The sequence below is a fragment of the Chrysemys picta genome, chromosome 20 (assembly GCF_011386835.1).
Source record: "Chrysemys picta bellii isolate R12L10 chromosome 20, ASM1138683v2, whole genome shotgun sequence".
Taxonomy (NCBI): Eukaryota; Metazoa; Chordata; order Testudines; family Emydidae; genus Chrysemys; species Chrysemys picta.
Window position 1 is genome coordinate 21649476 of NC_088810.1, and position 260012 is coordinate 21909487.

Consider the following 260012-nt stretch of genomic DNA (forward strand, 5'->3'; position numbering starts at 1 on the left):
TCTGCCCCAGCCTTCCTGTGTCGCCTTGGGCAAGGCTTTTCGTCCCTCGGAGCCTCGGTTTCTCCACCACGGAGCATGGTGATGATCTTTGTCTGTTTGCACTGGGAGCTCTTTGGGGCAGGGTCTCTGTGTCGGGGCAGGGCCCGGATCTCAGTCTCAGTGCAACCATAAGACCAATCTTAGAGTCCCTGGAATATGTCTGGGCCCGGCACCCCGAATGCGTCTCCCCTGAGCATTCATGCAGCATCTGGATGCAGCTGTGTGGCCGCTCCCCTCTGCCACCTTGTTCTGAGCCCCCTGCGCATTCGCCTCCTGCTCGGAGTAGCAGGTCCCATTACCAAGAGCCCTCTGTGCTGGCTGAGGGGGTTTCTCGGGGGTCTTTCTGCTGCCAGAGGGGCCACACAGAACCCCTTTGATGGCAAGGGAGCTGGGTGCCGTGGGTCAAAGGTCATGCCAAGGCCCCGCTGGTCGTCTGGGCACGAGGGAGCGCCGCAGGCAGCACGTTTCTGTGGCAAGAGCCGCCCGCAGCCTCCGTCCCCTCAGATTCTGGCTGAATCCCGCTCGGTGGCTCTCGGCCGCTGCCCGCTGGAGGCAGGAAGCCGAGGGCTCCTCTGCCTGACATCACCTCCTGCCGCTCTGAGGCTGAGGATAGCACCAGTCTGAGAAACCCAGATCAATAGATTTGCTCGTTCTTGCTGGGTTTCTCCAAATCCTCCCTCCCGAGGAGAGGGGGCAGAGAAGCAGGTATGACATGAGTAAATGAGCTTCAGCAAAGACTGGCGATGAATCCTGCCTACCTTGGGGCAAACCACGGCGCCCAGCCGGGCCCTCTCATCCCCCTATAGAACAAGCCCGGCACTCCAGAGGGCAGAATTCAAGCCAGGAACTCCACCGCTCCGCAGCTGCTAAAGACGTTTCCGGCTAGAAAGGCAGCAATCCCCTTCACCCGGGGGCACCCATCGCGTGGCCATCTCCTTGTCTCCCCGGCGCAGCTGTATCAGACCCCTGCATTCCCCAGAGGAGCGGGTGGGTCCCAGGGAGCTGAGAGGGGTTGATGGGTGCCCCACTGCTGGACGGTAGCAGCTCCTCGGCAAGGCTCTGAGGATGCGCGCCCCTAGCCGGAGACGCTGCCCCGGCACCTCGATCTATGGGCTTTGTACAGCGGGGTCGGCACCTCCTGCTGTGGCCCTGAGTGTGGGGGGAGAAGGGGCTGGGAAGTGGGCTATGGAGGCTGCTTGGCAACTGGTTCCCACAGCTCCTCTCCAGCAAAGCCCCCGTGTTGTGGCCTACCCTGAAGGGGAAGGGGCTTGGAGAGACGCAGTACCATGGAGACGACGGCTCCCGTGAGACAGGACCCGGCATCTCCTTCCGGCACGTGGGCCACGCCGGGGGCAGCCGAGACTGAAGGTGGGCACCGGCTGCGGAGTCCAGAGGGGAGCTTCCCCGGCGTCTGGAGGCGCTGCTGCTGGGGGGTTCCCAGCAAGAAGCGAAGTTTGGATTCGGACCCTCCCTGGAGACCCCGAGACCATTCAGCTCTCAGGTCCTTCTTCCGGGCTGTCTACGTCCAGAGGAGCCGTCTGCAAAACCGTAGGATCCTTCGGCCTGGCTGCGGCAGGCTTGGGCTGAACTCGCTGCTGGCACGGGGCTGGATTTGAACTGCCGGCCTGGAGGGGTTGCATGGGATGCGTCCTTCCCAGGAGAAGCAGCTCCATGCTTAGTTGGGCCCTGGCCTGCTTTCCTGCAGTCCCTCAAGCGCCTCGCGCTCAGGAAGGAGCGTGGCAAAGCAGTTGCCGCCTCCCCCCGCGCTGGAGCCGGCCAGCATTTGGCTAATGCGGTTATTGGCAAGCGTGCAGGAAACGCAGGGCTGGAACAACGCGGCAGCTTCTGCGGCAGCTTGGGGGCTGGCTTGTTTACTCCGCTGGGTCCTCTGGCTGCTGCTGGAAAGGACCTGGGAAGCTAGACAGGGGCCCCAACCCAGGGCCTGATCTTCAGCCACACCCAGGGCTCTGTAGGCCACTCCGGCAGCATAAATGGGCCTGCAAGTGGGTGGAAACGGCCCCTGAGAATCCCCCCCCACCCCCATGCAGGGGTCTCAGATGGTGTGGAACTGGCATAAGTCCCAGCCTCTAGTGCAGGAGGCAGATTGTGGGGTGGCATGACCGAAGCACATGGCATTATGGGTATTCTGTGCATTCCATGGGGTAGAATGTCAGTTAGAGCAGCCCAGAGGCTGCTCTCGCAGCAGGGGCTGGGCACTGCCCCAGAGTATCGGGAGGACAAAGGTGGCTTCCAGCCACCTTAATCCTGCCCCAAGAAGGGAGAGACTGAGAGCGGCCCCAGAGCTGCAGGGGAGCCGGGCCCAGCCCAGTCCTAGGGAGGAGGCCGTCGGAGAAAGGAGCATGGGAAGAGGGCAAAATGGATGCCCTTGGTTTGCAGGGGGCCCAGGCAGAGTCGCAGCCCCCAGCTGCTGGAATAGGGGCATGGGCAGGGGGGAGTATGGCTCTGGGGCACCATGGCACACTAGGCGTCCACTGCTTCCCTCCCAGCGGGCACCTGCCTCACCAGGGCCTAATGCCGGCCCTGCCCCTGTCTGGATGCACCCACGCCAAACCCGGGAGGAGACAGAGCAGGCGCCTCTGCTTGGGGCAACCCTCAGGCATCCTCAGCGGGGCGACGGGGGCCCCTTCTCTCATTGGTTGCACCAGGGTGAGCCAACTTCCTCCACTTGACGGAGGAGCCTTTGGCCGCGGGAGGAAACGGTGTGGAAATGGACAGACAGGAACTGACTGGGCGGAGGAGAAGGGGGGGGTCTCTTTAAACAGCTCCCCAAAGACTCCAAGACTCCTTTCCCCCGGTTAATTTCCACCATTTAATAAAGGCCAAAGGACGATGAGCCAAAGTGATCAAACCAAACCTTTGCTGGCCCGGCACCCCTGGGAGCTTAGCCGGAACCCCCTCCCCGCCAGGCCAGGGCCAGGAAGCCCCCCACACGAGCCCATTCATCACAGGGCTCTCCGAAGAGCTATTTAGCCAGGCTGGTGGATAATTGGACCTGATTTAAGGCGTGCTGAGGACTGGGGGCGGTGAATGCTTTTCTAATGGAGCTCAGGCCGGGGCGGGGGGATGGTGCGCCCCGCTGGAATGTGAAAATCATTATGAGTGATTAGAGTTATTAGTGTAAAGAGAAGAGGCAATTAACGGTAGCTTGACATCAATTGAGGCCGGCTAATGTACTTACTAGCTATGAATAGCTGAGAGCTTAGCAGGGCGGCTGCTCTCGCCTCCCTCATGCCAGGGAGTCACCCCAGCCCACTGGTGTAACCGGAGCGATGCCCGTTTCCACCAGCTGGGGCTCCGGGCCAGTTCAGTTCTTCATGGCGGGAGCAGGAGGAGAATCAGGGCTTAGGGCAGGTGATGGCCCCTTTCTCTGCACCGTGGGTGCCCGGCCTCATCGGAAAGGTGGCACAAACACAAGGCCCCCTGCACCGCGGGGCAATATCAGAGCAAGATCCGTCGGCTTCGCTCCATCGATGCTGACCCACGGGTGGTCGGAATTCAGCTCCCCCACGTCCTTCAGAGCTCACGAGTTTGGAGGAGAGGGTCGCGTTTGGGCTCAGCGGGACCAGAACCATGAGATTCAGCTCCGGATCCCTCTGTCTGAAATGGACCAAAGCACACCCTGGATCCAAGCCTCCCAATGTCTGGCTGCTGGGAGGCCGTTTCTACCCGCTGGGAGAGATTCTACCCAGCTCCTGCTCTTGAGAAATACACCCCGATGGGGGATCGGCGGGGAAGCTGGCAGAGACGCAGAGCCTGGTCCCCCCACTTTGCATTGGATGCTGCCACTCGCCACCGTGCAGCCCCCTCGCCCCCTGCTCATCCCAGGGACAGCGTGTTGCATCCGCCGTGCACAGGGGGAAGTGACTGCACCGGCTGCAAGGCCGTGGAGAACCGGGGAGCAGCCGCAGATCTGAGACCAAACCCCGAGCTGGTGGGAAACGCCAGAGTTGACCTGAATTCAACAAAGCAGGGCTGGTTTGCAATAGAAATACCCCCCCCCAACCCCCGCTTTCTACACACCTCCCTTGTTCTCCACCAGACAAACCAGTGTGCAGAGCGGAAGACAGGCTGATGGATGTAGCCCACAAGCCCCCTCTTGCAGACCGGTCAGCAAACAACAGATTCACGTCATCTGTAGCAACATGGCTTCCAAAGAACACGTTCCCTGCGCGGCTGGGTTGGGATCTGGCAGGAGCATCGCCCAGGCCGGCCCACAGTCCAGCCACACACTGGATCACAAACCTGCCCCAGCCTGGCAAAGACTCTTCTTGTCCCAGTAAAGCCTATAAGGCACCGGGAACACCTGCTATAGTGGTGGTGGTAGGAGTGTAGTAAGAAGTGAATTGTCGGTGCCCGTGCCAGGGCGTGTCACTGCTGGGCTTTGGTTTTCTCTGCCCTGTGCTTTGAAATCGCCACGCTTCTACCTGGGTGTAAAAGGTGGCCTGATCGGCATTTTCTGCTCTCAGCCTCGTGTTTCACGCTCGCTTTGCACCACGCACGTTGCACAGCAGGGGAGGAGCAGCCCACGTGAATTTCTGGGCCGGTCTGAGCTTGGTTGCACGACTAGACTGAATCCGGGGTGACGCCACTCCTTGAAGTGGAGGCACCTTGGTCCTGATTGTCACTTATATTGAGGACCCGTCGTGTGGCTCTGAGAGCCTGAGGTGCCTTAGAGTGGGTGGGTGGAGCAATTACACGCACTTTTAAGGCCGCTTTGTGCAGCCAGAGCGGTGTAAAGGTGTGACGAAGTGGGACTGTTCTTAATGTTTCCTCTGAATACTGTGTGGGTGCCTCAGTTTCCCCTATGCATTTCTTAAGTCTCTAGGTGGTGGGGAAAGGCCAGTGCGCATAAATCACTGACACTCTGTCTCCCTGGCAACAAATGGCCAGGGCCCCTTCCCCCCCCCCCCCCCAAGGTAATAGCTAAAGGTGAACAAAGAGATCAGGTGACCTCCTGGCCCAGGAAAGAGACAAAGCCGAGAGAAGGAGGGGCTGCAGGGGGTTTCAGAGTTGGAGCTACCTGGGGACTAGGAGTGAGGGCAGACGTGGGTGTCTGGCTCTCTGAACCCCATAATGGACCCGGCCGAGGGGTCCCGTTCGCCGCTGTCCCTACAAGCTCTGTTTTAGACGTGTTCCTGTCATCTAATAAACCTCTGTTTTACCGGCTGGCTGAGAGTCACGTCTGACTGCGAAGTGGGGATGCAGAACCCTTTGGATTCCCCAGGACCCCGCCTGGGCGGACTCGCTGTGGGAAGCGCACGGAGGGGCATATGCTGAATGCTCCCAGGAGAGACCCAGGAGATGAAGCCGTGTGAGCTTCTTGCCCTGAAGACAGTCTGCTCCGAGGGAGAGGAGGCTCCCCAGAGTCCTGCCTGGCTTTGTGGGGAGCAGGTCCAGAGCATCGCCCGGGGACTCCGTGACAAAAGGGGCCTTAGGCTATGTGAGAATCAGGCCCTCTGGACTGCGCTGGGTGCATCTGGGGTCAGGATCTGGCCCTCCCTCTATTTACCTCGTAGTTGCCTCTAGGAAAGTCGACTGCAGCTGTTCCGCACCTGGGCTAATCCCAGCTGTGCGGCCTCTCCTGTCTGAAGGTGAGAGGCACGTGCAATCTTCCCGAGGCACAAGATCTAGGTGGGACGTGAGGGTCAGTTCACAGGAGCAGCCCCATGGCCGGATGCTTTGCTCAGCCACCTGCACCTGCAGGATGGGGTAGTTGCATGGGACTCATCTCGCAGTGTGGCCTAGTGGGTAGAGCCGCGGAGTGGGACCTGGGTTCTGTTTCCAGCTTGGCCACTAGCCAGCTGGGTGACCCTGGGCGAGTCACTTCCCCGGGCCGTGCCTCAGTTTCCCCATCTGAAAAACAGGGATAATGACCCTGAGCGCCTTTGTAAAGTGCTTGGAGATGTACGGCTGAAAAGGGCAGGGCGAGAGCTGATTGTTGTTATTCCGTTCAGCAAGCGGCTTCAATAAAGCTCTGATCGAAGTGGCTCTTATCACCCGCCGCGCTGCTCTGTGCATCACAGACCCTGACTGCCCCCTGGTGGGGCACTTTATAATTTCACAGAGAACTGAGGCAGCCCTCTAGAACAGCGGCTCTCAAACTTTCCAGACAACTGTCCCCCTTTCAGGAGTCTGATTTGTCTTGTGTACCCCCAAGTTTCACCTCCCTTAAAAACGACTTGCTTACAAAAATCAGACATAAAAACACAAAAGTGTCGCAGGACACTGATAGTAAAAAGTTGCTGACTTTCTCCTTGTTACCATCTAATTATAAAATAAATCAATTGGGATATAAATATTGTACTTACATTTCAGTGTATCGTACATAGGCCCGGCTTGACAAAGCCCTGGCTGGGATGATTTAGTTGGGGATTGGTCCTGCTTTGAGCCGGGGGTTGGACTAGATGACCTCCTGAGGTCCCTTCCAACCCTGATATTCTATGATTCTGTGACATTCTATAAACAAGTCATTGTCTGCATGACATTTTAGTTTGTACTGACTTTGCTAGAGCTTTTTATGTAGCTTGTTGTAAACTCGACAAATACTTAGATGAGTTGATGTACCCCCTGGAAGAGCTCTGCGTACCCCCAGGGATACACGTACAGTGACACACAATCCATTTTGATTTGCAGGGGAGTAGCGCCTCGGTACTCCAGTGGCGCTAGGTGCTGTACAAACACAGAACAAAAAGATGGTCCCTGCCCCAAAGAGCTTGCTATCCAATGGCTGGACCGTTCTTATTATGAATATGGTCGCACCCAGAGGCCCTAGCCAAGCTCTATGGCTTTGACTGGGTGTCTACCTGCCATAGGTTCTTATATGGCTCCCGTCGCCGATGTATGTGCGTGCCTCTTGATCGTTAATGTATCCGTCCCCTTTCGAATTCCCAGCCAGCCGGAGAGCTTGGAGCCGACAGATCTGTCCCGAAATGGGATTCTTTAGAGTCTTCCGAGAGTTTTCATCTTGTTGAGACTTTCTATACTAATCACCTTTACTGTGAATAGACCGTCCTCCCTCTATGAACTCAGCAGCATCACCGCTGCTTGACAGGTGGAGAAACTGAGGCACGGTGGGGGGAGTAACTTGCCTTGGAGCACTGAGTCAGTGTTTGATCCCAGGAGTCCTGGCTCCCAGGCCTATGCTCGGACCACCCCTCTGTCTGTCCGGCAGTCCTGACTGCATCCCTGCACTGCTTTGCAGTTTGCTGTCTGGGCCACCAGATGTTGCTGTTCAGCGGAGAGAAATATCTGCTGGGAACGCTGCCCCTTGAAAGCCGCCCTGCCTTGCTCCACGCAAACCTGGATCATCCCACTCTCCCGACAAGCCTCGCTGACACCGCTTCAGCAGAGCTGCTCCGGATTTACACCAGTGTAAGGGGAGAATCAGAGCCCAGAGCCTCATTGGTATTGAGGTGCCTGTCTTCCATGGACAGGGTCTTCCGTGGACCCTCGACCCTCGCAGGGTGGAGGAAAAGCCCCTGGCTTGCTCCCCCATTACCCACCAGCTTTCACAGTCATTTTACAGTCATGCAAAGGGGGGGGCGCGCAGCTCCCCCCGTCTGGCTTGGGAGCATTTACCAGCCACAGCACGAGGGCCCAATCCTCACTGTCACCTGTTTTGTGCCCCCTGGATGCTGCCACTAGGGTGCAAACTCAAATCAGGTGCAGGGCAATGGAGAATCGGGCCCGCTTTGCCCCGGCGTGCATGATTTTACAAGGGGCATCGGGCCCTATGTGTTTTTCAGCCTGTCTTCGACCTGGAGCGGAAGTAGTTCTGCTGGGTTTGAGAACGAGGGGATCCAAACGCTTGTGCCCCAGCATAAAAAAACATTTCTTTGGGCAACAGGTCCAGCGTGCAAACAGACGGGGAAGCCGGGCAGGGAGCGGAGGGCTGAAGAGCATCGGAAGTGCCAGCGGGGCATCCCCGAGCTAGGGTGACCAGACAGCAAGTGTGAAAAATCAGGACAGAGGATGGGGGGTAATAGGAGCCTATATAAGAAAAAGACCCAAAAATCGGGACGGTCCCTATAAAATCGGGACATCTGGTCACCCTACCCCGAGCAGACATGTTCGGAGTGGAGTTCCACCGGGCTCCAGACTGTTCTGCGCTTCCCTCGGCGAGCTGGAGCTACGTCGGACGTCGCTGCCGCTGACACGTGCAGATGCCGCGCTGATGGAGTGGTTAATAACAACGGGGCCGGGGCTGTCATCTGTATCGCTCGGTTAGATGGGCCCCTTCGAACGCAGTGTGTTTTAATGCAGCTAAAGGCGGTGTCCTGCGGTCTTTGCTCCTAGAGGTACAGACCGGGGGACTGGATTCTGGAAAGCAGGGACTCCGAAAGGGTCGTAACGAACAAGCGACTCAACATGAGTTTAGGGGTGGCTGCTGGTTTGACCTGTGTATATGCCGTTGAGATCCTGGAATCCTGCGTCCAGGGCTGGTGTCCGCAGCGTAAAAAGGAGGTTGGAACATTGCTGAGGGTGCAGAGAAGAGCCGCAAAAGGGAGCCGAGGCCTTTGCCACTTGCGCCGCGTGTGGCTTTGGGCTAATTGTGTAGGCCCAGCTCTTCCAAGGCATCTCAGCGCCTAACTTCCATTGGGTTCAGTTGGGCGTTAGGCGGCTAAATACCTTTGTGCCGAGTTTTCCAAGACTCTGCTTGGGTAATGGGGCCAGCACCCGCAAGGGCTATGCCTTTAAAAAAAAAATCTGGCCCTTCATTACCATAAAGCACCTGAACCCCCCCCCCCTTCCAGGCCAGTGCGTCTGGATGATGGGCTTAGAGAGCAGCGGGGGGCCGGAGGGGGGGGGTGGATAGGTCTTAGCCCCTGGACTACCCCAGGCCTTGCATTCACTTCTGTGTTCTTAACCCAAGGTAAAAGCCCAGTGAAGCCAAGGGAGACAAAGCGGGGCCCGCAATATCTTCTAGGGGACCAACTTCTGTTGGGGAGAGAGACGAGTTTCTGCTCGCAGGCTTGGCTTTTGAAGGCATTGTGCAGGTTTCCTTTGAGGCTGAGGACTGAGAGGTCAGACGCGGAGTGATCACGCCGCGAAAAATGTTCACGATGGGGGACAGGGTGTGTCTGTCTTTTATCCCTTTCCCACGTGAGTTCATTCGAGAGCCTAGGGATTGCCTGGTTTCACCCACATAGTTGTTATCGGGCCATTTCGTGCGCTGCCTGAGGTACCCCATGTTGTGAGAGGCCCACGGATCTTGAAGGGGGTATTGAAAAGGTAGCAGTGGGGAGTGTCTGCAGGTTTTGTATCTGGTTTTCTGGAAGGGACCCAGAGTGGGACTCACCCATCCCCTCTCTAAAATCCTGGGACCCCTACGGCTACGACCACACTGCCTCGTGACGTAAGGTGGTTGCGGTCGTGGCTTTAACATGAGGGAGGTCGAATGAAGCCCGAGTCCTTAGCTCGTGTGAAAGCTGCAAGTTGCCTCGTCTTCATTCGGGCTTCACCACGTGGGCGCCGACCCATCCTGTTCCCTAGTGAGGACGCAGCCCCGGGGGGCTGGATCCTGGCCACAGAGCTCTGTGGGATGGGTTCTGGTTTAACGCTTGTTTTCTATTTCACACAGGCTGGTTTCTTGCCAAAGAAAAAGTGATGTGTATGCACGGTCTTTTTTTCCTTCTTCCTCCAAGCCCAGCGCCCTTACTAGTTTCCTTGTCAAAACTTCCTGAGTTGGTTCCCAGCCCCCTTCCTGCTCCCTCCCCCTCACACTGAATGGCCCCTCCCCGCCACAGCCTCCTCTGACCCACAGACTCAGCGCCCACCCTGCCCCGAGCAGGAGACGAGACCCAAACCCAAAAGAGGGCTCGTTGGTTCTTTTTTCCCTGGAGAGGGAAATACATTCTCCCTTCCTAATCTTTTTATCCCCCCTCCCCCCAATTCTTTCAGCTGCTTCGCACGGCCCGCCTGCTCCCTGCTAGAGGATTTTTTGGGAGGCTGCCGGAGATACCTTGCCCGGGACAGAAGAAAGGTGAGTGCTCTGGGGTTTGCCCACAGCTGATTGTTGGATGGATACAGATCGGGGACTGTCGGGGCGCTGATCACTGGAATCCGAGCACCAAAAGCCAAGCCAGGTGCCTGAGTTACAGAGGTTGTTTACGAGCGATTTCAAGGGGCATCCTGGAGCAGCCTGCTTTCCACAGAGGGGCTGGGGGCCGGGGCGCTGTATTGCCTCTGATGTGACAGCCCAGTATTGGCTGATAACGCCCCACAGGACTCCTCTGAGCATCTCGGGTCCAGCGTCTGGGTAGCTCTATCTTCCCAAGAGGTCTGAGGCTTGATTCTGGTCTCCGGTTTAAATCTGCGGCGGGGTGTCAAGAGTTGGGGCCAGATTCTGCTCTCAGTGAAATCGGTGCAAACCTGGAGTAATTCTACGGGCGTCAGTGGACATCGGTTCAGGTTCTGTTCTCTGTGACAGTGCCGTGAATCCAAAGTCAAGCTGGGGGGCGGGAGGGGGCAAAGGAGGTCGGTCCGCGTTCGGCTGTCAGTGCTGTGGGTGTAAAGGCAGAGTCACTCTGCGGGAGTCTGGTAGGGCTGCTGGATCGACACCACGCCAGCGAGGGCAGGAGCAGCCCTGTGGTGCTGGAGCTGAGACCCGGCTGGCAAGGGATTGGCAGAGGCTGGGTTCTGTGCGGAGGGACCCGGCGCGGGGGCCTGGAGCCAGGGCAGGTGGCTGGCCAATGTGCAGGGAAGGGGGGTCAAGCGAGTCCAGCAGGGGGTTCAAAGAGAGGGACTCCCTCACCCTCTGTGTCCTGCTCCTCCAGATTTCCTCCTCCCTGACAAGTCCCGGGAACAGCTGGACGAGCCCCCAACCTGGCCATGGTACCTGTTCCTGCGAGCGGGGAGAGAGGGGCGGGGGCGGGGTGGATTAGAGCAGAGTGGGGGGGGGGTTCGGGGCGGAGTGGAAGTTGGATGGGGCATAGCAGGGCGGGATGGGATGTGGGGAATAAGGCATGGAATGGGGTTCTGCGGGGGACAGTGGGCTGGACTGATCTGGAGTAGGGCATGGGAGCTGGGCTGGATAGGTGTGGGGGGATCTGGGGTAAAGACTAGGGGCTGGCGTAGGGTATGGGGGCTGGGCAGGCTGGCTGGGGTCAGTCTGGGTGGGTCTGGGGGCTGGAGTGGATCTGAGGTAGGTGCTGCATGGATCTGGGGCCTGGGTGGATGTGGTAAAGGGTCTGGGGTAGATCTGGAGTCTGGGATGGATCTGCAGAAGGGTTTTGAGCAGATCTGGGGCCTGGGTGGATCTGGGGACAGATCTGGACTGGGTCTGGATCTCGGGGAGGGTCTACAGTGGATCTGGGCACCGGGTGGATCTGGGGTAGGGCCTGGGGGCTGGATGGACCTGAGGACTAAGTGGATCTGGAACAGGGGCTGGGCTGGGACCAGGGCAGGGCAGGGATGGGGCAGGCCAGGTATGATCCCATCTAACCCCATCACAGCACAGGCTCCACTTGTCCCGCCCTGAACAGCTTGGGTCCCGAGTTGGCCCGCCCCCAAGAGGGCTCTGGCTGGGGCTGTAGGGCCGGGTGTAGCCTGTCTGGGCCAGCGGTCTCCTGGCCAGCTTGCCATCCGCTCAGCCCCGAGAGGAAGCACGTCAGTGCCTGTGACACTGCAGCGGAAACTGGACGGGCAGAGATAGTGGCTTCTCTCCGGGTTCCTGCGCCTTCCCGGGACAGATAGCCCTTAAAGGGACATCGCGAAGGGCTGGAGAGAGACACTGGGTCTCGGGACAGCCCCCTTCCCACCAAACCAGAAGGGACTTGCACAAGGTCATACAGAGAGTCAGCATGAGAAATGGCAACAGAACCCAGGAGTCCTGGCTCCCAGCCCTCCCTGCTCTAACCACTAGACCCCACTCCCCTCCCAGGGCTGGGCTCAACCCCCAGAGTCTGGACTCCCAGTTCCCTTCACTAACCACATCCCCCTCCTTCGCAAAGGGTGACGTTTAACTTTGCAGGCGAGGGGACAGCCTGGTCCTTGTGGTATTTCACCCTGACCAAGGCAGTGTGATACCCGAGTGAAGGCGCCTGTGATGCGGTGGGGGGTGACATCCGTGGCTCGCGCCGCATGCGGAGGGAAAGGTCACCACGGCCGTCATCCCACCTCCTTTTGAGCCCGTAGAAGGGAACGTGCTGTGTCCCGGATGCTCAGCGGATGTGCCTCCCCAGCGGGTTCCAGACACTCGACGTCCACCCCTGTGCGCTGGGACTACATTGGGGTGGGGATCCTGGCATAGCACCTCCCCTCCTGGGATCTCAAAGCATTTTATTTATGAGCTAATCCTGCAAACCTGCTCAGGAGATGCAGGCGTTACCGTTTACCCCCATTTTACAGAGGGGGAAACTGAGGCACAGTGCAGGGAGGTGATTTTGCCCAGAGAGTCAGTGGCAGAACAGAACTCAGGAGTCCTGGCTCTCAGCCCTCTGCTTTCATCACTCGATTAAACTCCTTCCCCAAACCGAGAATGGAATCTAGGAGCCCTGCTGCCCAGTCGTCTGCTCTCACCATTAGTCCACACTTCCTCCAGTAGCTGGGAACAGAACCCAGGAGCAGAGGTTCCCAGTCTCCTGCTCTACGCTCGGAGATGGGCTGGTGGTTAGAGTGGATGACTGAGACAGGCAGCCTGGGTTCTGAATGGCTTTGGGAAGGGAGTAGGGTCTAGTGGTTAGAACGGGGGGGCTGGGATCCAGGACTCCTGGGTTCTCACTCCAGTTCTGGGGGGGGGGGGGAGTGGGGTCTAGTGGTTAGAGCAGGGGAATTGCGAGTCAGGACTCCTGGGTTCCATTCCCAGCTCCGCTCTTTGACCTTGAGCCAGTCACTTCCCTGTCTCTGTGCCTCAGTTTCCCCATCAGAGCAGAACTGACCCTCTCCCACCAGGGGGATCATGTTGAGGCTTTAATCCTCACTCCCCACCCAGAGCTGGGCATAGAACCCAGGAGTCCTGATTCCCCCACCCTTGCTGTGACCACTAGACACCTCTCCCTTCCCAAAGCCATTCATAGAACCCAGGCGTCCTGACTCCCAGTCCCCTGCTCTGAGCCCGCCTTTGGGGAAGCTGAGATACAGCAGTCATGCGAGCTAATCTCCCCCTGCCCACCGCCGCACCAGCAGGACAGAGCTCTAACCACTAGGCACCACTCTGCCCTGTGACTCGGCCTGCCCGGATGTCAGCGGAAGGGGCGGCAGCCCAGGGGCTAGGGGGGTGCAGACCCTGCCGGGCAGGCATGTGACTGCTCTGCTGACTGGAGCGTGACTTAAAATAGCTCCAGAGGCTTTGAACCCCTCTGTGGCGTGGCCCGGCCCGGCCCCACGTTCCCTCCAGGGCTAGAGCTGCCTCCTTCTCCCAGCGCTGGGAGGGGAGTGGGGCCCAGTGGCTAGCGCAGAAGGGGGCCAGGAGGCCGGACACCTGGGTTCCGTGCCCAGCGCTGGGAGGGGAGTGGGGCCCAGTGGCTGGAGCAGAAGAGGTTGGGAAGCTGGACTGAAAGGAATATGGTGCTAGGGCAGCGGACTCAGAGCAGGACTCCTGGGTTCTACACCTGGCTCTGGGGTGCACAGCGAGCTGGTTACTAGCACGGAGGACTTGGTGTGAGGATGCCCCGGGAGGAGGGGTGAACGCAGTGTAGGGCCAGAGAGGGATGTGGCCGTCCGCACTCCTGCAATCCGCTCCTTGCCCTGCGGCTGACTTGTGTGACCTCAGCCACATCGCTTCCCCACATATGCTGGCCCCTATAGGGGCCACCCTGCGGCAGCACCCACCTGCCCCCGGGCAGGTCCCTGCGGCGCCCCTCCTAGAGGCCTTGGGGGTCAGTCTCACCTCCGGGCTCAGTTGCATGCTCCGCCTGCGATGGAGGAAGCCAGGTCAAGCGACGGGTAGTGGGGGAAGGGGAAATGAGCGCGGGGCGGGGCTGGGTGACTCACCGCGGCCTCCCCTGCGCGTGCGGAGAGGCCCTGACATCACCCTGGACTCACCCCGGAGGAATGCGGCGCATTGTTCACCGCTCTAGGGAGACACCCCTCCTGGGAGCGCAGCTCATGCTGATGCCAATGCCTGTGACCCACAGTGCCTGAAACCCCTCGGCCGGGGCTTTTCCTTCATCACACTTTGTTATTACGGACCCAGTGTCTCTTCCATGACCAGAGCCTTGGGAGTTCGGGCAGGCAAGGGCCTGGTATGGGAGATAGCGTCTATCCCCCGCCCCTATTTGTGAGATGTCTGTGGTATATCTTGTCTTTAGTACGGCTTTTGATGCTGTCGCTCGCATTACCTTATAGACAAACTAGGGAAATACAACCTAGATGGGTGGGTGCATAACTGGTCGGAAAACCATTCCCAGAGAGCAGTTATCAGTGGTTCACTGTCATGCTGGAAGGGCATAACGAGTGGGGTCCCGCAGGGATCAGTTCTGAGTCTGGTTCTGGGTCAATATCTTCCTCAATGATTTAAATGTCACTGGTCATTCAGTGACAGACCTGCGGGTGGCTATATTACAACAGAAAAACTTCAAAAACAGACTCCAACGAGAAACTGCTGAGCTAGAATTGATATGCAAACTAGACACAATCAACTCCGGTTTGAATAAGGACTGGGAATGGCTGAGCCATTACAGACATTGAATCTGTCTCCCCTTGTAAGTATTCTCACACTTGTTATCTAACTGTCTGTCTGTACTGGGCTAGCTTGATTATCACTTCAAAAGTTTTTTTTCTCTTAATTAATTGGCCTCTCAGAGGTGGTAAGACAACTCCCACCTGTTTATGCTCTCTGTATGTGTGTATATATATCTCCTCAATATATGTTCCATTCTATATGCATCCGAAGAAGTGGGCTGTAGTCCACGAAAGCTTATGCTCTAATAAATTTGTTAGTCTCTAAGGTGCCACAAGTACTCCTGTTCTTCTTTTTGTGGATACAGACTAACACGGCTGCTACTCTGAAACCTTTCAATGATTTAAATAACAGCATAGAGACCACGCTTATAAAGTTTGCGGACGATACCAAGCTGGGAGGGGTTGCAAGTGCTTTGGAGGACAGGATTAAAATTCAGAATGATCTGGAGAAATGGTCTGAAATAAATAGGATAAAATTCAATAAGGACAAATGCAAAGTACTCCACTGAGGAAGGAACAATCAGTTGCACACATACAAACTGGGAAATCACTGCCGAGGAAGGAGTACGGCAGAAAGAGATCTAGGGGTTATAGTGGACCACAAGCTAAATACGAGTCAACAGTGTGAGGCCGTTGCAAAAAAAGCAAACATCATTCTGGGCTGTATTAGCAGGAGTGTTGTAAGCAAGACACGAGAAGTCATTCTTCCGCTCTAGTCCGCGTTGCTTAGGCCTCATCTGGAGTATTGCGTCCAGTTCTGGGCGCCACATTTCAGGAAAGATGTGGACACATTGGAGAAAGTCCAGAGAAAAGCAACAAAAACGATGAAAGGGCTAGAAAACATGACCTGTGAGGGAAGAGTGGAAAAAACTGGTTTGTTTAGTCTGGAGAAGAGAAGACTGAGGGGGGGCATGATAACAGTTTTCAAGTACATAAAAGCTTGTTACAAGGAGGAGGGAGAAAAATTGTTCTCCTTAACCTTTGAGGACAGGACAAGAAGCAATGGGCTTAAATTGCAGCAAGGACGGTTTAGGTTGGACATTAGGAAAAACTTCCTAACTGTCAGGATGGTTAAACACTGGAATAAATTGCATAGAGAGGTTGTGGAATCTCCATCATCGGGGTGTGGAAGTAGAGGAGGTTTTTAAGAGCAGGTTGGACAAACACCTGTCAGGGATGGTCTAGATAATACTTCGTCCTGCCTTGAGTGCAGGGGACTGGACTAGATACCTCTTGAGGTCCCTTCCAGGTCTATGATTCTATTGACCTGGGGCAAATCTATTGCTTCAGTCCTGTTCCCCATCTGGACAACGGAGATAACGCCGTGATCCTGCTTCCTCCCACCCTCGTCTGTTTACACTGTGAGCTCTTTGGGTAGGGGCTGTGTCTTGCTCTGTGGCTGTGCAGGGCCTGGCACAACGGGGCCCTGATCTGAACTGGGGCAGGGACTGTCTCTCACTGTGCAGAGCCTGACACATGATGGGGTCCGGGTCTCCACAGGGACTGTCCGTCTCCATGTGTCTGTGCAGCGCCTGGCACAACGGGGCCCCGATCTCAGCTGGGGCAGGGACTGTCTCTCGCCGTGTGGCTGCAGCATGCAGCATGACGGGGTCCAGTTGCAGTCGGCTTTCTTAGCAGCTGCTCTGCCTGAAACAGGAATGACAAAGGATTCAGAGACTTTCCTTCTTAGGTCCCGTCAATACTAATGAAATAAGTTCTAGTGATGCTCTTTATAATGGGAAATAGAAACCTATTCATCACACCAGGAAACACAGTGGCGATAACATTCGCCTAGTGCTCTGGGAACACGCTAGACAATCAATAGATGCTTTTTTTCTTTTTTCTTTTTTGGTAAGTGAATTTAGTGCTGGACTTGACAGATGGATAGTGTTGCGCCCACGCTATAGGGAAACAGGCACTAGGCCGGCTCCCCTACTGCCCCACACACGGCTCGGGGGATGGAACACCTTCCTGAACGGCAGCACCCCTTATTCAGGTCCTGAGCAGCCCCCACTCAGTCCCAATCCACAGCCCCATGGCTACTCCACACACGCGGCTCTGCTATCGCCCTCCAGTGCCACCCCCCATTAAACGACCCCTGAGCTCCCCTTCCCATGCAGCTCTGTTGGTGTCCTTCAGTCCCACGCCGTGGCCCCCCTGCCATTCCAGTGCTGGGCTCCCCACACACCCAACTCTACCAATAGTGCTCAGCCCTGACCCCCAGCCTCTGCTATTCCAGACCTGGCCGCCTCGGTGCAGACTCAGCTGGGTCTGGGTGTCAGTTTCCACCCGTTTTTTAATGTTCTGTTTTTCACACGATCGGATTTCGAATGCTGTGCTCTGGCTCTGGGGCGAGACAGTTACTCGTCTGGGGCCCGGGGAGCGGATTTCCCAGGAGGGGGGTCGTGCCTGGTGGTTTCAAAGTGTCACCATGAGTGGGGAGCGAAGCCAGACGGGCCCGGTTCAGGAATCTCTCTTGTGGTTCCCATTTGCCTTTTATGACTTTCCTGGCTCCTCCTGGTTGCCAGCCTGCCTGTCTGTCTTTCTCGCTTGTTTCCAGGGTTGTTGTGGTTGTGTGGGTCCCAGGATAGACCAGAGAGACCAGGTGGGGGAGGCCGTATCTTTTCTTGGCCCAACTTCTGTGGGTGGAAGGGACACGCTTTCGAGTTTCACAGAGCTCTTCTTCAGGCCTGGAGCAAATATCCGGAGTGTGTGAGCTAAATACAAGGTGGGACAGATTGGTAAGCAGAACGGTGTCACACATGCGGTAAGAGGCCACTACACACGCAGTTGACAAATGAAGGATTAGCCCGTAGTAGGGTAAGTTGCCGATTGTTGTGATGAGCTAGGAAACCATCCTGGGTTTTCGTCTCCAGTAGTTATGAATTTAAGCTCCCGGACACCTCTTGGGCAGGTTTCCTTTGAGGACGAGGACTGAGGGTACATCTACACTGCAAAAACGCCCCTGCAGCAAAGAGTCACATGACCGGGCTACAAATAGCAGTGTAGACATTCCCGCTGAGGCTGGGCGCTGAGACCCTCCCCCCTCGCCAGCGGTCAGAGCCCAAGCAGGACGTCTACACTGCTAATTTTAGCCCCGTGGCGTGGACCTGAGTCATTCGACCCAGGTTCTGAGACTCGTGGCTGCACGGTTTTGTTTTTTCTTTTTTTGCAGTGTAGCGGGACCCTGAGAGGTCAGATATGGAGTGATTGCTTTGTCACCTAATCTGTCTATCTTTGTTTCTGGGCACTTCGCGTGTCCTCTCCAATATACCGATAAGGCCCATTGATCGCTGTTCCTGTTGGAGTTTAGCTGCCTTTGCCATGGGGAAGCATAAGGTGACCGTGTGATTTTTATGTCTCACCCTAAAGGTGCTGAGTGAGGCCCATGGCGGTTCGTGTTTCCTTAGGCAGTGAGTTCCAGAAGTGCTGGCCCGCTGCTAGGCGAGATCTGATTCCCATGTGCTTGGGGTTGGGGTTGTAGAGTCCATCATTTCGACCAGTACCTGCCTGCTCCCCTCAGCCCCCTGAGATGGTGTGTTTGGTGTGTGTATGTCAGGGTGATGTGTGATGTACTTGGTGGGGTGTGTGTGTGTGTCAGGGATATGTTTGGTGTATGTGTGATGTGTTTGGTTTTGGTGTGACTGATGTTTTGGGATGAGTGTGTGTGTGTGGTGTCTCTGATGGGTGTGTGACATGTGTAAGGGTGTTGTGTAATGTCAGTTTTGTGTGGTGGTTGTGTGATGTCTCTGGTGGGTGTGTGATATCAGGGTGTTGTGTGATGTTTTTGGTGGGTATGTGACATGTATAAGGGTGGTGTGTGTGTGTGATGTGATGTATGTGGTTGTGTGATGTCTCTGGTGGTTGTGTGACATGTGTAAGGGTGTTGTGTGATGTGATGTGTGTGGTAATTGTGTGATGTCTCTGGTGAGTGTGTGATGTGTGTCAGGGGATTGTGTGATGTCAGGGTGTTGTGTGATGTCTCTGGTGTGTGTGTGACGAGTGTAAGGGTGTTGTGTGACATCAGGGTGTTGTGTGGTGGTTGTGTGATGTGTGTAAGGACATTGTTTGATGTCCGGATGTTGTGTGATGTTTCTGGTGGGTGTGTGACATGCATAAGGGTGTTGTGTGGTGTGATGTGTGTCAGGGCATTGTGTGATGCCTCTGGTGAGTGTGTGATGTGTGTCAGGGCATTGTGTGATGTCTCTGAGTGTGTGACGAGTGTAAGGGCATTGTGTAATGCGGTGTGTTGCAATGTGTCTGGTGTGTGCATCTGCTCCCCCCACGGCTCTTCCCCCGCCATGCGCCCCCCTCTCCGCTCCACTAAGGCCGACTCTTCCCGTCTTTCTTTGGCCAAGAGCCCTCCGGGTCGGACCCCAGTCAGGAACATGCCCCTTGCTTCCCCAGCGGCGGGGAGCATGTTGGCAGGGTGCCCGGCTGGACTCTTTCTCCGCAGGGCGTTTGTGGGGCGTGTGTCTGATGGGTGAGCGTGTTGGGTCCGAGGCTTGTCCCCGTGTGACTCTATTCGCACGGTGAGGTCCTTCCCGTGTGTGGCGGTGTGTCTGCGAGGGGGGCATGCAGGGGTCTGCCCGGGGGATGTGGGCCGTTGGGTGTGTTATGGTGCACCTAGTGCATCTGCAAAGTGGGGGGGGGGCGCCCCTGCCCCCTGGCCGCAAGGAGGAGTGTGTTTCCCGGCTTGATCCTGCTCCTTTCCTGTCCCTCACCCAGAGGAAGCTCGCCTCTAGCTTCCAAACTCCCTCCCTGTCTGCGCGATAAACAGCAGCTCTGCTGGCACCTGGCCGGCTTGTTTCTGGAGAGATGGGGCCCCGTGGGAGGCTGAGAGCGCCAGGGAAAGCGTGGAGCACGGCGCATTACATGCCGCCCGCCAGCTGGCTGGCAACACTCATTTCTAGGGCGCTGGGCCGGGCACCTCAGACCCACCTCCAAAAACAAAGCTCCTTCTCTTGATTAGGAGTAATCTATGGAGCAGCTACAGGGCAGCGACTGAGATCGGGCGCCCGGGGCGAGACAGACACAGAGCAAAAGACAGCCCCTGTCCCAAATTGCTCACCGTCTGGATAGGCCAGCTAGCCGAAGGAGGATTTAATACTGCCACAAATCCATAGAGTGGGGATAAGAGCCACTTAGAGTATGTGTGCCTCAGTTTCCCCACCTGTACAATGGGGATAATGGCACTGCCTGCTTCACAGGGGTGTCATGAGAATAAATCCATTAAAGACTGAGACAGCCAGATACTACAGTAATAGAGAACACACACACACACACACACACACACACACACACACGATAAGATGTCATTATAGTGGCACGCATGATTCCACTGATACGAATCTCTGTCCTTGCCAAGGTCCCCGCCTGACCCCCCGAGAACTAAAAAAGAAACTAGAAGTTCATGCAATACAATCGGTCTCGTATTTATTATCGCTCAAGTCGATCAGGCTAGATAAGAAAAGAGACAGATTGCAAGTGCTCTTGGGATGTGGCCCGGCTCTTTATTCTGTGTTTGTGCAGCCCCTGACACCACGGGGTCTTGGTCCGTGACAGGCGTTGCTTTCCTCCCGGAGCAGGGCTAGCGGAGTTGTTATTATTAACATATGGGTCCATCGCCTGACACATTTTGATGAGTCTTCAGATTTCCCTGCCAACAATTCCAGCTGACACTTCGTTTCTTATTATTCCCTTTGGCTCCAAAAATCCTACATTCTCCCATTAATTCCAACTGTGCTTTTCGGAGGGGGCGGAATTGGAAAAAGAATTTGGTTTCTTTTCTCCCTCGTGTTACAAGAAAAGAAAAAAAAATGGTGCAGCTTCTCGGCCAGTTGTTTTTGGATGAAGGGTGTGATGTCTGCTTTTCCTAAAGAATAATACAGTAAAGGAACATCAAATGTAACTAACATGGATTTGTAGGCAGGGCCTTTCATCGTGAATGAGGCTGACAGTTTATAGGCGACAGGCTGCATTTATGACTGATGTGAAGCGGCGTAGTGCGTCTTTCCGTCCTGGTGTTTCTACACAGGGATGTTACACAGGAGTTCCTGGGGGGCGGGGTATTAGACTAGGGAATCATTTCCAATTCGGGGGGAATTTAGGAAGGTGGAAAGGAATTAGCCGCACTGGAAAGAGGCGTATGTAGAACTGGTCCAAAAAAATTCGGACAAAAGACATTTCCCATCGGCGAATACCATTTTATTGAAAATCAAAACAGGTCAATTTCCATGAAATTTAGGTTTAGGGGGGGAAAAACTGAAATGAAGCGAACTTGTTGGAATGGAGCATTGTGAAATGGATTTTATTGGATATTATGACCGCAAAGCTGTCAAAATTGGGACAAACATTGCAACTGAATCAAAAGGGGCTATTTCAACTGACCCAAAATGCCTCTCCCCCATCCCCCCCTCCCCCCCGAAAATATTGTTTTGCTGGAAATGTCAAAACCTTTTGTTTTCGTTCTGATTGGAAAAGTGTTCTTGGGGCTTTGGTGTCACAGCCCGGCTGAGAGGTGCCAAGGCTCGCGTGTGGCATGAGAGAGGCGAACTCGCCGCTAGGCAGGGGACAGCGGGATGGGAATGGACCTGTGAATGTGGGCAGGAGGAAGCGACCGTAAATCCAGCTGCATGGGTCAGGAAATCTCTGTTTCCTTCTACCTAACACGTGTTTAACTGAGGGCCATAAAACACACAACCCTGTACACACAAGGCTGCGGTTAACTTCAAGCATTAGGCAAAGAACAGCCGCACAACCACACTGTATGGTCCACATCAAGATTACAACAGGGACGCGTTGCACCTAGCCGCCTAGATTCCCAAGTGCTGCAAATCAGCATATCTCCGTTGACTGAGAGCTGAGAATAGAACGCAAGAGACTCTCGGTTGCTCTATCCACTAGCCCACACTCCTGCTAAGAGCTGGGAGTAGAAACTCCATCTCCTGACCCCCTCTCCCGTCTCATCTCATCTCTAGGCCACAGCCTTCCCAAATCCAGGAGTCCTGATTCCCAGACCCTCTGTGTGTGAGTATGAAACACCCTCACTAGGCATCAGATCCCTTTGATTACCTCGCGCTTTGGTGGCCCTTTTAAAAATCTTCTCACTGTGAGAAACGGGTTGTGCATCACTAAACTAAACGGAAAAACGGCAGCCCCAAGACACAAAACTGCAGTACATTTTAAAACCGTTGAAACTTGGTCCCATTAAGAGTCTGCCAGACACTTCAGAAAAAAAAACTGGGGTCTTCTTTGCTTTACTTCTTCTCTCCTGGTTCTTCTTTGGCAGCACACAGTAACGCACCATCAAAGCTATATTAGGATGGGCCTGTGACACCCAGCAGCATAGCAGGTGTGTTCTCCTTGGTACCTGCAATGTTCAATATCCCAGTAGACATGTTCAACCTGGACACACCTGACATTTTCAGAAGCTCAACAGGTGCCTTCTATTGGATGTACCTAGAACATCCAGCTCCACAGGGTTCCTTATACCTAGATGTACCTAGAACATCCAGTGTTGTAGACATCTCTACCTAGATGTACCTAGAACATCCGATGTCGTAGGTGTCTCTACCTAGATGTACCTAGAACATCCAGCCTCATGGGTCCCTTCCACTGGATGTACCTAGAACATCCAGCTGCACAGGTGTCTCCTACCTAGATGTATCTAGCACAGTTCATTCCATCAAGTACATTTGACAAACGTGTTAATCTCTGTCTCACACATACTCGCTTCCTGGCTGTCTTTTCAGTTATGGACTGTCCTGAAAGGGATGTTTTCCTGCAATTAAACCATAGTGACAAATATATGAGTGAGCTCATGCTGGAAAGCAAACCACACACAAATGTAATGTAGCTGGGGCGTGGCTTTGTTTGAGACACAACAGCAATTCTGATCAGGAGCAACATGTGTTCTATCCTCTCTCTCCCCATCCTTTGTTCTGGGAACCAGCCTCACAAGGCATGGAAAACACATCGCTTTAAGTAAATGAAAGGAATGAAGTGCAGTCTAATGGCTAGGGAGCCAAGACGCCTGGGTTCTTCAGGGCTGCTGCTGACTCAATTTGCCGCTGTGTGGAACGGGGCTGATAATACAAGTGAGTCACAAGGCTCAGCCAATTAACATGGAGCTGCTTGGGTGGAAGGTGCTAGACTTGCAAAATACTAGCCAGCAGAAGAAACGAATCGCCGTGTTTAGAAGAATGCTCAGAGTGTGCCAGTTAATATCCGTAGGGTTTGTGCTTTTTGAGTATACAGTAAAGGCCAGCTTCTGAGCTCAGTTACACCAGGGTAAATCCAGACTAACGGAATGGCTTTACACGGGTGGAGACCAGAATCCGGCCCTGACAGTCTGTAAAAGTCTAATTAGGTTTCTCATAACCCAAATTCTTTGGCTGAGCGGAGATGAGGGGGGCTAATGAAAACCATCTTCACGCTCAGACTTAAGTCCCACGCTATTCCTGTGGTTTGGAGCTTGTCGCTTGACGCTGAATTAATCAAGGCTGGTGTGGGACGCAGAGTGCAGAAATGGCCTGTGACCTAGGCTCCAGTTTGGGGAAGCACGCAAGCTCTTGGGGGGCAGAGCCTTTTTATTTGCTCTGTGTTTGTACAGCGCCTAGCACCCTGGGATCCATGTACCTCGTCACCACACCGCAGGCATTTAAGGATAAGATTGTGCTTCAGACCCACCAAAGTCAATGGACCTGATTCGCCTCTAGACTATGTCTTTTCACCCCTCTGGCAGTGTAAAGGAGTCATAAAGGGGGTGCAGATGTCATTTGTTTTAGTTCATTAGTGTAAATGACCCAATGGGACTTAAGTATGTGCCTAAAGTTAACCACATGCTTAAATGCTTCCCTGCATTATTATTGCTTATTTATAGTGAGGTATTGCCCAGCAGCCTCTGTGCTGGACCAGGACCCCATGCGCCAGGTGCTGTACAAACCCAAGATAAAAAGCCAGGCCCTGCCCCAAAGAGCTTACAAATTCAGGTTTCCTCTGTATAAATAAAACCTTTGTTACCTCTCCCTTGATTTTAGCACCTCTCCTTCTTCATGACTAGGGCCCTACCAAATTCACAACCATGTAAAACGCATCACAGACTGTGAAATCTGGTCTTCCCCCTTGAAATTTGGTCTTTTGTGTGTTTTATGCTATACTATACAGATTACACAGGGAGACCAGCGTTTCTCAAATTGGGGGTCCTGACCCAAAAGGGAGTTGCAGGGCAGGTTGCATGGTTATTTTAAAGGGGTTGCGGTATTGCTACCCTTACTTCTGCGCTGCCTTCAGAGCTGGGCGGCCGAAGAGCAGTGGCTGTTGGCTGGGTGCCCAGCTCTGAAGGCGATGCCCCACCAGCAGCAGCGCAGAAAAAAATGTGGCAATACCGTACCAGGCCATCCTTACTTCTGCGCTGCTGCTGGTGGCGGCTCTGCCTTCAGAGCTGGGCTCCCGGCCAGCAGCCGCCCCTCTCCTGCTGCCCAGCTCTGAAGGCAGCGCCTGCCAGCAGCAGCGCAGAAATAAGGATGGCAATACCGCAGCCCCCCCTACAATAATCAACCCCCCCAACTCCTTTTTGGGTCAGGACCCCTACAATTACAACACCATGAAATTTCCGATTTAAATAGCTGAAATCATGAAATTTAAGATTTTTAAAATTCTATGACTGTGAAATTGACGAAAATGGACTGTGAATTTGGTAGGGCCCTATTTATGAATTTCCATTTGCCGCTTTTCCAGCTGTGAAACGGGTGCCTCGAGGATGCCAGCAGCTCACGGATGTGCTGGGTTCTCTTTTTGGTTGTCAGGTTTCAGCAGAAGTTTCTGAAGTCAAGGCCACCAGGTCAGATGCATAAGTGCCTCCATCTTGCAGTTCAACCATCAGTTGGGGGACCAGTCAGTGATCAGCAGTGGGACGCAGTGAATTTCATCTCCGAATTCTAGATCACAAGTCTCTCAAGTTTATTTTTATGTAAAATTAGTTGCCGAATTATTCCCAGTGTCGCTAACCCCCAGGGTTCAAAAAGTCATGAGTCAGGCACCTCGCAATCGTCAGAGTTTAAATTCAGGGGGCTTGGGGATTATATTTTTTTCCTTCTGGTTTCTGAGCCTTTAAGGGTGTATTTGAACCCTGTTTTCTGAGTGGTAGTGTTGGCCTAGTGGTTGGAGCCGAGTACTTGGGTTCTGTCCCCAGCTCTGAAAGGGGAATGCGGTGTAGTGGTTACAGTAGGGAACCGGGCCACCAGACACCAGGGTTCTGTCCCTAGCTCTGAGAGGGGAATGTGGTTTAGCGCGTGTCTTTACTGCAGAGTTAGCCTGGGTGATTAGCACCTGCAAAACCCTGCGGCCGAGTTACCGTGTCCTCACTGATTCTGCATTTCCCCCATGTATGTTGCTAGCACTTCTAGGGTTCTCTATGCTGCTGAGCTGGGCTCTGAATTTATTTCCCTTGTGGGAGAACTTGTCTGTCCTTCTGGGAATGTTGTGGGGCCGGGGGACTGCGGGAAGGCGCTGGAGGGCTTGGGGTGATGTAGCCTGCATTGGGTGACCAGCCTGAGTGAAAGCAGTGTGGGAGCTCCAACCTGCAGACCCAGCTAGCCTGGGCTGAGTGCCCCACAGATGCGTGGCCAGGAGGAGGGGTTAGGGGGAATACCCCTGCAAGAGCCTGGGTTAACGCTGCAGGGGAGACCAACGCAAAGCTGTTAAAGCAGGGAACGGGGTGTCAGGACTCCTGGGTTCTATTTCCAGCTCTGGCAGGCCAGGCAGTTTGATTAAGTGGTTGGGGCAGGGCTTTGGGGGCCAGGACGCCTGGGTTCTACCCCTGGCTCTGCCACTAGCCCACTCTCTGACCTCCCTTGTGGAGAAAGGGTTCCCCTTGTCCTGAGAGCTCCCAGTGCCAGATACTGATCCCTTCTAGCTTCCCTCCCAGGCCAGGGGTTAAGCCAACCCGAGTCCTCCTGGATCCCTTAGCCAGGCCAGTTACCCCCCCCCCCCCCCACCAAACAGCAGCTGAGCCTCCCCCAGCTCGTCAGCCCTGTGGGTGCATTCAGAAAAACCCAAACACGAGCCCCACACACACACCCCGAGACGCCAGGCTCTGGCCCTAGGAGCTGCCCCACCCTCGCAGCAGTGGCTGGGGGCCCTGGCCCAGGGTCCGGCTCCTGATTAGAATCATGGCCTTTGCTCTACCCAAGTGAGTGCAGCAGCGGGGTCAAGGCGGTGGAGGGATGCCCCAGCCGTGGAGTCTTTGTCGCCCCTTTTAGGGCAACGGAAACTGGGCGGTCCAAAAGCATGAGGTGCTTTTGCAAATCGCAAGGAAGAGCAGTAGCATTTATAAAGCAGCTGTTCAGGCCTATGGCTCCAAGAACTTAACAGAGGTGGTCAATATTGTAGCACGCCCCCCTCCCCTCGCCGCTCCACATTTATGGGTAGGGAAACCGAGGCACGGAGAGGGGCTGAGAGGTCGCCTAGGGAGTCGGTGCAGAGCTGGGTGCGCTCTGACCCATGTTGCCTGGGGCGATCCTGGCTCCTTTCCCAACCCCACGGGATCTGCTGTCCCAGGATGGCTGAGTGAGATGCCCCCGTTTCCGCACGGGGCCACTCGTTTAGCTCCTTGTCCTGTCAAGCGCTGGGATGAAAACGGAGGCTGCAGAAACCCAGCCCTGGTGCCGTGCTGAGGAGAGACGCCACCCGGTGCCAGAGGCGTCGGTGGGGTAAACAGCAGCCGCTCAGCTGTCGCTCGATGCTGGAGCCAGCAGGGATTATGGTGCGGTTTTTCCTTGTGGCACAAGGTTTTGGCACAGCAAAGTCGGGAAGCCTGGGAAAATGCACTCCGGTTCCCGATAGGCCCCGGAGATTCACAACAGCTCAGATTCCCTCTCGCGTCTTAAACAGAGAGGGAGGGAGGGAGAGAGGAGAGAGGGTAGGTAGAGGGGTGGATGGATAGATGACTATCTATGGAGATACATAGGTAGATAGATGGGTACACACAAGGATGGATGGATGACTGTGTCTGGTGATAGTAGACACATAGCTAAGAAGGATATTGTCTGATCCATCCATTAATTCATATTCATTCTTTCTTCTTTAACTAGAAATCAAGGAAGCGGGTGCAAAGAAAGGTTAGCTGGATAAATAGATCCGTAGGAAGACACTGGTGGATAGGTAAAGGAGAAAGGTTCTTCTCTGCTGTACATACAAATGCACTCTCTTTTTTGTCAGCTAGCAAGCAGTACAGGGAGGGGAAAGGAAAATAGATAGACAGACAGATGGAGAAGGGGTGAATAGATGAGACCAGAGGAAGCGTTTTCTGCCCTCTTAGGAGAGTTTGGGCAGTGACGGCCTGTCCTGGGGTGATGTGCACCGTTCTGCGGGTCCTGACTTCTCCAGTATAACGCAATGGCAGGTGGATTGCTAAACCCTCTGTCCGGATGCTGCCTGGTGCTGCCCTGTCCCCGGTGAGGGTCTCCTAAACCTGGTGTTGATGGGCACAGTTCACTGGGAACATAATAGGCTGGAGTGGGGGTGGGTGGGAAAGATCCGGGAGAAGGGGACGTTTGCCAGACAACTGACGGCCTCCAGCCATCCCAGTAAAAGCCTCTTGGAGATTATAAATGCTCCTGGCCCAGGCAACTCCCTTCGGAGGAACAACGCCTGTGGAAATACCTAGGAGCTCGTTAAGAGCATTGGGAAAGCGCTCGCTTCTTTCACTGCCGCCGGGGCTGGTTTCCCAGCCCACGCTGCGGCGGGAAGGTGTCACTCCCGGGGCGAGCGGACGTACCCACGCGAGCTTGACCGGACGTGCCCAGAGTTTCAAGCCCTGCATGAGGTCAGTGAGGGGCGGGGTTGGCCCAAGTGGAGGTGAATAAAGCAGCATCCTCAGGGGATGGGGTGAATTGCGGGCAAGCCCCCACTTATGTGGCAGCTTTTGTCTCGGCTGATGCAGTGAGGACTGAACCAGGGCCCTCTAGAGTTAAACGACTGAGCAATTTCAGCTTGAGTTGGAGAATAGCCAAGAGCATAGGAGGTTGCAACAGCCTCATTCTCTGTGGATCGGGCCAAGCAGGGATCGGGACCTGGACACACACTCAGCAGTGGGTTATGCTAGCAAAAGAGGGGAGCTGATCATAGAATCATAGAATATCAGGGGTGGAAGGGACCTCAGGAGGTCATCTAGTCCCACCTCCTGCTCAAAGCAGGACTAGTCCCTAACTAAATCATCCCAGCCAGGGCTTGGTCCTGTTGTTAAGGCCCCAGCCCCGGACTTGGGAGATCTCGGTTCAAGTCTCATCTCTGCTACGTACTCCACGTGTGGCCCTGGGCCAGTCACTTCTGCACCTGTGTGTAAGAATTCTGTCTGGACTGTAAAAGTCTTCGGGGTCAGAGACTGTCTCTCGCTCTGTGTATGTGCCGTGCCTTGGGCAGTGATCCCGGTGCGGACTTCTAGGGGCTACTTTGATGCAGAGTCAAACCCAGGTGGGGCTAGGGAAGGGTTTTCCCCAGGAATGGGGGTTGCCTGCTGTGGGGGCACGTGCTCAGAATATTGGCCCTCAATCGGGCTGAGTTACCATTCCACCCCCATGCGGGGGCAGACCTGTTGGGGTCCACCCCCTCTGAGCCTCATCCAACGACCCACTGAAGTCGGAGGTGGGGTGGGTTTTGAATCAGGCCCTCTGTAAGCGAGACCGGTGGGAACGGCTGAGCGGCTCAGCACGCAGGATTGAGTGGGAAATCCCAGCAAACGGAGATTCCCTGGAAGCAGGGAGTGTGATTTGCTGGGTCCTAGCCCTGGACAGAGTTTTTTGGCTGGAGAGAGCAGGGGCACGGTATGGCCGCGCTTCCGTTTTGGGAGTCCATCCGCTGGCTTTTGGCGAGTGTGAAAGGGGCTGCATGGATGTGTCTGTTCGTACACGCTCGGTGTGCATGTGATGGGTATGTGGCTGGGGGGGGCAGTGCTGTGTGCACATGGGTGCGTCTGAGGGGGGGCAGGGGTGTTGTGCGGATAACATGTTCATGTGCGGTGGATAACACACAGATGGTGCGTACAACATATGTAGTCAGTGTGTGATGTTACGGGTGTGCGTACAGCATGTGTGTGTGTGTGTGTTGTGGGCGGAGTGTATGTACAGGACGTTTATGGATGTTTGTGTGTCTGCATGTGCACCGGGTGCTCCAGCGTGTGTGTGTACAGCCTGTGTGCGTTCACGCGGAGGTGTGTGGATTGATGGGGGGAGGGGGAATGTGTGGATATTCGTGTGTGCGTATGGGTGAGTCATGTGGTGTGCTGGGCGAGAAAAACACACTTCCACACAGGAAATGAATCAACACACAGATAAAAGGGCTGCAACTGACCCCAAACCATAAAGCACAAAACACAAGCCCCTGGCGGGAGCACCCCCTGTGCCCTCCCCCCTCCCCAGCGAGCAAGCTGGGATCTGATGGACAGTCCTTGGTGGCAAAGATTTCTTTGAACTGGGCCACTGTCCCTTCGCCGGACCATGTGCCCGGCCTGCTCAGAAAGGCCTGTGGTCAGGATCCCGTTTCCATGGTACCTTTGCAGTGGCTCCGCTGAAATGCCCCCCCACTTTACGGCTGCTTTGTGCTGCCAGGATGCTGGATGGTCTTCGTGTCTTTATTTATGAGGGGTATAACGGTAGCGCCTCGCAGCCCCAGTCGTGTGCTAGGCGCTGTACGGACACAGGGCAGAAAGACAGGCTCCGCCCCAAGGGCCGTGTGAAGGGGCCTTCCGTGTCAATGAGAATGAGGCTACCGGGTTTTAGTCCCAGCTCTGCCATGTGACTTTTGGCAAGTCACTTTCTCGCGCTGTGCCTCAGTTTCCCCTCCCACCCGTTGTCTATTCAGCCTGCGAGCTCTTTGGAGCAGGGACTGTGCCTCGTTCTGACCGAGGAGTGCTCCACACAAGGAGGGGCTGAGCCTGGGGGAGCTACTGAGACACCGAATGGTCCCACTGCCGAGAAGGGGGCCGGTTGCGGGGAGTGGGTTTTTGCGGGGCGGGCTCTGGCCTGCTAGGAAATGGACCGAGACCCCTTGGCTCATCTCATAGGGGCTGCTGAACAGATGTTCAAAGGCCTAACTCCCGGGCTCCCTAAATACCTCGGAGGCACGAAATGCTCATGTCTTTTGGGCCCTACCCACCTGACCCTAACTTGAACTGGTACCCCATATCGCTGATTTTACCCCAGCTGGGGATCTGTGCCAGCCGTCCCTTTGCCCCTCCAGCGGCGGTGCCAATGGCCGTGGCCAGTTGGGGAGAGGCAGTGGGGTGACGTCCCCGTCCCCACTGCCTCGGTTCGCCGGGACCCACGGGCACGTCAGGGGACCCAGCTTTTGCAGGGACGGTTTCCTGGTGTCGAGATGTGGTTTGTTTGAAGCGAAGCGCATTAGAGGGCTGAAGGGAGACGGGCCGGCCAGCCGTGCAGCTCGCGGCGTCCCTGCTGGAGTGGGGGCCTGGAAATCACCCTCGTCGTTCGTAAATAACAGATCCTTGACCCCGTCCGTTCCCACGCTTCGCTCATGTACTTGTGCCCTCTGACAGTTCCCGTTCGCTCTCCAGCTTGGATCCTTCCCCTCCTCTATCCCCATCCCTGGTGGGAAACATTCCCCCAGGCTAAACAATGCGCAGTGGCAGAGTTGTAGGAACTCTCTGGCTGGATCAGACCTAAGGGCTGCCTAGCATCCCATCTCTGCCAGCAGCTGGCACCAGATGGCTCAGAAGACGGAGCGGAGTTTCCAGTCCATGGCTAGAAAGGAAGGATGGTTCAGTGGTTAGGGCCCCGGGCGAGGCGGGTGGGTCTCAGAGCCCGGGCGGGAACATCGGCAGGGCCTTTTCTAGCCCCAGCCCACAAGTCCGAGTCAGCCGACCTGGGCTCTGAGACTTGCTGCATGATTTCATCCAGTAACCAGCAGTGGGTGGTGACGCTCTCCTCCCAAGAACCGCTGCAAACCCCCTAGGACAGCTTAGCGATGACTAGGCCCAGGAACACCAAACAGGAATTCCCGGCTCCTTCCCCCACCCCACTGGCCGTTGCCTGTTGTGCCCGCCAGCCTAGAATGGATACAACCGAGTAAGGGAATCTACGGCCTAGCAGCCAGATTTAACCAGAGGTGAGCTTTGAACCAGCCACCCCAGGGGTTCTGGAGTCAGTCAGAGCTATTGCAGGTACCGGAAAGGAGACGTGCTTCCCAAGCTATAGGGGTAGAGAGAGCGGAGCGCGTCTTGGGGGGACATTGGACCATGCAGCGTGCAAAGGAATACAAGGCCCCAGCTGAGAAGAGTGGGGTTTGGTCAGGGGGAAAGTAAGATCTCATCATGCAAAGTGCTGAGGGCCCTCAACTCCTATTGACTTCGGAACTGGGCCCTTGCAATGGAATCTAATCTTATCTGTCTATCCCCATCCACCCCCTCTATCTATCTATCTATCCCCATCCACCCCATCTATTTATCTATCTATCCCCATCCACCCCCTCTATCTATCTATCCCCTTCCACCCCATCTATCTATCTATCTATCTATCTATCTATCTATCTATCTATCTATCTATCCCCATCCACCCCATCCATCCATCCATCTATCCCCATCCACCCCCTCTATCTATCTATCTATCTATCTATCTATCTATCTATCTATCTATCTATCTATCTATCTATCTATCTATCTATCTATCCCCAGCCACCCCATCTATTTCTCTATCTATCCTCTTCCACCCCATCCATCCATCCATCTATCTATCCCCATCCACCCCATCTATCTATCTATCTATCTATCTATCTATCTATCTATCTATCTATCTATCTATCTATCTATCTATCTATCTATCCCCATCCACCCCCTCTATCTATCTATCCCCATCCCCCATCTATCTATCTATCCCCATCCGCCCCATCTATCTATCTATCCCTGCACACCCCCTCTGTCTTTCTATCCCCATCCCCATCTCTATCTCTCTATCTCTGGTGTTATAGTGACCTTAGCTATGGGAATTGCTCGTTCCACCCACGCCAGCTCGGCTGAGAGCTGCATAGTTAGCATCGCGATCCCGAATGATTTCCCATCCCTTGCAAAGAGCTGCCAAAGAAATGAACACGCTAACCAACGCCAGTCTTCCTCCCAGATCTTGGCTCCAACCCGACGTGCCGGCCGGCAGAGTCTGTGTCTGACGTTACTCGCTCTCCCCGGGGATGTCTCCGCTCATGCTTGGCGACCTGTCTTTTTAAGTAGGCTCCTGGTTATTTCTGATCACTTTTTTTCCCTCCAAAGTTGGGGACTGGGGTCCATGGAGTTCAAGAGACTTTCCTGGGGTCCTACAGTAACACAGCAGCCTCCTAGATCCCAGTGGATCCTTTGCTGGCATCACCGGATCCCACAGGATTGTACTGAAATCCACATATTAAGCAGGGTTCCTTAAGCTCTTCGGGGGCAGGGCCTGTCATTGTTCTGTTTGTGCAGCCCCGAGCACCAAGGGGTCCTGGTCCAAGTGGTGCTGGGAGCGTCTCCAGCAGGGGGAGTGTGGCGTGCTGCTGTAATATAGACAATAGATGGAGATGATAAGAGTTTCTAACAGGCCCGAGGGAATTATCCCCCATTGAATCCCAGCCGGGGCAGTGAGTTCAGCGGTCACTGACACCCACTGTCAGGCCCCTTGACGCCGCCAGAGCGCTATAAAGGGGCCTTCATGTCACTGAGAATCAGGCCCCAAGAAGAGTTTTCCAATCAGCTCCAAAGAGACGTAGCGTCCGGCTGCCAGTGAATGGGATCTGGGCCTGGCGCTCCCTCTGGGCCCTTTGTAAATGCCAGCCATGGACAAGGGATGCAGCTGGGGGGGGGGGGGGGAGTGTCTCTAGTAGGGAGATTGGGGTGAGTTGGGGGGTCTTTAGTGGAGGGTCTCTAGTAGGGGGAGCATGGGGAGCTGCGGGGGTCTCGAGGGAGTGCGGGATTGAGGGGAATTTGGGGGGTCTCTACAAGGGGATACTACAGGGATTGGTGGGATGCTGGGGGATGTCTCTGAGGGTTCCCCGGGGATTGGTGGGAGCTGGGGGGGATCGAGGGGAGCTGGAGGGTCTCGAGTGAGGGAGCACGGGATTGAGGGGAATTTGGGGGGTCTCTACAAGGGGGTACTACAGGGATTGGTGGGATGCTGGGGGATGTCTCTGAGGGTTCCCTGGGGATTGGTGGGAGCTGGGGGTCTCTAGCTGGGGGTCTCGAGGGGAGCTGGGGGGTCTCGAGTGAGGGAGCGCGGGATTGAGGGGAATTTGGGGGATTTCTACAGGGGGGTACCACAGGGATTGGTGGGATGCTGGGGGATGTCTCTGAGGGTTCCCCAGGGATTGGTGGGAGCTGGGGGTCTCTAGCTGGGGGGATCGAGGGGAGCTGGGGGGTCTCGAGTGAGGGAGCACGGGATTGAGGGGAATTTGGGGGGTTTCTACAGGGGGGTACCACAGGGATTGGTGGGATGCTGGGGGATGTCTCTGAGGGTTCCCCAGGGATTGGTGGGAGCTGGGGGGATCGAGGGGAGCTGGGGTCTCTAGTTGGGGAAACGTCGGGCTCATTTGAGGACAGCTCTGATTGAAAATGCTGATCGCCCGGAGAAGCAGTACAGAGCGCTGGAGGAGATGAGAGTCAAGTGGGTGGAGCTGCAAACAGCAGGCACGACAGGTGGACGGTACCAAGGGGATCTGGAAACGTGGCCAGGAAATGACTAAATGAGATTCAGTTGCGGGCTGGGGTGACGCAGCTAATCCCAGCTTGGGGGAAACCGACTTTGAGGGCCAGATCCTCGCTCGGCCAATGTCAAGCAGTGAAGCTGCAGTGAAGTCAATGGAGATGTGCCAGTTTACACCAGACCCCTCTAGCACACTTCCTTCCCAGGATTCGAGCCAGGCTGCCGGGTGGATTGTCACCCCACCGGGCCAAAGTCACTACATTGCCACTGGCCGGCTGTAACCTCGTTTCCCCACTGGGCGAGAATGTTCTTGGGGCTGCCGGGAAACCCTGAGTAACCCTGGGACAGACTGGCCCGTGGGGGCTGACACGTCAGCTGGTTTGACACCACGTTCCCGCTATCGGCGACTCAAGGGGATGCGGCTTCAGCGTCCAAGCTGGGAGCTTCGGGGTCCCTCTCTGGAGTGAATCCCGGAACCCTCTGGGCCTGATTCTCAGTGATGTTAAGGGCCCTCTAGGCCACCCTGGTAGTGTGTAGCGGCCTTAAAGTGGGTGGAAACAGCCACCTAACAATCCCACCCCCATGCAGGAACCTGGAGCCAGCATGGAGCTGGCACAAGAGCCCTGCGTGGAGCCCTGCTCCAGGCCACCGGGGTAGGAGAAAGTTCAGGGCCGAGGCTGGAGGAGCACCCCACACTGCAGCCACTTAGAGTTCCCCAAATGTAATTTAGAGCAGCCCTGAGGCTGCTCTAACTGACTTTGGGGCCCGCATGGCCCCAGAATACAGGGAGCCCCATGGTGGCTGAAAGCAATACCCCATCCCAAGCGCAGGGAGGCAGTAACTGGGAATCAGGCTGTTGGCGAATCTCAGCAAGGGGGGATCAGCTCCTTTTCCTCCCCGACCCCCTTAGCGTCTCCAGGATGGGGAAGGGCGTGCGTGCGTGCGTGCGTGTGTGTGTGTGTGTCCCCGAGGGCACCGCTTTCCCACACTACCTCCAGCTGGTAATGGGGAAGCTCCGGGGTCACTTCCTGTTTCCAGCTGGTTTAAATAAAACCCCACAGCAACGTGGAGGCCTTGCCGAGCCGAGATTAATGGGGAGGATCCTCCTGTTCAATTACACTGCCTGATGCAGTCCAGATGCCCGCTTTAAAGGGCCAGCGAGTCGTTCTGCTCCTGTGCTTGGGAACGCTCCCTCCGCAGGCCGGGTGAACTGGGACCAGCGTCCCTGTGCGTTACCGGGAATGCTTGGGGGGCCCCACTGGGGTCTCACCCTGCCGCCTGTCGCACTGGTGTAGAGCCCACTGGCCCACCTCGTACCTGCCACAACAGATCAATGCTCTGGCTGGAGCCCACAGGATCCCCGCCTACTGCCCCAGATTAGACCCCTGGGCTCAGCCCCACCCTCTGCCACGGGGATCAAGGCGGCATAACTGGCTCAGGGAGCCAGAGGAATGAATGCTGCAACAACAGTGCTTGGCTGTCCCGGGGAGGCATTCAGAGTAAACGACCTAGGCAGGACGGCAGAGGGTGGATCTGGCCGATGAAGGGAGAGGTGGATGGATAGATACTGTGGAGGAAGAGCTGAGTCTGTGGATAGGTGGATGGATAGATACTGTGGAGGAAGAGCTGAGTCTGTGGATAGGTGGATAGATAGATACTGTGGAGGAAGAGCTGAGTCTATGGATAGGTGGATGGATAGATACTGTGGAGGAAGAGCTGAGTCTATGGATAGGTGGATGGATAGATACTGTGGAGGAAGAGCTGAGTCTGTGGATAGGTGGATGGATAGATACTGTGGAGGAAGAGCTGAGTCTATGGATAGGTGGATAGGTGGATAGGTACATGCTGGAAACGGAAGGCTAGATAGATTAGATACATGATAGAAGGTGCATGGGGGGTGAATAGATTGATAGAGGAGGCATATGGGGTAGACTGACCGAGGGGGTGTATGGGGCTAGGTAGATAGATAGATGGATACTATGGGGCTAGGTAGGTAGGTAGATGGATACGTATGGGGTTGGGAAAGGTAGATAGATGGGTACGTATGGGGTTAGGTAGGTAGGTAGATGGGTACTATGGGGCTAGGTAGGTAGGTAGATGGGTACTATGGGGCTAGGTAGGTAGGTAGATGGGTATGTATGGGGCTAGGTAGATAGATGGGTACTATGGGGCTAGGTAGGTAGGTAGATGAATACTATGGGGCTAGGTAGGTAGGTAGATGGGTATGTATGGGGTTAGGTAGATAGATGGGTACTATGGGGCTAGGTAGGTAGGTAGATGGATACTATGGGGATAGGTAGGTAGGTAGATGGGTACGTATGGGGTTGGGAAAGGTAGATAGATGGGTACGTATGGGGCTAGGTAGGTAGATAGATGGGTACTATGGGGCTAGGTAGGTAGGTAGATGGGTATGTATGGGGCTAGGTAGGTAGGTAGATGGGTACTATGGGGCTAGGTAGGTAGGTAGATGGATACGTATGGGGTTGGGAAAGGTAGATAGATGGGTACGTATGGGGTTAGGTAGGTAGGTAGATGGGTACTATGGGGCTAGGTAGGTAGGTAGATGGGTATGTATGGGGCTAGGTAGATAGATGGGTACTATGGGGCTAGGTAGGTAGGTAGATGAATACTATGGGGCTAGGTAGGTAGGTAGATGGGTATGTATGGGGTTAGGTAGATAGATGGGTACTATGGGGCTAGGTAGGTAGGTAGATGGATACTATGGGGATAGGTAGGTAGGTAGATGGGTACGTATGGGGTTGGGAAAGGTAGATAGATGGGTACGTATGGGGCTAGGTAGGTAGATAGATGGGTACTATGGGGCTAGGTAGGTAGGTAGATGGGTATGTATGGGGCTAGGTAGGTAGGTAGATGGGTACTATGGGGCTAGGTAGGTAGGTAGATGGATACTATGGGGATAGGTAGGTAGATAGATGGGTACATATAGGGCTAGGTAGGTAGATAGATGGGTACGTATGGGGCTAGGTAGGTAGGTAGATGGGTATGTATGGGGCTAGGTAGGTAGGTAGATGGATACTATGGGGCTAGGTAGGTAGGTAGATGGGTACGTATGGGGTTGGGAAAGGTAGATAGATGGGTACGTATGGGGCTAGGTAGGTAGGTAGATGGGTACGTATGGGGCTAGGTAGGTAGGTAGATGGATACTATGGGGATAGGTAGGTAGATAGATGGGTACATATAGGGCTAGATAGGTAGATAGATGGGTACGTATGGGGATGGGTAGGTAGATAGATGGGTACATATAGGGCTAGGTAGGTAGATAGATGGGTACGTATGGGGCTAGGTAGGTAGGTAGATGGGTACGTATGGGGATAGATAGAAAATTGTTTCCATAGGTGCAGTTTTTGGGCAGACGACAGCGGAAAGGACAGGACCTGACCTACACAAGCACGTAGTAACTCCTTTATTCTGTTCGTTCTCAGCAGGTCTTGCAGACGACACAGCGACTAGGTGGTGTGGTACAGCAGGGCCAGGGAGCAATGGGAGAGTGCGGGGTCGTGGGCGAGCACTCGCTCACTGCTCTAAACCCCTCCCCCAGCCTAGGGAGGGGCTACTAAACCCAGAACCCAACAAACCTAAAGGGGTGCTGCAGAGAAGTGAAAGACCAGAGAACTGGAGGACGGGAGACTCCCTCCCCCAGTGTCAAGGACCGAGGGTAACCCTACCCAAGGGGGAAAAGGGTAAGAAACCCGCAGGGGTTGAGAGGGGCTGGGGCTCAGAGTGAGAAGCAAACCCAGACCCCTTCCCTGCTTCCCTCCTCTCCCACCTTCCTGGGCCACTAGCAGGGCCCTCCGTCCCCCGAGAGCAGGGGCAAGGGGTGGCGTCCTAGCCCCCAAGAAAAGCACGGGACCCACCACACCAGCATTGGCCATTCTGCCACAGTGGCAATGTCACATACAGCTGCACATGGGCCAACATGCATCCTGGCTGGCGGTGCTCCAACGCCCCCTTTATCAGCCCCCTAACGGGCTAGCTAAACGAGAGTCTCCTTTGCCCCCAGCCCGTCTCGGTAAGAACCATGCGGCTTGGGTGCTCTGGCTTAGCTGTGTTCTAGCACATGGTCCAGCTGGTGTGGTATCCCCTCTGGAGATCTGCCTCATCTCCAGCTCCCTCCGCAGGCCGGCTGGTGCCAGGGGATACAGAGAGCCAGGGTGTTGCAAGTTCTCGAGCAGAGGCAGCGAATTCTCCCGTGCACAAAATTGCAGGCTGCTACCCCAGGGTGCAATGGAAGTGGGGGAGGGTTTGGTCTGGGCTGGTCCAAGCCCCCCCCCCCGCCCCCCTCCAAGATCGGTTGCCCTTTAAGTCACAGCGTCCCCAAGGATCCTGGAGGCAGCTCCCGGACCACAGTGCCTGCAGTCTCTGTTCCAGAAGGCCGGGGCCTTTCCGTTAACAGCCCTTACGCTCCCACTTTGGCCCCATCTCCTAGCTGGCCGAAGCAGTAGCCGATCATGTCTCCGTCTCTCTCTCGGGCGGAGGAGCTGTGGGCCAGTTGGTTTCCTAACCTGAAGCTGTCAGCTGAATAAACCGGTGTCCCTGGGGCAAAGCAAGGGTGGCTTGGAGAGGATTTGAATCTCTGCTGTGCGTCGTGCTGGCCTTGTGTCCCCTCTTGGGTTAACCGGCGGGTGGCAGGGTGTCTAAGGAGACCCCTGGGTAGTACAGGAAGTGGGGCACTTCCTCCACAGTTGAGGCTGACCCTGAGTTTCGAGTAGTGGCTGGGGTGCTGTTTGGGGGATGAGATGTAGAACCGTCCAGAATCCCAATTCTCTTTTTATAAGCGGAGGTGGCAGACCTGATGTCCTGGCCAAATTCCACTTGCCATGGCGCTTTCAGTTAGATCCCGGGTTCTTCTTCACTTCCTGCCCTACGCGGTGGTGCAGCGTTGCTGTGCGCCGTTAAGCAGCAGGTGTGTTCCACCCCAGCGGTGGCTGCATTTCAGGGCTGGGTGAGTGATTCCGTCCAGCGTCGCCGTGTGACTGATAAACAGTGGATACGTCCCGTACTTCGGTGCTGGGTGGTCACCCGCCGGTATAACGACAGCAAAATCCTTTGGGAGGTAGGGTGCCAGGCATGATGTATTTACGGTGTTCCATGGGGAATCTGTTGCATTGACTGGGAAGGGAGGGGTACCGACCAGCATGGTCAGAGCCGGTACGGCGGCTACTAGGGTGCAAGCCTCTTCTCTCTGATGAGTTAAAACATTCCATCCATGTCAAGAAAAGGGTGTGTGTGGGGGGCGGGAAGGAGTTTTAAACTGCACGAATCTGGTTGTGATTATTAAGACACACGGGGGCTGCTGCTCTAGATGGTGTATACTCAGCAGTCCAACCCAACCCCGGGGAAGCCAGCAATGGGTTCTGGTCCAAGCCATCCTGCCAGCAGTCCAGCCCCAGGGGTCGGCGCTCCGACGGGGGCGGTTCATCCCCCTTCCCCCACCTGCCTGCCTGGAGCCTCGCTGTGTCCAGGAGGGAGGGAACTGGCTCGTTCCAAGCTGTTGTTCTTATGGAGGGGGTCCCACGACAGGGGTGGTCTGCATAGATGGGGGGTGGGGGGGGATCATGAGTCATGTGCAGAGGGGAGCCAGCAGGAAGCAGCAGCCTCTGGCCTTAATCAATCGCAGGTGCCTCTGGGGGCTGCTGCTTTGGTGTTTGGGAACGTTTTAAAGGCACCAAGCAGCGCCTAACTCTGCAACTAGACCTATGGGAGGCAGTGTGGCCTAGTGGCTAGGCTAGTCCACTGGCCATGGGGAGACCTGGGTTCTATTCCTGGCTCCATCACTGACCTGCTGGGTGACCTTGGGCAAATCAGCGCCTCGCTCCGTGACTCAGTTTCCCCTCCCACCCTTCGTCTGTCTGGTGTCTCGTGCAAGCCCTTTGGGGCAAGGACAGGGTCCGTGCAGCGTCTGGCACAAGGGGACCTTGATTTCAAGGTGCTGCTGTAATGCAGATAGTAAGGAGGGGCCTACGGTCTGGTGGATTTCCTTTGCCTTTGAGAGGGGCTATTGCCTGACCCAGAGCCCCTGGATCCAAACCCCCATCACGCTTTGAGAGAGCTCGGGTCTGGATCCGCTCCCATCCCCTCCAGATATCAGGAGCGTTCGCAATCTGGCCTCTGCTATCTCCAGTCATAGCCTCAGATTCAACCCTACCCCCCCGCCCCACCAGCTTTGAGGCAGTTTGGATCTAGACCCCTACCACAATCTAGACACCTCTTAATTTTTGGGGTGCCTGAAATCGGAACCCAGGCCGGATCTCAGGTTTGCAGCTGTCTCCGATCAGAACTCTGGCTCCAACCCCTTCAAACGCCGGATCAAGAACATTTTGCTGCTCGGGGCCCAGCAGGTCTCCTTGATCCTGGGGGTGAAAATGAAACACGTTGGAGCTCTCCCACTTTTCCCGTCCCATCCTCCTCTCCTCTAGCCCCAAACAGGACAGATGCCCCCTGCTCCCCACTCCTCCTTCCCTTCTCTCCAGGGACAAAATCTGAACACCCCTGTTGCCGGGTGAGCTGGTGGCGAGGCCAAGGGGAGCGGGATGGGGGAGGCTGGTTGGCGCCGCGGTTCCCTGGGGCAGGGTCCCACCCTGACTCCCTGCATCCTCCGGGAACGGTTCGGGTAAGCCAGCGGCTCCGGCCTGGGTCGTGGGCCGGGAGTGGTGGCAGAGCAGAGAGCTCGGCCGAGGGAGGGAGGCGGACGAGCGAGGAGGGCGCAGATGAAGCGCTGCTGGAGGTCCGTGCGCAGGACGGGGCCCCGAGGGGACAGCGGAAGGAGGGGAGAGGGCGGGAGGCCCCAAAAAGCGCCTGCCTCAGCAAAGTGCCGATCTCCCTGCTCTGGCCACAGGGAAGGGTGGGGAGGCCGGGCACAGGAGCCGGGGGTGTGGGTGGGCAGGGAGGCCGTGTGCCCACAGTGGACCCCGCTCCGAATCTTCTAACCCACCCTCCCCTTTGGGGGAGGGGGTGTGTGGGGCTGCTGTCAGTGGGACGGTCCCGTCCCCTCCCATCATGCGAGTGTGGTCTTTTTGCCTTCCCACTGCTACAAGGGGAGGGGGAGATGGGGGCTTTGCTTTAAAGGGAAACGCACAGCTCGTTAGAGCCCCTGGGATCCACCCTCGTTAATTGACTCTGACTTTGTCGGCATGTTGAGCCGAGGAGCAGGGCCCCTCTGTACCCACACCTCGGCCTGGCCGTGCACCTGGGTTACCCCAGCCGAGTCAACGGGGGACACCCCCCTGGTGTGGGGGCAGCAGTACTGGCAGAAAGATGTTTATACTGGGATAGTAATTCCCGCACAGGAAAGCGAGTCAGCTATACTGGTCCAAGGCTGCTTTATACTGGTTTAACTGCGTCCACACTAGAGGTTGTGCTGGTCTATATCGGGAAGCGCAGGAGATGTTGTCAGCCACCAGCTCACCAGCAGGGGGAGCACTGTCCGGCTCAGGGTTGTCGCCGATCCCAATACAGACGGATCACTAAAAGGCATCCCCACCTACGTGCAGTGAGTTTGGAGGGCCTCAGCCTGATTCGTAGCGGACCGGTGCCCACAGCACAAACCCGCTATCCTGGCGGGCACCGACTGGGCAGTGTAACGCGCACGGGGGCACAATGTCTGCTGCTGAGCAACGAGGCCACTGGGCTACGGTAAGAAACCAGAGAGAGGTGGGAACAGAGCCAGGGTTTGTCAGAGGCGCTTCTGTGCCCCCCCCCCTTCATCACAATACCCCTGTGGGGCAGGGCAGTGTTCTTAGCCCCGCTGTCCAGATGGGGAAACTGAGGCACGGAGCGGCTAAGTGACTCACCCAAGGTCACACAGGGAGTCAGTATCAGAGTAGTGAATTGAACCAACGGGGTCCTAACTCCTAGGCTGGCACCGTAACCACGGCTCCATCTAGTCCAGGATTCTCTCTGTCTCGCTGGCCAGCACCAGCTGCTTCAGAGGAAACCTTGCAGGAGGCAGCTATGGAATAACTTACTTCCTGACCCCTATCAGGGAGACATCGGCTCGGGCCCTGAAGCAGGAGAGTTTATAAAGCCCTTCCTGTCTCATCCAAGGCCCTTGCCCCAGAGTAGCCTTTCTTCTCCGAGCCATGGTTTCCTCAGGCCAGTCAAGACCAGCTCCGAGAGGAAGGGACTGGGTTTCTATCGGCTCTTGCAACTTAAAGTCTGAGCTCAGCCTGTCGGAGCCAGATGGCTTCTTGATTTAAAATCGACGCAAATCATTTTCTAATTATAGATTCCAGCCAGGGGCGGGTCTGCCCCTGGGGGCTCCGGGTGGGCCCGGAGTTGTGTGTTGTTTGCACGGAGTAGCCAAACGCTCATTAGGGGATTTTAGAGCCCGCCCCCATTCCAGCTTTTTTCTTTTTAGAAAGTTTTATGTTTTTATTCTAGTCTTGCACCCTCCAGGCAGCCAAAGACTCTCTCCGCCTGCGCGGGCGCATCACCCTGCCTTGTACTATCCGAGACCACTTTGCTATGGAGAGGCAGCGGTCCTAGTCGTGAAAGGAAGGCACTGGGAGACCGGGCGCCTGGGTCCTCCTGCATCACCAAATCACTTTGCCTCCCCGGGCCTCCTTTTCCCACTCGTAAAAATATGGATAACGATATCTAGTGTGTCTCAATTGGTTACGTTTTACAAAACCCTTTGAACCCCTCGTGTGCACAGGGCTGATTATTATTATAATATTATATCTATTATAATGCACAATTCGTTCACTCTCTTGTTACCCTATGATTCAATCTGTCCCTCTGCAGCAAACTCATTTTCCCTTGCCACTGAACCTGGGATCCTCAGCCCAGCCCCCTACTCTCCGCCTGACCCCACTGCCCCAAAGCCCTCAGTGCCGATGCTGGATTTCTGCAGCACGTCGCCCTCCATTGGGACCGCTTTGCTAGCCAAGTACAGGGCGGGGATACGCCTCTTGGCCTGGCTGGCTCGGTTCTCCAGTGCAGAGGACGATGCTAGAGGAATTGTTAATGTGCACTTTATCCAGGGGGGTTGCGTTGCCGTGGGGACGCGGCAGTTTTGAGCCCTGCCGCTCGCCCTCACACAGCGAAAAGGGGAACCTGAACAGAGCGTGCTTAGAATAAGCCTTTGCCCTTCCCTAAAGCCTTCCACGCAAGGATCTCCAAGTGCTAGCCAAGCATTACCGCCATTGTGCAGGTGGGGAAACCGAGGCACAGAGGAGGGATGTGACTTAGCCAGGAATAGAACCCCGGAGTCCTGGCTCCCAGATCGCCATGTACCTTGCGGGGTCTCCGCTTCACTGCAGAGCTTCCGCTGTGAATGTTCTTCACCCAGCTCCTCCCTGCCACTGATACACAGGTGTAAATAACAAATCAAGGCTCAGCACAACTATGAGGCAGCCTCACAATTGTGTGAGGGGAATGAGGCCAAGTGGGGCCAAAACGCGGACTGTCCAGCCGCATCTTAGCCTCCCGTGCTGGGAGGTGGGAACCGTTATACAGTTGTGCCTGGAGGTTTCCGTCAGAAATCAGGACTAGAGCTAGCCAACATTTTTCAACTGCAACTTTTTTCCCAGTGAAAAGCTCAGATTTGGCGACACCGAAACATGTTGTGAATTTGCGTCAGTTTCATTGAATCGTTTTGTCAGGGGGAAAAAACAAGAAAGACATTCTGGAAAAATCCCAACCTTTCATTTTGGGCATTTTCACAAGGCAACATTTTGATTTTTTTTCCATTCAAAGCAGCTGGTCATTTAGAACATGTCTTTCATTTTAATTTTTAAAAAATGAAGGAAAAAACCAGGAGAAAATGCTCCGAATCGAAACAAAACTTTTTGTGTGACCCAAAGTGATTTTTTCCCCCTGGCTTCTTGATTCACTGAAAATATCAAACAAATTTCGGCTTAACCTGAAACACATTTTAAAAAAACTTTTTCGGACTAGCCAGTGAGCTACGATTTGCCCAGCTTGAATCAGGGTCCTGTTATACGAGCTAAAAGGGATAACTCAGTGGTTTGAGCATTGGCCTGCTAAACCCAGGGTTGTGAGTTCAGTCCTTGAGGAGGCCACTTAGGGAACTGGGGTAAAAATCTGTCTGGGGATTGGTCCTGCTTTGAGCAGGGGGTTGGACTAAATACCTCCTGAGGTCCCTTCCAACCCTGATATTCTATGATAGCTGGTGCTGCACATGGATTCTAGGACTGGAAGGGACCTCGAGAGGTCATCGAGTCCAGTCCCCTGCCCTCATGGCAGGACCAAATACTGTCTAGACTATCCCGGATAGACATTTATCTAACCTACTCTTAAATATCTCCAGAGATGGAGATTCCACAACCTCCCTAGGCAATTTATTCCAGTGTTTAACCACCCTGACAGTTAGGAACTTTTTCCTAATGTCCAACCTAGACCTCCCTTGCTGCAATTTAAGCCCATTGCTTCTTGTTCTATCCTCAGAGGCTAAGGTGAACAAGTTTTCTCCCTCCTCCTTATGACACCCTTTTAGATACCTGAAAACTGCTATCATGTCCCCTCTCAGTCTTCTCTTTTCCAAACTAAACAAACCCAATTCTTTCAGCCTTCCTTCATAGGTCATGTTCTCAAGACCTTTAATCATTCTTGTTGCTCTTCTCTGGACCCTCTCCAATTTCTCCACATCTTTCTTGAAATGCGGTGCCCAGAACTGGACACAATACTCCAGTTGAGGCCTAACCAGCGCAGAGTAGAGCGGAAGAATGACTTCTCGTGTCTTGCTCACAACACACCTGTTAATACATCCCAGAATGATGTTTGCTTTTTTTGCAACAGCATCACACTGTTGACTCATATTTAGCTTGTGGTCCACTATAACCCCTAGATCCCTTTCTGCCGTACTCCTTCCTAGACAGTCTCTTCCCATTCTGCATATCATGAAACAATTCCTGCCCCAAAGAGTTTGGTGTCTACATACAAGGTTATATCCACACAGCACCTTCAGCAGGAATTTCAGCTCAGGTAAATGTACACTTGCTAGCTTTGATCGTGCTAAAAACAGACCCAGCCGAGACCCGAGGTACGTACTTGGGTGTCTAGCCAAGGCTCCAGGGCTATGTTTCATGAGCTAGCATGCACAGAACAAGCGCACGCATGTCTGCCCAAGCTGGGAATTGCACCCGCAGTGTAGACAGACCCTAAGACAAGAGGCAACGAGCAGGCAACAGAGCGGGGTGGGACGTAACGGTGAGCTCAGGCCTGGCGACAGGGACCGAGCAGGCCTGTTTTGTTCCCAGCCGGGACGTGGTGTTCTTAGAAGTCTCGGGCTGATGCGGCCCTTGCCGCCCGCCCATGTGGAGGTGCCATTAGCCGGGGTGGGAGGGAAGCATCTTCGACACAACCTGCTTCCTGTTTTCACACCGCGCTTCCTGCTCCAAGCTCCCAGCTGGCTGGCGGGGAAGAGGCTGGCGTCGCACACAAAAAGCCAGCTAAGAAAAGCGCCCGTCACGCTGGGGAGACGGGCTCGGCCTTGCGCTTTCATCAGCCCCGGTGGCTTTCCCCTCCCGGTTTGGGGACTGTCTGTCTGGCTAGAATGGAAGGATGGGGCTCGGAGACCAGGGGATGAGAGGGTTGTAAGAACCTACCTAGAGTGAACACAATGCATTGGAACAAGGATGGTTCAATGAGCAGGGGACCGCAGTGGGGCTGAGGTTCTGGGCCCCGTTCCTGGCTCAGCCATGGGTTCCCTGTGTGAGATCTTGGGCCAGTCACTTAGGGCAGATGTGTCAAGGTTGGTAGGTGTCCAACATCCCATTGCAGCGGGGCGGGAGGGGTCAGTAATTACTCTGGAGGGGCTGGTGTGGTGGGGGCCATGCGCACAGGTCAGTTGAATATTCAGTGATGCTCAAATTTGGGATTTGATTTTACCCTCAACACAGACACAGGGGCTGACCACAAAGGTCAAAGCCAGATCTGAACTCAAAGCCGGCGGGGGGATGGGTGGCGTTGTATATCGACATGCGCAATCTAATTGATGTTGTAGTGAACGAGGTTCTAACGAGTGGCCAGCCCCGTTAACTTCAATGGCCTGTTACTGACTCACTGCGGGGGGATTTACCCCCAGTGGTAGGAGCTTGTGCTTTTGCCACCTTCGCTCTGGGTTCGATCCTTACTGTCGGCCAGGGTGTCTCGGTGGACTTGGTTACAGCTTGTTCTGTTTGAACTGGCAGCGTTGGTTTGGGTCCATCCCTGGCTCAGTTTCGGGCCTGAATAAAACAGGATGTGCCCCCTTTCCAGGGGTGCAGAGCAACCTTGCATGATTCCCAAAGCTCCTGGCAACATCTGCAGGTCTAACACAAAGTGGATAACAACCTACTACTGCTCCCAGCTAACAAAGTTCGTCCTTTAGCTCAAGGAGCAGAGCTTTGTGCTTTGGCCTCGCTACAAATCCTGTAGCGTGGGCAGCCACCTCTGTGACCCTCTTGACAGTGAGCTTCTTGGGCTTTCTTCCTCGTTGTCAACTCCTCTTCGTTTCTCTCCCCTCCCACCAGGATGAAGCTGCACGTGGTCCTTCTGCTGGGGCTGCAGATGCACCTGGCGACCTCTCTCAACCCCAGCGACCCCAATGTTTGCAGCTATTGGGAAAGGTAAGGAGTGGGGGGGGGGGGGAGGGCAGGGAGCCCTGGGGTGAAATGGGCGTGTGGTTCCAGGCCTTCCGCTCTGCTCCCCTGAGACCTCTCGGTGGGCGTTCATCTCTGATCCTTGCAATGGAGCGTTTCTTCCTCGCTTGCTTTCTGTGTTGCTTTCTGTGTTGCTTTCTGTGTTGCTTTACCTTACTCACCCTTTTTCTTTTCATCTCTATCTCTTTCGCCCTTTTTCTTCTTCTTATGTCTTATTTGTATTGTGTAGCACTTGGGAACCCCAGTCGCGGACCAGACTCCTCCCCTCTCCCCCCAGTGCTAGGTGCTGTACAGACACAGAACCTAAAGATTGTCCCTCTCCCAAGAAGCTTAATAGAAGACACGAGACAACAGATGGAGACAGACAGTCAGATAGGGAGTACAAGGAACCAGTTAACATGTTAACCCCTTTTGCTTGTGATCCTGTCAGCTTTGTCTGGCCACCGGACCCTGTTCTGGGCTAGGTCCGTGTCTGTAAAGAGTTCAGCACACTCTGTAGCGACAATACATGGTAATATTTGGAGCACAGCAGGGTTGGCCTGACCAGCGTTTACACTGTCACGTACAGAGGAGCTGTTGGTCCCAGAGGTGTGGCTATTAACCTGCGGTTGTCTCTGTATCTACTTGGAAAATAGCCCTTTGCCAGGGACTGAGAAGCTCCAGGCTGTAATGATCCCTCCGTGCCTCTAGAGGTGCTGGTACCAGTGTTGCCAACCCCCAGTCATAACCCCCAGGAACCAAAAAAAATATCATGAGATTTAAAAATAATAATAATAATTTGTCTCCTGGTGTCTCAGCCTTTAGGGGTCACGATTTCAAGCTTTGCTTCACAACCATGATGGCTAGAAATAGCTTGTCTTTTTAAAAAAAAAGGCTGTATGTCCCCCATAATCTCATGACTCCGGGAGCTGGGGCTTTATGAAAAGCACCAGGAGTTGGCAGACCTTGCTTCATTGCAGTCTGTCCCCAGGAATAGGGCAGGAACCTTGTGTCTCTGCTCCAAAGGCACCAGCTGCTGCCATGAGGATGCTAGGAGAGGGACTGGACCCCGGGTGTCCTGCATGGGAGGCGCAGAGCCCCTGTCACTAAGCCACAGCCCTGCCACAGTGAGGAGAGTTGAATCAGCCATTTCCCTTGGCCGTCCTTGGGCTGCCACTGAAGTGGTTCTGTCTTTTCCCCGGCAGCTTCACCACGGCGACGAAGGAGTCCTACGCCCACCCCTACGCTCAGGCCTCCAAGGACTCGTGTGATGGAACCTGGAGTTTCCTCAAGCCGTGCACCCAGCACAAGTAAGGAGCGCCCCTTGGCCTAGGGGATGTGGCAAACGTCTTCTGACCCACCACTCACTGTCCCCAAGAGTTCTCTGGGAATCCCACGGGCTTACCCCAGCACAGCCCCCTGGTAGCAGGGTCCCACAAGCTGACACCGCTCCTAACAGGCAGCAGTGAGTTCCACTGTTTTGACCCTGCTACTAACAAGTAGCAGTGAGTTTCAGAGGTTAACATTAGTCTGTTCCCATTTCGGTGAGCTCACCTGGAACCAGTCTGAGGCAGGGAGGCTCACAGATTAACTCCAATATTATCTCGTTGCTGTTTGCTCTGCTGGTTAGGAACATGTGGCAGTGAGTTCCAAAGGTTAACACCAGAATTATTGGATAGCATGGCGCTCCACTGATGAACCCCTACTCTACCCTTGGGGCTGGGTAACCCACACTCTGTCTATATCAGTCAGTGCCATATATAGCACGATGGCAGTAATCCTGACATAACCTCACCACAGTAAATTCTCTGGGTGAGCTCTAGCACACTCCTGGGGCGGTGAGTTCCCCAGGTGTGATTTGTTCTCTATAAATGTTCTGCATGTGGGGGTCACTCTGCTTTTTACTCTGTGTGGCACAGGATTGTGTACAAGACAGCGTACCGACAGGCGGTGAAAATTGACTACCGGAAGAGGTACCGCTGTTGCCAGGGCTACTACGAGAGCGCAGATATTTGTGTCCGTAAGTCCGTCCCCGACAGTCATTAATGGGCCCCAGGGGGCGATGCTCCTGCAGAAATTGAAGGGGTCTGGTGGCGTTATTCTGCCTGGTGGCCTGCGGTCAGACCGGGGCACAGGACTCCTGGGTTCCATTTCCAGCTCTGTAAGTGATTTGCTGTGTGATCCTGAGCGACGTTCCCCACCACCACCGTGCCTCAGTTTCCCTATCTCTAAAATGGGGGTCATGGTTCATTTTCCTGTCTGCTTAGCCCAGTTCTCCTAGCCCCCTCGCTCCCCACTGTGTGCCCTGAAACAAATCCTGGCTCCCCTGTGCTCTGAGAAATCATACCTCTGTAATGGATTCGAGAGACCCAGCAGCCCCTGGTTCATCCAGCGAGCGTGGCCTCTGCCAAGACCCACCCCAGAGGGGACGCACATTCTTTACAGCTTGTTGCTGTTTGTCCTGTCTTGCACTCCTTGATCCTCCCACATCCTTCCGGCCCTCTCAGATTTCTCTCCATGCCACAGGTTTAGTTGCCAGCTCTCCTGCAGACACATGGCTCCAGGCCACCTGGCTACCATGGGACCCTTCTTGGCCACTTCCAGCTGGCTCCGTGCTGGGAAGCCAGCATGCTCCAGGCCTGATTGAGAGCAGGCCGCCTGTCCTCTGGCAACTTTCCCTTGATCCCCACAGACAGCCCCCTCATCCCACCCCCTCGCCCCAGCAAACTCAGACCAGACCATAAATCATTGCTGTGTTTCATCAGCTTTGCATCCCTTCGGCCAAGCCGGGGGCGGGAGGTGACTGACTCTGGGAGGAAGCAGTGGAAGGCTCCTCTATGGACTGGTCACTATAGGGGGCTCCCACACTTTCCTGCGGTGGGTTGCGCTGTGATTCAACTCACTGGGGTGGTCCCCTGCTGCAGGTCAGGGATTAGGAAGATCCGGGTGGGTGATCCCTGGTGCTACATGGCTATTAAACAGCTGCCAGGTTATCCGCCACCTGCGGGGGCTGCATCTCGGTGCTGGGGGAGCAATAGCTGTGCAGTATTGCCGAGCACCGTGCAGGGAGCTGCATTTCCTGAGTGAGCAGCGTTGCTGAGCGCTGTTGAATAGCTGCCGTGTTCCACCCCAGAGGTGGCTGCATTTCAATGCTGGCCGAGTGATCTCTGGGCAGCGTTGCTGAGCGCTGTTGAATAGCTGCCGTGTTCCACCCCAGAGGTGGCTGCATTTCAATGCTGGCTGAGTGATCTCTGGGCAGCGTTGCTGAGCGCTGTTGAATAGCTGCCGTGTTCCACCCCAGAGGTGGCTGCATTTCAATGCTGGCCGAGTGATCTCTGGGCAGCGTTGCTGAGCGCTGTTGAATAGCTGCCGTGTTCCACCCCAGAGGTGGCTGCATTTCAATGCTGGCCGAGTGATCTCTGAGCAGCGTTGCTGAGCGCTGTTACATAGCTGCCGTGTTCCACCCCAGAGGTGGCTGCATTTCAATGCTGGCCGAGTGATCTCTGGGCAGCGTTGCTGAGCGCTGTTGAATAGCTGCCGTGTTCCATCCCAGAGGTGCTGCATTTCAATGCTGGCCGAGTGATCTCTGGGCAGCATTGCTTAGCGCTGTTACATAGCTGCCATGTTCCACCCCAGAGGTGGCTGCATTTCAATGCTGGCCGAGTGATCTCTGGGCAGCATTGCTTAGCGCTGTTACATAGCTGCCATGTTCCACCCCAGAGGTGGCTGGGTGATACCAGTCTATAGCATTTGGGGGTGAAATGTGCCTTGGAAATGCCAGGTTAGATGTTAATAAAACAAGATCTTGGAGAAGCCCGACTGAATCCTTCTGCTTGCCACCTTCCCTGTAGCCAGCTGTACCAAGGAGTGCGTCCACGGGAGGTGCGTGGCTCCGGACCAGTGCCAGTGCGAACAGGGATGGAGGGGCACAGACTGCTCCAGCAGTGAGTACCACAGGCTCGGCCCCTTCACCGCGGGCTGGGGTCGGCGCACCGGGGCCATTGCCTTATAGCTGAAGGGGGTGGCTCTGCCCCCAGGAGCCTGGCCGGTGATTTGAGGGTGGGGGAGTTGTCACTTGCAGACACCCGCGGGCGGGTCCGCCGGAGGCAGCAGGCGCTGGGGTGACCGCTAGCCGACGGGGGGTCCTGCGGGTGAGCCTGGCTTTGAACTGACAAAGAGGCAGAGAAGAACTATGGTGTGAGGGAGAGGGGCAGAGTGGTGGGGGAGGTATGGGGTGAGGAATGGGGGTGTTATGGAGTGAGGGGGGAGGGGTTATGGGGGAGAGGCTACGGAGGGAGGGGGAGAGGACTGGGGGTTTTGTGGAGGGAGCGGGGGGAGGTGGTGGGTGGGTTAGGATTAAGGGGACACATGAGCGGGGAGGCCAGCCATCAGCACGCCAGGCACCGTAGGTACTTGTGCTAAGGTGGGATCCTGCCTGGCCAGCCCTGGCCCCTCCTCAGCCCCCCGGCATCCCAGCCTGGGCCCAGGGCGGGTGGGGCCTCCGCTCCCCCCTCCACCTGCAGCCAAATTAAACCCAGACTCCGGCTTCTGAGCCGCCACGTCCTTCCCCTGGGCCCAGGGGCCCGAGGCAGTGGTTTCCCACGCACCGGGGGCGGCTCCCGGGAGCTGGGGGTCATTGGCTGCGTAGGAAATGCTTGGGAGTGGGCTGCAGCCCATGGCCCAGACGGGAGGGGAGGGGGTTGCTCAGGGTACCCTCAGCGAGGGGCAGCCAGCTGTGGGCAAAAGCCCCACTGAGTCACTGCATCCCTCGGTCTGTCTGCCATGGCTCGCTCTTTCTTTCTTTCTTTCTTTCTTTCTTTCTTTCTTTCTTTCTTTCTTTCTTTCTTTCTTTCTTTCTTTCTTTCTTTCCCTCCCTCCCTCCCGCTATTCATGTCATGCTCCCCAAACAGCAGCCCCCGAGCCTCTGCGTCAAGGGGAGAGGGAGGGGGCGCAGGACCGGGGCCCTTTGCTAACAGCTGAGGCTAAGAGTTCTGATCCATCTCCCGGACCGCCGAGAGCGGGCTTGGGCCCCGGTGAAAAAATTTTTCGGCCCCCTGCAGACAGGGCGGACCGGCTAAACAGGGCTGACGAGAAGGGGGGGGAAGCTGGGCCCCAGTAATTTGTACCAGCTTTCCCCCCCCCCGCCCCTCTCGTCGGCCCTGTCCGTCTCCCTTAGGAAGATTTCCCCGGATTCGGCCTAAACCATCCCTGTTTAAATTCCCTCCCCTTAACCCGAGTGACCGCCCCTTGTCTCCCGCTGAATAATGCCACCACTTAAAACAATCAAGCAACCTTTTCCGTGTGGCAGCTTCCGGACAAATAACTAGCACGTGGTTTGAAAGACGCATTAACGATTAAGCCCTCATTAACCGAGCAATCTGTTTAATGGGAAGCAGCGGGTCTAATGGGTGAGAGTGGGCAGGACTGGGAGTCAGGACGCCTGGGTTCTGTTCCCAGCTCTGGGAGAGGAGGGGAGGCCAGTGGTTAGAATAGCGGGGCCTGGGAATCAGGACTCCTGGGTTCTATTCCCAGCTCTGAGGGGGGGTAGAGTGCTTAGAGCAGGAGACTGGGAGCCAGGACTCCTGGGTTCTATTTTTGGCTCTTGGGATGACATGTCCCAGCTCGGTGCCTCAGTTTCCCTGTAAAATGGGGCTGAAACTCTGACCCTTCTTCCCAGGGCTATTGCAGGGCTTCGTTCACCAGGGCGTAGGAGGTGCTTAGAGATCGTCCGCAGAAGGGCAAAGGGTTGTCATTGCTACAACAGTCACTTCCTTCTTCCAGTGTGCGATGGCCGGTCCTGGGGGCCCCGCTGCGAGAACCCCTGCCAGTGCGGCGATGGGGGAGCTTGTGACCCCCTCACCGGAGCCTGTGTCTGCTCGCCCGGGTACAAGGACCCCATGTGCAAAGTCCCCTGCGACCCAGGCACCTACGGGGAGGGCTGCCAGCTGGATTGCTCCTGCAAGAACGCGCTTGAGTGCCATGGAGAGACCGGGGCATGTCTGTGTCAGGCGGGATTCACCGGTACCTAGTGAGTGCGGGGAATGGTTGGCTGGCCTGGGCAGTGGGGGGTGGGAATGGGACACAGGGCCTCTCCCCTCTAGGGGGCGCTGGTTCTGATCCAGCTCCAGGGCGGGGGTTCTGGCTGGCCTGGGGGTGGGAATGGGATCTGGGGCCTCTCCCCTCTAGGGGGCGCTGGTTCCGATCCGGCCCCAGGGCGGGGGTTCTGGCTGGCCCGGGGGTGGGAATGGGATCTGGGGCCTTTCCCCTCTAGGGGGCGCTGGTTCCGACCCAGCCGCGGGGTGGGATTTCTTTAGCCTTTGGTGAGAGAGAGAAAACTCTGCAGCCTGGGTCCGTCTCCCTCACCCTTTTCTCCCTGTCCTTCCAGCTGCGAGGCCCAATGCCCCAACACCTCCGATGGGCTCCATTGCCCGGCCTACTGCCCCTGCCAGAACGGGGGCATCTGCCACCCCCCAAACACCACCCACTGTGTCTGTCCTCCAGGATGGATGGTACGTACTGGGGGGGAACGGGCAGGATTCAAACCCAGGCCCATCCGGCCTCCGGAGAGCAAAGAGTCAGGGCGGGACAAGCTGAGGGCAGAGGGGTCCTGCCCTCTTTGGTTTGGACTCCTCCCCCGATCACTGTGCCACCCAGGCCCCGGCCCTCACACCCGTGGGACCCAGCTGGCCTGGACCGAGCCCTGAGCTGGCTCCATGCGGCGGCTTGGGGCGATGCCGCCTCTGCCACCTTCGTGTTGCCGTGGTGTCTCCGGCTGATCCGGCCCTGGCGGCGTGAGCCACGCTCGCCATTCAGTCTCCTCGGGGCTGTGAGATGCCCCCAGCCAGGCGAGAAATGGGCTGTCAGCCTTTCCCGCTCCCACGCACGCTGCTGACCCGTGGCCGCATTCAGGCTTGGGGTGGGTCTGGGGGGCACTGAGCGGGGACCATCCCCTCCAATCGCAGGGGAAGGGGGAGATCAGACTCCGTGGTGCGGGGGCCCCCACCCTGTCCCCTGGCTATCCCAGAGAGGGCATTTCCCTGACACTGCTGTTCCGTTGTCTGCAGGGCACCATCTGCTCCATCCCGTGCCCCCAAGGGAGGTACGGCTCGAGCTGCCTGGGGGAGTGCCAGTGTCACAACAACGGGCGGTGCGACCCGGTCACCGGGCGTTGCCAGTGCGCTCTGGGCTACACCGGAGAGCGGTGAGTGGGGTCGGGCAGAGCGACTCCCTGCAGCCATGGAAAGAACCGGGTCTGTGTCGGGGCTAGCAACTGGCATGGCTTAGAGGGAGATTCCTCAATCAATGAGGCTTAGCTAGAAACCTCAGTCAGGTGGTCTCTACTGAGCCCCTTGCTCGCCTAAAGCCGCCCCTCTGTGATACACCCACATGTTCTCAGGGTTTGTCTACATAGGGGAGTTAATCTGGATTAAGTTAGGGTGGGAATTTAAAGTGTTGTCTGTAGCTATTCTGGAGTAACTCCCTGTGTGGACACTTTTATTTGGATTAAGAGTAGAGCTGCTTGGCAAACTGGTTTTTCATCCTGTAAAAACAAGTCAAGATTGTAACAAAAAAAGCACCTGAAATTGGGACAAGAAGCCAACATTTTGAAATTTTTCACGCAACGAAATTCAGCACAAACATTTTGACTATTTTTTGGTATAAAATAATTCATAGCAAATAAAGCACCTTTGGAAAAGAAAAGTCGTTTCAGAATGAAAAATCGAAACTTTCCATTCCGGAAATGTCAAAATGGGACATTTCAATGTTTTCAAAATCATTTTTCCAATTTCCCCCCCGCAAAATTTTGTTGAAATTGACGCGATTTGGTGAAAAAAATGGGTTTTGTCAAAAGGGCGTTTTCTGACAGAAAGCTGATTAGATGCAAAATTTTCGACCACCTCTAAATGAGGCCACGCGTCCACACAGGGCACTGCGCCACAGAGCAACAGTGCTGCTTAGCGCCGAAGTGTAGACGCTTCCTGCAGCAATGGAAGGGGGTTTTCCATCCCTGTAGTCAACCCACCTCTCCCAGCGGCGGTAGCTGGGTCAACGGATGATTCTGCCACTAATCTAGCTGTGTCTACACCCAAAGTGAGGTCAACTTAACTACAGTACGCCGGGGGGTGAATTTTGCGCACCCCTGAGCTGTGTAGCTATGTCCATCTAACTTTTAAGTGTAGACCAGGTGTAAGAATGATTTTTCCAGTTGAGCTTAATCCGTTTCCAAAGTGGATCAAGCTAACTCAATAAAAGGCGCTCTTATTCCAGAACAGACTGTCCTCCCAGGGAGTTATTCCAGAATGTCCCTGTGTAGACAAACCCTCGCACACACCTCACATTTTTACTGGTATAACTTACCAAGGGCTGTGTGGGGATTCTCCATCCGGGCAGCTGGTAAATCTAGACTGGCTGTTTTTCTAAATGGGTTGGAGTTCACACAGGAGTTCATTCAGGGCCTTTCTCTGGCTTGTGCTACACAGGGTGTTGAATTGGAGGATCACGGGGGTCCCTTTTGCACAGTCTGTGAAGTCAGTTAGCAAGGTGGGTTGTGGGTTTTTTGGTCAAAATAATGCTACCGCCATGGACTCAGTTATACCAGTATAAAGCTGCCTTACCCCAGTGTCGCTTATTTTAATTCCCAAACCAGAATAAGCGTTATCAGTATAAACACCTTGATGCTGATAGAACTGCGTCCGTATTGGGAGTTTGTTGTACCCAGTTAACTATACAGATCTAGTTAAAGCAACAGAGTTTTTAAGTGTAGACAAGGCCTCACCCTCACACATGCTCTGTGCTCGAATTACAGGCGAGCTCGGGGTGGGGCGGGCCCCTTCCTACTTCACTCCTGTCTGACGGCCCCCTGACTTCTCACTGCGGCCGCTTGAGGTTCAGCCCTTACATTTCCCCCACAGCTGTGACTGCGCGCTCCCCTACATCCCTGTCCCGCGCAGCCTCCCTCAGGGACACCCGTGGCCTTTCAAACACATGTGCGCACCAATGCCCTTTTCCTCACACCCTTCCGTGTCAACCCACCCACGCACCGGCTCCTGGACTCGCACACTCTTGTGTTAACGTGTGTGTGTGGGGGGAGGGGTTACAAACTGGAGTGCGTGAAATGCAGGCACTTTGCCATGGATTAAGCACTGGATTGGGACTTAGGAGACCTGGACCCTCCTTCTCAGTTACGCCAACGCCCCTTTATGTGGCTTTGCCAATGTAAAGGGGCCTTAAAATGCGCGTCACTGAAATGTCCTCCGCCTTAAGGCTGTTTTGTCCGGCCAGAGCGGTGTAAAGGGCCTTACTGAGAATGAGGCTTCTGGCGTCTATCCCCAGCTCTGCCATGTGACTTTGGCATGTCCTCACCCCCCCTCTGTGCCTCAGTTTCCCCTCCCCACCCTTTGTCCTGTCTATTGAGATGGAAGCTATTTGGGACAGGGACTGTTTCTTGCTACGTGTATGTACAGTGCTTACTACTACCGTAATGCACATAATGTAATGCACCGTATGAATAGCCATTGTTACCGTAATGCATGCATATAATCCTCCAGGCAATGCGTTGACTGCCTGGCTGTGCGGATTTTTGGCTGGCTTACGGCACAGGCAGTGCCCTGCCAGCCGGGGGAGCGCTGGTTAAACGCTGGAGTGAGGGATGATCTCCCCAGCTGTGCTGCGGGGAAGTAAACAGCAGCTGGGCCAGGGCGAGGAGGGAAATCACTCGGAGTTTTCCACATGGAAGGGACGCAGCCAGCGGGAGAAGGAAGTGAGGGCTTTTTCCAGCTTCTGAGAGGGTGTCGCAAACAATGGAGAGGAAAAAATAAACCCAGAATCAAACAAGAGTGACAAGCACTAAATGGATCGCTAGGAAGGGGTTTTTGTTGGCGGTTTAAGCGAAAGAAATCGTGTGGTCTCGGGGTTGGATTAGGGGAGTGGGACTCCAGGATCCTGGGTTCTTTTCCTGGTCCCGGGAGGGGATGTGGTCTGTTAGAGCAAGGGGGACTAGGAATCAGGACTCCTGGGTTCTATTCCCTGCTCAGGAAAGGAGTGGGGTCTAGTGGTCAGAGCCAGGACTTTCCCACAGACTTAACGTGTGACCCTCGGCAAAGCACTTCCGTGCCTCAGTTTCCCCATTTTAAAAATGATGATCCTTTGGCAAAGGCTTTGAGCCCCTCCGCTGAGCGGCACTTTAGGACAGTCATGTTGTTGTTGCCTAAACAAACAGCCAGGCCTGGCTGGCAGACCCCCATCCCAGCCCTGCTCTGCGCTCTGGGCTTGCACTGAGGGTTTCATTCACAGTCTTAGGCCTGGGGATTTTTGCACCAGTGCAAACCCCTCACGTGGACACACTGCCCACGTTGGCTGGCAGAACCCCATCCCAGCCCTGCTCTGCGCTCTGGGCTTGCACTGAAGGTTTCATTCACAGTCTTAGGCCTGGGGATTTTTGCACCAGTGCAAACCCCTCACGTGGACACACTGCCCACGTTGGCTGGCAGAACCCCATCCCAGCCCTGCTCTGCGCTCTGGGCTTGCACTGAGGGTTTCATTCACAGTCTTAGGCCTGGGGATTTTTGCACCAGTGCAAACCCCTCACGTGGACACACTGCCCACGTGCGAGTCAGGGTTTACCCCGGTGCAGCTGGCCTGCACGAGGAGTGTGTGCCAATGCAGCGACCATGGTGCACGCACCCCTGGTGCAGACGTGGCCCCTGTGGGTTAAATCCAGGCGCTGAGCAATGCGACACTGACCACCCCGTGACCTCTGCAGCTGAGCTCCCCACCTGCAGCCAGCTTCCCCTCCGGGCTCTCACACCGGTGGCAGCCCCGCTGGCCCTGCCTGTCTTGCTCAGGGACCCTGGAGGTTCACGGGCCCCTTCCCAAGCTCCATTCGCTTCCCTGCTCTCTGGGCCATTCTGGGCCATCGAGATCCCTACAAGTTCCTGAGGGACTGCGGCTAAGACGGCCTGAAAGGCTGTGCAGGGGTGTCCTCCCCGGGCACCCCCCGGAGGCTGATAGGGGAATAGCACCCTGCTGAGCAGCTGGCGGGAGGGTCCTCAGTATTTCCCAGGGTCTTGCATGGAATGAGTTTGACGGCCTCAGCCTACAGGGGACACCCAGACTGAGCAGGCGAGAGATACCAGGTACAGCGACCCCTGTCTGCTCACCCCAGCGCTGACTGGCTCTCCCTCCCTTGGCGTTGGGCTTGCCCTCGGTCTGACCCTGGGGGCACGTCCTCCCCTCCCTCTGCCCGTTCCCGAACAGGTGCCAGGAGGAGTGCCCCATCGGCAAGTACGGCCAGGACTGCGGCCAGGCATGCGACTGCACCAACGGGGGCCGCTGCTTCCACATCAACGGGGCCTGCCTGTGCGAGGCCGGCTTCTACGGGCCGCGCTGCGAGGAGCGCAAGTGCCTGGACGGCCTCTACGGCTTGGCCTGCCACCTGCCCTGTCTCTGCAGCCCCCAGCACAGCCAAAGGTAGGCTGCCACCTGAGCGGGCCCTCGCCCCAACCCATCGTGCATGTGGGAGCCTGGAACATGCCAGCGCGTTAGGGGTTAATAGTGTGCAGGGGAGGGGGAATATGGTCCCTATTTCCAGTCCTGTGGGGTTGCTGCCCTCTGCAGGGCATAAGGGGAATAACACGGCACCATCCGTCCTATGCCCCCCAGTGCTGGAATGCAGGATTCCCATTTGCAGAAGTGGTGGGCAGGGGAATCTGGAGGGCAAAGGTCCCGGATCCAGAACATGCATGCTCTACCCAGGAGCCACTGAGTGGGCACGCACATGGGGTATCCGGCTCAGGACACCCGCAGCCCCTACCGTCCTGCTGCTCTCAGGGAAAGGGCCAGCCCCGCGGGATTGGCACAAACCCTCCCCAGCTGCTCCGCGGGGGCGCTCTGATGGGCCCGTGTTTCTCTCTCCCCCCGGTGCCCAGCTGCCACCCCATGAGTGGAGAATGCACCTGCAAACCGGGCTGGGCGGGCCTGCACTGCAACGAGACCTGCCCCCACGGATACTATGGGGCCAACTGCCAGGAGCCCTGCCTCTGTCTGAACGGAGGGACGTGTGATGGGGCCACGGGGCTCTGCCACTGCGCCCCGGGGTACACGGTGAGTCTGGGGCCTAGTCTGCGGGGACACCGGGAAACAAGGCGGTTAATGTCTTGGTAATTATGGGGATTGAGAGAGGGAGCGTTGTCTAGTGGTTAGAGCAGAGGACTGGGTGTCAGGACTCCTGGGTTCTATTCCCGGCTCGAGGAGGGGAGTGGGATCTAGTGATTAGAGCAGGGATAACTTTGTGATTCTTAGGTGGTTGGCTTTGTAGCAACACAAAGTATTACGGCTACTCGCCTCTGGGTGGGAGGTTCGGACCCGCCCCAGGTCAGCAGATGGCGAGTAACTACCCGCCCCCCGACTCTAACCCCCCCACCCCTCATTGTCTCCTTGTGTTTGCAGGGGGCGCATTGTTCCAGCTACTGTCCCGCCGACACCTACGGCGTGAACTGCTCCATGCAGTGCGCCTGCAAGAACGCCTTCACCTGCTCCCCCATCGATGGCACTTGCATCTGCAAAGAAGGTAGGGTGCAGGCGGGCGCCCGTGGGATCGCTCAGGACAGGGAGGGCACCGCCCCGGCTCCCCACCCCCACCCCCGGGGGGCTCTAGCTGGGATGGGGGAGCCCCTTCAAGTTCACTCGGGAAAGGTCTTGTGAATACCGCTTTCCGCCCCGGCTCCCTGGGTCTGGAGTGTGGGCAGGGGCCGGCTGGAACCAGCCCGGGTTCCCCCTCCCCCGGCTCAGCTCCAGGCACGAACCCTCCGTCAGGCTCGGGGTCTGGCAGGACGTCCCATGCCACTCCTTCCACGGGTGACCTCTCCCAGCAGGCGTGCTCCACACCCCCCAGAGCCCCCGCTGGAGCCCCGGCAGCCAGCCGCGAGCTGGGGCGCCCAGAGGTGGGTGGTGCCGGGCACCCTCGGGCTGGAGCCGTGGCTGAGTGCAGGCTCCTTCCAGGGACCCACTGAAAGCTTCGCTCCCCTCTAATACCCAGACACATCTGGCTATGGGACTGTGGTGGGACAGTACAGCCCCCATAGGGGCTATTGTCTGGGCACGGCATTGCCCCCATACTGCCCTGCTTCTCTGCCCATTGAGCTGCCTGGATTTCCCAAGCGCTCCGATTCCAACGTCCCGTCGATCCTCCCGCCAACCTCTCCGCCCCTCCGCAGGTTGGCACGGAGGGGATTGTTCCAGCCCCTGCCCCGCCGGCACCTGGGGCCCCGGGTGCAACGAGACCTGCCGGTGCGCCAACGGCGCCGCCTGCAGCCCCATCAGCGGGGCGTGCTTCTGCGCTGCCGGCTGGCACGGCAGCAGGTGCCAGGAGCCGTGCGCGGTAAGTTCCCACCCCCCTCGGACCAGCTGCTTCCCATGCCCGGGGGTCTCTGCGCCCTTTACGGCCGTCCCAGCTGTCATGAAAGGACCTGAGCCTGCATTCACTGATGCCCATTTCTGTGGTCTTTGCATCAAGCCCTTACCCACCCCCCTGCCACGCACCCCCTGCAGAGCAAGGTCCAAAGACGGGATGCCTCTAACTGTGCCCGTTCCCCACTCGGTGCCCACGCGCGAGCCGGGATCTCGGCTGCCTGTGATTGTCCCACTGGACAAAATAATTACAACAATGGGCTAACAGATTGATTGGGAAAGTCACTTGCTGGCCCAGCCTGGGAAGGGAGCTGGGTGATTTAATGGCAATGGGGAGGGGGGTTTGTGGAGCAGGGGAGGCGTGGGTTAGACCGTGGGCACTGGCGGGGCGGAGCGGAGTGGGAATAGGTTAGATTGCATGCACTGGCAGGGTGGGGGTCAGACCGGGGAGGCTTGGGGCAGGGTTCGACCCATGCACCAGCAGGATGGGACCGGGAAGGGTTCTGGGTTAAAATCACCCACCCCAATCCATCCCAGTGCCACTGACTCGGGTTGCATCCCCCTCTCGCAAACAGAACGGTGCCTACGGGCCCGGCTGCAGTAGTCAGTGTGACTGCAGCCACGCGGACGGCTGCTCCCCCGTCACGGGACAGTGCCACTGCCGGCCGGGATGGACAGGTGAGGGGGCCAGGTGGGAGGCAGGGATCTGGGGAGGGGACGGGAGGACTCTGTCTCTGGCCATGATGGCATCCAGGGAGTCCCTTGGCATCCCCGCCAGCTCAATGCACAGCTCTTATGGGCATGGCTAGGTCAGGGACAGAAGGGGGTGGTACTCTTCCAGGCTCCACCCACAACATAAGCTCCACCCACTGGACTTGAGGTGCTTGCAGGAGGCCCAGCTCACAGTGAATTGTGCAGAGGTCCAGGATATATGGGCATGAGGTCTCCGGGCAGCCTGAGCTCCGTCTCTCCTCTGTGGGGCATGGCTGGACTCAGCGGGTTCCCCCTGGGCCGAGGACAAAATGAAGTGATGGTGCTTGTCCAAACGCCACCCACGCATGGCACCAAAGAGAGCCAGACTAGCTCCTGCTCCGGTCTTAGCAAAGCGCCCGGCAGTAACTCCGCCCTGAGGGGAAGGAGGGCGGTTCACACCTCTCCGAGCCGTCGTCCCGGTCTCCCTGCAGGTTACACTCGGCTCAGGTTTGCGAGGTTTCCAGATGGCAGGGACGTGTGGCCCAGCGGGAATTCCGGCAGGCTTTTGGGGAATAGCAGCACCCCAGCCGTGCCAGCCGGTGCCTGCTGACGGGCCGGCCAGTTCGAGTTAAGAACCTCCCCTCACTGGAGCGAAGGGCTCGTGTGTGTGGACGAGACTCGAGTCGGGGGCCGCGCTGGAGTTAGAAGGAGCTAACTGGAGTCTGAGTGATGGGAATTCAGCTTCAAAGAGGGCTGTTTCTGGGTTGACACTGGGCTGGGAGACCGTAGGGCCTGCAGGGAGCTGTGTGGTGACTCAGTTTCCCCATCTGTCGAGTGTGGACAGTGACGCTGGCATCCCTGACAGCTTGGGATGCGAGAGGTTTTATTTCTCCACGCAGGGGACTGGGTTGGCGCTGGGACCTGTTTGCCCCCCCTCAGCTGCGTGGTGAGGAGGGGTCCCCACTAAGAGAACACCCTGGTCCTTTTCTTGCCACCCCAGGGCCTCGCTGCAGCCTGCTCTGTGACGACGGCTTCTGGGGGCGGAACTGCAGCCAGCCCTGCGCCTGCAAGAACGGAGCCGTCTGCTCCTCAGAGGACGGGAGCTGCAGCTGCGCGCCCGGGTACCGCGGCCCCGCCTGCCAGCGCCGTAAGTGCCATGCCAACAGAGCCAGCGGGCTGGGCGAGGGGGTCCTGCTCCTGCATTGCCCAGCCCCGCGGGGAGCTGGCCTGTCCCGGCTCCGTCCAGTGCCGGAGCAGAGCAAAGTCCGTCGCACAAAGCCCACGTGTGACCAGCCCGCGAGATGGGACTGGCATCGTCCTTTCGAGCCTGCCCCCCACCTAGGGCTGGTTTGGGTGCAGCGGGCACGGTCAGAGGCCACTGTACGGGCATCCCAGGAGCCGGCCAGGGTTCGGGGAGATGGATACATGGAGGGGGCAAACCCCATCCCTGCTCCCCTGAGGGAATGAGAAATCCACATGGGAACACAGCAGCCCGTGTGTCCCTGTGACCTGTCCCCTCTAGGGCGTAACAAGGAGCTCTGTCTCCCTGGGCCCGTTCAGGCCTCTCTGCTGAGGCTGCTGCCCACGAACGGGGTCGGTCGGCACCGATTTGTGGCAGTGGCTTTGCCTGGTCCCCATCAGGATCTGGGCTGAGACCCAGCAAACTCGCTTCACACGAGCAGCCGTCCGACGGGGCCGGGTTAGGGCAGGTACGTGACTCGCCCCCCACCCTCCACACCCCTTTCCATTTCTTCTTCCCTTGCCGCAGCCTGCCAGCCCGGGCGTTACGGCAAGAAGTGCACGATGCCCTGCCGATGCTCCAACCACTCCACCTGCCACCACGTGGACGGCTCCTGCGACTGCTTTCCCGGGTGGACGGGCAGCGACTGCTCACAGCGTGAGTCACGTCCACTGCGGGGGGGCGTCCCGACTCACAGGCAGCACGGGTCAACAGGGAAGAAGTTGCGGAGGGGTAGGCACTTGTAGAAGTTATAAGGAATCTGGGTACAACAGGGTCCCCAGGACTATGATCTGGGAGGCCTGGAGGCTCTGTCAGCCCCACAAACGCAGGCCTCTGCCATTTGAGCTAAAGGAGATCTCCTTCAGCTGGTAAGCAGAAGTAGGACTTGTATCCTCTCTGTGGGCAGCCACCAGGGGGCGATGGGGTCTCACGCACATAGACTCGGTAGCTCATCGGGGAAGAGCAGTGCGTAGTGGGACTGACAGACGTCTCCTCTCCTCCGCAGCCTGCCCGCCTGGCACGTGGGGAGAGGCCTGTGGCCGCACCTGCCAGTGCGCAAACGGAGGCCGGTGCAGCACCGTGGATGGGACCTGCTCTTGTCCGGCCGGCCTGACCGGCAGACACTGCTCGGAAGGTACGGGCTGTGCCGGGCGGGGGCCTGGGCATCACACGTCTCCTTCCCCATGCAGACCTCACCCTCTTGCTTTCTTCTCTGTAGGCTGCCCCCTGGGGAGCTACGGGGAGAGCTGTACCCAGGCATGCGAGTGCCAGAACGAAGCTCAGTGCGACCCGGCGACCGGGAGATGTCTGTGCTCCTCCGGGTACACCGGCGCCCACTGTGAAACCAGTAAGCCGGGAACGCCCCGGGGAAGGCACAGGGCTGCATGACGGCCCCGGGACCACATTGGGAAGCCACTTGCAGCGCCCACTGCTGGCCGAGGGGAGCATCGCACCCACACAGGACTTCTGGGCGGGTCTTGAGGGAAGCTGATTGACAAAAAACGGGTTTTTGGGTTAAAACAGAAATTTCCCTGGGGAATGTCTGATTTTGGTTACATATTCTGGGTTTTCATTGGAAAAACAGAAATCTGGAAAAAAATTCAGGTTTTTGGCAACTGAACTCCCCCGAAAATGTTAGCCAAAAACCCGAATATTTTCCACTTTGTTTCTGACCATTGACAGTCAAAAAAAATATAACTTTTCAGCCGCAGCGTTTTGGGGTTTTCAGGTTTTGGATGAAAACCCGGAAACTTGGAAGAAAAATTTTGACCCAAACGTTTTGCTTGTTTGTCGTTCACCAAAACGTTTTGCTGGAACACAAATGATTTCCCAGCCAGCTCTAATATTGGGTTATACGGACCATCAGTCTCCTCCAGCAGTCGGGAGGTGGGATGCGGAGCTGTATGGCTCCAAGCCGCTCCCTGGGACTGGCCTTCCCCTGCCTCCCACCCCCCTTAACCCCACGGATTCTAACCTGGGCCCTTGTGCCCCCCTGGCAGAGTGTCCCCCTGGTACCTTTGGACCCAGGTGTCTCCAGGTCTGCGAGTGCCTCCACAACTCCACCTGCCACCAGGTGATGGGGAGCCAGTGGGGGCTCCGGACACCAGCGCACCAAGCGCATGGGGGGCGGTAAGCCGTGGGGGGCAGCCTGCCAGTCGCCGTGAGGGCGGCAGTCAGGGAGCCTTCGGCGGCGCGTCTGTGGGAGGTCCGCCGGTCCCGCGGTTTCAGCGGCAATTCGGCGGCAGGTACGCGGAAGGCGTGGGACTGGCGGACCTCCCGCAGGCATGCCGCCGAATCCGCGTTACCAGCGGACCTCCCGCAGGCATGCCATCGAAAGCCTCCTGACTGCCATGCTTGGGGCGGCAAAATACATAGAGCTGCTCCTGTGGGGAGCTGCCAGTGCGAGCCAGGCAGGAGCGGGGCCTGGTGTGAGAAATGTGAATGAGACCATGCAGGGGGCTGGGAGCGAGGACTCCTGGGTTCTGGCCCCAGCGCTGAGGGGAGGGGGGCCTAGAGGGTTAGAGTGGGGGAAGCAGGGAGCCAGGACTCCTGGGTTCTGTCCCCAGCTCTGGGAGGGGAGCGGGGTCTAGTGGTTAGAGCAGGGAGCCAGGACTCCTGGGTTCTGTCCCCAGCTCCGGGAGGGGAGTGGGGTCTAGTGGTTAGAGCGGGGGGGCAGGAAGCCAGGACTCCTGGGTTCTGTCCCCAGCTCCGGGAGGGGAGCGGGGTCTAGTGGTTAGAGCGGGGGGGCAGGAAGCCAGGACTCCTGGGTTCCGTCCCTAGCTCCGGGAGGGGAGCGGGGTCTAGTGGTTAGAGCGGGGGGGGGGGGGCAGGAAGCCAGGACTCCTGGGTTCTGTCCCCAGCTCCGGGAGGGGAGCGGGGTCTAATGGTTAGAGCAGGGGTGCAGGGGCTGGGAGCCAGGACTCCTGGGTTCTGTCCCCAGCTCTGGGCAGAAGGTCTAATGATTCCTCTGGGCGTGCAGGGAGCCCCGAGCACCCCTTCACCATGGTGCCAGCCGTGCCGACGGAGTACAGCTCCCTGGGGGCCATCATTGGTATCATCGTCCTGGTGATCCTGCTCGTGGCGCTGCTGGTGTTTTTCCTGTGCTACCGGCACTGGCAGAAGGGCAAAGAGAACAGACACCTGGCCGTGGCCTACACCACGGGGCGGACGGACAGCTCGGAGTACGCGGTGCCAGGTGAGGGCGCGGCGCGCTCGGTACGGGGGGGCTCTGCTCTCCAAGTCACCCCCCTGCTCCCGTTAGCATGGCACCTCCTAGGACACTGAGCTCAGCAAGCCCGGCAGAGTCCCCCACCCCACTCTCGGGAAAGTCTGATCCCAGCCACCCTAGGGTTAGCGTGGGGAATCCAGCCAGAGCCCGGCCCAGGGTGGGGAGAGGCACACGGCGTGTGCAGCCCCTGGGGACAGCTAGGGGACAGGACTCCCAGGGACTTTGGCCTAACTCTGTCTGTCCCTTTCTCTGTCTGACCAGACGTCCCACCCAGCCACACCCACTACTACTCCAATCCGAGCTACCACACCCTGTCGCGGTGCGTGCCGACCTCCCCCGCCCCCAACAGCCAGGACAGGGCGAGCTCCCTCAAGGTAAGCCCCAGCCCTCGGGGGCGACACTGCTCCAGGGAAGTTCCCAGCCTTTCCGTTCGCCGGAGCCTCGAGGCACGGAGCCCCCTTGGGGACGGGCAGAGAGGAGACAGCTTGTCTATAGCGTCTCTCTGGGGCTGGGCTGGGCTGAGAATTTGCTGCAGAAATAGTTGGGGTTGTGCGGAATTGAGGTGGCCTTGCGCCCCCAGAACGTGGACCACAGCAGCCACCATCAGAAATCTGCCCTGGGGAGGACTTGAACCCCACCTCCTCAGTTCAAGGCCTGCTAGTCATGCCTCTAAACCAGGGGTGGGCAAACTACGGCCTGGGGGCTGCATCTGGCCCTTCAGACGTTTGAATCCAGTGCTCGAGCTCCTGCTGGGGAGCGGGGTCGGGGGCTTGCCCCGCTCCCCGCGTGCTGTGGCTCCACACAGCTCCCGGAAGCAGCGGCATGTCCCCCCTCCGGCTCCCATGTGTAGGGGCAGACAGGGGGTTCCACACGCTGCCCCCATCCCTAGCGCGGCCCCCGCAGTTCCCATTGGCCAGGAACCGTGGTCAGTGGGAGCTGCGGGGACAGCATGCGGACGGGGCAGCGTGCAGAGTTGTCTGGCCACGCCTCCGCGTAGGAGCTGGAGGGGAGACATGGCCGCTGCTTCCAGGAGCTGCTTGAGGTAAGCGTTGCCCAGAGCCTGCACCTCTGACCCCCTCCCACACCCCAACCCCCCGCCCCAGCCCTGATCCCCCTCCTGCCCTCCGAACCCCTCGGTCCAACCAGCAGCCCCAACCCCTCATCTCCAGCCCCACCCCGGAGCCTGCACCCCCAGCCAGAGCCTGCACCTGTTTCTGCACCCCAACTCTATGCCCCAGCCCAGAGCCCCCTCCCACACCCTGAACTTCTCATTTCTGGCCCCACCCCAGAGCCCTCACCCTCTCTGATGCCCCAACCCCCCAGTTTCGTGAGCATTCATGGCCCGCCATACAATTTCCATACCCAGATGTGGCCCTCGGGCCAAAACGTTTGCCCACCCCTGCGTTAAGCCATCAGGTGGGTTGTCCCCCAGCAGCGCCCCGGGTGCTGGGCGCCCCCAGTCTGTGCAAATCACTTTTTCTGGCCTGGGTTTCCCAGCCTGTGCTGGTTCAGAGAGCCAGACGGACCCTCTAGTAATGTCGGAACCGTCTCTTCCCCAGCACAGAGCCGGGTGCTGGGCCCGAGCTGAGGGCCCATCCGGTCGTCTAAGCACAGTTCAGTGCAGACCAGTCCTGTCGCCTGAACCCCAGGGGTGTCCAAACAGCTAAGGGATGAGAACAGGCACAATGTAGAGACCATCCCTTTTATTCTGGGCGCTGTATCTCTGGAACCCGTGGGCCAAATGACCCCAAATTTGCCCCACTCGCCCCACCCCAGGACACCATGAGGCACAGCAGTTTTTGGGGCGATCTGAAATTGCGCATGGATATTGGAGCGCTTCAAAACATCCGCTCTTAATGCGGACGCTTGTCTCAACCTGAACTCGCGTTTGGCAAGGGCCACTCCAGAAGGAAGGGGTTCTTCATGGACACCGTGAGACCCTGTGGTTCCCGAAATCCTGGCCTGGCAAAGGGGCCACTCCGAGCAGGACCCCGTGGGCAGGGGGCGGTAGGTCACTGCTGATTCCACCCCTTATTTCGGCCACAGGTGCCCTGCAACCAGCACTTCTCCAACATAAAGAACGTGGCCTACGGGCCGGACTGTAATGCCTCGCTGCCTGCCGACTGGAAGCACCACGGGGTGCCGGCGCTGAAGCCACGCGAGCGGGGTAAGAGGGGAGCCGGGCGTGGCGCCTCAGCTGGGATATGCTGGGCAGGGCCGGGCTTTAGGAGCCGGTGTGGGGAGAAGAAGTGGGATCTAGGGGTCAGAACAGGGTAGGGGGATGAGTTCTACTCCCAGTGCTGGAAGGTGAGTAGGGTTAGGAGTTGGAGATGGGGGAGCGCAGGACTCCTGGGTTCTTTTCCCATCTCTAGGAAGGGAGTGATGCCTGGTAGTTAGAGAAGGAGATTGGGAAGCGGGGGGTGGGGCTCAGGACTCCTGGGTTCTGTTCTTGGCTCAGGAAGGGGAGTGATGCCTCGTAGTTAGGGAAGGGGGGGAGGACACCTCAGGACTCCTGGGTTCTATTGGCTCTGGGAGCGGAGCGAGCTCTCTGGATTAGAGCAGGAGAAGGGGAGCTGGGACTCCTGGATCCATTTCAGCTCAAACTGCCGGTCTTGGTCAGCATCCTACACATTTCATCCCCCAACAAGGGCAAAACTGCCCCCCGGCCCCCACCCCGAAGCTGGTGGGAAGAAAAGCAGCCGGGGCCCTGGGGAGGCCCTTCCCTGGATGCTGCGTGGGGAGACCCTTCCCTGGACGGGAGCTGCCTGTTTCTAGTCACCGTCCCCATTTCTCATCGACCTCCCCCCAGCTCTGCTGCGGGGACGACACAGACCCCGGCCTCGTGAAGGGACCCCTCCCTTGTGGCTAAAGGAGGCCCCACGGGCTGGGGAGCCAGAGGGAACCACAGGGTCTGTCTGTGTCCAGCAGTCTCAGGGTTTCCTTCCGTTTGCAGGGGGCGGCCCCATGGACCGCAGCTACAGCTACAGTAACAGCCTGGGGAAGTACTACAGCAACGGTGAGCACAGCGCCCCACTCTGGGGGGGGGGCTTCCAGGGGCCCCGGCACACGGGCGGGGGGTGATGGGTCCCGCGGTCGTCTCTCCCAGACGCTCTCGGCTCAGGCCGATGGGCTCGTTTTCCTGGGCTGGGGTCTGGGAGGAACGGGAGGGAGAGGAGTCGCACTTACTGCAGCACTGACCCCCATGTCGCAGTGCGGCACTAGGGGGCGCTGTGCTGCAGGGAGTGGGGCGGGGGGCTCAGGAGGGGGCGCTCTCCCCTCGCACTCAGGGCTGACCCCCCATGTTGCAATGCGGCACTAGGGGGCGCTGTGCTGCAGGGAGTGGGGCGGGGGGCTCAGGAGGGGGCGCTCTCCCCTCGCACTCAGGGCTGACCCCCATGTCGCAGTGCGGCACTAGGGGGCGCTGTGCTGCAGGGAGTGGGGCGGGGGGCTCAGGAGGGGGCGCTCTCCCCTCGCACTCAGGGCTGACCCCACGTCCAATGAGACTCTGGGGTGGGGGGCTCAGCAGGGCGCGAGGAAGCTGGTCTGGCTTTAGAGAAGCCCTGCGTATCCCCAGAGCAGCTCCAGGCTGGACAAGTTCCCTCCCGTCCCTGCACACGCTGCCCGTGGGCCTCTGCCCTGCCCTGGTGGAACGTCCCGGGGGCAAGAGGGGAGCACGGCGTGCAGGGCCCCATCCAGCCCTAGGTGTCTTTGCTGAGGCCGCCAACGAGGGGCCCAGTTAGCGCTGATTGCGGCCCATGTGCCTGGAGCTAGACAGACCCAGCAAACTCGTCTCCTCCCGGCTAAACCGGCGTCCCAGCCCCCCGGCTTCTCCCCATTCCTGTATTCACCCACGCTCCCTTTGCCCTCCTTCCGCCCACGCTCCAGACTACATCAAGGAGGAGGCCCTGCGCGCCAGCAACAGCTCGCTGAACAGCGAGAACCCCTACGCCACCATCAAGGACCTGCCCGAGCTCATGGCCAAGCCCTCGGAGGGCAGCTACATGGAGATGAAATCCCCCGCAAAGCGAGAAATGTCCTACACCGAGATCGGGCTCTTCGAGGAGCCAGCCGCCGGCTCCAGGGCAGAAGGTAGCGTTCGGCACCGCGACGGGCTGCGGGACCCCTCCAGTCCCGTTCACTTCGCAGCGATGCCAGAGCCTGAATGGCACTTGGGGGCGGGTGTGACATGCCACTTGGGGGCGCTTGTCCACTGCCGGGCTTTTGCATTTCAGAGGCTACCCCCACTGAGATCGGGGCCCACTGGTCCTGGGCGCTGCACACACCCCGACCAAAATCGGGGCTTCCTCGTGCAGGCACTGCACAGACACCGAATGAATTCAGGGCCCCCTCTGCACACACCCCGACTGAAATCATGGCACCCTCAGACCGGGTGCTGCATGCGCCCTGACGGAGTTCAGGGCTCCCTCGTGCCAGGCGCTGCACATACCCCGACTGAGATCGGGGCCACATTGTGCCGGATCAAGATCAGGGCCCCGTTGTGCCGGGCGCTGCACAGGCACACACAAAGTGAGGGGTGGTCCCTGCCCCAAAGAGCTCACAGTTGAAAATAGATGCAGCATGGGAGAAAGGAAGGGTCCTTATCCCCATTTTACAGACTGATCTCCCAAGTTCTTAACCACAAGCCCATCCTGAGACACTTTCAAAGGTGCCTTCGGTAATGCCCTTGTCTTTCCTCTTCTCCTCCCTCTAGAGAGTTGCCCCCCGGGGGCAGAAGGTGTGTCTCCAGCAGCCCCCAGCTGCCCCCCCAACCATTACGACTCCCCCAAAAACAGCCACATCCCCAGTCACTACGACATGCCACCTGTCCGGCACTACCCCCCATCCCCGCCACTCCGGAGGCAGGACCGGTGAGGAGCCATGGGGCGCTGTCTCTGTCCGTCCGTCCATCCTCCCCTTCCTGGCTCTGTCGGCACTTCCCAGGGGAAGGTGGAGGACTGGCTCCGAAGCCCAGCGGGAGGAGAGCCGTGGCGGGACCGTGGATGGCCATTTACCGGCACCCCCCTGGATTCACCCGGAGCCTCTTTGTCTTCGCTTGTACAATGCAACAGCCGCTAAGGACTATGGAAGGGGGGAGTTGGACCCCTTGCCCCAGCCGCTTGGGGTTGAATACAGCTCATCACCTTCCCCCAGGCGGGGGTTCAGAGTCTGAGACGTTCACCTCCAGATCCTGAGCCTCCCGCATGCACCAGGGATGTGGATCGTGGCGGGGTGGTGTGGCCTCAGCTTGCCCCATGTTTGCCCTCCCCCATCGGTGTTTGTCTTCAGGGTGGGGTCCCCAGTCAAGCCGTGGGCAGGTGTGTTCTGCCCCCAGGGCACGGCTTCGCACTGAGGGGAGGCCTGATCCGGAGGAGAAGCCTGACGTGAACGGGACACCTCGGGGCTGGGGCACAAAATGGCAGGTGTTCCTGTGAGCCCCCCGAAAGGGACTGATAACCCAGCAGGGCAGCTGCAGACGCTGGACCGCTGCGCCCTGCTGACACAGACTAAACACCCCAAGACTGGCCCCGCTGCAGCCCCGGGAGAGGCATGGCTGGGAAGTGAGACGCCACCGAATTCGGCTCCCAATCCGGATTCCAGCCTGTGGAGGGGGACTGGATCTGGGCTTTTCGCTCGGCCTTGATTTGCATCTAGACTCAGCTTCCGAACGCCTGCCTGATTTCATCCGGCCCCCAGCCCCTGGAGATGGGCCGTAGAGGACGTTTGCGCTGTTAGGGGAAGTTGGTAGCTCTGAACCCAAACTTCCCCCCCATTCAACCCCCACCGGCGGTCCCACCACTGTGAAGCTGCTGACGGTTCAGAGCCCCCCTTCCCATCCCAGCATACACCCCCACACACACACCTTGTGCAATATACCGGCCTAATGGGTGTGAGTGTGTCTCCCCCTAGAGGCCAGCCCCAGCAACTGTAACAGCCTGCTACTTAACTTACCTGCAGCAATGGGAGCGCCTCCTTGGCTCAGGTGAGAGAGGCCAGGGCTAGCGTCTCTCTGCACATGGTCTTAGATTATGACACCTCCAGGGGGAACAGACTAGCCCAGCAGGCTGAACTTGGCCTAAGGGACATAGCTGGGTTTCCTTCCCTTTCTGCTCCGGGGAGAGCTGGGATCTGTAGAGGTCGATACGGCTCCAATGTGCATGTAAATAAAGATGTTTGTGTTGTTTTTAACTATGCAGCTGTCTATTTTTTGGGTCAGCCTCCACCCAGCTGCTGGCATCACCCCACAGGCTTATGGTCAGGGTTTGGCTATGAGATTAAACAGGACCTGGGATGAGCAAAGACGCTGGCCTCCCAAATGTCACCCTTTGGCGCGGAGGGGATGCTCTTGCATGGGCTGGGGGGTTCCAGTAACAACTCGAGGCCCCAACCAAAAGTGGGGACCCGTTGCGCTAGGCGCTGTACGTACAGACTGAGAGACAGTCCCTGCCTCAAAGAGCTGACACTCCAAATAGTCAAAGAAAAGATTAACAGAGGGTCCTGTGGCACCTTTAAGACTAACAGAAGTATTGGAGCATAAGCTTTCATGGGTGAATGCCCACTTCATCAGATGCAAGACTGTTAAAAAGAAAAGATTGTTATCCCCATTGTTCAAATGGGGAAACTGAGGCACTGAGCGGCGAAGTGGCTTACCATGGGTCACACACGCCAGGAATAGCGCCCAGATCAGCTGAGTCCCCATACAGTGCCTTAACCACAAGCCCATCCTGGGAACATAGGGAAACCACCGTGCTCAGCGGGAGAGGTAGGACATACATTTTTCACTGTGGTGACATCACTGCCTCCAAACCCTGCATTAAGAACAAAACTGATCTTTAAAGTGGTAAAAGGGAGACAGTTTTGCCCAGCAGGTAGAGCACAGAACCAGGACTCCTGGGGTCGACTCGATCTGTGCCTTTGGCTGGCTCTCTTCAGGTCTCTGGGCCTCAGTTCCCCCATCTGTAAAATGGTGATGCTGATGGCGAGACATGAAGGGAATTGTCCCAGATCACCCCTGCAGTTGCAATCCATGCCATAAGCCTCTCTGGCTTTCTTACTAGCTGGGGGGGCAATTAAACCTGACTAGAAAATGGGATGAACTTTATCCTTTTCTCTTTCCATAGGAGGACAGAACACCTCTGCCATGTAGTGCCCCACCCTGCACCCTCCTCACACTGATTGCCGCACACACTGATACTTTCCACACACACAGGGAGCATTGCACACTGAATTTCCCACAAGCAGGAACTCTCTGGCGCCAGCAGAGCCAGGCAGTGGCTTGATAAGACGGGTGGGCATTAGAGCAAAGCCATCTTTAAACCCCGGCTGGCCTGTTCAGCGGTGCCTGGCCTGCAGGGGCTGGAGCCCAGTCTCAAAGGGGCGTGCTGTGCATGGGCACCCTGATTTCCACAGCGCCCCCCCCCCCAAATCACAATGTGTGTGTGGGGGGGGTCCTGTTTCCAGGGGGCTGGGCTAACCCGGGGTGGGCACACAGCACCGACTGCTGCCGGGCCGCGACCCCGGCCGGACGTCACATACACACACAGGGGTTTCCATGGTGATGCTCACCCCAGTTTTAAGGGTGACAGGACCCCCCCCCCATTCCCATGGGGACAGGGTGGTGTTCCCCGATGGGCACAGGGGCTGTCGGTGCCCATGGCCCCAGGTTTGGGGGGGGTCATGGGGACGCCTCCGCTCCATCAGTCACACAGGGGTTACCATGGTGACCTGGACCCCCCTCCCAATGTCATGGCAACGGTGCCCCCCCTTCATATGATGGGGGTTAGCGAGGATCCTGGAGGGCGGGGGGGGGGGGGTGTTGGCGGGGCTGCCCCGCCCCCTGCTCCCTCGGGCCCCGCCCCCTCAGACAGCCCCGCCCCACTCGCGCCCGCGCCCCGCCCACTCGCCGGCCCGGCCCGGCGTTGCCATGGGGACGCGCGCGGGGCCCGGCCTTGGAGGCCCCAAGCGGAGCCGCCGCTGCCCAGGCTCAGGTGGGGCGATGCGGACCCCGCCCCCCCCCCTCCGCCCGCAGTGCAGCCCCCGCCCCCCCCTCCGCCCGCAGTGCAGCCCCCGGCCCCCCCCCCCCCCGCGGCCAGGGACCCCCCCCCCCTCCAGACAGGGACCCTCCCCATACACCCCCACCAGCCCCCCCCCCCCCCCGCGGCCAGGGACCCCCCCCGCCCAGGCTCCCGCCCCCCCCCCATGCACACCGCAGCCAGGCCCCCGCCCCCTCCCCACACAGCGCAGCCAGGGACGATCCCCCCCCCCCGCATCCAGGGAGCCCCCCCCCCGCCAGGCCCCCGATTCCCCCCACCACATCCAGGGACCCCTGCCAGGCGCCCGGTACCCCCCTACACACCGAATCCAGGGACACGTCCCTCAGGCCAGGGGACCCCCCCCCTACACACCACAGCCAGGGACACGTCCCTCAGGCCAGGGGACCCCCCCCCTACACACCACCGCCAGGGACCCCCCAAACAGGAACCCACTACTTCTCCCCTAACCAGAAACTCCCACCCAACACCCTCCCCAGCCAGGGAGCCCCCCCCTTCCCTAACCAGAGACCCCCCCCACCCCTCCAACCCGCCTCCCGTAGCCCAGGGCTCATCCAGCACCTGCAGCAGCATCTCTGTATGCCGGTGCCCAGGCCGTGCCCCCGCCAGACGTGCCCCGCATCCTCCCTTTGCCCACCCGACCCCTCCGGGCCCCAGCCCTTCCCAGTGCAGTGACCACAGGCGGGTGCAGGCAGAACCCCCTGGACGTGGGATGAGGTTGCTCGCCCCGGGAGCAAAGGAATCAAGGACCAAAAATATAAACGGGGGGGGGGGGAGGAGAAACAAAAGCCCATGGGGGCGAAAGGGCAGCGCTCTTGGCGCTGAACGTGTGTTACCAGCCGAGCCCGTCTTGTTTCCCTCCAGTGCCCTGAAGAGCAGAACTATGGGGAAGAAAGGGGACCGGGGGGCTAAGGAGAAAGTGGCTGGCGTGATCCTTGAGGAGGAAGGAAAGAACGCGGCGAAAAGGACTGACCAACATGGCGAAGGTGATGACCCCCGATCGCTCTGTGCCCTGGCAAGCACGCCACCCAGGAGGTTCAGTTAACTGGCTGAGTCGGGCAGTGGGTCCTGCTCATATAATGCCAGGGGCCAGGAAATCTGGCCCTTAGTCTGGTGACGACCTGGGAGCTGGGCTCTTTTGGAAAAGCTGGCCCTTGCTGACTTTGGCCATGACCCCATAAAGACCTAGGCCGGGGTGGCCAACCTGAGCCTGAGACGGAGCCAGAATTTACCAATGTACATTGCCAAAGAGCCACAGTAATACGTCAGCAGCCCCTCTCAGCTCCCTCCACCGCTCCCAGTGCCTCCCGCCCACCGGCAGTCCCTCCAATCAGCACCTCCCGCTCAGCTGTTTTTTGGGGAGAGCGAGGGCATGGCAGGCTCAGGGGAGGGGTGGAGTGGGGGCAGAGCCAGGGGTTGGGCAGTGAGCACCCACCAGCACATTGGAAAGTTGGCGCCTGTAGCTCCAGCCCCGGAGTCGGTGGCTATACAAGGTGCTGCATATTAACTTCTGAAGAGCTACACGCGGCTCCGGAGCCACAGGTTGGCCACCCCTGGCCTAGGCGATGCTCAAACTGTAGGCATGTGGGTCCTCCCCTTGAAGCTAACTGAATTCCCCTTGCAATGTTAGTCACTTGGCCTGAACTGTTGTGGTGTTGCTGTGTGTTGTTAAAACACGGCCACGCTCCACCCTAGAGGTGGCGGCACGTCCGCGCTGGGTGAAGAGTCTGTGGCCGGAGTAAGATGCTGTTAGCGCAGAAGGTGCTCTAGGGATGGCTGTGGTTTGGGTGGAGTGACTGCTGCCCCGCTCTTTCCCCAGAGGAATATCCGTGCACAGGCATCCTGGAGCAGGATTTCAATGAACTGTGCTCCCGCGCCGGACTCACCAAAATCCCCAAGGTCACAGTTAGGCTGCAGTCTACCTCGAACCTCTTCCCGCCAGGTGAGTGGAGCGGCTTAGTGAGGCAAAGGGGGGGAGTATTGTGAATTCATCTCTGTCTTTGCTGAGCGCCAGCTGGAATTCGCTGCAGCTAGGGCTTGTCACAGTCCTGGTCGCGCGCCCTCTGCTGGACACTCACCAAGCTGCTGTGTTGGGGGGTGGTCCCCCACTGGGCCCATGTGTCTCGAAGTTTCCCTGGCTCTGGGTAAGCGCGCCTCTGTCCCTTTCTTTGGCCTCTCTGGCACATTTCCTGGGCACAAACTGTCAGTTACCCCTTTACAGAAGCAGGACCCAAGGGTCCAGCTGCCACCGGCTCCCAGAGGGCAACTTGGGGGCTAATAAATGTCACACCCTAAAGCCAAGGAGAGGCCATCAACAGCCTGGTACAAACTGGGATGGGAATCAGGCAGCCCCACCTGCTTATCCTCATGGCCTCGTGCCCTGCATGGTGGTGAGCCCTCTGCTCCTTGCAGGGAAGGGGATGGGGACTGAGAGGGGTCCAGTTCTCTCTCCAGCAGGCTGACGGGGCTGGAGATGAGCTAGGAGAGAAGAGGCGGCACTCAGGTGGGCGGTGGAAGGGGTTCTTGTACCAGCAAGGGGCCCCATCCCACATCGCTTTGTGGCTCCCTTTACCCAGCCCTGAAGTCTTTACAAGATTTGAAGGCAGCAGATCTCCCCCCTCCCCATGAATACCGCTGGGTAAGGGATCCCTAGCTGGCTTAGTGCAGGCAGGCCAGCTCTGTGCCAGCCCCCCTCATGTCAGTTTAGCTAACAGCCAGAGCACGGTATGTTCAAGGCACCCTCTGGGCCTGGCTTATGGCAAGGACACGCTGTGCTCTGGTTATTCTGACAGGCATTTGCCCCTTAGCAACCAGAGTCAGATGAGCAGCCACCCTGCTAAGCTCCTTCCTGCGCTTGGTGCATCTTCACCGGCCTGCAGCCTAGGCCCCGTGCCCTCCCCGCTTGCAAGCAGCCTTGGACAACCAAGGGTGTTGCCCAGGAGCCTTGCCTAGCTGGTTCTGCAAGGCGGCAAGAGTACTTGCTGAGCACAGCGCTCGAGACTGGCAGGATTCAGTGGTTTCTTAACGGCCCAGCTCCCAGAGTTCTCTGCTTTCTGGAGAAGCTCCGCTTTCACTGAAAGAACAAGGCCCTTCCCAGCCCTCGGTGTTGCAGAGAAAAGCTGGGAAACGTAACTTCTAGAAGTTCAGATGCCAGAAGGCAAAGAAATGAGTCCCAGCTTATCAGAGGCTCGCGCACTTCATTGTTCCTGCAGGCCGAGCTCTATGTGTTCTCCAGCTTGCAAGGGGAGTCCAGGTTTGGGTTGGGGGGGACCTGGCTAGAGTTGGGGTGAGTGGCCTGGCTGAGGGAGCTGGCCCAGTTGGGGTCAGGGCCCTGGGGAAATCACAGCTAAACCAGCTTTCACCTAGGGGATGCTGGCCATTTCTGCTGGTGGGGGATGCATCTGGGATGTGAGCTGCAGAGGACTGTTGTAGGGAGATTGTGTGTGTTGGTTTCAGTCCCACCCACTTCAGGGGCAGGAGGTTGGGAGGGTAGTGTAGCCCCAGGTGGGTTTAACATGTCTCCCAGCATCCGCAGCCCTAGTGAAGGCAGAGTGTAGTGAGGAGAGGCCCATGCAGCTATAAGGGGATGGTCTCTCCCTGGTGGGGCAGCGTGGAGTGATTGACACGGGGCAGCGGCCTGCACGTCCCTTCGCCTGGCACTGCAGAAGTCTCCCTCGGGCTTGGTGTCCCTGCCCCCGAGTGACGGCTTGCCCTCTGCCTGGCAGAGGAAAGCAACACGCTGACCGAGAAGGAGGTCCCAGCCAGCCTCACCCAGATCCAGAACAAGTACGCCTACTTCCGGCCCTGCATTCAGACCGAGCTGGAGCACGACGACCCCAAGAGCGTCCGTGAGATCTTCCTGCGAGGTGAGGGGCTCAGCTCTGTAAAACAGGAAGGGGGAGCGGGGGGAGCCTGATTCAAACCGGGCGCTGGCAGTAATTCAGGGGCACTGCCCGCGCCTCCGCTCTCGGCAAAGGCTTTCTGAAAGTCCAAGTAAACTATCCACTGGATCACCCTTGTCCTCATGCTCATTGACCCTCTCAAAGTCTTCCAATAGACTGGTGAGGCTTGATTACCCTTCACAAGAGCAGTCTTCGTCTCTGTGTTTGTTAATTCTGTTACCATAGTTGTAACCAATTTGCCTCGTACTGAAGCCTGTAATTGCTACGATCGCCTCCAGAGCCTTTTATAAAAAACCGTAGGCCATACAAGAACCCAGACCGCTAGCCATGCCGTTACGAACTGGCCGGGGAGCCAACGGCAGTTGAGAGCAGGGGTGAGGGATCACATTCTGGCTGGTTTTCTCTTCTGTATAACCAGCTCCATCTGTTTTCTCTCTGGCAGGTTGGAAAATTGAAGAGAAAATGCTGGGTGTTTTCAGCAAGTGTCTACCCACCCTTGCCAACCTGCAGGCTGTTCAGTGAGTGAGGGGCTGGGCAGTGCCAGGAGCTGTTTGGCTGAAAGGGCCCAGAGACGGGCAAGGAAAATACAGCGGGATTTCAGTTCTCTAAACCCTCAGTATCCAAACCTCCCTCTAAGGTGTTTTGCTGCCTCCCAGTGCATTAGCTCTTGCCTCTCGGAGAGCCTGACCTTGGTGTCCTCCAAGTTGGGTGGATAATTGGGACGCTGGAACGAGATCAATCTGGGGACCTGCTAGCTCTTTAAGACCAATAGTTAGTTTGGGGGCTCCAGAACGCTGGGTGCTGGGAAACACCTGCATTAGCTTTTGAAGAGCAGATATTGGTGAAGGGGTTTGCGCATGGGCCTGGGAGCCAGGGGGCCTGGCTTTGAGGCCTGGCTCTGCCCTTGACTCACTTTGTGACCTTGGGCAACTCCTTTCCCCTCCCTCTGCCTCAGTTTCCCCATCTGGGGATGAGAATGCTTTGCGATCTCTCTTATTGAGTTAATGCTGTTGCTAAGGCTACCCTGTCTCTCTTCTTTCAGCCTCTGGAAGGTCGGCCTGACGGATCTCTCGCTCTTCTCTCTGATCGCTATCCTACCAAACTGCCCCACCCTCAAGTAAGCGACAGCTAAGCTGCAGGGATGGGGGCACTCAGACAGTGCTGGAGGCAGCTGCTTCCATCTCAGAAAGGGGGCCCCATTCAATGTAACCATCCTTGAAGGAGCCAGTGAGATGGGACCTGAAGGCGGTGCTTTGTCAAGTCCATTGACAATCCCATGGTACTCTGTGCCAGAGCAGAACCGCCAACTCCACTGTCCTGCCCAAAGCCCTAGCGCGGTGCCTGCTGCCTACCTCAAATTCCCGCCACCTTTTCAGTGGGGTACAGTATTCTTCACTTTCCCTTCCAGGCTGTTGTGTAGTGTTTCTTTGTCGCTGTGAAGCAGCTGCCGTGTTCCACTCCAGAGGTGGCTGCATGTCTGCAGGCCAAGTGACTTCTCTAGCACCTTGGTTAGTTTCTGCTTTTCCCTGCAGGACACTAACACTGGAGGGGAACCCGTTAGCCGAGGGGTCCTTCTACAGGCTCATTGGAGAGGAGAGCACGTGAGTTCCTTCCGAATTGGAGACCCAGGGGTCCCGGGGAGTGCGTGCTAGTTAATCTGCTTGGGGCAGATACCGTGTTGGGGGAGGGAAGGGGAATTCCAGACCACTGCATCTGCTCTGGGGGCGATGGGCGGGATCCTGGGGGATACTCCTAGGAGGGAGGTCCCAGTGGGGAGGAGGGCTGAGGATCACTGGGCGGGATGGGACTCTCATAAACAAAGTCCTCGACCCGTCGGCAAGGTGCCCGCACAGAGTCCAGCGCATAGTGTGCGGATTCCTTCCCTCCTACCCTTCCACGCCCCTGGCAGAGCGTGGCTGGGATCGCTCCCGCCTGCTTCAAGGCTCAGTCCTGGAGCCCCCTCCCCACTCCCAGGGCGTCTCTTTCCCTTCCCAGAGAGCAGGACAGTCCAGCCAGACCTGATCGGAAACTCTCACCAACGCCCCTGCAGGCTGGCTCACGTGTCGCTGAGAAACAATAACATCGGTGACGCTGACGCCAAGCTGATCGGCCAAGCCCTCTCCACGCTGAAGTCCTCCAACAAGAGCTTGGTCTCGCTGACTCTCAGCTTCAATCACATCTCGGACCTGGGCGCAGGCTACATCGCGGAGGTGAGGGGTGAGAGCGCGCGACTGGCTGCATTGGGGCATGAGCATCCGTAGAGGGACCACTGTTCTCTGAAGTGAGGGACCGTGGCCTTGGATAAGGCACTGCCCTGGAGGCCTGGCTTCAAATCCTAGCCTGGCCACTAAGTTATTTTTTAAGTCCAACTCTCTCATGTAGACGGGAACAGACAGCTGGGGGAGCCTTAATAGCGGGGGCTGTGAAGGGAAACCGAAGAGATGGAACTGTACAGACTGGGGCTTTGCGTGTTCTCCTGCCAATCCAGTTTAGCTGGATCCAGTACTCAAAGTCCACCCGCTACGTAGCCCTGGGCGTTCCCAGCCCCAGCTCAGGCCGAGCCCAGGTGGTGAGCTCCCAGCAGGATGGGTTGGGCCGTGGAAAGACTGAACTCCCCTTGGGCACAGGAACTGGGCCAGCGGCAGGAGGAGCTGGCGATGGGAAGCCAGCCCGGCCGGATGGAGGGTCCAGCGCTGTCACTGCTCACGGATGACTGTTCTTTTCCTTTCCTTGCCTGTCTGCGTCCTGCCGCCGTCCCCCGGGGCCCGTCCAGGGCTTGCGGTTGAATCGCTCTCTGCTGTGCCTGTCTCTGGCACACAATCAGATCGGAGACCAGGGAGCGCTCAAGCTCGCAGAGGTGCGTCCAGGGAGAGGCCTTTGCTCTTCAGCCCAGGGGATGGATTTACCCTTGAAAAAACGTCTTCGCCCGGCCCAGTGTCCTCCCTTTGCAGCTATTAGCCAGGCTGGGCAGGGATGGTGTCCCTAGCCTCTGTTTGCCAGAAGCTGGGAATGGGCGACAGGGGATGGATCACTTGATGATTCCCTGTTCTGTTCATTCCCTCTGGGGCACCTGGCACTGGCCACTGTCAGAAGACAGGACACGGGCTAGATGGACCTTTGGGCTGACCCAGTCTGGCCGTTCTGATGAGGAACATCTAGTGGGCTTGGAGGGCTCTATGGAGGACTCCGAGTTGTGGATCTGGAGGTCTCTCACCAAAGGGGCAGGGGTGGTGGCTCTTTAACTAAAAAGTTTTTCTCCCAGCCATTAAAAGGCATTAGAGTTGAATGCACATTAACAGAGAGAGCTTGAATCAGTCTGAATCAAAATCCCATCCTCTCCCCGCTAACCAGGATCCCTGGCACAGCGCCGCCCGTCTCCTGAACTCCCAGCTCTCCATAGAGTCAGCGAGGGAGAGAAACCAGCTGAATTTCTACCGTGTAAAATGTCTTCATCCGTCACAAAAGAGCAGCAGCACAGCTCTTCTCCCCAGCTCTCCTCTAGCGCAGGGCAGGCCTGACCTGCACCAGGTCTTGATCCTGCAGCGGAGAGTTCCAGAGCTAATCCTTGCTGCCCAGCCCCTTCCCCCCGCTGTGAATGACCGAAACGCTCCACGGGACGCACTAGCACATCCCTTTGAGGGAGCAGGACCTGAGCTTGGAAATTCGGGACCCGATCCCGAGGGACGGAGCATGCTTATCGGGCACCCAGCACTTCTCTGGCTCAGGCCTTTGTAACGTCTAACCTCGGGCGTGGTCAGAGAGGTGCCGAGGCCCCGGGCTGCCCCCTCTGTGGGGTGGAGGAGGGGGAATTAAGCTATTGTGACCAAGAGAGACTGAGCAGCACTGACTCCGCCATTGCTTTGGGTTAGGTTCTGGGACCTTTCGCTTTAACTCACACCGAAGTCGTGGAGAGGAGGCGACTTTTACTGGAGAAGGAATCCCAGGAGCGGTCCCGGTCGGTAAGGCTACTGCCAGGACATGCACCCCCACAGATCAATTCACTTTGGGGGGTGGGGTGTTAGCGACTGACCTCTTTCCCGCAGCGGCAGGCCAAACGTTGCTAGAAACTCAGAGCTCCATGGAACCAGGTCGCTGAGGGTAACAGGATTCACGCTGGTGTGTGCTGTATTCCCCTCTACTTTCTGAGCCACCTGAAGGATAACCACCTACTACTGCTGCCACCTAGTGGCATCACTCCTTTAGCTCACGTTGTTGAGGATCTGAGAGTCCCTGTTTCTAAGCCAGTTCACACCCCATGCTAGGAGGTGCTACAGTTAGCGCTGCCTAGGGTCCTAAAGGTAGCAAATGTAGAGTAGCCCGTGGGGTCCGAATCTCTGTTAAAATCCCTCTGGGTCTGGGTTCCAGCCTCTGAGACATGCAGATGCCAAAAGCAGCGAGCGACCCTCCAGCCTCGTCAGCAACACCACCATCGACAAGCTGCAGGCGTCCAAGCAGAGCAGGAGTGCGTCCAAGAAAAAGGTGAGGGGTGCGGGCTGAACCGAGCAGGACGGCTTCCACGCAGCCCTTCCCAGGAATGCTGAGATCCAGGCGTGTCCAACCGGCCAGGGAGCCAGGGGTTAACCCCACAGCGAGCGGCTCCCAAAGATCCGCTTCTTCGGAAGGATCGGGGGATCGCAGCGGCCAGGACCTGCGCGTGGCGATGCTAAGGAAAAGGAGGGGGCTTTGGAGCCGGGGAGTGGCTCTCAGGACTCCTGGGTTCTCATTTCATTTCTGAAGGGGGCGTGTGAGCTCGTGGCTAGAGCAGAGACTTGGGGGTCAGGACTCCTGGGTTCTTTTCCCAGCTCTGCCATTGGGTTCATTTGGTGACCTTGGCTTTCCTGTGCCTCCATCCTTCAAACAGGGTTCATGCGGGGGTGGGGGCGTGCAAGGCTGGTGGTTTACACGCTTGGGCCAGCGAGGGGCCGAAAGCGAAGTGGGGTCAAACCTGGAGGGGACTTGGCAAACAGCGACAGATGTTAAAGAACCGTCGAACCTGCCTGTCAGCGCCCCTTTCAGGCCTGTGCTACTCCTTACAGGAGCCGTTGAGGAAAGAGGAAAAAGGTCAGGCCAGCGCTGCAGGTGGCGGGGGGGTCGGCGGCGGCCCAGGCTTTGTGCCCGCGAAGAAGGAGGATACTAAACAAGCCAAGAAAAGTGAGTCGAAATTCTAACCCTCCCCCCCTTATTCTAGCCCCCTGTCCCATGGGCAAGAGGCCCCCAGAGAGCGGGCTACGGAACTAGATGTGAACTGTGCCAGAGCGGGAGGTGGCCGGAGGCGATGCCCCTCTCTGAGCCGGGCGCCTGGCCCATGGGAGGGGCCCCCGTGGCTCAGCGTGCAGCTCTGCGTGGAAGAGGCTCTGTCAGGTTTGAGAGTGTTTCACCCAGCTCTGGGCGTGTCCCTCTCTTTAGTGGTTTCCACCCCGGAGCAAAAAGTTGTTCGAGGCAAAGGAGCCAAATCGGGCGCCAAGGAGAAGCGCAGCCTGCCGCTGGAGTTGGAGGTGAGGGAGCCCTGGCGAGCCCCGGGGTACAGGGACTGCTCTACAGTGTTCCCCGTGCCCCGCTCGCAGGGCACTGGGTTACTGGGGCAGTAGCCAGGCTCTGGGCTCAGCTCCAGAGTTGAGTTCCTGATCACTTATGGGGCTGGATCTCAGTCCCTTGGTGGCCTGAGACCTCGGGCCGGGTCACTGACCTCCCCCACCCCCCGGCCGGAGCTGCTGTGGTGGCTCTTGGTTCAGTTCCGGCAGCTCGTTCCATTCTACCCCTGCCGTGGGGGGGATACAGTGGGCTTCACTCCCAGCTGCCCCGGTGGCGGACTTACTCTGGGATAAAAAGCTGGGGAACCATTGGCTCTGCATGAAAGCTGGGGATTTTCAAAGGGGCTTGGAGGAGTAAGAAACCCGCTGCCCAGGGAAAAATCAATGGGATCCTTGCTCCCAAGGCCCTTAGGCGCCTAAGAAGATTCCAGCCAAACTGTCCCATCTCCTGCCTCACGTCAGAACCAGCAGTGGGCTGGTCCCCGTCCCACGCCATCTCCTGGGCAGTGCCAAAGCAGCGGGGCCGCCTGCCGAGCTGCTCTGGGACCTGCTTGAAGGTGAAACGTTCTCTGTGCCCAGGTGATGGAGCCCACCGAGATCGTGAACCCACTGCTGGAACAGGCCGAGCACCGTGATGGGAAGGTCTTCCTGCCAGGCAACCGCGTGCTCATCAACTTAAACCTCACCTGTACGTCGGCGCGGGGCCCGGGGCTGGCTGGAAACCCGCCATCTCGCCTGGCAGGGCAAGTGCCCCCCCCCCGAGTGGCGCTGGCTCCCCTGGGCCGTCCAGCCCTTGGCCAACGAGCCGGGCTGGGAGCTGTGGCAATGGGCCGGAGATGCAGCAGCCACTGCCAGGCTTGTGTGTGTCCTTTTGAGAGGGGCCTGCAGGCCCTAGTGCTGGGCCCGGCCGTACCCACAGAGCTCCTTCAGTACCACCCACCCTTCTCCACTCCCTCCATGCGGCCCAGCCTGGTCACTCACCTCAGTGCCAGGTGGCTCGTGGGCTCCCTCGGGTGGCCCGATCCCCAGCAGAGGCAGGAGACGCTCATGCTTCTAGAGCCCGATGCCGATCCTCTGCCCCACAGCAGCTGTGCCAGTGTCAGTGGGCACAGGCCCTGCTTGAGGTCCCAGGCAAACCCCTCCCTGGGCCCCAGAGGCGATGGGGTTTAAACTAGCCACTGATCCGCATCTTCCTTCCCCAAGGGAACCAGATCACCGAGCAGGGCCTGAAAGCGTTCCTGGCAGCCATGGAGAGCCAGCAGCAGGCCAGCAAGGCCACGGCTGGGGTCAAGTGGCAGATGGGCCTGCTGCGGCTGTCTCTGGGGGTGAGTACCACGCTCCTGCATGTGGGGAGTGGGGAGCTGTGTCCAGCCCCAGGGCCCTTGTTCATTCACGACCGTGCCCCCGTGTGGGCTGGGTCTTCAGGTAGAGCATCCCCCCCGAGTGGGAGCAGAAGCGAGTTCCCCCTTTGCTCACTCCCCTTTCCACCCTTGCAGAAAAACCGCTTCCCCGCTGAGAGCAAGACCTTTGCCAGGCTCCAGGAGCTGATGCTGCCACGCGACCCCACCTACAGGCAGCTGCCCAAGGCGCCGGACGAGGAGCTGGCTGCGCCCAGCTAGAGGGGCGAAAGCGTCCGCTCACTCGAGAATCCCGCGGCCCTGGAGAGCGCTGGGGCAGCCCCTTGGGTGGGATTTCTGATCCCCTCCGCCTCTGGCCCCGCCCAGCCTGTAACCGTTCCCGCCTACCATTAAACAGCTTTGACAGCCTGCTCGGGGTGGGGGGCTGGAGCCCTCTGCACCCACTGGAATTCAGGCTCTTTTTCTATAGCCAGGGCTCCAGCAATGGGGAGGAAGCGCCTACCTGGGCCTCCAGGGTCAGAGGCAGTGACCCCATAACTGCATGGTCCCAAGAGCGCTGAGCCCCCTGCCCGTGAGGCCACTCGCTAACCTCTCCTCTCCCGCGGTCCCAGGCCGAGGCCCTGCAGGCTGGGGGGAGGGATGAGGGCATGGTGCAGTGCCCACATCAGGGGAGCCGGTGCTGAGAGCAGAAGGGCCTGGGACAGGCGCCCCCTCAATGTAGACGCTGTCCAGTCGACCAGCCCTGAGACATCCCCGTTGGGGGTCAAGGACTGATTTAACGCCGGGCCGATTCCACTCCCAGCAGCAGCACTGGGCGGGTTCTCTGCTCCCCGGCAGCACCGCCGTGGAGAACAGCTCCCGGCTATGGACAGACACCCCCCTGGCTGGCAGGACCCCGTCTCCCACGCTGCAGTGGGTGAAAGCAGGCACCCCCCCGGTGAAGGATCACACGCACGCCAGCGACGGAATATTTCACTTTTCTTTAAAAAAAAAATCTTTACCAGTAAAGGGAAGAAAATAAAACCGATTATACATCATGGAACAGCAAACAGTCAGTCCTCTAGCTAGTGTGTGTGTATATATATATATATAAGTGTATATATATATATGGGACCGGGCCGGGGGGCTGATGAGGGGGGCAGGTCCGGGGCCTGGCCTCTGACAACGCAGCAGCAGCCTGCGAATAGACAAAAGCTGATTGCGAAGTGGGGTCTTACCCTGAGCCCTCCCACCCACAGCAGCTGATTGGTGCTGCGCCGAGCTCACCGTTAGGGGTGATCGTATCCGATGGGCTGGGCTCACCCAGCCCCAAGGAGCGCGGCAGAGACGATCCCCACGCAGCCCCGGCTGATTGTCTCCAAGCAGCGCAGGGATTTTGCCACGGCCGAGGCGGCCGTGGGGTGTCCCGTTTTCCCAGCCCGCTGCCCGCCCTGGGGATGGGAGCAATGTGCGTTTTCCAGTCAGCCCCTACAGAAAAGCCTCTGCCCGAAGGAGGGGGCAGCGCATCTGCTGGAGGGAGAAAGGCCGGCTAATGCCAACAGCATGTGCTATGGCCTCACAGGGCCGGGGGAGACACCGCGAGAGGCCCAGAGGGAACACCTAGTGGTAAGAGGACCGGGCTGCTTGGAATCTCGTTTCCCCAGGCTGGGCAGGGCAGCGGGATAGTGGTAATGGCCGTTGGACTGCAGGGTCACGGGATACAGTCCAGTTATTTACAAGAACCCAATGCACATACATACATATTTATATCTGATCAGCAGAGAGGGCGGGCCGGGACCCGCCGCGTGGGCTCCTCAGCGCGGAGAGAAACAAAAAGTGCATTTCGACAGACTATATTCCAGCTTGTGTGTACAGGGACGATGCTTGTCCGTGGGGGGCACAGAGGTGGGGGCCCGGCCTGCCAGCAGCAGGCAGCATGCAGGGTGACAGGCACTCGCTCTCCAGGCAAAGGGCCACCCAGCCCCATGGCTAGGACGAGACACCGAGATCAGCCGAAACTAACATGCGCTTCCCCGCGGGATTCCAGTTCTGCTCCAAGCTTCCAGTGGCAGCCCCCATGGGTCTGTTTCAACATTCGGGCTGCCCCACCTCCCAGGGGGTTTTCCCCAGGTTGGGTGGGTCCAGGGGGTGCCCTGCTGCTCCAGCTTCCCAGCCATCTTTGGGGAGATCTCCTCCCTGGCAGGGCATTGGTGCAGAGGGGTTCCTCTGAAGGGGCTCGGCAGCCTGGAAGAGATGCAGAGAAGCAGGATTGAGAGGGATGGTCAGCAAAGCTCCAGGCTGCCAACCCGCCCCCTGGTGCCTGCAGGGTCGGCAATAGCTTTCCTGGGCTACAGCTGGGGAAACTGAGGTACGGGGGGAAAGGATTTGGCAAGTAGGAGGGCATGGGACCAGGTCATCATAAGAAAGGACACACTGGGTCAGACCAAAGGTCCATTTAGCCCAGTGTCCTGTCTTCCGACAGTGGCCAATGCCAGGTGCCCCAGAGGGAATGAACAGAACTGGGAATCATCAAGTGATCCATCCCCTGTTGCCCATTCCCAGCTTCTGGCAAACCGAGGCTAGGGACACCATCCCTGCCCAGCCTGGCTAATAGCTATTGATGGACCTATCCTCCAGGAACTTATCTAGTTCTTTTTTGAACCCTGTTCTAGTCTTGGCCTTCACAGTCATGATTTTATAGACCTCAGTCATATGCACCCTTAGTTTTCTATTCCAAGCTGAAAAGTCCCAGTCTTATTAATCTTTCCTCATACAGAAGCCGTTCTATACACCTAATCATTTTTGTTGCCCTTTTCTGAATCTTTTCCAATTCCAATATATCTTTTTTGAGATGGGGCGACCACATCTGCACGCAGTATTCAAGATGTGGATGTACCCTGGCTTTATATAGAGGCAATGGGATATTATCTGTCCCTTTCTTAATGATTCCCAGCAGTCTGTTTGCTTTTTTGACTGCTGCTTCCCATTGAGTGGATGATTTCAGAGAACTACCCACAATGACTCCAAGTTCTCTTTCTTGAGTGGTAAGAGCTAATTTAGATCCCATCATTGTATATGTATAGTTGGGATGATGTTTTCCAATGTGCATTACTTTGCATTTATCAACATTGAATTTCATCTGCCATTCTGTTGCCCAGTCACCTGGTTCTGAGAGATCCTTTTGTAGCTCTTCCCAGTCTGCCTGGGACTTAACTATCTTGAGTAGTTTTGTATCATCTGCAAATTTTGCCACCTCATTGTTTATCCCTTTTTCCAGATCATTTATGAATATGTGGAATGGGACTGGTCCCAGAACAGACCCCTGGGGGACACCACTATTTACCTCTCTCCATTCTGAAAACTGACCATTTATTCCTACCCTTTGTTTCCTATCTTTTAACCAGTTACCGACCCATGAGAGAACCTTCCCTCTTATCCCACGACAGCTTCCTTTGCGTAAGAGCCTTTGGTGAGGGACCTTGTCAAAGGCTTTCTGAAAATCTAAGTACACTATATCTCCTGGATCCCCCTTGTCCACATGCTTGTTGACCCCCTCAAAGAATTCTAGTGAGGCATGATTTCCCTTTACAAAAACCATGTTGACTCTTCCTCCAACAGATTATGCTCAGCTACGTGTCTGACAATTCTGTTCTTTACTATAGTTTCAACCAGTTTGCCTGGCACTGAAGTCAGGCTTACTGGCCTGTAATTGCCGGGATCACATCTGGAGCCCTTTTTAGAAACTGGCGTCACATTAGCTATCCTCCAGTCATCTGGTACAGAAGCGATTTAAATGATAGGTTTCAAATTACTGTTAGTAGTTCTGCAATTTCACATTTGAGTTCCTTCAGAACTCTTGGGTGAATCCCATCTGGTCCTGGTGACTTATTACTGTTTAATTTATCAATTTGTTCCCAAACCTCCTCTAATGATCCCTCAATCTGGGACAGTTCCTCAGATCTGTCACCTAAGAAGAATGGTGGCTCTTTTTTGGTTCTCTTACTTGTTTTTTAATTTGGGGGATACATTTAAGTTGAGCCTGTATTATGGTGTCTTTGAAAAGTTTCCACGCAGCTTGCAGGGATTTCACTCTAGTCTCTGGACCTTTTCATTTCTGTTTCACTGACCTCCTCGTTTTTGTGTAGTTCCCTTTCTGAAATGAAATGCTACAGTGCTGGGCTATTGTGGTGTTTTCCCCGCCACAGGGATGTTACATTTCATTAGATTATGGTCACTGTTACCAGTTATATTCACCTCCTGGACCAGATCCTGTGCTCCACATAGGACTAAATCAAGAATTGCCTCTCCCCTCGCGGGTTCTAGACTAGCTGCTCCAAGAAGCAGTCATTTAAGATGTCAAGAAACTTGACTTCTGCATCCCTTCCCGAGGTGACATGTACCCAGTCACTCTGGGGAGAGTTGAAATCCCCCATTGTTATTGTGTTTTTTATTTTAATAACCTCTCTAATCTCCCTGAGCATTTCACAGTCACTAGCACCGTCCTGGTCAGGCGGACGGTAATATATCCCTACTGCTATTCGAGCATGGGATTACTATCCATAGATATTCGATGGGACAGTTTGGTTCATTTAAGATTTTTACTTCATTTGATTCTGCGCTTTCTTTCACACACGCGTGCCACTCCCCCACCAGCACGATCTGTTCTGTCCTTCCGATACGTTGTGTACCCTGGCATTACAGTGTCCCATTGATTATCCTCATTCCACCAAGTGTCTGTGATGCCTGTTCTATCGATGTCCTCCTCTAACACGAGGCACTTTCATTCACCCATCTTATTATTTACACTTCTAGCATTTGCTGGGTCCCGGCCCTGCAGCTGGCCCCCAGGAAAGTGAGTGGAAGCACGGCTATGGTAACCAGGCACAGTGGGGGCAGCTCCAGGTCCGGGCAAGAGGTTCAGGGTGCGTTCAATGGGGCTTACAAAGTCCCTTCCGCTTACCGGGCTCGCTGGCTGTCGGGGCCCGCAGCCTCGCTGGGCAGGGGAGGAGCAGCGATCGCTGGCAGGGCTGGGTGGGCATTCCAGCCACCGGCCCGTCTCCAGCGCGGTGGCCCCCACCGGGGTGGTCTCAGCCGATGAACCTCTTCCCAGAGACCGCAGCAACTCGCGATGGGCCATCTCCACGTCCTGAAGGAGCCAAGCGGGAGAGAAACAAGTCGGTGGGAACGGGGGGCCCCAGCCTGACTCGGTGTCAGACCTCTGCACATCCCAGGTGCACGCCAGCCCTGTCTCACCTGGCCCCCCACCGGCTCCTCGCTTGGCCAAAGCCCCTTGCACTGCCCAGCGCTATGTAACAGGGCCTTGGTGCCCTCGCCACTCTGGGCTCCAGCGGGGCGTTACCCTGCCTGGGTCTGGGCTCCCCACCCTGTGGCACCAGATGCAGCTTCTCTTCCCTGCTCCCATCACCTGGCAGAGCCAGTCCCTGCCCTCAATGGAAAGGATCTTAGTCCCCCCCGATCCCCCCCCATGACAGCTCCCCACCTTCCGCTCACCTTTAGCCTGGTGAGTTTCAGCGTGAGCTGTTCTATCGTCCGGAAGATCATGTCAACGTCCTGGATCACCAGACTGGGGGCGGGCGGCTCGGGGGGTGGGGCCCCATCCAGGCTGCCGGGGCCCGGCGTGATGTCCTGGTCGTGCTGCCGGGAGCCGAGGGCGGGGTGGGGCGGGCTGGGGGACTGCTCCACGGGGCTCGCTGGCTGCTTGGGGGCAGGGGGCTCGGTGGAGGACTCTGCAGGGCCGGCGGGCATGCTGACGTAGAAGTAATTCCCTGCGTTACAGGGGAGGGGGTAGAAAAGCTGTTTAGCCTGTGAGTCCAGGACCCAGGGGACTCTGAGCTCCCTATAGAAACCTACAGGGCCGATATGTTCAAAATCAGAGCCTGGTTCAAAGCCCACTGACATCACTGAGACCTCGTTAGCCCTGTCTGCTTTCAGTTCTTAACGCAACGTTTTCAAAAGTCCCAAGTCCTGGTTTCAAAACAGACGGTGCCTGAACCGGGAGGCAGCATGGCCTAGAGTATAGAGCCCTGGACTGGAACTCAAGAGTTCTAACCCCAGCTCTGCCATGGGCCTGCTGGGTGACCCAGGGGCCAGTCACCTCATGGCCACGTGCCTCAGTTTCCCCATCTGCCAAATGGGGATAAAGATACCGACCTCCCTGGTGAGGCGTTTGGAGAGCTATGCCTGAAAAATGCTGGGGGAAGAGGAGGCAACAGTTAATTCAGGTGATTAGTTATTCAGAACCGTAACCAGCCTCGAAAGGCAGTGGGGCTGCTTCTGAAAATTCCACCCTTCGACAAGTGCCCTGATGTGCCAGAGGGGGTATGCACCCCCCCTTGCCCAGCAGCGCTGCAAAAGCAACCCCCTGATCCGTTACTAGCTTGCTGTTGATTTAGGTGCGTCACTTTCCGCACCCAGGTTTGAAAAATTCAGCCAGGATTCAGGTAGCGAGTCCAGCTCCCTCTCCCTCTTTGCATCCAGACAGATTCACGGAGTCCCAGGCCAGAGGGGACCATTGTGACCACCTGCATAGCCAGGCCAGAGACCCGCCCCCAAATAATGCCCCAGAGCAGAGCTTTTAGAAGAACCTCCCATCCCTGATTCAAAAACGGTCAGCGACGGGGAATCCACCACCACCCTCGGCCAATTGCTCCAGCTGCTAAAAACTGACGCCTTATTTCCAATCTGAATTTGTCTCGCTTCAACTTCCAGCCACTGGCTCATGTCAGACCCCTCTCTGCTAGCCGCGGAGCCCATTATTAAATATTCGTTCCCTGTGTAGGTGCCTGTAGACGCCATCAAGTCTCCTCTTAACCTTCTCCTTGTTCAGCCCAACTGAGCCACGTCAAGGATTAAAGAGCGCTGGGCCAAGACCTGATCCCCGTGGGCCCCCACTGGAAACTGCGCCGCTCCGTGACAGTTCCCCAGTTACATTTGGAGATCTATCAGTGAGCCAGTTTTTAATCCATTTAATCCTAGCTTTTCAATCCAAATGTCGAGCGGTACCAAGTCGAAAGCCGTCCCGGAGTTGAAGTCTATTACTTCGAGCGGGGACTCATCTGAGACAGGGAAGCTGGTGGACCAGCTCTGGGTATGTGCAGGGAGCCATTTTCATACAGGCGAGCAGCGTTCGGCCTTGACCTGCCACCTACAAGCCAGTTACTACAGTCGCCTCTCAGGCAAACAACTCCTGATGAAACCAGGACGGGACCAGGCCATAAAGGACCTGCCCAGTTGCACAGCAGGACACTTCCTCCTAGAGATGGGGATGGAACCCAGGAGTCCTGCCTCCCAGCTGCCCCTGGCCTGGCCAGCGGCCTCTCCCCTGCCTCCTGTCTTAGTCCCTCTGCGATTCCCTTTTCTAGCCTTTCTTGGGGCCCAAGAGGAAAAAGGGTTTGTTTTTTTCTTTACCATCTACATTAGCTCCGCCTCCTTCATGCAACTCAGTTTCTGATTGGCTGCTGTCTGCCAAGGGCGTGGCATCCTTAGTGCCCTCCACCTCAGCTGTGCAGAGACACCAGGGAAAAGAGCAGGGAGGGAAGAAGAGAAAATGTCGAGGGGGGGGGGGGAGAAGGGGAGAGAGAAATTGATTGATTGAAGGAATCAGAACCCAATCACCAGCTGTGCCCAGACAGAGAGAGGAGAGGGTTTGCAGCAGCCCAAGGGTGGCAGATCTCATGCAAATCACCAGGCTCGCCAGGCAGGCAGGGGTTTAGTGACAGAAGGAGAGGGGCTGCCCTAGGAGCCAGTCACGGACACGACTGGTTTCACAGCCCCCGGGCCCCAGGAGACGGGGCCGGACGGCACCCCCGGGATCACAGCGGATACCCATGGCTGGGGCCTCAAGGGTCCAATGGATGCCGTAATCAATGGCGCATCCGAGCGGTCAGGAGCTGGCGCGTACCCCCAGGGCTCTCTCACTTACCAGCCCTTCGCCGAACACTCCTCTGGACAGAGGGGAAGGGAACCACCGCCCTCGGCGGGGGGACAGGAGCCCGCTGGAGTCCACGCGGCTTTGACCCAGCAGATGGCCATGCAAAGTGGCTGCTGTCCTGGTAGCCAAACCCCACGGAGAAGAGTCCGGGGGCAACAGCAGGGAACAGCCCTTGAAGCCTGGAGAGGAGCTACCCCCCGGAGGCCCCGCCTTCCCCCTACCTTTCCGGACCACTTTGTAGCCGCCCTGCCCCTCCGCAGCTGGGGGTCTCTCCACTTCCTGGGACGCCTCCCGACTGCCGTCCGAACTCCAGCCCGGCTCCTCCACGTCCCCCGCGCTCGGCCGGCTTTCCGTCTCAGTCTCCGTCCTGCCGCTGGGCGAGTGGCCCGGGAGACCAGCCCTGTCCGTGGTGGGGCCGCCCTGCCCGGAGGGCTCCACCGACTGCTCTTGGCAGCCTGAGTCCTGGCTGGACAGCACAGCGTCCCAGGGCTGCCCGGCTCCTCCGGCCACCGAGGGCGTGGGGGTCAGGTCGTCCTCAGGCTCCGGGTCCCGGCAGGGCAGCAGGCTGCGCAGGATCAGATGCCGCAGGTTCTCCACTAGGAGGGGGAGAGAAGACGAGCAGGTTGGGCCGGGCCCTGGCAGGGAATCCCCCACCCGGAGGGCTGGATGCAGGCTGGCTTCGGCGCCGACGCATGCACCTCCTCGCTCAGCCAGAGGGGGCGCTGCAGAGCCCCCCTAGGCCTCCCCCAACGGGAACCAAGTGCCTGGTCTGATTCTAGATCTCCTGGGGCACCCGCGGAAGGGGCGTGTCTGGACACAGCTGGTCCGATGGGGTATGAGAGCACCACGGGGCAGAGAAACCCTCCTGGGCTCCAAGCAACCTTCTCACCACAGCTTTGGGGGAGGTGGGGGGTGGGAAGCACCGACTGGTTTGGGAGAGTGAAGGGGCTGGTAGCACTAGCTCGAACCGGGCACAGGGCAAACCCCACCTCCAGAGCTCTGCCGGTGCCCCTCAATCCTGACCCACAACCCCCTTCTCTCCCAGCTCAGCCACACCCCTCAGCCTCCCCCTGCTCCTCTGTACGCACTGGGCTAGAGACGGCTGAGCCGAGAGACACAGACACAGAGTGTCTCTGTGTGTCTTTGTGTGTGTGATAAGAGACGGGGACGGCTCAAACCCAGGTTCTGGTTCAGAGAAGCCGCTCCCTCCTCTCTCCCCAGGGATGGGCCCCCATGGGCAGCATCATGACCCAGCCTTCACTCACCGTCCTCCAGGGCTGATTCGGCCAGTCCCTCTGTCAACACAAGTCCCGGGAGGGACAGGCACATGCTGGGCCCCGGGGCCTCGGACGCTCCAGCTTCATCTAACTCCACAGAGCTCTGTGCCGGCACAGGGGCAGCCGGCGTCTCCTCCCCCTCTTCCTCCTCCTCACTGCCTTCAGCCTCCGGCTCCTCCGGCAGCACCGGATGCTTCTCCTTGCCCAGGAAGTCGGTGGGATTGTCATCCGCTGGGCAGGGGCGAGAGATCACAGAGGGGCGTTTGGACTAGGCAGCGGCGGAGGGCCAGGCCCAGAAATGACGGGGGTGGGGGGGAGTGGCTGGGGGCCGGCCCCCAGCCCGTCACAAGGAGATCAGAGTGAGCCGAGCGTGCAGCGGGAACTGGGATCCTGGAGTGGGGCCGGTCAGACACCTAGATCCTCTCACAGGAGGTTCCCATTATCACCCCACACGCTCCCCTTGCGCCACCTACATATGGGCTGCTGCTCCGGGCCCCACAGCAGGCGGCTGGAAGCTGCTGGCTGCCAGAGCCCCCTGGCAGAGGGAGTGGGGGGCGCCTGAGCTGGGAGGGGAGCTCACCTGAAGAGACATCGTCCACCTCCGCCCCGGAGCTGTCGGCTTGGGAGAGGATCGGGGAGACGTCGGGGTCTTGCAGCACCAGGCTGGCGGGGACAAGAGCCGAGTTAGATGGGCAGTGGCAGGGCACGCCAAGCAGCCGGGGGCCAAAGCGGGACCGTGGAGCAAGGCTGACTTGGCTGGAGGCTTCACTTCACCCACAGGATCGGGGCCTTAATTACCCACGGCTCTGAGCCACCAGCCACTCTAGCAGCAGGGAGGGACTCAGCCATGCAGAGGCCAGTGCCTCCAGACACGTGGCTCCCGGGCTGGTCTCCCAGGGCAGCTGCCCAGCCTCAGGGGGAATCGAACCTGGGTCCCTCTAGATCAGGGGTACGCAACCTATGGCACATGCGCCGAAGGCGGCACACGAGCTGATTTTCAGTGGCACTCACACTGCCCGGGTCCTGGCCACTGGTCCGGGGGGCTCTGCATTTTAATTTAATTTTAAATGAAGCTTCTTAAACATTTTAAAAACCTTATTTACTTTACATACGACAACAGTTTAGTTCTATATTACAGACTTTTAGAAAGAGACCTTCTAAAAACGTTCAAATGTCTGACTGGCACGCGAAACCTTCAATGAGAGTGAATAAATGAAGACTCGGCACCCCACTTCTGAAAGGTTGCCGACCCCTGCTCTAGATCTAAAAGGCAGCGTGAGATTCGCAGGGCTCTATTCCTGGCCTGGCCCCTGGAGGGGGACAGCGAGCCAGCCTCTGGGGCTGGGGTTCAGTCTGATCTGTGCCCGGCTCAGCCAGGGCAGGCCTTGGAGAGAAATCCCCAAGTGCTCCGAGCAGGAATGGAGACCTGGCCGTGCCCCCGCCCCCTTCCCTGCTGCCCCTGAACTTCTAGGCCAGACCCGTCCCGCTGTGGCTGTTGAAAGGCCCCGCGGCCAGGATGTCCCCATTTCCCTCCCTCCCCCCGGCCGCTGCAACGAGGCCCCAGGGTGGCGCTGCTCACCTGGACGGGGCCGGCCTGTGGATGGGCAGCTCCCGGGCCCTGCGTTTGGGGGGGGAGGTGGCGTTCCTCATGGCGCTCTGCACCGCCTCCTCCAGCAGCTCCATCCACCTGCCAGGCCGAGGAGAGGGGGCGTTACGGCCCCGGCACCCACCGGCTGCTGCCTGCTCGGAGACCAGACCCGAGGGCTTTGGCTCCGCCCCCACCCTCGCAGAGCTCCACCCCCTCACACAGACAGGATTGCACCAAGGGGAGGGCACCCTAACCCCCAGCTCTGCCAGTGCCCCTCACTCCCGACCCACAGCCCCCTGCTAGTCCAGCCCTGCTCCCCCCAGCTCTACGACGCCCCTCACTCCTGACCCACAGCCTCTACTACCCCAGCCGTGGGCACCCTCCCCAGCTCTGCGGGTGCCCCTCACTCCCGACCTGCAGCCCCCTGCCACCACAGCCCCAGGACATGCTAGTTACCTTGGTGCGTGGACTCCTCTCATCCCCCCAATGCCCCAAGGAACGTCCCACAGCCCCTCCCTCTCCACCCGTCGTTACGCCCTTACGTGTTTTTCTCCGAGGGCGTCAGCGCCACCAGTTCGTAGATCTGGGGCCCCAGCTCCGAGGTGCAGATGATGAAAAGCGCTCGTTTGTCTGCACAGAGGAGAGACGGGACGCTACAGGGAATGTTCGGGCACCACAGCCTACAGGGCTCTGCTTCGGAGCTGTTCCCATGCCCACGCCCCTACCGGGGGGGAGACGAGATTCCCCCTCCCCATCCACGCCCGCGCCAGCCGCCCGCCTGGGCAGAGCACCCCCGGGCCTCTCCCGCTCGCTACCTGTGGCCACGGAGCGGATGAGCATGGAGTTGAGCTTCAGGACGGGGCTGAAGGTCTGCTTGGTGTCCGAGGAGCCCAGCGCCGTCTTGCTGTGAAATTTCAGCACCAGCTTCTCGTCCTGCTTCTGCAGCAGCACCAGGAGGTCCTCCAGCAGCAGCACGTGCAGATCTGCACAGGCCGGACGCAGACCCGGTCACCCAGCTCCTCTGGTTCCCCCTCTACGGTGACGCGGGAGCCAGGCTGCCCCAGGGTGACCCGTCTGGCGTGAGCACTAAGGGACAGGCCAGATCCGCCCCTAGGCGGGAATTTGCAAACCTTTGGCCCCAGACTCTCGCTGGGAGTCCAAAGAGCTCAGGGGCCTAACTCCCATGGGCTCCATTCCCCAGCCCAGCCTCAGAGAACAGGGACTAACCGGCTCCTCAGCGTCCTCTGCAGGGCTGATGGGGAGCGAGCAACACACAGGCCTGAAGACAAGTCCCCCCGACCTTAGATCCCCACGCTCTGTCCTGCCCTGCTGCGTCGCCCCACCCCCGGCTCTCTCGGGGCCAGTCGAGAAGGCGGAAAGCTGACCCCTGCTGGGGAAGAATGGTGCGATCGGGGGTCCCTCTAGTGAAGGATCCCCAGCGGATAAAAGCCTGCTAATGCTAGCAGCTAATAGAGTTCCCCACTGCAGCTCCTTGGAGACCAGGGTCCTGGGGGGCTCTCGGGGGTGGGGGTTTTGGACTGAAGGCAGAGGGACATGTCAGCCACGGGCCCTGCTGGGAGGTACATACCCAACGTTTTCTCCTTGCTGATGCGCCAGCTCAAAGCCCCCTCGTGGATCATGCGCCGGGAGGTGAGGTCGAGGTTCTGGGCACAGTGGGGAAGGCACGGTTAGTTGCTGGCTCTCCCCGGCTGGGGATGCAGGGAAATTAGGACAGAGTCCCCCCCTCCCTCGCTTCCAGCCGGGCAGTACCTTGAACTCGGTCGCCAGTGGGTTGCTGGTCCGCTCCAGAGACGTGGCATCCAGGCGCTTCTGGTAGGCCTCCAGCCGGTGCCGGTTCTCTGCCCGCTTCACCGCCTCGTTCACGTACCTGAGGATCTCCCGGCACTGGTCACGGGCGCGGCACAGCTTCTTGTGCTCCGGGGTCCCGCCTGCGGGCGGACAGAGGGCGTCAGGGGGGCGAGGCTGTGCTGGAAGTTCTGGTCTCTCTGTCTCACACCGGGGCGAAACGCCCTGGATTTCGAGGGCAATGGCGCCCCACCTAACAGAGTGGGCGCAGGCCAGCTGGGCTTCCCGTTCTGGGGGAGACAGGGCTACGGCAATGGCCGTGTCGGCTCCCAGGCGCCCACCTGGGCCACGAGGAAGGGCTGCTGCTGAGTTCTGTGGGCTAAAGCCCCCTGCCCGCCTGGCGGCCATCAGCAAGGCAGGCTCCCCCCACTGCCCTGCCCCATGGAGTCCCCCCTGCAGGGAGAAGAGCCGCAGCCCAGCCCCGCTCGGCCCCTCTGCTGGGCGTGGAGGGGACGTGGCCGCGCTGTCAGCCCCCCCCGTACCGTCCGTGTGCTTGAGGATGTTCTCCAGCAGCAGCGGGTACTTGGTCAGGCGCTGCATCTCGGAGATGATCAGGTCCTTGAGCTGCAGGCGTCGGCACTGCGGGTTGCTCTCGGCTTCCTGGGATGGGGGGAGACGGAGGGAGAGACAGCGCTGCAGCCACCGTGGGAGGGGGACAGGTGGTGAGCTGGAGCCGGTTCCCACCCGTTCGCCGGAATCGGTTGTTAAATTTAGAAGCCCTTTTAGAACCGGGACAACCGGTTCTAAGGACTTCTAAATTTACCGAAAGCTCTGGCAGCTGTCCACCCCGTCCCCGTCCCCAGCTCACTTCCCCCTCCTCCCCGAACGCTCCCGCTCTGCCCCCCTTCTCCTCCCCCTCCCCCCTGCTTCCCGTGAATCAGCTGTTCGCGGGAAGCCTGAAACAAGCAGCAGGCAGGGAAGCTGGGGCGGGGTGCGAGGAGAGCTCCAGGGAGGCGCGGCGTAGACCGGTCTGGCCCCAGCCGAGCGGCTCCCTCCGGCCTGGCCCTGGCCGAGCGGCCCTGGCTCCAGCCCCAGCGGCTCCAGGCAGTGCGGTAAGGGAGCAGGGAGGAGGTGTTGGAAGAGGGCAGGGGAGTTCGGAGGGTTGTGGGGGGGTGGATAGGGGTCGGGGCAGTCAGAGGGCGGGGAACAGGGGGATTGAATGGGGGCAAGGGTCCCGGGGGGGGGCAGTCAGGAAGGAGCAGGGGTTGGATGGGGCGGTGGGGGGGGCAGTCAGAGGCAGGGATTCCAGGGGCAGTCGGGGACAGAGAGAAGGAGTGGTTGGATGGGGCAGGGGTCCCGGGGGGGGCCATCACGAATGAGAGGAGGGGTTGGATGGGGCGGCAGGGGGCAGTCAGGGGACAGGGCAGGAGTCCTGGGGGAGGCGTCAAGGAACGTGGAGGGTTGGATGGGGCAGGAGTCCCGGGGGGAGGGGGGGCACGACCCCCTCGTGGGGTGAGGAGGAGGGAACCTGTCGTTACTAGTTTGGCAGTTCATCACTAAGACCAGAGTCCCAGCCGGGGGGGCTGGGGGAGAAGAGGGCAGTGGAGCTCGCGGTACCTGCATGAAGATCTGGAAGCGGGTCTCCTTGCGCTGCTTGGTTTTGATCAGCTCCAGGGCGATGGACTGGTACGAGCAGAAATCAGCCGCCACCTGCTGGATTTCCTCCCGCGCCGGCCCGTCGAACTGGGGGCGGGGAAAGACAAAGGACCAGAGCTGAGCTGTCAGCCCTCAGCACTGCCCGGGACCCCCTCGTCCCCAAAGACCCAGGGGCCTAGGATCTTGTCTCTGGCAGTGGCTGCTTCAGAGGAAGGCGTAAGTTGTTCGCATGAGCTGTAGTAACTCTGGATAGTCTTGTTATCCCCAGAAACGTCCAGTCCTTCTCTGAACCCTGCTAAGTTCTTGGCCTCAGCACCATCCAGTGGCAGGCAGTTCCACAGGCTAATCACATAGCAAGTGAAAAAGTCTTTCCTTTTATCGGTTTTGAATGTGCCGCCTGTTCATTTCACTGCGCAGCCCCTTGGCCTTCTGCACCAGGGGACAGGGAGACCCCCCCACACACACCCACCATCCTGGTAGCTCTCCCAGCCCTACCCGAGAAAGCATGAGATCCCCGATCTCCTTGATGATTGGTCCTTCTTCTCGGAGCTTCTTCATGGATTCAGACAGAGAATCTGAACAAGGACGGGAAGGAGGAAAGGGGATAAGTGAAGGGGGCGTGAGGGAAAGGAGAAAGAAATTAAATACGTCCTCTTCTAACGAGGAGGGGCAGCACCCCCCTGCCCGGGAGATCTGCTGACCTACATTCCACATAGACCATTCCTACATTTCAGATGTAACCGACCGCCATGCACCCGACACCGTCCGGCCAGCCTCTCTCGTCACGTCCCTGTGAGCTCCTCACCCCGAAATCCTTTCCAACAGCCCCTCCGGTGCAGGTCTCCTACGCTCAGCCAGCAGCGGATACCCCTGGGAGCAGTGGCCATTCCTGGAGCGAGCTGCCTCCATTCTCAGCGGCAGGCGCCCAATGACAGAGAGGCATGGACAGGCCTGCACAGGCCCGTCTCAGTCATTTACTACCAAGAGGCTGCAGCTACCCTGGCTTGTACGTTTAACGTGTCTGCCCCAGATAGCCACACGCAGCCTGACTATTGTCTGGTACCGGAGCCAGCCTGGACAGGTGACCGTAGAGACAACAGGGAGCAGAAGAGAGTCCGAGTGGCCCGGTGCTAAAACTGGCCACGTCGACGTCAGGCTCTGAAGCCCGTGGCTGTTTGTAGCCCCGCGAGCCCGAAGAGCCGTGTAGACGCCCCTCTAGAGTCACAGAGTTCAAGGCCAGAAGAGACCAGCAGAGCCGTTAGTCTGACCGCCTGTAGATCACCGCACACCAGGCCAGCAAACAGACGGAGACCCAAGCCTTACAGCTAAATTCCCTTCGGGACCAGCCGCCGGCAGTGACAGATGCATTAACGTGGGACACTTGGGATTCCAATCGCTGTTCTCGGCGCAAACGCCCGGGGGCGGCAGCAGGCCGGGCCTTAAAGAGACAGGCACCGGGGATTTCTAGCCCTAGGGGGTGAAGGAGACCCCAGGGAATTCAGGGGCTTACTGTGGATGTCGATCAGGTCCGGGAGGTTGGGGAAGAGCAGCCCCAGTTCCTCCCGCGACAGCAAGTTCTCCCTCTTCATCCGCTGGTAGAAGAGGACGTCCAGGACTCGGAGAATCCGCAGGTGAGACGCCTCCGTGACAAAGAGCTCTGCCCCCGGGCGGGAGAGAGGGTGGGGTTCAGAGACAGCCCGGCTCTCAGCTCCCCCACCCCGCCAAGGTAGCCTGGGCCCCACACTTCAAGCAAAGCCACCAAATGTACCAGTTCTGTCCCTCCCCAGATCTATCCCGGCACCCGCGCCCCGGGCCTGCCATTGCCATCAGTCCCTCCCGCGGGGACGCTGTCACCCCGGCCCCCAGGGAAGAGGAGCCGCAGGATTCCTCACCGTTGATCACCTCCTGGCGGTCGATCTCCCTGTGGGTCAGGTAAGCCATGACCTCCCGGCCGACCGTGTGCTGCCAGTTCTGAGAGTCTGGTTCCGGCTCCAGGTCCGACAGCTGGCCCAGGTCATCCTCCAGCAGGTGGGGGAGGAAGGAGTCGGTGCCGAAGCCCAGATTGGGGGACTCGATGCTCCTGGGAGGATATTGGGGGGGAAGGGCGGCGGTTACTCCCTGCAGCTGTGCATGGACCCCATGTGGTGCCCCTACCCCACTCCCAATCCAGCTGACATGCAGCCAGCTCGAACCTGGGACCGTCACCCCACGAACCTGGGACCGTCACCCCGAAGAGCATAAATCTCTAATGCTTGAGCTAAAGGGCTAAAGCCCCCTAGCGGGCACTGCTAGAAGACTCGTTAACCTCTTACGTGACCCAGCCACTGGGGGGGGGGGAGAGAGGGGGCCACAGACTCGCCTTCACCCCCCAACCCGAACGCGTAGGGTCCTTTGGAAGGCAGACACAGGCGGGAGAACTGGCTCAAACGGGGGCGTTTCAGGGGATTCCAGGAGCTTGGCTGTACCACGAAACCCAACTCCCCCCACCCTGCCCCTGGAGCACGCAGAGCTCGGGGTCACTCACCTGCGCCCCATCTTGGGTGTGTAGGGAGGAGTGGGGTTTTCCAAGGACCTGGGGACGCAATTGAAAACTGCACTCAATCCCCGAGCAATGGTATCCCAGAGACCTTTGCTCTCCCACCCTGCCGCATCTGAGCTCCTGGCTCCGCATTTACTACACGCCCCCAAAGCTGCCAAGAGCGACTGGCTGGGATTTCCGGGGGACTGGGGGGTGGGGGGTGGCTGCACAATTCCCCAGGCTCCTCTGAAAATCACAGGCTCAAAGACAGCCTGGGGAGCAAACTTCGGCAGGATCGGGGCCTTCAAGTGAGAGTCCCTGGGGGTGGAACCTGGCCTCTGTCAACCAGGTAAAAAACTTTCTGAAGAGCTTGTGGGTGTGTGTGGAGGGGGGTTCCTCAGGACCGGCTGACAGTGCTGGGGGACGTGGTGTGTGTGTGAGGGTTCAGCCATTTGAAAATGGGATCTAGACCCCTAAATCTCGCCAGCCATTTCGGGAGCTTCCCCCTCTCCATGGCTGGATAAACTCCACGACGGAACCCCGGCTGGCTCCCCTGCCTGCCCACCAACCCACCGGGCCCTCAGCACCTCCCCGGGCGGCTGGCCTTTCTCGCCCCACGCTCGATTAAAACAGACCCGAGTGGGGACACTTTTGGCTGGGAGCTCATGAGAGTTCAGCTCCCAAATCCGACTGGAAATCGGGCCCGTCTGAAACCTCCAATAGAAACAGATGAGAGGCACCGTCTGGAGGCCTTCGTCCCCCTTCCCGCGGGCTCGGGGCTTTGGGCTCTGACCTCGTGGACAGGCTGGATGCCGAAGACGACGCCGACTGGTGAAGCCGCGTGGCCTCTGCTGCGGCGTCCATGTCCACGTCGCTCCGGGACCGTGGCACGTTCTCTGCCTTGCGCGATTTCTTCATCTCCTCCCGCCCTTTCAGGCTCTCCGACCGGCCCAGCTTGACCTCTGACCTGGAACTGCACGGGGGAGCGGGGTTGGCGAGATGCATGGAACTGCTGGATTTTGCGCAGGCCGGAAGAGCTGAGAACGCATGTGCGTGCGGGGAAGCAAGCTAGAACCCATCTCATCAATCTAGAACCCCAGGCCCAGCAGGGAGCTAGAACCCACCACATTAATTCAGAACCCAGCAGGGAGCTAGAACCCATCTCATTAACCTAGAACCCCACCCCCCAGCAGCCCTACCTGTCCGAGTCCAGCAGCTCTTCAGGGAAGCTGCCGGTGGAGAGGCGCTGCGTGCCAGGCTCTTGGGACTCGCAATGCTGGTTGTTTTCAAAGTGCTGGATGATATTCCTCACGTTGCCGGGTTTAACTGGTGGGACGGGGCAGTCAGGGACAGGAGGACAGATGGACAGACATGAGACATAGGTACTGATGGCTAAATCGTTAACCTGAAGCCCATTACGTAGCCCCCCAGGGGCTAAATACATCCTAGCAGTGGTGAGCCCGACCCCAGCAGTTTGACCCTCTTGGGTCTGGCTGGTCTTGTATGGGTTGGAGATGGCTGGTGTGGGGTGGGCGCTTTTGGAGTTCTGGGAGGCAGGGCAGCTCCCGTCTCTAGTTGGAGCCCGTACTCCCCGGCCTTCCCCGGTCCCTGCTGCCACCAGCCCCCAGCTACCACCCCCTGCCTCTGTGCGGACGGCATATGAAAAACCCCCAGCTGGAGGCGCTCGGCAGCGGGGTCCGAAATCAGTGCAGCCCCGTGGCGCGTAGTGGCTACAAAGCTGCAGTACACCCGGGCGGCCTGGCGCTAAACCAGTGACCCGGTTATGGGGAGTTTTCAGGGCACCCCTGGTTCGGGAGGGTCCCCTAAAAGACTCATCCTTCTCCCAACGTTGGACTGCGTTTCCCTGCAGAACCAGGCCGCAGATTAAATCACACAGCAGGAGGAAGGCCGAGCAGCTCATCTACCCAGGAAACCTGCACCGATTTCGTCCACCTGGTGCAAATCGCTGTGTGGACGCTCTTATTTCGGTTTAGCTCCAGCTTGTTCCCATCTGAATTAAGAGCATCCACCCAGCCTCTCACACCGGGGCGTCTCCTCCAGGCCAGGTGGTCGCCTGGGGACGGCTACTCCTGCAGGGGCTTGCATGGGAGAACAGATCTACGACCTAGAGAACTACGATCTAGTGGGTGGTGCGCGGCGTACGATATCAGGGCAGGTGGGAGCAGGGGGTGGGCTCCCCCGAAAGCCTGGAGGTGTCTTAGGCCCCCACTTCTCTCCACATGGCTCCTGATGTTATCCGTTGCAGACTCTGTTCGCCCCCCTCCCCCGCTTAAAAGGTTCTCCAGAGTCCAATCCCAGGGGGAGGGAGAGCTCAGTGGTTTGAGCATTGGCCTGCTAAACCCAGGGTTGTGAGTTCAATCCTTGAGGGGGCCGCTTAGGGATCTGGGGCAAAATCAGTACTTGGTCCTGCTAGAGAAGGCAGGGGGCTGGACTCGATGACCTTTCAAGGACCATTCCAGGTCTAGGAGATGGGATATCTCCATTTATTAATGTGCACACGTTAACAGCCTTGTTATCCAACAGAGCGAGCTTCTTCCCTCAGCCAACTTGCTGCCTCCCTCTAGGAATGCAGGGGGCATTTCGACGGCACTCATGTCCTAGGGCATCTGGACACTTAGCTAGACCAGTGCCTTCCACCCCAAAAGGCCCCATCCCACTACACAAGCATTGGCCTGAATCTTCCCTGCACCACGGCCCCTTTGCATGGCCGTGGCAGTGAAAAGGGGCCTTGAAGTGGAGATAAGTGAGTTACGCCCACTGCTCGGGCAGCAGAGAAAAGGCTTACATGGGCCGCGTGGGACTGAGATTTCAGGCCCTAAGATGAAACTGACCCCTACACAGTGGCCTGTTTCGAGTGGGACCGTCCGCCCAGGGAGCATTTCAGCCTACGTTTCTCTCGCAGTGTGTAACAGCCGCGGAGTCACGCCGCACAGCGGTGCAGGGCAGGAAAGGAAGGAGAACGACCTGTCTACTGGAAAGCGCAGGGAGAGTTTAAGATCTAACTGGCCCAACTGGAATTTGGCCACGGCACCGTGTGAAAAAACCTCTCTGCGATTGCTCACGTCTTGCATGCAGCTGGGCCTCTTCCGCAAGCATAGCGCACCCTAACGCTGGGACAGGGTCTCGAGATTGGTTCTAGGTCGGGAAGCGCGCCCCATACTGGATCAGCCACCCCACTCCCTGCAGCACAGCGCCCCCTAGCATGAGCCTGGGGCACATGAAGCAGCACTGTCTCTGAAAGGCGAGCGCCGACTAGGTACCACTGTCCATTAACTTCCTGAACGGACAAGAGGAAAAGGAGAAGAGGGCAGAAAACTGAACAGCCTCAAAGGCACAGGAAAACAAATCACCCAGGAGCGAAGGAAACAAAGGCCTTGGGCCTTAGAGCAGAAGGATTTTGACGTACGAACGAACCAGCTCCCAGAGAAGTCAAGGGAAAGACTCCCATCACCACCTTTCGATCAGGAGATCTCAAAGAACTTTAGAAAACAGGTCAGTACATTAACACCCCATTTGCCTAATGGGGAAACTGAGGCACAAAGAGGGGGCGTGACTTGCCCCAGGTCCCCCAACATGCCAGTGGCAAAACTGGAACTAGAAACCAGGTATTTTGAGTCCCAGTCCAGGGCTCTGTCCACTAAGCCTCCCCTCCCCAGCCCTGCCCAAGCGCCCACCCACCCCGATGCCACAGCGCAATGAGGTGGGAGACCTTTGGGGAAAGCCCCGCTTTAAAAAATTAAACAAACAAAGCTGAACACAAAAGAAAAGAAAAGGCCTTTTACCTTCCACAGGGGACAAAGGGACATGAAATGCTGAAAGGAAAAAACAATGAGATGTCAAATCAATCCTGCATTTCAACAACGAAGGAGGTTAGAAGGGCGTGTGAGCTGCACAATGAGAACTCAAAGGAGGAAATGGAAAGCGAAGGCAGTGAAGAGACACACAAACACCTCTCCCGGGTTCCCCGAGGGGAACACACACACACACACACACACACGGCTCTGACTGTATGGACAGTGCTAGATCTGTGTGCATGATGCTTGTTACATGCACGCTCAGAACTGCACATGCAGCCGGTGGAAGAAGTTTTTAGGACGGTCTCAGCGCAGCCTCCTTTTTTGCAGGAGCAATTTTGCACCCCCAACAAACCACATCAGCTTTCTGTGCAACCCACCCCCTGCCGCATCCCCCTTCCCATAGAACTACTGGCCAAAATCGAACCACGTCCGATGGGATTTTCAAATGCACCCAGCACCAGGCGATTTCTGCTCCCCTTGGAAGCCCCCACTGACTCCCCCTGGGGTAGCTCCCTTTTGAAAAACCCCACCCCTGGGTGCTCAGCACTTTGAAGGGATGGGTTTTCAGCGGCAGACACACGTGGGTGAGCGTGTGATTTCTGTAGGGGCTGCTTCGACGAGCGGAAACGGCACCCTCAAGCACGGGCAGGCGCGTGCGAGATGTAATTAGAGAGTTGTGGGTTGTCTACCCCAGGAGCGATCCCTAACTCCACACTGTGCAGGCCCTGTCAGTGCGGAACAGCTGTTACTAAACGGCTCCGTGGTGGATAAGCCCTTAGACCTTATCCACGCTTCCAAGCTTTGCCGTAAGAGCTGCACCGACACAGATCAGAGCGAGAAGAGTGCGGCTTGCGCCAGAACAGCTTAGACTGGTTCTCCAAGCAAAATAGGCTACGGGGGCAAAAGCCCTTTTATGCTCGTATAACCACAGCTACAAAATTGTAAGCATCGACCAGGCCTGAGAGTGAAAAGGGGAGAGAGCTCCCGCGAGAATCCCTGCTGGGATGCAGCGGAGAGGGGGAGAAGGGTTGAAGGCAGGCGGAGAGACTCCTCAGGCATCACCTACATCGGGACTGGATGCAAGTTCCGAGCGGAAGAAAGATTCACGCTAGTGAAGTGCAGTCTAGTTGGACAGCAGCGTAAATTGCCCTGGTGCATGTCACATCTAGGCCAGAGGTTGACACTTGTGCGGCTGCGCCCCGGCTCACAGACAATGCCTTTCACTTCCCAAAATGTTGATTCTCACGCAGCCAGCCAGAGGAGATGACTGCCTCCGGGACCGGGAACTGGCTACTTCATCGGATACCGAAGTGGCGCCCCCTACTGGCAGACTGCTGGCTCTGGCACTTCGCCCAAGAGTCTCAAAGAACCCAGCTCCCCATCGGGCATCTCCTGCAGTACTTGTGACCCCCAGCGCCCCCAGCACGACCCAATACTCACTACTCTGGGAGGAGCTTTTGGGCTTCCCGATGTATTTCAGGATGGGATTGCGTTTCTTATCCTCCATCGCGTCTTTGTCCTTCTTCGTGCTGCTGCTCTGCTGAGACACACGACAAGAGTTGGAAAAACAGTCTTTGCAAGGGAGGCATGTTAACTCCCAGGGCAACATGAGCTAACGCAGAAGGAGCAGCAGTAGCTGCATTTAATTTGCAAGGAAGGAAACTGAGGCAGGGTGGGCTGGTGGTTAGGGGCCAGGGCTGGGAGACGGGGTTCTAATCCCCACTGACTTGCCATGGGGTCCTGAACCAGTCACTCTGTGCTACAGTTCTCCCCACATCTGGGCAATGAGGGTCAATGACACAGGCCCACCTTTGTCCAGGGTACCGTACTTGGTACCTTTCTGCTACCTGTCTACCAGGATGCTGCACCCTGCAGCTACTCCAAACTTCCCAGGAGCAGCATGGACAGAACTCTGATCCGCCTGCTCTGGAAGTCCAAGCCTCTATTACTGGAGCGAAGGGAGAATCTCCATTAGTTGTGAGACGTATAGGGCCTATGACACAGTGGAACAGTTCCGATTCCAACCAGGAGGGGGCAGCCATATATAAACAAACCAGCCAGTTTATTACAGTACAACACAAGTCACAAGTCACTTTGTTTATACCGCTGGGCACACAATCCTGCGTGTCTAAATTCACCAGCAACACATCCCTCAGCCTTGTCTTCACCCTCCAGTTAGAGAGAGCAAGCAGCTGCCGGTCACATTGAGCTTTCGTTAGTTCCCACTGGTCTGGCGTCAGCCTGACTTTGCACAGGGTCTGCTACACAAACCACCCCCACTCCCATCCCAGAGTGAAACACCCAGCACCAGGATCAAACGGCAGGAGGGAGAGAGACGGGGGAAAGGGCGTGGGAGGGAAGGTGATGGAGGTGAAGGGATACTGGGAGGCTGCTCCGGGCAGCAGAGGAGGTGGCTCTTGCACCAACACAGATTGGGCAAAGGGACAGAGCGGAAGGCACGGCGGGGAGGAGGCCAGGAGACACAAGGGGCCTGATTTTCCCTCACCCAGGGGATCTGTGCTGTCGTGTACCCCGGCACAAGGGGCCACCAGATCAGAAAAGGCCACATGTTGTGCCCGCCTTGCCCAGGCGCAAGCGACGAGGCGTCCCACCCAAGGGCCGTGGCTGGAGGGGAATTCTGAGCTGGCTTCTCAATGAACAGGGAGCTTCTGGAGTTCACCTCTCCAGGGATGGGGATTAGGTGCTCCCACGCATTTCTGCAGGGGCGCTGGGGCTCGGGGAGGCCGTGGAGACAAGAACTGTGCTAGGCCAGGCCTGAGGAGCTGACGGCACTGGGAAGAATCCGGTCAGAAAAGGGAACACGGCCAATGCCCCACTCACCTTCTTGGCCTTGGGGAAAAAGGGCAGCCACTTGTCCTTGTCTGGGAAGGCCTGGGACTTCTCGCTGGAGCTGGCCGGCCGGGCCTCCCGCATCCGGATTCCCGTGTGGCTCATGTAGGTGCTGAGGGCAAAGGCCATGGGGGAGCTGGAAGAGGGGAAAACACAGACACGCTGCAGATCATCCAGGACACAACGCCAGCACTGGCGTGCCAGGAGACTGGCCTCGTTCGGCCACCGCAGGGATAACTGGCCAGAAAAGAGCCAGTTTCTTCTCCTTGCTGCGACCGCTGGGGCCAGTCCATGCCTTCTGCGATAGCAGGGGGCCGTCCTGCGGGACACTACAACCCAGACAGACGCTACCCAGCTGCTTCCCCACGGGACGCTCATCCAGCCGACGACAAGTTTGCCCTACCCTGGCGTTGGGAGGGGAAAGAGTGATCTAGCAATGAGAGGACCCCCTCCCTGAGCTCTCCAGAACCCCACCCCCACGGCCACATCTGTATGGCACCATCACATCTGGATGCACACGACTGCTGGGTGCCAGGCAGACACTCACCTCCTGTCCTCTTCGTATTTCGACCTAGAGCGGGGAAAGAGGGAAGGGGAGTGAGAAACCAGGCCACCTCCGTAAGACACCATTTAATCTGCCTGATCCGAGCCCAGGAGCCCGAGGGACGATGTCTCAGACCTAGCCCTTCACGGCCACGACTCAAACCAGCCGCTTTAAAGGCACGGGACCGGATCCTCTGCCGGTGTAAATCGGCAGAGCTCCTTTGACTGCAATGGGGATATAGGGTCAATACTACTCCAACCAGCACTGGCAAGAGGGGACAGGACAGGGTGTAAGAGAGCAGGTCCCCGCCAGCCCCACGCCTGCTGCTTCCACCTGCCCCCGCATGCCAGGAGCCCATTCCTTCCTTCAACCCCCACCCCCCCCACACACACACACGTACTCAGAGCCTGCTCCTTCCACCGGCCCCCCCACCACTACAGAGTCCTAACTGGACTTCAATGGTAAAGCCAGAGTGCCCGGAAGCTCGCAGGAGCGGCCCTGGGATCCACGCGCCAGGCTGAGCTGGGTTCCGCTCCCGCTCCCACCGGTCGCACCCCGCTGCCGATCTCTGCTGGTGTCAGCGAGCCCAGAGCCAGGCTGGGGCTGGATCACACGCCGGACGGGGACCAGCCCCGCCGCTTGGCACTCACAGTATGTCGCCCAGTTGAGCAAGCTGCTTCTCGGCCACCTGGCGCTCCTTCTGGGGATCGCCGTCCAGATCCAGCAGGTCGTTTTCTCCATACAGGCTTCCCAGCCCCATGGTGCGCTTCGTCCTGCGGACAGACCGAGGGCCACAGGTCAGCCCCACGGGCCTGAGTGCCGCAGGCAATCACCCCAGCGAAGAGCTGCCCAAGACGAGGCCATGGAGCAGAGGCAGTGCGAGGGCCTTACCTGTAGTCCTGGATTTGCTCCTGGATCTCGGGCATCGCTGCGTCCTGAGCCTCGGAGAAGGCGCTTCGGACGTCCTCCCCGTTCCGCAGGCGAGACTCTGGAGCCGCAGATGGGAGATGAGGAAAGAAGCTCGTTACCAGCTGCGCTCGGCTGGGGGGGGGCGGGCAGGGGTGCACGGATGGCCCAGGGCACCAGCAGCGTCAGGTGTTGACACGGCATGTTTCAGCCAAAGATCCCACCATGCCTGCCGATCGGGCAGCTGCTTTTCAGGGGTGTACACCCCAGCAGCCACATCAGGTGCTCAGCACCCCTGCTAGCAGCCTCGAACTTAAGGCCTCATCTACCCTGGGACTCTCCCACCCGGATTCCTCCTGGCAGGGTGGCTGCACCACTGCCACCCCGAATGCTGCCGGGGAATCCCCATTGTGCCCCGCGATTAGCAACAGCACAGCTCGCCAGGGTTCCAAGCAGGAGAAAGCCACTCTGGTGCAAAACGCAACTCTGCCCGTTTGCACTGGGGCAGATATCCTGGGTGCTGGAGTTGGGGGCAAATCCAGGCCTGAGCCTCCCAACTCCGCCTGCAGGGCAGGTATGGTAAGACAGACAGGCAGCATAGCCCGGTGGAAAGGGACTTGGGAATCCTGGCTTCTCTTGCCAGCTCTGCCACTGGCCTGCTGGGTCACCTTGGGCAAGTCACTGCCTTGCTCTGTGCCTCAGTTTCCCCTCCCGCCCTCTGTCTAGTTCAATGTTAAGCTCTTCAGGGCAGGGACTGTCCCTCCCTTTGGTCGTGCACAGTGGGGCCCGTTAGGCGCAGCCGTGACTCTAATTAATGGTAACGTCCTCAGGCCTCTGTAACTGAGGCTCATGCAAGGGAAGCGACTTCCCCAAGTGAGGCAGGAAAAGAACCCAGGAGTCCTGACTCCAACTCGAACCACATGACGCCGTTTCCTCCCTAACGCAGGGCAATACGAAGGGGGGGAGTGAGGTCTCTCCTATGCAGACAGACCTTCTCCAGGGAAGCTCTGAGGATGTAGAGTTCTGCACTCTAATAAAAGAGACTTTGATTTAAAGCAAAGCCACTGGTGCAGTGGTTCTTAACCTGGGGTGCACTCACCCCCTGGGGGTGCGAGCTGCCCTGTCTGGGGGTGCAAGATAGGGCCAGATTTTTGTAGAAGGTAAATCATCGAAAACACAAATTAAGCACAGGCACGTAAGTACAACTGCTTTGTTTCATCAAACCTATGTATTTATTAACATTATACCTTTTTAACGATTACTGTAACACACAAACAAAAAAGATAGCTAAGTTTAAAGAACTGACCTACTTGGACGGTTTCTGATACGGGGTGCGAGAACCTATTCTGAGAACCAAAGGGGCGCAGGCTGCAGTCAAGGCTAAGAACCACTGCACAGTGGGACCGGCAACAGCCAGTGGTCCCTGATGCGGAGATCTAGAGCTGCTGAAAACACTGTACTGCTTCAGCGACTACCCCTAACGGCCTAGGCCTGGCCTCAGAGTTCACACGCACACGCAGACGTGCACACGCACTTACCTATGTCAGCTAGCAACTGCTCAGACACCTTTATTCTCAGAGGCTAGGAGGGAAAAAAAATGCAATTACGTCTCCATGAATTATTATTCTAGGGGCACCAGGTCAGAGGATAAACACCGTGGGAGTGCTAGTAACGCCGGCATGCGCTTTGCACAGCAGCGTCTGTATTTAAACAGACCAGAGCTCAGACTTTCACCCCAATTGAAACACCAGATTAAATCTTAACCGCTTGCCACTCAACTAACGCGTCCCTATTAAGCAGTATATTTGCTACCACCGTGCCTATTAAGCAACAAGGGGGGAAAATCGCTTCTCTCGGAGAAGGCCACAGCTAAAACCACCCATCCCAATTAAAGCAGGCTGCCGGGCCTCGTCTATATTGGCTTTTCCTCCAGCAGCGTAGCTACACTGGTGGCAAACACCGGCGCAGACACGGTTTACAACAATGCAACACAGTTTGCACCAGCGCAGTTTACTGTGCAAAGCACATCTGCTCGGGGCGTTTGCCTCAGTGCAGCTATGCTGATGGCTAAAAACCCAGGGGACCCAAGGCCTTGGTTAAAAGTTTTCCACGTTGGGAGGCTGAATACATGGACCGTTAGACCGCGAAGCCACACTTTGCCGGCCTTCTCCTGCGGGAAGAAAGCCCCACACCCGCTGGCAATGCTGCCAAGCTCCCGCACTCACCGCGTTCTTCTCCAAGAAGATGTTCCAGATCTCCTTCCCCAACGCCCGGGAATCCTTGGAGTTCATTTGCTGGCAAACTTCTGCACACAAATAGAAGAGCTGGAAGGACGGGGGGAGAGAGAAGAAAAAGAACGAGAGATGAAGAAGGAAGGAGAAACGCTTAAAGCAGCAGCAGCAGCGAATCCCTCCAGGACACAGGACAGACCGTAGGGGGTCTCCAGGGGTAGATTGTGTCCTGTGCTGGGGGAGGAATCGGAGCCCTCGGACGGCATTTCCACCTCTCACGCCTGCGTGAGTCCATTGGCTTCAACAGCGCGCGACAGCAGGGGCCAGGCCCAGCGCTCTAGGGCCTTCGGGGCTCCCGGGCAGGGCTGAGGGCAAGTAGCCACAGGAGGAAATAACCCGCACTTCATGGGCCCAGTCAGCAAACAACATGGAGCCCAGAAAAAGGAGCAGGCCGGGTAAGAACTGTGGTGCCCTCTTGGATCCAGGGAAGAGGGAGAGGGTAGGACCTGGACCGAAGCCGGTTGCCGTCGGTGCGTGATTTCAGTGGGCTCCGGATGAGGGTTAGACAGAGGGTGGGAAATGCCCTAAATCCTCCACTACATCCACGCTCCCGAGATCACGTCAGGAGCCACCCCCCGTGCGGCAGGACGCGGCTGCTCCTGCGGGGAAGCCAGGGTCTCCGCACCGCCGCCCCACAGAGAGGCAGCCGCGGTCGCTGACGAGGGCGTCTCGCTCTTACCAGGGGGCTTGGGTCTGCCTGGGAGAAGATGTAGCGCAGGAAAACACCCAGGTGAGCCGGTCGGGATTTGAGCTTCCCCAGGTCCTGGAAGAGGGTGTCGCACTGCTGGGGGAGGGCAGGGAAACAAGCCATTCAAGCCGGGAAGAGCAAAGGGCAGAGTGTGCCCAAGGAACGGGCTCCCCCTTCCGCTAAGGCCTTGGTGAGACTGGCATTTGCCTCATTCCGGCCACTGGGGTGGCTGTAGCAGATACACCCTAGGGCAGGCAGGGGAGCAGCTATTAGCCAGCCCAGCCCCGGAGTTAGACTCCACCACTGCAGCTCTGCCTGTTTGCACCAGCGTAGCTACCCGGCACTGGGGCAAACCCTCAGGCTAGGCAAGGCCTAAGATAGCCAGACCCGGCCAGCGGAACAAGGGTTCCCCTTACGCTGCCTTCTACCCACCAGCCCTCGTCATCAGCTCCACGAGACGCGTGCAAAGCGAATACGAGCCAGCATGGAGCGGGGCAAAGGTTTGGTGGGCGCGGAGGCTGGGAAGCCCTTAGCAAACAACGCGCGTGGCCTCGAGCACGTGCCAGTATCATCTTTGCATCGTCCCAGCTCCAGAGCCGACGTCTGTAACCGCGCTGCCCTGCCCAGGGCTTCCAGCAGCTGGAGCGTGCTCCGTAAAGCCAGGAGGCTGGGGACACACTCGGCGGCACTCCCAGCCCCCCCTGCTCTGACCACTGACCCCACTCCCCTCCTAGAGCTGTGGCCAGAACCCAGAAGTCCCAACCCCTACTCCCCGGCACAGCTGCCGCGCTTGCTGGTGACGCCAACGGGGTAAATACAAGGACAGAGGGATGCCTTGGGAGCCGTTACCTCGTTGTTGAAATACCCTGGATCGTAATCTTCCTCTGGCCCGATGATGAGAGGCCTCGGCATCCGGTCCAAACCCTGAGGAGACAAGGCCAGGTTGGGACAAGGCCACCCCACTCCCTGCAGCACACTGTGCCATGGGGTGAGCACTGACCCCCAGCAGAGAGCGCCCCCCAAGGAGCCCCGCACCCCACCCCCTGCAGCACACTGTGCCATGGGGTGAGCACTGACCCCCAGCAGAGAGCACCCCCAAGGAGCCCCGCACCCCACCCCCTGCAGCACACTGTGCCATGGGGTGAGCACTGACCCCCAGCAGAGAGCGCCCCCCATGGAGCCCCGCACCCCACTCCCTGCAGCAGTTTGGGTGCTGCTCAGACCCACCCCTGATGGGATCACAGCCCCAGGCTGAACCGGCTACAGCCTGTCACTGTCAATCAGACCCAACTCCGCAGAGCTGGACAAGGGAGCGTGCCCCAGGCCCATCCACTCCCCCCCTCACCTGCTCCGCGATGGGCAGGAAGGGCGTGTCCGAGCCTTGGCGGCGATGGTGCTGGAACATCTTGGAGGTGATGACCGGGGAGGTGCGCGGGCTGTCGAGGCCGGGGTCGGACAGAACGGAGTTCCGGTTCAGAGAGATCTGCTCAGGACAACCACCACCTCACGACATTAGCAACCAAGACGGGGGCAGCAGGGAAACCCCCAGGGACGAAAGCAGCGCCAGACCCTGTTTTGACTCACATGCTTCCCAGGTCCAAGGGACCAGCGGCCACACCAAAGACCCAGACCAACATCTAAACCGACTCAACAACGTGTCCAAATGCGGGGCAGGGAGGGCGCCAAATTAACAAATCAATTTCTAAACCAGTTTACATTCGATCAGTGCACACACCTGCCTCCCCCACGTAGGGTGATCAGATGTCCCGATTTTATAGGGACAGTCCCGATTTTTGGGTCTTTTTCTTATATAGGCTCCAATTACCCCCCAGCCCCTGTCCCGATTTTTCATACTTGCTGTCTGGTCACCCTACCCCGCCTCTGCTCTTCTCAGTAGTAACCTGCAGACACTTCCCCACCCACGTTTGGCTGGTCTTATTGACACTGCAAACTCCTGGGGCCATGTATCGCCTCTTTGTCCTGCTGCAGGAAGTGCCATGACAATCTGTGACTCTGTAAGTCCCAGACCAAAAAGACTAAGGGGGAAAATTTCCTACTTAGGACAAGATTCTTAAAGGTGTTTCGGCACCTAGGGGGATTTTCAAAAGCGTCTGAGCCCCCAACACCCACTGACACTCCCGCCAGGCACCTAAATACTTTTAAAACTCTGGCCCTTGGTCATTTTGGAAAGCGTTACCCTCTGTTAGGATGGAGGTGAAGGCTGAGAGGATGGATCAATAACTGAACAGGAAGAGACTTCACAGGGATGTTGCAATGATCCTAAACCCCGAGTCTTAGAAACCCCAGGACATTCAGAGTGACGGCTGCACTTACAAGACATCCAACGGCGCCCAAGCAACCTTCACTCTGCCTGCAGGGCCCCCCCCTCCTGCAAGAACTCCAGGATCCTGATTTGGGGACTGTAGGGTCTGGGATTCCCAGATTCGATTAGACTGATGTTAAATGAGGTCTGATTTTTCCAACCCGCCATGCTCAGCGAGTGCCGGACGTTTGGGGGGCAGAAACTGCTTTTCCAACAACGCACAGAGGTCAACTCCCTGCTCTACGTGCAAAATGGACCTGGCCCTTAGCCCTGGAGCCGCGAGCCCTCACCTCGCTCACCGAAGGGAACCGCTCAGTGCCCGAATCCAAACCGCTGTCGCCATCCTGAGAGTCCAGAGAGAGGCGGCCTGGGAACAGAGGAGAGACACAGATGGGGGTCAAATTAAACCCCACCGGAGGAACCATGGCAAAGGAGACACCGAGTGATGGGAGAGGGGGCAGGACAGAGCTCAGCAGCCCCACGTGCCCTTTGCTGTCTCCTCTCCTCTGATGACAGGAGGGGCGGATCTGTGGGCTGGCTGAGACCCCTCAAGAGAATCAGACTGAGAATGTTTAAGGAGGGTTCGTGCAACCCCAATTCGGCCTCTGACAAGGGAAGAGGAGCTCTGGTCTTTACCGGGGGCGACGGCTCGTTAGAATTCCAGGCAAGGGGCAGAGGCAAAGGAAACCAGAAAGCCACAGGCTTCGAGACCGGAGCTCTGCTGGGCACAAGATGGGAAAGCAATCCTGGGCGGTGAAGGAGGAGAGGGCGGCAGCCACACGGGATGTGTTGAGCGTGAAAAAGCAGAGAGCAGCGGACTGGAGCGAGGCAGGAGATGGTTTTCCCATCCCACAAAAATTTGCCATAAAAAAAAGGTCCCCTTCCAAATGGGCCAAAAAGTTGAAATCTCTAACATTTCCGCAAAACAAAAATAAAATAAAATTCAGCTCGGGTCAGTCAACACCTTTTCTTTCAATACTTCTGAGCCGTCTCATTTCGATTTCAACCTTTTAAAAAAATTCTTTTACGACAAATGAACTGAAATTTCAGAACAAAACGTCGTTTCGAAGTGGAAAATGGAACCTTGCGTTTTGAATCCCCCCGGCCCCCGCCAAAAACAGGAAATTGGTTGAAACCAACCCTTTCTCACAAACGGTTACGGTTTCAACAAATCAACATTGTCCGGTGAAAATATGTTTTGTCGTAAACTTCCTGCCCAGCTCTACAACGGACACTGGGGTGGAGGAGAACAGAGATATGTGCAGCGTTTATCTACGCCGAGCCAGGTGGCCGTCACAGGGGTGCTGGCTGCAAACATTCATGTCTTTTTACGGCATATCCCATATAGCAATGCCGTTGGGCAGAACTGAAGTGACCCTGCACCGGTAAATTCTGGGAGACCTGGAGTCCCTATCCTATAGCACGCAGAGTGTGACTGTTGGGAACAAAGACTTCTGGGTAATTTCCCAATGCGAGGAACTCCTGAATGGGGAGAGCTAGAATGCTCGTAGCTTCCCATCTGCACTGGAGAGACGCTATCACAGCCGATAAGGATCAACCCAGACTCGAACTGAAGCCCTCATCGCACCCGGTGCGAGCAAAGCTTGTCGAATGCCTGGGACGGCTACAGCGTCCGGAGACAAGGAGCTGCACAGGCACCGCAAGCTGAAGCCGCCCAGACCAATCATCTGTTGCGAGGGCGGGCGGACGGTAGCGATGGGTATGCGTAGCTGCCTGGGAGCGACAGCACGACTCACCTTCCGTCCCCCGGAGACTAGCTGAGCCGGAATTGCAGCACGGCCGCCCCAAATCCTGCAACTGAAGGATACACAGGGGTCAGTGTTGTTATCCCTGCTTTACAGGTGGGGAAACTGAGGCACGGAAAGAGCCTGATCTAGAAAGGGGGAGGACCAGCTTCCTTCCATGTCAAGAGGGGCTCTCGGCACCTCCGCGGATACGGAGCTGTCACAAAGAGTCTGTGGAACAGCTGGGAAGGGAACCCCAGAATAGGTTGCACAGGGGGGAGGGATGTTCAACCAGTTCATGTACAAACAACGCCGCGCGTCCTCACTAGCCCTGCTGAACTGGTTTCAAGCCTTCACCTAACCCATTTCAGCCTCAATGCCCTCTGGGTACCTATCCCCACAGTTCACGGCTCAGCCCCCAGAGGCAGTGCATTCTGGGAGATTTCACACTGCACGAAGGCACGCCTCGGCTTGTCCATCTCCACGATGGGACTAAACCCAGTTCAGGCTTCCCCTGGCACCAACTTCTAAGGAGGGTGGAGTGTCCGGGGGCGGGGGAGGAGTCACATGACAATTAGAACCAGGAAGTAAGGACTCCTCTTGTGTACCACTGAGCCGCCTGTTTCCTGTTGGATCTTGAGCTGCAGCTGGCTGACCCTTCTGCGCGCCCCCTCGATCCGTTCCTCCAGCGTGGTGGCGGGGTTCCGGCTGTACACCTCGCAGAACCGCTGAGCGGGGAGACAAGAAGGGGAACGAGGTTACAGCCAGCCACGCAGGGAGGGGAACAGGCACGGGGTGCAGAGCGCGGCGTGGGGGCCTACAAAAAAAGACATAAAGCAGGTGAGGGATGGATGGCTCTGATCAACACCCCGGTGCAGCTTCGATGTGACCGCACCCGCTGCTGCAGGGCGTCAGCTGGTGGCCAGGGGGAGGAGGAAGGAAATACACCTCTCTTCCCCCAAACATTGTACAACTGGCCTCACGCTCAGGAGAGGGTTCCTCTTCCTTGGAAACACCAGTCATGTCACGGACGGAGGCAGGAGCCTGGAATACACGGAGCGGAGGTCTGATCCGCAGGGCAGGAAGGAGAACTATGAGATTAGGTGGTTGTCTTCTCTGCTACAGGCAAGATATCGGAGGAGATGGCCCACTGGTCTGATCCAACATGTCGGGAGGAAAGATTGGACTACGAAGAGCAATAGTCCGCTCCATTATAAGCTAAGATGTCTAGCGGCAAGCTAGACAGGGCAGAGGTCTGCTCCAGCGTGGCTCACCACAGGGAGGAGACAGGCAGCGCATCGTACCTGTAACTCGGCCTCCTCCTGTCTCAGCATGTTGCGGAGGATTTGAGTCGCGTGCTTTTGAACTTGTGGGTCCTGCGATTTGGAACAGACGTGGGCAGAGTGAGGGGACGGACAGAGCTTTGCTTTCATCTCCCCATCTTTCACCCCCACCCCTCAAAGTGGAGCAGCACAGGAGAGTGAGAACCCCCGCTTTCCCATCCCCCTGAGAGATCCAGGACAAACCACCCATGGGAGCGCCGCGCCGCCCGGTTACCTGCAATGGTTTGGGTCCTGTGATGCGCTGCGGCGGAGGCAACGGAGGCGGAGGAGGCGGCGGGGGGCACAGGGGTGCAATCCCGGGTGCCCCCGATACGCTCACGTCTTGCTGAGGGCCGGAGAGCACCACTGAGGGAGGAGGAGACCCCAGGAGGGTCAGCGCGACGTAGGCGCCGGCTGGAGAAGAAAAGGAGCGCGGGTGGAGAGAGACCCACTTTATAACTAGCCAGTTGATGAGGATTTAAAACTCGGGAATCACGGCAGCTAGAAGAGAACTGATCACTGCCTCCCCCACCCCAACCCCAAATCCACGATGCAGGATTCCGAAACAGATGGAGCTGCAACCGAAGCTGATCTTAAGGGTACGTCTACACTGAAAGTGCAACAATTGCACTGCTGTAGCGCTTCAGCTTAGACACTCACGACAGCGACGAGAGGAGCTCTCCCCTCGGCGTAGGGAATCCCCCTCTCCCAGAAGCGGTAGCGAGGGGGCCGGAAGAATTCTTCCATCAACCTACTGCTGTCCACACCGGGGGTTAGGTCGATGTAGCTACGTCTCTCGGGGGGTGGATTTTTCACACCTCTGAGAGACAGCTATGCCGATGTAGGTTTTCAGTGTAGACCAGCTACCCTGAACATTCGGGTTTAATTCAGTTCACAGACGCTAGCCCACTGCACCCTCTACAGAGCAGGAGTACAGTGCACCCCCAGCCTCCGGAGCCTTCGTAAAGCGTACCCAGGAGAGGCTGCATCAGCCAAGGCACAGGCTAATCCCTAGTTTTTATCTCGTGCGCTTCATCCATACACCTCAAAGAGCTGTACAAAGGAAGTCAGTATCATCATCACCATTTGACAGATGGGGAAACTGAGGCACAGAGCGGGGAAGTGACTTGCCCAAGGCTGCCCGGCAGCCCAGTGGCAGAGCGGCGAATAGAACCCAGGTCTCCTGGGTTTCAGTCCAGTGCTGTATTTGCTCGGCTACACTTGAGATCTCCAGCAGCCAGAGTACGGTCTCTACATTCGAGTGCATGTTATAGGCGTGCTCCCACCACGCACTGAAGGAGTACAGCCCCCGACCAGCAAGGCTGTGCGAAGACTCAGGATCCTGGTCTGAGACCTCACCAAGCCTGGATGTCCGGGGAGGATCAATGTCTAAAACACCTTCTTCCACCTCCTCCAGCTTGCTAGGAATCTCCTCCCACCCTCCCAGGCAAGGAGCTGGCCCCAGTGGCCCATGCATCCCTCACCTCCTGGTGGGAGTACTGTCATCTGTACCTGAAGACGAGGGGCAGGCTCCAGCTGGTGCAGAATGCAGCTGCCCACCTTCCCCCTGGCTTAAGCCACTGTGAAAACACCAGACCCAAGATCCAATCCCTCCACTGGCCCTCAGGCTGCTCCCGATGCCAGTTTAAGGTCTCGGTCTTAATCGTCAAAGCAACAACTGGGTCAAGCCCCAGCTACGTTACAAGACTGAACTTCACTCTACGATCAGCGGTGACAACGGTGCTCCTCTGGGACGATGCAGATCAGAAAACGCAAGACGACGGGCATGAGAGCGAGGGTCAAAGCATTCCCGGGGGAGGAGACTTTGCTATGAAATGGGCGACCAGGGGAGATGGGGCGAATCCGGAGTCGGATCGCCTTTAGGAGACGCTGTAAAGCCTTCCTCTTCACCATAGCGAGGAGGACACCGCCATGCCCTCCCCCGTACCCACAAAACCTGAAACAAACCAGCCAACAAAACCAAAAGCCCACCTAGGGTGACCAGATGTCCTGATTTTATAGGGATAGTCCCGATTTTTGGGTTTTCTTCTTATATAGGCTCCTATTACCCTCCGCCCCCGTCCCGATTTTTCACACTTGCTGTCTGGTCACCCTAAGTCCACCCCAGGCAGGGCGTTTACTTCCCCACAGGAGAAGAGCCAGAGATCCCATGAAGTCCACTGGAGACCTCACTATTGGCTATTTGCCCAGCCGCTATGGTGACGGGCAGCAGTATACAACCCTGACGCAGACCGATGGCTAAACAGAGAGCATTGTAACGCAGGGTGGGAAGCGGAATGACCGCATTGGCAAGGGAAGGGTTAAGCTGTTCCTGGAAGCCCCTTCAGGAAAGGGATGGGAAGTGACGTTCTCCAAAACAGCTCCTCCTGTAACAACCAGAACGGGAAGCCGCAGAGATCTGGCTGCAGGGGCTGGGCCCCATCGCTCTGCTGGCCGCTCCAGCTTGCAAAGGACTCCCCTTCCCAACGGTGTCAGTCAAAGGACAACAGAGGGTCCTGTGGCACCTTTGAGACTAACAGAAGTACTGGGAGCATAAGCTTTCGTGGGTAAGAACCTCACTTCTTCAGATGCAAGTCAAAGGACATTTTACCTTAAGCACTTTTGAAACGTGGGATTGCTGGTGTTTTCCACCCGGGAGACCAGACGCCCCCATTTACGCATGGGGCAGGCACAGCTGTGACAGGGCAAGTTCCCCACACCAGCACGCCTCCCCCACATCCTGCAGGATCCCCTGCCTGTCGGGTGGAGAAGAGAGCTCAGTGTGCCTGGTTCATTTGGGCCCTGCCCTCGCCGCTCTGCTCTTAGCCTCAGGGCCCTAACCCTTTCCACAAGACGCCATTTCAAAACTCTCCGCCACTAGAGACTGAGGCTGGCCTCCAACCAGCCACCGAGCGGGAAAAGGCCCCATTCACCCCTTCTGCCTACTCACATTTGATGAGCTTCACCACTTCGAGATGGGAGCTGTTCGTCACCATTGTGCCGTTGACCTGCAAGAGGAGACAGACAGCCTCAGACATGCAGCCCCGGCCCACAGAGCTAAGCACGAGGGAGCACCCCGGGGAAACCCCGGCTCGGGGATCGCCGCTCACCTTGACGATCCGGTCACCCTCTTGCACCCCGGCCTTCATGGCTGCTCCTCCTGCAGTGCGACAGGCAGAGGAAGGGAGTTCCCGTAAATAACAGCAGAGCCTCAGCACCATGAAAACATCCACAGCGCTAGCACAAGGCACCAGGGGGTTTGACACCGGCCCCGGCACAGCACGAGGAGACGTTAGGGTCCAAACTCGAGGTTTTCCCTCCTCCTGTGTGGAGCTCTGTTCTATTCTAGTCCATTTAGGTTCTTATATCGACCTCATCGCTAATACCCAAGTGCGTTAAGCAACGGGACTCCCGTCTGCCACGTGGTTGTTCTCCTTTAGGGCCCCTGTCTAGGCAAGAGGGTCTGTCCACACGGATCCAATTGCAGGATTGGGGCCTAAGCAGCGGTAAAAGTAGCTTTACTGTTTAAGCTCTTCCCCTGCCAGTCTCCCCTTCTTGAATGCAACTGTTAAAAGTTTAAAAATACTGAAAAATTCTCTGTTGCTAAAGCCAGGCCGAAGAGGAAACGTTTCCATGAGGTTCAATTCCAAACGGAGAGACGAGCAAATGAGAAAAAGGCCAAGTAAATTCAAGATTCTTTTCAGCTTTAATGATCTCTCGTTATAGGCAACGCAAGTCAGAACGGAGGGGCAGAACGGAGTCCCTGCAGCACTGCACCCAGGGTGGTCTTTTACCCCAGCACAAAGTGGGCGACTGCCAGGGACAGGGCACTAGAGAATCCGGCTCACTTTGCACTAGTGCAAGTGACTGCACAAGGCGCGGGGCCGTGGGGAATCAGGCACATTGGCTGTTCTTTATTCAAATATTTGGGACATGCCATTGGATTCATGCATATGGAATCTATGCCCGCCCAAAGTCCTGTTGAAGTCACTGGGGTCGATGCAGGGGTCTCCCCATGAAGATCCCATTGCAAAATAAGGGGGTTGATTTTTATCTGACTCTGTCCCTTTAAATCTGTAGGACTTTTCCTCCCTTATCTATCTGAATTTTTCCTGGCCTGAGTGTTAGCCTTATTTTGGCGGGGGGGAAGGAAGGCGTCAGTTTGTAATAGGCGTTCTCTATTGAAATCGTTGCTTCAAGCCCTACTTCCCCTCAACACCAGCAGACAGCACAAAGCTAGAGCACTTCCGCAGCACAGAGCCCAGAGCGAAAGTTGCTGACTGTCGGACGAAGTGGGCATTCACCCTCGAAAGCTTATGCTCCAATACTTCGGTTCGTCTTAAAGGTGCCACAGGACCCTCTGTTGCTTGTGGCTGACTGTGTGTTTGCTGAGGGCGGCTACAAGGGGAATTCCCTGCGCCCCTAGTCCGCCACCAGCTGCGATTATGTAACAACCAGGTAGAGCATGGTGGTTAACCTCGCGCTGCCCGGAGAGCAGAGATGGCGCAACATGGGAACTTGGCTGTTGCTCTCGGGAGCCGATTTTGGGTTAATTCCCACCTGATCAGAATCAAGACTCCTATCTAGGCACATACATACCCCAAGTCCCCCTACCGCCATCCCAACCATGCCCTCACACAGCTTAGCTCCTCTTCATCCTCCAGAATTGCCCTCTTGATCCAACAGGCTTTGCAAAGAAGGATCCCCCTTTTCCTCTCTCCCAACCCATCCTGGGGCCAGAGAGGGGCTGGGGGCCAAGTGAACCAGGGGAGTCCCATTCATACACCAACATCCGTGGGCCCCCAAGAAGGGGGGGACAGAGTAGCCGCTCACCTTGCCGGACAGACTGCACCAGGACGATCCGGTCCCCGCTGACAGTGAAGCCAAAGCCATCCTGATCCTTCTGGATGATGACACACCGTTGGACCAAACCTTCAGCAGGGCGGGGGGAAAGAAAACAAACGAGGCATGAGAAGATAGAGTTTAAATCCATGCTCTAGGTTAGTTATGGCTCCAATTTCCAGATGGCCCATGGCTACTGTTCGTTCCCTGAGGCCAGGGGAAGACTAAGGCCCAGGAAACAGAAGGCAAACGAACAACAAAACCCCCACACCCCTGAAAAGAATTCTTTGTTAACAAAATCCCACGACTTTTTATGTCAAGCTCATGATTTGGGCGGGGCTTGAGACAAGATTTTTGAACGCGATGCGGGAGATCACAAGCAGAGAGGTTCTTGCTGTGAAGAGAGCCCAGGAGAGGGGAGTAGGATAGATAATGAAGCAAAGCACTATGCCCCAGGACGCCTGGGTTCTAGATTTCAGTGGCTCCATTCCCTTTTAAGACTGCAGTGTCCCCGGAGATGTTTGTTCAAATCCCATGCTCTGATACCAGCTGCCTTTCAGCCCCTAGATACCACGCGGGCTGCTTCTATATACGACACAGGGATAGATAGAAAACATCCATTAGGTCCTGTCTAGGCTCTCTCTGGCTTCTCTGGTTCCTTTCCACCACCTGGAAAGCCAGCGATGCGATTACGCTCATTGTCGCTGGTAGGAATGCAGATGTTGTTAGTGACCATGGAGTGACCCAGCTTCTGTTGTTCCTCGCAACGCATGTAACGCTGACATCATTCTTGAGTAGCTGAGGTCTGGTTCAGAAAAAGAAACCGGGCCTGATCCTCCTTTCCATCGTGTCTTTGCCTGTGCAATGCGAGTGTACAAAAGACTCCGGATTCTGCACTCACATTCCACCAGGGACTGTGTTAGACACTCACTTTGCACAGGTGTAAGTGACCACATGAGGTCGGGGCAGGAGAAAAATCAGGCCCAATTTTGCACAAATGCAACTAATGACACAAAGGTGAGGGGCGGGGAAGTAAGAAATTGGACCCGATTTTGCACAAGAGACAGAGACGCCACAAAGTAAGGGGCACGTGTGTGTGTGTTGTGCACGCGCGTGGGCGTGCGTGTAAATAAAATCAGTTCCTAGCAGCTGAACTCACACTGCTCTTTGGGCAGAGGAAGGAAGTAACTTACAAACGTGCAGTCTCAAAGTGGCAAACAAACCAACACGGAGGCAGGATCGGGCCCTATTTACCTAATCTCATATGGCAGATAAGTACTGTTGCCGCTGAGCCCACAAACAGGAATTTTTGTCTGCCATATTCACCATCCTCCCACGGTCAGAGCCATGAGACCCCCAATTCTCATTCTCACTATGAGGCCCCTTTTACAGTCCTGTGGCAGTGTAAAGGAAACAAAGTGGGCGTAACTCATCTGCACTCACTTTTAGGTCCCTTATACTGCCAGCATGGTGTACAGGGACCTTAGGGTAACAGACTCAGACAACAGGTCTCCCACAAAGAGAATGGTCAGTGCATCTGGCTACACTCTCTTTTGGTTCCTGTATTAAACGATCCGCTGTTCCCACATTCTCCCCCCTTTACCACACTCCTCCTTGTTCCCTTCAATTAATCCAGCCTTTTGAAGCCTCACTCATCAATGGTGGATTATTATATCCCCTCCCCCGAACTGCCATAGGATTCGAACGCCTCCTGGGCTTTTAGCCTCCAAGTACCCCCTTAGAGAGGAACGCATCAGAGCCATTTTATAGAGCAGGGAAACTGAGGCACCTTGAGTGACTCGCCTGGAGTCGCACAGAAAGAGAATGTCGATTGAGAAGTCTCAAATCCCAGTCCAGTGCCTTAGCCACCAAGTGATCCTTCCTCTAGGCCAGTGGCTCTCAACCTTTCCAGACGACGGTCCCCATTTCAAGAGTCTGATTTGTCTTGCGTACCCCCAGGTTTCACCTCACTTAAAAACGACTTGCTTACAAAATCAGCCCTAAAAATACAGCCGTGTGACAGCTCCCTGTGACTGACAAATTGCTGATGTTCTCCTTTTTACCATCTAATTATAAAATACATCAATTGGACTATAAATATTGTGCTTACATTTCAGCACATAGCACACAGAGCAGTCTAAACAAGTCATTGTCTGTATGAAATTTTAGCTGGCACTGACTTCGCTAGGGCTCTTTCTGTAGCCTGTTGTAAAACTAGGCAAATATCTAGATGAGTTGATGCACCCCCTGGAAGAGCTCTGCGTACCCCCAGGGGTATGTGCACCCCTGGTTGAGAACCACTGCTCTAGGCAGACAGCCATTCCCTTTCCAAGATCAGCAACTGGCGTTGGCGCCAGACAGTCCTGCATCACCTCGTGCCTTTGTGTTGGCCGATTCTTACAGTGCATGCTCTGAAGCCCGTTCTGCAGTTATACCCCGGCCCTGGGGCTAATCTAGGATCACGGCCTGCAAGCTTTGTTCCAGCGCTGCAGAAGCATTTCCGGGCAAGGCCCTGGCCCCATGTCACCGCTGCTCTCGTACGCACGGCTCTGTTCTAAAGATTTTCCTCTCCCCTTTTTAGGGTACAGGGACCAACCTGATGCAGCAGGAGTGAGGGCTAGGCTGCAACTCACAGTGCAGGAGGGGGACGGCCCCTCCAGTGGGAACTGGGGTGGCACATGCCAAAGCAGGGAGGGCGCTGCAACACCCTTTCCACGTCCACACCTAGCCACAAGGCCACTCTTCTCTCTTCACTGCTTGGGCAACTGGAATCGTAAACAGAACCATCGTGGTCATCCCCACTAGCTCTAACCTAGCACTTTTCATCCACAGATCTCCAAGTGCTTCACAAGGGAGGGGAATGTCATTGTCCCCATTTTACTGATGGGGAAACTGAGGCACGGGGAGGGCAGCAATTGGCCGGCTATCAGTGGCAGAGATAATAATAGATTCCTGGGGTCCCAACTCTCAGTTCCCAATTCTACCCTAGACAAAAGGTGTAAGTAGCCCCATATGAAGGGGTAATTATCACAGGAAAACATCATTTTATCCCCCATGACTCCCCCCATCACGGGAAAGGGCAGGTGAGCCGTTCAAACCCACAAAGACCAGAACATGTGATGGCTCATGAGGACGCCCCTACCCCACAATGTCATTCCCAGCCGGCCCTTCCCCAACTCCAGAGCTTACTCGGGATCGAATGTTTCTTTCTAGAAAATGATGCCCTCTGGCTCAGCCGTTACGGGTCCAGCTGCAAGAGGCCCGACTAGACGTTCCTTTTGGCCTTATAATCCCCGAGTCTGAGAACAGGAGCTTCACGCTGCGCAGAGACGCACGTGCCAAAGCCTCCGGCCACCTGCATCATGACCTTCCGGACAGCTTCACCTGCGTGCCTGACGCTCCCGTGGTCAGGGCGCTCACCTGGGACATGGGCGACCTGGGTTCTGTTCCCTGCTCTGCTGCCGCGACCTTGGCCAAGTGACTTCCCGTCTGTGGGCCTCAGAATTCCTCATGCGCCCAGTGGGCAGACAAGCCCTGCCCCACCTCCCGGGGGGATCAAGACCATCACAACTGGGAGGTGCCGAGAGATAACGGCGATGGGGGGGCAGAGATGCAGCCAGATGGTACAGCCCCGAGTCTGCTGTCATAGCAACACAGAGCGGGGAGGAGAGAAGTAAAGGCTACCTGTCGTTTCAGTGCAGTCAGACGGCTGGCGGCGGTGCCCTGGAGACCTGCGTCCTGTAGCCGAATCGCCCAGTGAAGACAGGCTGCTTAACCTGAAGGGAATGAGACGGAAACAGTCATGGAGGAACAAGACTCATCCTTCCACTTACAAGAAGCCTCCCTCTAAGGACGCAGCAAGCCCCAGCGGTAGCCGGAGCAGCTCTCACGGCGAGCGATCGTTGTCTGTTTCCCCCAGGGCGCTGGGCCAGAATTGGAGCTGAAGGACCCTTCTCCCCACCGCCAAAAGCGGCCTCCAGCAGAGACAGCCAGAGTCCCAGGGAGGGCGCTACGCCATGTAACCCACGTGTCTGTCAACCCCGGAGGGATGGGAAGCGTTTGGTTTCCACAGAACATGACGAACAACAGAGAGATGCGCTCATGCAAACCACACGCACAGCACAGGAGGTCAGCGTCAGAGCTTACCAGGCTGCAATGGGGCTGATGGAAGAAGAGAACATGAAGCAGCGAGGAATGAATGAGAGACAATGGATAATTACTTTCTTTTTTTATGTTTGGTGCGCTCGCTATTCCCGGCAGTTCTGTGATGGGGGCGGGGGCTGGATTGAGAGCCCTGCAGGCCAAGGCGGAAAGAGGTACAACAGCACTGGCTTTGCAAGTTTCCCAGAACTCTCCTACCCTGGAGGGACCAGCTGACCGTGGGGCGAGACGGGAGCTCCCACTCCACGGCCCGCTCGGTCCTGGCCAGCTCTCTCTGCCTAATGCCTATTGCTGGGGTGGGTCGGCATGCTGTGGGCACACCTACCCAGCCGGAACTGGACAGAGTCCCAACAAACTCTACCCGCAAGCCGCCGGGAGACCTGCAGCCGTGACTCATGGCGAAGGGGAGAGTTCATTCGAGTTATCTACCCTGGCGCTGACACCTCTCTACCTAGCCCAGCTTGAGGGACGGCAGCCACTCGGGAAAACAGGCAACAGCGCTATCTCGAGTGTAACCTGTCCCAGCCCATGTGAGTTAATAGCACCACGATACTCGAGTGAGGGCAGGATTCGAGATTGGGGCAACACCTGAATTAACTGCAGTGAAGACAAGACCTTAGTACCTACTGCCCCCAGCCTGGGGCCAGACTGGAGCCAGGATCCTAGAAGGGAAAGGCCCCATATCCCACCTCTCAAGCCAGCCAGTTCCCCCAGATCTGGTGCCAGATTGGAACCAGGACCCTATAGGGGAAAGGCCCCATATCTGATTCCCCAATCTTCTAGAGCCAGCCACTCCCTCCAACCTGGTGGCATAATGGAGACAGCACCCTACAGAACCCTATGGGGGAAGGCCCCATATTCCATTCCCCAATATCCCCGGGCCAGCCAGTTCTCCCGATCTGATGCCACATTAGTACCAGGACCCTAGAGGTGAAAGATCCCGTTTTCCCTTCCCTGGTCCCCCTTGAGCCAGCCAGGTTGGGTGCGGTCGTTGGGTTTTTTGTGGACAATATAAAATGGCAGAAGAAAGGCCAGGAGGACATTTACATGAGAGCTGATTGTCACCAAATCCACCTTCACTTTGAACACAGGGGCTTTGACAAAGCGAATGCACCACAAAAGAATGCGATTCTGTCAGCCCGCCCCAAGCCCCATCTTACCTGGGCAGGTGAGAGTGCTTTTTACTGGCTGGCCTGTTGCCCAGGAGGGAAGACAGAAATTGACACCAAAGACAAGGACGGTGGTAAAGATGGCACATGGTCCAGAGGACAGCATTGGGAGTGCAGGGGGGGGAAGAGGAGACAAATAGATAAAAGAGACAGATGTGTAATGGATGACACAGCTGTAAACACACTCAACACTCGGGAGAGTGGACGGACAGACAGCAAGAGGCAGATGCGCTGCTAGCCCTAGGCTTCAGAGCCAGAGTCTGCCGACCCAGGCCGGGAGGGGCTGCATCATACCCTCTGTGACCCAACGGGGCTCCTTTGAGGAGCGGAAGGGGAGCTCCCCCTCCGTAGCCAATTCAGCTCTTGACCTCTGCGTTCAGGCGGACAGTGGCAAGGGGATGCCAACAGGCGTCCACTAGGGACCAAGTCCCACCAAAATCGTTTCCCACGGGGCATTCAACAGCCAGATGGGTCCAGCTGCCTTGAGAGCCTCACACAGGCCCCGATCCCGCAAAGACTCACTCAAGTGCTTACATTTTATGCATTAGAGTCGCTTGCAGAAAGTGAAGTAAGTGCTTGTGTCTTTGCAGGGCTGGAGCCAAATTCCCTCTGACCCCTTCCCCACGCATCTGTGCGCTGACCACCTTCCCAGCAGCCGATCCTTCCTTCCCAGGCCCCGAGAGCGACGCCCCTTCCCTTCTCCCACCCCTTGCCCAACGCATCGAGTCCGCTCCAGGGCAGGACCGTTTAAAAAGGAGCAAGACTGTTGTGGCGGACGCAGGCAGCGACAGCTCCAGCAAAGGGCGCTGAGTGGTCTCCGTTACGACCCTCGCTTTCAGGCTGGAGTTTTCCAGCCTCGGGGTCTGGCTCAGAGTGCACAGAACCAGAAAGTTTGCACCAGATTCCTTCGACTGCTTTGTGCACGGAGGAGGAGGAAATGCAGGCTGTCCTCACGGGGACAGAATACCTTCGCCTTTGGGTGCGATACGCGACTGGACTGTCTGAGAAAACATGTGTGACCCTGGAACCAGACACTGCATCGGGAGCACACACCCGCAGGGAGGCAAGGGGACAGGTAGCGGGGTGATGGGGCAGGAGAGGACACCATGGGTCTCATGAGCACACACCCGCAGGGAGCGAGGGGACAGGTAGCGGGGTGATGGGGCAGGAGAGGACACCATGGGTCTCATGAGCACACACCCGCAGGGAGGCGAGGGGACAGGTAGCGGGGTGATGGGGCAGGAGAGGACACCATGGGTCTCATGAGCACACACCCGCAGGGAGGCGAGGGGACAGGTAGTGGGGTGATGGTGCAGGAGAGGACACCATGGGTCTCATGAGCACACAGCCGCAGGGAGGCGAGGGGACAGGTAGCGGGGTGATGGTGCAGGAGAGGACACCATGGGTCTCATGAGCACACACCCGCAGGGAGGCGAGGGGACAGGTAGCGGGGTGATGGTGCAGGAGAGGACACCATGGGTCTCATGAGCACACACCCGCAGGGAGCGAGGGGACAGGTAGCGGGGTGATGGTGCAGGAGAGGACACCATGGGTCTCATGAGCCCACACCCGCAGGGAGGCGAGGGGACAGGTTCCCCAAGTGCCCGCCTGCATGGCGGGGGTAAGGGGCAAACGACAGGTTCAGTCTGAACTTGGGTGGTTTCCCCAAGCGCATACGCTCACAGCCCCAGCCTCGATCCCGCTGCCAAGCGCCGAGAGGGGCGCTGCCCTCCAGCGCGAGCAACAGCAGAGACGCAAGCTGCAGCACTAAGTGGATCCCTCCTCTCCGAGTGGCGCTGAGCCACCTGCGCGCCTGCTCCCTTGGGGGCCTGATCCAAGGCCCACGGAGAGGATCCCACCGACGTCAGTCTGCTCTGGACCAGAAAGACAGGGGACGGGAGGGCTGCGTCATGGCGTTTCTACTGGGCCAGCACCTGAAGGGCGACAGCAGGTGGCACGGCGCTAGGTGCTGTACGGACATACAATGAGCACCAAAGAGCTTACAGTCTAAAACCCTGCAAACGCAAGGGCCTAACCCTGCCAATCCAGCTGCCCGCCTGCCGCTTAGCAGGGGTAACGGAACGGCTGCAGCGCTCCCAACAGGACACACCCTGAGTTTCCCCCGTGCCCCCCACTAACGGTTTTCGATGCTTTTGAGACTCTCCTCCCTAAGCTCCTAAATCCTTTGGGTGCACTTCTGAAAATCCGCACCACCTCTGTGCATTGCCCGGCACACTCACGGGCGCACACCCACCCACACGCACGCCCTCCACGAAGCAGGATCGAGCCCGTTCTCCCGCACATATACCTTTCTTGAAAAAGCAACACCACCACCGCCATCAACAAATGCACATGAGTCAGACAGCAACCATCTCACTGAGGCAGACAGCAAATTCCTTCCTTCCTCGCCGGGCTAAATCCACACTTAAAAATGAAAGCCAGAAAAGGGGGGAGAGCTGGGGAAGAACTAGTGAAACTCGGTAGGTCTGGACGCTACTGCAGAGTTCTCAACTCCTCCCTAGGAAAAACACCTCCTAGGTAAAGCCAACAGGACCTGATGCTCAGCTCAGTGGCCGAGAGGTCAGGGCGGGGCGTGAAGATGCCTGTAAGCCACCTTTGCTCTCCCTGGATTCTGGACCCATGCAGGGGTCTGCCTGGCTCGTGTTGTGAAAAGCAGCCGCAGAGCCACGCAAACTTGCTCTTTGCTTCTAATACAGTCCCCGGGAAGCTGAGAAGAGTGGTAGTGCAGCGCGCTCTGGCCACATCCCCAATCGGCCCCCCAGGGACTGGGCACAGGTCCAGAGCAGAGCTCTTATGCCAGCTCCACACAAGCTGTGCAGGGGCCCTGCACGTGGGGGATTCTCAGGGAGCCAGTTCTGCCCACTTGAAAGCCCCTGCACGTTGCTCGGGCAGCCTACAGGGACCACAGCGTAACCGAAAGTCAGGCCCACCATATCTCTGTTTTAATACACGCATTTGACTCCGGGGCTCTGTACTCTGCAAGTCCAAAGCAAGGACTGGCATTAGCTCTTTGGGACGTGTGCACATACACACGAAAACAAGAAGCCATTGCCAAGTTTTGCGCCGAACTGGTGGAGTAAATCCCCAGGATCCATCCCCCTGCAGCCTGCTCGCACCGCACCTCACGTCGACACGACTGTTAGAACTCCATTTCCAATCTGGCAAGGTCTTGCACATTTTTTTTTTGGCCCAGACAAAACACAAAGGCCCAACCTTTAAACTTTTGCTCACGATCAGCCGCAGATGGAATCCGGCTGCCGTCCGCAGACCGTGCTAACTGCATGCAGAAGGCACCAAGTATGCACGGGAAAAACTATTTCTGCTTCGGCAGCAGTTGTAGGGCAGTGAAACGTTCCACTGGGGGAAAAAGGGAGGAGAACTACAGAGAGGTTCATACCGGGAAGAGGAGGAGAATGTGACCTACTGCTGTGGAGTAGGGGGGAAGAAGCGTCCTCTGCTTACAGATGAAGGGACGGAGACCAATCTACGGTATTTCCATGATGCCTGTTCCCACGGTGTGTAACGCTGGGGTAAATCTAAACTGTACGTGCTGGTACCTCCCAAATGTGAAGTTACACCTGGCATCGCCTCAGAGGAGTCAGGGCAGTGATAAGAAAGCAAAGCCACCCGGCCACATTCCTGCATGAGTGGATGGCACATTCCCAGGAATGTCAAGGTGAAGGGCCCACTGATCAAAGCCCAAGTACAGAGAAACACTGGGAGGGTGGGGGGAAGGGAGGGTGCCTGGGCTGGTCAGAGGTGCTGGTCTGACAGCTCCCAAGCAATGTCGTCTGTGCATCTATAACGCATGGACAGCACAAGCAGCAATACAGACACAGGCCTGGTCTAGGCTAGAGAAGTTACTAAACAAGAGGCCCTAACCACCTAAGAGACCTGGGTTCTAGCCCCAGCTCTGCCACTGACCTGCTGCGTGACCTTGGGCAAGTCACGTCCTCGCTCCGTGCCTCGGTTTCCCCTCCCACCCTTTGTCCGTCTCATTGGTTGAGACTGTAAATTCATCGGTGCAGGGGCTAGGTACATACAATGCACAGCTGGGTTCGATAGGCTCTACTGTAATAAATCTGTTTGATCTACTGGTGCAAACCCCTAATGCAGATGAACTGGAGTCAGTTTAACCCTGGCTTAAAAAAAAAAAAAAAATCAGTTCAGCTTGCATCAGTTAAACCATTGCAACTCATGTAGTGTAGACAAAGCCACACCACCCTGCTCTGGAGAAGGAGTCCCAGCCTTGCCCACTCCGTACTAGGTCTCTCTGCCAACCAAGGAGCCCAGTCAGTGCCTTGCCACCTGTGATACAGACACTGGAGTGAGATTCACCCAATGAAACAACCATCTGATGAGCATGGCTTCACGTCCAGTAGAGAGGGGACCAGACTAGAGTCAGGGCTCCTAGGAGCTACTTCTGCTTTTCTTCATTTCAATTTATTCAACTAGTTCAGTTCAATGCCTACAGGTGGATAGAAATCGATTTGAAAACGGATTTTTTAAAATTTAAATTGCATTTTTGATGTTATTTAAATGGTAAGAAGTTTTTTCTTTTTCAAAATAAACCTGTTTAAACTAAAATCTGAATGTAATATAAAATATGTTAAGGCCTTAACTTTTCAGAATCTCTTAAAGCATTTAAGTAAAAATATAAATATGCTGGATCCCTGGATCTCTATCCAAAACTTTAATTTAAAGGCTGATTTTCTATATAAAGAAATAATTAGGGGGGTAAAAAACTTTTGAGGTCAAGCTTTATGGCACAGTGCATCAAATACTGTACTAAGGGCTTGATTGGTATAATAAAAATAAATGTTATATGCTGTTCTGTGTGTATAATTAAATTCAGGTTACCATCCTAATGCAGGCTTGACACAAACCATGAACAAAACATGAATTATCTAGTGAATAAGCAATAAGGCATTCACCATTTTCTAAGATACTAAAAATATACTTTAATCAAATTAAATTAATAAGAACCTAAACCATTAAGCCATATAATTGCTTTAATAAATGCATAGTTATAATGTGCCCCCTTAGGTAGCAAAAAGATGTACCAAATCTAGTGGAAAAGCTCTATTTCGTCGTAAATCAACATGTTTTAATGGTTGTATCAACCGGTGAGAATGCACCTTTCTTTAGAAAATAACTGAAGTACAAAATGCAAAAGTTGATTTAAAACAAATTAAACCAATCAATTATTTAAACCAAGACTTTCCACTTGGTGATTTAAATCAATCCACCCTGAATGACTAGTTCATTCAAATCAGAAATGCGTCATTCACCATTTTCAATATAAGAAAAAATGTACATTTAAGAATCTGAATAAATGTAAACTAAGCTGTATACTTGCTTAAGTAAGTATGTCTAGATAGAGCATAAACTCCCGGTTAGCAAAAAGTACCACCGGGTTTAATGTAGAGTCTTTATTTAGTTGCCAATCAATGTTTTAATGGTTACCAACCCATGAGAATCATCTTTTCTTTAAGACAATAACTAAAGTACAAAGACAAAACCAGACTGAAATCAATTATTTAAACCAAGGTTTCCTATTTGCTGATTTAAATCATGATTAAAATTGGTGTTTTAAATCACCTTTGATTTAACTCAATTAGTCCTGGTGTTTTACAGAATTTGCTACTGAAATGGGGGAGAGGGGGGGCGGGAAAGAGTAGCAAAATTTGCAAAATGATCCAAAATTATTTAGGTCAGTCAAGACCAGAGGAGAAGATTGCAAGGCACTTCAGAGGGATCGAACCAAAGTGGGCAAACGAGCAACAGGATGGCAGATGAAATTCCAAGGGAACAAACCGCTAAGTAATTTGCGGTGCCAGCAGTGAAGTTGGAAACCGAATCAGGACCCAACTCAGCCCCCTGCTCTAGCTGCTAGTGAGAGTTCTGGCTCAGGCTTGTCACGTCCCTATTTCTTATGAATTGTTCAGCCAGTGGCTTAGTATCTGAACCCTGAAAATCCACTTGGGGCTTTCCTGCATGCCAAAAGCAACCCCAGCGACACCCACACCTCTGCCAGAAGCCTCTCCCTCTTTGCCAAAAGTGCTACCACTTGTGTCTGAGAAGAGCAAGATCTACATAGGTCCAGGTGGGCCAACTTCCCGCTCCTCTACGCATCTGGCACCAGACCGCGCTCTCTCGAGCTCTCTGGAGAGGTGGTTGAGGCTAGGGAGTGAATGGAAACAGGGAAGAAGTTAAGTGACTGGAGCGGAAATAGGAAGCAGAAGAGACACTTGTATTAAAGGTGCACACATGTACATGGTTTTCATTTCCTATTTAAATGCCCAAGTTTGATTTTAAGAGAGACCAAGGGGAGAGCCAGGTACAGTACAGAGAGCCTCATGCAAGCGTCACTTCCAAAGTTCCTTCCTCTGATTCATCTGGAGTAGCTCCTACCCCCCAATACTAGCTCCCTCAGCACATCTCCCTCCAGCCTTGGGCATCTCCTCACCAGCTCCCTATGGGACTCTCCCTTCAGGCCTGGCCCCCTCCTGAACAAAGAATGCCAATAGTATTGTCTGCCACTGTCTTGCCCTGGGGCCGTGGGCAAGCTGCTTCACCGCCGCGCCTCAGTTTCTCCATCTGTAAAGTGGGGATAATGATACTGATCTGCTTTGTAAAGCACACAGAGCTGTGCATGAAAAGCTGCATAAGACCCACGTATTATGAAATTGTGTAAACCAACTAGCGAGGCTCTTTCAGGGCCCATGCCACTGTAGTATCCTGAGACTCCTCAGACACGTTTGTGCACCTGGATTGAACAGACCCAATGAAACACAGATCCAGATCTAAGCAAAGGCCTCCCGAATTCTAGGACACTGACGTTCTAATTGACCATTTCCCTGCTGCCCTCATCTCCTCCAGTTCTACTCCGTAAACTATCTGTGCACTGACTGAGAATCAAGACAAGCAAATAATTCATGGCAGATAATTTGATCCGTTTCATTTTTGGCTGTCCAAGAAGTAGCGAAATTCTCCAGTTTATTGATGATTGGAAACTGGTAAATTACTTCCGGAAACAGCTCTGAGACTGCAGGTGAAGGGTTGGGCATTTGACCTATCCCAAAATAACTGGTCAACTGAGTGGCCAAATAATGTCAAAAATGGTCACATATTTTAAAACACTATTAGAACAGTAACAACAGTTTAAAAAAGAGGCGTAAGATGTTATGGTCTCCACCAGGATGACCCTTAGATAGCTACTTGTGCCTAATTTAAACAAAAACAGTTGTTGAAATGAGTTATTTCAACTCAGAAAAATGCAAAATTTTGAAATTAAGTTCTAAAAAAAAAAAAAAAAAAAAAGGATAATTATTATTATTACCTTTTTAGCAATGTTCAGTCAGCATTTAACGGCGAATGTTAGCCAGGTTACAAAAAAAATGAAACAAACACAGAGCAACGAGAGAAGCAAAGTCATTTTTAAATGCACTTATGTGAGGCAAGTATCAGAGGGGTCGCCGTGTTAGTCTGGATCTGTAAAAAGCGAAAGAGAGTCCTGTGGAGACTAACAGATGTATTGGAGCATAAGCTTTCGTGGGTGAATACCCACTTCGTCAGACACATGTGAGGCAGGCAGTAGGCCAGATCTCCAAGCAGCTTAATCGTTGTGCATCTCTTCTCATTGTGATGGGGGAGGAGGTTTAACGACTGTGAACCCTCCTCCCCTCCCCACTCCCTTCCGTTAGTCGGTTAGACTGTAAGCTCTTTGCGGAAGGAACCTTGTCCTTAAGTTGTTTAATGTGCTTTGTAAACCACCATGTGGGTTGATGGCCAGGTATACAAAGAAAGAGATTTATTTATATACGTTTGTTGTTGAAGACTCCAGCCACTCGGGATGTTCAACGTTCAATTAGTTCACCTTTTTTCCCCGTCAGGTGGCATTAGCATGTAGCAGCGTGATCAAGCCATTTAAGAAGGCTTGATGACAGATGGCACCATGATGCAATAAAAAAACGTAGGCTGCCGCCTACCTCAGGATATTCTTGCTGGAATATTTGACTGTGGTCAAACAATAGGGTGTCAATTGACCAGTCATCTGAGATTATTGGATCGGTCAATTGACTGGCTTGCCAAGATGATCCAGCTTTGAGTTTGCTGAGAGTATTTAAAATCCCCAGGATGCTGATTCGTTTTCCAAGTCACATGGTATCGTGCCTGTTGCCCGACTGGATGATTTATGCAACCAACCACCAAGGCAACCCTCCAATTTTAACAACTCTAATACAAGGTTCAAAATTCATTTTCAGCAAAAACCAGAGCTAAAAGTTCAACTTGTGAGAGCATCCATGCTAGGGAAGCTGGAGCTCTCAAATGCGTGCCGAAAAGGAACACGCAGGACCCGATCCAAAGACTAGTAAGTTGATCGGAGCCTTTCCAGTGATTTCAGTGGGCCCTGGGCCCAGTCTATAGCTAAAACTTAGATCGACCTAGTTAAAAAATTTCACACTCTGAGCACCATAGTTAGGTCACCCTAACCCCTGGTGCTAGCTCAATGAAAGGATTCTAGTTACCACCTCTTGGAGAGGTGGATTACCTACATTGATGGAAAAACCCCTTCTGTCGACACAGGAAGTGTCTATGGGTCTGTCTACACTACCCGCCGGATCGGGAGGCAGCGATCGATCCAGCGGGGATCGATTTATCGCGTCTAGTCTAGACACGATAAATCGACCCCCGAGTGCTCTCCCGTCAACTCCTGTACTCCAGCACCGCGAGAGGCGCAGGCGGCGTCGACGGGGGAGCGGCAGCAGTCGACCCACCGCGGTGAAGACACCACGGTAAGTCGATCTAAGTACGTCGACTTCAGCTACGTTATTCACGTAGCTGAAGTTGCGTAACTCAGATCGACCCCCTCCAGTGTAGACCAGGGCTATGCTAAGTCAGTACAGAGGCAGGAGAACAGACATACCCTGGGTCTGCCCCAAAGGACAGGATACATATTTATGCAGCAAGATAAAGTTTTTCTGCTTCAGGGAATCAGTCGACTACTGAGACCTTGTCTACACACCAAAAATGTTGTACAGGTTTAACTACAGCAGTGCAACCCTCTTCATGTGGATGTAGTTATACTGGTATAAAGATCCTTATCCTAGTATAGCTTATTCCTATGTGGGAAAGAGAATAAATTATGCCAGTATGAGGCATCTTTATACCAATATAACTGTATTCATACTAAGAATTGTACGCGTGTAATTATATCAATAAATAAAAAGCCACACCGCCAAGCAGCACAGTTACCCTGGTACAAAAACTATGCGTAGCCCAGGCCTAATTGATGGAGGTTTGAAAGACGTTTTGGGCAGGTTATTACATGACTGTCCACCTTACTCCGAAGCAGCAGGTACTGGCCACTGTCAGAGATACTATCTTGGCAAAATGGACCATGGGTCCCATCCAGTCTGGCAATTCTTGCATTCCTAAATGGTCCAACAAAGAGGGCTGAATCTAAATTCACGAGTAGTCATGGATCTCCCCCCACAACAAACTATCCCACCTTCAAGCGCCACTTGAGACCGAGGCAGGTTCACTAATAAAACCACGCTGCCATCAGCCGTGGCCACCACCACCTCCTCCTGCCACCAACCACACCTAACGGGATTACGCAAGGTCACGCTTGCGTACCAGAGCCCCAAGCATCACGGAACGAGGCGAACAGCAACTGGCAGAACCGGGAAACAAATGACAGAACCAAAACTATCATCATCCGCGCAGAGCTGAGAAACACTGGCTCCGGCTGGAATGACAGGGCTCGCTGCAGGTAAGAAGACTAGTGCAAGCCCCGGAGCACTGGAAAACAGTGGGATCTCCAACCAGAACCATGCCAAGCACGGACCGGTATGGCAGGAGAACTACAAAGGCACACAAGCAGGACCTGGTCCAAGTGTACTGAAGACATACTCCATCAATGGAAACACTCTTGTGCGCTGTAGTGTAAATGTAAACTCGGTTCCTAAGTGGGCTCTGACAGACGAGCTATTTGGCCTTGGGCAAGACGCTTTTCCTCTGAGCCTCAGTCCCATCCCCCGCACTTTCCACCCCTTGTATACCAGGAGGAGGATAGTAGGACATTCCCCTTTTCCCACGGCGCAATCGTGAGGATCAATTAACATTGGGACAGCAGTCCCAGGATGCCCTGGGGACGAATGTCCTTGTTAAGCATAAACTACAGGGATAGTTTGGGTTTTATTCCAGATTTAAAAAAAAAACAAATACCAAAACCATTAAGTCCAGAGGGAAGCCAAATTGGGCATAGTATCAGGACGGGGGGGCGAGGGGGGGGAGGAAGAGCCACAACGCTGGCTTTGGCAGCAGCCACAAGCTAAATACGAAACCACAGGAACAGCCGATTCTCACCTCTTTGTGCCTTTGCACATTGTCAATCACAAAAAACCGACCCCACAGCTAATCAAGAAACTCCCCAATTCCCCTCACGCCCAGCACTAGGAGTGCACGTAGAAGCCAGGAGGTACATGAGCAAGAACCTCTGAACAACAGGGGTTTTTTCAAAGCAATTCCACCCCCTTCCTTACCCCTACCCCGTCCTGAGGGATGGAAAGTCATAGTCCATTGAAGCATAAACTCTGCCGCTGAAGCAGATTTCCAAGACGACATGGCTCCTTGAAACCATAATTATAGGCGAGTTCGATGCAGGGAGGGTAATTCCATCCCCGTTCCATTGGATCAGCATTCCCCTGCCCCGCTCTATGCCCTCCTCCCCCACCCCCGGTGGCCAAGTCAGAGCGCAGTGGGTACTCCTCATTGAAACTGCTATCTGCTGCCTAACGCACGCAGCTGGCTGGCATCCTCCCTTCCCCTTACAGCACCGGCAGTGCTAGCAGTGAAGAGAGCCCGCCCCGCCCCGGGCCCTGGGGCGTATGGAGTCAGCGGTGCCCACTGAGAGAGGGGTGCTGATGGTCGAAGCGTCGACGGTGCCGGGCTGCCCAATGCGTTCAGAGCAATTTGATCCCGTGAGATCTCTGGACAAGTCTGTGCCACTCGGACAATGCCCGGAGGGGGAGGAGGGAAATCTCAGGGCCTTCTCTCAGGCCTCCTGGCCGCACTGCTAAATATGCAACTATCCCTATTGCTTTATGCTTAACAAGGTGCTACCACAATGCAAATAAATAATAATGTTCTTCTAGGACACCTGGGTTCTGTTCCCAGCGCTGGCTCTAGTCTAGATAGGGTGACCAGACAGCAAATGTGAAAAATCGGGACAGGGTGTGGGGGGGTAATAGGAGCCTATATAAGAAAAAGACCCCAAAATCGGGACTGTCCCTATAAAATCGGGAGATCTAGTCACCTTAAGTCTAGACGATGGGCAACTCACTTCACCTCTCAGCTCCTCACCACACATCTCTGATGTGAGCACCATCCATCTCGTGCCAGGAAAGAGGCAGGAACCTGTGGAAGTGGTAGTATATGGGCTCACGTAACTAAAGCCTGTATCATTAGGTATACACATAAGAGGGCTGAATTAAGGGTGCACAGGTAGAAGGCACGCTCCTGATCCCAGGGTGACCCTCCTGCCAAAATTCAAGTCCCTGTTACAAAGCTCCGAGGGACTAGAACCTTTCAGCGAAACGGCTGTAAGAATTTAATAGAGGGAGTAATTAATCATTAGTAATAGAGGGAGTAATAGTTGTTTTGGCCAACCTCCTTCTCCGAAAAAGCTGAAAGATTTTTGCTTCATCTTTTCAGAAAAGGTGACGCCCACCAAGGAAAATTGCAGCCCGGATGGTTAAAGTTTGGCAAAGTTATAAGCAACTGAAATCAGGGACGTATGAAGAGTATCGGGTGACTTTAACTACCGGCAGCATTACCAGAGCTGGCCATGACACTGCTCCAGGCTGGAGAAGAGAAGCAATTCCTCCCGCTACGGTCTCACCTTCCCTTGCTCGCCAGAGGCACAATGGCAGAATTTTAAGAGACAGCAGCTTGGTACCCAAAGCACCGGCACCTGTCAGAACGAGGCTCAAGGAGGATATCGTTAGCGCAGCCCAGACCTTTAAAGCCAATCTGCCACCTTAAGGGCAGAAGCATGAGCCTGCCCAACACAGCAGATAAGCAGTCGCTCAGATACCATGGTGACGGGCACAATATAAGAATCTAAAGAGAATCAGAAAGACCCCTGGGTTCTATCCCCAGCACTGGGAAAGGCGGGGATAACAGCTGGGACCTCGGAGCCGTCAGCCTAGGGATTTCTAGTCTCAGCTATGCCACCAACTCGCTAGGAGGGAGGCTCACACCTTACATCCCTCTCCATGGGGATAATGATACTGACCAGCCTTTGTGAAGCGCTTGGAGATCTTGGGATAAAAAGGCCCAGTGCAAGTGCCACGTATTATATTATTTTTAGGCAGCCGGTGTAAAGAACTGCCTAAAGTTCACAATTTACCTACAGCATCAACTACAAATTGAGTTAGGAGAGAAACAGGCAGAGTTCCTCCTGGCAAATCAGACGATGCTGCTGTAACGGGTTGGGCGGGACTGGTACAGTGGCCCTGATGCAATGGCTTAGGCTGTGACATTGGGGAACAAGGTGGGAGGGAAGCAGATTTTAAGTCTCATCTACTCTAGGATCGTTATCTCTTGCTAACAACAGGTGCCGCACTGGGTGCGGTTGAATACAGGGCACAGCCAAGGACAAACCGTGCTGAGCAGAAGGCAACGCAAAAGCCACATCGAAATGAGAAAGTTGCACCAGCTTAACCGGAAGGTGAGATGTTTAAACCGGGCAAACCACTGCGTGGCTATGCTTACTCCATTTTAAGATGAACCAAGTTGTGATTAGCTTAAACCCACTCCTAACTGACAAAGTCAATCAAAATAAGCCTGTTTTAAACCAAATCAGTGTGTCCACACAGCCTTTTGCACCACTGGGACTAAGACCTGGCCTACGCACAGATTTTATGCCAGGATAACTTTTTGGGTTAGGGTTATGATTTTTTTTTAAAACCAGTATAGACATGGCCGTTCAACCCCTGCTGTGGACGCAGTTTGACCAGCACAAAAGGAACTTAAACCAGTATGGCTTATTCCTCTTCCTGTATAGGACGAGTATACCAGTATAAACCTCTTTAAACCTGTATGACTGCATCCGCAGCAAGGGATATGGGTGTACAGCTTTATACAGGTGTCATTAAAGCAACGCAAAATGTAGCGTGCTCTACACGTAGCTCATATACCGGCATCACGACATCGGTTAGGGGAGTGATTATTCTTTTTCTCAACACCAACACTGACCAGGCCTTAGAGTGCTATGTGAAGCCTTGTCTACACTAGACGAGTTTGCTGGCATAGGTATCCGGCAAACCCTCCTAGCGTAGACGCAGCTGACACCTGCATAAAAGTGCTGCATAGCTTACACCAGGGGTCGGCAACGTTTGGCACGCGGCTCGCCAGGGTAAGCACCCTGGCGGGCCGGGCCAGTTTATTTACCTGCTGACGCGGCAGGTTCGGCCGATCGCGGCCCCCACTGGCCGCGGTTCGCCGTCCCGGGCCAATGGGGGTGGCGAGAAGCCGCGGCCAGCACATCGCTCGCCCACGCCGCTTACCCTGGCGAGCCGCGTGCCAAACATTGCCGATTCTTACGGAGTCCTCTGAAAGGGCTCGATCCAAAGAATCCCAGCCGAAGAGCATCACTTTCCTTCCATTATTACATCCAAAAGCATGGGTGAAAGTTACGTACAGCCTGCTCGCGACACAGCTTCCAGCGTTGCTATATTTCGGTCCCGTCGCTATTGATTTTCACGCCTGCGGTGTGCCCTGTCCGCAATCTCATGGATAATGGATGTTATTTTCCCCGAGATGCTTTGATATCGACCAGTGGATCTTTTATCTTTCAACCATTTATTTCAGTTAAGAGACTCCTTGACAGGGCATCAGCATCCCCAACCATTCTCACTCCTTCTGGAGTTTCTGACCTTCCAACTTTTCAGCCCGCTGACCCCTTTATAAACCAGCGTGTGATGGAATCCACTGAAAAGTCAGTGTAGTGCCTTGCTTTCAGATCCTCCTTATGAATTGCATTGTTGAACTCAATACCATCCCCACATCAGTGAGGAACTGGGATGTTCCCAGCAGAAATCTCTGGCCAACGGGGCTCTGGCAACCACATTCCCACCATGAAATCGCTTGCACCATTTCCCTGAAAGACATTAGCTGTAGTGGGGAAAGTCTTTTTATGATGGGATAAGTGCGTCTACATTAGGGCTTATACTGGCAAAGTTGCGCCAGTTTAAAACAAAAAAGTCCACCTAACCCACACGGCCTCGCCCAGGCACACTTATACTGACATCAAAGTGCTTTTGCCACGACAGCTTGTGTTTTTGGGGGGCAGTGGCAGCATAAACTATGATAAGGGAAGCATTTTTATGCCGGCATAACCTGCATCTGCAGTAGTATGGCTTGCTGGTATACTTACGCCAGCAAAACTTTTCTAGTGCAGGCAGGGCACAAAAATGAAACCCTGGAGCACGAAGAGGCTTGAGATTCCTTCAAGATTGACTGGATCATGCAAGTGTGAGGCCATAGTTTCCAGAAGGGAACTTACTACCTAATGCGAACTGGCATCATCTGAAGTCACTTACGGACACACCCGCGCCATCTCTGTGTTATACTTGCATCTGGGCATCATACGATCTTCCCTTATTAGTTATATAATTAGGGTTTCTTGTTTGAGGTTTTTTATTTTTCCTGGTTTGAGAGAGTTATTTTTAGGCAAATTACAGTTCTTTATTTCTGAAAAAAACGGATGTTTTTCACCAATGGTTCTTAAGAAAGAAAATGATTTGCTTTGAATGATATGAAGAGTGTTTGGAGTCCTCTAACGTCCTGCCCTCCAAAGAATCTGGTGCTAGAACAGGGAAGCACCACTTTCATTACAAATTAAGCACGGATCCATGGGTCAGAGATGGCAAAGTGATCCTTAATAGAGCCCGTTTCTAGACCCCTCCGGGCCTTATATACAGTAAACAGTCCCTTGAATTTGCACCAGCCAGTGCAGCGACGCAAACATAAATTCAACTCACGCTGGCATCCCACCACCCACAACTGGATCACCAGAGCTTCCAGGCCACTTTTGCGGATATTCCAGGTAAAGCCTGTTGCCATAACCCATCAGAGGGATCACAGCAAATGGTAGCTGACTTCTTCCAGCTTTCCTCCAACAGTCTAGACTCTAGATTATGAATGAGTGTTGCTATTACCAGGGCCAGATCTGCAAGGTGCAGAGGCCAGCAGGATTTGACGACAGTAGGAAAGGAGGGCCTACAGCACCTTGAAAGGTATTGGCCAAAGCAAGAACAGAGAGATTTCTCACCAGTACCACAAATCCTCAACTCCATCCTCCTTCCTTATTTCCCCTTTGGCCCATCCAGAACAGCTCCCTAGCTCTCCTCCTTAGAGAGGGACAGCCTCTTCTGATCACAGCCAATGCAAAGCCAGAGCATGCCTAGAACCTTGTGTTAGAGCAGACTTTAAAAAACGAGAGAGGGGGAAAAAAACCACCTAAGGCAAAGAAAATGCGTCCGTCTCAGGAGCCAGAGCGGAACAAATGCTGCAATTAAAAGATTAAGAGAGAAACAGGATCAAATCCTCAAAGTGGGTCAGTCTCCAGCTGGGGCTTGGCAAACACGCAGTTTGAGAAGCTGGGATTTTTTAAGTCCCTGGCCCCGAGAACCACCTCCGAGGAAGAGAAAGCATTTTACAAATGGGCCAAAATAAGCCTGTTTTAAACCAAATCACAGTGTCCACACGCCCTTTTGCAAACCTTTGACTAAGCCCCGGTCTACACATGGATTTTATGCCAGGATAACTATTTCTGCTAGAGCTGCAAAGTGGTTTTTTTATTTTTTTTAAACCAACGTAATCCGCAGTAGAATCCCTGGCGTGGACACAGGAACAAGTCAGCCTGTAAAATGTTCTCGTCTGTAAGTTAGGGGAAGGTTGATCAGGACTGATCACAGGAACAAAAATGAAAGCCACCATTTAAGAAGAAAGAGCTGTCATTTTGGGATCACGCCTTGTCATGTATTGTCCCAACCCAGATCAGAGACTGGGCTATAATATTAAAGTTGTTGGCACCAGCCCCACCTATTGACAAGACAGACGTTTCCCCTTATAAGATCCTGTTTTCAGTTGCTTATAACTTTATCAAACTTCAACCACTCAAGTTTTACGTACTGTGCGTCTGCCTCGGGCTGACTTTTTTGGGGGGGGGATTTTCAGCGAGAATGGTTGAGGCATTTCCAAGAACAAGGCTAGGGGAAAATATCCCTTCTTTCGCCAGGGCTAAAAATTCTGGCAACTTTTTCTTTGAACAGGTTGAGCATCCCAATGCTTCGAAGCAGCGGCTGGACCTTTGTGTCAGAGATGTGTCTTTTCAATCCCCTTGAAAATCCTCCCCATTTGGCCAAGTTATAAATCTTCATAAAAACTGCAATTTTCACGTGCTCAGTAGACACTGGAGATTTTAGCAGCTACAATATCTGGATGTTCTGTCTTCACTGAGTATGATTCATCCAATCATGGCTCCCAAACCTGACTGGACATCTTTAATTACATGATCACATATTATTTTTTCCACAGCAACCTGGTTCATTCATTGCACACGATGGCCCAGCTCTGGGGGTTAATCAGGGTTGGGTAGTGAAGGAGGCAGTTGTCTATAAGATCCCTGCCTCAGATGTTGCAGAAGTTGGAAGTGAACGAGGCAGGGCATTGCAGCAAGAGAAAAGTTAGTCTCGTGGCTAAGGGAGTTGACTTTCAATGGGACTTATGCGCATCATGGTTGGAGGATGTCAGTAATTCAGGCAGACGTTAGGGGTCTATTGCAGGAGAGGGTGGGTGAGGTTCTGTGGCCTGCAACGTGCAGGAGGTCAGACTAGATGATCATGGCGATCCTTTTTGGCCTTAACGTCCATGCGTCTATGTCATGTAGGTGCTTTTGTGAATTTTCCCCCGTCTTCTACTATGCACTTGTACAGCAACGAGCACTACAAGGCCCCAATTTCAGCTGTGGTCTGTAGGCGTTCCCAGACTGCATAGCCCACCTTTCTGCCAGGCCATTCGGGAAAAACAAGGATGGAGAAAATGATGGGTGTGGATGTGGCGTTTTATCTAATGGGCTTGTTTCGTGGCCTCTCTCTCAAACTGTTCAGGGATGATGCACAGGGGAGTTTTGTAATTATCTGTCTGGTTCTTAGTTTCCATACAAACAGAAGTAGATTTACATTTTGGTAAATCAATGCCGTCAATTTAAAGAAGGGTGGGAGGGAATAAAATTGCATAGGGGAGCATTTTTTTTTCTTCTTACTATGGTTTCACCACATATTCAGGAGCCCCTGTAACTAGACTCAGAAGGATTCGATTTTTATCGGTAAATGTCGATTTCCTCCATATACCCACAAATCAGTGCAAAAATATTTTCATTGATAATCATCAAAACTTACAGAACGGCCACATAAGAAAACTGCTGCTTGAGAACTTATTAGCGTTTGATTTAAGGAAAATACTTTGTACCTTCTGACAGGTGATGCTGACAATTTGTGTTTTAATGGTTACAAAGCTTTAGCTTTTTGAATCTCAATGTCTAGTGCCATTATATAATTGTCTGACCCTTCCACTGACTAACCCTCCTCCCCCGCCTGCCCCCCCCCCCCCCGACATCTCCAGCCGACTTAGCTACCACCTCTCGTGGAGGTAGATTTATTATGCCAACAGAGGGCTCTCTCCGGTCGGCACAGAGCGTCTTCACCAGCCGCACTACAACGCGCTTCCCGTATAGACTAGCCCTAAATTTATTTTAGAGCATTCAACAGCATTTTGGCTCTAGTCCATCAAGGCACTTAAGCACGTGCTTAACCTTAAGCTCATGATTAGTCCCATTGACTTCAGTAGGGCTGCAGTATTAGGGTCCTTTATACCTTTATGAGAATGAGCTATTTCAGTATAAGGCACTTTTATAACTGATAAAACTGTGTCCACACTAGGGCTGGTTTAACAATACCCTTATAATGAAAGCCGCACTTGTGGTTCGACAAGGCCTAAGATAGAGATATTTTTTGGCACCTGTTTATTAACTGTAAGTATCCCCAAAAAAGTAAAAAACCTCTTTCTATGGCTGAAGTTTACAAAGCCACCAAGGGGTCATGGATGCTCAATTCCTAGTCTTTTTTAATAAATCCCTTCAGCCATTTGGAAAATGTGTCGAGCACGTGGCAGGACTGGGCCCAGAGAATGCAATGAACTTTAAAGAGATTTGTTGCTGGGAGCGGCTAGTTAGCACACCTTCCCTGGCGTTCAGAATTATTTTGTCTGAAATTTAACAAATCGCACACCCTCTTTCCCCCGCCACCAGTCCGAGGGCTTGTTTACACACAGACATTGCACCAGTTCAACTAAAAATCTGTTTAAAAACTGATTTAGTTCAGACACTGCAAGCCACTGGGTGGACAGACAGATTGGTTAAAAACTGGATAGAAAGTTTGGGGTGTGCCCTGTGCATTCGACAAGCTAAACCAATGTAAATGAGGCTTAAAATCCATTTAAGAGCATCTTCACACGAAGCTGCCTCTTGAAGCCAACGCAGTTATGATGTTATGGGCAGTACCTAGCACAGAGCCTCTGATCAGAGCCTCCGTTATCACCCACCATGCCTGTCACATACGTTGCAGGTTCTAGTCCAGGTAAGGTTCTAGCCCGGTAAGGAAGGGTGCTGCAGCCTAAGACTGGAGGAGCAGGTTGAAAGCCACAGGTGAGGTTCTGAATGGAGGCTTTCTGGATAAAGAGCTGCATAGTCTCTGCTTTCCAGAGGTCATGAAAGATTAGAGAGTAGGCGCCCAGGAGGAACAGAGGGACCTGCAATAGCCAAGGCGGGAGGTGATAAAGGCATAAATAAGTATTTATGCCATAATTAGATAAGGTTTGCAAAGCACTTTGAACATGAAAGGTGCCACGTAAATTCTAAGTATCATTAGTACTACAAAGGAAGCCAAGTTAGATTAACAGCAACACGAAGCGCTTTCCATCCACAATGCTCACCACGGGTTACAAAAAATGGGTAAATGTCATTATCCACCCCCAGCTTACACAGATAGGGAAACTGCGGCCCAGAAACGTAGCATGACTTGGTCGAACTCCGTCAGCAGGGACCACACGGATAGTTGGTCCGCAGCAGGCTCGTGCCGGGCAGATTCACACCCCAGCTTGACGCAAACTAAAGGTTCATGGAGACGAGCCCTAAGCGCATCCATGCACTAGTTTCACTAAATCCGTTTAAAACGTCCCTTGACGTATTGTTTACACACTGATAAAAGTATACACTGAAGGGGGCGATTTTCCTACTGATACAGTGTTACTGGCACAAGCCCTAGTACGGCTGAAGTTACACTGGTGGTACAATGTGCGTGTGTAGACATGGGCTTACGTTAAGCTAGAGCGATTTGGCACGTAGACGAGCTCCAGAGGAGAGATCAAGCCCCAGAGCGATGCAGAGGGGCTTACGAAATGACAGAAAGAGGACCCAGCCCCAGAGAGCTTACAAGCACCTTTACACAGTTTATTACTTCAAGTTATTTAACCCCTTGCTTAAGTTTTTCTGTTCAAGACCAAGGGTATATCCACACTCCGGAGACGATCCAAGCACAGCGATGCCGACATCATCCCATTGCACAGACATAGCCTACACTAACGGAAGGGATTTTCCATCGGTGCAGGAACATCGCCTCCCCCAACAAAGCTCGCTATGTTGACGGAAGCACACTTCTGTTGACATAACTGCATCTACACTGGGGGTTAGGTCGGCACTGCTACATCGGTCAAGGGTGTGGTTTTTTCATACCCCTGACCAACAAAGCTATTTCAACCTAACTTTTAAGTGTAGGCCAAGCCTCAGGCCGTGTCTACAATAGGCATATAAAAATGATCATCACTTACTCCCCATCTCCCCTCCCATACACCCCTCCCCCCGCTCTCCCACTAACGATGTATTTACCCAGCCAGCATCTGTCCTGGGGCTAGATCAAGGATTTCAGCCTCCACAGATTTCGACTTAGCATCTTCTCCATCACTGCAGTCACACAACATACATACTTCAAGCTGCATTATTCAAGAAGCATTACAGCTTGGGTTAGATGTTCGACTGCATGGGTGTTCCCCCTATGTGCTGCCCCAGCTCCGCTGAGACAGCCGGCACAGAAGACCTCGAGTGAACCGCCCAACGACCACAAGACCCGTTAAGGGATCAAGGCACCAGGCCAGGTTTATTGTTGACAAAGCATGGTACTAGCACCTGGCAGACTCTATGGGGCTACTAAGACATGTATGCCAGTGACAATGGACAAAGCTCAGCGAATGGCGGGACTTTTCATTCCTGCTACAACCGGCACCTAGCTCCAGCCCATTTTGTCATGGATACGCACAAGGGGACACAGTTAAGGTTGAGCATCGGCAGCTGTCAACTCTGCAGTTACCCCTCCCCGCCCGCAACTAGAACTTGACCCATGAGGGCAGAACTGAAGTCAAGGGGGCTGCGGGTGGGCAGAGGGGTCGGCTCGTGCAAGCCCTGCATTCATTTAAGTTACTTGCACGGCGCTGTATTTCAGCATGAAGCATCAATACCAGACGAGCGCGCTATGAAGTCTGAAGGAATCTAACCCTTCCAGTCCGATCACTGATACTTCACTGTTTGAAAACTAAAAATGGAACTAGAAAGAGAGAGAGAGAGAGATGCCTCGATTTATTTATTTTTAAAAGAGACTACGTCTAGGCACGGGAAAGAGATATTGCTGTCAATTTGTTCATTTATCCCCACCATGTTAACACCTTTCAGCAGGATTTCAGAGCGTTTTACAAAAAGCAGGTGAAGAATTAGGATCTATACGGTGCCATAAGCATGCATGAGGCTTTTACAGGCCAACCGGAACAATAGGCCTCTACCCCAAAGGAATTCAGTCTAAATTACACGGGAAAATGCAAGAGTGACAGAATGGCAAGGAAGCGGGGCTGGAACAATCTGTATAGTGGGGGAGCTGAGAGCCATTGAACCAAACTGTAAACCCTGGATATCATGGAAACCACTTCCAGCCAGGGGGTGCTGCAGCACCCCCCGCACCTCCCCAGTTTTAGCACCTATGCCAGGAGGTGACAATACCACTCTAAGGGGCTGTTGTTATTCCACACACGATGGCTTGTTTCATATATTTCCTTGTTGGTACTAAGGAATTTTTCATCTCTAGGTGGGGGGAAATGGAGGCACGGAGATTTGACAGGACTTGCCCCAAGTCACACAATGCAGCAGTAGCAGAGATGGGAGTAGTTTCATCTTCATAGGCCAGAAGGGATCCTTTCGGTGTTTCTCAAATGCGGCCACCAGGGCCTTTTCTTGCGGCCACAGCCTCCTGGGCTGTGATGGGGGCAGGGGGGCGCAAAGCAGTGGCCCCTCTCCCAGCAGCGGCTAGGCCCTGCTCCCCTTCGGAGACACAAAGCCTGGAGGTGCAGGCAGCTGGTGAATTCCCCACTTTCCCGGCGGTAGGGGAGGCAGGCTTCGGGCATGTGGCTTCAGGCTCCGGCCCAGGCTCACCACCCCTTCCCTCCCCATTGTCCTTGGGCCCCGCTGTCTCCTTGCCCAACTCCCCATCCAGCTAGCAAGTCTTGGGCGGGGGGTGGGTGGGGGGAGCGCAACCGGAAAAGCAAAAGAAACAACAACAAAAAGACAAGGACATGTGAAACACCTTATTTGTGTTTCTATTCTGTTTACATCCAGTAAAGAATAGAGACAACTGTCAATTATTTTTATTACTGAGTCTGAAAAAACCCTACATAAATAAATTACAATGATTTGGACCTGTATATGTGCATATTTATTTGTTTTTCCTAAAGTTAATTAAATATTTTAGGAAAAATTGTCAGCACGGTCACCAGCCAGAGTTGGTGGCCACACTCCGAGGCCACCAAAAAAATTGTTATGAGAACCCTTGCGTTAGATCATCTAGCCTGTCCTCCCATATATCAGGTGTGGCAGAATTCGGTTGGGTTTTTTTTAAAATAATTTCCATCAATAATATAGATGGTTATTTTAAAGCATTTTTTGTCAATTTTAAATTTTCACAGTTGCAGGAAATTGTGTTGGGTCAGAGGACTATTTAATGACAGCAGATGCTGAGATTCAAAACATGAAAGCTTTATAACCATTAAAACACAAACTCTCAACATCATGTCAAATATCCTTAAATTAAACTCTAATCATGTCTCACGCAGCATTTTTCTTACTGTGCCTCACTGTAACTTTCAATTATGGATAGAAGAGAGAGAGTGTGTGTGTGTGTGTGTGTGAGTGAGCGAGCGTGTGTGTGTGTGTTGCCATTTACTGATAAAAATCCAATCCTTCCAAGCTGATATACATCACAGGCCCTTAAACTCTACCCAGTTACTTGTGTCTTGAGCCCACGAGTGTTTGGCTAAAGCATCTCTTCCAGAAAGGCATCCAGTCTTGATATGAAGACATCAAGAGACTAAGAATTCACCACCTCCCTTGGCAGTTTGTTCCAATGCTCACTCACCCTCCATGTTCAAAATTTGTGCCCTATTTCTAATTGGAATTGGTCTGGCTTCAGCTTCCAACCATTGGTTCTTGTTCTGCCTTTCTCCGCTGGACTAAAGAACCCTTCAGTAGCCAGGATTTTCTCCCTGCGAAGGTACTTACATACCCTAATCAAGTCACCTCTCATCCTTCTTTTTGATAAGCTTCTTTTTGACATCTCTGAAGATGTCCGCGCAGTGTGCAGAGGTGGTCAAAAAAGCAAACAGGATGTTAGGGATCATTAAAAAGGGGATAGAGAATAAGACTGAGAATATATTATTGCCCTTATATAAATCAATGGCACACCCTCATCTCAAATACTGCGTACAGATGTGGTCTCCTCATCTCAAAAAAGATATACTGGCACTAGAAAAGGTTCAGAAAAGGGCAACTAAAATGATTAGGGGTTTGAAACGGGTCCCATACGAGGAGAGATTAAAGAGGCTAGGACTCTTCATCTTGGAAAAGAGGAGACTAAGGGGGGATATGATAGAGGTCTATAAAATCATGAGTGATGTGGAGAAAGTGGATAAGGAAAAGTTATTTACTTATTCCCATAATACAAGAACTAGGGGTCACCAAATGAAATTAATAGGCAGCAGGTTTAAAACAAATACAAGGAAGTTCTTCTTCACGCAGCGCACAGTCAACTTGTGGAACTCCTTACCTGAGGAGGTTGTGAAGGCTAGGACTATAACAGCGTTTAAAAGAGAACTGGATAAATTCATGGTGGTTAAGTCCATTAATGGCTATTAGCCAGGATGAGTAAGGAATGGTGTCCCTAGCCTCTGTTTGTCAGAGGATGGAGATGGATGGCAGGAGAGAGAACACTTGATCATTGCCTGTTGGTACACTCCCTCTGGGGCACCTGGCATTGGCCATTGTCGGTAGACAGGATACTGGGCTAGATGGCCCTTTGGTCTGACCCAATACGGCCGTTCTTATGTTCTTAAACAAATTGAGCTCTTTAAGTCTCTCACTGTACGGCATTTTCTCCAGCCCTCCAATCATTGGGGGAGGGGGGTGCTTCTCTGCACCCTTGACAAATTTTCAATATCCGTTTTAAAATGTGGCCATCCCAATTGGATGCACTATTCCAGTACTGGTCTCACCAATGCCATGCAGAGAGGTAAAAATCACCTCCCTGCTCCTGCTCACTACTCCCATCTATACATCCAAAGATCGCATTAGCCCTGTTGGTCACAATGTCGCACCGGGAGCTCACATTGAGTTGCTTGTTCACTACAAGCCTTAAAATCCTCTTCCGAGTCACTGCTTTCCAGGACAGTCTCTCATTCTGTAGGGGCGGCCTGCATTCCTTGTTCCTAGAGGTGTAACTTTGCATTTGACTGTATTAAAATGCATTTCATTTGAATGAGGCTCCAGATCGCTCTGTGACTGCCCTGTCATCAGGATCGTTTACCACTCTGCCAATCCTTGTCATCCACAAATTTTATCAGCAGTAACTTTCTGCTTACTTCCAGATCACTGATGACAATGTCGAACAGCATTGGGTCTAGAAAACCCCTCTTAGAAACAACCCATTCCCTGAGGGGGCTTTCCTAATGACAATTACTTTTTGACATCTTTCAGTTAGCCAGTTCGTAATCCTTCTAACCTGTGCTTTATTGGTATTGTAGAGCGCTAATTTAACCAGAATCAAATGCTAAATCAAAGTATATTATATCTGTCGAGTTTCTTTATTAAACTAGTAATCTCCTCAAAGAATGAAATCATGTTTGGATGACAAGACCTATCTTCCATAAAGACATGTCGAGTGACGTTGATTATGTTCCTATCCTTTAATTCTTTATTAATTAAATCCCTTATCAGCTTTTCCATATTTTGCGTGATGTCAACAGGCCTACAGTTAACTGGGGCCTCTCGCTTGCCCTTTTTGAATATTGGTACAACACGAGCACTTTTCCAGTCTTCTGGAATTTCCCTGGCATTCCACGATTTATTAAAAATTAACATCAGCAGCGCAGAGATCTCCGTAACCAGCTCTTTAAGGACTCTTGGGTGCAAGTGATCCCAGCCTGCTGATTTGGAAGTGATTACCACTAGTAGATGTTGTTCAACATCCCCCTTGGTTACTAATGGACCGGAAAGGGCTTAGTCATCCCTCATGCGATACAAGTTCATCACCCTGCATCTTTCCAATTACGAAACAGGAATATTTCCGCCTTTGCTGCATCATCATCAAACAAGTTTACATCTGCACCTGGTAATGGGCCTACACTACTGCTAGGATTTCTTTTGTTCCAAATATACTGTAAAAACTCCTTTGTATTGTCCTTAGCTCTGCCAGCCAGGAGCCCAAGCTCCCAGCCATCTGTTCTAACCACTAGACAAGTCCGCCTCGAAATTGGAAGCATAAGCTCTTTGACAAAAAGTGGAGTGGAAAGGTTATCTAGTTTCACCTCAGCTTCTGTATCTGATGGTGAAATGATAAGCCCAGGGTTTATAGTGATCATGAGTTAATCAACACCAATTCCATCACACCACCTCTAATGGTCGGGTCCAACGCTCCATCCCCCTGCATTGTGTGGGGTCAATTACAGAGTTGTAGCATTTCACACCCACTTTGCCCTGGTGAAAAAGACTGCACATGGTGCAGGGCAGTGGCAAAACAGGCCTTGGGGGGGGGGGGGGGCGGGGGAGAGAGAGAGAGAGAGAGAGAGAGAGAGTGTGTGTGTGTGTGTGTGTGTGTGTGTGTGTATTATTCCCCCTCCCACACACATGAAATTCAATAGAGACAAGTGCAAAGTACTACACTTAGAAGGAAAAAATCAAATGCACAACTACAAAAGGGGGACTATCTGGCCAGATAGCAGCAGTGCTAAAAAGGATCTGGGAGTGATCAGCAGATCACAAATTGAAGATGAATCAACAGTGTGATGCAGTTGCAAAAAGGCTAATTAACAGGAGTGCGGCACGTAAGACCCAGGAGGCAATTGTCCTGTTCTACTAGGCACTGATGAGACACCTCAGTTGGAGTATTGCGTCCAGTTCTAAGTGCCACACTTTAGGAAAGATGTGGACAAACTGGAGAGAGTCTGGTGGAGAGCAACAAAAATGATAGGTCAAGTTTTCTAAACTTTTTATATGGAAAGGTTAAAAAAAAAAATGGGGCCTGTTTAGTTTTGAGAAAAGAAGACTGAAGGGGGACCTGATAGTCTTCAAATATGTTAAGGGCGGTCATAGAGACGACAGTGATCAATGGCTCTCCATGGCCATTAGAGGTAGGACAAGAAGTAGAGGGCTTAATCTGCAGCAAGGGAGATGTAAGTTAGATATTAAGCACATTTTTCTAGCTCTAAGGGGGGTTAAACTCTGGAGCATGCTTCCAAGGGAGGTTGTGGAATCTCCATCCTTGGCGGTTTTTAAGAGCAGGTTACACAAATCCCTTTTAGGACTGGCCTAGGTTTACTTGGTCCTCCCTCAGAGCAGGTGGCTGGACTAGAGGACATCCTGAGGTCCCTTCCAGGCCTACACTTCTATGATTCCCTCAGCAGAGGTAGGCCACCGCTATCAAACAGCTGTGTTGATTCAGTTCAGCCAGCCCCTCTCTCGCTGGTTACCGATGTGCTCTGCATTTAAAACAGGGAAGGCCTGTTCAAAAGTAAGACGCCATGACTCCAAACCGACGCCACGACCCCAAACCAATGCTCCTCCTTTTATCGCAAGCATGATCACTTATTATACTCCATGACCCGAGAATATTAATTCTATAAGGAAGCGACACCCTTTAGAGGAACAGTGCACCTCGTATCAAGCCTTAAAGGAGGTGTACGATCCCGTAACCTTCTGGAAACGACATAGAAGTGCCATCAACCCTCACCCCCAATCACTCTCCGCCTCAAAGATGCTGGTGCAATTATTTGCTGTGTCCCCCACTGCACAAAGACACAGTTAGGTATCAGTTTCCACAGGACAGTGTGGTAATGGGAGCAGGTTCACACCACACTGCTACAATGCCCATGTTTAGAGAGACCAGCTGAGACCAAGTTGCAGATGCACTGACACAGATACTATGGTGATTTCTGCCTCAAGCCTTGTCTACACGGGGAAATAAACCAGCATAATTCCAGTATAATTTAGCTATTCGGGAGCAGCTTCCTGTGTGGACACACTTATTCTGGAATAAAAGTCACTTTCACTCTGGAACACTGTGTCCACACAGGGAGCTGTTCTGGAATAGATAGGCCAGTCAGTTTCCACCATGTAGACAAGACAAGAGCTTAGATAAAAGCAGCAGAGGACAATCTGGCTATTGGGGGAGGGATAGCTCAGTGGTTTGAGCATTGGCCTGATAAACCCAGAGTTGTGAGTTCAATCCTTGAGGGGGCCACTTAGGGATCTGGGGCAAAATCAGTACTTGGCCCTGCTAGTGAAGGCAGGGGGCTGGACTCGATGATGTTTCAAGGTCCCTTCCAGTTCTAGGAGATAATTAATGGAGATATCCTAATTAAAAACAAAAAGGGCTGAAAAACATTAAGCCCAGTATTTGCACTTACGCAGCACAAGTTAAGAGTAACCACGTCTCATGCTTCAGGGCACGAGCTGACTGCAATAGAGGGAAAAATCAGGAAGTAATCCTCAGGTGCCTTAACCAATAGCTTCACACTCCTATGCATCATATATAGGCTGCAAGGACCAAGCGTTTAATTAGACAGAGCAAAGCCTAGATTCCCAATTTATACCAGTGTAGCTACATCAGTCAGGGGTATGAAAAAACACACTCCTGACCAATGCAGCCATCCTGACCAAACCCCCCAGCGTGGACACAGCTATGTCAAAGGAAGAGAAATTCTGTTTGGGGAGGGGGTGTTCCTACACTGTCAGAAAACCAACTTCCGTCAGCACAGGCTCTCTCTGCAAGATGGGGCTATCGTCTCCGTTGTGTAGACATACCCTATTTATTTTTAGCCTTCTGGATGGCTTTTTCGGTTTATCAGAAATGTATATAAAGAAAGTGGTTTTTCCCAGCAAATACCTGCTCTCCCCCCCAGTCCACACACACACACACACTCTCTCTCTCTCTCTCTCAGCAGGGAAACAAGAACCTTGCAGCAGGAGAATGCAACCAGCATCTGTCTGGTTTGTTTATTTTGAAGCGTGAGAATTTAGGGTTGATGAAAGTGGCCAGAACGATAGCTCTGGAGGCAGAATTGCACTCTCTCTCTCTCTCTCTCTCAGTAACAAGGATGCCCAGCTACCGCCAGCGTAGCGATGGGCTTGTGTGGCTACTAGGAAGGAGGAAGAGACCCACCAAACATTTTGCACAGGGGGGATGCTAACCAGCTGTCAGATCACCACAGCTTTTGTTCACCACTCACCTGGGTTACAGTCAAATCAGCCACCCAGAGGTAAAAGTCCCCATAGCCCAGTAACCCCCAACAGCAAACCTGGATAGAACTTAGGACTCCTGGGTTCTATTCCCTCTTCTGACGGAGCACATGGTCTAGGGGTTAAAGAGGTGTGCACTTTTTACTGGAGATCTCCTTTGGACTGCTGGATCGGGGTCACTGGGAGGTGAGTTCCCCAGTATCAACTGTGAAAAATGCCACATTCCAACAGCAGAATAATCAACAGCTGCCCTGCTGGTACATTTCTACTTGCATCGTCTAGGCTATGAAGGCAAGAGTGGATGCAGTGGCATGCGCTGACATAGTCAGAGTTGATGGTGCCTAGATTCCACTGTGATGGGCACATTAGAAGTGTCCAGATCAGGTCCTTAGGCAGGCCTTGATGGAAGTTCAGGCCTGCAAGAGATCTTCCCAATGGGCACAACATCGCAGAATCCAGCCACTTCAACAAACAGAGGTGAGGAGCTGCTCAAGTGTGTGTCAAGTCTTCTAAGGCCATGTTTACAACACCCAGTCCCAGTTTCTTCCACGGGAGAGGGAAAAGGAAACCTTGTTCTCTGCAAAAAGCAGGCCAAGAAGGAAGAGCTTCCACGCCCAGAACTTGCTGGTATGAATGAAGCAGGCTCATTCTTACGAGACAATGCTGTGCCAATGTCACATCCATGTGGCTGTCGCCCAGAAGCGGTACTGTAACCCAGACGATAAAGAGCCGGCTAACTAGGGATTCCAGCGGGTGATGCGAAGCCAGCGCCAGCAGAACAGGGAAACTACTCTCTGCAATTTGATATCCCAAGCGTCTCTCCATGCCATGCCGTGAACAATCTGCCTCTGTCCCTCAATTACTCACAGAAGTTATTTCATTTTTCGGGCACAATGTGCCGAGACAGAAGGCCCATTCTAACGGGCTGACAACACGGGGTCCTCCCTACTGTGCATGCCAGGGTGCGGAAGCTGGCACTCCGATCAGCTGCAGCAGGAACAAACTCTGGTCTATTCTGACCCAATGCATTAAAGCCAACAGGGGTAAGATCACCAAGACCCGGGGCCCATGTCTCTGCCATTAGACCCAACGGACAAGAATAACCGATGCATAGCTTCAACCTCGGAGGCACTAAATATGGCTGCAGAGCCGTATTTATTTAGCACCCTGGCTGAAGCCTCATGCCTATTGTAGGAAGTTGGTATTGAAACCATGAGAGACAAGGCAATTCCCAGACTCAGGGCATCAAACTCTGCCACTTTCCATCCAAGGACCTTTACTAACTGGTCCCCATGACCCTGCTGCGAGGCACTGATATCCCCAAAACCAAGGAGAGGCACAGGTGCCCAAGGCCACCGCGTTAGAGATGGGATTTGCTCCAAGCAGCACTCAGATCACTAGGCCACATCAGGAGAGAGAAATAAGATGATCCATAGGGGAGAAATACAACTTTGCTGATGGAGCGGCAGTGTAGCCTAAGGGACTGAGCCCTGGCCTGCGACCCAGGAGTCTGTTCTGGTCTCTGCCAGTGGCCTGCTGGGTGACCTTAGGCAAGTCACGTCCTCTCTCCGTGCCTCAGTTTCCCCCGCAGTTAAATGAGGATGGTGATACTGACCTTTGTAACGTGCTCTGAGATCTGCTGATGAACTGCACTATGTAAGAGCTAGGGTAATATCGTCATCATTCCAGTGCTAACTGTGGCCTGGAGAAGAAACAGAAACTTACACATATTTAAAAGGTAAGAGGTTCTGCAGAGTACAGAAGAGAGGGCCCAAATCAAAGGCCAAACAAAGGAACCACGTGCCACCAGAAAGGTTATTTAGCAAACAAAAACCATAATAGGGCCTTGAACTTCCACTGAGCAGGCCTCTCTGGCCCCGATAAAGCCCCACTGACCTGTCCAAAACTGAAATACCATCCCACTCCGATAACCCTTCTGCTGGGATTCCTGATCAAATTCACACACCATGCAATTATTCTTTACTGGTCTTTAATGAGATTCTGCGCAGGGCTTTGCCAGCTCAGCGTAGCACCAATACCTGTATGTACCAAAATCCACCACCAAAACGCAGCCAGCTCTGGGGTGGAGGGCAGCGATTCACTGGTACAGAGCACGACAGCTGCAGTGGGCAGGACCAATCCCATTCTCCTACAAAAGAATCACCTTTGCATCCCTCTAACACCTGGGTGTGTGGGGGAAAGAGTCCAGATCTTGTTTTATTAACGTCTCCGATGCTGTAGCCAGCGGGGAGCTGAATTCCTCGACCTTGTAAGGATGAAGAGCTGAGAGGACCCAGGCACGGATTTGAACCCGTGATTCCATGGAGACGGATGCGTAGTTTGCTGAGCCACCCCCTCCAACGCTTGTCTGGTACAGACAGTTAATCTGATTTGCGGCGCTGGAGCAGAAGTGGGCCGCTTCCTGGGGAGATTTAACTAGCAAAATTGCAGAGTGCTTTGCGGACATCGCAGCCGATTAGTTTGCTTTCATTAACCTGCGAGGAACTGAAACCTGCAGAGGATAAAAGGGCAGAAATCCTTCCCTCCTCCTTATCCTCCCCACTGACCGCCCATCACCATGGCCAAGCAGTACAGCTGTGTTTCAGCCCTATCCCTCCCCAACTGAGACGCGGAGAAATTGCAAACTCATCGGGGCATAAAGGTTCCTGATACGTGACAAGCGAAAGGTATTTGAACAGCAGAGGAACAAACCTTGTTATTTTTCCTTTCTATTTTTGGCCACACTTCCTTTTCCGTGTAATGAAGGAGCCATCGCTCTTTAGGGCAGTATAGTTTGTAACTCTACAACACGAACCCCAGTCTCAAGGTAGCAGCATTACCTAGCAATTTGCATTGGGGGCTGGGAGTCAGGACTCCTGGGTTCTATTTCCAGTTCCAAGAGGGAGTGCGACCTAGAGGCTACGGCTCAAGGTTTCTGTTTCTATCTGGGTTCTGTTTGCGAGCCCCACTGTACGGCGTGGAGCCAAGGGGTTTCCTCATTTGTCGGATCACCACCACCGACCTTTGGAAAGTGCTTTGAGATCCCTGGACGAGAAACGCTGTGCAAGGACTCACAATTATCACGTGATACGGCTCCGAGGGAGAAGGCTTACCCCAGACACCTGCGCTATCAATGCCTCACTTGCCCCCTGCACGGCACAGAAGGCATCACGCCCCCCTCGCCACCAGTGCCCTACCGACACCGAGAAGGATGGGCCATTAGCCAGGATGGGCAGGGATGCCACACCATGCTCTGAGTGTCCCTAGCCTCTGTTTGCTGGGAGTGGACGACAGGGGATGAATCACTCAATGATTGCATGTTCTGTTCCCTCCGTCTGAAGCACCTGGCATTGGCCGCTGTCGGAAGACAAGCTACCAGGCTAGACGGACCATTAGTCTGACCCAGTATGAGCAACAGGCAGCCGCTCTGTAAGCACTCTCCTTTAACTCCCTAGGCACGCCGTGCCCCTGTGCGCCCCAGCTAGGCAGAACACGCACCTGTCAAAGTTCTGTTTGTACAGCGCCTAGCACGCTGGAGTCCCGGTCCGCGTCTAGGGCTCCCAAGCACTACAGTAGTACAAACCACCACCAACAAGGCACTTGCTATCCCGGGGCAGGCAGGAGACGCCAGAGGAAGGACTAGAAAACGGCTTCTCAGGCAGGTGACCGTCCAGCCGAGCTAGAGAGGTACCTCCACTAGCTCGCTTCAGCAGGCCGCCCTTGGGTGCTACCCTGATGTTGCGTTTTTCACGCCAGCTAAGCTCTACTGGAACTGGAGCTGCTTGCACAGTGCAGGGTGGAAGCCCAGCAGCGTCCAGGCCGCCACGCAACTGGAAGAGGAGACATTAACAAGGTTTGCAACATCCCCTGCAAAGCAGACAGCACGGAGGTTTTTATGGTCCTGGCTAGAAAGTCCTACAGAGTAAACTATGGTGCTCCCAGGTAGCTAAACAAAGTTGTCTCCACCCCGCAACCCTGTGCCTGATCCACAGGGAACAGGAATCTGTTACAGCCCCTCCTAGAGTCCCTTCACTCTTTGGCTCAAGCTGTAGCAGCTCTGGAGACGCCCAGTTCAACCCCCGGTGTGTCGGCCATCACATACGCAGGGTCTCTTCCAGGATTCGAACCACTGCTGGCCCCAGAGGCTTGAGATGAGCTTCTTGTGATCAGAGGAAGAATGTAACCGGCTGGCCGGCGCGCGTTACATCAGCAGGGACAAACCAAACAAACTAACTGTCCCGGGGGCCGACACAAATGCTAGGAATGTCTGATAGCCTCCTGTGGCCTGGAGTGAAACCCTCAGACCACCTGCTACCCACCACAGCTACTGGGAAGGGTTCTGGGATTCCCGCCGGGGTGCTGTCCGTGCTCTTCTCTCAGAAGCCTCTGGTCATTGGGTCCTCTGCTGTTGGGGGGAAAAAGGAACCCCGACGCACGCCCCGATGTTAGAGCTTGCTGTGGCAAAGGGCCGCAGTTGAATGTGGAATATGGGCGCAGAAGCCATCAGGGACAAGTAAAAAGGTCTGGAATGGCGTCTGCTAGGCATCCACCGTTTTCTCCTATCACCCCCACTTCCCCGGCATCTTGGCTCCGGTGGGGATTGAGGGAGAGGGGGCTCCCACTATTCTACTCCATTTTGGGGTCCTTTGTCCTCTGCCCCATAAACAGCTGTCCCAATCCCAGCTGTGCACCCTACCGTTTTCCTGTCAATCACACAGCTCCTTCGAAAAGCTCCAGGCATCAGCAGAGGCACGGGGGCGGCCTGCATGCAGACTCAGACAGCCCTGCCTGGGGTCGCGGCTGCAAGGCTATAGCGTCATAACCGGAAGGGCTAGAAGCTTCAACGACAGCTGAAATCCTGCAGACACAGAGTTCTGGGCCCACCCCGGCCAAGAAAGATTTCAATTTCTAGGTGGTTTAGGTGCTTCAAACGTTCAGCATAGCGCCCCCAGCCAGCCCCTCTACCTTGCCCACAGTATTATCTGCCCTGGAGGTGAGGCCCCACCTCTGGCAGTGATTTCATTTGCCTGCAGGAACGCGGCTACTATGGCAATGAGAGCAAGAGAAATATCAGTAAGTAAATGAATCACCAGGCCCTAACTTATCAGGGTTTAATACCTGCCTAATCAAAATCTGTATTTGTTCTAATACAGGGAGTAGCTTAGCTTGAACGGACAGAGAAAAACCATTGCTGTTTGCACAGCCAACAGTCCTCAGGGAAAACTAAAGCTACCAGCCCAAAGCCAGTTGCTACCAGAGGCAGGTGTCAGAGACACCAGTACCGCAGCGTGCTTAATACAAGCCACTTCAAATCCTAGCAGAGACAGCGCTGTAGGCGCCGCAAAGATCCTGTGGCACTTTTCATAATAAGGGGTTCGTTCTTCGCCTCTCACCATTGGCTGTTGACATCCTCCACCCTAGAGGTGGATGCATTTCAGCGTGAAGCTATCTCCCAAAACCCTGAGGTCTGGTCTACGCTTAGAAGTTAGATTGACCTAGCTACGGCCGTCACGGCTTCAAAAAGTTCACGTTCCTGACCGCCAATCTAAGCCCCAATGTGGACGCGGCTACGCTGACAGAAGAATTCTTCTGTCGACCTAGCTACCACCGACCGGGGGGTGGATCACCTACATCAACCGAAAACCCCTTCCGGCCCTGTAGGAAGCATCTACACTACAACAGCTTAGCTGCAGCACCTACAGTGTAGGTGTGACCTTAACTAGTACTTGCTACTGAGTGGGACTACTTGCAGTAGTAAACACTACACCTGCTAGGAAGAGCATGCAAGCCTAGCCTCTAGCTTCTAGGCACAGTGAGGTTCCTCCGAGGATGACAAGTGTTATTTTTAAAAATGCAGCATATTATTCATGATTATTAACTGTTAGAAAACGCGTGAGAGATTTAAACTCCACGGATCAGCTCCTGCTTGGGTGGCATTTAGAAATCTGAGAGTGTGTTGATGATCAAAATCCTCTGAGCTGCACAGAAAGGGATAGGACCAAAAAAATCAATCAATAAAAATAGAACCCAAGCATGCAGCACACACTAGAATACCTGCTTTATCTCATGTCTTTCCACACGGGCGGATATTAAACCAACGACGGCAGTGAAAGGAGAATATTGCAGTCCAGGAAAGAATCGGTGCAGTGTTTTGTGCATGGACTTTTGTTTTGGGAAGAGGTGGGGGAGTAACCCTCCATGCTCTTCTCTGCCCTCTGTTTCAATCCAATGGCCTTCCCCAGCCCCCAGCATGCATGGCACCATCCCAATCCATTACCACCCCCCACTGCAACTAGCCTCACTGCCTGCACCCCACTTGCCGCCTGGCTTATCCACACTCCCCAACGTCACTTGGCAGATTGCAACCACCTTACTCCAGGCACCAGAGACCATGCTAAAGGGGTCACGTCTGCAGTCAAGACTCCCATTAACTTCCAGGGTGGAGGACTGCAGGATCAGGTACTGACATGGTGCATGAGAGAGGGAGGGCATTTCCTCTTCCAGGGGAGTGGATCTAGGTAATTTACCAAGTGACCACACAGTCTGCAGAGGAACCTGGGTACCATACATGGAATAATGCCCATCCTAAACTAGGCCCAGGCCCAGCCCACTGCAGTCTGCATAGGAGATGGAAACAGAGGATCAGTGGGGGAGAGGGGATGACCCAGACAGGGAGCAACTCGCATACAGTACTGAGAGTAAAATTATTTAGAAGCATTTTTGTGTAGAAAAACCACACACACAATTCCCCCTGTGGACAAACAAACAAGACATTCCCCCAGCCTGCAAATCCTCACAGCCCACATACCAATTCTCTCTCTCTCTCTCTCTCTCACACACACACACACACACACACACACACACAGGCACACAAAAACACTCCATACACAATTTGTGTAGCACCACTAGTAGCCCCCCAACAACTCCCCCCATTTGCATCACACTCAAACTAGCAAAGTAGACAGTTTGCTCAATTCAAAACAAGCCCTGCCCAGAAAAAAGAACCAAAATCCCAAAGTAGCATCACTAAATTTGATATTCAATCACAAGCATTAAGAGGACAAAAAAATAAATAACCCAACAAACACATACCTGTCTAGTGCAGTCTGCGGAGGCCTCACACTCATGATTCTTCTTGTCTCCTTCGCTGATCCAAAAATCCAGGGTCCTCTGTTTTCTTGACTGCTTTTATAATTTTAAAATCGCACCCTCCCGGAAAAAAAAAATTCCAGAAGAGGAAAACAGATCAAGATCCTGGAAGCTGCAGGTCCATCTTGAGCTGGAGTGTGAACATAGTCCTTTTTTTCCTTTTCTTTTTTTTAATTTTTCCCCTCCTGTTTTCTTCTGAAAAAAACTAAAAAACACACTTGCCTTTTTATTACGTCCAAAAATAGTCTTTTCAAGGTTACAGATGCTGTCGAAAAAATGTAAAAGGAAACAAAGCAGTTTTTCTTCAAAATATTAAAGTCTTAACTGCAAAACACAGATAAAAAAACATCCTTATAATCCAGTTTTAACAGCTGTTCTTCTGTTTGCAGGGCAGAGACAAAAAAAAATTAAAATAAAATCCCTAGCCTAATACTTGAAAAACTGTAACAGAAAAAAAATACCAGAAGCTCAAATTCTTCCACAAATTGGCACTTCTTTTAGGGTAACAGCTCGGTCTTTCCTTGCTATCATTGAAAAATAAATAATCAATAAAAATCATACAATACTATGTACATTGTTTCTGAGTCCAGTTCAACCCTTACAAAAATTAAATAAAAAAAGATGTCCTAATTTTTAAACCCCCAAACTGCATTTTAAGGTTCCTAAAACTTGACACAAATCAGTTTCTTCCTTTAAAAAAAAAACAAAAACAAACCAAACCCTGAAAATAAAATACCAGCTCATGCAAACCCGGCTTCCGAAAGCAAAAAAATCCACAAGCTCCCTGAAAATAAATAGCAATTCTGGTTTGGTTCCTCAACAGACTCCCCAATCTCCACCTTTCCAGGCCGAATGACCCCTCTCTTGAACTCTGCCTCTGAACCCCAATATCCTTTTCCTTGCAGCGTAAAATGAACCAGTCCCTGCAAAATCCCCCTCTCCACGAAATGGAGATTCTTTCCTTCTTTATTTCTCTTCCTCCCTTTTCCCATCCGCTTCTCTGCCTCTCTCTCTTCCTCTGTCTGAGTCTTTCAGTGGGAAGAGGAGGAAGAAGAAGAAGGGGGAAAAAATACTGCACCAATTCTTGTTATTAGCTTGCTGGCAAATCTGGTTTGAAAGGTCCCTGTATATCTCTCCCTCCCGCCTCCTGTTTTCTTCCTTCTCTCACTGCATTAAGTGGCAGGGAGGGGGGCAAAGCCTGTCCCTTTCTGGCTGAATTGTGATTGCTGGTCTCTGTGCATCCCAGCTGGGGGGAGGGATGTTCCCCACCTCCTTTCTCCTCTTTCCCCTTCTCCCTCTCTGGCTCCTGCGCTCTCCCAGGCCCTGGCAATGGCAGGGGGGCCAATCCGAGCCCCTGGGGGCCAAAGCCCCTTCCCCCTGGGCTGCTGGGCTGGGAACCTGCCCAGGGAGCGGCCTAGCTGCAGCTCTCAATCCCCAGCCTTTCCCAGCCCTGCCTCCCCTCCCCTCTGGAGCCCTGCCTCCCCCCAGCTCCAGTGGCGCCCTCCCTCTCCCAGAGGAAAAGGAAGGGGGGGGGAGGCCACCCCAGGAGGGGGGGGAGGAAGGAGGGAAGGTGACAGAGGGCAGGGAGGGGGAGGAGGAGGAGGAGGAGGAGGGGGGGGGGGGCAGCAGCCTTTTCCCCTGCCCTGCTGGGGCCAGCTCGGGCTGCTGCAGGAGGAGGGGGGAGAGGAGCTGCCTGGTATCCCTGCCCCCCCCCCCGTCCCCCCCCCAGCTAATCCCTCCTCCTGCTGCTACTGACCAGGCACAGCCCCCCTTCCCCTCCTGCCCCTGGGGTGCCAGGGGGACCCCCACCCTCACAGCCCCCCTTCCCCTGGGGTCCCTTCCCCTCCTGTTCCTGGGGTGCTAGGGGGACTCCCACTCTCACAGCCCCCCTTCCTCTGGGGTCCCTTCCCCTTCTGCCCCTGGGGTGCCAGGGGCACACCAACCCTCACAGCCCCCCTTCCCCTGGGGTCCCTTCCCCTCCTGTTCCTGGGGTGCCTTGGGGCCCCCCCACCCTCACAGCCCCCCTTCCCCTGGGGTCCCTTCCCTTCCTATCCCTGGGGTGCCAGAGGGACCCCCACCCTCAGCCCCCACCCCTCCTGCCCCTGGGGTGCCAGAGGGACACCCACCCTCACAGCCCCCCTTCCCCTGGGGTCCGTTCCCCTCCTGTCCCTGGGGTGCCAGAGGGACCCCCACCCTCACAGACTCCCTACCCCTCCTGTTCCTGGGGTCCCCACTCCCTGGGGTGTCAGAGAGCATCCCTCTTCTTCACAGCCACCTTTCCCCAGGGCTCCCCAGCCCTCCTGCCCCAGGGTGTCAGAGGGATCCCCCACTCTCACAGCCCCCCTACCCCTCCTGTTCCTGGGGTCCCCAGTCCTCTTCCCCTGGGGTGCCCGAGAGCATCCCCACCCTCACAGCCCCTCCTTTCTCCTGGGGGCCCCCTACCATTTTGCTCCTGGTCTCCCCAACCCTCCTGCTTCTGGGGGTCCTAGAGGGGTCCCCACCCTCACAGACCCCCCTACCCCTGGGGTCCTCTACCCCGCCTGTCCCTGGGGTGCCAGAGAGGGTTCCCCACCTTCACAGCCCTCCCACTTCCCCTGGGGGGTCCCCTATCCCTCTGCCCCTAGGGGCATCAGAGAGAGGTTCACATTCACGCTCCTCCCTCTCCCCCCCCCCCCCCGCAGCTGCCCCCGGGTTACCAATGAGGATGCTGGGGAGGAGAGCAGGAAACAGCCTTGCTGGGGTTCGGTGGGGTGAGGGGGTTCCCCCAGGGGTGGGGGTGCTGGGAAGGGCTGACCTGATCCCCCTGGATTGCCGCTGGGAAGGTGGGCAGGAGAGAGTGAAAATGAAAGTGACATTTGGACAATTCTCCCTGGGAAACTTTCCCCTCCCCTACTCCTTTCCCTCTCCCACCCCCACCCCCCTCCATCTCTGGGGGTGTCACCCCCCTTGGCAGGACGGGGAGCTTCAGCTGCTTACTCCACGTCCACGTTTGGTCTCGCTCTTGGGCACTTTGCACCAGGGTCATTATTAGCGCCGGTGTCGCTCCCCTCGTGTAGACACACCGCATGTGGGGGGCACGGCACACTGGGGACACACGAGCCCCTGGTTTGCCCCTTGCGGGGCTCAGGGGAAGAACACCTGGGATTTTGCCTATGAGAATTAAGCCCTGAGCGGGCCGGACTCTTCCTTACCCTGGATCTAGCGGCCCCGTTTACACCAGTGCAAAGAAAGCGTGAAGCACAACTAGCAGTTTTCACCCCCGTTTACACGGACGTAAGCGCCCCGCCCAAATCGTGGGGCAGAGGAGAGCCCAGTCTCCAGCTGGGTTCCCAGACGTTGGAGGCAGCCAAAATCTGGGGCTGCTTTCAAAAATGCCAACCTTGCAGGATCCGTGCCTCAGTTTCCCCCCCCCCCCCCCCATCCACGAGACGGGAGGACCATATTCACCAGCCTTTGTAATGTTAATTCTAGCTCCCCCTTTTCTCCCTGGCCTCGGTAAGCAGCACCCCCTTAGCTCCCTGTACTTCCTAGCTAGTCCACTAAGAGGCGCCATTCCTGGTCCACTTCCCCTTAACTCCTGGGCTTATTAATCACTGTAACGGGCTTCCAGATCCTCTGCTGGAAGGTGCAAAGCGTTAATTGCTACATCTGGGAGGTGTTTAACCCCTTCACACCCACCTTCCTTGCCAGGACACCCCCCACTACTCCCCAGCCCTCCTGGGGGTGGGAAGATTGGGAAGTATTAACCCATAACACCAGTTAAGTTGCTTTGAGATCCCAGGACACAAAGAGCTAGAGGTTAGAGCCGGTTGGGAAAATGTCTAAACCGTTTTCTGTCAGAAAATGCCATTTCAACACAACCAAAATGTCCCAAACTCAGATCAACCGATGAAGTCATTAAAAGAAATGGACAAAGGACATTCTGCAAACGTTAAAAAACACTGGAACCACTTTTGCTTTTCCCATATAAATCAAAGTAAATTTTGAAATGAAAACAATTAAAAGGGTACAAATCTGAAGGAAGTATTTCAAATAGAATTGAAAAAAATTCTCCTCGTTTCAAAACTTTTTTTGGGGGGGGGGAGGAATTTCATTTTTGTGAAAAATTTCAGCATTTTGACTTGGGGATGGAAGTTTTAAAAAAAACAAAAATCTAAATTTTTCACAGGCTGGAAAATCCATTTTCTGAGCAACTCTGCGAGAAGCAACCAGGGTGCTGTCAGGCCCAGGGGAGGGAGAAGCACGAGGGGGGAGAGGGATCTCCAGAGGACGTGGGGCAGATCGTCAGGGTCTTCTGAGCAACTCAGTTCTTCTGCACTCTAGATGTGCATGGCCCCAACCAACCTCCATCCATGGCGGTCCAGAGTTGTTGCGAGAGCAGGGGTTCTCAAACGGGGAGTCGGAACCCCTTAGGGGGTCGCAAGGTTATTACATGGGGGGGATCACAAGCTGTCAGCCTCCACCCCAAACCCCACTTTGCCTCCAGCATTTATAATGGTGTTAAATATATTAAAAAGTGTTTTTAATTTATAAAGGGGGCCGCACTCAGAGGTTGGCTGTGTGAAAGGGGTCCCCAGTAAAATAGTTTGAGAGCCACTGTGCTAGAGCATGCACCCAATCCAGCCAGCAGGGGGCAGCCCCCCAAGCAAGGGGGAGTCTGCCTATGGGGTGGCACAGGCCTGCAGGTGCTTGGAAGGCCAGAGATTCTTCCCCGGTGCCTTCTCTGCAACCTCCCTCCCTCCCATTTTCTTGCCCAGGTACAAACGAAGACAGAGCTAAAGCAAGGACTATGGAGGCCTTTACGTTTTCCACTGGCTTTATATTAAGATTTAAATCGTGAAGCCATTTCTGCTCAGCAGGCAACAGGCAGAGACCAAGCCTCAGGGTTAGATCAGTGCCAGCTGCATCACTGTAGCACCTAAGGCCCCATGGTGCTCGGGGCTGTACATACCCAGAGCAAGACAATCCCTGCCCCCAAGAGCCGGCAGTGCAAACAGAGGAGAAGATAAAGGAAGGTTGCGTCAGAGGAGGGGCTGGGACGCAGAGGGATTAAGTGGGTCACCCAAGGAGGCAGGAATTGAATCTAGATCTCCTGATTTGCAGGCCAGCGCCTTATGCACCTGACCATCCTTTGTCTGCAAGCTTCAGTCAGAGATTTGTGGATCCTTACAAGGCTCGTGACCTTTTGGTGCTTTCCTTAAATCCCCAGCTCCTGGAGTCACGTGTGAACAGGGGAACCTCAGTCAGGGGGTGCCCTCAGGGAGGTCTCACGTTCACCAGGCCTCAGCTCCTCTCTCTCCGCCTCCCCAACTCAGCAGCCTGTTGACCTTTTCGTCATCGGCCAAAAGAAGTTGCAGGTGGGGAAGCTGCCTCCTGTCCTCCCCGAAAGGCCCAGTCGAGATCCTCGAACAAGTGCCAGTTCCTTGTCACGCTCCCCCCTGCCTGCACTGTCCTAGACAGGCTGCTTCCTTCTAGAAATACCCTCCCACAGCACCTCCTGATTCCCTCTGGAAGAGGGTTTTCCTGCTGCCCCTCACTGCACATAGCTCCAGACCCTTCTCTCAGGTGGGCACGAGCACCTGTTGCCTGGTCTTCTTTCCTGTATTCCTGCTGCAGCTGTCTCAGCTCCTCTAGCTGACCAAGCAGGCTACCTCTTACAGGAAACATGTCACCTGATCCAACCACAGCCCTAACTGGGGATAGGTGAGGTTGAACCCACCTTCCCCTTAAAGTGCTAGCACGCCCAGCGACCAAGGCTATAAGCCGCAGCTGGGCAAGTCAGCCACAAAGCTCTATGGTCAGAGTGTACCATTAGTGTCCTTGCACCTTCCTCTGAAGCTGGCCCCTGCCGGAGACAGGACCACATTGACCCGGTCCGAGGATTCGCGCGTTCTTCTGAAACATGAACGGGCGCTGTTTGGTCTAATCAGATATGTACGTCGGCCGCAGCCTCTGCTATTGACACGTTCTCTCTCAGGCTGGAGCTCTGGGCTTGATGCAGGGATCACTGGGTGAAATCCTCCGGCCTGTGCGCTGCGGGAGGTCAGAGAGCTGAGCAGAACGGACCCCTCCTGGCTTGAAATCTACAACTCTGTGAACGTTATTATTTGTATTGTGGTAGTGCCTGGGCACCCCAGTCCTGGACCAGAGCCTCATGGCGCTAGGCGCAGAACCAACACCGACGAAAGGTGGTCCCCGCCCCATAGAGCTTCCAACGGATCATGTCTGGGCTCTGGAATACCACTGCGAATATAGTAACACTCACAGGCCTCAATCAGCCACGGGGCTGGGCGCTGCACACACCCAGGAGGTAACAGGGGCATGTTGTTATCACTTCCGTCTTTAGCAGAGTCAAGAGGCTTCCAATAAACCCAGGCTCTGCTGTGTCAGGACGCTGCAGCTGCCAGCAGGAGGCCCCCAAAGACCAGTGCCCCGCATCACTCCGTCTCAAACCCACGCTGGTGTTCAGTTGGTGCCAACCCAACGTGGTGTCTGTGAAGTGCCCTGCCCTCGTGTGATTGGTGTTCTGGCAGGTCCCCGGCCAGAGTGGGGTTCTATTGCATTGGAGGCCGCACGGGGACAGGTAAATGGCGGGTGGGCCTTTACTCTGGAATTACCGTCACTGTTTTCCTTTCAGAGACTGCCGCCCGGCTGTCCATCTGTCCATGGTCACTGTCCATGGGCTGTTACAGTCTGAAAGTGAAAGGAAAATGTCTTTTTTCACCCAAAGGGAGATGCAGCGTGGTCCAGTGGTTAGAGCATTCTATTCCTGGCCCTGCCTGCACTTAGATTTGGGCCTCGTTGCGCAGGGCGCTGCACGTGCACATGGCAAGAGACACTCCCTGCCCCAAAGAGGCTAAATGGACCAAATAGGACAGTGTTGCCCGGGGGACAGAGCACTGGGCTGAAAATCACTCAAGAGACCTAGATTCTATTCCTGGCCCAGCCATTGGCCTGCTGGGTGACCTCAAGCAAGTCATTTCCCCTCCCCGTGCCTCAGTTTCCCCAGCTGTACAATGGGGCTGCCCCCTCCTTTGTAAAGTGATTGAGATCTACTGCTGAAACGTGCTAGATAAGAGCTAGGGATTATTAAAGAAAGGGTAGAAGGGGAAACTGAGGCACAGAGAAGGGCAGTGATGTACCCAAGGTTGCCTGACAGATCTGGGGGTAGACCTCACATTTTCCATGTGGGAAAGCCACGTCGCCTAGGCCCCAAGTGTTCTGCCTGGTGTCTCCAAAGCTTTAGGTGGGGAGAGGGGAAGCCTTGTCTATTAACCCCACTGTAATAATGCCAGGTGAGCTGGAGGTGAATTGGCGATGCTCAGGCTGGTCACTAGGGGTCACTAGCGCCATGCAGACCGTTGAGTCAATCATTAGCAGGCTGCTTTGAGAGGCAGCAATGTAACAGAAACACCTTTGGCAGGGGCCCCTGCAAGTCAGGCCTCCTTGGGGCTGCACATTCACCACCATCTTGCACACTTGGCGGGAGAGGTGGATTGGGCTCCCCTCTCGCATGGCAAAGAATGCCAATCAGAGACGAAGCAATGGAGGCGATGGGAAATGTCCTAGTGCCGAGATCCATGCCAGCCGCACATGCTCGTTTCATACGCTCGCTCCCACTGGCTGTTTAGCACGCCGGGGCCTGGGGAAGCTGGTGTTGTGGGGAGGGAACTGGTATAGGATGCCGGACAGCTCCATTCGGTCCCTGGCCCTTCACACAGCCTACATGACCTAGAGCAAGTCCCTTCATCTTTGCCCAGCTGGACAATTATGACCACCTTTTGGGAGCAGAGAGCGGTTCTCCTAGGTCTATGTGCAGCACCAAGGGACCCTGATCTTGGTTGAGGCTGGTCTAGTTGCTCCCGCACGAGACAGAATAATAGGAACCATGGGTCAGCTTTTTTAGAAGCGGCCCCTAGACCAGGCCTGCGCTCTATGTGCATTTTTCCCCAGCTCAGTCGCCAAGCGCGGCAAAGCCTTCGCACGGCTACATCTTCGTTCCCGCTGCACTTGGATTTCTGGGCACGGCCATCACGCGTGCGCACAAGCATCACCATCATTGTGACCATCTGACCGGACCTCCTGCCTAACACGGCCCATAGGGCTTCCCTGAATGAATTCCCGCTTCATGTCCAATTGCCGTGATGGAACTAGTGTAGATCTTTTCAAAGCACATCTGATTTTGGATGACTGTGGCTTCTAGGTTAATGTCTAGCTAGGACCTATGTGATATAAAAAGCGTCACCTACTGGCACATAGGAATAAGTGTCTCTGGTCATCAGGAAAATGGGGCGAGCATTTTATCAAGAATTTGGACAAACAGTACCCTTCCCCTCCTCCTCCTCCTCCACCCCCCACCAATGACAAGGTTGATTTCATTCTAACCTAGCCCCCTGCAAATGGGGATTTGGGGCAACAACCGAGAGATTCTTGTCTACAAACAATCTTTATTCACCAAGTTTGGTTTCATCTTTTATACAGACGAGGTGAGAGTAGCCAGGCCGTGCACACTTATTTTACTGACAGACTGTGCTGCAGGGCGGTGAGGGTATTGCCGGACGGGTGGAGGGGGGAAGACGGCAGGGTGATGTGGCACTGGGACTTGTATAGACGGACGAATCAGGCTGGGCTGGTGTGAACCTCTAGGCTCCAGGCGCAGCCGAAGAGAACGCACCTGTTCTGATGCTGGAAGGAGCAGCCTATCCAGGTAAAAGATCCCTGCTACACGTTCGGTGCCTCCAGAGCACACCTGTTGTACTGAGTGGCGTGGGACCCCCCAGGCAGAACACCCCTGCCTCAGCGCTGGACGGCCCCTGACCTTCCCCTGATTTCAGCAGGGTGCTAATGGAGCGCAGCCCGAGACCAGGCTTGAGATCTGGCAGAGGAGGAGTTAAGAGGAAACCTAAGAGCAGGGCAAAGGGGACCAACAACTAGGCACTTAGAAAACACTCCACACAAATGTTTGAATAAGAGGGAGGAAAGTCGAGAGGAAAGACACCCCGCCCCCGCCAGGTCTCCAGAATGTCACTAGGCAAAGGGAACTGGGGCCTGAGCCATCCAGAACGTGTCCCCAGCATGGGTGGGGCGGTGGCTGGGGAGTAGCAGAAGAAAAAAGGGGTAGAATAACTCTATGGGGGCAACTGAGTGTTTAATGGGCAATATTGGGTCATATGGACCCTGTGCAGGGCTTTTTCCCCTCCAGTCACTGGATGATGCAAGAAGTTGATGAGACAGATACAGCCCAAGCTCCCAGGCCTTATTCTGTAGCTGACACAGGGGCGGCGCCTGCTTTTGATCCAGACGTCCCATGTGTGATCCCTGCGGATGATCCAGCGGCAGCAGCACCGGCACCGGAGCCAGGCAACATTTTTCCTTCTCAAGGTTTTTTGTCAAAGCAGAGATTTCTGCGGGCGACGGCGGGCGACGTTTTGGGCTAAACTGGGTGGGGTTTTGTTGAAAATTTAAAATGGTTTGGCTGAAATCGTCCAATTGCCAAACATTGAACAATCTGTTTTGTTCCCCCCCCCCCCCCCGCCCTAAACCTTTGGGAGAAAAAAATGGCAACGAAAAGGAAACGTTGTAGAGTTCATTGGGGTTTATCCCCCCAGGCTTCCAAACCTGTTTGCACATCAGCTCCGATCGCCGCCCCGCTACACGCCGAGAGGTTCAAAGCGAATGAAGAGCTGGGGTCAGGTACCAGGTGGGCCATCCCGGAGACAGAGTGTGTCTGATCACCCACTTGGACCCAGGTCTAGTTGTGGAGCAGAACAGAGGCTGGGGACATTTGGGGTGTGAATGAAGTGTGTCTCAGACTACCCGGGATGGTGCACTGAGACCATGCAAGGAAGACAGAGGGCTCTGCACACTTGGGGCACCTACCTCCCTGGGGAGTTGTGGGTGGCAGGGTTATTGGTGGGTGAATGAGAATGAGTCACTGGCAGACCCTGGTGGCTGGTTTTCTGGTGGCCCAGCCAGCACCCCATTGGAAATCAACTTCCTCAGCCCGGAGGCAGGGGGAGGGTGGGTTGCGGAGACCTGGCTGGTTGAGGGATCTTCTGGTCTCTGCTAGCTGGAACGGCAGGGTCCCCTGGGACAGTGGAATCAGGGCTGGAGGAGAAGAGCTGACATCCCCCTGCCCCTTGCCCATCTGCCTTAAGTGGGATCCAGGGAGTAGCCAGGTTTAAAGGCAGACAAGCAGGGGATGCTGGGGGGGTGGAGGCCTTGTAACTCGGGGGGGTAATGCAGACCCTCCCCTCCCCCACTGGGATCCAGACTGCTGGTGTCTTTGGCTTGAGGCCGGCCCTCAAGCTCCTGCTTTGGTTTCACACTGGGGCAGCTCTCTGCAGAGGAGGCCTCCTCTTCCTCCTCGGGCGGGGAGAGGTCCAGCGGGAACCCCAGCCTCTCTCCGGCCATCGCGCTCCCGGGGTCCCACGTGGCGCCCAATGGGAGCCCAGGGAACGCTCTCCCCTGCAGCCTAATGGGTGGGAAGCCGAGACCCATCAGGAGGGCTTCTGATCTGGGGAGTCCCCACGAGCCGTGGGGCTGGGCCCTCTCCTCTAGGGGCAGCACCGAGCGGCCGCGCTGGAAGACGTGGCTGGGGAAGCGTGACCAGTTGGGGGAGCTGGGCTGGGGGTACTGGGGAGGGGGGCAGAGCTGACGGCTGGAGGGGGGGCCGAGGCCGGAGTGCGGGAACGTCGACGGGAAGGCGGCCAGGTGGGGGAACTTCTCCTGCACTCCCCCACAGCAGCAGGGAGACGGGGGCGAGCTGAACTCTGGGGACAGGAACAGAGACAGGGAGCAAAGTGAGACTGGCCCAAAGCCGACGCCAGCCAGCTGCCCCGCACCGCGCATCCCCAGGCAGCCCCCACGTCATGGAGATGGAACCCAAGAGTCCTGAGTCCCACACCCAGTGCCCGAGCCCCTAGGCCCACAACCCCCTTGAAAACAAGACCTCAATGGCTGGGCCTTCTGTGTGTGTGCTGGCGGGAGGGCGACAATCAGTGCACTGAACAATGGGCTGGGAGTCAGGACACCTGGATTCTTCCCAGGCTCTGCCACTGCCCTGCCAGGCGACCTTGGGCAAGTCACGCCACTGGTGTGTGCCTCAGTTTCCCCCCCCCCCACCCTTGTTTATTCAGACTGCAAGCTCTTCGGGGCAAGGACTGTTTCCCCCTGTCTGCAGTGCCTGGAACAATGGGGCCCGGATCTGGCCGCTAGGTGCTGTTATAATACAGAACAAGCCTGACCTTAGCCTCCTGCCTATTCGTCACAGCCCTACTGCCCCTTCCTGGCAGCCAGGCTGGGGCAAAGGGGCTCTGGGGCGGGAACACCCCTGGTTCAGAGCGGCCCTGTGTCCTGTGCTCCGCCAGGGGCCCTGGACAGGAAGGCGGCCTGGGCTGGGCAGATCCAGACTGTTCTGTGTCTCTGCAGGTCCCACCTTCGTCCCCAGCCCCAGGCCCACATGCACCCAGGCAGGGGTGCAGCCCAGGCTGCTGGGGATTAACCCTTCGAAAACCAGGCAGCTCTCTGTGCAGGTGACACCTGCAAGGCGGCTGCGGCTGCCCAGAGACAGGCAGGTAGGGGGTTGAGCGGTGGGTGAGGGGCTTTTTGAGGCTTTTGCCCTTTCTGAGCCCCCCCTGCTGGCAGGACACCCTCCCCCCCCTCCAATTTTAGGAACCTGCAGCAGGTGGTGGGAGTGTGCGGAGGACGGGGGAGGGACATTTCGATCCAGATTCAAATCCCCGCAAATTCAGGGGTGTTTGGATCCAGCTGGTCAGAGCCCCTGGGGCAGACTCGCCTCTGCGTGGCCCCCGGGCCTGGATTCCCCATTGCCCGGCGCCATCGTGCAGCCAGTGCCAGGAGTTGCCAGACGCTGCTGCTCGGATTGGGGAGATGCTGGATCCCCTCACCCATGGCCAGGCTCGGACGCGAGCTGGGCCCTTATTTCTCCCTTGATGTGTTATCGGCAGCCACCCACTGATCTGGGACACGAACACCGGCGCACACTCACACACAAACACCAGTGCACGCGCACACACAAACATCGGTGCACACGCACACACAAACACCGGTGCACGCGCGCACACACGTACACGGGCACACTCACACACAAACACCAGTGCACACTCACACACAAACACTGGTGCACGCGCACACACAAACACCGGTGCACGCGCGCACACACGTACACGGGCACACTCACACACAAACACCAGTGCACACTCACACACAAACACTGGTGCACGCGCACACACAAACACCAGTGCACGCACGCACACACGTACACGGGCACACTCATGCGTGTGGGTGGGTACCACCATGAGGTCTCCTGAAAAGCTCCTCTCTGACCCTGCTCTGTGCTGCTGTCCTCCCCGTCCCCCCCCTTTCACAGACACACATGGCACTTACGGGCCCCGCTGGCAGTCCCTTTCTTGTTCCCTGTGCTCGCCATGTCCAGCGGGTCCCTGAGGCCTCTGTGGAAGGCCAGCTGGTCGGCCAAGGCTTGGCGGGTGAAGATCATGTTCTGCAGGAGCTGAAGGGGGAATGAGCTTTGCAATGGGGACCCCCATATTCAGGGTCCTAACAATGAGCCTGGGGTCCCTGGGGCAGCCTGGGACTGATGCCCACCCGCCCCCACCCATGGGTCAGTCTGTGACCCCATCCCAGCCCCCACCCATGGGTCAGTCTGTGACCCCATCCCAGCCCCGTGCACGGGGCAGACTGTGACCCACCCCCACCCACAGGGCAGTCTGTGACCCCATCCCAGCCCCGGGCCCTGTGGTTACCTCGCTCTGCATGCCGGCAGAGGCCATGGATGGCCGGTACACGCTGGCGGCCCCCATTAGCAGGGGTGGGGAAGGGTAGCGCACGTCCCACAGCGGGTAATTGACGAAGATGAGTTTGCTGAAGTTAAACTTGTAGGTGAACCTCTTGCCCTTGGTCTTGTGGAGGATACGCTTGTTGTAATAATACCTGGGGGTGGGGGGAGAGGAAAGAGCCTGGCGCATTAGAGCAGCGGGGGACGGACGTGTCACTGAACAGACAAGAACCATGAAGCCGAGAGACAATCCAGGAATCTTTTCCATTTGTATAAAAAAACCATTCAAATCTCCTCCTCTTCCCTGAGCAGCAGAAAGCACTGGGCATTAATGCCCGATCCCGCCCGGTAGGAGTGACCGCAGAAATTTCCAACTGACTTTGCCACGTCTGTCTGCCTCCCCTCTGCGCTGCTCTCTGCTAGGCGGTGGGCAACAGAGAGAAGAGAAGAGAAGAGAAGAGAAGAGAAGAGAAGAGAAGAGAAGAGGGACTATCTTCTCCTAGAAAAATAAAAGATAAAGGCTCCTTCTCTTGTGCTCTGTCCCCTTACTCTCTCTCTTCCATCATCCCTTCTTTTCCTGCTCCAAAGGGTCAGGGATGGATCTGGGTGTCCCTCTGGGTCCATCCAAGGTACAGCTAGACTGAAATAAGTTTCCCCTTCTCCTTTAAATCTATGTCCAGGTTTCTCAGCTCACCTCTTATCCATGTGCTAGGCCTGGGGCCTGAACTCCCCTAAAAGCAGGGGAACTCAGATCCCGGCCTGGATCAGGTCCATGGCTAGCGGGCGTCAGTTTGCCCTGATGCCTGGCGGTGGACCGTGGGAAGGGGCAGGACTGGGCAGCGAGGACTATAATGAGGCTGCTGGACTCAGACAGATCCTGTGGTTCCCTGTAGCTCGGGGACTGCGCTACCTGGTGTGATCCTGGCATGGATGAAAGCGGTGCCGAACTGGGCTGCTCTCTGCCTCTCCACCAAATACCCGGTCTCTCCTTTGATCGATAAGCTCCCTCGTCTCTGCCCTGGGTCGAGACGGGTTCCCGTGCTCCCCGCCCCACGCGGCCCCTTCTGCGCACCTGAGGGCCCGGCTCAGCTTGTCGTAGTTCATTTGCGGTTTGCTTTTCCTCCTGCCCCACAGACGCGCCACCTCGTCGGGGTCCTTGATCACAAACTCCCCATACTCGCCCTGCTGCCAGGCGATGACATGGCGGAACTCCTCCTTCTGCAGCAGCTCCAGGATGAAGTGCCAGAGCTGGATCTGACGGGAGCCGGGGCTGGATTCTGCCTTGTAGGCCCAGTCTGGGAAAGCCAGCCCTGCAGAGCAAGTGAGAGCCTAGTCAGACCCCAGCGCTGGCTGCCCTCAGCCTCCCCACAACTCCCAGGGGACTTCCTGTCTTCAACTGTTACACAGCAGTGCTGCGTGGCTGTTAAACAGCTGCCACGTTCCACCCCAGAGGTGGCTGCATTTCAGTGCTGGGTGAGTGAGCCCTGTGCAGTGTAGGGTTGCCAGGCACCCGGTCGAAAAGGGACCCTGGCAGCTCTGGTCGGCACTGCCGACTGGGCCGTTAAAAGTCCTCTCGGCGGCGCAGCTGGGGGCCCAGGGCTAAGACAGGATTCCTGCCTGCTCTGGCTCTGTGGCTCCCAGAAGCGACCGACAGGTCCCTGCGGCCTCTAGGCACATGGGCAGACAGGGAGGCTCCGCGCATTGCCCCCGCCCTGAGGGTCGGCTCCGCAGCTCCCATTGACCGGGAACCGCGACCAATGGGAGCTGAGGGGGTGGCACCTGCGGGTGCAAGGGCAGCGCATGGAGCCTCCTTGGCCACCCATGTGCCTAGGGGCCACAGGGACCTGGTGGCCACTTCCTGGGAGCCATGATAAGTGCCGCCAGACCCCGCACCCCAAAATCACTCCTGCATCCCAACCTCCTGCCCCAACCCAGAGTCCCCTCCTGAACCCAAACTCCCTGCCGGAGCCCACCCCCCCAACACCCCAACCTCCTGCCCCAACCCAGAGTCCCCTCCTGAACCCAAACTCCCTGCCGGAGCCCACCCCCCCAACACCCCAACCCCCTGCCCCAGCCCTGAATCCCCTCCTGCACCCCGAACCCTAATCCCCAGTCCCATCCCAGAGCCCTCACCCTCCTGCACCCCAAACCCCCTCATCCCCGGCCCCACCCCAGAGCCCGCACCTCCAGCTGGAGCCCTCCCCCCCCCCGCACCAGCACGGAGCCCCCTCCTGCACCCCAAACCCCTCATCCCCAGCCCCACACCAGAGCTCACACCCCCAGTCAGAGCCCTCCCCCCCACACCAGCCCGGAGCCCCCTCCTGCACCTCAAACCCCTCATCCCCGGCCCCATCCCAGAGCTCACACCCCCAGTCAGAGCCCTCCCCCCACACACCAGCCCGGAGCCCCCTCCTGCACCCCAAACCCCTCATCCCCAGCCCCACACCAGAGCTCACACCCTCAGTCAGAGCCATCAGCCCCCCCACACACACCCTAACCCCCTGCCCCAGCCCTGAGCCCCCTCCTGCACCCCAAACCCCTCATCCCTGGCCCCACCCCAGAGCCCGCACCCCTAGCTGGAGCCCTCACCCCTCCCCGCACATACCAACCCCCTGCCCCAGCCCGGAGCCCTCTCCTGCACCTCAAACCCCTCATCCCCGGCCCCATCCCAGAGCCCACACCCCCAGTCAGAGCTCTCACCCCCCGCACCAGCCCGGAGCCCTCTCCTGCCCCCCGAACTCCTCATTTCTGGCCCCATCTGGAGCCTGCACCCCCAGCCCAGAGCGCATACCCTGCCGCATCCCAGCCCCCTGCCCTAGCCTGGAGCCCTCTCCCGCACCCCAAACTCCTCATCTCCAGCCTCACCCCAGATAGGAGCGGCTCTATGTATTTTGCTGCCCCAAGCACGGCAGGCAGGTGGCTTTCGGTGGCGCGCCTGTGGGAGGTCCGCCGGTCCCGGGCCTTCGGCGTGCCCGCTGCCGAATTACAGCTGAAACCGCGGGACCGGCGGACCTCCCGCGGGCGCACCGCCGAACGCCGCCTGACTGCTGCCCTCACGGCAACCGGCAGGCTGCCCGCTGTGGCTTGCCGCCCCAGGCACGAGCTTGGAGTGCTGGTGCCTGGAGCCGCCCCTGACCCCAGAGCCCGCACCCCCAGCTGGAGCCCTCACCCCCCTCCCTCACCTCAACACCCTGCCCCAGCCCAGTGAAAGTGAGTGAGGGTGGGGGAGAGCGAGCGACAGAGGGAGGGGGGATGGAGCGAGCAGGGGGTGGGGCCTCAGAGAAGGGGCGGGGCAGGGGTGTTTGGGTTTTGTGCAATTAGAAAGTTGCCAACCCTAGTGCAGCATTGCTGTGAGGATGTCAAACAGCTGCTGAGTTCCACCCCAGAGGTGGCTGCATTTCAGTGCTGGGAGAGTGCTCCCTGTGCAGCACTGCTTTGGGGCTGTTAAACCACTGCCGCGTTTCACCCCAGAGGTGGCTGCATTTCAGCACTGGGGAAATGATCCCCGTATGTATAGTCTGTAAAGGGCTCTGGGAGTAAAGCTGCTGCATAAAGGTACCAGATTGTGGTACCTCCAGGGGGACGCAGGTGCTCAACACCTCTCAGGACCGGGCCCCTCGCTCCCTAACTTAGCTTCGCCCCGTGCAGCATTGCCAGGGCTTGGCCCAGCTCCACAGGAGGAAAGGAGGCCGTGCTTTCCTCTCTCCCCTTGGAGTTCCACGCGGCATGGTCTGTATTCTCACCTGAGATCCAGCAGGAGCTGGGGACCCCCTCGGACACGCAGCCACAGTGCATCTCACAGACCTGGGGACGCACAAAATCAAAGCCACCATGGCAGTGAAAAGGAACATGGGCTCAGACCTCAGGGCAGTGCTACTGTCAACGATTCATGTCACTAGTGGGTCTCTGGAGCACAATACGGTCTGATTCCATTTGAGGCAATGCCCGCCAGTGGTTAGAGCAGGGGCGCGGGGAGTCAGGGCTCCTGGGTTCCATTCCCAGCTCTGCCATGGGCTTGCTGCATGGCCTTAGGCCAGTCACTTCGCTGTCTTATGCTTCAGTTTCCCCCCCTCTTTGCAAGGGGGATTATTACCTAACTCACAGGTGTATTTGACATCAGGGCTAAGAGGAAAGGGGTCTCCCGACTCATCCATACGCAGCCACAGCCTGGCTCCCTCAGGGATCTCTCCTCTGGTTTCTTGCAGAACACGTCCTGTCGGGTGGCACACGACATTTGCATAAATCAAGGAAATCAACACAGGGTGCGTGCGTTGATGTTGCTGGGAACTCTTGGCCAAAGGCCCTTGGGAGTGTCAAGAAACCTGCCACCATGCCTTGGGCTGGGGTGTTCTCTCCAGCTGCCCCTCCTAAACCCAGAGCTACGGCAGGCAAGCCCTGCCCCATGGAGGATGTGGGAAGAGTCACTCCAGGACAGGACATCCTTGTTCTGCTAAGAGAGAGAGAGAGAGTATGTGTGTGTGTGTGGGGGGGGGGGGGGAGACAATCCCCTGGTGGGGGCACGGGCCCTGCTCTGAATTATTAGTATTTAACATGTACACTGCAAATAGCGCCTAGACAGCAACCAAGTCCAGGCCCAGGTCTAGCAACGACCCCTCCACAGCTCCCCGTACTGGGCCATATGGATACGCTCTATTACAGACGCCCCCCGACTTATGCAATTGTTCCGTTCCGGAACGCCTTGTGTCACTCGAATTTTGCAATAGTCGGAAACGTATACCCGCACGTTACGCAAAAATTTCCCCAACTCGAAAATCCTATTTCTGGCTTATGGAACTTTTTCCGTAAGTGCGAATTTACGTAAATTGGGTCTCGCGTAACCTGGCGAGCGGCTGTATTATTTATTTGTCCTGCGGGGCCATAACCGTAGACTGGGGCCCGACAAACCTCCACCAGCAACAATCAAAAAACAGTCCTTGCCCTGAGGATTTTGCAGTCTGAAGAATAAAAAGTATTTAACAATCTAATAAATAACATTATCAAAATCAAGATAATAATCTAAGGAGGAGAGTAGGGTACAATATATAACCCGATCATCTACATCAGGGGTCAGCAACCTTTCAGACGTGGTGTGCCGAGTCTTCATTTATTCACTCTGATTTAACGTTTCGCGTGCCAGTAATACATTCTAACGTTTTTAGAAGATCTCTTTCTATAAGTCTATAATATAGAACTAAACTATTGTTGTATGTAAAGTAAATAAGGTTTTTAAAATGTTTAAGAAGCTTCATTTAAAATTAAATTAAAATGCAGAGCCCCCCCGGATCAGTGGCCAGGACCCGGGCAGTGTGAGTGCCACTGAAAATCAGCTCGCGTGCCGAAGATGGCATGCGTGCCATAGATTGCCTACCCCGGATCTACATCATCCCGCCAGTGAAGATACAACGATCATTAAGAACGCCCTCCAGTATAAAGGTGCAGTGTTTCTTTAGACTTAACGGGCCTGATTTTTGTTCACACTAAAGCTCCTTTATTCGGTTCCGGCTGGGCCAAGGGGGACTCAACGTCGTTATAGCTGTAATTTACTCTCGCTTTAAGGCCCCTTTACATTGCCAGAGCAGCGGGCAAACGAGAATGAGGCCCAGATGACTGCTACCGCTAACAATACACAGAGCTCTCTGTGGAACTGGGCGGTGCTCAGTCAGGATCGGCCCCATGGGAACGGATTCTTTCTTATACTCAGGGAGGCCCCTTTCCACTGCCGCTGTGGTCCTCCGGCAGAGTGCAAATAGGAATAAGGGCCCATAGCGCATTGCCTCTCCAAAGTACTTTCCAAATACGAACCGATTCACCGGTTCATTGGGGTTGTGATCAAGGAGATCAGGCCGGCTCTTACTCAGAGCTCGGAGCTGGGCGTCCGGCTGCGATGTGACGTGAAGAACCGGCGAAATATATTTGTCGAAGTAGAAAGGGCAGGAGCTAGTGGATGAAAGTGAGCAAGGAACGCAGGAGAGGGACCGATATACAAACGTGAGAAGGAGAAACCCGAAGAGTTGGTCGGCACTGGGAGCGAGAGACTCGAGGCTGAGGGAAACGGGGGCAGAGAGATTGCCGACGGGGATGTGTGGCAAGGGAGAGAGAGAGAGGTAGCGAGAGAGAGAGAGACAGTTTTGGAGAGCGGGCTGGAAGGAACAATCCTGCACTGACCCTCATTTGGACACACTTGACTGAACATAGCAGGCTTTGCCCATCGCTTCTGTACCTCAGCCGAAGAGCTGTAGAACTTCACCGCAGCCAGACGCCACCTCCGCTTCTTGCACCGGGTAGCCGTGAGAGGGTGTATTTCCTCCCCGGATTGCTCCTTCTGCTGATTTCCCTGTGAGGAGTGTAGAGAGGTTGGATATGGAGCAAGCCAAAGCCCCTTCGGCACCCGAAAGACCCAGCCTAGACCCACGCCCTATAGAGGATGTCGTCCCTTTCTGCCTGTGCGCCTCACGTCTCCTTGACCAACATCCGGAAAATCATGTCTATTATCTACATCTCTAGAAGACCTTTCCCCTGCTCTCTTGTCTCCAGGAGACTTCTACACTTCATTGTCTACAGGTTCTTCAGCGGGTCTGGACCTCTCACTCCTATCTTCTCCAGGGCATCACTGCAAACTGTGAGTGGGGATGCATTGATTTGTTACTTGGGCCCGATATTTCTGAAGCAGAAGGGAGAATTATATAACAAATGCCTGGCTGGAAAATTAAACCAAAGGACCTTCACTTTTCCCCAAGATCTGGGTCTCCAATTTGGGCAAATTTCTCAGTCACTCAGTTGTGATTTAAAGAGAAACTCCCCCCTCCCCCTTCCATTATGGTTGTTACTTAAGGAAAATGCAATATTTTTTTATTGAAAAAACTCCTTTGTTGGTTATGATTTATAACCATTTTTTTGAGCATCTGAACACATTTCAGGATTTCAAACATCACAGGGTGACAAGCAAAAACACCCCATTCACCCGAAATTCCCTAGGTAAACTGCTGGCTCAGAAAGAAAGAAAAAGAAATTGACTCAGAGTTGAAAGTGCTCCTTTGAAAATCACAGCCTTGAAAACTAAAAATCTTGGGAGCTCTCAGATCTAGGCTTTACCTACCTTGCTGCTGAGATGTGGATCTCGGGGGATTTTTTTCAGCTAGAAACTATTGCGCTCAGTTAGAAATGAACGAGAGAGAGAGACTGAGAGTTTTAGGAAGATTCATCTTTATATATAAAGGAGGGGGAAGGGTTAATTTTAAATCTTCTTACCCCACTCCCAGGGAAGAGGGGGAGCGAGAGCTTCTACTCCTGAGGTTGGAAGGATTTGGGATTTTCCTGCTGGGTTTTCCATCGGCCCATAGAAAAACTGCAGTTTGTCCTCCGCATCCTGTTTTTTAAATAGTGACTAAAGAAACGGACACGCAGCAAGGTTGTGGCTGTACGCACATGGAGTGTCCTCCTGGCCAAACTCACCTGCAGGGAGACGCAAGCGAAGGAAGGATTCGGGCTTGTAACCAGCCACGAGTGACTCTGCTCTTTTATTTTTGCAAGACGAGAATTTAAGAACTTCATGGTTCAGTTGAGATAAAGGGCCAGCCCCTCAGCTGGTGTGAATCGGTCCTTGAGGTCAACGGAGAAACTTGGAGTTCCCCCACTGAGGTTCTGGCCCTACAACTTAAAGAAGGCAGGTTCTGCACGAAGAGAAACGTCGGATTGGTGACTTTCACATCTTTCAACCCCCCCTAGGAAACGCTATAAAAAGAAGAAACCTCCTATCATTTTATCCCCAATCAACACGGAGCAGAAGAAAGGCCTGACCTTACCCACTTATCCACCTGAGAAATGGGACTTGCATGAATAAAGCTACTCACATGCATAATTGTGTGTGGATTCTCTACAACAATTGCCCTTCCAGGACCCACTGAGCCCATGAAAATAATATTCAAATCCAGTTTGATTAGTTTTGGTGTTTTTTGTTTTGTTTTTTTTTACAAATAGCTGTTTCATAACCTCTTTCCACAAAAAACATTGCCACTAGGAGAAAGAATCCATAGGATGAAATGCATTTAATATTAGTTCTCTTTTTTAAACGATGGGTTTTTTTTCTTCCTGAACTTCCCCTTATTTTCCAGAAAAGTCTAAATTGGCTAATTTGAGAATAAAAACAAAACAAAAACCAAACAAACAGAACCCCAAAACACTGCAAATTATTTGGGAATGTTACTGAAATGGGCAATAGGCCATTTTGGGGGGATAAAACAGTGTTAAAGCAAATAAGAGAGAGAAAGGTAACTTTAAAGGAAAAATAGGGTGAAAAGGCAACAGGAAACCAAAGAGCATCAAAATCTGGAGAGAAGAAAAATATTTTGCATTGGCAGGATCCTAGGGAGAAAAAACCAGGGTGGGAAACAATTAGCCACACGTGTTGCACTTGGGTCGCACAGATCAAATGACTGCTCGGGAGCAAACTGGCAGAGACTTGGGCCCAGTAATTGTTCAGTAAAGGGCCTTTCTACTCTCAGTGCGAGTCTTTCCACTGACGTCAATAGGTGTCTGTTCCCGACACACACACACAAAGGCCCGATCCTGCAGCATGCCACTGAGGGCCCAATCCTGCAAACACTCCACTTCGGTCAGTCGTTCCACCACGGTTTTCACTGAAGGCAGTTTATTAGAAAAACAAATGAACAAACCAAACCAACGGATTTCTTCCATCATGGGAGGACTTGGGGGAAAGAAGTTGCTCACATTCATAGATATTGGTGTCGGAACGGCCCCTAGGTAGGTGACAGAATCTGCATTTCGCAGATTCGAAACAAGGAGCTGGTTTTGCATGCAACGCGGAAACCATATAAAAGCAACCGATGACAGCTCCAGGCATCGCTGAAATCAATGGGCGATTTCCTACGGATTTCAGCAGGCTTTTGATCAGGCCCCCGGTGCAGAACCCGATTTGATAAAAATCATCTTCTCTCTATATCCAGATCCAAAATGTCATTGAGGAGAAGGCGATTGCTACTAAACCCCCCTCTGTTAAATGGAAACATCCAGTGTGATTTACTAGTCACTCACATTAAAAACAACAACAGAAAATCATTATAATGGGGGGGGGAGAGTACATTTCCCTGGCCAAAGTCCTCCACTTCCGTCTACCACCAGCTCAAGGTAAAATTTACCAATTCCATCTTTTCCCTTATTCCAGAACCTGCCTTTATTTGGGGCCAGATACTCACCTAGCGTCCCCAGCTCTGCGTTTGCATTTTCCTTTTATTATATTTTCTGGACGTTACAGTCAAATAAATACAATAAAGACAATTCTCTCTGCTTGGGTTAAAGCAGAAATGCAAACAGGCCACTGAGGATAACAGATGGGAAGGGGAAGACGCTACTAAAGACACCTCTATGTTATTTGATTGGCATTTAAGTTTATGAATAATGATTTTATTGTTTCTTTTCCAGCTTTCTTTCTTTCCCCCCATAATTTGCTCCTTTATTTTTTCTCGTCTTTCTTTTTTGTTTTTCTTTCTTTCTTTATCTTATTTTCATTATTTCGGGCTGGGGGCGGGGCTGTTTGTTTTTTGGATTTTACGTCATTTGAAAGTCAAATCCTGTTTAACAGATGCATAGAAATGAAATCTGGGTTGGTTTGTCTGTTTTCAAAAGGGACCTCACTTTATAGTTTCCTTTCCGTTTAGCAAAGCCCTCCATATCAATACGCAGCAGTGTTTTGCTTTTCACAAGTCGCGTGTTTTTAAAAGTTGGAGAATTCAATTGTAGGTCCTGATTCTGAAAAAGCTTAAGCACGTGAGTGACTTTGCTGGTTCCGCGTGACACCGCTCTGCTAGTGCAAAAGGGTGGGGTACAGGGACCTTAGCCTCACTCAGAACCGGGCCCACAGAGGAAGGGAAACACCAGGGGGAGGGGGACCCACATGGCAGGAGTTATGAAGAGGGAGATCAGAATCAGGAACGCCTGTGGGGGGTGGCTGGCCAGTGCTCTAGAGGGGCAGAGAGTTGCTAAGTGTTGCATCATAGAGAGTTATTCCCTCCACCCCCTGCCCACACGACCCCCGGCAGGATGCAGCGAAACTGCTCCCCTGGGTTATTCCGACCACAGTCAGGCCCTGATCCTGCAGGCTTGTGACTTCAAGTGTCTGAAGCATCTTGGCTAGAATTACACCAGGGTGACAGAGCAGAACGTGGCTCGGCGTGTGTGGGGAAAGCCCCCCAAACTGGCACTAGGTAAGCAGCATATATCTGTCCCTAGCACTCCACATACTGCCTAGTGGTTAGAGTGGAGAGGGGGAATGAGGGGCCAGGACTCCCGCGTTCTAGCCCCAGGTCTGGGAGGGGAGTGGGGTCTAGTGGTTAGAGCAACATCTGGGAGCCAGGACTCCTGGGTTTTGCTCCTGGCTCTGCCACAGCCTGGCTTGTTGACCCAGTCACCTCACCTCTCTGTGCTGACAGACCACGCTTAGTGTTTTCCAGGGGCTCTGTCCCAGCTCGCCCTGTCCAGCCCAGGGCAGGAGGGGAGGATGAAACCCCGGGGAAGAAGAAGATGCCCATGAGGGGAGATGGAAGAGACAGGGTGCGACTGGGAGAGCATTTCATGCTTGTTAGCGCAAAACAAACCGGCCTGTCTCTTTGGGGCGAGACTTGGCTGGGTTCCTGCCCCTTTATCTCTCCCAAATCCCCCTCCAATCGCTTTAGCTGGCCCCGCGCAGCCATCCCAGGGCGTTTCAGCCTCCCCCTGCTCAGCGGAGAGCAGGGTGGGGGGAGGGGGGGAAAGAGGGTCAAGGGCCTGTTTGTTTAAAAGCGTCTAATGCTATTAAAGCAAGCCGATTAGGGGACATCGGAACAGCCAGGAGCCTGGGAGGGGGGAGCAGGGCTCGGGCAGACGGCTCCCTTCCCAGGAGGGAGCCGTGAATGCAGGGGCCAGATTGCAGCTGAGTCTAGCCCTGGGGAAAGGGGCTGGCTTGACACCTCTGTCCTCAGAAGAGACACTCTGGGGAGGAGCAGTGGCAGGGGACACATACACCCCTCCCCACCCCTCCATTTAACGGAGTCGTTTTCTGCTACTGGCCAGAGCAGGGGGCTGAGAGCCAGGACACCCGGCTTCCAGTCTCAGCTCGTCAGCGAGTGTGTCTAGTGGGCGGAGCAAGGGACCTGGGTTCTAATCCTAGCTTTGGCAGTACCAGATGCTACCAGTTCTCAGGCATTAGGTACTGAGGACCTGATTCTCATTTGCACTCCGCCCCCTTTCCACCGCTCTGGCAGCAAAAAGGGGCCTCGGCGTAACTGACACTAGGCAATCTGTACTGACGTGCTCGGTACAACTGCGATTTGACAGATAGACTGACAGAGTTTCAACCAGTCCCTTCCCCACTCTGCACCTGTTTCCCTGTCTGCAACATGGGTCTGATGATAAGAACACCTCGCGCTTTTCATCTGTAGAGCTCCAAGCACTTTCCAAAGGCGGTCGGTATCACTATCCCCCTGTTGCAGGTGGGGAAACTGAGGCACGGAGCGGGGAATTGACTTGCCCGGGTGCCTCCAGCAGGAGCGAGGAACAGAACCCCGGTCTGCTGAGTCCCACCTCCCTCGTTTGACCCCCCTAGATGACACTCCCTGAATAGCTGCAATGGAACCCAGGAGTCTTGATACCCCATCACCTCTGCTCTAACCACTAGCCTCCACTCCCTTTTAACGTGTGCCCCTTAAATCCTTCCCTCTTTCTGTCTCCTCATCTTGCTCCTCGCTCTGCCTGTCTAGTTTGCCTCTTTGGGGGAGTGACACTTTATCCCCCTCCTGGGCTACTCGCTGCCTTTCGTTGGGGCGCCCTCAGAACCTACGGCCGGATCCTCAGCTCGGGTACATCAGTTCACACCAGCCCCCCGGCCTGCAGGCCTGATTCTGAGCTCACTCCGGGGTCAGGCCGGAGCAGCTCCATTGAAGTCAGAGGTGTAGCCGCGGGAGGAGAATCAGGCTCCTCGCTCAGCGCTCCTCCCCCGCTTAAGTCTTTCCTCTGACCCCAGGTGCTGACTCTCCTCATTCGCTGGTCTGGGTCTCTCGGGGAAGTGGTATTTAAAAGGCTTTTGTAACACTGTCAAACAGAAACCTTAAACGGGGTGGGGGGGGGGATTCAAGAGGATGAAGGTCACTCAAGGTGAAAGCCCTGGAAACTGGCAGGCCAGACAAGGCTCAGAGCATCCCAGCTGGGATGGGGTCTGGGCCATGGGAACCAGGAGCAGATCCTGAGGGCAAAGGTTGGGACCGGAACCAGCCCCCAAGGCAAGTGGCTGAGTCTGGCTTTCTCCATCGCTGTCTTTCCCACCGCTCCTTTCTCTCTCCACCACCCCCAGGGTTAGGCAGCTCAGGCCGGCTACGAGAGCGTAACACACAGACACAAAGCTGGGGTAGGACAGAGAGCCCCTGGTGCATTGACCGGCAGCTTGGCACAGCGATGAGGGGGACAGGCAGGGCGTCGGGAGACCTGGATTTTATTCCGGACTCTGAGCTGCTGGGTGATCTTTGGCAGTTCACTCCCTGCCTCCTCTACGCGACGGGGCCCAAATCTGGCTCAAGGCGTCGCTGCCATACAGAGCAACGCATCTCCCCTTAGAAGCAGCTGCTTCTTCGGAGTGCCACACATTCCCCCGCTGGCTAGAAAGGGAGGGAAATGTTAATGAGCAGCTGGTTCAGGGGGCTGGATACTGGTTACATCCCCGCACCGTGCCTCAGTTTCCCCACAAGCATAGCTATTTATGCATATCTAGAGCCTGCGTCTCCTTTACACGGCGCTGGCTGAGTAAAGGGGACTTGGTGTAATCCAGAATCAGGCCCCTACACACAGGCCTATATATAAACACACATGCCCACGCAGACCGGCATGATGCCCGCTTGCCCTTCAAGTGCCTGGCAAGCTGCCCTCTCAGCGAAGAGCAGCCCCCAACCCCCCCAGCTGCAGATGCGACCCCCAGCGTACAAGTCGGCACCTCCTTATTCGTATTCCCAGAGAGAACTTGCCTCCCCCCGCAGAACTAGAAACCCCGGAGCGAGGCCGGCAGCTGAGAACAGAGCGCTCGTCACAGACACGCCGGCTGAGCACAGGCAAGGAGGCTGGCTTGGCTCCGGCCCAACCAGCGACTGACTCTGGGATGAATCGGCTGCTTTGATGCTAGAAAAGCCCTATAAAGTAATGTTTAAAAACGCCTCCCTCGTGCCACTGGTCGCTGTTGCATCAGGGGTGGGGGGAGCATTTAAGCCAGGCTTCTGGTCCTGAGCACGCCTGGCCTGCCTTAAAGGGGCCAGCACACTCTATAGTGGAGGAGACGCACTGGATAAAGCAAAGAAGAGTGTGTGTGGGGGGGTCATTGCCCTCCCTGGGCCGTAACACTCCCCACACACAACCCAACCCCATGCAAAGCTGGTCCGGATTTCAGGTTTGCTGCAGGATTCGCGTCAGCTCTGGAGAGAACCCGGGGCTGACCGCGGCATGCTGCCGTTTTCCTCTCCGTGTAAACCCAGGGGAGGCTGGGCCCTTTCGACGGAGAGGCCCCCCTTGGATTGTGAGACGCGCGAACCCCACGCGGAAGAGAGGCAAAAGAAACAATTACGCGGCTCCTGCTGCTGATCGCGGGGCCCCACGCACGTCAGAAGAGACCCTTCCTGTATTGTTTGCCACCCTGCTTTGCACTGGTGTCACGGACAGCACTAGGCGCAGGGCGACAGAGGATCGGGCCCTGGTGAATTCTCTCTCATTGGCTCCGATTAGGATTCACACTAAGAAGGGGACTTGGATTTGGGATGGAATATTAGCCGCCTTTATCCTCCAAGCCCCGACCTAATCCTAGAAGCTCTTTGGGGTTTTCCGTCTCTGCGTAAATCCCCCTCCCCACTGACCGACAATCCTGGCTGGTATCAGAGGGAATAATCCAGTCAGCGGCACAGCCCGACTGGGGCGAACCCACGCCCCTCCCCCTGCCCCTTTCCCCACCCGCAGCCCCTTCCAGGCCTTCCGCTGTGGGAAGCGAAGCTCAGGCACGAGGAGCGTCTTGTCGTTCCAGTTTTTGAATCACGATGCTTAGCAATTATTGCAACCCAGGATGGTCCCGCTGCCTCCCCACCCACATGCTCGTAGCGGGCTGGCAGCCCGAAGCGGCTGGGAGTGATTTGTTACGGGCCCAGAGCTCTGAAAGCAGGGGACGCTGTACCCTGGCTAATAGATCTGCCTGCTAGTGTGGGACGGAACGGGCCCAAACTGGAATGACTGGGTCAGATCCATAGGTGGAAGTATGACTTCTATATCGGGGGGGGGGGTGTTAAGGAGCTGGCCCATGGATCCCAGTCCTCCTCCGTTCCTTGGAACATTTGGGGGGTTCACCTCAATGCGATCAGGGCCTGTCCCCACCCCCCAGCTCTACACAGGGTGGGTTTTGAGAGAGGGCTGTGGCTGGCACCGGGGCGGGGAGATGCCTCTCGCTACAGCTGCCGGGCGCTACCGTCCCACGACCACGCTGGTTCCCCTGCTCTGTGGATGCTGCTAAATCCTCTCCGGCTAGAGAGCCCCCGGGGCTCGTAAGACACTTCTAATCTGAAGAGCATGTTAGTATTGCCTGTGGGACACACCGCCCAGAAGGTAATTTCACCATCTAGGGAGGAGACCCCTCCGACTCCCCCTCCCCAAGGACGGGCCATGCCCTCTCCCTCCTCAAATGATACAAGTCCTGCCCTCCCATCACAACAAGCCGCACTTTGAAGAAGTTAATTCGCCAAGCGGGGCTGTCGCCTTGTCTCTGGTTACACGGAAATGGTTCTAAATGGGGGAAACAAATGAACCCAAGCAGGCCTGGAGGTGATCACAAGCCCAGTGTTGGCGGGAACCCTACGGTTACAATATTGACAGCCTGTGAAGCCCTGTGCGCCGAAGGAGTGGATTTCATTCCCGGCTGAGTTAAAGTTCTGTCCCGTCTGTCCATCTCTGGGAACGCCATCAAAAGTGGAAACTCTCGGGCGAGAATAAAAGCTGCGATGGGAAGCAACGGCCCGCATGCATCCCGCAGCAGGGAGCCACCTGCTCCCAGGGGAAGTTCGGCTGGGCTATACGAAGGATGGGAGAGGATCGGAGTGGCGGCAGATTTCAGAGGAGAACAAGGATCTAAGAACTGAGTGATTGGAAATGGGAAGTAACGACAAGATCTGGAGATACCTACAGGGGAGAAAATTCTATTTATTAAAGACAGCCCTCGCCCCCCCCCCTCAAATGGGTTGCTGATCTCTTACCTTTCTGAGCCACCTGGATCCCTCTTGGTCTCTCTCTCTTCCGCTCTCTCTGTCTGTCGCACACGACTTGTGCATTTCATCACATGCCGCGTTAGGGTTACTTAAAATGAAAACCCAGCACTCCACGCTCCCAGGAGGGCGTCCGCGGTTGCAAAGACAATCACGTTAACCCTCGCAGGGCTCCAGCTGCCGACCGCTGCGCGCTCCGTGAGATGGCAGCCCCAGGTCTTGTCTCCTCCTCGCGTGGGCTCCCTGGTTGGGAGAGGAAGCTGGGCGAAAGTGGTTCCTTTCTCCCCACCCCCTGCCCCATTCCCAGGCAGAAATTCCCTGGCCATTGTCTGCAGAGCTGGGAGCAGAGCATCCGCAGACGGGGCAGGGAGCTGATCTCCGCAGCGACCCCTGCTGGGAGCGACGGGTGGCAGAGACACCAGGCTGTGGTCTCCCCTGCCATAGGCAATGAGCTGAGCGAACGCCAGTGCGGCTAAGAGGTGGCGGACTCTGGGAAGGGAGCAAAGGGCCCAGCAAGAAAAAGGGGGATGGGTTCCCTCACTCTTCGGAGGGGGCGTATCTAACCGGAAGGGGCTGGGATTGGATCTCGCTTAGCTGCTGAAAGGCACGGACTAGAGACCTTGCCTGGAGCTTTCCAGGGCCCAGCCCGGGATGGGGAAGCCCAACAAGATGGAATATGGAACCTGAGTGCTCCAAAAAGGCACGACACCCATTTACCTGCCTGCTGTGGAGCCGCTAGACGAGGGCGCCGATATCCGGAGGTCTCCGCGGAGATCAGGGCCCGTTGTGCTGGGCATGGCGCTGAATATGGCGGACAGGCCCCGCACCGAAGCACTCACAGTCTAAGATAGACAAGACACACAAGCAGCGGGAGAGGAAGCAGAAAGCAACTTAAACAGAGCCAGGCACAGGCCCCGATCTCTGGGCAACTCGCCTTGCACCCGGACCACGGGATCACGTGGCTGGAGGGCCGGCAGTTGAGACAGGACGCACGGCAGGCGCCCGGTGGCACATCCCACCTGCTGAAGCTAGTTCCACGCGTTCTCTAGAGGGAGCGTTCAGAGACACCTTATTGCCCCCACTGCTTTGCTCCTCGCCCCCAGCTCCGACACGGAGAGGATGACATGCCGGGGCAGGGGAGTAGAGATTGGGCTTGGCCATTGGGCAAGCAGCGGCCTTTGGCCATTGCAACACAGGGTACGTGGCATGCCTTACTTAGCACCCGGCCGCCCTGTGCTCTAACAACCCCCCCTTCTCACCTCTAGACCTTCTCGTCCTGGGCCCCGTTCGGCTGTGCCTCCTGCTTCCAGCTCGTGTCGTGGGGGCCTTCTTCTGGAGCCCACGACGAGGGCGGCTCTCTAGAGGGTGCCGCACGTCTTGCTTCTCCACTCACGTAACGGGCGGGCTTGGGGCGAAGGCGTTGGGTTCAATTCCTGCCTCTGCCACGGACTTCGTGTGTGACCTTCATCTCCCCACCTGGAGGACGGGGACGATAGTCCTTCTGTCTCGCCTAATTAAACAGTTAGCGCTTCCAGGCTGGGACCGGGGGGCTGAGAGCCACTGAGCCCTCAAGACTCAGACTCATGAGAGCACCGGGGAGGTCTCCAATGGCAGGAAAGACCTAGTGAGTTGCCTGAACTGGAATTTTTCATCCCAGCCTGCTCGGAAAGGGAGAAGGACGTTTCAGCGCCGCGGCCGAGCTGTTCTCCTCCAAAATCACTGGCTCGGATCCAGCCCAGGATTGAACATCAAGACTCGATGGCGCCTGTGTGAAATGAGTCAGCGGGGCTCAGTCCACTTCTAAGGGAAATCATCATTACTCAGGGCCCTATCCGCTCGCCCCGTTGACAGCCGGAGGACTGGACACCCCTCAAGTTGCAGTCGCTCTCAGGCACTGATCCACCCCCCAGGTACTGCAGTGCCTGTGTAATCACAACCTTTAATGTATTCACCCTCCCGACACCCCTGTGCAGTCGGGCAGCGCTGTTATTCCTAGTTGACTGATGGGAAACTGCCACAGAGAGGTTAAGTGAGCTGCCCAAGGTCAGATAAGAAATCTGTGGCTGAACAGGGACTTGAACTCACCCCTTTGAAGCACTGCCCCAGGTAGGAAGTTCGGCCTTCTGCTCTCCCTGCTCTGTGCATGAGCAGCAGACTCCTAGTGCCAGTCAAGACCCTTTTAAAAAGGAAACAAGCCCTGACGGAGGGTTTGTGGAAGAGCAGCTGGTGGCTCGCTTGGCTCTCCGCATCTCTGCAACCTGATGCTCACGGGAACGCTGGGTTTGCCCAAAGGGAAGCGTGGCCTACAAGGGATCCCTTGGTCTCTCGGCAGCGTTTGGCGTGGCAATCTCTCCTCAGCACGTCCGGGCTGCCTAGCACAAGGCCCCGGCTCCGCTGCTATTTTAGCCACTCGCACAGTCCCCGGCACAGCCGTGATTTGCACCAGTGCCGTGTGACTTACACTGGTGCAGCTCTGTGTCGGTTTCAATCGTGCTGTGCTGGTGCAGACCGTGTCAGCACTCAGCCTTTGCACCAATGCGACTGCACCCGAGGCTAAAACACCAGTTGCGTGAGGCCGAAGGGTGCTGTTTGCGGAAGCGCAGCCAGGCCTGTGACTCTAAGAAAGGAGCCAGGAGGGGTCAGACTGCTGGGTCTGACTCTCCGTTGCCCTGAGCCTGTGAGCAGCGAAAGAGAAGTTCACAGAGGACAGGTCCATCGATGGCCATTAGCCAAGTGGGTCAGAGATGCAACCTCTGGTGTCCCTAAACCTCCGACTGCCAGAAACTGGGACTGGACGACAGGGGATGGATCACTCGCTCATCGCCCTGTTCTGTTCGTTCCCTCTGAGGCACCTGGCACTGGCTACTGTGGGCAGACAGGACACGGGGCTAGATGGACCTTTGGTCTGACCCAGCAGGGCTGTTCTTTGGTGCAGTCATTTACCCCAGTGCAAAGTGGGTGTAAAATGTGCAGGGCAAAGGAGAAGTGGGACCTCTGGGTATGTCTACACTGCCATTAGCCACCTGCAGCTGGCCCGGGTCAGCTGACGCAGGTTCGCAGGGTTTGGGCTATGGGGCTGTTTAACTGTGGTGTAGTCTGGAGCCCGGGCTCTAGGACCCACCAAGGGTGGGGATCTCGCTCTGGTAGGGCTCCTGCTATCGACCAGCCCTCCTGAACCCAGCCCAGCCATCCTCTTCACATTCCACATAGCACCTGGAAAGTCCAGGGTCCAATTTTTTGTTCTCTTACCTAGAGAGAAGAGATTGATAGCTGTCCTCTCTGCAAATCAATGCTCTGCTCAGATTTGTTCTTTGCTTTAACTCCAGACAGGCAGTGAGAAGCTGTGAGCCCTTTTAATTCACTACCTCCGGGTAGTTGATGAAGATGGGAAGAGAGGGCCGGGGAATTAAACTCGGGGGCTATTTTCTGGTTAAATCCACCGGTGCTCACGTGATGGAAATGGGATACATGCGCCGGGCTGATTGATGGGGAATGCGTGTGTTGGGGATGTTGTGTGTGACTGTGTTTGAGTGAGCACGTTGTGTAAGAGAAGTGTGTGTCAGAGAGAGACAGTAGCGTGTGTGTGTGTGTGTGTGTGTGTGTGTGTGTGTGTGTGTGTGTGTGAGAGAGAGAGAGAGAGAATGTGATAGTTCTTGACCTAGCTTCCTACTTTTAAATCTAGACAAGTTACCTAGCTTGATCTAATTAACACCTTCTAAATCTCTACTCAAGACCAAGCAATTACACTTTAGAACCCGAGTTAAAGCCTAGGTCACTCAGTCTAATGCCAGCCACCTTTAAATCCAAGGGTTTTGTCTACATTTAAAAGTTAATTCAGATTAGAGGTAGAGCGTGAATTTAAAATGCACTAGCTACTCCGGAATAACTCCACAGGTTATTCTTATTTAGGATGACCAGATGTCGCATTTTTAAAGGGACAGTCCCATTTTTGGGGAGTTTTTCTTATATAGGCTCCTATTACCCTCCACCCCTGTCCAGTTTTTTCACAGTTGCTATTTGGTAACCCTATTCTTACGGGAATCAGAGTGTCTTGTTCCCCTTTAGCTTAATCCAGCACTCTTCCTTCAGAATAAGCGTTTCCACACATGGAGTTACTCCAGAATTGCAATTCCAGAATAACCCAGTGAGTAGCCAAGCACCTAGTTTAGACGAGACCAAAAAGATAAACTGTGTGTTGCGTGAGTGAGAGTGACTGTGGTGTACGTGAGCACAAGCTAGGCAGTTGTGACTGGTTCGTTTGAGAAAAGTGTAACACGTGAACAAAAGTGAGACAGCGTGCGTGGTGAAAGCAGGCGACATGCCCAAGAGTGAACCAAAGAAGTGGCTGATAGCACACAGCCCTAACTCCTCTCTAGCTCCGTCTCAGGCAACCAGGCGGGATGGAAGAGCTGGAGCAGTAGGAAGGGTCGGGGGTACTGAGAGAGGGAGAGATACTAGAGCGGCTCACAAACCATAACCATATTTTGTGGGGATCAAAATGTTGAAATTTTACACTTTTTGACAGTCAGAAAATTTAGCTCAGCTCTATTGCCCGTCCGAAACTCTGACATTTTTCAACTAAATTCTGTGTCAAAAAGTTTGGGTGTTTCGGTTGAGAATTCAATTTTCAACACCAATTTGTCTCAAAAACTTGCAATTTCCAGAAAGGTTGAGTGTCTCTCTCGCTCTCCCTCTCATACGCACACACCCAGCCCTTGTATTAATGTTCAGTCGCTTAGCTTTATCCACCTTGTTCTTTCTGCCGTTCGTCAGGCCCAGACATCAGCTCCCTGAAAGTTACTTAGGCAAAGGGATGCATGATCCCTTCTGCCTACATGCCACAAAGTTGCTGGATTTTTTTCCTAACCTGTTCTGAAATATCACCCAGGTAGGGCTGAGCTGAGACCCCAAATGGGAGCAACTGAGTGTGAGGCGTGTTGGAATTCATCCGCACAAATTATATTTGTAATCTGGAGTGATCATTTCCCCACACCAACACACAGAGGTATACACATAGCCCCGAACAAATGCAGAACCCCATACACAGCTACAAATTCATAGACACAGACACACTCACAACCACACACAAATGCAGGGCCACATTCACAATCACATGCACACACAGACACAAACCCATTAAGAAATGCAGCCAACCCACACTCAGGCGACATGCCCCTACAGTGTAGAGTGTTGGGTGGAGACTGGAGTCATTTATTTACCATCCTGGAGCCTGTCTGGGTGGCCAATGGGGTGTATCTCCGATCCAGCGGCGCCCACCCATTGCAACACCCTGAGCCATGCTGGTGCCTTGCCAGGAGCCCCAGGGCTGCGCTGGTTTTGCCAGTTACACAAAAAACTGAAAATAATACACCAGCCACCTGGGTATTTGTCCAGACTCGAATCTCCCTGGAGAGATTGACAGAAGGGAGTTGTTTGCTGAGCTCACCAATGGAAACCTGGATGCAGCCACCTCGTCTAACAGCAGCAACAATGCTGAGCTCCTGATTCTCATCAAGAGCTCTCCAAGTGCTTTACAAACTCAGGAGTGTGATCAGAAAGGGAAAGGGCCTTAGCCAACATCTCAGAGCAGAGCGGGGAAAGGAGCCGAGGACTCGACTCCCAGTGCCACCGCGCTGGGTCTTCACTGCACAGTTAATGGAAGTCGCTGGCACTCAAGTTGCTTCTCTTATGGTGGCCTTGCACGCGTGAGAGCAGCCAGGCTGCAAAATAACACCCAAGTGGATGTAATGCCCGGCCTCCACACGGGCACTATTCTCACTCTAAGATTTCTGTGGGCACTGATTCAACCACACGCACTATCTTTGGGGACCAAATTGTATTCAGTTGACGGCTCACTGTGGGCCAGCGATTGTATGCGGGCAGGTTTACTCCAGCTGCCCCAGGAAGCAAAAAAAGGTGGGGCGGGGATTCAAATGAATCCCATAGGTTTGCAAACATCTCCAGAGAGGTACTACCCACTGGGGCGGCTGGCATAGACTGGTTCAAACCATGTTTTTCAGAGACCCAGAGACAAAGAAGAGGCTTTACTAATATACTAAGGCTGGGATAGGTTTGAACGGATTTGGGGCCTGCTTTCCGATCCAGCAAATGGACAGGACCTTCTTCCCTTGCAGATGGGCTGGAAAGACTATGCCCTCCCAGGGCCCCATGAGACGGAGCAGTGACCTCTTCTACAGGCACTTTTGTTTTGACGTGTGTTCTCGGGGATGCTTTTACCTTCGGAAGAAAGGTGCTTGCTTAGAAGAGCCGGGTGGCAATTTGCGACCGCTGGCAGTTACGCTGGTCACAGGCATCAGAGGAAGCAAAGCGTCGGCACTGGCTTTTAGGCAGACTAGCCTGCTGGGAATATCACAGGGTAAGACAGGGAACTGTGCAGCCTTAAAACCCTGGGCAGCAGTGGGTGGGACAAGGGTCACTGCCCAGGACTGGAGACCTGACTGGGCCCTCCTGGAACGGACCACGAAGTGGGGAAATTCAGAAGCAGTTATCCTGGAAGTGTGACAGGTCCTTCACCCTAAGCTGAGCCGCTCTGTGAATATTTTCACAACGTATTGGGGGAGCAATTGTCTGCCCTCTCTGAGCACCCTGGGTGGAGTTCACAATAGAGCCCACGCCCCTCCTAGAGCTGGGAATAGAAGCCAGGAGTCCGGACTCCCAGACCCCACTGCTTTAACCATTAGACCCTCCCGCTCTCAGAGCACGGAACAGAACCCAGGAAGCCTGGGTCCCAGCCCGATGCCCCAGTGCCCATGGAACTGCCAGTCGATTGCTTTGGTCTCCTCGCCCTGCAGCGTGACCGTACTTGGCCTTTGAACTGCGTGCCGGAGCTTGTGCCCGGGCTAGACCAGCCAACAGAGCCACTACTTTGACGCTGAGTAGCGGACAAACAAGGACGTTCCCTACCCAGTTCCTCACGGACTAATTGCAAATAACCGGACGGCAATCAGAGCCTTGCAAGGCATAAGCGGCTGGCGCATACTAAGATATCACCACTCCCCAGTCTGGCCCCATGGGGAGGACGTGAATGGACCCGATAAGCGGCTCCTCGCCTCTTTCAGCGAGCCGGGGCGGCTCGGGGGACAACCCCATCCCTGCTGCGGCTCCGGGGATCAATATGCCATTTCTCGTCAGTTAAGTTCCCCCTGACGGGCGAGATCACAAATTAAAACAATAAGAAGATACGGTCGGGGAGGAAAGCGGCGCAGCCACCACTCCCGCAGGTGGGTTGTGGGGGAAGAACAGCGCTGACAGATGACTAGTAAGAAAATCACCTGCCAAATTCAAAGCTCATCTCCATGTGAGCATAGGAAAGATCTGACTTTTGTGGTAGGTAGCGAGGGCTGGGGAGATTCAGAGGAAGGGAGGGGAAACGGAAGGGGTTGAGAAGAGAGGAGATAAACTGATTAAAAGAAGGAAGAGTGTGATGGGAGAAAGGAGAAATGAAAAAAAGGAAATGGAAAGAAGGAAAAAAATGAAAAGAAATGAACGAGCCGAATGAAAAGAAAGAAAGGATGGACACGAAAAAGGACAGAAGAAAAGAAGGCAATGGGAAGAAAGAAAAGGAAGGGGGACTAAATGAAAAGCAGGAAGGGAAAGGAGGGAATGAGGAAAAGACAAGACAGGTTAAAAGATGGGGATGGGGTGTGAATGAAAAGCCGGACAAAGAAAGGGAAGGAGGAGGGAAAGGTGAACTAAAGAAAGAGAAAGGGGTGAAGAAATGAAAGGAGGAGGGGGGAAAGGAAGCAAATATCCAGGTGGGGGCGGGGAGGGAGGAATGAAACGAGGCCTGAGAGGAAGGGCTGCGAAGGAGCGAGCGGGAGGGAAGGGCAGTGCCGCTCACTCTGGTTACAGAAGCCTCCTCATGTCCCATTAACAGCAATGAGAGATGACAGCTGTGGGTCGATACCAATCGTGGCAAACAGACTCCGAGTAATAAACCCATTTCACTCACATCTCTACCCCCGCCCACCGTGGCTGCTACGCCTGACCCCCGGCCCAGCACCGCCGCCTCTGCACAGCCAGCGTGCCCGGCCCCCCAGCCCCCACAGAGCCTCCAGTCCTCCCACCGACACCCAGTCCCCCAGCGCCCAGGGGCCCAGGCCAGCTCTCCTCTCCCCTGCCGGCCCCGAGTCAGCTCCCCCTCACACCCCCAACCCCAAACACACTGGCCTTCGTAGTCACCTCCCTCGACTCCCACAGCCCCTCGGAGTTGGCTCCAGCCCCCCCATCGCTGCACTGGGCTCCATGTCACAGCCCCTCTTCCCACACGGCCCCTGGGGGTCAGCTCCAGCCTTCATCCCCCCATCCCCGCCCCATCACCTCTCTACTCCCCCCACGGACCCAGCCTTCCTCCGGCACCCTGACCCCTGTCCCCCTGTTCTCAGGTCCCTCTGTCCCTGACCCCCCAAGTCAGCCCCAGCCCCGCCCTGGGCGCCCCAACCTTCCCTCTAGCAACACGTTCCTTCCCTTCCTCTCCCTGGCACGCTGGCCTCCTCGCCAACCCGAGCAATGCTCCTTCCTTCTCCCCTCTCCCCCACGGCAGGTGTCCCGGAGCAGGTACTCCCAGCCCTCTCTCCTACACGCCTGCTGCTTTGCACCCACAGGGGCTGGAGGCTGGTAAAAAGCCCATCCGGGCCTGAGCTTTGCACATTTCACATTGCCAATGGCTTTATTGTTGGCGGTCTCCCCGCTTTCAGCTCTATGGACACTGTTGTCTAAGGAGACAAGCAGCCATTTTGTTTGGTTGGGTTCGGTGCAGGCTGTGAGGAAGGATGGCGCAGCGGTTAGGCCCTCGCTTAAGGCTGGGGAGATTAAAATGCAATTCCCTGCTCTGCCACCGAATCCACGGGTGACCTGGGGCAAATCGCTTCGTTCCGTGCCTCAGTTTCCCCATCTGTGACATGGAGAGAGGAGCGGTGTGAGGATAAATGCCTTTACACACACTGCGTGAGCCCTTAGAGGAGCTCAGGCCCCTGTTGGAGTTGTCTACACCTGGGCCACGTGAAAGGTGACAGGCTGACTTAGTAGCTCCCTTGCCACTGTGGAAATGACTCCCCTAGAGATTCCATTCTCTTTACGCTGAGGCCACGTTCCGCCGGTCCAGCGGCAGCCCGGGGCCGTGAAATAGGTGTACATGCCACAGCAGGACCCTCGGAGTCCATGAGAACCCGGCCTGGGAATCCAACTCTCTGTTCTCGTTTTTACCGATTCCTGGACACCGCTCGGGCAGTAACTTACGCCGCCGCTCGCTCCAGGGCAGCTCGACGCTGCCGGGCAGTACGAATAGCCCACCCCAGCCCGAGAGCCAGGGCCACCATGCTTCGAAAGCTTGAGCTGCGAAAAGAAAATAACCAGAGCAGCAAGTCCCTGTCCCCGTGGAGCTGCAGGAATCAGATGAATTGTCCGCCCCTTGGACTGCGGGTGCATTTCAGGATTATGGTACCTGAGCTAGGAATTGGGCCGGAGGGGTTTTTAATTACCTTGCATAAGACTGGCTTATATAAGAGGCTTTGACTGGATGAAAGGGGTGGGTTTTTTTTTTTGGTACCTGTAAAGTAGGGCTGCTTGAATGTCAGTGTGACCGCGTTCACACTGGCCCAGAGCTTTGAGCCTTCTGGCCAAATCAGGAGCGACACCTAAACCCAAACTGAGGCCTGAGCCCTGACCAGCCCCTGACCCAGCTGGACAGATCCTGTTATTACTTATCTGGGTCCAGCCCCAGGGGCAGCACTTTGGAAAGGCAGAGAGTCAATTAGGCAGGCAGGTAGATACTGCAGATGGAAGGATAGACAGATAAGAGTGTTGGCGGAAGGACAGATAAAGACACTCTGTGAAGAGTAACTAGCAAGATGGATCCTACAGGAGGCGGGGCGGAGGTAGCGGTGCACTATACTAAACTGCCTAGGAGGCACCAAACACCAGCCCGCTCTGTCCTGGCATCACAGCCCAGCACGGAGGGGAGGCCCTCTGGGGGCAAGCGTGCACTGGAGAGCGACACCCCCCCCCTCCACACACACACACACACACACACACACACACACACACACACACACACACACACACACACACCGCACTCACCCCACAGTGGTGACTCCAGTACTGTGGGGCTGGGCCCAGCTCCCTGCTCCACTTTTGTTTGGCCCGGCCACTCCTCTGTCCCAATGGAAGGGTGTCCGGACCAACCCTAACACGGGGCCAGTTCACACTGCATCTGATTTCTGAGAGTGCAATCGCACCCATGGACGCCGGCTAAAGCCGCCCCTGGTAGGATGGACGGAGAGATTCTGTAGCTGGAACAAGAGATTGAAAACGTGGATGAGAGAGAGATTAGAGAGAGACAGCCAGAAGGATAAAAACTGGTCCCGTCCCTGTGGCTTTATCTCATCCAGGAAAATTTGAACTAAACATGGGGCCTGATTCTCATTTACACGAAAGCTGTCGCACCCGCCTCTGGCACCGGAAAAGAGCCCTAAAGCGGGGGCCTCTGTAATTTTGCCCTCTCAGAGCAGTGTGCACTGACCAGGGACAGCTGGTGACGGAGTTTTGTTAGACTTGGTCTCTCCGCAGACAGCGGTGCTGGAATAATGACGCTGGGGAGGGTGTTGTTTTCACAGACATTTATCCTGGTACAAAGTTACCCTGCTCTCAAGGCACCAACTCCTCGGCCAGGTCCTCCCCTCCCCCTTTCACAGAGCGGGATCGGAGGCACAGAGATGCTAAGAGATTTGCCCAAGATCAGCTTTGGCAAAGCAGGGAACAGAACCCTACTTCTGAGCCCCATGCCGGCCCATCCTACCTGCTCCAGGTGTACCAGTGATTGGAATCGAACGACCCGCTCCCCCAGAGACACAGGCAGGACTTGTCTTGCTCCCTCACCATTGCCTGTCTTCCCCTGTCTGCTGCGCGGGGAGGGAGCGATGGGGAGAGCGGTGTGTTTGGGCAGGCGAATGAAAGGCGGGTAACGTTTCCCCTCTCGGGGGAGATCTCTAAATTAATAGCAGGGATGCTGGCTCTTCGCCCTCGCCGGGCAGGATCGATCTGCGGTTAGACCAGCTTTCACTCTCGAGCCCTGCCATCCTCCGCTCCGGAAGCTGCCTCCTCCCCCTCCCAGCCCTCTTTACGCAGGACATGGGCAGGGGCCAGGTGGTTCTTTGCTGGCTCCCGGGTCAGCCCCGTGTTTAGCAGACAGACAATTCACAGGCCTTGATCTCACCCTCACCCCACTGGATGCGGGGCGGTTAGAGGGGGAAGGTTACTTCCTGAATTACCCCTGCAGCTGGGCAGCGGTAGAGGCCATTCAAAAGTGCCAGCCCACCAGCTGCCCACAGACGCGGGGGGCAATTCCAAGCGCCTGTCTGAGGGAGGATGGCTCAGGGCTTGGGGTACTAACTTATGAGATGGGAGACATGGGCTCACTTCCCTGCTCCGCCCCAGACTTCCTGCATGACCCTGGGTGCTCTGTGCCTCAGTTTCCCCAGCTGTATGATGGGGAGGATAGCACTGCCCTGCCTCACCTCGGGGCTGCGATGATGCATATAGCTGAGATCAGGAGGTGCTTAGGGACTATGCTAATGGGGGGCAGATAAGGACCTTCGGCAGACTGATAATCACCTAGCCAAGCAGCGCCAGAGAGGGATTAGAGGTAGATCTAGTCAAAAGTTTTCCATCCCACCTTTTCCCTAAGGAAAACTGTCCCTTTGCTGGATCAAGTTTCCATGGAAACGGTCTATTTCCAATTACATGTTTTAGGTTTCTGTAGGGTGAAAAAAACTTTGAAACTTGCAATGTTTTTCTGCCGGACAGCTTGATTTTTCAACTGCCTCCCAAATCAACATTTTAGTTTTCAACGAAAGCTAAAAAAAATCCAAAGAAAAATGTTAATGAGAATGAAAATCATTGTGATGTCACCACATTTGCACGGGTCCAGAGGCATGGGGGTGGGGCAGGAATCCCAATCAACTCTCACGGTCAAGTCCCAACCTGCTTCCCCATCCCTGTGGGATTTAGGAGGGGGGTGAAGATCCCTTGACTCATCATTCAGAGGCCCTGCAGCCTGGTTATATATTTAGGAATAATTCCCCCAGCTCCGCAGACCGAGTCAATACTGAAAGCATAACTCCACCCAATCATTTGTTTTCAAAACATTGCAAAGTTAATCCAATAAATTCTTCACCCAATATGACCCCCTTTGTCTCTGCAGAACTCCAGCTGCCGGCGAAGATGCCACAGATAATTAGCAGCTCCAGAGAGACCATGTAAACATTAGGAATTGCAATACTGCATTACAATTATCTACATCATGGGGCACCTGGCGGCCCGTCATGGACCAGGACCTCACAGGGGTACGTGCAGTACAAAAAGAAAACAAGATTGCAAGCTCTTTGGGGCATGGGCTAAGTACCCATCTTAGCTCCGTCCAGCCCAGTGTCTTGCTTGTGACAGCACCAGCTGCTCGACGGGAAGACACAAAAAACCCTGCCGTGGTCCTACAGCTGAAAATCTCCCTGCCCCATCACGAGTCCTCTGAGTCACCCAGCCCCTTGTGCGGTTCCTCTTATCATGAGATTAATGAGGCAGCCTGGGAAAGACAATTCCCCAGTAAACATGAACGCTGAGGGCAATAACCACCCCTGGATGACATAAGAAATTAGCGAAAGGGAGGCAGCATCAGAACGAAACCATCCTGGCCACAGTTGCTCGCTGCACGTTATGAGATGGGTGCCATGCAGGGGTACCAGCAGAGACATGCACATCTCGCAGGGGAACCGTCGGCCTGGGTGTATTTTGCAGCCGGGCTTTCATTAACAACTCCCTAGTAAATACCTTCCCGTTTAACTCCACCTGCTAGGTGAGCGATTGTTCCCTTCATGGCATACAAACAGAAGTTAGATTAAAGCCACAAAACTCTCTTTTGGGAAGGTTGCAACGTAACACACAGGAACCAAAAAAAACCAGACAAGACAGAGGTGCACAACTCACCCCAGGTTGCATGGCTCCCTACAGAGCCCCAAAGCTTGCAAGCAGGACCAGGAAAAACTCCAGAGCATTTAAAACCGAGGGCGTACAATTTTAGCAGTTTTCAATGCACCACAGTGATCAGTGCCTAGCAGGTCACATGCCTCCAGTGGATTACATCTGTATTATGGAAGGACCTAGAGGCTGCGACCAGGAACAGGGCCCAATTGTGCAGAATGGTGTCTGAAGTTGCCAGGTGTTCCAGGTGCTGAAGTCTTGTAGGATCAGGCCCCTCAAACATTTGGCTCCTTTAGTCTGACTAAGGATCTGTACTTTGTTCCTGCATCCAAAGTTCTCCTTGAAGTTAGCAAGGGCTCAGTGCCCGAAGGATGCATAAATCAGGCCACTAATTTCCAACCTCCTCCTTGTTTGCTGCCCACAAATCCGCCGCCTTGCTTACGTACTCCTTGCAAAACAGCTTCTTGAGTTTGCGGGAAGACTATTACAAACAATCCAGCTGCTCTGGCCAACAAAACATTTGCGTGAATTACGCTTGGCTGCCTGCTCCTTTCTGAACAATGGGAGAGAACGGGGTTGTCTTGGCCGACTTCCAGTTTGGACATGGAGAAAGCTCTCCTGGCATTTCTGGAGTGGGCATTTTCAAGGCCCTTAAATCCAGGATTAAGGGACCACCCTCCCAGCTTTTTCTTCCATGGGGTTGCACTTCAACCATCGTTTGAGGTGGGAGTAATCTACAGGCTAAGGAACATCTTGGAGCTCTTCTGTTTGAAGAAGGCACAAAGGTCTTGGTCCGAGCGCATGGCTCTGATCCAACGCTCGCTGAAGCTAATGGAAAGACTCCCATTAACTTCCACGGGCTTTCGGTGGAAAGGTGGCGAGATGCAAACCCAATTCCTACACTTCTGGTCCCCCATTGTGGCATAACGTTGCTGGACTTGTTTAAAGGCGATCGGCTCCAGGAAAGAAAAAATTTGATTTGTGCTTTTTTTTTAGTTTGTTTATGCTGCTTGTTTATAAAGACCAAAGAGGTTTTCAATAAAGTGAAATAAAATAGAGGGTTTTAATGTTAGAAATTCAGGTCTTGTCTTCTCAATTTTCCTGAAAGACTCTGAATGACTGGAGAAATATACCGTCTTTACTAAGTTACTGCACCTAGATGTACCAGTAGCTACACCAATATGAATCCCTGTTAAGTTCACAGAGAAGCTAGAGAACAATCTAAATACTCTTGCTGGAAGGTTGCAACGTAACACGACTTTATTTCTTTGAATTCAGAATGGCTACACACAAGAACCCAAAAACAGAGAGGGGGAAAACAGGCTACACCCTAGGGCAAATAGGCACAATTCATCTCACCTGGCTCTAGGTCAGTTCTCTGCAGAGTGACTAATGGCACACTTGGCTACAGCGCCCCCTATCCCGAAAGCATATCCAGGGAATGTGCGCGCAGGCGCACACACACACACTTCCAAACAGTCCACAAAACGCTGCAATCCCCAGTGCCGATACACTGCCCTAAGGTAAGACCTGGCAGCCCCATTTCGTGCCACTGCAGCACTAGGAGAACTACATCAATAGAATTACCCTGGAGCAAACAGCCCTTGTCTAAACAAGCCCATGCTAAGATCAGGCCATCACAACTACCAGCGTAGTACGAGGAGTGATCGAGAGGCAAAAAAAAGATTTTATATCTAGACGTAGAAACTCTGGCCCCACTTCTCCATCGCCTTGTGTCCTTTGCAGTCCTTTACCCCAGTGCAGAGCAGGTGCGCAACGCTGCCCTGCTGTGGCCGCACCAGGTAATGAAGAATCATGCCCTGTATGCCGTTTTTGTGAGCACCTACAGAAATCAGCAGCCTGACAAATAGTTGGCAGGAAAGATCTGTTAGAGATCCAGAGCCCTTCGCTGGCAGTGCTGTAAGTCCAACACCAGCTCTCTAGTCCTCTGAGGAGACCTCCAGGGAAGCCAAGGAGGTGAGATTTGATATTCCTGTTATTTCTAACAAGAAAACAAAAATCTTCCAGGTCCTGGCCTGGGACTCAGGACACCTGGGTTCTTTTCTTGGCTCTGTTGTATAACCTTGGGCAAGTCACTGCTCTCTGTTCCTCAGTTCCCCATCTATACAATGATAACCACCCTTCTTTGGCTACCGTGTCTATTTGCAGTGAGAATTCTTTGGGGAAGGGGATGTCTCTTGTCTCTCTCTCGGTCTGTGCAGGACTCAGACCAATGGGCCTCGGGATTAGCTAGTGGGTCCAATTGCAGGATCGGGACCCTGATTAGTGCAGTTCTGTTAGAATCATTTCGGCTGATTTTTATCTCAGCAGCTTCCCTTCAAAGGGCCAGACAGGATTTTCAAGAACTTACTCCAGATTTACACCAGGGCAATCAGACTCTGCCCCCGGGTATGTTGTAAGAGATAAGCAGGGCTGCAGAAGAGGATGTCCGGAGCCCATCATGATACCCTTATTTCCTAGGGCACTATCGGACTGGAATGATCATTAGCGCTCACATGCGTGAAACTCTCGGTGTATTTTGGAAGGGTCTGTCCCGGCACGCCAGGTGTCTTACAGCCAGATGAAATAAATGCTGGTTAAGGCTACCAAAGCTTCATCCTCCTCTCACCCCATCTCTTTCTTTAATCTGCGGCGTCCGGGAGGTCTATGACAGATGAGAGTTAAAAAACAGAGCGCGCGCGCAGTGGGGAGGGGAGACAGAGAAAGCAATGCAGTGTTCAAATGAGAACTGAGATAAAGCAATTACCTGATCAATACGGGTGAAATTGAGTAATCTAACAGATCAATAACCCCATCCGCTCTCTCCCCCATGCCCTCCATTGCCAAGCAGAGGGTGCTAACTGCTTTCGTGCTGCTTTGCAATAACACTCTGGCTTTGACCGAGTGAGGCGGAGGAGCAGGTGGAAAGGGGGGGTTATTCAGTGAACCCAAATCACGACCCATAACATGTATGGGGGAAAAAAACCTTGACGTGGTTTCTGTATCATTATCCCGATTTTGCAAAGGGGGAAAATGAGGTGCAGAGGCAGGCGTGGAACCCAGGTGTCCTTTCTCCCACAGTCCTCTGCTCTCACCATTAGATCACACTCCCCCAGAATCAGGAACAGACCCCAGGAATCCCGATCTCGTGTCTCCCCCCCCCAAAGCAGGGACTAGAACCCAGGGATCCAGATTCCCAGACCCCTGTTCTCACCACTAGACCGTGCTCCCTGAACCACACACAGGACCAGGATTTTACCCCCGATCCCCTGCAGCCACTATTAGACAACACGCCCCTCTTAGAGCTGAGACAAGAACCCAGGAGCCCTGACTCCCACCCTGTTCCAACCTCACCACGAATTCCTTTGCCCCACCCGGTCAACTTTTAGACCACCATGCTAAGCCAAACAAGGTGCATCTTCTCCTAACCCCCTGGAGCAACTGCTTGAGTAAGCAAGCTACTTAATGCACTAAGTTTGAATTCCTGGCTCTTGGCTGTGCCAATATCTGGAACGGAGGGGGGAGCACCGGGCTGGAAAAATCTCAGTTGGTTTAAAAATCCTCAGCTGAGCTCAGTGAAGGGAAAAAGGCTCTTAGATCAGCAGCGTGGTCACCTTGAGGCTCATGAGAACAGCTGGGAGAGCTGGTTAGAAAAGGACAGTCATTCCCCCCCACCCCGAAGATGTTTAAAAATGAAGTTTATTTTGTCAAAATATCCCCTTTTCAATTGAAAGAAGGGAACCAAACCATGTTAGGAAACAGTTTGTGGTTTAAACATTTCAATTTGATTTTAAAAAATGGTTTTTCATGGAAAAAGTGGGAAATTTGGTCCAAAAAGTGCAAGTTTTCTGTCGCTTGCTGTCAAAACGCAACGATGATGGAAAACTTTTAGCCAGCTCTAACCGCCAACCAGATCTCTGGGGAGCAGGCCGAGTCCAACACCTCGTACTGCAATCAAGGAATGAGAGAGGGGGAAATTAACTTCCTGGGGGGCCTGATTCAGAGAGGTTCTAAGCACCCAATGCTCAGGCAATGATCTCCGCATTACAGGTCGCTACACGCGTTGCTAAAGCATCCATCACCATAATAGAGATCTACATCACACATCTGCATGCACAAAGAAAGCTCCTGGAGAGAACGCAGTTCTCCACCTCCCCGCGGACTTTTGTGTTGGAAAGAATTTCGTAAAAGATTTTGGAAAAAATTAGGATAACACCACACTGCCCTGCCTCACTGGGTGGGGCCGGGGAGAGAGGGGTTGTGAAGATTGTGAGGTGCCCAGACATTATGACAATGGAGGCCAGATAGGTACCTGAGGCCCCATATGCAAGGCAGAGAGAGATTTAAACTACAAACATTTAGAGCTAGATTCAGATTTTAAACGCCCAGGGCAATTTGGATGCAGGGCTTTAGCTCCCTTTGCAAACCAGTTTAAGATAAATGGCAGGAAATCAGAGTTACGTAAGGGACCAATTTGACCGCACACATTTTAAGCAAAATGTCCCATTTCACGGCTTTCACGAGCACCACTCACCATGTTGATCTAATTTCACACAAGTGCGTAATACAAACTTACGAGGGTTCACCCTACACTTGGCTCCAATTGTCATTTAGGGTTTGTCTACATTAGGAAATTGACCAGTGAAGCTATATTGGGGTAATAATTATTCTGCTACAGCTCTGCTGGTCAAGTTCCCCATGTAGACAAGCTCTTACATTAATGCTCTTTTTAGCAGGCTGCCCATGGAAAGGAGCCTCGAAGTGGCTGCAAATCAGTTACATTAACATTAAGGCCCCTTTGCACCGCTAGAGCGCTCTTAATTCAAATAAAGATCAGGCCCTTTGTCTCATTGTGGACCATTGCAATCTGTGTGTCTATTTTATTATTGCCTTTCGGTGCTAAAGAACACTGATTCATACACAACGCAGTGCTATTACTGGAAACACTTAAGGTGTTTCAAATATGCATTCTGTTTCTATTTGACAGACAGCAAATGCTATTAGGGTTACAAAAACTAATTGATTTGTATAAACCTTTGAGGATTAACCAGAAAAAAGATAGTGCTGTGAGCAGCCCCTATCAAACCGTAATACATACGTCCTTGTAATGAATGGGTATTTAATTAACATGCAATTCCTATGAATTGTGCATTTAAAACCGGAATGTAAGGCCTTTGCCAAACCACGCACGGGCAACAGAAGGACAGGCCGACTGACATTGCCGGGAATGTCTTTGCTTCTTAAGAGAAAATTTTGCATGGGGGCAGCTGGTAAGGGTTGGATTTTAATGACCTGAAATGCAGCATTACGGTTCTATTTGTGCTGAAGCAATTTACAAGAGAGAATGATAAAGGGGCATTGAAATGTGATCACAGAGAGGCACGGTACTGTGAAGTACGTACAGGGCCAGGAACACCCAGCGTCCCATCCCCTTCTGACACAGATCTCCTCTAGGACCATGAACCAGTCACTGGGCTTGATTCAGTCAAACTACAAGGCTCTTGGACATCACCCCCGACTCCACTTCAAGGCCATTTTCCACGGCTAACGTTTTAAAGATGCGATTTTTAAGCCAGTTTGGGTTTACTTTAAACAAGCTTGAGCTGAGACCACTGCCTGTTGCATCAGCCTGTATTGTCTCATTGTTTCCTTGTGCCCTGTATCAATTTGTCGTCTCTTATATATAAGGACTTATATTGCAAGTCCTTAGGGGGCACAGATGATCCTTCTGTCCGTGTATGTACAGAGCCTAGCACCATGGGGTCCTGGCGCACAATGGAGGTTGCTAGGCGCCACTGCTTGCTGCACGTCGCTTTGTGGACACTTATTTAGGTTTAAACTGGACTTCTTTGTGTTTAACATCTATTCGGAACTTCTTTAAGCTAAATCAAAATAAGCTTTCAAATGACAGGCATTGGATGGAACAGAAAGTGAGTGTGTGCTCATGGAGATATTAAAACGACGAGTGGGTTTAACCCTGGCTCTATTGTACTCTGTCTGCACCAGCCATCCCTTTTACCTTGGCCACATCACACCTGTTGGAAAAAGCCTGCACTCCACAGCCTTCTGTACCGATGTCCAACATTCGCACTAGCGATACCACTCAGTCTTATCTGGAGGGTGAAAAGGCTTCTGGCTACTGACCATCCAACATCAGGTTCCCAGTGGTGGTGGGCTGAAGCCTATTGCACCAGGAGAATCTCACATCAGTACCATCCCTGAGCAATTAAGGCCTCTTCCTGTAACCAAGGAGAGCATTCCATGGATTCCTGCTGCTGGGATCGTTGCTAGCTGTTGGCACAGTCCTAGGCTTAAAAGACACGTTTAATCCTTTTACCTGCCAACCTTGTGGTCATCAAGCTACACCACAGCACGTAACTCATTGTATTCATGGCCGGAAATCTCACCAGGCAAAATTTCAGATAGTCAAATGAAACAGTTAAGAGTTTTCCTTAGAGAGAGTCCACAGTGCAGTTATAGAAATGAGGGGGAAATGCTTGACCATATTATTAGCACGTCAGTGATACAGCTCGTTAGGGCCAGGTGTCATCTGGAGGATACCCCACCTCTTAACATAAGAACAGCCGAACAGCCAGACTGGGTCAGACCAAAGGTCCATCTAGCCCAGTATCCTGTCTTCTGACAGCGGCCAGTGCCAGGTGCCCCAGAGGGAATGAACAGAACAGGTAAGCGAGTGATCCATTCCCCGTCGCTCATTCCCAGGTTCTGGCAAACAGAGGCTAGGGACACCATTCCTGCCCATCCTGGTTAGTAGCCATTGATGGACCTATCGTCCATGAACTTATCTAGTTCTTTTTTGAACTCTGTTGTAGTCTTGGCCTTCACAACATCTTCTGGCAAAGAGTTCCACAGGTTGACTGTGCGTTGTGTGAAGAAATACTTCCTTTTATTTGTTTTAAACCTGCTGCCTATTAATTTCATTTGGTGACCCCCACTTCCTGATTTACTTTCTGTACACCAGTCATGATTTTATAGACTTCTATCATATCCTCCCTTAGTCTCTTTTCTAAGCTGAAGAGTCCCGATCTTATAAATCTCTCCTCATACAGAAGCCATTCCACACCCATAATCATTTTTGTTGCCCTTTTCTGCACCTTTTCCAATTCCAATATATCTTTTTTGCGATGGGGCGACCACATCTGCACGCAGTATTCAAGGTGTGGGCGTACTGTGGATTTATATAGAGGCAATATGATATTTTCTGTCTTATTATCTATCCCTTTCTTAATGACGCCCAACATTGTTTGCTTTTTTGTCTGCCGCTGCACATTGAGTGGCTGTCCTCCATTATATGGGCTGCATGTCCAGTCCTTCAGTAGGTCTTTAACAGCTGCTTATCTCTCCCAACTCTATGTCGGTTAGTGTTATTCAGAGGGCAGTGTTAAAACTGTAAACAAAAAATACCCTGTATATGGGAAGGCTTGGACAAAGGTGCTAGAGATGGGCACAGGAACACAATGCACTTAAACCCAAGGATAATTACGACAAGACGATGGGAAGACTGCACTCAAGATGAATTCCTGCCATGCAGCCAACTGCCTCTCGCACCTCTTCAGCCTCGCTCAGAGAGAGCGAGCAGGTTAAAATAGGACATTGGCAACAAACTGCACAATTCCAAAATCAGAGGCGTTCCAGTACACGAATGGCGCCAAAACTTAACTCACCACACGCATCCCGAGAGAAGCCTCCACCTGTACAGTTTGGACAGTCGCCAGTCACTGGAAATTCAGGTTTGAGTTTGCTCGCCAGCTAGGAGAGGGGGGGGGAGCCGAAACACGCCACTGAGGTCACACACTTGAGTTCTCTGGAGAAGGGGGAAAATAGATACAGGGCAAACTCGTTCTGCTGGAGGACATGAGGAGCATCATCAATATGAACAGCCAGAACGCACTGTGCGTCTCCACGAAGCAATGTTCAGAATGACCTGGAAAAAAACATACAGCCTGCTGGTGTCGGCTGTGAGGAGCAGGCCGCAGTTTAGGACAAACCAGAGGAACCGCAAGGAGCAGAGCACGAAGCTGCCGGATTACGAAGCTGCACGCGTACCAAGGAGAGAGTAGTCATGGTGACAGTCAGAAGAGGAGGCATATTCAAGGGTTTAAGGGAGCAATGACATGGCTACTGACAGTGCACTGTGGAGAAGGAAATACTGATCTCCATTAGCAGGAGGAGAAAGGAGGGGAGGGTTGTTAGAGAAATGCATGCGACAAGATTCTGAATGCAAGTGGCATTTAAGGAAGCCTGTAAAAATGGTCCTTGGCTAAGGCACAGGACTGGTAATCAGGACACCTGGGTATTACTCATGGCTCTGCCACACAACCACGGTCAATTCACACACACACACACACACACACACACACACCCTTGTGCCTCAGTTTCACCATCCCTAAAATGCAGATCGTCATACTGACCTTTTGTAAGAGAACTTTTCCTCTGCAGGTCTCCAAGTGCTATATAACAGCCAGGCCTCAGAGTGCCGAGTTCGGTCGGGTGGTTAAAGCAATCGACTTGGAAGACCTGGATTCAGTTTTCAGTTCTGCTGGAGACTTCTTGTAAGACAACGGTTGAATCACTTAATCTATTTGCTTCCCACCTTGTAAAATGTGCATGATTCTTCCCCATATCTCACCACGCATGTGAGCATCCACGCGCTACCGTGTCTGAGGCATGAAGATACTCTGCTAATGGGCACCAGAGAGACAAACAATCTGACAAAGCACAAATAAACTAAAAAAACGTTGTTGACTTATTTAAAAGGTTTATTTAACTTTTTAATTTGAGGTAAAATACTTTTTTTTTCTTTCAACTTCCATAACAAAATACAGAGCTATCAGATACCCCTGGAAAAAAATATGTATATTATACATATATTTCTATAACATTACATCATATATATATATAATATATATATGCAAACTTTGAAGACTTTATAGAAAGTGGGACAGCTAAAGGCACTGCACAATGGAGTATTTAAAGACTACTTTACATTTTTATGTACATATACACACACTTAATTCTGCTTTCAGTGGACAGCTAGCTCAAGCTAACAGAGTCAGATGTGTATGCATCCATATTAATCCCTGCTGAATCAACTCTAACGAAGTCAAAGAACATGCCTCACGAAAAGTGAATTTTTTTTAAAAAAACTTTCTATCAGTAAATACTTTTTCTCCTTAAAAACACACTAAAATTTAACAGTTTTTTTTTTTAAACAATCTGATTAAAAATATTTCAAACCAAGAAATCCTTTTTAAAACCCACCAGGAACCATAAGAGGAAAACAAAAGAAAAAAGTTACTTTAAAAAATAAACACATAATTATAGAATAAATAAAAAAATAAGACAACCAAGCAATGGGTTTAACCTGTCTTGTAGGTGAAGACAGTGACCGCTTGTCACGAGGGTTTTAATGCTTCGAGAGGAGGCCATTCCTTTCTCTTCACCCACACAGTATTGTAGAGAGGTTAAATTCCCTATGTGGAGCAGGGCAGTATTAGCCAAATACCACCCCTAGCTAGTATAGCCTTGCAAAACCCAACTCGCCCTTCCCTGGGGGATGTGAGGAATAATTTTCATTACTGAGCAGACGGACCCCCAGGGTTTGACAATTTTGCAACACGGAGGGGAGATGCTCGGCTAACATTCCCACCCTCATGCTTTGCCCTGACAATTCTCCCCCCCAAACCTCAGATTACAGCTGGTTGTCTCATTAAAGTTCCTTTCCTACAGATTCTCTATGGCTAAACAAAGCGAAAATGGTTTAAAACATTAACATGCTCTTGATTAGTTAATACAGGTGGACGCTGAGATTTCAACCATTTAAACTTTAAAAGTTTAAATATTTGGCACACTGGAATATATATATATTTTATTTAAAATGTATTTATAAGCTTCCTCCTTTAAGCTGCTGCGAGGCAATGTTAAGTCTGGTCAGGAGGAACACCTTTGCAAAGAGGTGTCTTCCGGAGCCAGCTAGGGAACAGGGGAACGCTGCCTAATGGGCTTTGCCGCCCCCTTCTCCAAAGCTGAATACATCACCCCAACGCCGATGTACCCGGCGTTCACTGGTCCATTGTCCTGAGAACCTGAGTCCTTTATCCCTGAACTTGAAGATCCCAGTTTGCAGTGCAATGACAATCGACCCTCCCACCCCCAACCCAAACCGATTGCAAACTTTTAAAGCCAAATGACATTTTAAATGTAGCTTTACCTTTCATTTGGAAAAAGAAGTGCGAAACGGGTGATTTTATTCCCGCTCAAACGGGAGCAGCATCCCTTGATTCTGGCACTTGGGTATGACGGGGCTGAAGATATGCATTACTGATTCGAAAGGCCTCGAGTTTCTATTCCTGAGTTCATACTGACATCTGCTGGCCCGCTCTTCGGGAAAGGGATGTTCCGAAAGCCAGGGACGCCTTTCCCTTTCCCCCCGTGCTCACTTCCAAATTTGGAGGTAAACCTCGATGCTGAAAAGGCAACCCTGTGGGGGAAGGATTACGGCCAAGAACTGGGAGCTAGGAAGTCCGTGGGTTCTAATGCAGCGTGCACAGATCAGGCAGCTGGGAAAGAAGTGGGAACTGTGCCACGGCACAGATGCTGCAACTAAGCAGAGCTGCCCCCGTAAAGAGCTCAGAACCCCTTCCCCGCCCCCTGATTTACACACGTTTCTGCCAGTGCCTCTCAGGCAGTAGTTACCAAACAGAGCAGTTCGTCTAAGAATGCTCCTTGTACTTTGTACAGTATTCTGCTTAGGCAGGGCCTTACTGTCAGGTTTTCAACTCCAAGCTGAGCAGGCAAACTTCCCTCTTAACCATGTAGACCAGGTTTATATTTGCGTAATAGCGTATGCAAGTCATACTCTGCTCACACATACTGCCCCTGCCCCTCACAACAGTTGCTAAGCTCTCTATTAAAGTAGCTTGCCTGCTCACAACTGTTTTCCTAGACGTGCATGAATAAACAACAACACTGTAGATGCGACTTTATCCCTGCCGAGATCAATCGTTCAAGTTCCTTTCAAGGAATCATTAGAAATTAGTCCCAATGCAACAGGAAAGAATCACATTCCTCGGTGTAATCCGAAGCCCAGGCCAATTAGTCTAATGAGAAACATAGCTATCCAGGGAACCAGCAGGTTTATCGCAAATAATGTGGCAAGATTTACAAAGCAAGTTCTGAGTAGCCGCCACCACCACCACGCACCAAACTACTGGCATGCTCTACAGCACCAGCTTGCCCTCTAAAATTCACCTCTCTTGCCCCCACTGGAACATTGTCTTCAATGTCCCCCTGCCCTGTTCCTGTCCCTCCACGCAATCCTTTATATCCGCACCCATCGCAGTCCATCTAAACAACGTTTTCCTTCCAATGGTATTAAAAGTGAGACAGACCCCCAATACCAAATGGAAACCCAACCTCGGTCAAGGTGATCCAGATGTTATACAAGTTTCTTCTGTCAACAGACCCTGACCACGTAAAGTGTATCTATGTACTTAAGGCATGACTCAAAGTGATAGGGGAACCAAACAATAAAGGGAGTAGATTTAACAAAGCTCTCATTCCTTTTCCATGAACTCACCACAATCAAATTAGAGGGTTAATCTTCCAATCACTTCCCCACCTCACCCAGACTATTAGAAAGAAGAAGAAGAAAAACCTAGGGTACATTTTAATGCATTCTATTAAAGGCATTAGGTTATTTTTCCCACTCCACTACTCCCTTCCCTGAAAGATTTGACAATTGCTCATGGCTTTTTCAATATTTCAAGAAGGCTGCAAGAATGACCATTGCGTCTTCAAGTCCTAATGAGAGCTGTTTGTCAGAAATACAGCTTGACTCAAAAACCACCGACTGCTGAGTTTTCAGCAGCTTCCTCCTACTGACGCCAAGCTGTTTTGGTTTTTTGTGTTTGTCTTTCTGCAATCTCTGTTTCAATTTAAAGACAGTGCAACATTCCCGTCCGCCAAACCCGCTGAAAAGAGCGACAGCTCGTGATGCCGACCAAAAAAAAAAAAAAAAAATCGCATCTCCGATTGAACTGTTTAGGAAATCTTTTTCCACGGCCGCACCCGACGCCATAAAAAGAAACTATAGTCAGATTCTTGCTTCTATAAATACTAGAGAATATAAAGTAGATTATGTCTGGAGTTCATAAGCCTCACTGGAGACTGTGGCTTGGTCTTTCTGGAGTTTGCGTAAGGCCTCGACCTCACGCACAGAAGAGGTTAGCGCCTCCCTCTCCTAACCAGGACCAGCAGAGTCTCACCTTCGAGTCAACAAATTAAAAACAAAACAAAAACCCAAAGTCCTAGTCCCTAGAATTATCAAACCATTCTAGTGCCCCGCCCCCGCCGCAACATTGCTACATAAATACATGGATTCTAACACAAACGGACTGTAGCGCTTTCCAGTTAGTTCCTAGGTGTTTGAGGCAGCCGTGGCTGTCACTGCCTTGGGCGGTGGGACGAGGCGCGAGGCACTCAGCACGCCGTTCCAGTGCAGCTTCCCGTTCTGGTGCTCCTCTGGGCCTTCAGCCTGCCGGTCACCGTTCCAACGACGTTTCAGACGCAGTTTTGGTGGCATCAGGGCATCCTCTCTCTTTTCCTGCGCCCCGGTGTCTCCCACTGGCTCTCTGGATGGCTTCTCTCCACCTCCTTCCCCTTGCCCCTGGGATTCTTCAGTGGGGAAGTTTATCCGGGTAGGTGCGGGTGGTGCAGAGGGCCAGGACGGGGCAGCTGGCCTGGCAAATACAGCCCCTCTCTCTCCTTCCAGGCTGGTGTTTGGCATTACCATGCCAGGCCCTTCCTCCTCCTCCTCACTTTTGTCCTTCCCTTTGGCTGGTGGCTCTTCATTCTCAAGCTCCTGGTCCGCTATGGGCTCAACCTTAACCCTGGGCGAAGCAGGAGCGAGCTGTGGGGCAGTCGCCTCTTCAGTGCTTTCCAGTCTCTCTCTGTTCTTCCGTCCCACAGGTGGAGGCTGTAGCTTGATCGGGAACTGGGGCTGCTCTTCGGGATGCATCTGGCACTGTAGTGGTGGGACCATGAGCCCCGGATAGCGGGGGAAAGTCCGCGGGCTCAGGTGGTAGTTGAAGACCGAGCAGGCTTGTGAATGCAGGTAGTGTTTCATTTCCTCGGGGTTGAAAGAGAAGCAGCTGCTACCTGTGAAGGGGCTGAGACCTGGCGAGGGGCTGTAGGAGAAGAGGGTTGGAGTCAGAGACAAGGCAGGCGAGATTGGGACATTTAAGACCCCACCGCGTCCTGGAAGAGGGGACACGGCAAAAGGACTGTGAGGATCCGGGTAGATCCCAGGCCTCGTGAAGAGAGGCAGCATGACCTCCGGCTTGCGCTTTGGGTTATTGATGCTCCCCGGGCCCACGGCATTCCGAGAAGCCATGAGATCCACACCACGCCGCCAGTCTGAGGAGACATCCTCCAACTCCGGCACGTCCGGCTTCCTGTCGCCGCTGTCGTTCAGAGGCTCCTGGCTGGCTGGCCCCAGGGATCCACCGGAGAACCGGCTGGGCTGGGCGTCCGCGGTGGGAGAGTGGCTGTCCAAGGGTGGGAAATGGAAGCGGGACGAGGCGGTGGGGACGGGTGGGGCACTCTGTGGGACGACCCCTGTGCAAGGGAGAGAATGAGAAAGGAGGGTTAGGAACCCACGTGGCGAGGGAGGAAAGTAATCTAATAATAAATAATAATATTGAGATATACCTATCTCATAGAACTGGAAGGGACCTTGAAAGGTCATTGAGTCCAGCCCCCTGCCTTCACTAGCAGCACCAAGTACTGATTTTGCCCCAGATCGCTAAGTGGCCCCCTCAAGGATTGAACTCACAACCGTGGGTTTGGCAGGCCAATGCTCAAACCACTGAGTTCCACGACGGAACTTCAAAACCCACCCGTTTGTGCTTTTCCAGAATGGAAGAGATTTGGTCTCAGACGATTTCCCCAGTAATATTGCTACTCAAACAGGTTCCTTTTGCCCACCATTTCAGACAACTCTCATCTGAAGGCTTGAGAAGACCCTTGTGCTTAATATTTGCTATTGCTAATAGAAGTCTGATTAAAGCAGTTTTGTGCCTGCTCTCACCTCAGACACAAAGAGACCCAAGTACCTCTACCCGGTAAAGTGCACACAACAGAAAGGAGAGAGGGGGAAATCTGATTCCAGTGCCCCAAACAGGTTTAATATCCCAACCCCCACCCCCAGCCAGGAGGAAAGAAAACAGGTTGTAATTAGACAGATGCATTCCAATTCTCCAAACTATTTTTTTTTTTAAATGCATGCCCCAGGGACAGGAGGGAGTGGCGGCAAACAGGAGCAGTAGTGAGCAATGTTGGGGTGGAACTGCTCAGACTTGTTGCTGTCGTAATTATAGATCTGCAGTGCAGCTCCACGCTACATTTTATATCCCTCATGCTTGAGTTCAGGGCACCTGGAAAATACATTTCTTCCCTACATGCGACACTTCTCACATGGGGGAAGCACCTCTACTTCATTGGCGATTTCTACTCCTCCATTGGCTTCTACCCCAGGGTGGATGTTTTCTTAAAGGACAGGCTCTTTGAAACCACAGTTCTGGACTTTCATAGTTGAGGCTGCCAAATGAGGAGTTAGACGCACAGTAGCTGCACTGCCAGGATCTAGCTAGGTATTTATGAAAGTGCCCCAGTCATCATGGTAGCTAAGCACAAAGTACAACAGTAAGGATAACAAACATCTCTCTCTCAGACTATCATCCCCCGCTTTGAATAGCAGCCACCACTCATTCTTCACAAACACTATCCCCTTTTCTTTGTTAGGTTGATCTTCAGCCATTCGTCAGGCCAGCATGGCGCTCTGAACGTGGCCAGGCGAGGGTCCCTTCTGATCCAACTTCTTGCAGCATTGAGTTCTGCAGTTTAGGCCCCAAACGTAATGGCTCCCAGAAGCGTCCCACTGATCATGTTCAACATGATCCCCCCCAATGAGCGGCAGGGGGAGGGGGGCTGTTTAGGTATGCAGGTGCCATTCTACACCCACCAATGGCACTCTCATCCTTCAACGTTAGAAGGCATTCTTTCCTGGGGTCGTGCGCTCCCTACGATTCCAGGGTTAGCCCTCAATCGTATGAGGATCTTAGATTCCACGGCAAAACCCACCAGAGTGGAACTCAAGATGGATGGACCCTCTAACATAATTGCCGCATTAATGCTGGCATTAGCCCAAACCCTGGTGTGGAACGTATACTCAGGAATTATTGACTCAAAGACAAGAGACTCAATGCCCCAAACATCCTAATGGCCAAAACTGAAGCTTCCTATCTAAGCACCTTGCGGCTGCCCTGTTAAACCATTGTGGATTTGGGTCACCACAAGAGTTCAGGAACTCCCGTGACTCACAAGTCAGTCAAAACCTACCACTGGAAGCTGCTCTGATGTGCACTTGATAGTAAATTCTCCTGAAAGCCAGAGCAATTTAGCCAAGAATTGTTCTGCTCGACACAAAAGGGGCAGGAACAAAGCAATCAAGGACTGCTGTCAGCACAAGAGCTGGTTTAACTGCTCTTCAGGAGAGCAGAGAGTTCTTTATCGCTGTCTTTAGGCTGTGAACATTTTGATAACATTTACATGCAGCCAGTCCCGGAGACCTCTGGACATCGTAACAGGAAAGGTCACATTTATACGGCACCATAAACGTACAGGGTGCTTTGCAAGCACGTACGACAAGGTCCCTGCAATAGAACTGAAACCTTCTATTATCAGAAGGACAAGACACTCCAATAAAACGGCGAGCGAAGCAAATCCCCAACATCCAATAAAGACAACCAACCAAGGTTACATAGAAAGCCGATATGCCTCGAGCTTGCCTTAAAGGAGGGGTACCAAACGCGGTGCCCGAGGGTGCCATGGGGCCCGCCAGGGTGTCTAAGTGCACCCGCGTACTGGCCGGTGGATGAGCATCCGCTGAAATTCCGCCGGCAAGCAGCGTCATCCAGAGGCAACGCCTACTGACATTGCTGCTTGTCGGCGGCATTTCGGCGGATGCTCGTCCGCCGCCACGGTCCTCCGTGGCTTGTTGTCTGGCATGCGCCAGATGAAAAAGGTTGGGGACCACTGCCTTAAAGGCCGCCACGGGAGGGCAAACGGAGGGGAAGTGCACTCCAGTTTAAGTATCATCATAGTACTGACATTCCCACCATATTAGCACTGATTGCTTGGAAGCCTGGACAAATGAGAGATTGCGGAAGGAATCCGTGCAGATCGCTGGGTGGGATTTTAGCTGCCTCCCTGCACTACAGGCATGTCACAGCACAAGCTCAGCATTCCACATGCTGCCAATCAACGCACATCGATTAGGATTTGACAGGAACCCCGTTTCCAGCTTACCATTGGGCCGTATGTTAATAAATGGATAGTTGGGCATCACCAGCTTGTTGAAGTTGAACTTGTAGGTAAACCTTTTGCCTTTTGTCTTGTGAAGAATCCTCTTGTTATAATAATATCTGTCAAAAACAAATGAAAACACTATCAAGAGCTCTGCCAGTCAGATGCAATACAGCTTAATGTCTATTGCTTAAGCCACTCTAAGGTTTGCCTTCCTTCGACTATGTCCAAGTTTCAACGGTCTACAAAGAAATAAAGCTACTCAGAGAAGAAGAATAAAATTAAGCACATGAAAATTGCGGCTGTCGTCAGGAAAAGTTTCCAAAGAAGAATAATTCCTAGCTCGTCTATAGCTCTTTTCAGCCATTGGTCTCAAAGCACTTTGTGAAGGTTAGTATCATTATCCACTTTTTACAGATGAGGAAACAGACAAAGTGACTTGCCCAAGGTCACCCAGCAGGCCAGTGGCAGAGCTGGGAATAAAACCGTAGATCCCACTGCAGTGCTCTCTCAACTAGGCCTCCCAAATGGTGAGATCAGTGACACTGCCTCCCAACACAGGGCTTCCTAGACTGTGGTTCCCAGAGGACTTGCTGGCAGCCCAGAGAGCTGGCCGGGCACATCGTACTGGCTCGTCATTTCCAACTGCTAAATTCCATTAAAGATAGCGAAGTACGTTACTTTCTGTGGCTTCTATTCCACGTAAGCAGTAGCTGTAGTTGCCACAGGGATGTTAAAGGATTGAGAATGGGAAGGAACGTTTCCATAAGCCAGTCTGGATTAAAGTAAAGCTCACGTTCTGAAAGCATATGGGAGCACCCACTCAATGGCGTCAGTGGAACTGCTGACAAAAGTGTCATTGTGCTGTTGGAAGGTGAGGAGAGATGCCCTCAAAGGTCCTTCCCATCTCCAGCTTCTTGGATACTATAGGAGACACCATGGTCCGGGGTATGGGGCAATGGATGGGCATTCAGGAGACCTGGATTCTGTCCCAAGCTCGACCACTGAATTGCCTGTGAGCTCGGGCGAGTGACTTCCCCTCCGTGGTCTGCTTGACCCATCATTGTAGCAGGAACAGTAATACGCATCCTCCTTTGATCACTGCTGCAAGTGAAGAGGAACTACAAATAGGCAGAGCCGCTAATCCAAGTGCTGCACGTCTGCGAGGAAATCAGCACCTCCCCCTGCCATCAACTCCAATGGGAACCATACCTGCTTGCACCAGGGCTAACCTTGGCCCTCGGGCTCCCAGTGGCCATGTCTACACTATGAGCTTGGGGTGAGATCCCAGCGTGCGTAGACATGCTCTAGTTCACATCAAGGTAACACACTAAAAATTGTAGCGTAGCCACGGTAGCGGCGAGCGACGGCATGGGTTAGCCGTCAAGTTCGCACCTGCGGGGTTAAGTGGGTTTGCACTCAGAACGGCTGCCTGGGCTACCATGGCTACACGACTGTTTTTAGCCCGAGGAGAGCGAGTGCATGGCAACGCAAGCAGGAAATCACAACCCTAGCTCATAGTGTAGACCTAACCAGTACACCAAAATACTACACACGATTCACCCCCACACCCCTTGTTATTTAAAAATCTTGGTTGTCAGCACTTTGTGTTTGCACAGATGGCAAGAAACCAAGCAGCTGGAGTACAGGGAGGGGGTGGGAAGACAAAGGTTTCCTACTTGAGGTGGCTGTTTGTGCCAGCACTGCTGATTAATCTCACTCCAGTGAAGTTCTAAGTGCGATCGAGGAACCATGGCTGGATCAGGCAGGTGGAGTTTTTTCCACTCCCATACATCAATTGCAGTGTTGGTGTTATTCAATTTATTGTTTCCTTCCTGTTCCATTATGTGTCTGTTTTGTTTGCTTCCTTGTTTATCTTTGCCTGCCCTGCCCAGGAGGGATCAGAGGGCACATGACAGCGAGGCCCATATTATTAGCGAGGTTGGTAACACCACAACGTCTCAGAACGGAGTGCAGTGTTATTTTTATGACGACAGATCTGACCAGGCTACATCTCCCCAGCCAACAGGACTGTGCCCATTTTGAGCTAACTCCTGCTTCAAACTACAGAGCAGAGATTGAAAAGCTCTTGAAGGGGGTAAATAAAACTGGTTTGCGTTCTGGTGAAGGTTACGCAGAGGGAAAGCTTTCAAGAGCTAGGATTGAAGTTGGCAAGGAGAAAGGGTAACAGAACTTTACTAATAGATTCAGAAGTGCATAGTAAAAACTGATCACCACCACTAAACCAAATGACACGATTGGCCATATACTACCCTCTGTCTGGTGCACACTCCTCTGATGTCAGCAGATTAGAGCTGAATTTACTGCTGCAGCAGGTGCAGAAGAACACCGAGGGGGGCCCACGATGATTATTTATTATTTGTATTATTGTGGCACCTAGGGGGTCAGAGTCATAGACCAGGATCCCACTGCGCTGTGACTTATGTTTATAGATACAACCGCCAGGATAAAGCTAAGGGAAATACAATTGTTGTAAAACAACTGATTGTGGGATCAAGAAGGAACCTTAATCCCATGTCTTCACCCTCTAATTCTGTACAAGTAGGAACTGGTCTTAAACAAGGGAGTTGCTTTCTCAGAAATCGTATCACTGACGGAATAATGGAATAAGCCAATGTTTTCTCCTGCAACACCTCTATTACTCAAGCAGGCGTCAGAACCGGAGGAAGAGGAGAGACAGGAAAGTTCCCGAGAAGTAAATAATCCTGATTACAATGATCTTCAAGTTATAAATGCAAATTTATGACATTATACCCCACAGTCGGGTAGAGGAAAAATATTCTGTTATGTCACAACCCTGTGGCCATTTCCTCTCCATGTCTGTCTAACCTTTTCCAAATACAACTGTATCAACCAACCAGATGGTCCCATAATTTTCCAAAATTTAGGGGCAATTGCGCTGTGTGTGTGTGTGTGTCTCAATTTCCATAATCAACTTTGTACATGAATCAACCACATCTTCCAGCTATCCTTCCCTGTCAACCCCATTCTGACTATTTCACCCTCGTCAACAATGGTTTTCAAGCATCCTTCCATTCACCTGAGGGCCCGGCTCAGCTTGTCGTAGTTCATTTGCGGTTTGCATTTCCTCCTGCCCCACAGACGCGCCACCTCGTCGGGGTCCTTGATCACAAACTCCCCATACTCGCCCTGCTGCCAGGCGATGACATGGCGGAACTCCTCCTTCTGCAGCAGCTCCAGGATGAAGTGCCAGAGCTGGATCTGACGGGAGCCGGGGCTCGATTCAGTTTTGTATGCCCACTCTGGGAAGTGATAGCCTTGAAGAGAACCCAAAGCAACAGAGTGAAATAATTAAAAGCCATTAAACCAAAAGAATACAGAGCAAACTGGAGCTAGGAACAGAGCTCAGCAACTGTAAGGTCTTTAAAGCAGTGGCTGCTTTTCACTGTGTCTAGCAGAATGGGGCTGTGATTTTGGTTACGGTCTCTACACGCTACTATAGTATAAATAATAGGACTAGAACTCAAAGGTCCTGTCCAGCAGTTCTTGCTGTAACAATGCAATACTGCCTTCCTAGAGAAGAAAATGTGAAAAATCAACATTGTGAAACCAACCAGAAGCAAGACCTAAAGATAAAAAAAGACATGAGAAGAACAAGAAGGAATGAAAAGGGAGCTTTACACACCAGACATCTTGGCCACATTTTTGAACTTGGGTGTCTAAAATCAGGCACCTAAATCCATATTTAGGCATCTGAACAAGAGGCCTGATTTTTAGAGGTTTTGAGCACCCACAATTTTCATCGAATCCAGTCACCTGCCCAGCCTCTAAGAGAAAACCTTAGTCTACACCGCTTTCAGCCATGCTGACAGGTGCTTATGAATGACTGTCAAGTTTAGCTGTGCCAGAACAGTTTTCCAGCATAACTATTGGTGCAGGGTTCCCCAGATCATTGTGGAAAGGGTGGTTTGGGGTTTTTCTGAGAACTGTGCTAAGCCAAACTGTCTTACGGATGGATGACATCTGTGTTACCTCTATATCAGACAGTAATTGGGTATGAAAATACTTACAAGGCATAGTGGGGCATGAACCAAGGTCAGAGATCACAAACCCTGCATGCAAAACATCCATAGGAAAATGTATTCAAGTCTTAACCCAGTAACTGCTCTGCGTGATTCTAAATCCAAAACTCACAGGACATCAGACCTCACCTGTACCGTAATTCCAGAGCTGTTTGATATTAACGTTGATGGCCTGATCCCCATCCACACACGGCTCTGACAAAGGGGCCTTTACAATGTCAGAACCACGTAAAGAGTTCTCAGTGTAAATGAAAATCAGGCTTTTAAGAGTTCTCACTGTGCAGAGTCTCACATTATATACACATTTCCTTACCTCCTGCTCCTTCTGGCTTATCCACAATGCTGCAGCCTGCTTTCATTTTCTCCCTCCTGCTGACTGTGAAATAAAAGGAAATAAGCAACAACTATATCAATATGCAATTATTACCCACAGGACTTTGAATCTTGTTCCTTCCTGTATAAAGCTCCTTTAGACGAAGTAGCCACCCCCAACCGATAATACTCCCAACTCCAAGAGATGGTACCCAGGGTTTCATTGCTATTAGCAGCCGTAATTACTAGTACCCGACTTAAAACCACACCATGTAAACCCAGCATTTAATATCTGCTTCCCTCCTGACCTGCCACTGAAATGTAAAAATGAAACACTACAGCAAGACGGGACCATGAGACAGACAAAACAAGCCAAACAGTTTGTCTTCTGTTACTAGACAGGCCTGAGTGCCAAAACACACAAGCTGCTGAGCTCACCCAGATGTACCAGCAAGAGGGAAAAAATATCCAAACATCTGAATTCCGCTCAAGAATGCACATCTGATTTTAATTTCTTTAGGTCAATTAACCCTGTGTTAAGAACTACCTGCATGTGCTTTGCCTGATCACACAGAGCGAAGCCAAGATGTAGGCATTTCATGTTCCCAAGAATATTCTGAGGTACAGGACGTAAATACACAAGATCCTACTACCCATGGCATTATTCAAGCAAAGAAACATCAAAAAGCACTGCAACTGTCCAGTGGGGGGTGGGGGGGAAGGGAAGGAATGTGCATCTCTATGCAAGTTGGAAGATAAGTGGGGGCCAGAACTAGCCCTAGATGTGTCTACACAGTCCCTGTGAACAGTATCCACCATCAAGACTGTGGAAACTAAATCCAGTTTAAACCTTGTTTCAGCCCTTCTTAGGGATGACTGATCATTTGGTTAAAGATTTATACTTCCTCAATGAAGTTTCCTGTTAAGATCTATGTTTAGAAACGGTAAAGCTAAGGAAAGTAGGGGAATTGGAGGTAGGTGAGAATACAGTGTTGCCCTCTAGAAAAGGAAGAATCAGTCGGTTTCTTCCTTCTACAATAAGTTAAAAAAAAAAAACCACATTGTTCCCTATAGTCTAAATTTCCAGCAGGTAAATAATGATTGGAATTGGCAGGGTTACAGAATTCATCAGTATTTAATTTATGCACATAACCCTGTCTGCTGGGGGTTATTATGGGTGCAACGCCATTTTCGGAGGAGGTATCCTAATATTTGAACAACCATGTTCAATTTCTATGGAACCTTCCTTTGGGGACCTCAAAACATTTATATTAATGCACCCAAACCTCCCCACTGCCACCGTGGGTGGAGCAGGACAATTTAAAGTAGGTTTTCCTCTCCCCCCCACCCCAGTGTTTAAACACTCAAGTTATAGGGAGTCAGTCATTAATGAGAGAAAACCAAGAGCCCTAACAAACCAGGATTAGAGCAGGCAATTTCTGATCAGCAAAAGCTGATAAGGGCTGATCAATGGCTTAACCAGCCCAGCACTAACAATACCCCCCGCAAGACCCCAGCACCCTTCTCCTAATACTCACCACACCCCTCTCCCCAGGCAAGCTCCTTTGATGGGCCCACACCTTCCTTCTCCCCCATGCCCTAGGAATTTCCTGCGCCCTTCTAGTTAGTGGCTTGTCAAACCGCACCACAGCGAGCCGCCCCCAAATACCCCCGGCCAGCTCCTTAGGGGCCCGCTTGGGAACTGACCCTGTCCCGCAGCCCCCAAATAACCCCATCCCCACCCAGAAACACAACCCTCCTTGGACACCACAGACTTTCACCGCCCCCACTGCTCCCTTCTCCAGCCTCCCCCCCCCAGAGAGCACCCCCATCCTTGCGTCTATATCCCCCCCCATGAGCCCCAGAAATCCTCCCCCATTGAGCCTCGGCCCCCTAATATCTCCAGACACCCCCGTCCCCTGCCCCCGCTGACCCCCCCCCCGGCTCCCCCATTAGTCCCAGGGATCCCTCCCCTAAGGTCCACGTCTATTCCCCCTTCTCCGTGGAGCCCCCCCCGTCAACCCCCTCCCGCATTGACCCTCAGCCCCTGATCCCCCGCCCCCACCCCCCCGTAAATACGGTATCGCCCCCGGCCCCCCGTAAATACGGTACCTCCCCCCCCCCGCCTAGGCCCGACGAGCGGCTGAGGCGGCGGCCCAGGCTGGGGGCGGGAGGCGGCGGCGGCGGCTCCGCGGCCGCCCGGGGGTCGGGGGAAGGGCGCCCCGCCCGCGCCGGCCTCACCTCAGTCCCCGGGCGGCGGCTCTGGGCGGCGGAGTCTGCGCCCGTCCGAGTGTCTGGCTCGCTCGCTCCTTCGCCTGCTGCCTCCCCCTCGCCACCCAGCCCAGCAGCCACCGGAACCGGAACCAGCGCCACCCACACACTTCCGGGACTGGGCGCCCACACGCGCTTCCGCCCCGCAGTGGCGTCACCGCGCACGCACCGGGCGTCACCTCCCCCGCCGTGCACGCACACACACACACACAACCCCCGTCCACCTACCCCTCCAACGAGTGCCCGGAGGGGACAAACTACCCCAGAGAGCGAAGTGGGACTAGAATGGGAGGGGGAGGAGAGGGGGAGATAAGGGGGAGGGATGGGGGAGATAAGGAGGGGGAAGGATAAGGGGGAAGGGACTATAGAGAGGGGATGAGTGAGATAAGGGGAGGGGGAATGGAGGAGGGTTGGAGGGGGAGATAAGGGGAAATTGAGGGGGGAGATAAGGGAGGGGGATGGAAAGAAGAGGGAGAATAAAGGAGGGAGGGGAAATATACAGAGGGGATGAGGGAGATAAGGGGAGGGGGAATGGAGGAGGGTTAGAGGGGGAGGGGGAGGGGGAGGGGGACATCAGGGGGAATAGAGGGGAAGATACGGAAGGGAGGGGGAATATAGAGGAGGGATGGGGGAGATAAGGGGAATAAAATGGGAAGGGGAGATAAGGTAGGGGGTGGAAAGGGGAGGGGGGAGGACTATAGAGAGGGGATGAGTGAGATAAGGGGAGGGGGGAATGGAGGAGGGTTAGAGGGGGAGGGGGAGGGGGAGGGGGACATCAGGGGGAATAGAGGGGAAGATACGGAAGGGAGGGGGAATATAGAGGAGGGATGGGGGAGATAAGGGGAATAAAATGGGAAGGGGAGATAAGGTAGGGGGTGGAAAGGGGAGGAGGGAGGACTATAGAGAGGGGATGAGTGAGATAAGGGGAGGGGGGAATGGAGGAGGGTTAGAGGGGGAGGGGGAGGGGGACATCAGGGGGAATAGAGGGGAAGATACGGAAGGGAGGGGGAATATAGAGGAGGGATGGGGGAGATAAGGGGAATAAAATGGGAAGGGGAGATAAGGTAGGGGGTGGAAAGGGGAGGGGAGGGGAATATACCGAGGGGAGGGGGGAGATAAGGGGAGAGGGGAATGGAGGAAGGTTATAGGGGGAGGGGGAGATAAGGGGAATTGAGGGGGGAGATGGGGGTGGGGGAATGGAGAGGGGTAATGAGGGGAGAGGACACATGGGAGGAAGGAAGAAGGGAGTAGGGCAGGGAAATTTGGGATGTGGGAGGGATGAGCGGGGGAGGGATGGGGTTGGGGGGCAGAGAGAAAGGAGGGGGTTTGGGGGTTGGGATGGGGAGGGAGGAGGAAGGGGTGAGTTGCGTGGGAGAAGGGAGGAGGGGTTGGGGGCATTGGGGGGAAGTAGGGGAACTGAGTCCTCCAATAATGCTCTCTGCAGCAGAGCTTTAATTTAGTATAAGTTTTTTGTTTTTAATGAATTCCCCCTGTGCTGGTGCCCCCAGTCCCAGCCCGGCCATTTCACCCTGACAGAAGAAGGTTTGGGGCTGTTTTTCTCCATCTGATTTGCCCAGCAGTGGAAAATGCAGAGAGACTTTTCCACTCACGTTATCCCAATGGCTGCTTTTCGAACTCTCCCCTGTGGGCCAAAGTTGGCACCTGTTTCCCGTCGCAGCACAGAGGCCGCCGTATTGAGCCAGAGGGATGTTGCGCTGGAAGTAATCACGGCATGTAACAGAACCTCACGTCTGTTCTGCGGGCTCTGATCCCAGCAATGCACTGGGACTATGACTCCTGGAGGGGCAGCGGGGTCTAGTGGCTAGGGAACCGCCCTGGGACTCAGGTGACCTAGGTGCTATTCCCAGCCCTGCTGTGCAACCTTGGACATGTCCCTTCCCCTCTGTCTCCCCTCCCAGCTTTTATCTTATGAGGGAGGCATCTGTCTGATGCTTTTAGGGGGCCCTGTCCATGCACTGCACATAGGGGGCAGCACTCCCAGGGGCTCAGAATGGGGGATCCTTATTCACTAGTCTCAGGGAGCCTTTCCCTTGAAGGATCCACAATCCTTTCCACAATCCCCAGGCGGCCTTTCGCTGTCCAGGGGGCGGATGGAATGCACCCAGAGACAGGTACCAGGCGCCATGACTTCCCCTGCTCCAGGGAGCCTAGGATAGTCCCAGGGCATGCATGCCAGGGAACGGGCTGCGTGCGTGTCTCCCACGCTCTGTTAAGCAGCAGCAGCACACCCTGGGCTGTTTGCAGCTGGGCTGGCATCCAGAAAACCAGTGCTAACCCACTGAGTCAGACTGCACCTGCACCTCGCTCGGGCAGCGCTCGTGCCAGGCTGAAATAGACGGGCCAGCAAGGAACGCACCGGGGAAAGTACCTTTGGTATCGAAGCCCCAGGCGTGGTTCCATGTTTGAAGACTGCAACGTGTCCCCCAAATTCCAGCCCTTCCTCTCTGAGTGCAGAACCAATCTGCTGAGAACTGGCATGTAAATCCGCTCATTCGTTTAGTTAATTCATTTTTAACGGGCCCTTTAAGAAACTCAGCACCGTTTTCATGTCCTGACAGATCTTAATAATGGAGCGGTGCAACTGATACGTGCTCCCTGTTGCTCCTATAATCTGGTCACCTTCTCCCTGCCCCTCTTTAGTCACCTGTTGCAATGTCCTGCTTTGTGAATTCTCCGGAGCAGGGGCTGTCTCTTTGCTATTTGTGCGATGGGGTTCGGCGGTGCCACTGCACTACGGATAACAATGACCAGCGCACAGGCCTTTCTCTGAGAGTCTCCCATCCAAACATTGACCCAACTCAACCCTTCTTAGTGTGCGAGTCACTAGGTCACCGGCATGGGGAAATCTCGAGTATTGGCTAGCAGCCCGAATAGGTTTCTCTTTCCCGCCCCGCTTTCCAGGCCTTGCTGCGTGCAGAATTGACCAGTTCAAACTGGAGTTACAAAGTGGACAGGTTTGCCCTAGCTGCCTTGCCCCAGGTGAGCGGCCGGGGAGCGTGTATTTACTCACGTCTCAGCCGATAGGAACTCTCTCTATTTAGGCACCAGCCTGTCTATTACACGCCCATCCCTGTGGGGCCCGAGTGCCGCTCAGTGGCTGAGCTCGGTGCTAAACCTGCAGTGATGAAGATCAAAGGTCCTGTCAGGGACAAGTTCCTCACCCATCCAGTCTGCACCTAGGGGCATGAACGGCTGCATTACATATAGCTCCCGCCATGCCCTAGTGTCTACAGCTCACACCAAGTTAAGCTGTAGCTGCAAAGCGACACCGATACACGCACAAGACCAGCTCTTAGCCAGGAGGATGGGAGGTGGGATTTTCACCTCTAGGTCACCGGTTCAAAGCCAAACCTGGGACACTAGCAAACGGAAAACCATCTGGACGTGGGGGCCTGTTGGGTGGCATGAGCCAGGTCTCAGGCTGCTTCTGCGCAAAGAAGTAGCCACCCACCACTGCAGCTGTCGCTCATTCACCCGCTTGCTGGTGACGTCTGCATCGTGTTCTCTGTGGCTGCGGGACAAGTATCAGCACCGCAATTGTCCCTGGGCCATGGAGACGGAGCTCCTCTCTAGATGACATCTCTCCAGGGCCAGAGGGCAGCGCGACAGTGTAGCTTGCGCTACTGCCGGCACGGTGTCCCCCTGGGCTGTGCGCCAAGCTAATTTAATTTATAAGACATGGGTCAAATCTGCATAGCATGACCAGACAGCAAGGGTGAAAAATCGGAACGGGGATGGGGGGGTAATAGGAGCCTATATAAGGAAAAGACCCAAAAATCGGGACGGTCCCTATAAAATCGGGACATCTGGTCACCCTAGATCTGCAGCTGGCACAAATCTGCATCACCCCCCACTGGAGTCGATGGGCCAGATCCCCGGCTGGTATAAATGGGCATCACAGGAGCCAAAGGACAAGGCCTCTGCCAGCCAGAAGAGCGGCCCCCGTGTGTGGGGGGGGTGGGGGGGTGGGGGAAGAAATTGGGCTTGTTGATTTAAACCTGTTCACCCAGAGCACCCTCCTCCCCAGCTCTCAGGGCATCCTGCAAGCCCCAGGGAGGGGAGAAATGGCACAGGCTTCCTTGTCTGCAGCAAGAGCCTTATTATAACACCGGCTCTGATGAGCACAAGGTGTATTTCGTGCAGTGTCTACAGGCCCCAGGTGAGATCAGGGCCCCCCAGTGCTAGGGGCCACACAAACGCGCAGTTCCAGGCTCGTCCGCACAGGCAGCGACTCAGGGAATAACTCTGTGTGTGGCCAGGCCCCAGAGACAGTCCCTGCCCCGCGGAGCTCACCGCTTGAATAGACAAGGCACACGAAGGAAGGGGTATTCTCCCCATCGGGTAGTGAGAGGGGCCCAGTGTGTGCCTGTAGTTATCACTCAGACCACACGGTGGCGCAGCTGTACCACGAAAGAGACCCCCGGGCTGGGTGGGGCGCTACACCTCACTCCCCTGGATTTGTGCAGCACCTGTGACGTGCTATGCAAATTATGTAATGGGGTCGTTTGCATATATTCAGATTAATTTGCAGATCACCCACACAAATTCCGCCTGCAAAGAAGGCAGACGTTTTAAACAGGGAGAGCAATTCACCACGGGGACAACTGATCTGGGGGCGTGTGGGATTCTCCATCGCGGACCGGTTTCAAATCCAGATGGGGTTTTTCCAAAAGCTCTGCTCCAGGAATTGCTCTGGGGCCAGTCCCTGGGCTGTGCTATATGGGGGGCGCGGGGGGGTCAGAGTAGATGATCACGCTGGTCCCTTCTGGCCTTGGGTGCTATGCAAGGGGCTTGGCAGCTATGGGGGCAGGTAGGGTGAAGGGGGGGTAAATGGAGGATGGGGCGGATGCTGGAGGGTGTCGTGGATGCTGAGGGGTCAAATAGCTGGGGAGGGGTCAGGGGGTGGTTATTGGGGTGGGGGGGATTCTGGGGTTGGTGGTTGTCTGGGAGGGGGTCTGCGGGGGCAGGGGCTCTCTGGGGGAACTGGCTGTGGTGTTTTGGGGAACAGAGGCCTGTGGTCTGTCTGGGGTCTTTCTGGAGCAGGGGTCTTTTGGGGGCCTGTCTGAAGCTTTTCTGGAGGCTGGCATGAGTCACTTTGGGGACAGGGGTCTCGGGGGGGGCAAGGGGTTTAGTCGGGGTCCCTCGGGGGAGACGCAGGTTACCCTTTCCCTGCTCAGATCCAGAACTGCTCCCTCCCTCCAGCTCAGCCCCGGCCCTGAGGCTCTGGTGGAGCCACGGGCAGGCGGACGGCTCTGCCCGAGATGTAAGTGACGTGTGAGGCGGCAGGGACTTGGATGCCCTGAGGATGCAATCCCACAATCTCACACGCACACCCCAAGCTCCCCCCACCATTCTCCTGACCCACGATTCCCTTCCCTTTAGTCTCACCAGCCCTCGATACTCAGCCCCACTCGGACATAGGGTCCCCTCAGCGGAGCGTTGCTTCTTGCAGAAGACAGGGCAGCTAACACGAACCACATCTGCATCCTGCATCGCTCGGGCAGGAGAGTGCCAGGCGGCAGCGCTGGGCCACAATAACCAACACCCCCTTGCTCCCCAGGGCCATCCCCAAATTCTCAATGTTCCCACCAGCCGGGAATCTGGCTTTGCCCGGCAGCGCTTCCGGCAGTGCCAGCTCCCATGAGCAAAAACCTCAGGAGCCAGATGGATTCTGGAATCCTGATTTTGCAATGCCTGGAGCTGGCGAAACTGCTAGTGATTTGTGGGGGCCTCCGATTTTGGGCACCCAACTTGCGACCCTTTTCCAGGGGATTGATTGTCAGTGGGCAGGGGGGTTGGTACTCACTGAAAACCAGGCCCCTTGAAGGCATCTCAGCTCACTAGTCATGTTGGACAATCTCGGCCTGAAACAACAAAAAAGAAAGTGCCGCTCCTGCTACGCTGATGGTGTGAGTGACGGAGGACGGGGGGAGGAAAAGCAAAGGTACGGAGGCGGGGAATTGCAAGGTTTCCTCTGAAGACTCAGGCAGCCAAGTCTGAGCCTCCAGAACTCAGCAGAACAGCCAGCCAGCTGTACGGTCTCTGGGGCAGGGACCGTCTCTTTGCTCTGTGTTTGTACAGCGCCTAGCACCACGGGGCCCTAGGCCAGCATTGGGGCTCTGGAGCGCTACCACAATGCAGGGAGTAAATAATAATAAAAGCAACAGCGGACCCATCCCTGAAGTCAAAACTTCCCCCGCAAAGGAGCGCGTCCGCCGGTTCCCTAGATGACACGGCTGACCCGACCCCAGCTGGTGAAGTGACTCATGAACACTAAACACAGCCAACCACGCACACCGAAAGAGGAAGCGTGACTTGGCAGCGCAGGCCCTGTCCACCGCCGGCTTCCCTCTGCTCCCCCTCCTTGGGGGGAGGTGCCCACAAAAATCTCAACAAGGGTTAGGCTGGTGGTGAGCTGGTACCACTGCCAACGTGTCCATCTTCGTCTCTCAGATGGCAAGCGCCTTGGGCCAGGGACTGTCTTTTCATTCTGTGTTTGTACCGCGCCTAGCGCCACGGGGCCCTGATCCGTGGCTGAGGCTCCCCAGACTAACAGGAATACAAATACGTAACACGCTGCAAAATTACAGGCTAGGAATGGCCTTTTCTTGGCAAACACCTAGGGCTTCAGAGCTGAAGTGTTTATTCAGCCGCAAGGATTGTGAGATCATTAGTATCGATATATAACTATTTAGAATTATTGTAGGAGAGGGGGCAGTCTCTGAGCGTGGCATGCCACTGCAGGCCCTGCCTCAGTTTCCCTTCAGGTTCCCGGAAGTATTCCACTCACGGACAGAAGTCTTTTAAACAATAAAAAGAAGAACAGGAGTACTTGTGGCATCTTAGAGACTAACAAATTTATTAGAGCATAAGCTTTCGTGGACTACAGCCCACTTCTTCGGATGCATATAGAATGGAACATATATTGAGGAGATATATATACACACATACAGAGAGCTAGAATTGATATGCAAACTAGACACAATCAACTCCGGTTTGAATAAGGATTGGGAATGGCTGAGCCATTACAAACATTGATTCTATCTCCCCTTGTAAGTATTCTCTCACTTCTTATCAAACTGTCTGTACTGGGCTAGCTTGATTATCACTTCAAAAGTTTTTTTTCTCTTAATTAATTGGCCTCTCAGAGGTGGTAAGACAACTCCCACCTGTTTATGCTCTCTGTATGTGTGTATATATATCTCCTCAATATATGTTCCATTCTATATGCATCCGAAGAAGTGGGCTGTAGTCCACGAAAGCTTATGCTCTAATAAATTTGTTAGTCTCTAAGGTGCCACAAGTACTCCTGTTCTTCTTTTTGCGGATACAGACTAACACGGCTGCTACTCTGAAACCTTTTAAACAATACTCTCCCTCTTTGGGGGCCTCATTTATGAAACATAGTCCAGCTCCCAAAAGAATCCCCTTTTCAGCAGCTTGAGTTACAACACCACATCTGATCCAATTGCTCTGCCGTGTGGACGTACCCCTTGAGGCCAAGAACTTGAGATTCCCAAAGGGGCTGGGTGTCAAGAATATCCAGAGTGATCCTCGTGAATTCTGGCCGGGATCTCAGACCTCTGGCTTCAGAGTTTAAACCAAGCTCTGACTAGCTGAGCCGAGGACGAGACCTCCGGGTGGGGGCAGATTATCCCAGCTCTGGTACTGCAGTGTTCTCCCCCCTTCCTCTGAACCAGCTGGTTCTGGCCACGGGATACTGGGCCGCACGGACCTGGGTCTGAGCCGCTCCGGCCATTCCTACGTTCTTCCAGCCGCCGTAGCGAGGGCCTTGGTTGGTCCTGAACTTTCCGGATTGTTTTGGATGAACTTTACTCTGGTTCCTGGGCCATTTCAGGTGCAGACACGTCCTTCACGTTAGCCTCCTGACCTGCTGGTTCTTCGCTTTGGGACTGGGTTCTTCTGTTGCAAGATGCAAAAGGAAAGAGTCACCTGCTGCCCAGGGGCAGAGCTGACCCATGAAGAGGGGCCGGGGGGGGGGGGGGGGGGCCGGGAAACATCCACCCGCTCTCCGGTGCAACACACATTGCAGCGCGCACGTGAAAACCGGGGCCAAAGCCCCGTGGCACTGGGGTGGGGATCCGGCTGTGGGGCAAGCTTCCGGACAAGATCCGGCAAAGCCAGAGCCTGAGGGCGGGGTGCATGGGAATGAAGGGGGTGTCTGAGAGGAAGATGGGAGACGGTGGGTGGGGCGGGGTGGAGGTTTGGGGCCGAGAGGGTGTCTGGGGGAGCAGGCTAGGGCAGGGGATGGAAGTAAGTGGGAGATGGGGCAAGAGAGGGCCTGTGGGGGTGAGTAAGGGGAGGGGTGAGGGGAGGGGGCAGACGATAAGGGGTGTGTGGGAAGCCCCCCCAGGCTGATCCTCGCCCCTGCTCAGCTCAGTCTGAGCTCCCCCCCCCCCTTTCCTACTCCCTCCCCGCCCATCAGACCACGGACTCGTCTACTCACCCCGGGCTGCCGGGGCAGGTCACACCTCGACCTGACGCGGAAGCGCCAGTCACTGAACCCGGCATGGGGAGGCTGCCCACAAACCTGGTGCTTGTCCCAGACAGGGGCCCCCAGGGGGAGGCAGCACCTTCCACCGCAGGGGCCGTGTACAGAGCGGCAAGCCAGCCACCGCCACGGGCTCTCACCGCCCCCCATGGCCCAGCCACCCCCTCTGCCCCGCCTGGCATTAAAGCCTAGGTGGGAGGCTCATATGGGTGTGTGTGTGTGAAATGAGCTGCCAGGTCTCAGCACGGCTAACACCAGCCACGGCGGGCGCCCACTCCCCCAAGGAACTGGGAATCCAGGCACCGAGCGCCAGGCCCAGCCCTGCGGTGGGGCGAGGACCTCGCCGGCCCTGTTCCGAGGCGCTGAAGGACAGGGCAGCCCCCAGTGCGGGATGAGGGATCCCCGAGGGCGGCTCTAAGTGGTGTCTCTGCTGCAGTGACACCCCCCACCCCCACTTAACCCTGCTGGCCCCTCCGCTGCACTCCAGGCCTTGAGATGAATTGCAGCCTCAGCCTCACCATCTGTCTCCGAAAAACCTCCCTGGATTTGCACGGCACGTTAAGGGAGGTTGGGGAAGGATGACTTGGATTCCAACTGGCCTCCAGTGCAATACAGTGAGAGAGAGAGAGAGAAAGCGACTGCTGCCCTCTGCTGAATGGAATCAGAACTGCTTGCCCATGTGTCATATGCCCTGTACTGCAATCAGCTACTGGGGATTCTCTCCCCTCACTCAAGTGGCAGTGGCTGCAATTTTGGGAGCAGCAGGATGTGAATTCTGTGCTCCCTCTCATCAGAAATTCCCAAGTGGCCACAGCCTGCAGCTAACTGCAAAGACCAACCCAGCGACGGGCCTGGGAGCTGGAATCTATTGTGAGCCCAGCAGGGCCAGCCCAGCTCTGGGAGAGGAAGCCAGGCTCTGTTCTGGCTCCCGGCTCCTCCCCAGGGTGGTTAACCAAGTCCCGCAGCAGAGTCAGAGTCTGCCCTTGGTGACCGCTGTGCAGCCCCACTGGGGAGGGGGGACAAACACAGCCCAGCCTCTCACCCCTAGCTGGGGGAGCTGCATGGGCTCCTTTTCTTTCTAGCCACCCCCGCATCCCCCACTGGTCTCTCCTCTCCACCTCAGGAGCATCTCCCAGCACTAGTGAGTCCAGGGCAGGTCGCCCGTCCCCCTCTGTGACCCTCTAACATCCCTGCCCGGCCCCGAGTAACATTCCCCCACCCACGCTCCCCCCAGTAAACTCTCCACGAGCTGGGCTCAGCCTGAAACCCAACACGGCTCCATCCGGATACCGTCTCTGCTCCGACTGCTCCCAAGCCCTGGGCTGGGGTCTGGAGGGGCCCCAGCCTCCCTGGTAGGGCCACTGCCGGAGACAGGACCCTGGGCCAGGCAGCAGCTCCGATAGGCCGTTCCCACCTGGGCGTTGGGAGACGCAGCCTGGTTGAAATGGGAGCCTCGCACCTTTCTTTGGGCGCCTCCTGCTGGCTGACCACAGCCGTTCCCCGCCCCCCAACAGACAGGCCGCGGGATGAGCTCCTAGGGGGCGGCTCCTTTTGGGGGGCTGGTGCGTGGCCCAGCCGCGGACGCTTGTCTCCGGGGCCCCACAACCAGCGGAATTTGTGTGCCGTGCATGACGTTTTACACCCCTCCCTTGCATGCTCCAACCCCTAAACCCGCTGCCCTGGGTCCCTGCCACGTCAGTCCAGCCTGGCGTCTCTCCCCCCTGCAGGTCTACAGTAGAGCCGGGGGCAGCCAGCATGTGCAGAACTGTATTTGCTCAGCTGCAGGCAACCACATGCATCCTCCCGCCCGCGCCTGCGAACCCCAGCTGGCGGAGCAGGTACGAGGCCACCTCGGCCGTGCAGCACCAGGCGGGAAGTCCGAGGGGGCTCCACGACACACTTACCTCGGGGTGGGCCAGCTTCGCGGAGCTATTCTAGGCCAGCCGGCTGTGGTTTGCGCTGCTCGGCGCTCAGACGAGCTTGGCTTCTCGCTTTGCTAATTAATGCTCAGCTGGGAGCTGCCTACGTGAACGCCAGGTGCAACCCGCCCCCACGCAAACGGCTCCGCTCCCCCCTGCAGCCTTGTGGCAGCACGCTGCACCCACGGGCCTCCGCAGGGCTGCACGGGGTTGGTACCTGGCTGGGAGGCCGCTTCTGCTGCACGGAGGGCTAGTGGTGAGACTGGCCGTGGGGCATTCCCTTCTGACTCAGTGATGAGCACAGCAGGCGCTGTGCTGCAGGGAGTGGGGTGGGTGGCTCAGTAGGGGGCGCTCTCTCCTCTGAGGCAGGGCTGACCCCAGTGCCCCAGCATGGCACTGGGGGGCGCTGTGCTGCAGGGAGTGGGGTGGGTGGGTCAGTAGGGGGCGCTCTCCCCTCTGAGGCAGGGCTGACCCCAGTGCCCTAGCGCAGTGCTGGACTCAAGGCCCAGACTGGTGGCTCACCTCGCCCACTGAAATGCAGCTACCTCTGGGGTGCAGTTAACCGCGGCTCCCCACAGCAGCGAAGAGGGATCCCAGCTGAAAGTGCAGGCGGGACAGGGGGAGGCAGAACATAAGTGCCCGAGCTGGGATTTTGCCCGGACGGCAGGATTCACCCCCCAACCGCGGGGCTTAGACGTTGGTGCCCCTCCGTCCTGCCCCTCATGCCGTACCAGTCCTGCCCAAGTTATCTGGTTCCGAGCCGCTAGGGCTCGTGCACTGCAGGGATATTTTTTGCTGGGGTCGTCTCGCCGGAAGCGGCCGATTCCAGATGGCAGAGGCCCGCAGAGATGCTCATAGGGAGGAGGTGCAGCCGGCGGGCAGAGCGACAGCTGGTCCTCTGCTCAGTAATCGCCCTGGTGACTAGAGGCCCACGGAACCGCTCTGCGGGAGCAAACCACTGGGCTACGGCATGGGCACAGGCAGGGGCTTCAGTTCTGTGCTCCGGGCAGGGGTGAAGCAGGGGGGAGAGCAGTTAAAGTGTCTCTGAGTCACTTCCATGCTTCTTCTCGGGGTGCGGTGGCCGTTCTACTGTCCCCACGAGGGCAGAGAATAGCCAGAGTGCAAACGCCCTCCAGCCACGCTCTGCTCACCCCCTAGTGGTCCTGGGGAGCCGGGAGTAGCCACATCACAGCGTGCTCTGGCCACCCCCTTATACCTGTGGCTGGAAGCTGGGTGGGTGTGGCGCCCTGACGCCCACTTCACACTGGCTGGGAGGACCCCTGGGCAGTCACAGCAGCCTGAAGGAGCCGGAGTGTAACTGAGAATCAGGCCGGGGCTTTAGCAGAATCACCCCGTGCTCATGCCGTGACTCACAGACAGGTCCCCAGAGTAACGCCCGTCCCCGGGGCAGACCAATCCCCAGGATGCTGCCTAGGAATGAGAGAGTCAGGGTGACCGGGAACCCCAAAGCAAACTCTGTCACCGTCACCACGCCCATCAGCAGGCTGTACTGAACAGGGCTTTGTGCACTGCTGCCCTCTGCTGGCTGGAACCAGCATTGCTCACCTGTGTGTCACAGGCACTATACTGAAAACAGCTTGTGGCGATTCTCTTGACGGCTCCACAATCCCTGCAGAATAAGGGGCGGTGGGGAAGGTTGGGCTGGAAAGAAGGAAGTTGTCCCACACTCTGCTTCTCTTGCCCCCTTCAAGGATTGGGCCCTCAGCCCCCGACGTTCCCCAGCTCAATTAATGGCCCCCTGGCAGCAGCGCAGTGGGTAGGAGCTGGTCACGAGCTTCCCTCCCCCCTGGCCCTCAGTCGCTCACCCCTTCCTGCTGGATCACAGCAGCGCTCTCTCTCCCTTGCACACTCACACGCAGATTGGCCTGGCCGCACATGCTCGTGCACCAGCCCCACGGCCTCCTGCCCTCCCCACTCCCCTCACCCGCCATCATCCCCATCCCATGCAGAATCCAGCCTTTGCGGTCACTATTACTGTCAGCCTCGCCCCCTCCCTGCTCACCCCACCTTCACAGCATCCTCTAGCCAGCAGGGGAGGTGGGAAACCGCAGGCAGAGGTTACTCTGAATCCACTCCCATCGCCCCCTCTCCCTGCCTGCCCCACAGGCTCCACGCTCTCGCTGTCTCCCCCAGATACACACGGCTCTTGCTGCAGCAGAAGCACCGGGGTTTCGTGCTGCCTGCGTGGGATGCCCTGGCCCCAGGGGCCTGGTGGCGGCTGCAGATACTGGGCAAACGCATCGAGGCCCAGCTCCTCAAAGGTATTTAGGTGCCTAACTCCCCTTGACACCAATGGGTTCTGTGCCTCAGTTTCCTCATCTACGAACTGAGGCGTAAGAGCCCCACCCAACCTCCCAGGGGTGTTGCGGGAATAAATACGTTAAAGATTCGGAGGGGCTCAGGTGGGATGGGGACCACAGAGGTGCCGTAGCTCGACAGACCCAGGCGTGGGGGATTTAATGCCTGGCCTCCCGGGCAGAACAATCCAGAACAGACCAAGAGCCCGTCATCTGAGGAGACCCAGGAGTGGGCTGTTTTGATAACACGATCCAGATTTTCTGGGCCCGTCTGCAAATCCGGCTTCTCATGGGGATGTGCTCACACTTGGTACGTTAATAAAGGTGCTAATCAACTGGAACAGAGTCCGGCAGGTCACCAGGTTGCTTGTGCCCAAGTCTAGACTCTCCTGCGGACGTGCCAGGATCTGTCTCTAACGCCCGCTGGCCCCAGCTCTGCCGCCCTTCCCCGGCCATTCGGTACTGAGGCTGCTGGACACAGACCCACTGTGGCTTTCTCTGGCCTCCGCAGGGCGGCGAGTTATATGGGCCCGTGGTACCCGGGCTCCAGCAATATTCAGGGCCCGGGGGCCCAGCTCCACCAATGTTTGGGGCCAGGTCTCTCCCCCGGTCCCACCTGCTGCCCCTGAATGTCCCCCGGCCCCCACTTGCTGTCCCTGGGCCCCTGACCCTGCCCTTCGCCTCGGACTCTTCCCTTTTCCGGCGGGACCCTCCACCAGCACAGGCCCCCCCACCCCGCCCACAGTCACCGCTCCTGCCCCACGCTGGGCAAGGGGCAGCCCCACCCCCAGGGAGGCTACAGTGAGGGGCAGCTGCCGGGGAGGAGGCGCACATGTGATGGTAGCCCCCCTCCCCGCTACAGGGCAGGCGAGGGGGCTTCCTGGACCTGAGAGGGGCCCTAGGAGCACGTGCTGTGACAGTGGTGTGGGGCAAGTGTGCTGCCTGGGGGGCTGGGGGGGGGGGGGTTAAGAGGACTGGGGGGAGGGGGGAGTCCTCCTCTCTGGAGCAGCCTGCCTGCACCCCAAACTCCTCATCCTCGGCCCCTCCCCACAGCCCACACCCCCTGCCCCAGCCCTGAGCCCCTCCCATGCCCCAAACCCCTCATCCTCAGTCCTCATCCCCCCACACCCTAACCCTCTGCCCCATCCCTGAGCCCCTCCCACACCCCAAACCCCTCTTAACCAGCCCCGAGCCCCCTCGCACCCAAATCCTCTGCCCCAGCCCTGAACCCCCTCCTGCATCATGAACCCCTCATCCCCGGCCCCACCCCACACCACACCCTAACCCTCTGCCCCATCCCTGAGCCCCTCCCACACCCCAAACCCCTCATTCCCAGCCCCAGCCCTCATCCCCCCACACCGAAACCCCCTGCCCTAGCCCTGAGCCCCTCCCACACCCCAAACCCCTCATCCCCAGCCCTCATCCCCCCACACCATAACTTTCTGCCCCAGCCCTGAGCCCCCTCCTGCATCATGAACCCCTCATCCCCAGCCCCACCCCACAGCACTCACCCCCGCACCCCAACCCTCTGCTCCTGGACACCACCAAACATTATACAAACCTGCTGCCCCAGCCTGGGCTGCCCAAACCCAGCCCTGGAGTTCAGCAGTCACGGCAGAGACTGGATTATCTCGTTGGCGGGGAAGGGCGAGGGCCGGGCCGGGCTGGTGCAGTGGCAGAACCAGACCTGGGGCAGCAAAGCCAGGAACTTGGCTTCATTTCTTTTTTCGCTCCTGCAAGATTAATTTTCTTCCCCACCTAGCTGAGTGCAATCTCTCCCCCTAGGGAACGTTTCACAGCATCGCTCGCTCGCTCCGCCAAACCACGAACGCACCGCGGCTCACAGGCACAGACTGCACAAAACAGACTCTCGCAGCGGGCGGGCAGAGACAGCAGGGCTAGCGGTTAGAGCCCCGGACTCCTGGGTTCTATTCCTGGCTCTGTCACTCCCTCACCTGGAGGCTGGTCACATCCCCGCTCTGCGGGTGAAAAGGGACCCGTGTTACTGTATGTAACCCACTGGGGAGGGGGAATTAGAAATGCCCCCTGGGGCTGACCCACAGAGGCTATTGGGCCGTTTCAGTGCCTGACTATAGAGATGTGATTCCTTAGCTCAAGATGTAGCCGCTCATGCTTTTAGCTGCTGGGTCCCTGGTTCAATCCCTGGCCTAGCAGCCATCACATAAGCACTAGGGAGGTACCCATGTGTACATTCAACACGGCCGTGCCAGGGCTCTGGCCAGGTCAGTTCAGCCGTACACTGTGCCCATACGGATTCGCTTGTGATGTCCTCTCCCAGCGCCGCGGGGGTTGCCGGCTCCCCTGCACAGCTGGTGAACTTCCTAGCGAGCTCCTATACATCCCAGTCTGCTCCCCACTCCGGCTAACACTGCACCCCTCCACCCCCAGCCAGGCCTCCCCCAAAGCCCCCACGTGGCAGCCCCGCAGACCCCTAGCCAACCCCCCGGCCGTAGATCGCCCACTAGGACAACACTGTCCCCACCACCTTGTTCCCCCAACCACACGCCCAACACATGAGCCCCTCCCCAAGGAATGAGCCCCTCACTCATGTTCCGCAACCCACCTGCTCGCCAGACACAAAGCCAGCCCTGACGGGGGCCAATGTCCCCGCTCAGAGAGAGGGCATGGGGCTGGTGGCAGGCCGCACGCCGCCCTGAGTGGGGAGGGGAAGGTGGATCCATCTCGCCAGCAGAAAGGATCAGGCCCCTGCCTCCCTCTCTGGCCCAGACCAGGGCTACAGCAGTTCTGCTTTTCGAGGCAGCAACGTGAAAGCAGCGGCCAACACCCCCCAGCACCCCCAAGGGCGACAGAAGCAAAGGGACAAAAATAAACATCCATCAGTCGAAGGCCAAGCCAAGCCCAGAGCAAATTCCAGCCAGCTGCTACCGCCAGCCTGTGTCCAGCCCTTGCAAGGTCACTGCAGCAGAACCAGGCACAGCCAGCCCCAGCCCTCTCTTTCCCAGTTTCCGGGTTCCCTCGAGGGCCCCCACTTCAAGGTTTCCGACTCCCGGTTGTCGCCTCTCCTGGGCGGAGACCCACATCTCGCTCCCCTCTGCCTGGGGGGTTTTAAGGCTGCAGAGCCCCCTGGATCACAGCCGCGCTCTGCTTGGCCTCCAAGGACCATGACCAGTGTGTCCCCTGCAGATCCAAGTCACCACACCGCTCTTGCTGGGCAAGCGCCTTTATTCTTAAGGGAAAAGCATGACAGAGCAAACAGACGAAGACCATAGAATAACCTAGACACACGCTCAAAAGCGTCAGCCCCAACCTCGGGCTCTGGTAGGTTCAGTCCTTGAACTGGGTTTTTCCCCCATGGTTACAAGTTCGTCTGTCTTAGATCCGGAACCAGAGCAGAGATTGGGCAGATCACCTCTTTCTTTCTTGGCCTCACATCACATGTTAGCAGCAGACAATGAGGTGTTCCACAGGGCGTCGCTTCGAAAGGCTAGGGGGGTTTGCAGAACCAGAGTTGGGGGAATTTGCATGAACCTCTCCCTTGGGAGTCCCCCAGGAAATCCATTCCCCTTGTCCCAAGACGCCCTGCGTGTCTGGCACATTTTCAGCAGAGTCTTGCAAACTCCAAGGTCTTACATCTGCCACAGCTGCCCCCTCGAGAGGTAACATACGAACCCGACCCACAAGAACACACACTTTCCACCTCCTCCAAGGATGTTGCAGGACTTTTCTTGGCGCTCCTATTTTGAAACAAAGCAGACAGAAACAATCGTATTTTGCAAGGTCGCTCTGTGTGTATGCGGTGTGCGTGTGTGTGTGTGTGTTAGGGTGACCAGACAGCAAATGTGAAAAATCGTGACAGGGGGTGGGGGGTAATAGGAGCCTATATAAGAAAAAGACCCAAAAATCGGGACTGTCCCTATAAAATCGGGACATCTGGTCACCCTAGTTGTGTGGGGGAGTGTGAGTGTCTTTTGCTCGGGAATCTCAAAGCACTTCAGCTGAGTTCTACACCAAACCCCTCTCTTGCTTTTACACAAAACCCCTCCCCTGGAGGTAAAGAAATCTCATTAACAGGAAGCACAGATGAGGAGTGAGTCAGGGGAAATAGGGAGTCCTGGTTTCCATGCTCCTCCTGCTCTAACCATTAGATAACACTCCTCTCCCTTAACTGGGCATATAACCCAAGAGCCCTGACTCCCAGTCCTCCCCCCAGCAGACCACATTCCTTTCCCAGAGGTGGGGACAGAACCCAGGAGTCCTGATTCCCAGCCGTCTGCTCTAATTCCAAGACAAAACTCTACCCCACTAGCTCTCGCCTCCTGCCACGGAGCAGATTTGTGGTTCTTTGAAAGTGTGTGTGTGTGTGTCTGTGTGTGTCATCCATTTGGTACTGACTGGTAACGTGGCCAAAAGTTCCACTCCCACTCGCAAGGCAAACCCTGCTGAGCTGTTCCCAGGCCACCAGCCTGGTGGATGAATTTAGCACCCCATGTGATTTATGGAGAGGGAAGTAAAAAAGGGATGTTTGGGGCAATACAACACGCTCTGTTCTCACAGTGTTTCCAGTGCAAGAGAGTCAGAGAATTCAGGGAAGCACCTACATTTTGGGCGGTGCTATTTCCCTGTTTCTCCTCAGCGTCCCTGCCACATGACCTAAGGGTTTGTCTACACAAGGGGAAGTCATTCCAGATTAAGGCAGGGCGTGAAATTGAAGAGCTATTCCCGGTTCTCCGAGCTCTGGTCAAGTGAAAAAATATTCCTATGTATCTCCCTGTATGGACATGAGCAGGACCGACGAGGGGCGGGGGGAAAGCCGGTACAAATTACCGGGGCCCAGTGGTCCGGAAGGGGGCCCGGGGCCCAGCTTCCCCCACCCTCGTCGGCCCTGTTTAGCCGGTCCGCCCTTGCTGGGGGGCCCGAAAAATTTTTTTCACCAGGGCCCGAACCCGCTCTCGGCAGCCCTGGACATGAGAGAGCCTTATCCCAAATGAACTTAATCCACTTCCAAAAGCACTCTGGAATTGGAACGTCCACATGGGGAACTATTCTGCAGTAGCTATTCCCGTTAATTTCCCCATGTGGAGAAGTCCTAATTTCTACACTAAGGCGCTGGCAATGTTCCCAAGTCTTAAAGTGGGTTTAACTACAATTGATTCCCACTTTAAGGACTCTTTAAGCAGCCATGGTGGTGCAAAGTGTCAATGAGAAACAGACCCGTTATGCTGAGAACTGTATATTCCCCACAGGGCACTTGGATTTGGAAATGCCACCACCGTGCCTCATGGGAGTTGTAGTGTGGGGGTCTCGTGCCCTCCTTCTTCTGTACGGATCAGCCCTCTGGTTGGACAACATCTCCCACAATGCACCACGGTCGCCTCACTTGCTGATCGCCGGCTATACATGTCCCATGGCCACGGTGCATCATGGGAAACGTAGTCTGGCTGGGGAGCCCAGCCTATACAGCAGAATGGGGGCATGAGGCAGCCAAACTATAAACCCCATGAGGCAATGCGGTAGCATTTCCCAATCAACTTTTTTTCAGTTTTGCGGCTGATATATTTTTGTTTTCGGGTGTTCCATTTTTTTGACAAAAAATTGAAAATGTCCACAGAAAACCTACTTTCAACCTCCCTCAAATTCATTTCTGTCACAAACCAGGTTGTATGGAAATTTTTCAGCCAGCCCAATGTGTAGCACACCGTCCCCCCGCACCCAAAAGCTCTCCCGAGGGTCCAGACAGAGGCCAAATCCCCTTTCATTTAGCCTGGCTGCTCGCAGGTCTAAGTGCCGTTACAGACTGCACCAGGTCAACCCCAGCCGTCCCACAATGCATGGAGATACCTTTAGTCTCCCAGAATGCACTGTGGGATAGATACCCAGCGCTATATACTAGATACTGGACCAGCGCTAGCGTGGACAAACCCACCGCTGGTCAGGACAGCAGTCTGAACACATTTCTGGAGCTCTTTGCTCAGAAACCAGTTCCACTCAACTAGCTCCATTAGGAATGGTTCACTTCTGTGGTGTAGACGCAGCCTGAGATTATCCTAACCACAGCTCTCACCTGGCCTAGGTAACCTGCTCAGAGGGGCCAGCTGGGACCACTCGGATCTGATCATAGATGGTGGTGATCGGCGTCCTCTCGCTCGGGAAGCCAGGGTCCTAAGAGAACAAGAAGAAAAGCCCAAATTCGTTGTCCTGTCTTTGTTGGTTAGTTAGCCCGAACTGGAAATGGCTCTTCATTCATTGAAGGCCCTTAGGAGCTGGGCGTGTGTCCCTGAGTTCGGTAGCTGCATAGATCAATGAAGAGGGAATTCCACAATGAGTCACAGTCGTTTATCCCCTTGCCAGACACACAATAAATAAGACCATTTTTGTCTTCGAGGAACAATGATCTTGTGTCTAAGGGGAATCATGGGCAACGGGAAATACCCTCAGTCATACTGGGCTAGATCTTTACTCAGAGGTTGCTCGGTCCTCACTCACTGCAACTCCTATTGCTGTCAGTGGGAGTTTTCCCTACGTAAAAATTCTAGATTATGTAGAAATTCCAATTTTGCCCACCACTGAAATGCAGCCACCTCTGGGGTGGAGGGGTAGCAGCTGTTTCGCATCACACAGCAACACAGTACAGAGATCGCTGGCTCAGCTCTGAAATGCAGCCAGCTCTGGGGTGGGGTGTGGCAGCTGTTTAACCACCACACAGCAAAACTGCTCAGTAGTTTAGGACAGGAAGTGAAGAAGAAACCCCGATCTCCGAAACATCAGGGAGAGTTTGGGAGGCAGAAGGGAGTTACTCAAATCCAAGGATACATAAATAACAGACTGGAGACAGGAGCGAGACTGACACCCTTCCTGGTGTGTGTCACGGGAGCACATTTACCAGAAGCTGCTATCTCTGTAGGGAAACAACAGCTGGCAACTGCAATATTATCTCGCAGCAGCTCGGGATGCTGCTTCCGAACCAGTCACTCTCCAGCAAACAATGCTGATTAATATCGTGCAGGGTCACAGCCCCATCCGTGCAATTTCCTGTGGTTACCAAGGTTCCAGCTTATTTGAAACCAAAATGGCAAGCAAAGTACAAAGGCCTGAAGGCCAGCGCGGAGGTGCTCAGAGTCAGGGGTGCTGCAGATAGCCCAGGTGGGCTGGCCGGGTCACCCCGCGACCAGGAGAACACGTGCTGCTGCGGTGTGCTCTGGGGCCAGTGTGATGCAAGTCCACAAGGTGTTCGGTCATTAAGCCCGGCCCTGGCTTTGCCTTCCACTAGAGGTGCCGGGGCGCTAAGGGAGAACTGAAGGCTGCGGGATAACTCGCCCTACGGGAACTCACCTGGTCGTCCCCCTCCGGAGGGCTCCTCCTCTTGACCTCAGCATAGTGGGGCTCTGAAAGACATTCCTCCTCCTCCGGGACCGTGGGGACAGCAGCTTAGGGGAGAACATGAGACAGATCATTATCCTACATTGAGGGGCTGTGGGGGACCCTGCCGGGTCTGGGGATGCGGTGACCACGTCCCAGCCCTAATAATCCCCACTGAGGGCCAGATAATAAATTATCCTCTTTTACAGATGGGGAAACTGAGGCACAGAGGAGGGCAGTGACTTGCACGAGGTCACCCAGCAGGTCCGGGAACAGAACCACAGGTCTCCTGAATCTCAGTCGAGTGCGCTATCCCAGAGTCTGCTCTCACTTACACGGGCCTGACTCTGAAGTCAGTCCAGCGACGCTGATGAATTGACCCTTTCAGTGCAATTACTGCAGATCTGCCCCAGCGTAGCTGAGATCAGCGCTTGCCTCTTTGTGTCTGTCCCCTCCCCCCGGGATCCTGCCCAGTCTTGGGCGTGCCGGACCCAGGCCAGCTGCATGGGGGAGTTTTCCCCTCTGCGAAGGAGGATACTGATCGTGGCCCGTCTCACAGGCACTGATGCAGCAATGTATACAACGGACGGTTGCGTGGCAGCTGGGGATCGAACCGGGGACCTCCAGAGCTAAACGCCAGAGCGGCTACAGGTTCATCAGAGCGGCTGTCCTGAGTCAGACCAATGGCCCAGCTACCCAGCCTTCTGTCTCTGACAGCGGCCTGTGCCAGACGCTTGAGGGAATGAACAAAACGGGAGAACTGTTGCGGGATCCAGCCCCTGTCGTCCAGTCCCCGCTTCTAGTATTAGCTTGAGCTAAAGTTCTCCAAGAGGAGCCACAAAAGAGAGGGCCCGGTACCACACTCCCCCCTGTGGGTTACACATGCAAAACGCTCCGGGAACCGCATGCTACAAAGTGTTATTAGTTTAAACAAATCTTGAACGGAAATGTGAACACAAAGCCAGCCGTGACTACCAGCTGTAACCCTTTAGTAGCCCCATTGGCTGTGGTACGACTCCTCTCACCAGTCAGCATTACACCGAGCAATAAACATTCGTAGGTTGACCCCCTATCATGGATTGTCCGGCGGTTTTGAACCTACGGCTTTCACCTCCAAAACACAATAGTCTCCCACTTGAGCTAAAGGAGTCACTCCAGTAGCTGGTAACAGTAGAAGGTTTTTATCAACCATCCATTAGAGAAGGAGGCAACCCACACTTTCCATGTATGTTCCATGTGCCAGATTGGACCTTTACTGTATAACGTTAAAGAGAAGAGAACAAACAGTGTAACCATAAAATACAGGAAAGTGTGGGAGGGGAAAGTGGCTGGCGGAATTACTCATGAATTAGTTAATAATCAGCCATTCTTTATTTGTGACCCATCAGCTGAGTGGGGTCATTAGCGTTTCTGTAAGAAGGAAGTTACCTACCTTGGCCGACTGGCTTTTTCCTCCTTTTCTTCCATAGCCACATCCCGACACAGGCTGCTGTGATGATGATCAGACCAACGCAAAGAGGCCCCATCCACATGGCTGTGTCTGTAGTTGTGTCTGTGACGACAGATCAGAGATACATGACGCGTTGCCCAGCTCGACGCCGACCGGGAAAACACAGGACAAGGCAGCATCCCCAGAACACCGCACCGGAGCCGGGCTGGCTGTGCGTGGGAAGAAAGATCGACGGCTCGTTGTCTAGCACTTGATCCCACGCCTGTGGTACCCTTTCTACTGGCTCCCGTGGACTTTGGATCCAGACCATATGGCCAGGTGCTTTGTAAATAAGACACCAAGGTCCTTGCCCTAAAGCGCTGGCAATCTGAATACACCCTAGAGCCGTACGTTTTAAGGCCAGAACGGACCAATCGGATCACACAGGCTGACTTCCCGACCCGTGATCTAAAACTCAGACTTCTTAGCGTACGTCTACACCACAATTCAAAACCCGCGGCTGGCCCAAGCCAGCAGACTCAGCTCGCAGGGCTCGGGCTATGGGACTGTTTAACTGCAGCATAGACATCCAGGCTTCGGCTCTAGGACCCTGCGAGGTGGGAGAGTCCCACAGCCCGAGACAGAATGTCTCTATGGCAATAAAACAGCCCCCTGGCCCGCGCCCCAGGCATCTGAGTCAGCTGGCACGTGCCAGCTGGGGGTTTCTAGCTGCAGTGTAGACACCCGCTAAGTGCCAGGGCACCGGGCCTTAGCTGAGGTTTCTGCAAGAGGATTGGCTGCGAGCATTGTGGTGACCGTCTCTGTTGGAGGAAACAGGATTCGTGTGCAGTCTTTAAACAAAGAAATGACACTGGAAAATACCCGGGCTCCACCTCATTGATTCCTCCTGCACTAAGCGGCTCGGCTGTCCTGCCAGACCCCGAATTCTGCGGCGGCTCGACAGGGGGCGACCCTATATTAAGTAATAAAAGGCAAGGTTGGGAGGGGCAGTAAATCCCTCACCTCTGTTTTGGCAGATGCTCTGCAGGTCAAGAGAGATGCTTTTCTGGTCCACGGGGTTGCTGGCCGTGCAGGTGAAGGTAGAGTCCGGGAGGTTGGGCTGCAGAGACAGACGGAGGGTCCTGCCGTCCGGGCTGAGCTGGTACCGCTCGGGATCGCCCAGGTCTCGGGGTGGGTTCCCTCTACTCCAGGAGACGTTAACCTCTTCCCTGCCAGACACCTGACACTGCAAAGTGACATTGCACCCAGCTGCCGTGCTGGAGAGCGAGTGATTCTTTATCTCCAGCGCTGGCACCGGCTCTGTGTTGAAATCACAAAAAAAACCCTTTATCCCAGAATCCCAGCAATGCCGGGCTGGAAGGGCCCTCAGGAGGTCGTCTAGTCCCGCCCCCGGCGCTGAGGCAGGGCCAAGTCAGCCTAGACCAGGCCAGATGGAGCCCCTTATTCGTCTCCTACCTCCAGTGGACACGGAGAACAACCGATCCCGGCCTCTTTATCGCAGCCCTTCACGTGTTTGAAGACTGTCGGGCTCCCCCACACCCCGGTCTTCCTTTCCCAAGACTAGACATGCCCAGTGTTCATAACCTTTCTTCACAGGTCGGGTTTCCTGAACCTTGTGTCATTTTAGTTGCTCTCCTCTGGACTCTCTCCAATTGATCCGCATCTTTCCTACAGTGTGGAGGGACAGTGACCTCCCGGGTCTGACCTACGCCGCTCCTGTTCAGACACCCCCGAGGGATATCAGCCCTTTTCACAACCGCATCACACGGCTGACCCATATTCACTTTGTGACCCACCCTAACCCCAGCGCAGCAGTTCTGCCGCCCAGCCAGTCAGTCTCCGTTCTGTAGCTGCTTTTCCCTGCCTACGGGAAGGCAGGCCCTGCAGGTGACGGAGCTGCCCGAGTGCCAGCTGGCAAGTCACCCGCCGTGTCCAAGCAATAGCAGGATGAACCTGCAGCGCTCGAGTCACCCCAGCCGGGCAGACTATGCTTATCAGAGCCGGATACTCCCCGAGCAGGAGGGCAGGCAGAACTTCCATCATCCTCTGCCCCCAGCGACTCCCCCCCAGCGGAGGCCGCTGTAAGCCCCACCAGCGGCCCCACCGAGACCCCCGCCACATTGCTGCAACCTTCCCCCCGGGAGAATTTCTCTCTCTGCGGCCCTGGCACCCGCTCTGTGCCAGCTTGGTTAACATACCCTCCACTGGGGGGAATGGAATCGACAACAGCACTAGCTCCCCGTTGCTCCACGGGCAGGAGCCCAGCGAGCTCCCATGGGCCTGGGGAAGGCAGAGTCTGACCAGCCCCAAAGCGATGGAGTCCCCGCGGGATCACTTGGCCGAGGGGTCAGGGGAGAAGGGAGGGGAGCTGACGCATCCCAGAAGCCACATACGTGTGTCCCGGACTAACGGGCCTAATTGTCCTTGTGGGGTGTGGCCAGCCCAGCTCGGGGCCCCGTGAGTGCTGGGCATTTGGCCAGGACGCAGGGGAAGGGTGACTGAGGCTAACGCAGGCAATCGGGGTCAGATTCATAACCCATATCTCCCCCCAGCCGCTCTCCCAGCTGCCAAGACCAGGCAGGGCTCTGCTCCCAGAATACTGCCCCACACCAAGGGCAGCGGCTCAGATGACCTGGGCGTAAGCTCAGGATGGGTGGCTGAATAGGGAGGATCATAGAGTAACGATAGATACAGGGACAAAGCGATGGATAGTCAAGCCCCTGCACATGGTTCCTTCTGACCTTGGAGTTTATCATGATCATCTAGTGCGTCCTCCTGCCCATCACAGGCCACAGAACCTCACCCACCCTCTCCCACAACAGACCCCTCACGTCTGGCTGAGTTAATGATGGATAAATAGAGAGATGATCCCTAGGTAAATAGACTTTTCTTTTCCCCTTTTCCTCACTGCACTAAGGTTTTATTGCCATAATTTGTCTCGTTTCACAGGTGGCAGCTGTTCTGTTTTTCTAAATGTGGGTTTTATGGAAACTGATAAGCTTATTTGCATTAGAAACATGCAGGAAGATTACGGAGAAGTTCAATGGAGATGGGCTGAAACCTGATCCTGGCGTCTGAACCCCTTTGGGTTTCAGAGACTCAGTGTGAATTGCTGGATTCATCCTTGAGATTTTGGTTCTAGGTTTGACCCTGTAAGGAAAAGGGGCCGATTTCCCAATGCTGATTCAGACACAATCAAAATCCATCAGGAACAGTCAGTCCCATGAGATTTTGGCCTAAGATGGCAGAAATCTCTCTGAACGTCTTATCTCACGAGAATTCATCCATGCTGGACGGAAATGTGAGAACGGCCCAGCTGAACGGCCATCCTGACGTGACCTTGAACCCGTGGCACCGAGGAGACAGGACTGGTTGTGAGGGGTATGGAGGGGATATTTTAGTGAGGCTGCTGCACATGGACAGATCCTGTGGTTCCCCTTAAGCCCGATTTGGAAGGAGTAAATGGTGCAGAGACCTTGCGCTGGTCCCTCTGCATGGGGTGAATTTCACCTACGTGCCCAAAAATAAGAGCTTCAGCCACACCCTTGTATTTCTGGAAACTGGGTTCCAGCTAAGAAATCGATTTGTCGTCACTTACCATAGACGGTCAGGAGAAAGGTCTGTTCCTCCACAGTTGCTGGTGCTATCTTAATCCGGGCCTCATAAACTCCGCGATCGCCCAGCTCCAGAGCCCTGATCCTCAGCGAGGTCTCGTCGTACCTTTCTAGCCTCTGCTGAAATCTGTCGTTGGGATTGGGTCGCTCAAACTTCCCCCCACTGAACTCAGCCAGCTGAATCGTCACACCTGGCCCAGCACGAATGCTCCATTCGATTTTGTTCACATTTTTCTCTGGCGATAGATCCACAGACAGCACGACCGATCCTCCCAGAATCCCATTCACCGGGCGGGGCGGTGTCGGTGCTTGGCTAATTACGATGCCTAAAAAAATGCAAAAACAACCAAAACCAAGCAATCCTCCACCAAAAAGGATTGTGATATTTTATCAGGACGCTGCTGAATATGAACAGCTCAAACTGTCACTTCCTTGTCTAACGCTTTGGAATAAAACACAGGGCGGACGGGCCCGTGGAGGACAAGAACGAAGGAGTTAACAGGATAGTCGATCCCTTCACCGGGTATTTCTTACAGCTAAGGCACAGACAGGCTGCGAGTGGTGAGAACATTTCATTCACACCCACCCACACAATTTCACATTCGTCCTTAAATATAACTTAGGCTCTCCCCAGGTTTTTAAATTGTATTTGAGAATCAGGAATAGTTTGTTTTCTGCAACAGAACCTATATTTCTTATACGCCAACACAGGTTTTATCTAGTGCAGCCATCCCACGAATGGTAGGTAACCAATAAAATAGCCACGTTTTTCACTTGTCTGTAGTGTCATTTTGGTCTGTCTTATAATTTGATATCTAAGGTAATTCTGCTGGTGTTAAATACACCTCATCTCACCCCTAGTGTAAAAGGCTGTGGGCATATTATCTTGCTACACACATTTGTTCTTTGTGTTGTCCTTCCATCGTCTCCCTAATTAACTACTGCAATTCCAATGGGAAGAAGGCTCCTTCTTCACTGACTTCCTCCCCTAAACTACTGCTGTGTTGCTGTGCGCTGTTGAACAGCTGCCCCGCTCCACCTCAGAAGCGGTCGCATTATTCGTTATTATTATTTCTATTTCAGCAGCACCTAGCAGCCCCAGTTGAGATCAGGGCTCTGTCGTGCTAGGCACTGTATGTAGTGACAGATAGTCCCTGTCCCAAAGAATGTGGAGACTGGGGTGAGGAGGTAAGGGGGCAGATTTTCAGAAGAGCTCTGTATGTTGGGAGCAGAGCTCTTGTGAAAAATCCAGTCCTGTAGGTCTTGAGTCTAGAGCCTTCTCCACACTCCTCTCCTTCCTCCCAGGAAGGACCAACTTCTACCTACAGGCCCAAATCACCTCACCCTTACGCAGGCACAGCTGCCATTAACTTGACTCTTAAGGGGAGTTTTGCCTGAGTAAGAACTGCAGGATTTGGCCCGTATTTTATAAAGAGCGCTAGGATGAAACCGGCCGCATGAAAAGTCAGGTCTTCGTGAATTTCAGTCTCATCTGAGCCCGCGTTCTTCGTCTGCCATGCTGCCCTTTGAGGGAGACGCGACAGATGCGATTGCGTATTGAAAGGCAGATCAAGTGACCACATCACAGAGTTTATTCTGCATTAACTCTTCCAGTGGCCAAAATTACAAACTGCTTGTTTCCTGTATTGCAGAGACATTTCCGCGCTCAGAGTCAGGAGAGGGGGGTTTGTGGGGGTTGGGTTGTGCTTTTCTCACCCTTACTGGCCACTGGTAATTTCTTCTCAGCCTCAGCTCGGCTATTTGAATCTCGCCCCCCCCGGAAACTGATCTTGATCTACGACCGAGGCCGATTTGGTTTGCAAAGCACAAGCTGAAATGGCTAGCCAAATGCACGACCAAACAAACCACACAGTATGTAATAGAAGCACATGCGACACACGTGTCCTCACGTGAGATGCCTAGATTTACTGCTTGGGATCTGCAAACATGCTTCCCTCTCTCCGAAACAGTCGTTTAGCTGTGTGGAAAAGGGCCAGGGCGGGATTCTCCTAGAGGGCAGGGCGTTCACTGCCGAATATCTATCCACCTGTACAGATATAGCTCTAAATAGCTGGATGTGTTTGTACCTCGACTTCCCATAGCCACGCAGGCAGAGCCGCTCGGCTTTTCACTCCGGGCCGCCGTGCTACTCGCACCCCAGAGAAAAGCAGAATTGCCACGTGTGTGTTCACTGCTATTCTAACCGGCGCTCGCTCAGCTGAGTTCACTACGCACCTTCGGGGCCGGATTTACGGGCAGGCGACCCAGACGACCCCCTGGAGTACCGGGTTTGGGGGCGCTGGGCTCGGGGGGGCTGGTTTTGTTGTTAGCGACAAAAGGGGAAAATAGAACGGTTGAAGTAAAATGTTTCGGGTTCTGTAGGTGGATTCATTTGTCATGTTGGGACGTTTCAGTTAGTCTTAAAATGAAGCTGTTTCTCTAAGCTTAGAGGAAATGAATTTTGGATTGGCTTATATACGGCATGAATAAATATCGATTTATATAGCTTGCAAATGTATCATCCTATACGACGGGGATAAATTGTGCATGCAAATTATGCAAAGTCATGAAATGGGCTACAAATGCCGGAAAAACAAGGCATTCAGAAGTTTAACACATGGAGGGGGGGCGCGGAAGACGCTCCTCGCCTGGGGCGCCGTTCGGTTTAGGCCCTGCACATCTCTCTGTGCAGTGGAGACATACGCGTACACTGAAGCAACTTGACCCTGCCCCAGCTGGGGAAAGGGGCCTTCAAATTGGCACAAATATAATTGACACTAATTTGAATGTCTCTTGACACTGCCGGAGCGGAGTAAAGGGCCTTCGGTGCGTCTACACTGGAGCTGTAGGCATCCAGTTCAGGCAGCTGTAGCTGTGTCTAACTGGGTCCCCCTCGATACAAAATGAGAGGCTGTGGGGTAACAGTGTGCTCCGGCACACTGCTAACCGGGACAGCCAATGATCTTACAGAAGCTCTAAAACCTGGCTGGAGGCCGTGGTGATGGGCAGCATATTAAAGAGGAAGAAGCGTGTGAGCCAGCCAAGCATTTGGCTGGATACATGATCCTTTCCCTATAGACAGGCCTCCCTCGCCCTCGGGTTACACAATGAGCTTTACGTCTGCAAGGAACAGGGCTTGAGACCGAGGCCACGTCTACACGCGATACTGGTTGGTGCACAATACCGGCAAAGCGCTCCTAGTGCCGGGATCGCTTATTCCACCATTCCTGAACCAAACCAGACACACTGGTAAAACTGTGTCTACACCAGCGGCTTTTGTAGGTCAGGGATCACCCCTCCTCCCACCCCTGGCATAGGTGCATCATTGCAAAGGCAGACAAAGCCAGTACTTGCACTGGTAGCATTAACCCTGCTTGGAACTGGGGTAAACGGCATTGGTGTAAATGGGACAGGGCGGTTTGCCCAGCCTACGGGCAGGTTTGCCAGTTTGCAGACACCCCAGTGATCTGGGAGGGATTCAGGGCAGTGGGCCGGCTGGAGTCAGTACAAATCCCCCCGTGTCACCCAAACTTTACTTTCTTTTCATGAAAGAGCAGTTCTCCAGCAGTCACATCACCTGCTAGACAAAGCTCACTTGTGCTGGTCACAAGTAGCAATCTTATAAGATAGCGATTGAAATAATTATGTAAATTAGACTGGCGCCAGCTAAACCCGGGGTGTCCGACGCCAGATCTCAGCCAGGGGAGTTCAGCAAATGAAGATCTATTTCTCTCTCTTTCTCCTTTCGTACTACACAGTGTCAAATACGAGTTAGAAATTGTTGGGGGTTTTTTTAAACTCCCAGCTCTGTTATTAGGGTGTCCTCATTTAAGATCCGCTTGTCCAATTTGCTTTCAATGTAGAAGAAAAATTCTACCTCAATCCCAGAGCTAACTCACCCGGTGTGAGACCGAGAGACTTTTTCTGCATTTCAGGGGGTGTGAAATGATATGGTCACAGTTTTCTGAATATAGTTTTTTGACCATTTTTTATTCTTGCTATAATTTCCTCATGGAAATTGGATGGATGGATGGATGAAAAAGAAAAGACAGCGTCTATAATGGAAACTCAGCTGTAACCTTAACTAGGGAGTCCTATCACTCCATAATCTAGCAGACCAGATAAACTTTTCCATCTTTAGCCTCCTCTTCCCATGGAGCAGGAACCCCCGTCCCATTTAGCAACATGGCATGGGCAGAAAGACCAGACCCTGTTAGCTTAGACATTTGCCAATCTCAGGGGTAAAATATCTTTTATCAAATGAAAAAATGAAGAAAACAGCAGTTAAAATTTCTTTCCTTCTCAAACGATTCTATGACCAAATTACAAGCACAGCAAGTAACATTAATCCAAAAATATATTCAGAAAATGTGAGAGTATCATTTAAAGCCCTTATGATTTATTCTGTAGGTTTCCCTTCCAATCGGTTCCACACACATCTGGATGCCCCAGGGCTTGGTTTAATTGTCCTAGGAGCAGTTTTAAGACAAAAGACATCAAAATCTAGGTGTACGAATAGCACGAGAGGTGCTTAGACAGAGGCAGACAGGCATTCTCTAGCAGTCTATACATTTGTAACTCCCAAATCCATTAAACTTCTTGTTTCTCTAGCACTTTCCAAACATCCCCATTTTCTGACATTCTACGGAAAGTTATTTTTTTTAAAAGGCAGCAGTGGAGCAGAATAAAGAATAAATAAAACACTGATATGAACCTTCTGGCTTATTTTTGGGTCCCTGCTTACTAGAGCTTGTATTGTAAATCTCTCTAGATATACGACAGCATCCAAACCCTAAAGTACCTAGATCTTTTGAGAACATTAATGCAAACAAATAAGCGAATTGAATAAATCCACAGGAAAATCCAAATGGGTTACAGGCATAAAAACGCAGCCCAGATCAACCCTCTTTCATCCTCACAGCCAGTCAAAAAACGAACAGTGCACAGAAATCAAGGTTTTCCAAGGTCTTCGGTTACTTTTGTTTGACAATTGTCAGAAGATTTTTTGATTGATAAGATTCCAACTTCCCTCTCCAATGTTTCATGCCACTTGCCCTGTTTTCTAGATCCCTAGATTATTTTAATGATGATATGATAATAATCAGCTAACATTCACTGACCATTCAATTCCCCCCTGTTGATTCTACACTATTGCACATATAGAGAGTAGCTGCTCTGAGTGCATGCACAGAGGATAATTTGCTAAAGAATCTAGTTACTCCCTGCAACCATATGGTTAATGAACCTTGAATCTCCAGCATTTACTACTGAAGAAAAACTCCTGCTTCCCTGCTCACCTGTGAGTCTTTCCCCTGTGCTGGTAGATTTTAAGCCAGTGATTAGTCACTTACCTGCCAAGAAACTGATCAGCGTCAGGAGCAGTAAGGGGACAGAGGGGCGTCTCACCTCCATGTCTTCATCTTTGCCTGTAGCTGAAACTGCAATCTAAGCTGCGAATACAGGGGGAAGTGCAGCACATAGGACACACCCTGCCATTCTCACCCATTAGACAAACACTGGGGGTGCTCTGGGAATATGCATAAAGCAATAAAATGGCTCGCAAGTAGTTAACCAAGCGTGCAGATCAGAGTGTCAGCCACCAAGCAGTTCAGAATTGGACCTCATCACTAATGAGCCCCGTTATTGCACCTGTCTTGTGTAAAGTGATCACCCGTCTCACGCCGACGGGACAGAAACGAGCACTGGGGTATTTCAGCGTCGACATCTGCACATTTCTACTCAATGTAAACGTCGCCTTAGTGACTCTATTTTCATCTTTTCTCTTCGGGCCAGGTGAATCAGAAAGGCAGCCTGACTCGTCACGCTGATAAAACAAAATGGCCCGAAGGTAGCTTTGTCTGCGTTTGCTTTCCACAGAGACGCTGGCAGCCACATTGATTGGCAGTAGGTTTCTGCCAGCTACCAGAAATATTGTACAGCCATGGCTCCTATCAGCCCAGCGTGAGAGCGCCTCCCACACGTAGATTAATTATCCCCGTCAGACGGGGACCCCGTTGTCTTCTTTCTACATGCAACTCTCTTGGCATTCGCGAGGTTTGAACTTGAGATCTTCAAGGGAAGACCTCCATGTTTTGAGCTAAAGGTCTTGGGATACTGACCTCCTTGGTAAAGTGCTTTGAGATCTACTGATGAGAAGTGCTAGATAAGAGCTGTGTACGAGTAGGTCATCACTGACACACACACCCTACCTAACATGGGTTAGCTAATTCACAGTAAAATTCAAGTGGAGACCAGTTTCTGTCACCTTTCCCGCACTGTAGCTAGGTGAGGTCAACACTGCTGCCCACGTGTGATCTCACCTCACTCCGTAGCGTTGTCTCCATTAGCGTTTTATAGCACAGTAGCTAAATCCATAGTGTGTGTGTGGGGGAAACGGCAAATCAATCCTTTTTTGGGCAGTGAAGACATGGTCTAAGTCTGTAAGCCGGTGGCTGTGCTCCATGGGCCACCCGTAGCTGGGGGGAAACATGACACTTTGCCAGTGTCTCACCTACCACCCACCTAGCTCAGGTGGGAGTTGAGATGAAGTAACGTGCCCACAGTGACAAACTCAGATCTCCCACGTTCAAGGCCAATGACTTGGCCACAGGACCAGCCTCTTGCAGTCTGGCCTAGATGGGACTGAAATGGGGAAAGCGCCCCCTAGTGCTTCTAAAGGAGCTTTCTCATCATCTATAGTTGACAAAGTGGAAAATCTAGAAAGGGGAAAATGAAGGGGGTTGATTGAGGAAGGCTGCAATGAATTTGCAGTTCTCATGCAAACACAAACACACAATAATGACTGGTTAACTGCACACCGGACACAGGCAATAGCATTTGGAAGGTCAGATGATAAAAAAAAATCATTTTTTCCCCTGTGCAAAACTGATTTTCATTAGAAATTTGAAACTAAACAGTTTTGGCCAAACCCCCAAATATTGCAATTTTTAAATGCTGCCGCTTTGCCTGATGGGAGTTATAGTTTGGATGCCTTAAATTCCCTTTGTCTTATATAGGCCCTGCTCTCTAGTCAGACTACAAATCCCTTTATGCACCGTGACATCCCCCCTTCATCAGGGGAGTCCCTGGCCATGGTGCATTGTGGTAGATGTAGGCAGATCGGGAAGCCTCATTCAGAGAATGGACACAGGAGGCAACCGAACTACAATTCCCATGAAGCACCATGGTAACGTTGCCAAATCCAAATAATTCAGTTTGGGGGCATTCAGTTTTTCAATGACAAATCCAAGTCTTCTGCACAAAGCAGCCACTTTTCCTGAAAAAATTTGGTTTAGTCAAAATCCCATTTTTCCAGAAAAAACTGTTTTTAATGGAAAAAGTTTTGACCAGCCCTAATTAGAACTTTAATCTCCAAAGGGCCGTTACTGGTTCATGTACCGCGTGCTGGGTAATCACATGAGGACTTTGTGTAAAACTAAACTGGCTCTTTATTAAGCAAACTATTTACAGAGATGCTGCAGCTGCAGCCCAGATTCCAGCCCCGTGCACACGGACTGACTTCCGAGTGCCTCCTCCAAACTCTTCCCTCCCACAACCTGTGTTCCTCCCTCCAAGTTCCGCGCCAGTTGCTACATCTTTCCTTGCAACAATTTTTTGTTGCTGTTGTGTCCTTTGTGGCAGCGTTTGCGGACTTGCTGGGGCCAGAAGTTATTAGTACATAGCCCCGTGCAGGGACATGGCGTGTCCCCAGCCCGCTGTAATCTGTTCGGTCTTCTAGTCATTCAAGTGCGCTGGCCTTTGAACCAGTCTCCCACTTGCCCGTGTTAGTGCGGTTGGTGGGGCACTGGCTTCCCCGCTCGTGCTGCCATCATTTTGTTGATCCTCCTACGATCCTCATAGATTTTAAGGCAGGAGTGGCAGAAGTGCCCTAAAAGTGTGTGTGTGGGAGGGGCCACAGGTGCCCAAACCATGGCCCCGCCCACCCATACCACTCCTTTCCCCTGAGGTCCCACCCCTTTCTCCAATACCCCGCCCCCCCGCTTGCTTCTCTTCCCCCTGCCCTCATCACTCACCCTTACGGCCCGTAAAAAGTGGACAGGCATCGCCCGCCCACTTTTAAAAGTGGCTGGGGGCATCACTCCCTGCCCCCCTGTTCTGGCGCCCCTGCTTTAAAGTCAGAAGGGACCATCATAGTCATCTAGTCTGACCTCCTGCACATTGCAGGCCACAGAACCTCACCCACCCACTCCTGTAATGGACCCCTAACCTCAGACTGAGTCACTGTAGCCCTCATAGCATGAGTTAATAACTTCAAGTTACAGAGAATCTGCCATTTACAATAGATTAAACCTGCAAATGACCCATGCCCCAGGCTGCAGAGGAAGGTGAAAACCCCCCAGGGTCTCTGCCAATATGACTTGGGGGGAAATTCCTTACAGACACCAAATCTGGCGATCAGTTGGACCCTGAGCATGTGGGCGAGACCCACCAGCCAGATCCCTGGGAAAGAATTCTCTGTAGTAACTCTGAGCCCTCCTTGTCCAGTGTCCCATCTCCAGCCATTGGAGATATTTGCTGCTACATACCATTGTGGGCAGTCCCATCGTCCCATCCCCTCCATAAACGTCTCAAACTCAGTCTTGAAGCCAGGCTTACCCCCACGACTCCCCTTGGGAGGCTGTTCCAGAACCTCACTCCTCTGATAATGAGACACCTTCGCCTCATTTCAAGCCTTAACTTGCTGTTGCCGGAGGCTCTTTTATCCCCTCCTGGTCCTGCCCGGGGCCCTGCAGTCCAGGTGTGCCAGCTCTTTTCAGCGACTCCACAGCTCCCTCTC

General features: G+C 54.6%; 6 protein-coding genes across 32 annotated transcripts; 2 read left to right on the forward strand and 4 right to left on the reverse strand.

Moving 5' to 3' along the window:
- The first annotated feature begins 9777 nt into the window (after positions 1 to 9777).
- On the forward strand, positions 9778 to 70719 carry PEAR1 (platelet endothelial aggregation receptor 1). 3 transcript variants are annotated; one of them, XM_024099874.3, is made up of 23 exons: positions 9779 to 10042; positions 45857 to 45952; positions 47170 to 47274; positions 47884 to 47984; positions 49816 to 49908; positions 51746 to 51992; positions 52350 to 52473; positions 53029 to 53165; positions 57221 to 57433; positions 57892 to 58066; positions 58412 to 58532; positions 59179 to 59342; positions 59947 to 60049; positions 61065 to 61211; positions 61833 to 61961; positions 62311 to 62439; positions 62524 to 62652; positions 64285 to 64500; positions 64795 to 64907; positions 66580 to 66700; positions 67487 to 67549; positions 68419 to 68622; positions 69245 to 70719. In XM_024099874.3, exons 2-23 carry the CDS (start codon positions 45858 to 45860, stop codon positions 69403 to 69405), a joined length of 3090 nt encoding a protein of 1029 aa, XP_023955642.2. In that variant the 5' UTR covers positions 9779 to 10042; position 45857; the 3' UTR covers positions 69406 to 70719. The 3 variants fall into 3 exon arrangements, with proteins under 3 accessions (XP_065429643.1, XP_023955642.2, XP_065429644.1); XM_065573571.1 differs by lacking the exon at positions 67487 to 67549 and having other exon boundaries at positions 9778 to 10042; XM_065573572.1 differs by lacking the exons at positions 9779 to 10042; positions 45857 to 45952; positions 47170 to 47274 and having other exon boundaries at positions 51642 to 51992.
- Positions 70720 to 72412: 1693 nt separating this feature from the next.
- Positions 72413 to 83815, forward strand: LRRC71 (leucine rich repeat containing 71). 4 transcript variants are annotated; one of them, XM_065574200.1, is made up of 16 exons: positions 72413 to 72518; positions 73446 to 73567; positions 74401 to 74523; positions 76307 to 76447; positions 76926 to 77001; positions 77526 to 77600; positions 78016 to 78084; positions 78486 to 78693; positions 79257 to 79340; positions 80353 to 80442; positions 80849 to 80962; positions 81520 to 81634; positions 81890 to 81978; positions 82594 to 82702; positions 83218 to 83339; positions 83511 to 83815. In XM_065574200.1, the coding sequence occupies exons 2-16, from the start codon at positions 73465 to 73467 to the stop codon at positions 83631 to 83633; spliced, it is 1641 nt and encodes a 546-aa protein (XP_065430272.1). In that variant the 5' UTR covers positions 72413 to 72518; positions 73446 to 73464; the 3' UTR covers positions 83634 to 83815. The 4 variants fall into 4 exon arrangements, with proteins under 4 accessions (XP_065430272.1, XP_065430273.1, XP_065430274.1 ...); XM_065574201.1 differs by having other exon boundaries at positions 78534 to 78693; XM_065574202.1 differs by lacking the exon at positions 79257 to 79340.
- Positions 83816 to 84337: 522 nt separating this feature from the next.
- Positions 84338 to 163651, reverse strand: ARHGEF11 (Rho guanine nucleotide exchange factor 11). Of its 22 annotated transcripts, none has more exons than XM_065574198.1 (42): positions 161875 to 163651; positions 126798 to 126830; positions 125161 to 125252; positions 121468 to 121566; positions 119745 to 119794; positions 119585 to 119642; positions 116870 to 117048; positions 116617 to 116688; positions 115921 to 116040; positions 115325 to 115385; positions 113858 to 113934; positions 112590 to 112727; positions 112094 to 112168; positions 111236 to 111337; positions 110491 to 110589; positions 109804 to 109846; positions 108251 to 108347; positions 108010 to 108132; positions 107363 to 107386; positions 106807 to 106951; positions 105406 to 105502; positions 103951 to 103980; positions 101347 to 101473; positions 100941 to 101120; positions 100154 to 100201; positions 99522 to 99709; positions 99140 to 99286; positions 98125 to 98204; positions 97591 to 97716; positions 96516 to 96633; positions 95938 to 96116; positions 95756 to 95831; positions 94983 to 95150; positions 94710 to 94797; positions 94159 to 94266; positions 93160 to 93242; positions 92568 to 92810; positions 91524 to 91898; positions 90780 to 90872; positions 88863 to 89137; positions 88312 to 88497; positions 84338 to 85595 (listed from the first exon to the last, which is right to left on the reverse strand). In XM_065574198.1, the coding sequence occupies exons 1-42, from the start codon at positions 161907 to 161909 to the stop codon at positions 85440 to 85442; spliced, it is 4893 nt and encodes a 1630-aa protein (XP_065430270.1). In that variant the 5' UTR covers positions 161910 to 163651; the 3' UTR covers positions 84338 to 85439. The 22 variants fall into 22 exon arrangements, with proteins under 22 accessions (XP_065430270.1, XP_065430269.1, XP_065430259.1 ...); XM_065574197.1 differs by having other exon boundaries at positions 105406 to 105505; XM_065574187.1 differs by having other exon boundaries at positions 111236 to 111340.
- An 8432-nt stretch (positions 163652 to 172083) lies between these two features.
- ETV3L (ETS variant transcription factor 3 like) lies at positions 172084 to 178626 on the reverse strand. The gene is made up of 5 exons (XM_042843238.2): positions 178492 to 178626; positions 175821 to 176058; positions 174717 to 174903; positions 174340 to 174463; positions 172084 to 172703 (listed from the first exon to the last, which is right to left on the reverse strand). The coding sequence occupies exons 1-5, from the start codon at positions 178541 to 178543 to the stop codon at positions 172084 to 172086; spliced, it is 1221 nt and encodes a 406-aa protein (XP_042699172.2). The 5' UTR covers positions 178544 to 178626.
- Positions 178627 to 212018: 33392 nt separating this feature from the next.
- ETV3 (ETS variant transcription factor 3) lies at positions 212019 to 226246 on the reverse strand. Its single transcript, XM_005311238.4, has 5 exons — positions 226014 to 226246; positions 223774 to 223836; positions 222458 to 222695; positions 219400 to 219515; positions 212019 to 216648 (listed from the first exon to the last, which is right to left on the reverse strand). The coding sequence occupies exons 2-5, from the start codon at positions 223817 to 223819 to the stop codon at positions 215450 to 215452; spliced, it is 1599 nt and encodes a 532-aa protein (XP_005311295.2). The 5' UTR covers positions 223820 to 223836; positions 226014 to 226246; the 3' UTR covers positions 212019 to 215449.
- Positions 226247 to 241999: 15753 nt separating this feature from the next.
- On the reverse strand, positions 242000 to 256893 carry LOC135972163 (T-lymphocyte surface antigen Ly-9-like). The gene is made up of 7 exons (XM_065574475.1): positions 256567 to 256893; positions 251200 to 251541; positions 248604 to 248900; positions 247584 to 247703; positions 246125 to 246219; positions 244857 to 244954; positions 242000 to 242529 (listed from the first exon to the last, which is right to left on the reverse strand). The coding sequence occupies exons 1-6, from the start codon at positions 256625 to 256627 to the stop codon at positions 244862 to 244864; spliced, it is 1008 nt and encodes a 335-aa protein (XP_065430547.1). The 5' UTR covers positions 256628 to 256893; the 3' UTR covers positions 242000 to 242529; positions 244857 to 244861.
- Positions 256894 to 260012: the final 3119 nt, after the last annotated feature.

Coding starts and splice junctions, on each gene's coding strand:
- LRRC71 (XM_065574200.1), top strand. CDS start 73,465: ATGGGGAAGAAAGGGGACCGGGGGGCTAAGGAGAAAGTGGCTGGCGTG. Junction 78,085..78,485: donor CTCATTGGAGAGGAGAGCAC/GTGAGTTCCTTC, acceptor CCCAGAGAGCAG/GACAGTCCAGCCAGACCTGA. Junction 79,341..80,352: donor GAGCGCTCAAGCTCGCAGAG/GTGCGTCCAGGG, acceptor GCTTTGGGTTAG/GTTCTGGGACCTTTCGCTTT.
- ARHGEF11 (XM_042843262.2), bottom strand. CDS start 161,909: ATGAGTGTGAGGCCTCCGCAGACTGCACTAGACAG. Junction 112,169..112,589: donor TCCTGCCCATCGCGGAGCAG/GTGAGGGGGGGA, acceptor TTGTCTCCTCAG/GGTTTGGACCGGATGCCGAG. Junction 94,798..94,982: donor CATCCGCTCCGTGGCCACAG/GTAGCGAGCGGG, acceptor TCCTCTGTGCAG/ACAAACGAGCGCTTTTCATC.
- LOC135972163 (XM_065574475.1), bottom strand. CDS start 256,627: ATGGAGGTGAGACGCCCCTCTGTCCCCTTACTGCTCCTGACGCTGATC. Junction 248,901..251,199: donor CTTTCTCCTGACCGTCTATG/GTAAGTGACGAC, acceptor ATTTCAACACAG/AGCCGGTGCCAGCGCTGGAG. Junction 246,220..247,583: donor GAAAAAGCCAGTCGGCCAAG/GTAGGTAACTTC, acceptor TTCTCCCCTAAG/CTGCTGTCCCCACGGTCCCG.
- ETV3 (XM_005311238.4), bottom strand. CDS start 223,819: ATGAAAGCAGGCTGCAGCATTGTGGATAAGCCAGAAGGAGCAGGAG. Junction 222,696..223,773: donor TAAGCCAGAAGGAGCAGGAG/GTAAGGAAATGT, acceptor GTTCTCTTCAAG/GCTATCACTTCCCAGAGTGG. Junction 219,516..222,457: donor AAGCTGAGCCGGGCCCTCAG/GTGAATGGAAGG, acceptor TGTTTTTGACAG/ATATTATTATAACAAGAGGA.
- PEAR1 (XM_024099874.3), top strand. CDS start 45,858: ATGAAGCTGCACGTGGTCCTTCTGCTGGGGCTGCAGATGCACCTGGCG. Junction 47,985..49,815: donor GAGCGCAGATATTTGTGTCC/GTAAGTCCGTCC, acceptor CCTTCCCTGTAG/CCAGCTGTACCAAGGAGTGC. Junction 58,533..59,178: donor CACTTGCATCTGCAAAGAAG/GTAGGGTGCAGG, acceptor GCCCCTCCGCAG/GTTGGCACGGAGGGGATTGT.
- ETV3L (XM_042843238.2), bottom strand. CDS start 178,543: ATGCACTGTGGCTGCGTGTCCGAGGGGGTCCCCAGCTCCTGCTGGATC. Junction 176,059..178,491: donor CAGCTCCTGCTGGATCTCAG/GTGAGAATACAG, acceptor CTTGCTCTGCAG/GGCTGGCTTTCCCAGACTGG. Junction 172,704..174,339: donor AGGGACTGCCAGCGGGGCCC/GTAAGTGCCATG, acceptor TCCTGTCCCCAG/AGTTCAGCTCGCCCCCGTCT.